The following is a 288,358-nucleotide window of genomic DNA, read 5'->3' on the forward strand; positions in this document are numbered from 1 at the left end:
TAATTTCATTTTTAATGTGTCTAAAAAGTATGTGTTAATGTTCTCTGGTTTGTTTTGTGTGGAAGGTGGGGGCGGGGGAAACTTTTTTTCAATCTCTTACCCTGCCAGCGAGACGATTATTTTACGGATCTTATCTCTGGTCGCTCTGCGGCCTAACATCGTGGAGCTGAAGGCCTTGCTCAGGACTGACTTTGAGCCCCACCGTGGGGCGTGGACACCATCAGAGTCGATTCCTTGCCTGGGATCGACGCTCCAACCACGGCCTGCGGATTTCACCATCGACGAGTTTGCAGTCTCGGGTAGAGACCGATGTCAGGAAGCTCCAAAAGCCGCACGACATTCGACTAGCCCCGACTCGGGGTAGATCGCTCGGCGCGGGGGATCTGAAATTCCCCCCCCCCGATGCAGGAGCTTGCTCGCACCGACGAGGAGACCCGCAGCCAGCTACGGGAGTAAGATCGTCCCGTCAACGGAAGGTTAGAGGCCGCCAACCGCTGGAGGACAAAAAAAGGAGAGATTTAACACTTGTTCGCCTTCCATCACAGTGAAGAATGTGGAGGAGTCACTGTGGTGGATGTTTATATTAAAATGTATTTCATGTGTTCTGTTGCTTTTTATTGGTATGACTGTGGCAAATCAAATTCCTCATATGTTGCAAAACATACTTGGCTAATAAAATATGATTATGATTATTATATCACCTTGAGTTCTCAGCTGCAGTGTCACTTAAAGAACACTCAAGAAGGACCTAAATCAAATTGAAAACTACAGCAGAATGAACGTAAAGCCGAACAATTTTTTAGAAATAGATCACATACTAGAATCCACATACAAAAACAGGCTGCATTCATCCGAAGGTGGAAATTTTCCAAAAATTATAACTTATTGTGCTTCAATATCTAATAATTTAAATATTAGTTTAATAACAGCTCTGTCGTGGGGTAGACTGACTCCCCCCCCCCCCCCCCCCCCCCCCCCCCCCCTCCCCTCTCCAATCTTTGCACATCCCCAATCCTTTCCACTCATCACTTTAATTTCATGTTTCATGTGTCTTGTGTTTTATGACTGTTGGCAGACCAAATTCCCTCCTGGGATAAATAAAGTTCTATTGTATCGTTTTGTATCTAAATTAATCAATATTATTATCAACTGAAGCTAATAAAATTATTTACATAAACGCACTCTATGTGGTTATATAATCAGTACGGAGGATCTATAATAAATTCACCTCAGTAATTTCACAGTTAATCTTTGAGTATCAAAACTCACATTGCCAAATATCCTGAATAACTATACAGTAGAAGCTATAGATCCAACATTAAGATAAAACAGATGATTAAAAATCACAGGTTATTTCTTATGTTTTGTGTGGCAGGAATTGCAAACCTGTTCAAAGTCTTGCTTCCATGGTGATCTCCGGTGTCCCATTTGTCTCCAAGTTCCCACATTTCCCGTGGAGACCAGCTGTGGTCATTTATTTTGTGGTAGGTTTGACTATGTGATGCTACATTCTCTGCACTGTGCTAATTTTGTTCAGTTAGTTAGAATTCATCATTACATTTCTTCCACTCTGATCCTCAACACTGATGCCCCTCAGGATTGGGTGCCTAGTTCATTGTATATCCATGGCTGTGTAGCCAAGTTCAATGCCAACTTAGACACAAAATGCTGGAGTAACTCAGCGGGACAGCAGCATGTCTGGAGAAAATGTACAGGTGACGTTTCGGGTCAAAACTCTTCTTTAGACTGAGAGTCACGGGAAAGGAAAACGAGAGATATAGACGATGATGTGGAGAGATATAGAACAAATGAATGATATTTAAAAATGTAACAATGATAAAGGAAACAGGCCATTGTTCACTTACTCCCACTCTCCTGGGTTTGACTCCACTGGGTCCTAGTGCCAGTCGACCCAGCCTGGTCTACCTCAGTGGCAGTTCGACTGAGTCTCCTCCCCCCACGCCCTCTAACTGTAAGTCTCCTCCCCCCACCCCCTCTAACTGTGTGGCCCCTGCCCTTCCCCACCTACACCACAGCCCTCTCACCCCCCCACCTCCTGACCACCCACCACCCCCCCCCCACAACACATCGCCTCGTCCCCACCTGCCTTCCTCCGGCCCCAACCCCCCATCCCTGTCGAGTGTTCACCATCCCCCCCGACCTCCCCCTCTCCAACACCGAACGGTCCGTCCTCAACAGAGGTCTTACCTTTGTCCCCCTCCGTCCCCCCCTCAATGAATTCCGCGCCCACCACGACTTGGAGCGCTTCTACCGTCGCCTCCGCCTCACAGCTTTCTTCCATGGGAAGGAGTCCTCGCCCCCCACTGATGACCCCCTTTTCCCGTCTCCAACGCACCCCCTCCTCGTGGAACCCCCCTCGTGGCCAATTTCCGGCTTTAGAACTTTTTATCAATAACTGCCGTCGCGACATCAACCGCCTCAACTTCTCCACTCCCCTGTCTCACTCCAATCTCTCACCACATGAACGTTCTGCCATCGACTCACTCCGCAACAACCCAGATTTGGTTATCAAACCCGCTGACAAGGGAGGTGCCGTGGTAGTCTGGCGCGCCGATCTCTACAAAGCTGAGGCCACGCGCCAACTATCGGACACCTCCTCCTACTTACCCCTGGACCATGACCCCACTGACGAGCACCAGGCCACCATCTCCAGCACCATCACCAACTTCATCCACTCCAATGCCCTACCCGACCGAGCCTCCAACCTCATCGTTCCCCAGCCCCGCACAGCCCGATTTTACCTTCTCCCTAAAATCCACAAACCTGATTGTCCCGGAAGACCCATTGTCTCCGCCTGTTCGTGCCCCACCGAACTCATTTCCAAATACCTTGACTCCATCCTATCACCCTTGGTTAAATCCCTCCCTACCTATGTCCAAGACACCTCGGACACTCTCCGTCGTCTCCGCGCATTCAATCCTCTAGGCCCTCACCCCCTCATCTTCACCATGGACGTCCAATCACTATACACCTCCATCCCCCACCACGATGGTCTCACAGCCCTCCGGTTCTTCCTCGACCAGAGAAGCAACCCATACCCAGCCACTGACACTCTCCTCCGCCTAGCGGAGCTGGTCCTTACCCTCAATAACTTCACGTTCGACTCCTCCCACTTCCTCCAAATACAAGGCGTAGCTATGGGCACACGCATGGGCCCCAGCTATGCCTGCCTATTTGTAGGTTACGTCGAGCAATCCTTGTTCAATACATACCAGGGCCCCATCCCCGACCTCTACCTCCGCTACATCGACGACTGCTTTGGTGCCACCTCCTGCACCCGCACAGAACTGACTGACTTCATCCACTTCACCACTAACTTCCATCCGGCACTCAAATACACCTGGACCATTTCCGACACTTCCCTACCATTCCTTGACCTCACTATCTCCATTGCAGGTGATAGACTTCTAACTGACATACACTATAAACCCACTGACTCCCATGGCTATCTGGACTACACTTCTTCCCACCCTGCTTCCTGTAAGGACTCCATCCCCTACTCCCAATTCCTCCCCGTCTACGCCGCATCTGCTCCACGGATGAGGCGTTCCACACCAGGACATCTGAAATGTCCTCACTATTCAGGGAACGGGGGTTCCCCTCCTCCACCATAAATGAGGCTCGCACCAGGGTCTCTTCCATACCCCGCAACACTGCTCTCTCTCCCCATCCCCGCACTCGCAACAAGGGCCGAGTCCCCCTAGTCCTCACCTTTCACCCCACCAGCCGTCACATACAAAAAGTAATCCTCCGTCAGTTTCGCCACCTCCAGCGTGATCCTACTACTCGCCACATCTTCCCATCTCCCCCCATATCTGCCTTCCGCAAAGACCGCTCCCTCCATAACTCCCTTGTCAATTCTTCCCTTCCCTCTCGGTCCACCCCATCCCCGGGCACTTTCCCTTGCAACCGCAAGAGATGCAACACTTGTCCCTTTACACTCCGTTCAAGGACCCAAGCAATCGTTCCAGGTGCGACAGAGGTTTACCTGCAAAATGCATCTATTGCGTCCGCTGCTCTAGATGTCAGCAGATCTATATCGGTGAGACCAAGCGGAGGTTGGGCGATCATTTCGCCGAACACCTCCGCTCGGTCCGCAATAACCAAGCTGACCTCCCGGTGGCTCAGCACTTCAACTCCCCCTCCCACTCCGCCTCCGACCTCTCTGTCCTGGGTCTCCTCCATGGCCACAGCGAGCAGCACCGGAAATTGGAGGAACAGCACCTCATATTCCGTTTGGGGAGTCTGCACCCCGGGGGCATGAACATCGAATTCTCCCAATTTTGTTAGTCCTTGCTGTCTCCTCCCCTTCCTCAGCCCCCCTGCTGTCTCCTCCCATCCCCCAGCCTTCTGGCTACTCCTCCTTTTCCCTTTCTTGTCCCCACCCACCCCCCCGCCCCCCGATCAGAAAGAAGGGTTTCGGCCCGAAACGTTGCCTATTTCCTTCGCTCCATAGATGCTGCTGCACCCGCTGAGTTTCTCAGCTTTTTTGTGTAACGTTCACTTTTGCTTGGTGAGAATGAAAAGCTGGTGTAACTTGGGTGGGGGAGGGGTGGAGAGAGAGGAAATGCAGAGAGTTACTTGAAGTTAGAGAAATCAATATTCAATATTTATATTTTCATCCAGTGTCAGTTCCACCATGTCATTAGCCATTATCTTTATTTCATTTTAAAACAGATATATAAGAGTAAGCGTAAGTGTATAATTTATTCTGGGGCCAGGTAACTCTAATAAATCAACTCAGACTTCTCTCTTTTGACTTATGATGTCATCTGAACTCTTAGAGTAAATCAGTTTTATTACCCACTGTTGCTCATCCATAGCACTCACTACATCAACCTTGGATGTCTTCCACTGGTGCTTTGTCCACAAATCTCCCACCATTGAAATGGAGTGACGGAGAAGGTTTATTCAAAGAAGCAAAATCCACAAATTATCCAAAAATGGGAATTTCAGTGCTATGCCACGGTATATCATAGTGAAATATTAATTGCATTGTTTTAGTGTTTTAAATCACTGCATATTACACATTATATCTCCCTATTCATAAAAAGGATTTATTATAATGATTTGCCTGCGTTAAAATGTATGCAATTTTGTTCTATAGTCCGTTAGAGGACACACAAAGATGTAAAGTTGAGCTGCTGTGGAGAGATTTGAACAAACTGAAAAGCAATTATAGCTTTAATTTCCAAGACAAAATTGTACAATTTTGAACAGTTAGACAATAGACAATCGACAATAGGTGCAGGAGAAGGCCATTCGGCCTTTCGCCCTTCGAGCCAGCACTGCCATTCACTGTGATCATGGCTGATCATCCACACTCAGTACCCCGTTCCTGCCATTTCCCCATATCCCTTGACTCTGCTATCTTTAAGAGCTCTATCCAACTCTCTCTTGAAAACATACAGAGAATTGGCGTCCACTGCCTTCTGAGGCAGATAATTCAACAGATTCACAACCCTCTGTGTGAAAAAGCTTTTCCTCATCTCCGTTCTAAATGGCTTACACTTTTTTCTTAAACTGTGACCTCTGGTTCTGGATTCCCCTGACATCGGGAACATGTTTCCTGCATCTAGTGTGCCCAAACCCTTAATAATCTTATATGTTTCAATAAGATTCCCTCTCATCCTTCCAAATTCCAGAGTATACAAGCCCAGGCGCTCCATTCTATCAACATAAGACCATTGTTGCACTCAAATTTCCCAGGGTTTCCGAGACACTACATTTGGAAAACATTAGGCTTGTCTTGGCGGAAAAACTAGATCAACTTCTCAAGACATGGACACCCTTCACCGAATTCTTACAACAATAGCATGGTGCAACACAAATTTAAATTTAAATCCGATGCTGGGTTGGGTGAGGTGGGCGGGGAGGTGGGGGGGGGGTAAGTTTGCAAGTGACATTAAAGAAGATATATTGTAGACAGTAAAAATGGTTTAAAATATTACAGCTGAATCTTGATCAGCTGAGCAAGTGGATTGCGCAATGGCTAATGTTGTATAGACAATAGTTGCAGAAGTAGGTCATTCGGCCCTTCGAGCCAGCACCAACATTCAATATGACCATGGCTGATCATCCCCAATCAGTACCAATTTAAGGGAGATAAGTGCAAGATGTGTAATTTTGAGGTCAAATCAGTGCAAGCCCTTCACAGTGAAGAGTTGGGCCTTCACGAGAGTTGTAGAGCAGAGGGATTTAGGAGTACAAGCACATACTTCCCTGAAAGTGGGTTCACAGGTAAACAGGATGGTAATGAAGGCTTTGGCGCATTGACCTTCATCAGAGAAGGTCCTGAGTACAGAAGTTGGGACGTTATATTACGGTTGTACAAGACGTTGGTGAGGCCACATTTGGACTATTGTGTTTCGTTTCGGTCACCTTAATGTAGAATTTAGCTGTAAAGAGTGCAGAGAAGGTTTATGATGATGTTGCCAGGACTTGAGGGAGGGAGAGGTTGAGCAGGTTTGGACGTTATTCATTGATGCATGGAAGGCTGAGGGATGATCTTCTTGGAGTGTACAAAATTCTGAGGGGAATAGATAGGGTGAATGCACAGATTCTTTTTCTCAGGATAGGGGAATCAAGAACCAGAGGATATAGGTGTAAGATGAGAGGGGAAAGAATAACCTGATAATAGGAACCTGAGGGGCAACTTTTTCAGTGAGTATATGGAACAAGCTGCCAGTGAAGCTAGTTGAGGCTACTGCATTGAAAATACTTGGATATGTACATGGATAGGTAGAGATGGTTAATAAAGATTGATCTTGACTGCGTTATCAAAACTGCTCTGTAACAGTGCATTCAGAAAGTATTCAGACCTCTTCACTTTTTCCACATTTTGTTACGTTACAGCCTTATTTTAAAATGGATGAATTATTTTTTTTTTTATCATCAATCCACGCACAATACTCCAGAATGAAGAAGCGAAAACAGGTGTTTAGAAATTTTTGCAAAGTAATTAAAAATAAATAAATGAAATATCACATTTACATAAATATTCAGGACCCTTTGCTATGGCACTCAAAATTAAGCTTAGGTTCATCCTGTTTCTATTAATTATCTATGAGATGTTTCTACAACTTAATTTGAGTCCACCAGTGGTAAATTATATTGATTGGACATGATTTGAAAAGGCACACACCTGTTTATATAAGGTCCCACAGTTGACCGTGCATGTCAGAATGACTTTATGACAAGTCTGTGAATGTCCTTGAGTGGCTCAGCCAGAGCCCGGACTTGAACGCGATCGAACATCTCTGGAGGGACTTGAAAATAGCTGTGCATCGACTCTCCCCATCCAACCTGACAGAGCTTGAGAGGATCTGCAGAGAAGAATGGGAGAAATTACCCAAATACAGGAGGGCCAAGTTTGTAGCATCATACCCAAGAAGACTTGAGGCTGTAATCACTGCCAAAAGTACCTCAACAAAGCACTGAGTAAAGGGTCTGAATACTTATATAAATGTGATATTTCAGTTATTTATTTTTAATTACTTTGCAAAATTTTCTGAACACCTGTTCTCGTCTTTGTATTATGGGGTATTGTGTATAGATTGATGATAAAAAAAAATAATGTAATCCATTTTAGAATAAGGCTGTAACGTAACAAAATGTGGAAAAAGTGAAGGGGTCTGAATACTTTCTGACTGCACTGTATGTTGAATCAGATTATATATATATATATATATGTACTAGATCACGTAAGACCAGTTGGGTCCTGTTCCCCAATGCAATATTCCACCACTCACCCATAGCCCCCAACTGTGCAGGCGCGGCTCATTCCCCCTCATCCTCCATCATTCCCAGCCCCTCTTCACCCTTCCCCTTCTTTCCCCTCTCCTCCTCCCCTCCACCACCTCTCCCTCCCTCTACTTTCCCCTATCCTCAGTCACTCCCTCGTCCATAACCCCTCTTCCCCCCCTCCCCCCTCACTATCTCCCTGCTCCCACACTCCTCATCTCCCCCCTATCCTACTCCCCCACTAAGCACAATGTTTAAATAACATTAAAGAACAATCCTTGCTCTCTCCTACTCCCCTCCCCCACTCTCCCACTCTCCTTACAACAATGTAACAAATCTCTCATTGCACTGGTAGTCCCGTCATTTGTTAACATTGTAACGGGCTTCCCATTGTGACATCATACGCTGCTAATGGGCAGTGCAGATGGAAGTGAAAATTTTGTCAAAGTACTTTTTGTAAAGTTTAAAATGTGAATAACTTGTAAACTATAGCATCAATCTGAACTAATCTAGATACAGCACACCACAGGACAATGGTGAGTAAGGTGGCCCTAAAATTGTAGTGTTATCGTGTACCATTTTGGCGTAATTTCAGGATCAGACACACAGACAGATCACGGGCATACAAACAAACAAGATGAGAGTTTTTAGTAATATATAGGGATAACACACAAAGGGTGGTTGGGGTTTGGAACAAGCTGCCACAGCAGGTAGTTGAGACGGGGACTATCCCAATGTTTAAGAAACAATTAGACATGTACATGGAAAGGACAGTTTTGGAGGGATATGGGCCAAACGCGGGCAGGTGGGACGAGTGTAGCTGGGACAAGTTGGCCGGTGTGGACAAGCTGTTCTGAAGGGCCTGTTTCTACACTGCATCACTCTATGACTTTATAACTGTAACCATACTTTTTAATTCACTGACAACCAGTCAAACTTTTATTTGTGTTAATATGTTATCTGCAACAGCATTTTCTGCAGTGGCTTTTGCTGTGGCAGCTTCTCAAAAGTTTTCTAGAAATCTAGGTATGGTACCTGCACTTGATCCTTTCAATTCACAGCTCATTACTTCAGAGAACTCTAATTAATTGGTGAAACATGATTTTCCTGTCAAATAACAATATTGACTTTTCCTGATAAATTTGATTTTTGTAAGTGCCTTGTTTATGAACATTTTTAATAACAGCTTCTAACTTTTTCCCCAGTGATTTAGATTAGCTTTGTTTTGAGATACAGCACTAAAACAGGCCCTTCAGCCCATCGAGTCCACGCTGATCAGTGATCCCCACACACTAGCATTATCCTACATACTAGGGACAATTTACAATTTTACCGAAGACAATTAGCTTACAAACCTGTATGTTTTTCGAGTGTGGGAGGAAACCGGAGCACCCGGAGAAAACCCATGCAGGTCATGCGGGGAATGTACAAACTACATACAGACAGTACCCATAGTCAGGATCAAACCCGGGTCTTTGGAACTAAGGCAGCAACTCTACCACCATGCCACAGTGCCGTCCCGATCCCCAATGATAAATGTCAAGCTGTAGTTTCCATATGTCTTATTTTATGAATAAAATATACTATTTTCCAAACTAATAACACCTTCAAAGCTCCATGGAGGTCTTTTGAGAGTAAGGAAACACTCAGATTGCTGCTCGAGTTTTCAACACACTAAGCTGGCTACATACTAAAGTGTATAAATGTCATCCAGGTTATTTTTCCCCAGCCATAATCTGTCTCTCCAATTCGGCTTCTTGGTGTGTACATTCTCAGCTGCTTCCTTTCACCTAGGATCCATAATTTGCTTTAGCTGCCTTTTGACAGACATCTATATATCCCTTTACAAGTTATGCAGCTGAAGTGATTGCTTGTCTGCTTTAGCTAACTCAATATACCATTTGGATGATAACATTGGAGAAGATTACCACTTAGAATTGATGCTGTATCAATTTCAACATCGATTGAATTTTTACACGTAAAGATCTGAACTGGCAGAGATCTCAGCTGATGGGGAAGGAGTAATGGAAAAGACAGTGTTAGGCATGACTGGAAACTGAGAGGCTGATGGGCAGATGTACAAAAACACAACTGAAATTGAAGTAGCAACTATCTGAGCAAGTAATCTTATCCCACGCTAGCTGAGAGAGATGCCAGAATTACTTTGCTTCTTTGTGTATTTTTATTTCCTATTTCTTTTCTTTTTTTTTTTAAAGGGATGAAAGGAGGTGCTGTATGCAATGTTGGTTGTTAACAATCTTTTCTGTTTTAAGGCATTTCAAAAATTATTTCAAAATCTGGACCTTTTGATTAGTTGCTCTTCTTATGTTGCAACGATGTTTGGTGTAAAACTTCTACTCTCTACTTCTGTGGAAGAAAGTCATGTTGACCTGAGAGTGCAAGCTTTTCTTCTGTTTAATAAATTATCTTTGTTTGTTAGCTGGAACACCTGACTATTCTCCAGTAACTTAGCGAGAGGGAGAGATATAATGATACAATTTCAGTTGGTGTGTGACTGCAATTGACGTTTCTGCGCTGCATAACCAACAGCACTCTCCAAAGGAGATAAATATTGCCATGTTTTATTCGAAATACATTTGCTGATTTTTTTTTAAATCAAAAGATTATAGGTCACAATCAGAATGCATTATCTGAAGTCAATGGGAGATTGATTTCCCCTTGAGCTTTATCAGAACATCCATGTAAATTATGATTGTGCGTGTTGACCTGAAAACTGCGAATCATGAAATTAACTTCAATAAAAGTTAGGAAAAGTGATTATGGAACACTGCCAGAAATATTTAGCAAACCCCAACTAGTTTATTCATGTGTTTTGGAAGAGGGAATTTGCCATCACTATCCATTTTAGTTCACTTGGCAATCTTGACTTTGAATACAGGGGGAGTAATAAATGATATATTATAACCATATTCTCACTGTTCCAGGAACGTTCTCCACCTCAGCCTGTCATGTTATACTGTTCACAGATGAACACACAAACAGAATTCCAAACTCAAAGCATTTAATAGTTTTTAAGTGTATGAATTAAATACCTATATTTTAACTTAATTTTGTAGTTATATAACAGGATGTTTGCAGGAGCTCCGTTTGACATCTTATCTATTTTTAAGGTAAAGACTTGCATTGATTTGTAGCTACATAACATCCACGTGAGCAAGAAATACACAACTGCTACAAGATGGGGCTAAGTAACCCTTAAGAATCAGTTGTTGACTGATTACTGGGTACTGATATTTTTACATTACTGGATTCCCCAAATAATTTTGCTTTATTTTAAAAGTTAACAAAAAAAATTACTAATAGTTTGAATGCCAGTTTGCACATTTAAGTCTGGGTATTTATTTTGTTGCAAGTTACTCAGGCATTTTTAGAATTAGGTTAAGATTGCCAAAACATTTCAACAGACTAAATTGATTTTACACCTGGATTCCAGAAGTTAAAGAGCAGTATTTAAGCTGATAATCATTAAATTATACTATTTTCTCTTACTCTTTTCCCAACAGGACAATGTTTAATTGCATATTGGAGACATGGTTCTTGGACAGGACCTGTGAGCTGCCCTCTATGCAGGCAAAAGGTGAGTTTCTGTCAGAATTAAACTAAGTGGGACCCGTTGGGTCCCATTCACACGGGAGGCCTGGTCCCCCCCAATGCAACCCATTCCCCAACACAATATTCCACCACTCACCTGATCCCCAATGCAACACGTTCCCCCATTTTTGTGTTAAAACATGTGGATTATCAATTAAATTGTAGTTATTAGGGAAATTCAGATTCAAATGATCCAGTTAGTCGAATGCTGACTGGAATAATAACAAAAAAATAGAGCACTATGATCCCTGTGAAAAAAATCCTCTATTGAGCAAAGCTAAAGCTCACTTTATTCTGCTATGTCTTTGCTCAAGATGACTAGGTTTCTCTGTACTTCAGGTGGATGGTCTATGTCACGAGAATGACCAGGAAAGGCATTGGCAACAGATCCTACGAGATATCAGAGACTACAACAAGCGTTTCTCTGGACAGCCTCGACCTGTAAGTACTCTGAAAATAGAGGTGGTCACGTTATCCAGTGAAATCTAATTGGATTTCGCATTAAGGAAAATGACGTGTTAAATTCCCTGGTTTTCAAAGCAGATCTTTAAATTTAAATAACAAGATAAAATATACAACACTAAAAATGTTCAGTGTTTTATCAAGATTTATTTAGGATATAAAACTAAAAGTCTACCAGAATCTTATATGTTTTAATGAGGCATATTTTGCTAATCTTTCCTCATAGGATAATGAAGGAAATAAGTATATCATCTCTTAGGGTAAATCCTTCCTTAACGAAGGAGACAAAAACTGCAGTGTTCCAGGTGTCGTAGTAAGACATTGCCTGCTGGAACCATTCTCAAACCATGGAATTTGGAAGATGATAACCAGAGCATCCCATCATCTCTATGGTTATATCTTTTAAATTTTGGGATATAGACCATTCATTTTATTTGCTTTTAATCTGACTAATTTTTATTGTACATCTTTTTTACTAACACTAATTTCACTCATCCTCCTTAAGAATATTTTAGTTTTGTTAGATTTTGGCTTTTTTTTTGTGTTTTAATCTGCAAGGATGGACAGAAAGGAATCAACCTTACGAAGGTCCGGACCAAAAATATAATCTGTCCATTCTCTTCATAAATGTTCGCGACCCACTGAGTTCCACCAGCATTTTGTGTTTTGATTGTGATCCGAGCACCTGTCATTTCTTGTGTCGACAACAAGTAATTGTTCAATATCTCTTCCATTTTCTTATTCTTCATTATATGCACTAATTGTAACTTAGTTATTGTTCATTTCTTATTGTCCTGTCATTCTTGTTCCTTGTAATTTTTTATGCTTTTGTTCAGTTTGCAGATTACATCTACGACATGCCACTGTTATTCCAGCTGGCTTTCAGAGGACTCTTGACAGTGACTGGATTAGTATCCATCTTCTGTTTAAGGATTGCAATTTGTTTCTTTGGAGCCATTGTGCACCTTACCTCTCCTCTTGATATACCTGAAGCATTCAATGGGATCTTGAGGACGTTTGATGACTTGACTGTTGTAATTCTGTTGCTTTTCTGCATGATTAATATCTGCCAGCAGGTGGGGCTAGAGTAAACCAGTTGAACAAACATCATATCCCAAAGTTTTTTCCAGACTCTTCATAGGATGTGGACTGTCTAACAAATGCTATAACCAGACTGCAAATATACTTTAACAGTTTGAATTGATAGCTGCACATAGATTTTTAGGGTTACAATTGCTTTATATTTCACATCTATGTTTGTAAAAGCTTTAAACAAAGCTAACCATGTTTTCTGTTAATAAACTGAAATAATTTATACATTTGATTAAAATGCATAAAATACATTCCCAAAAACTTGTGAGATTCAAACTGATATTTTTTTTTATTCCTGTTATTGTCATTGTGGAATAACATCTGTTTGAAAGCAACAATTCAGGCTGATATTATTTTAAACTTGGTAGAGTGAATTGGAGTGTATCAGCTACAGGTACTTGGATTGTTTTCTCTGGAGCTTTGGAGGCTGAGGAGCAACCTGAGAGAAATATACAAAATTACACAGATATAGGGTAGATAGTTTTTCTCACATAGCAGATGATAGGAGGCAAGGTGAAAAGAGATTTGCAAGGCAATTTTTTTTACAGAGACTGGCCGATGCCTGGTACATGCTGCCAAGGGAGGTGGTGGAAGAAGATACAATAGTAATGCTTAAGAGCCATTTAGCCATACACATGACCAGGTGTAGGATTAGTTTAGTTTAGATCATGTTCATTATGAGTTTGACAGGAAGCTTATGAAAACTCCTTCCAACCCAATATGTGTGTATGTTGTCTAATTTTATGTCATATGAAAAAAACATTGTTCAAGTGGGTCAGCCTGTTATATCCCCTGTCTAAATACTATCTCTTAACCATTATGTGCAGGTGTCCATATTTTATTGCATTGATTAAAATAGCTGCCTATAATATTCAATTACACTTAGTTAGAGGCATATTCCAGGAAAATATATGGAATAAGTAATTGTTAAACTATTAATAATGCTCAGAATTTTTTTCAGCCACATCATTGAATCCGTTTAACTTCACCCCTTCACTTCAAAATCAAAATTACTGTGGCTCTAATTACATTGTTTGAAGTGAATAAACCAATAACAGACAGTATCATGTTACTTACTGTCAATTATGCTGCACACAAAGTGCTGTAAATGTACACACACATTCCCTTCATTGGTCTGAAGTGACATCTACCATAATTATTTGTGCAGGAATATGATGCCTTATGCAAATAGGCTTCAATGAAGTCAGAAAATAAGAATTAAAGAAGTGTTTGAAAAGGCAAATTTACAGGGTGCAAAGATGCTGGTCAAAGAGGAAGTATGCTGGTGATGACTGGGGGAAAGAAACTTCAATATGACGGAAGTAATTAAAAGGGTTAATGGAGGCAAAGTCATAGACATTGTCTATATGGACTTCAGCAAGACATTTGATATGGTTCTGCATGGTCGGCTGCTCTGGAAGGTTGGATTGCATGGGAAACAGGGAGAGCCAGCTGACTGAATAGAGAATTGGCTTGATGGAAGGAATCAGAGGATGATGGTAGAAGGTTGTTTTTCAGACTGGAGGCCTGTGACTAGTGGTGTGCCTTGATGATCAGTGCTGGGCCCATTGCTGCTTGTGATTTATATCATCAATTTGGATGAGAATATAAAAGGCATGATAAACAAGTTTGCAGGTGACATGAAAGTGGGTGGCATCGTGGATGGTAAAGAGAGTTGTCGAAAATTACAACAGGATCTTGATCTGGGTTGAGGAATGGTTAATGGAATTTAATACAGATAAGTGTGAGGTGTTGCTCTCAAGGCTTTTGGCATATTGGCCCTCATCTGTCAGAGTATTGAGTATATAAGTCAGGATGTTATGTTACAGCTGTACAAGACATTAGTGAGGCCATATTTGTGGTATTGTGTTCAGTTTTGGTCACCCGACTACAGGGTGACCCTGCTGTTGATAAGCTAGAAAGGATGCAGAGAAGTTTTATGAGGATGTTGCCAGGACTCAAGGGCCTGACGTATATATGGCAAGAGGTTAAGCAGGCTAGGACTATTCCTTGGAGCGCAGGATGATGAGTGGTGATCTTATAGAGGTGTTTAAGATCATCAATGGAATAGATCAGGTAAATACCCAGAGCCTTTTATCCAGAGTAGGGAAATCAAGAACCAAAAGACATAGGTTTAAGGTGAGAGGTGAAAGATTTAAAGGAACCTGAGGGGCAACCTTTTCACACAGAGGCTGATGGGTATATGGAACAAGCTGCCAGAGGAGGTAGTTGAGGCAGGTACTGTCACAACATTTAAAATACATTTATAGACAGGTACATGGATAGGAAATGTTCCAAGTTTTTCCATGGAGACGTGGTAATTGCTCAACTGTTAAATGATTACACCGCCTTGAAGATTGCATTCCCAGTAAGATAGCAGGCTGATGAATGTCTATGTGAGACTCTTACAATTTAGCTTGTTTGGCTGCTTTTCCTGTCTAAGGTGGCCCTGCCAACATGTGCAAACCAGCTTGATCTTGACCTCCTATCCAGACTGAAAATATTAACCTTGCCAAGTCATAAATATTGGATAATGGCATAAACCTTACCGGGTGATGTAGACTAAATGGTGCCATTGATAGTTAGTGGAACAATATAGCACAAGAACAGGCCCTTTGGCCCATAATGCTTCACCAATGACTTCATGGTCCCTTTTGGCACTTCTAATCGCCCGCTTGAGTTATTTCCTACTTGCTTTATTTTCTTCATAAGCCCAATCTAATGCCATCTTCTTCCCAATAGCTCATTTCCCAATACAAGAACCTGTATGATCTCTCCTCGAGTCGAACTATGCACGTGGTGTTCAACCCACAATGCCTCAGTGGACATACCCTCTAGTATGTGATCTCTGAATATCACCATGGCATTCTCCCTGATTAGCAAAGCAACTCCTCCACCTCTTCTAACTCCCTATCTCATTTGAAACATCGAATCCCAGGCACGTTGAGTTGCCAGACGTGTCCCTCTCGCAACCAAGTCTCCGTAATGGCCACAACATTATAATTCCAAGCACTGATCCAGTCTAAGTTTATCAGCTTCACCCATAATACTCCTTGCATTGAAGTAAACACACTTCAGCCCTTCATTATCCCCATGTCCGTGAACCTTTCCCTGCTTGACCTTCCTTTGAGACCTGCATGTCATAACCTCTTCTTTCTCATCAGCCCTTCCATGTGATGACCTGCCCTCTGTTGCCGGGTCTGCCTCCCTTTCTAGTTATGATGCACATTTTCATGATGTCATCCATTTTCTATTTCAATCCAATTTTAATAAAAAACAAACCCACAAAGTAGTTGCATGATAGATGACTCAATGGGCTGTTCTTATGCCACTGCTCTTGCACGCCAGTCTATTTGTACGGGGTGTTTCAGGAAACCTGTGTATGTTGACTACAACGAGGCTCTGTTTGTTGCTTGACTTTTCCTGTGTGCAGTCCTGATGTGCAGTAATACGTTACAGTAAATGCATGCACCCATGACTACAGGGGGGTGCTAGTTGTGTCCACTGCACTGCTATTGGAATATTAAAGGGGAATTTTGCTATAACGGTGAACAAAAGAAAGGAATCAATATTAGCATCCTTATTTCTGCAATTTACCTCTTTGAGAATCACTATTTTTGTCAGGTATCTTTGATGTCAGGCGCAAAAGTAAACATAGGTTTTATTATTTTATCTGCATGCAAATGTATGATTGTTAGATTATTTCTTAGATCATGATTTCTTCTTGACCTCTTGTCAATGTCCTAGCTGTTATTGTCTAAAGTGTTGAATAATAATTGTCTCTGTATTGACGTCAACAATAGTTTCATTGTCACTCATTGCTTTAGTGACTACAGATGTGAATGTCACCATGACTATTTGGTGTAGACAGACATTACCAACATGATTTCTAATGTGATGTAAATGCCTTTTCAAAGTACAGATTTGGATTACTTCACCAAGCTCCCAATCACCAAGATTCTCTAATTTTCTTGATGAAAATAGTTTGATGATTCTCTCTCAAAATTGTTTTCTGCTTCAACTGCTGCCTTGCTATACTCTCTCCTATTTAGGCAGCACAAGGCTTAATCATGTTCAAGGAGAATGATGAATTAGTAACTGCAGGAATAAAATCAGGGTAGAGTTTGAAGTCATCGGGTACGTGAACAAGAAGTTAATCAATCGATGATTCATTGTGAGGCTAGAATAACCTTGGAACATTTGTCTGTTCAATGTGTTTTCAACATATGTATAGGTCTCTGCTATCTAATTGCAAATAGGGAAATCAATATGTTTGAAGCAAATGAATCACATTAAACTCTCAAATAAATGCAACACGGTCCATTGTTGAACACTAATTCAGCTGCTATTCATGTGTAGCAAAGCTCTTATTAACATTTGTGTGGCACATTCCCCTTTCATAGAAATAACCACGTCTGACACCCAACCAGTATGAGGGGCATTGATGGGTGCAATAAAATGATTCTTTTTCGGACAAAAGTCTACCTCTACCCATTGGGATTGACGACCTAGCTATCTCAATGCTTATGGTGCTCTGGTGGTTTTATTTATTTCTGGACACAGAAACAACTTTCCCCAACTAATACATTTATTGACAAAGGTCTAATATTCACTCTGGCATGGTCAGCTTGTAGTTCTTAAGAGTATTTAATTTAAGAAACAGTTGGACAGGTACATGGATAGGACAGGTTTACAGGGATATGGACCAAATGTGGGCAGGTGAGACTAGTGTAGCTGGGATATGTTGGCCGGTGTGGGCAAATTGGGCTGGAGGACTTGTTTCCACACTGTATCACTCCATGACACTTAGAATAAGTAATTGATGTCCACTCATTAAAGATCTTTGGGCTGTTGATAATTCCAACCTATGATAATAGAATGGCCGTAAAGTTTCATATGGACATTTGTCCAGGCTTGTCGGTCCCAACAAAGGTGTTCAAGGATCCTTAGTCGTACTACTCTGTGCTGAGTCACATGTGGAGTCACAATCTCATTACTGGGAAATCCCTGTCTTCAAGTTGCAGTGAGAGATTGAACTTTCACTCTCAGTAGTTGGCAATTCATGCAGTCATCAGGAAAGAACATCAGTTAAAACAGAGTGAAGGCTGATTGAGTCCGATTCTGATGTCATTAAGCAACCTCACTAAAATGGTGTTAACATTCTCTTTCTAATGTGTCTTCTGCCAAAATCATGCCAGGAGAGAATTGCAGGAGAGATTTGCTCCAAATGTTTTCTCAAAACTCTGGCAGTCTTTATGTTTTTGTGCATCTGGCAGGACACCATTCAGTGCTGATATCAGGAACAGCACTCAGAGATAAATGGTTCCACACTGAAACTCTTTCAACTTTGCTCAAGTGTTTTCAACAGCAAGGCAAAGAAGAAAGGTAAAATGTAAGAAGCAGAACTGTAGCAGGAATCAATAGTACAACACCAATAAACGCTAAAATATGGATAACAAGGCATTGGTTTTGGTCCAGATGCCAATTATAAGAACCTGGTTAACGTTTTTAGTTTTCCAGGAATTGCTAAAGGTTTCTACTAGCTTGTGATGGAGTTCTTGGAACTAGTGTCAGCACACTGATGTTTCACACTCTCTCCCAGCCTTTTAAGCTCACGCAACGCATTTGAATTTTTTGCAGTGGATTAAAATAGGAGTGCAGGGGAAAATCAGAGATTCACAAGTGCAGGAAGGAATTTTCTCTCAGCCAGCATGAAAACATTTCAAAAATAAAAATAACTTACCTGAGCTTCCTGAGGTTTCGGTCATTGGGGTGGGGGGGGGGGGTGGGGAGGGATGAAAGGTTAGTTGGGAGTGATCAGGCATCCTGTATAGCTGTTGTAAATCACTAACCTTGGGTTATGTCAGGTCTGAGCAACCCAACAATTCTATACAAACATGCGGCCACAAAATTGCAGTAAATATGCATAATCAACATCAGAATGAGCCTCCTCGGCATTAACATCTGATTTACAAGATGGTTTAGTGTTAACATGAAAGTGAAACTGCTTGCATATTTCAACTGTTTACATATTAAATATTTTTTTTATTGAGAATACACAATGTAACATTTATTCCAACTGAATCCAAAATTTAAGTTCATGTTTTACACAGCATGTTTTTCATTAAAAAAAACCCAAAGGTTGTGATCTACTAACAGTAATTTCACATGGAAAGTAGTAAAATATATCGAATGAACTCTGGCCATTTCCTCCAGTATGCTGTAGCTATCAGATGTTTTGCATTATAGCTCTGTACTCCTTCTGGTGGTCAGCAAGTTTCAGGAAGACTTTGTATTTGTTGTCATAATACCTACAAAAACGTAGTAAAGCTATTTAATAAAATACAACCTCCTGGAAGTGAAATTACTTGTTTTGGTCTGATTTGTTTCATTTAGAAGTCGGCAGATGTGATTTGAATAGTATCCCGTTGCAGAAATGTGTCTCTATGTTTGAAGCTTAGGCACATTTACAGCAACCAAATAACAATACGAGACAAACTTTACTGGTCCTTAGGCTAAAGCCCATTTCCCCTGGGATTTCCTCTGTGCAGCATCGATGAGCAGACACACGGGAATAATACACAACATGCGTGCCTGCAAAAGTTTGGGGCCCAGATGTTTCCTGTGCTGTGTTTCAATGATGGATGAAAAACTGCCTTGACCCTGCAGTTTTTATACTGTGTTCAGTGGTCGTGTAGCTTTTACTCAAATGCTTCAGGCTAATGGCATTTTTTTTTGTGAAACCAGTATAAAGAACACATAACCAAAATTATATTTATCTATAAAAAGCATGAAGGATACATGAGAGTCGTTTTGTGAAGGGTAATGGCCAGTGGGCAGGAAGTGATCTAACAGAGAGGTTCAATTTAGCATCAAAACTCACATGGTGTTTCACTATCAAATGAATTATAGTATTAGAACAAAGTAAAAAAAAATTATTAGTTATTGATTGTGCAATTTATATGGTACTTGGAAACTAAGAAACTCTAGACTAGACGAATAGTGCAATGAACTTTAAATTACTGATAGAAATTACTTGATGGATTAAAAGGGTTTATTTCTCTGATTTAATGAACTATATTGTACCATCATCTAAAATAATCTATGTGGTGTTCACATTTGTAAGAATGATACCAGTACATGGAGTGATATCATCTGCCAGGATATTCAGTATTGCACTGACATCTGTTTCCCATTGTAAATTGTGTATCAGTCTGGAGTGCAATTAAATGTGTTTTATAATCTCACTACAAAGGATTTAGAAGTGTGTTTGATACTTGCTAGATTGTAGATGATAGAATTTGAAAAAGAACTGAAGTTCTTTTGGGCTTAGGTGATTGATCAGACGAAAAGCTGTTTCACTACTGAAGTTGTTCTGCTGACAGACTGACTGAATTTGCTTTGTATTGGGGAGGTTTGCTTATTTCCAAAGGAGAAGAAAATAGGCTGGAGCCACTTCATATGAGGTCCAATCATTTTGTGTTGCAAACAAAGTTCATGGGATTTTCCAAAGGAGGAAAAAATGTGTGTGAAATCAGGGTGAAATTGATTAAATTGCGACAGGATAGAAATAACTTACATATATACAATTATTTCACCACATATGGCTACTTCCTTCTTTTGAATGTTATTTGGCTGCTCTGTGTGATGGTTGAAGTGACAAATGATTAATTTTCTGTCTCTGCGGCATATTGCCAGCACTTCTCTGATTTGCAGCCTCTTGAATGGAAGTGGCACTGACACCATTAACAGCTTATTTCCAGAAAAAAAAAATGCAGCAATGTCATCTTCGTCATGGAGCCATGATGGCATTGAGGGAGACCATTTGACTGATTGAGTTCATGCCAACTCTTTGCAGAGCAGCTCAATCGATCCTAGTTTGTGACAAGAAGGTTAAATAGTTGCGGAAATAATATGTGAAGCAAAATTAATGGAGGATAAGAAATTGCAAAGATAACAAGCAAATTGGGCGAAATTTAAGGTGCAAGCATCCATGTCAGCTCAGTAGAAAATTATGTTACTGACAACAATGTGGGAAAGAGTTAGGATTTATGATATTTATTGGCGAAAGAAGGGGCATTTTATTTTCTTTGGGCGTATTCTGTGGTGGTGAATTGTAATGCCTTTAGCAGGGCATCCTAAAGGACTTCAAGGACAATAAAAGTTTTCAAAAGCATGAAATGTTATTACATGCGGAAGCTGAAAGAGTAAGACAACTCTTCTATCTTTATTTGTCTGAGAGTATCTCCATAAATTGCATTTTAAAGCTAAGCAAGGTTTAGAAAACATCTCCACTACATCGACGACTGCATCGGGGCTGTTTCCTATACTCGTGCAGAACTCATAGACTACTTTAACGTCATAACTAACTTCCACTCTGCCCTCAAATTCATTTGAACTATCTCTCTCCTTTCTTGATCTCTTTGTCTCCATCACACGGGACAGACTATGGACTGATGTCTATTACAAGCCAACTGACTCCCACAAAGATGCTATCCCTGACTCTCAATTCCTCCGTCTTTGCTGCTTCTGCTCCCAACATGAGGCTTTCCATGAGAGGTCATCCAAGGTCCTCATTCTTTAGTGAACGTGGTTTCTCATGGGTTGTCATAAACGGATCCCTCATCCACATATTTTTGAAGTCCGCAGTTCTGCTCTCGCTCCCTCTCCCCCAGATGCAACAAGGACAGAGTTCCCCTGGTCTTTACCTCTCACTCCACCAGCCTCTGTATCCATCACATCAACCACCAACATTTCCTTCACCTCCATCATTCTCCCACCACAAATCACATCTTCCCATCTCCACCCATTTCTGCCCTGTAGAGACTGCTTCCTACTTGCCAAGACTGGGCATCTTGTTCTCTTTATTCAGTAATATTCATGATGGGTGGTGAAAAGGCAGAATAAGTTTAAACATTTCAAGATTAATTACCTCTTTTGTGCAAGATCTGGATGAATTATTTTTCCAATTTTTCCCATTTTTTCCATAGCTTCCTGTTGAACACATTACAAAAAACAATTCCCATTATATTGGTCATTAAGAGTTATTCAATTTAATATAATTATAGTACTAATTGTAATGATACATCTGGCATTTCTTTTGATCAGAGACCTGAAAACAAAATAAATTAATATCATAGTGTACGATGTATCCATAAGGTCACAACACATCAAACCATGTTAGGAAAATCGAAGGGAGACACAAATGCTGGAGAAACTCAACGGGTGAGGCAGCATCTATGGAGCGAAGGAAATAGGCAAAGTTTTGGGTCGAAACCCTTCTCAACATTCTGGGTCGAAACCCTTCTTCAACTGACTTCATCAACTCTGGCTCCCTGTCCTCCCAAGCCTCCAACGTCATCTTTCCCCGACCCCACACGGCCCGATTTTACCTTCTCCCCAAAATCCATAAACTTGACTGTCCTGGTAGACCCATTGTTTCTGCCTGTTAGTCTCATACCAAACTTATTTCCACATACTTCAACTCCATCCTATCCCCCCTGGTCAAATCCCTCCCTACCTATGTTCAAGACACCTCACATGCTCTTTGTCGACCCCAAGACTTCCATTTTTTAGGCCCCCATTACCTCATCTTCACCATGGACGTCCAGTCACTCTATACCTCCATCTCCCACCAGGAGGGTCTCAAAGCCCTCCGTTTCTTCCTCGACTGGAGAACCAATCAATCCCCGTCAACTGATACTCTCCTCCACCTAGCAGAGCTGGTCCTTACCCTTAACAACTTTTCATTTGACTCCTCCCATTTCCTCCAAATACAAGGCGTAGCTATTGGCACGTGCATGGGCCCCAGCTATGAACTGCCTCTATGTAGGGTACGTCGAACAATCCTTGTTCGAGATGTACCGTGGCCCTATCCCCAAACTCTACCTCCGCTACATCGATGACTGCATTGGTGCTACCTCCTGCACCCACACACAACTCACTGACTTCATCTATTTCACCACTAACTTCCATCTGGCACTCAAATACACCTGGACCATTTCCCACATTTCCCTTCCATTTCTTGACCTTACTATCTACATCGTAGGTGATAGACTACTGACCGACATCCACTATAAACCCACTGACTCCCATGGATATCTGGACTACACTTCTTCCCACACTGCTTCCTATAAGGACTCTATCCCAATCCCTCCATCTAGGCCGCATCTGCACCCAGGATCACGATTTGGTTTGGGAACTGCTCTGCCCAGGATAAGAAGGCTCTGCAGAGAGTAGTGCATTCGGCCGAATGCACTATTGGAACTAGACTCGCCCCCCAGCAGGAACTATACATCAGGAGGTGCAATTCCAGAGCCAACAAAATCATGGGAGACCCCTTCCACCCCAGCAACGGACTGTTCCAGCTGCTACGGTCAGGCAAACGCCTCCGTTGCCATGCTGTGAGAACGGAGAGGATGAGAAGGAGTTTCTTCCCAGAGGCCATTAGTATTGTAAATTATCTCTCTAGGGACTATCTTTACTGTACCGTTTTACTGTTGAGTGGTGTCTTTTTAAAATAGCTGTTTTGTCATTTTTCTTCCCTCTCATAAATATGTAATATGTGAATATGTGATTCAGTTCCATTCTGTTTGTGGTTTGTGTGTTTGTTTTTTTGCATAATTCGTGAGCATTGCCACTTTTCATTTCACTGCACATCTCGTATGTGTATGTGATAAATAAACTCGACTTGACTCAATGAGGTGTTCCATTCTTCAGGGAATGGGGGTGCCTCTCTTCTACCATAGATGAGGCTCTCACCAGGGTCTCTTCTATATCCCGTGATTCTGCTCTCACTCCTCATCCCCCACTCGTAACAAGGGCAGAGTCCCCATTGTCCTCACCTTCCACCCTACCAGCCATCACATACAACAGATAATCCGTCGACATTTTCACCACCTCCAACGTGATCCCACCACTTGCCACATCTTCCCATCTCCTCCCCTGTCTTCTTTCCGCAGCTCCCTCCATAACTCTCTGGTCAATTCAACCCTTTCCGCCCAAACCACCACCTCTCCGGGCACTTTCCCTTACAACCGCGGAGACCAAGCGCAGGCTTGGCGATCGCTTCGCCGAACACCTCCGCTCGGTTCGCAATAACCAACCTGATCTCCTGGTAGCTCAGCACTTCAACTCCCCCTCCCATTCCGAGTCCGACCTTTCTGTCCTGGGCCTCCTCCATGGCCAGAGTGAGGACCACCGTAAATTGGAGGAGCAGCACCTCATATTTCGCTTGGGCAGTTTGCACCCCAGCAGTGTGAAAATTGACTTCTCTAATTTCAGGTAGTCTTTACTTTCTCCTCCCCTTCTCAGCTCTCCCTCAGCCCTCTGGCTCCACCTCTTCCTTTCTTCCTCTCGCCCCCCTCCCCACCCTCACATCGGTCTGGGTTTCGACTTGAAACGTTGCCTATTTCCTTCGTTCCATAGATGCTGCCTCACCCGCTGAGTTTCTCCAGCACTTTTGTCTACTCTCAACATCTTATACAATTTGTCCTTTAAACCGAGGCTCAGAAATAAAAATCATGAAAGCAAATTCACGGCGATCTTAAATAAAAAATAGAAAATGTCGGAAACATTCATCTGTTTAGCAAGGATAAACAGATAATATTTAATATCTGGGTCCCTTTATCATAATTGCAAAAAAGAGAAAGCAAATTAGTTTAGGTGGAAGAGAAAATATGGGAGGGAGGATCGATGGATCTCTGATGGGGTGAGGTCAGATGGCCTAATGTGGCAGTTAAGTGTTTCCGTATTTCCCGGCAATGAAAACGCACCCCCATTTTGAGTTGCTAAATTTTGAAAAAAGGGCAGGACTGGATCAAGGGTTTGTTTTAGTCATGTAAGACAGGATCAAGAGTTTTCTGCAGTTTCCAGATCACCTGTGAGCCCCGGGACTGGCTGTAGCGCCCAGGTCGCCTGCGAGCCCCGGGACTGGCTGTAGCGCCCAGGTCGCCTGCAAGGCCCGGGACTGGCTGCAGTTCCCAGGTCACCTGTGAGCCCCGGGTCTAGCTGCAGTTCCGCTGCCCAGTCCCGGCTGGCGCTCGCAGCCACCCGAGTGAGTTGCTGGCATGATCCCCTCCTTCTCAATGATCCTTGCCTCCCAGCAACTTTACCCCTGGCGGCCCAGCCATGCTGATCCGGGCCAGACTCCCCACACGCTGTGGAAGGAACTCTCCCCCCCAGCGGTGCTGTCCTTTTACAGCCGCTGTACTGAGGGATAGCCAAGTCTATCTTTCTTGGCTAACAATCTAACCTTCGGCCTCCAAGATGCAGGTAAATTTTCGGGCCTTATTTTAGGGTAAAAAATAACGTCTTCATTGCCAGGAAATATGGGTAGTTAAAATCAGATTAAGGTTCTTTGTGTAATGTTGTTAATGATAAGAACGCAAGACATGCCTAGCAGGTCACATACAAAAAAATAAAATAACTTAGCCAAAATGATGGCAGGCAGCAATGGCCAATTAATGGTGCAAACACTATGAATGAAAGTTAGTACAATATTGTGGCCTGCAGGCTAGAACATACCCAGATGAATGGTGAAGTGCCGTTCCTCGAGCTTGTTTTGTGCATCGTTGGAAGAGTGCAGAAAGATCAGAGTGAGAGTGGGATGGTGAATTAAAGTGGAAGTCATTCGTGTAGTCTGAGTGCAGATGCTTCACGGTGAAAAACTCAATTTGAATTAGTTTTCTCCAATGTAGAGAAAACCACACGGGGGAAGGCTGAATGCAGGACACGTCATTGGTAAACATACATGTGAGTCACTGCTTCACCTGACAAGACGCTAGGTCCCTGGATGGTGGGAAGGTAGGAGGTGAAATTGCAATTGATTCTGAAATTGCCATGCACTTTATGGATATCCTAAGTGCTGTGAAATATCCAAAGCTGGCCCATCAATTATATGGATGTGCCAATCGTACTTTTTCTTAATTGAGTTCTATGAGATTTGTAAAACTAACAGTTGAGATGGAACACAAGGCTGATGTCTATTTGTCACGATCCCACTTATTTTCCTCCATGCTATGTCTCAGTAAAAAAAACAAAATACTGCAGATGCTATGAGGTTTGAAAACACTTGACAAGTCAGGTAATGGAGAGAGAAGCATACATAATGGGACAGATTTCCCATTCAGCTGTTCCAGTCACTTGTGGTCTGCATGGATCAGATTGCCTGCAGAAGATTAAAATGAAACAGAAGTTCCATTTGTTAAACCACTGTGCATGGTTTTGGCTGTTTTTAACATATGAGTGAAGTACACTTACAAAATACAAAAAGAAACTTATAAAAAGAAAACAAAATATGCTCTGTTTTCTCTAAATAATACTGTGCCAGATACTATAATTCCTTCAGTAGTGAAATGAACTGTTGCTGAACAACGTTGCTGAGATCATTAAACAGGGCCAGCCTTAGGAGGTGCGAGGCCCAATTGGGATCAATTTTGGTGAGCCCCAGGTTTCCAGCCAAGGTATGTAGAATCATAGAAATACAAATAAAATCTATTATAGACATTATATCTTTATGGTAGAATGGAAAGTAATCAAAATGTGCGCTTAAAAAGTGCCTGTGAGTTAATGGATCAAACAGATCTAAGCAACATTTTAATATACAATTGCATACATGTCAGCCTACAAGTAACAAACAAAATGTGTAGATCACCTCTGAAAAGTACATAGTTACAATACCACTTGTTTTAGTGACTGTGAAATGGAAAAACAAGTAATTCAATTAACTAGATCCTGGCAAACCAATAACTATTGGCGAAAAACCAGTCCAGGCATTAAATTTTGGGCTTCAGCCCCATCCCACCCTTTGGGCTTCTAACCCATCCTAACTTAGTTGTATGTGTGTGTGTATGTTAGTTGTCTGTGCGTTATGTGTGTGTGTTAGTTGTCTGTGCGTTATGTGTGTGCGTGTGGGAGGGATGGAGTGGAGGGAGGGAGGGAGGGAGGGAGGGAAGGAGAGAAAGATGGGAGGGAGGGAAGGAGAAAAGGGAAAAGAGAGAGAGGAAGGGGAGAAGGAAGGGAGGGAGGGAAGGAGATAAGGGAAAAGAGAGAGAGTGAGGAGGGAGGGAAGGAGAGAAGGGAGGAAGAGAAAAAGGGAAGAGAGGGAGGGAAGGGAAGAGGAGAAGGGATGGAGAGGGCCGGTGGCGGGAGCGAATGCTGGGGTCCGGGCGAACGCGTGTGAGCTGAGGCCGAGGTTTGTAAACGTTGCTCCAAACCCCAGCCCGGCCCTCCCTGTATTGTTCACCGCATCTCCCCAGGGAGAGAGAGTGGTGGAGTCGGGGCTGTGTGCGTGAAGCACGGCGACTGGAGGGGCGGGAGCGCTGCCCCGGGACTGTGAGGGAACGACCCACCTCCCCCTCTCCCCCTTCTCCATTCCCCCTCACACCCCCCTCCCCGTCTACCCCTTTCTTCCCCCTCCACCCCTCTACTCTCTCTCCACCCCTCTCTCCCCCCTACACACATACACATATATATATTTTATGGGATTATTTATGGGTAAATTGTTATGGGTGAATTTTTATGGGTATATAAAATACCCATAAAAATTCTATCTAGATATTCCCATAAAATATAAGGTATGTATATGTTTGTTTTAAATGCAGGATAAATCAGTGTCACTTGTTCTGGAGAATCATTTTTTCCCTCTTAATTTTATAAGATGAAAGACAAAAAAATCCAAAAAGTTATACTATTAAATACCATTGTTTGCCATTCAAATTACTTGGCCACTATTGTTAAACAGTTGACAAAGTACATTATATTTAAAAAAATTACCATGAGCATTAAGTAACTACGGTATCCCTTGACATTTTATAGTTGAATAAATTGTAGTATTAATTTATTATAAAAGTTGGATCGAAACCAATGTATTATCTGAATTAAAATATATTCCATTTCCTTTCTGCTAATTTAAACTAATCATTATTACCAAGACGATGTTTTAATTACTTATTTCAAGGTACATTTTTACAGCACTCGGGGGATTGGAAGGGTAGTAGAGTAAGACGGCACTGTGCAAATTATTTAGTTTGCAATTGTCGTCATGTTGCACTAAAATCCTTTTAGCTGGCGGCAGGATTAGCTGTGGCTCTCTGGCTTCTTTTTCAGGTATTTGGTGTCACAAATTCAGATGAAATTGATAAAAAAATTATTTCTGGATAGGACACAATAAAATTATTGACTGTACACAGCCGTATACTCAGGCTTCTTAAAGTAAGCAAATCTGGTCCGGATATTTCATTCTGAGTAACCCTAAGCAGATAATGTTAAAAGACAAAGGCAGTTCTGGGGCAATTTCATTTCAGTCCCTAAGTGTTATGAATTTGACAAGAAGGCTCCAAGACTCGGTTAGGACCATCCTGAATTGATGTAAATTTCAGTCCTATGATACAAGTAAGACCCCGTGTCATTTATTGGGCTTAATACGGGGCATGAATGATGATGTTTTCCTACTTGGCTGTTATGGAGGTTTGCCCTAAAAAGGTAAAAAGTTTAAAATAATTTTACATGGCCAGGGGTTGCAAATTATACAATAACAATGTTTCAACCATAAGCTTGGCCCTGTGAATATTAACTCCTGTTCCCCCTGTTCCCCTTACTACAAATAGAACCAGTAGTAAGGTTGACATCTTGATCTTGTTAGGCTCTTGGTGGGTGTGTGAAAGAGATGTATTGGCCAGATCACAGAGTGAGGCTGATGGTACAGTGGGAGATGGCATTTGAAGACAAACTGATAATCACATGATGTTTTCAAATTTCATGCAACATTGCACTCATGTCGTTCAGAGATGCCTCATCGTGTTCTTCTAAATTCCCTATACTGTTTGTCCCCGCTTATAGGGCTACCTTAACCCATGTTGTAATCTTGTATGTTAAGACTGAAGTTATGTTGGAAAATGTGATTGCCTATTCTTGCCCCTTGTTCAGTCACTCTTGCAGAAACCTAACACCTGCAGAATGATTTACATCATCAGTTGTATCCAAATCTCTTCTCTTTAAAAAATTCAAACATTGCTTTAGTCATTGCCAATTAACTTGAGCTAGTGCTAACCACTCACAAAATTGGGCCCTATTGATATCTGCAAAGGTAATAAACAGCAGTTAATGCTGACGGATTGTTGCAGCTATAAGGTTGCCGCAGAATGTTGTCCACCCAGTACTGGGTCAAATGGAAGCCTGTTTATCATGCAATGTCAACCTAGCTTGTTTTCAATGCTATCCAATTTAGCCTCAAACATTTTTAATTTACTGACTGCCATAATACTTTTCTTGCATTTTCTGAGAACTGGCAAAATATTTTCAAGTTACATTATTGTTTGCATATTAGAAATTTATTTTTGAAATCTTTGCCCTTCATTATTTGTATAGTTTCATCGAGTCCTCAGCCTTCTGCACTGCAAGAATAACAAACCCAGCCTATTATCATGTGAAACTCTTCATTCCATCCCACGACCTGATGTATCTTCTGTGCACCCTCTCAAGTGTAATCCAATTCTTCTTATAGACTGTACACGGTGCACCAACTATGGCATGTGCAATGTTTTATAAAGTTGTACCTTAACCTCCCTGCTCTTATTTCTGGACCCTGGATAAAAAGACACATCCCCACTTTACCAACGTGCTGCTTCCTTCAGGAATCTTTGGACTTGATTCTCAAGGTTCTTCTGTTACTTAATATTCCCCATTCATATCATTCATTGTGTACAACTTACCATTATTATCCACATTATTCCCTTTATCATGTATATTGTGAATAAATTGTAATCCGCTGACTGGTTGGCACTCAACAAAAACTTTTCACTGTACCTCGGTACACGTGACAATAAACTAAACTAAAAGATTCAGAAACAAATATGGTAAGAATCTAACTCTGATCAAAAAGCACATACATTTTCTGATATAACAGGCTATACTGTTATATTCATACATGGATTAATTGCCTCAGGGAGATTTTTGCCACAAGAGCTTTTTCTCAGAAATGTTTAACCGATTCCTTATGAATTCAGATCAAATGATTTTTAATGTTTATTTTTATAAAAAAAGTAAATTCCTAAAATTCTTTGTAAAGAAAAGGGTTAAAGACTGTGCAAAAACAGATTAATATGCAACTCCATTACAAACCAATTACTGTTTGAGAGTTCCTTTTCTTTTTGCTCCAGTTTTAAATAGCTCATAACTTCACTTGTAAGTTGCGGTCGTTATTTTGAAAAGAAAAATAATCCATAAACATTTCAAAGGTATTTTGTTTGACTGACTGGCAATAATCCAAGGTTAAGCTCCGGGAAGAAAATAAAACTTCAAAAATATTTTATGACAAAAAGAGAGACTGGTACAAACAGAAACCATTCATGATGACTATTTCTTTGTTGCTTAGTATTCCAAAGCAATCTTGCTAATGCCAGTTGGAACAAAGATGCCATTGGTTTGGAAAGATCATAATGCCATTTACTTCTACTTTAACTCAAGCAATCTCAATAACTGTCTGGGGAAAATGAAAATAACGACAAAATGATACATGAAAGTATTTAAAAGCCCATTAAATTGCATAATATACCATCCAATTTAGCCAGCCTTATTCTCAAAGAACGTATTGTGGCCCGAGGTTAACCTATACAGTTCAATATAATTTGGGCTACATTCTTTGAATCAAATAAGGCTAAAACACTTATCTGAAGAGTTATTTATGTACTTCCATTCAACTTGAAAATATTAATTTGATGCCTAGGTAAACTTCTTCTCTGATTGTTGAACAGAGAAGACAAAGATGGCCCTTCAAAGTCTGAAGCTCAATTGCAATAAAGGCTATCTGGCAATTGCTCTGTTTTCTGGGTATCAGCAGATCTCTACAGAGTGGCTTTGGTGTAAACATGCTTTTAACGTTATAAATCTGTGCTTGCAGTACAAACCTTATCTATTGGATATGCACACGAGGAATCTAGGTGTCTACAGCTAAAATCTTCTGTCTTTTCATATTACAGTTATTTACCAAAAACAAAACTCAGAACATTCTCTTGAACAAATCCATCTGAAAAGAATACAATCTGATGTATCTAAGGACATGTAGAATCATTCGACATTCCAGCACTTTGCACAGAGCACAGAGGGAATATACATTTGAAAAAAGAAATGCTTGTTCTCTGGTGAAGAAAGAGAAAGGGAGTGAGAAAAGTTTGATGCCTCTTTCACATTTTAGATGGGCCAAATTGTCATAGAAACATAGACAATAGGTGCAGGAGTAGGCCATTCGGCCCTTCGAATAAGCACCGCTATTCAATTTGATCATGGCTGATCATCCCGAATCAGTACCCCGTTCCTATTTTCTCCCCATATCCCTTGGTTCTGTTAGCTCCAAGAGCTATATCTAACTCTCTCCTGAAAACATCCAGTGAATTGGCCTCCACTGCCTTCTGTGGCAGAGAATTCCACAGATTCACAATTCTCTGGATGAAATAAAATGTCCTCATATCAGTCCTAAATGGCCTACCCATTCTTAAACTGTGTGACCCCTGGTTCTGGACTTCCCCCAACACAGGGAACATTTTTCCTGCATCTAGCCTGTCTAATCCCTTAAGAATTTTATATGAGAGGTCAGATGGTCACAGGTGATAGGAGCAAAGTCACAGGCCGATCTTTCTCTACCTCCTAACCCCATTCTCCTGCCTTCTCCCCATAACCCCTGATACCTGTATTAATCAACCACGTATCTCTGCCTTAAAAATATCCATTGACTTGGTCTCCACAGCCTTCTGTGGCAAAGAATTCCATGGATTCACCACCCCCGACTAAAGGAGCGTCCTTTTATTCTGAGGCTGTGCTCTCTGGTTCTAGATTCTCCCACTAGTGGAAATATCCTCTCCACATCCACTCTATCCAAGCCTTTCACTATTCTGTGTGTTTCAATGAGGTTCCTCCTCATTCTTCTAAACTCCAGCCAGTACTGGCCCAGTGTCATCAAATGCTCATCATAGGTTAAACCATTCATTCCTGGGATCATTCTTGCAAATCTCCTCTGGACCCACTCCAGAGCCAGCACATCCTTCCTTAGACATGGTGCCCAAAACTGCTCACAATACCCCAAATGCGGCCTGACCAGCGCCTGACCATGCGGCCTGACCAGAGCCTCAGCACACTCCAAAGAAAATACAGGTTTGTAGGTTAATTGGCTTTAGTAAAATTGTAAATTGTCCCTAGTGTGTGTAGGTTAATGTTAGTGTGTGGGAATCGCTGGTCGGCGCGGTGGGTCGAAGAGCCTGTTTCCGCGCTGTATCTCTAAACCAAACTGTGGAACTGGTTTAAAGGGGAATTTTATATACAGTCACCTTCACTTAAGAGCAATAGATCTGAATTACAAGAACAAAAGTAATTTGGAAGAATGCCATGCTGCATTAACACAGTAATACAACGGTTTCGAAATGCCTTCAGTCCTCAGAGTGTGCATTTTCCACTGGCTATAGTTCGCAAAAGTGGTTAGCACAGCAAAAAGAGGGGGGCAAAAAGAGATACAAACGGACTAGCTACATGCTGGAAAAACAATTATTCATGGCTGCAGGAGCTAAGTCAAGTTGTAAGCTTCTCGCTACAATCCACCACATCTGATCTGTTTGTCTCAACTCCACAGTTCTGGAAGGGCACTTCGCAAGGGGGTAAAATTAGTTAAATTTATGATTACATGTAACATTCTCTGGAGACAAAATTTCAAAAGTTCATCTTCATGCTAGACTTCTTACAGCCAAATAACTCATATTTTACAGCACCGTAATCTCAACACTGCAGTTTGCTCAGCCTTCTTGAGTGACCTAGATGCTATTCAGGAACCTCGTGCAATTTTAAGATGGAAGTCCCTCCCTGTATCTAACCAGGCAGCAAGGACTGTCGATGGTCTGTCAAGGCTATTGATGCAATTTTGCTGGGTCTGTGGACTCCAGTCACATTTACATTGCTACGATTGGGAGCTCAAATTCTTTCTTTATCAGGAATATACAGGCCGTATGTCAATTTTCTCAATTTATCTTGGGCAATGTACCAGAGGCTTCTATTCATTATGCAGACTGTTAGAAATCTTCCTGTAAATGGAATAGCTGCCCGCTGGACCAAGACACCATGTTTTTGTCAATTATTGAAAAAAACACTGAGTACTCAGATCCACTAAAGCAGACGTATAGCTGGATGAATCAGGAAGCTCTTTACCAAACTCACCACAATGGATTTCCCAGATCAGTGGTATTCTGTATCAATCATAAGTTTGCTCTAGAGAAAGAATGGACGAAGAAAGTAGAAATTCGCCAATCATCATTCAACGTCATTGCATTTTTATATGCAATATATTTGATGTAATGTCGTCTCTTGTGTGGATGTTGAGTCGCAAATAAAGTTTAATAATAATAATAATAATAATAAGTGAAGGTCACGCTGACTAGGGGCAAGGAGAGTCACAACAACACCTTATGCTAAGAGGTATGAGGAATAAACTAATTGTTCAATGATTCCTGAAACCTGTCTAATCACCGATCCAAATACAAAGCCCATTGAAAGTGTTAACCCATGATATCTTTCTTACCAGGACAATTTTCAAGCCCACTACAGAAAGTGTTCCTGCAATGTGGTTAGCTTGCGGAAGGTTGTCATTACTTATGTGAGAATTGTTAAGATGGCCAGTGACTTCTGGTACTTCATATCTGCAAGGGTTTGGCTGTCACCCAGCAGTTTCCCTGGTTGACTTACTATTATCGTGGCGGGGTTTGATTGAGGATAAACAAAGGTCTAATCAAGCAGTAATGAGGAAAAACAAACTGTACTCCATTCACAGACCCGTGCCATTTCCTTGATAGTAAAGCACTATATAGAATCTCAGATGACCAAGATGGTTCACCCACAGTGTGAAGATCACTGCTAAAGATTCATTGAGGTATTTTGCACCCAGATGGTGTGCTGTAAAGGTAGAGTGCTTCAAGGATGAGTTGGGATTGGATTATTATTTGGAGAAGCTTATTAACATTGATTTTTGAGGAGCTTTGTGCTTTATAGATGCCTAAGATCATTCTGCAGTGGGAAAATGACATACCTCGCAGGAGAACTTGCTGAGATATCATTCTGATACTTAAGCATTTAATTATTTTCAAAATACTCATAATGTAAGTAACAATATATTTTGGTAATTTAACTATAATGCACAAACTTGAAAAAGCAAACAGATTCTAATAATGAGTTCATGATCAAATCAGTGATAAATAGCCACAGATTATAACCAAATTCCCTGTATCTTCTGTTTCAGGGAACTTTTACCTCCAGGTTAGAATATTCTCTAACTTTTTTCTCAACTCAACTCATCACAGAAGCCACCAAATGAAAACACAACCAATGTGACTGAAATTCTTCACGTTTCTGTCAAATAGGGTCACATGAAATGGCAGCAGATTTCCATGCAGGATCTTTCAGCAGCTATGATTTCCTGGCCCTCAGTGGGTAAATAACTTCTATTAATCATGCTTACCAATGGTTCCAGAATTAAGCCTGAAAATTTCAGTATCCCTTCCAGCAATGTTTTTACAAATGACTTCCACCACCAGCTCGCTATCCTTCAAGTTTTTAGACTATTTGTAATCAATGCTTGCTGAATTTGCACTCATGGCACACACGCACACACTGCCCCTGTCCCACTTGGGAAACCTGAATGGAAACCTCTGGAAACTTTGCGCCCCACCCAAGGTTTCCGTGCAGTTCCCAGAGGTTGCAGGTGGTTGCCGGAGGTTGCAGGTAGTGGAAGCAGGTAGGGAAACTGACAAAAACCTCCGGGAACCGCACGGAAACCTTGGGTGGGGCGCAAAGTCTCCAGAGGTTTCCGAAGTGGGACAGGGGCATTACAACGGTTATGCACCGATAATTATTCACTCATTGCTTATGAAACTGATTATAGTCAATCTTAGATAGTCTAATATCCTTGATTTGGTTAAAGATTCATCCCAGCACCTTATTTCCAGGGATATTTATAAACAAAAGTATCTGTAATTCTAAGTACTTTACAGCAGGTGGCATTATTGTGCAGTTAATGCAAATAACTTGTGCAATAGATCATATCATGAATTACAAAAGGAAACTGAGGTATTCGGCATGGTGTGACTATGAACATTGACCTTAACGATGATTACTTTCTCAGTTTGCTTTTAATAATCATTGATTTTCAGAGGAAAAATAATAAAAGAGCTAAAATACTCTGGTAGCAATACATTTTGTTTTAGATAATCTTCAGCGAAGTGCATAAAGATCCATGAAATAGTTCGAACTAAATGAATGAATGAATGAATACAATTTATTGTTTGTCATGTACAGTGCATTTTTAGCATTCCCTTGAAAGGGAGACACAGGGCGTCGCGGTGTGCCCCGCGCCTGCCGCCGTACATACTGTGAGTGTCTTGCCCAACGAAATTCCACCTTACATCTTAGCCTCTATCTGTCTTCCAAAAAACAACTGTGCAACGAAATTACAAAAAAAATTACACACGACAACCATTGACACATGTGTACACCTACTAGTAAAATAATAAATAAGTATTTAAAAAGAATTTAAAAGAATGTGCCTGCATTTCTTGGAATTACATTTTGCTTCCCCAGTGTTCTCTGTTGGAATTAAGCTCTTTTATCGCATATGGGTAGAAACTATTTTTTAGTCTACCGGTAGACCTGAATCGCCTCCCAGAGGGTAGCAGAGTGAAAAGGTGGTTGGCAGGGTGGGATGTGTCCTGCTTGATATTTGTGGCCCGGCGCAAGCATCGGGCCCTGTATATATCATCCAAGGAGGGCAGTTGAGCGTTTGTAATGCTCTGTGCAGTCTTTATAATTCCCTGCAGCGCCCTCCTCTCAGTCACAGTACAGCTAGCAAACCACACCAGGATTCCATAGGAGAGGATACTTTCCACGGCGCATTGGTAGAAGGACAGCAGCAGCGGCTGTGAGACGTTTGCTCTCCGCAGAGACCTCAGGAAATACAGCCGCTGATGTGACTTCTTCACGAGAGTGACGGTGTTCATTTGCCATTTGAGGTCCTGGGAGATGTTTATTCCCAGGAACTTAAAGCCAGTGACTCTCCACCATGTCTCCTTTGATGTATAAGGGAGCAGGTTCCTCTCTCCTCTTCCTCCTGAAGTCAACGACCAGTTCTTTTGGCTTTGATGGGTTGAGTACCAGGTTGTTTTTGGTACACCAGACAATCAGTTGTTGGACTTCATCCCTGTAGGCAGACTCGTCGTTGTTGTTTATCAGTCCCACCACAGTCGTGTCGTCCGCAAACTTGATGATCCTGTTTGTACTGTGTGTTGGTGTACAGTCATAAGTGTATATTGTATACAAGATGGGACTCAGCACACAACCTTGTGGCGCTCCTGTGCTGAGCGTCAGGACTGGGGAGTAATTGGACCCCATCCTGACAGTCTGTGGACGGTCTGTTAAAAAGTCCTTAATCCATCCGCATGTGTTTGCATTAACACCCAGATCAGACAGTTTGTCCACCATTCTGCTGGGGATGATGGTATTAAATGCAGAACTAAAATCTACAAATAACATCCTCACATATGAGCCAGGACGCTCCAGATGTGTCAGTGCAGAATGTAGAGCTATGTTGATGACATCCTCCGTTGACCTATTAGCTCTATAGGCAAACTGATGCTGATCCAGGGTGGATGGGAGTGAGGACTTAATGTGGGCCAGGACCAGCCGTTCAAAACACTTCATCACCGTTGAAGTGAGAGCAACAGGTCTATAGTCATTCAAGCTGGTAATGGATGTTTTTTTGGGTACAGGCACGATGGTAGCAGTCTTAAAAGCATTTAGGGACAGTGCTCGTTGACAGAGAGAGGTTAAAGATGTCGCTGAAAACCTCCGCTAACTGGTCTGCACAGTCCCGCAATACTCTCCCTGGGATGCCATCTGGGCCAGCAGTCTTCCTGGGGTTGACCCTGCGGAGTGTTCTTCTGACGTCCTCCATACTCACAGTGAGTGTCAGGTCGTCAGTGCTGGGTGCGGCTGCAGGTGCAGGCTCCGCCTCATTCAGCTCAAAACGGGCGAAAAAGTGGTTGAGCTCCTCAGCTAGCGAGTTGTTACTGCTGCTGATGATCGGCCCCCCCTTGCCCTTGTAGTTTGTGAGTTGCTGAATGCCCTGCCAGACACGCCGAGGGTCCTTCTCGTTAAAATACCCCTCTAACCTTCTTCCATAGGCTGTCTTTGCCTCTTTAATGGCTCTCTTTAGTTTAGATCTGGCAGTGCTGTACAATTCATCACTGCCAGATCTAAGTTCTGGTACTTACTTCTGACTGAGGCACCTTAAGCTAAATACTATGAAAAACACCAATACAAGTTCAATCCATTAAAAAAAAATCACAACAATCTTGCCATGCAACTCGTGGTATGTTTCTTCTTTCATAGGATCAGGGCATACACGACCAGAAACAAGGTATAACAGTCAATTGTAGATATACTGGCCAGCTAACTGGTTTGGTTCACTGTAGAATATGTTCAATTTTCACTTTAGTTCACTGTTTTCAATTGTTATATTTCATTGCTCCATTTGTTTAATCTTTGGCCAGAATTAATGTGTTACAGCGTGATCCAATATCCATGTTGCAATTAGAAACAGAAAAGTTCAACAAATAAAGCAAATCTCTGTTGGACCAGATTTTGCACAAATGGTCTCAACATCAAGACTGACATAAGTTAGGAGATGTTTCCTTGATGTATGCCTTTGAATGGTAGTTTAAGGGCAGTGATGATCATCCCTTATTCTGAGTGTAACCCATGGAATAAACGTGCAATGGCAAGTATCAACAGCCAGAGTATCAACTGCTGATGATCCATAGAAGATGCCACTTTATTTATAAAAAACACATTCTACTAAGTTTCTATAGTGTAATTGTTCATGAAAGCTGCAATATCATTGCCCACAATTAAGCTACTTCAGGACATATGGGACAGACTCACATTAATGATATCAGGCAGTTGCCTTTTAGCAGTCAGTAAGAAGAAGATTTGGCACATCTACATAGAAGCCAATCGATTCATTTGAAGTAGATATGCAAAATAGGCTAGTAAAAACAATTTCTATTGTAATACTAATAGAAGAATCAATGATATAATTGGAAAGGGAAAAAAATGTGTTTGCAAGGAATGAACCAATTGAAAAACTATTCTGGTATCCTTGACCAGAAAGGAAAAAAAACCCATTGCCAATGTCCAGATTCAAATACAGCAAATGTAGTTGTGTAGCTACTGTATTGAGAAAGTTTTAAGATATTGAAAAAAACCACAATCACATTTTCAAACGTGAAAAATGATCATGGATTGAGTCATCCAAGAATTTCCAGAACCTGCAAAATAATAGTTCAGAACTATATAGTGCTTCTGGGAGAGGTAAAATAGAAGCCTAAGATGTTATAGATTTCCTATGAAATATTAGTTTACAAAGACTGTGATTGAGGAGACTTAAAGGAATTAATATGTATTTTGAATATTACTGTCTTCATTGTTTCAACAACAAAACATTGCAAACAGCAGAGGGAAATGGGTATCAGTTAACCAATATTTCTTAAGGTTAAATGTTAGGATCTAACATCCTTGTGTTGCATCAAAAAATATTGATTAAACATGCTTTGCAAGCTCTCAATTGAACAAGCCAACATTTTGTCAATATACAGATGATTACTGGAATTTTCTATCAACAGTGGATGAATCCAAACTTCCCCTTTGTCAACGGCACTACACGTTCATCTTGAAAAGGTTGATCTAAGAAATGGTTTTGTGTATTTCAATGTTATATATAGTTGTAACACCAAATCTGTTCATATAAAAAGCATAAGTAGAGGACATCTTTGCTTTATCATTCATGATTATAACTTGCTCTCCTCTATTGCTTACAACCTAGCCCATGCATTTCCCTAATTGCAGCTGCTGTGCTATTCATGTGTTGACCCACGAGAGATCAGAATTTAAAAAATGACAGTTTTAGCACACTGGTGGGGGAATCATGAAAATTAAGTTTCTGAGCCGTGGGGAGGAAAACAATGACACGATATATGAATCTCCCAGGGAGTGGGCTTCATGATGCCCTTTGGAGGATGACTTCAAGCCACTGCAATCAAGGGAAACATAGGTTCCATGGATCGAGGAGTCTGTGAATTGCTGTTAACAGTTTCTCGATACCTTCATTATTTCAGAGAACAGCCAGCATCAAATGTTTCTAATAAATATTACAGCTGCCTTTAATTTCCATATTAAGGTGTCTCACTGGCAACCTAAGTTCTTGACGTTTCATTGCGAGTTAGTTGTGAAGCTTGTAAGTTGTGGCATGCCACACAGTCAGGGTGAAGTGAAACTGGAGGAACCTGGACTAATTACATGATGGGTGAAACTTCAACAGGAAACGGGTGGAAACACTTTAAAACAGGTCTGAAACACTTGCACAATTTATGCACAGAATGGGCAAATCTGTGGGTCCAATTTATGAGCAATTTGCTCTACATAATGCTCATGTAAGGATTAAAATGGGAACCATAACTGGCTCGGCTAACTGTAAAATTAATAGCTAATTTAACCTGTATTCACAATTCCAAAATGTTTAAGTAGCACAAAAGTGGCAGTTATGGGCCTGTCCCACCTAGGCAATTTTTCGCCCAACTAAAAAACCGACAACTGTAATGGCGAGTGTCAGAGTGGAACACACACACAAAAACACATTGCTTCCTTCACCAGCACGTTATGCAGGCATGGGACAGGGCAAGCGGCGGGGGGGAGCGCTGTCTAAAAAATTCACATGGTGCAAAGCCAAGGTGATACAGACACACACCGCGATGAACAGGAAGGTTGGCTCTGTAATTAAGGCGGCTAAAGCACAGTGTACGGTAAGTCCTTTAAATGAGGGGGGGAAGGAGTGGAGACAAATTTTCAGAAGCCAGAGAAGCTCTGCGGACATTAACATTACCGGTCGGTTATCCTTGGTTCTGAAAACTACTGCTTACCTTTTTTTTCCCCCAATGAGCCAATGAAAATCAGCACCGGCTACAACCTACGAGAACCTTCCACCTCCTGGCAACCCATTAGGACCTCCTGGCGACCCAACTACGGCACGAGAATTCTCGCTACTCTCCATGGCGGCTTCATTCCAGTCGCTGCTAATTTTTTAACAAGTTGAAAAATTTGCGGCGACCATAATGAGGCCTAGTTCCCAGAATGCAGGAACTCCTCACGACCATGAAGGCAACTACCCAGCAACTACCCGTGAACATGTGGCGAATGCATAGTCTCCTGCAGTTGCCTAAGTGGGACAGGCCCATCAACAAATTATACATAATTACGCATACATTCTAAAAGAAAAACTGGAAAAAAACTGGGCATTAGTACAAAAACATAATTGGGGGAAAAAAAATGTCCATGGTAGTGTAATAGGTGGGCTGTACTGTTCCACTGTCCATGGAGAGTTAAGGTTGTATAGACTGGTTCAAGAAAATGATAGATAGAAAGCAGCTGTTTGTGAAGCTGCTGGTGCGGGACTTCAGCCTATTGGGAGCAATGAGAAGAGGGAATAGCTCGGATGGAGGGGATCCTTGATAGATGCCGCTTTCTTAAGGTAGTGCTTCATGTATATCCTTTGGATGGAGGATAGAGCTGTGCCCATGATGAATCGGGTTGAATCACCCCTCGCTGCCTTCCTTTGTGTCCTCCCCTACTGGAGTGGTTCTTACAATAGCAATTTCCTAAGTGCCTCCAACATGGTCAGCGAGACCTGTCCAGGTCCAGGGTCCTCTGGCCATTATGTCCAGCCCCATCCATGGGAAAGCTTTGACAGATGGCATAAACAAACATTCAAAACACTCAGAAACTGTTAGAAGCCAATCATGTATACAATTATGAATAAAATCATGAGAGGAATAGTCGTGTACAGAGTCTCTTGCCCAGAGTAGGTGAATCGAGGGCACAGGTTTAAGGTGAAGGGGAAAAGATTTAATAGGAATCTGATAGGTAATTTTTTCACACAACAGGTGGTGGGTGTCTGGAACAAGCTGCCAGAGGAGGTAGTTAATGCAGGGACTATCCCAATATTTAAGAAACAGTTACATGGATAGTGGCCGATTGGGAAAGGGGAAAATGCAGCTAGACCTGGGTGTCATGGTACACCAGTCATTGAAGGTAGGCATGCAGGTGCAGCAGGCAGTAAAGAAAGCGAATGGTATGTTGGCTTTCATAGCAAAAGGATTTGAGTATAGGAGCAGGGAGGTTCCACTGCAGTTGTACAGGGTCTTGGTGAGACCACACCTGGAGTATTGCGTACAGTTTTGGTCTCCAAATCTGAGGAAGGACATTATTGCCATAGAGGGAGTACAGAGAAGGTTCACCAGACTGATTCCTGGGATGTCAGGACTGTCTTATGAAGAAAGACTGGATAGACTTTGTTTATACTCTCTAGAATTTAGGATATTGAGAGGGGATCTTATAGAAACTTACAAAATTCTTAAGGGGTTGGACAGGCTAGATGCAGGAAGATTGTTCCCGATGTTGGGGAAGTCCAGGACAAGGGGTCACAGCTTAAGGATAAGGGGGAAATCCTTTAAAACCGAGATGAGGAGAATTTTTTCACACAGAGAGTGGTGAATCTCTGGAACTCTCTGCCACAGAGGGTAGTTGAGGCCAGTTCATTGGCTATATTTAAGAGGGAATTAGATGTGGCCCTTGAGGCCAAGGAGATCAGAGGGTATGGAGAGAAGGCAGGTACGGTATACTGAGTTGGATGATCAGCCATGATCATATTGAATGGCGGTGCAGGCTCTAAGGGCCGAATGGCCTACTCCTGCACCTAATTTCTATGTTTCTATGGATAGGACAGGTTTGGAGGGATATGGGCCAAACGCAAGCAGGTGGGACTAGTGTAGCTGGGACATGTTGGCCGGTGTGGGCAAGTTGGGCCGACGGGCCTGTTTCTACACTGTATCACTCTATGACTAAATCAGAGATATTTATTGATAATCTTAATCTTAAGAAAGATATGAAAAGTAAGGAAAAATTCACATTAATACAAACAAATAAAAGTTAACTTGCTTGCAGTATCCCCCTTCAATAAAATGAATGGTGTCAAAGAATGTGCATCGTGTTTAACCTGATACATGTTCCACATGCAGATTCCCCAGGGTAATTGCTGGAAAATTGCAGGAAATTGATGCTCTGCCATGAACTGCAAAAGGAATCCAACATCAGATTACAGTCAGAAAATCTGAGTTTAGAACCTTTCAAGTGGCTAGGGCCTTCTACAGTATGTTCATACCTTCCTGTAAATTACAGAGTGAATTGCACAACTGCTGGCATTTCTCTAGATTTTCTGACAATTATTTTGTAATTAAGACACCAGCAATCTGAGATAATACAACTAAATAATAGATGATATCATGTACTAGAAACTGCCAGATAAATGGAACCACAAGAACAGCATAATAAAATGGTCAGCAAGTTGTAATGAGGAATTTGTTGGATGATACCGTCATCAAATTCACACAAACAGCATATTATTTTTCACCTCGTACGTTTTTAAAAAAATGCATGTTCATTAGGCATTAAATTTCCTACAGCCATGCTTGGTTATTTTCAGCATAAATGATTTATAACTATCAATTTTAGAAAATGAACAATTAGAAGCATAGAACCACATTCTGTTTAGGTTGTGCATTATTGTTGTGGATTTTATTTTGTTACCTTTTCATTTTTTTAACCTATATTATTTATCTTTAAATTGTTAAATTTAAACAAATTTACTCTATTGTTTTAATTTCTTGTTCTAATTTGACTGACTTCTCCTCCTTCACCTTTCCTCTGTGTTCCTCTTAATATCTTAATCTCATTGAGACCGTCATTCACCAAGATGACAGATATCCTATTGTCCTCTGCATATTATTATCAAGATGTACTGTACATCAGCAACTTTGTGGTCAAAAATCACTTGAATTGAAGGATGAGGAAATATGTCAAGTAATTCCTGGACCTTTGATTTACTTCAACAGCTAAGCGGGTACTATTGGACAGAGTGCACTTACAGTTTTTTATACTTGTGAATGTTTCTAGCATATCCTAAGAATCCTGGAGAGATCCCACCAATGCTGCCTCCAGAATAGCTTCCAAATTAAATTGGAAGAATACTGCACTAATGGCCAAAACCAATGTCACAAGCACCGAGGCAGTGAATCTTCGGTATTAACTCAACCAGACCAGTATGAAAGCTGATTCTAATTGCACTAACACCTCTGTCAGGTGGGTATTTGTTTGGAAGATAAAAGTATTTTCATCAAAATTGAAAGGAAAAAAGAAAAAATAACACATGCCTGTGGTTCTACAATGAGACTGAAATGGGAGAGGTCATCCTCCTTGTGAGGGATCACTGACAATGAGTTGAAGAGCTGTGGGAGAAAGCTCTTGTGGGGCAGCTGCACTGATGTGCACTTCATTTGCTGTGGTCTATTTCTGTATTCAAATGCAACACGCATTAATGCATGTTAATAATAAGGCTGTAGATTCCTCAAAATACCACAGGACATTTTAGTGAAGTATAGTCAGGACAGTGGTAAGATTCCTCAATGTAACCCCATGTAAAAGGGAGGAAACTAGGGCAGGATTCTAACTCCTGGTCACTGTTCACAATGTTTTTTCTCATTAAAAAAGTATCTATCTATGCTCTATGAAACTGATCAGATGGTCCTTTTTACACAATGATCTTTCTAGTGACACAAGAAAGATCAAGAGCTCTGGAGAACCTACCAATTAAATCATAGAATGTACTACTCAGCACGGCCCAAAGAAATACAGCCTTAGCAAAAATTATCATTTACATTCCCTAGTCCCAAGCACTGAAACCAAGATATAGTCATGTCTCATAATTTCTGGAATTTCTAATAATTTGACATCGTCCACACTGTTTTGATTAGAAAGGTTAGAAAAATAGAAAATAAGATTATCACGTATTGGTTTGCACTGAAAATTGTACAAGGTCAATGGATGTTTGTTTTTTGTTAAGTCTGCGATTTATTTTTCTCAGACTCGCTTTAGTTCTCTTTTGATGAAGGCTTTCAGCACGAGTACTCTAGTGTTCCGCCCAAATAATATGTTGCACTTATTATGTGGTGTTTAGTTCATACCAGGTGCCATTCACCACTAATCATAGATATTCTTGATGCCAATATTATTTAGAAATGCTTTAAGTGTCAGGATTGAAAATATCCAAAGGTGTGTCACCTTGAGCTGTATTTTGCTGTATTAGAAACATAGCAGTGCTATCTACATTCTTGCCAGATCACACACAGTGTCGTCCAGTTGCAACACAGTTACAGTGGATTTTCTTCTTTCATAAATATTTTCTATGAAAATTATACAAAAAGGATACATTATATTTACTAGTTGGGGTGCTTGTATTTCACTCGATTAAATAATGCTTTAATATTTAAATTTAGTTCTCAGGCTGTAATTGGCTTTGACAATGTTGGTTATAGATGGAAAAGTCAGTTCCCATTTTTGAATCACGTTGAAACACCTCTTCCAACCCCATGAACTTTCACATGGAAAGAGCTGGATAAAAATACTTAACCAACAATCTATTGCCCAGGTTCACATACAAACATCACTAGGGTCGTTGTGGAGGTGTGGAATGATTTTGAAACTATCCAAAATCATACTTTCAGAAGAAAAGAGAATTCTGAAAATATATCACCATTCCTGGCTTTCTTGTTCTACCTGTTGTACACCTGCATATTCAAAAATAGCATTATTTATGCATATTTTGAATTATGCAGCAGCTGTAAAACAAATTATTTTCAAGTTTTAGGGAAATTAATTGAAACCTGTTAAAAAAAAGCAGAATTTCTCAGAATATAAATGAAATTATAACCTATATAGGTTACCAGGATCTTCAAAGAGCTCGTATTTCACAGTAAAGGCAGGCGCTAGATCACATTGCACTCTTTGTTTTTGATAGTCAGTGAGCAGGCATGGTATGAACTGTGGCATTTGCACACCATGCTAAGTCTGGCAGTCTGTAACAGCTACATTTATGATAACAATCTTTTAGATTTTATATCAATGCACTTCTGCACTATGGACATGTGTAAATGTTAAATGCCATAAGCACTCGCCAGAAGAAAAGGGCAACAGATGTCAGCTGGTGTCAGGTATCAGTAAACAGCTAAAGCACAAGGGATTTATGTTCTTTCTGGCTTTTGGAAAACATCACACTCTAATATTCCTTTCTGCATCTTTAAAAGAAGTAATCATTTTTCTGGCAAGTCAAAACTATAAAAAATGTTCCAACACCTTGTTTTTGTAATATTTTCAAAATGTTTCTATTTTTAACATTGTATTTTTCTTTCCTTTGCCGGGTAAGCCCTTTCCTAATTGTGCCGTGGTACGTCAGACACGTGTTAAGTATTTTGCTGTGTCACTGCCTGCTGGGTAATGCACTAGAATAACCCAGGCTGGCTAGACTTGCAGGCTTCCCTTTAGGAGAACATTAACTCCAACTGGCACCTAGCTGCAGTATTGAGATTGGAAATGTAATGTGTATGCAACTGCAAAGTAACCCATCACACTCCCCTCCCATTTTATGTACAGTTCACTGGGATGCAATCATCCCCTGGGCATGCCTTTCTCACAACATTAATGAATGATCATAAAGAAGAAACAATGAGAATGGCAGGTAAAAACAGTTCAATGTCAACATGTCCTCTGTTCAGCAATGAAAACCAAAGCATGAAAAGCTGACAATTTGTGAGGTGTTGAATAGTTGTGAATATGATGCAGATAGAACCACAACAGGTTCTCTTTTCCCAATACTTTCCTGCACCTTCACGATTCTTGCTTACTTTTCTTACTTTTTTTATTTCTATCTTTATTAAAGCTCAAAAAATGAAGTGGTACAAAATAATGTAATAAGATATATGCGATGTATTAATGTGATTTACTGTACTGCTAATAAAAAAAAATTAAAAAAAAAAAAAAAGAACCACAACAGAAATACGTTCAACAATAAACAAAAAAGAAACCGTTCCTATCAAACCATACCTGTATAGATTTAAAGTCACCAGAGGCATACGCTCCCAAAACCGCAGCACCCACTAAAACTGACTCCACCTCCTCGGCAAGGACAATCGGCATACCTAAATAAAATATTTTAAGGTTGATGTTAAATGCAATGCAACATCAGAGTGCAGTTAAATATACTATGCCATGTATTAATCCTCAGCCTTAATGTACATTTGTAATATTACATTAATTTATTCATATTAGTTCAAGGCTTACCCACCATTTACTAACCTTTGAGAAAATTCTCAGCTGTGAAATTTTTGAAAATAAATCATTGGACAACCAGTTTAAGAAGCCTTGCCTTCTAACAAGGCTGTCTGTTGAATGAGAATCAGAGATTCTGGATGTTTCTGGCATTCAGAATACTGAAATGTTAGGAAATATAAAACTAAAATATTTGATACTTAATAGTACAACAAATATTTATAAATATTAAATAAATTAAAATATTGTTGAAGTACTGATATCTTAATATCTTGCCGTCTTTCCCCATTGAAATCAATAGAGGAGGACTTCAATAGACAATAGGTGCAGGAGTAGGCCATTTGGCCCTTCAAGCCAGCATTGCCATTCAATGTGATCATGGCTGATCATCCCCAATCAGCACCATGTTCCTGCCTTCTCCCCATATCCCCTGAATCCGCTTTCTTTAAGCTATAATTCACAACCCGCTCTGATCCATCTCTTTGGCTACCTACATTGTTCCAACAAAACAACAACATAAAATTATGGAGCATCCCCTCATCTTCCATCTAGGCACCTAATGATTTTGGGTTTCAAAATTTCAATATTAAATTCACCAAATTCAGATAAGCAGACTTTTCTGTATGTGCCAGACTGGTTAATTCTGATGTAAGGTCATCCATTGTAACATTAATTCAATTTTTCTTTCTCTACAAATAATACCAAATCTTTATTTTCACCAACTGCTTTGTTCTCATAAGGTCATAAGGAATAGGAGTAGAATTAGGCCAATCGGCCCATCAAGTCTATTCCACCATTCAATCATGGCTGATCTATCTCTCCTTCCTAACCCCATTCTTCTGCCTTCTCCCCATAACCTCTGACGCCTGTACTAAAATCTGTGTCTTACAGTGCTCGCACTATGTTATTGTTTTTTTTCTCCAGAGCCACCCTCATTAAACTCCCTCCACATACGTTCCCACAGGTAGATCAGCAATGACAAACCAGATAGCATTGAAAATAATTGTGAGTTGTATCACTTGGATAACCTTGATCCCTTGTCAAAGATAGTCCCTTCGTTCACTCCAATTCTTCCCCCTCCAGGCAACTAAAACATGTATTTTTCAGTCAATTTTTTCCAATACTGATGAAGGGTCACGGTTCTGAAATGTTCACCTGTTTCTCTACTTCATCTGTTGCGCATCTCCAGTAATTTCCGATTTTATTAAAGGTTTCGTCTGCAACTTAACGATTAAGTGCATAAGAACAGGAGAAGAGCCAGGTCTATTGAATGAAATTATGGCTGCTCCTCTACGTCAACTTTACCTTCCTGCCTGATACCCTTGCGTTTTGATTTTCTGAGTCAAAAATATCTATTGATCTCAGCCTTGAATGTACTCAAAAGACTTAGTGCCTAAGGCACACCATGGTATAGAGTTTCAAAAATGTATAGTCCTTCAAGCAGCAAACTTCATCCTCATCCCAGTCCTAAGTTGCAATCCCTTTATCCGAGCGTTACGGTTCTTAACTCCAGATTCACTCTCTCTCTCAGAACATATCCCACTCAGAATCTTTTATATCTCTATGAGATTGTCGTTCCTTTTTAAACTCTAGTGTATATTTGCTAGTCTTTCTCACTCTCTCCTCAAGGTACAATCCAATCACTCCAGGATTCTAGAGTGAAAATTAGATACATTTGTATTTTGTTTGACACAGAGATTGAAAAGATTGCAGTATTCTAGTTGTCTCACTGAGGCACTGTATAATTGCTAAAGACTTCCTTGCTTTTGTATGCAAAATCCTTTGGTGCTGAATTTTCTCCTGCTGGTGTAAATATTATGTAAGTGTTTGGTGGTTTCTAGTGTTTTTTTAAGTTACAAAGATCCCAAAGGAATAATATGGCAGATGCTGATGTGGATTTTAAACTTTTTGCTTTAACAAGTTGCTCACAACGTAGCTACATCAGCAGTTATTCCTCTTAGTTTACAAGTGATTTGGAAAATAAACAAAGGACAAATAGGTTGTATCTAAGATGAAAAACAGGGGCGGGATTTAAAGATGGAGAAGCCAGCAGGGAGAAGTAGGAGGTGCTTAATGACACAATCTGGGGCTTGTAAATCAGCAGAGTGTGTGGGCTGAGGTGGTTTAGGATGTGAGAAGGAGGATTTAATTTGATGACAATGTCATCTTTTATAGTTTAATTTGTTAGTGTGGAGCAATTTCCAACCCTAACATAGCCAGCACCCTGCCTTCAAAAGGTTTAAGACACGCAAGTGCAAGTGACCCTAGGAATCAGCTCCAGCTGCCTTTGCTTGTGCCCTGCAAAATAGAGGGAACTGTTTGTTGAGTGCTAAACAATCTGTTTACAAGATGTCTTGGTGGGAAAACTGCCAATGCAAACAACCTGTGTGATGTGGGTGTGAGCTTCCCATAGTGCTAAGTACAGTATGTGAGTGTGCGGTGCAGCATAGAAATGTTAAGTATCAATCTGGATTCATTGGTAGGTGAGTGCTTAGAGTGTAGTAAATTGAACAGTGTCTTTAGCTAACCTACAGTTGGTGAGATATGGTACCTTGATCACTTAAGCTAACCTACAGTTGATGAGTTATTGACCTTGATCACTTACAACATTCTTCAGTCTTATTCCTCGCCATGATATCTGTTCTCAGTCATAGAGTGAAACAACTCACAAAGAGGTCATTCGGCCAACTAGTCCTTGCTGATCAAAACATCTACCTGAGCTACCACTATCTAACTGTAATTGACCTGTATTCCTCTAAACATTTACCATCCATGTACCTGTCTAAATGTATTTTAAGCATTGTAATTACTCCTACCTCTACAGCTTCTTCCAGCAGTTTGTTTCATGTACCCACTGTGTGAAAAAGTTGTCCCTCACGTCCCTTTTAAATCTTTCCCCTCTCATCCTACACCTATGCTATCTAGTTCAGGACACCCCTGCCCTTGGAAAATCACTATGACCTTTCACATTATCTCCATCTCTTATATACTTCCATAAAGTTATATTTCAACCTCCCATGCTCCAGTAAAAAAGTCCCTGCTTATCCAGTCTCTGCTTATAACTCAAGTAATTCAGTCCTAAGAACATACTCGTGAATTTTTTTTGCACTCTTTCCATCTTAATGATATCAAGTTCAAGTTACATTTATTATCACATGCACCAATTGGTTCAGTGACATTTGAGTTATCATACAGACATACGAATAAAAAGAACACAATACACGATAGTATTTAACATGAACATCCCCACACAGCGGAATCAACATTTCCCCACTGTGAGGGAAGGCAATAAAGTTCATTCATCTTCCTCTTTGTTCACCCGTGGTCGGGGCCTTTGAGCCCTCCGTAGTCGCCGCTACAGACAGCCCGATGTTCAGGCCCTCTCGCCGGGATGATCGGAGCTCTGGCGTCGGAACGGAAGAACACACTCAGTGGCTTGGAGTGTCCGAATCGGCTGCTTCCTACTGGAGTCCGCGACTACCGAGTCCACAGGCTGAGTTGGGCGGAGATGCTTCTAGCCGCGGGCAGCGCTGACTTTAACATCGCAGAGTCCTGGGATCTTTTGTCGAGGGTCGCCAGCGCCGCCCGCGACTAGAAGCATACCACAGCTCCACGGTGCAAATTGTAAATTTGCAGCTAAAGCATTCCTTTTATGTCAATGTTGCCATTGACCCATTACATGGAGCAGAGTCTTCATATGGTTTACTGCTTAAGCAGCTTAAATTGGAAAATGAATTTGTAGTGCATGATAAATAATAGACAGGGGTGTTACAAGAGATCTTTTGTCGAACAACCTGATAAAAGCCACATGCAAAGACAAGCCTAAGCCTCCCTGCAGGACTGACAGTGCATTTCAAGCATGCTGCACAGTTTCCACTCTCTCTGCCAATACCATGGTTAAACAAGCATATTTTGCTTGATGTTCCCAATAATAATTATACAGATTACATGGTAGCATAATACTGTTCCCAATAAAATGGGAATTCAGAGCTTGCATAACATGGATCAGCTGAATACTGCATTTAGAATATAGGAACTGCATCTTATTAAAACACGAGCACACTGAAAATGTATAAATATAAATTTAAATTGAAGTCACCTATTAAACCAAGCTGAGTTTTGACATATTTGATCTTAGAGAATGTAGATGGGCAAGTGAGTCTAAAATGCTAAGCTTCAAGGTAGTCCTGGAATAAAATATTCCAGGACTACCTCTACTTCGGGTCCTAAACTGGAATTTGAAAAGTGTAAGTCAGGACCTGGCAGAAGGAGATGATAAGCAGCTGTTAGAGGCGAAAACAGTGCATCTGATAAGTGGGAGCCGTTTTAAAAGCGAGATAGCAATAGTTCAGTCACTAGGCCCCTGTTAGAGTAAGAAGCAAAGATGGTAAGTTCAGGAAACCCCGATTAATCAAGGAAATTGAATGAAAGGATGGAAGCATACTCAGGGGTAAAAAATTGTTATCAAATTAATCCATTGAGGTTTATAAGGTATTTTGAAAATAATTTAAAATTGATTAGTACTGGATGTTACAATCCCTATGATTTCACTACAATTGGCATTCTTGGGTATGACCACTAGGTAAATTTGCTAACAATCAGACACATCATCAGTTGTGTACCTCAACGTCACTGGGTGTTTCGGCCTTTAATCACAAGACACCCTCAGTCGAGGCAGGCCCACCGCAGGATGATCAGACCTGGGTGTGTGTCTTATTGTTAGCCTTTAGATGGCCACGTGGCAGCCCAGACAGCATCTTTCTTCTTCAGCCACAGCCAAGCATTGGCAGGTTCTTTTATTGCCCTCCTTTGTGCCTGCCCTTTGACTCCTAATTACCTAAGGAGCCTTGCGGTGGAACTGGCTACAAAGCCCCTGCACCCCACCTCCACTGGACACACTCTTACCCTCCGACCTCTCCCCTCTGCCTCTGCTGCAAGATTTGAATATCGAAGCTTTTTCCTTTCAAAAGCCTCGTCCACAGCCTCCTCCAAAGGGACCGTCAGCTCAATGATGAAAACACGCTGACAGGAGTTGGACCAGAGAACGAGGTCTCGTCGCAGGTTGGTAACTGCGATTTCAACTGGGAACGAAAGCCTCTGGCCTAGGTCAACACGCATTTCCCAGTCCCTGGCTGCGTTCAATGGGCATGAGTTGAGAGGCGAGGGGTTAGTACTCCGTTTCTCTCCTTCCCGGATGAAGGATGGTATTTGCGGGAATGTTATCTGGGCATTGATAGGCATGGCGTTGGTGGTAACTCTCTTGCACTTGAGTTCCATGTGACCTTCCTCCTCTCAACGCCATCCCACGTCATTCAGCGGCCTTGTTTGGCTTGGGATATGGCTTTGGCACACCTGGCTGCTTCTTCCTGGTGGCGCACCTCCTCCACCACCATGGACTGATGTTCAGCTGGAGTAGCCTTTTGCCAGGTAGGTTTCATTGCTCTCAGGCCAAAGCCCCCTCGGCCTTGTTGGACATGGCCCACTATGTCCTGGTGTTGGAGGGGGGATTTTGCATCCAGTACCACTGCTGCTGGAGTCCATTTCTTCCCTGTTGCTAGGGTTGGAGCGATACCTCTTATTATTGGGTCCGGGGATTCTGTTAGTGTCATGTCCAGCCTCACTTTGGCACATTTGTATTCCTCCACCAGGGTTAAGACTGGCAGTGAGAGGGCTCCATTCCCATGGAGCCCTATGCTGCTGAGGTATCTCGGTAGCCAAAGCCACATCCTCACTTGTGAGTTCACCAGTCTCTCCAGCTGGTTGACATGGGATAAAGTGACCTCGTAGATGGTAATTGGCCACATTGAATGGAATGCTATTTATTGTCATTCAAACCTAGGTTTGACCGAAATTTCATTTCTACAGTTTTTTACATTACAAAAAAACCCAAGACCCACACTTAACACAGTTTACATAAACATCCATCACAGTGAATCTCCAACACCTCCACACTGTGATGGAAGGCAAAGTCTTTATCTCTTCCCTCTGTTCTTCTCCCATGATCCAGCAGCCTAACTGCAGTGACGAGGCGTACTGGGGCCCCCGGTGGATGATGGTGTGACATGAGTCGGGGCAGTAGACCGAAATGAAGGCACCAAAGCTTCATCTTCTCTGGGAGAGCAGTGTTGTTGATTTGCTTGAGGCCACTGATTGTATCCTGCCTGAGTTGGTCCACCTGCATCCTTGAGGTATGCGGTGTACCATCGCCCGAGGCTTTTGACAGGCTTTTCCAGGACATTTGGTATTGTCTCATTATTGATGCGGAACCTTTCGTCAGTAAATCGGCCTTTCATGATGGAAATACTGCAGGATTTGCTGGGTTTAATCACCATCCGTGCCCATTTTATGTTTTCCTGGAGTTGGTTAGCATGCCTTTGGGTTGGAGGGCCATAAAACCAGGGTGGGGTTAGAGGCCCTTTCTTGGGTTAGAGCCCATAAAACTTTGGTCGTAGTTGGCAGACTGCAGCTGCTTTAACGAGAGCCAAACACGCTTCATCGGGTGAGGGGTTGCCCAGGGTTAGACTTGGTATCCAAATTGGTGGGGTATTAAAATACAGATCTTGCCTTCGATTGGATCGTTGCCAGGAGCGCAAATTAAAAAGGTGCTCTCTGAAAAATGGCATTGATAACTCACAGCGCGAAGCGGATAGGCACTGGATCCTCAGTATCCAGCAGAAAGGAGTGTCTGTGTGTAGGTATCTGAGTCTCTCCCTGAAGTGACAGACGAAGATCCTCGAGAAGGTACTGGGCTTGGACGGACAGAGTTTAGATTGGCCAGAATACTCCAGTCCGTTCAAGAATTCAAGTGGGCAATTTTAGTTTGATTCGAGAGTTTGATTTGATTAGTAAATTAGAAGGAAAAACTTGAATAGGTATTGAGAATAGCAGAGCCGATGCATATTTGCCCGATGCATTTGTATTGTTTAACCCTTGATGGTAAAGAGGCTTCTATTATCAAGGTGGAAAGAAATTATCCCTGGATTTGGCATTCTTGATTGGATTTAGGATAAAATTAATAGCAAAGGAAATTGATTGTTTAAATTTGAACAGCTGGGAATTCAACAGGAATTGGAAGGGAATTGTATTATTGGCTACAATGCTGTGGAATGAGAAAGATGAAACGGGCATTGAAATTTGAAATAGTAAATTGAAGGCTGAGACTGAATTTGGTTAAATTGGAACATTTATCATGGTTTGCTTCAAATTAAAGTCACGTCTGTAGGGGAATCTGGACCGAACCCAGCTGAAATTTATATGATTACCCGTCATCAGATATACATATTATAACCGTGTGATATGAAGAAGGCTAATTAGTGTAAATCCTAAAACAATAAAGAGTATATTAGGGAACAGAATAGGAACAGGGTAATATAATAGGTTTGAATAGGGATAGTATTGCAGAACAATAGCGGATGTACGGGGAAGCATGAGTGCATGAAGGTAACTTGCTTGGTCCCAAGTTTTTCAGGATTTTCTAGGTTAGGTTCGACTGTGGAAGGTGATGGAAGACTGGGCACTAACATAGATGGAGGGAATTCGTGCCCACGAAAACTCGGGAGGTGAAGACTCCTCAGACAGAACTTGTGAAGTTATGCCCATGAAAACTCGGGACACTTGACAAGATTCTGGGAAGAAACATCATCATCTTGTGTTGCTGATAAATGGAAAATGTAAAGCACACTTACGTATATCTGGTTAGCTGATTATTGAGCCATTTTGGTTACCATTAATGATGGGTTATCATTATGATAAAAAAGGAAGGAATGTCCTGGCTAAATTGGAAAGGCTTGGACTTCAAAATGGGGTAAAAGCTTCAGGGTTGCTGGGAGATTTGGTCTATTTGGAGTTGCTCTGTGCAGATCTGGGACAAGCTGCGAAGAGGTGCCAGTGTGTCTGGTGCTTAAATACAATTTGCAAGCAAAGAATGAGAACATCTGCAAACCCTGTCAATTAGATGCAAAATGCATAGAATGGATTTGACGGCTGCAAACCAGACATACACCTTGTAAATAATTGTAAATGATGGTGCATAGTTTGACTTTGCCGAGCGTTGATTGGATGAGGCTTTGAGCCTTGTCTGGGTTTCTGGTAGATCAGGGTAAATGTTTCTAAGTTGGCTACCTTGCAAAGTCCAGTTTGAATATAATGTATTACGCTACTGTATTATTGGGTTAAGGAACTGTCTGTTATGTATGGGGTTAATCGATATCTGTCATTGGATTATTAAGAGACCAGCCCAATGTGGTTTGGCCCCTCGAGGTCCCGGGACATATAAAAGTCTGCTACCATGAGTTCCAGCGTCGATCTTCTGGGAGAGCGCTGACTACGTGAACTTCTGGAGTGTCTCTGTCTGAGCGAGGCCTAGAAGGCTTGAACAGGCAGATATGAGGATCGAACCTGCTGTGGATAGGTACAGTAGTTGAACTGTAATGTGCTTTTGTTAAAATAAAATGTTGTTGTTTCAAGTGCTTGATTCAGTGTTTTTACTGAAACTAGACTGGGGGGAAGCTTAGAAACTAGCAATTTTTACGGGTACATGGTTCCTTTAAAGTGGTGTCACAGATAGATAATGTGGTTAAGAATGCTTTTGGCACATTGGCCTTCATCAGTCAGGGTTTTGAGTAGAAGTTGGGATGATATGTTACAGCTGTACAAGGTGCTGGTAAGGCCACAGATTGGGTAAAGTTTTCAGTTTTAGTCACCCTGTTATAGGAAAGATGTTGTTAAGCAGGAAAGAGTGCAGAGAAGATTTACAAGGATGTTGCCAGGACCTGAGGAACCTGAGTTATAGAGAAAGATTGTGAAATAAGTTTAAATCCCCTACTATACCTACTCTGTTAGGCCTGTAGCTGCCTGTTCTCCTGGCATATTTGTCCTTCTAATTCCCGTTGACGATAAATGCAATGTATTATACAATCTTCAGGGATAGCTGTTTCAAAGAACTGCCACAAGCAGAATAAACTGAATGGATCAAACTCTGAGGGTTGAGATTCCTAATATCCTTCCATGCCTGGTGCTTGCTTTTCACTGGGACACACCATCCTCTACCTAAAGCAGAATAGAAAGCTGAGAAGCAGGCGGGAAACTAGTTATAGGAATCCTAAATATTTCAAGAGATGCACAGGCCTGCACCAACTACAGGTGCAGATCCGGCTCCACTCTTCAAAACCTTTGGGCAAGTCATGTTGAAGGAACAAGAAGAACACTTGGCTCTTTTCTTTGTGAATGTGATGCATTGCGGAAAGACAGCTTTCGGAAACAATGGCTAAGTGAATCAAATATTAGATTGCATTTCAGATGCTGCATCATTTTTATAGTCAAGATCTAATAACATTTTTGGAAACCTTAATTAGCTTAGTGGCCAATACATACCCAGTCACGGGAGCCTGAGGCACTTTCTGAAATTAGATGTATGGTGTGGCTCAATGCCCATAACACAGGAGAACACACGTGTGTCCATTCCCTTCACAGATGCTGCCTGACCCACTGAGTTCCTCCAGCACTTGTATTTTGCTACTTTGTCTGTGTAATGTGTACCTATGTGGTGAAGTCAAAGTAATGTTGTATTGTCTGGCAAAAGGAAACTGCACAGCAAGCCAGAATATAGACAGCGGGGTCAGGGGATATGGGGAGAAGGCAGTAACGGGGTACTGATTGGGGATGATCAGCCATGATCACATTGAATGGCGGTGCTGACACGAAGGGCCGAATGGCCTATTCCTACACCTATTGTCTATTGTCTATTGAATATACAAATGAAAACAAAAGAGAACAGAGGGATTGCAGGCAGAAACGTCCGGTCGTGATATGAAAAGAAAGATAAACTTTTTAGTTGCATGTTTGACAGAAGGTGGAGAATGGGGAAAAAGAGGGACAGTAAGGCAGATAGAATAAAGATTGCATTGCTCAAAAATCTAACTAACTTGATATCAAATGACTTAATTGCAAAATTAGCAGTTACGAAAAAAAAATGTATAATGTGGAAAAAAATGAAGATGACAGTTTCTTAATCATATCATTTAACAATGAAAATGATGGCGAGAGATCAATACTGGTTGCTTGGCTAATCACTTTATTTAAACTTTACATTGGCAGGAACTATGGCTTTATTCATTAAGGACTTAAACATAAAAAAGACAAATAATTCAGCTGGCACCTCCTGATATCTTATCCAGACATAGAGGGCTCTACTAACCTCCCACAATCAACAAGGCAGCATGCCAAGTAGCAGTGCAAAATGAGCTTATTGTCTTTGTTTCCCTGTGTTACCATGAACCATTATATACCTTTTTGAACTTCCTTTCACTTAATCCTGCCCTCCAGGTATCATAATCTTCTCCACCACTGAAAAAATATAATAGCTCTCCTTTTTCGATTCACACACAATTACCGTTCTGAATCTAGCCCTAACCAAATTCTGCTTTAGCCATTAGTAATTGGTAAACATTACAATTTTTTGCATTTTACATTATGCCATTTAGTTGCAGTTGACCTTGATTTCCCAGTATGCTATTTAAAGCTGCCAAGCAAAACTGTGCTTCTTTTACAGCTGTGACTCATCAACATTCTCTCCTTCTTTCTTCATTTTCTTTCTGTCAAAGTTAGTTCACCATGACCAGGAGAAAACTAGTTTCAGGAGAGGGTCAGCTTCAACCTTTAAGGAGGTCATGAAAGTTTGTAGAACATGGAGCATGTATAATACATAGCAGGTATTTTGGCAGACTTTATCTGGCCAATTCCTTTTTCATCAAGCAGTCACATACAATGAGAAAAACACTTGCTGCATGCTGCTATTAATCATCAACAACAATCTATCCTTTCTATGCTGTACTGATCCTTGGTCTCTTCAATAGGATGCATATGAAGAATGAGAACTGAGAAGGGGATCCCCCTTTAGCCAATGATCAACACTCATATCACCTCTCTAAGGCATCAGTATCCGAATACAGTAAAACCATCATCAGTTATAACAAACCATGGGGCGGGGGAGAATCTGTCCGTTATTGCCGATTGTCTGTTATAATCGAGTAAGGTATTATCATTATATGCAGTTGAAACAAAGAACTGCAGATGATGGTTAATACATAAAAGGACACATTGTGGTGCAGTACAGTGGCGGTGTGGTATAGTCACAGAGCCAGAGACCAGGGTGCAATCCTGATTACGGGTGCTGTCTGTATTCACAAATTCACAAAGTGCTGGAGTAAGGAATCGGAGGGGGTGTTAAAGAATTTAGCAAACAGAAGCTCACGTAGTTCTATGCAGACTGAGCAGAGGTGTTCAGCGAAACGATAGCCAAGCCTGTGCTTGGTCTCGCCATATATAGTCCACACCTGGAACAGCAGATAGAGTAGATGAGGTTGGAGGAGGTGAAAGTGAACCTGAAAGGATTGTCGGGGTCCTTGGACGGAGTTGAGGAAGGAGGTATAGAGACAGGTGTTTACATCTGCTGCGGTTGCAAGAAAAAGCACCTGGGGAGTGGATAGTTTGGATGGGAAGGGATTTGCGGAGAAAACAGTCTCTGCAGAAAGCGTAAAGGGGTGGAGATGGGAAGATGTGGTTAGTGGTGGGATCCTGTTGGAGGTGGCGTAAATGTCAGAGGATTATGTGTTGTATGCGACGGCTAATGGGGTGAAAGATAAGGACTAGTGGGACACTGTCCCTGCAGTGACTAGGGGGAAGGGGGAGCAAGAAGAGTGGTGCTGCAGGGTACCGAGTAGACACATGTGAGGGTCTCATCTGTGAACAACATCCTCTCGAGATGGCTTCAAGCCCAAAACTTCTCAGTCATCCTCCAAAACCTTCCACAGTCCCGTCTTTGACTGTCGGCACCTTTCTACCTGCCACGCTGCAGTTACTGGTTTGGCACTGCCAAACTAGCAAGACTGGCAAAGGCACGTGAAAGGCAGATATTAAGGGAGTGTTAGTTGATTTTGCTATCAGAATGGCACGCTTTGATCTGTAAATTTGTGTTGTTTAGTCTGCTATTTCTATTTGTTATGATGGAGTGGGTGGTGTTGCAATCAGCAGCTGAGTTGGGAACAGAATGGCATAATATGGTGAGTGCATGGTTGCATTTCCTGTTATCATGGTTTAATGAGTCCGTCACAAAGACTGTATAAATTAACTCCTTCTTCCCCATGTCCTGTTTCTCAGTTATCCACTCTGTAGTTGGTGGTGAGGACTCTATTCCATGAAGAATGAGTTGGGTAGCAAATGAAAGGTGACCAGGAATCTTGACAAAGGTGATATATTTCAGCATACCGTTGGTGCCTTTGACAGCATGGCTTTTCTCCATATGTGCAGGTTGTGCACGCAAGTACATCAGAGGATAGCCCTGTTGTTTGTAATTGTTGTGGTAAATCAAACGCAGATGGCAGAACACAATACCATTAAACGTGCCAGAGCACTAGACGTTGACTGCATGATTTGCTACCAATGATGAGTCACACAGCGGATGAACATCGTCAGAGTGCAATCCTAACATGAAAATGATGCAGTACATTCACAAAGCACCATGTATGCCATCAAATGTACCTTGACAAAGGGTTAAGCAAAACATGGTCTTGATGCAATGTGCTCATTCTGTGTACCTTCTCTGGCAAGGGTAGTGTGAGGTACTGAACTTTCTTTGATTAAGGTTTGTTAACTTTCCTACATTGTAGCAGCTGCATTGCAGTCGGGGAGCACCTTGACAACTGAAGGAATGCGTTAAACAGAGAAAGAGTTTGTGAAGAGGTGAACTTTTCACGGTAATGCAAGGATTAAGGCATTGGCAGTTAAAGAGCTGCCAATGCACAGCAATTCAATATTGGCATGATTAAGAGACACAAATTTTTAAGAGACACAAGCGCATAAAGGGCCTGTCCCACTTGCGTGTCCTTGGCACGCGAATTACGCAAGCTCGTGGTTGCCTTGAGACGCAATGGTCCAGCAAAGGTCGGGCGCGATTGCATGCGTACGCACAGCTGTCTGGAGCGTGTGACGTCATTTAATAATAATAATAATATCTTTTTTTGTCATTGCACATCAGTGCAACGAGATTTAGTATGCAGCTTCCAACCGATGTAAAAGAAAAGTAAAATAAATAAATAAGCTGTGTGACGTGACCATCCGAGGGAGACAGTCCAGGGGGGATGAAGGGCACTCAGCAGGGCCGGTTCAGAGCCGCTATAGCTCTGGGAATAAAGCTGTTTCTGAGTCTGCAGGTTCGGGCGTAAAAGGCCTTGTAACATCTGCTGGAGGGAAGTAGTTCGAACAGTCCGTTACAAGGGTGTGAGGAGTCTTTATGGATGCTGACAGCCTTCCTGAGGCACCGTGTGTGGTAGATGCCTTCCAAGGCTGGTAGCTGTGTCCCAATAATCCTCTGCGCTCTGTGGACAACACGCTGAAGAGCTCTCCTCTCCGCCTCCGTGCTGCTGAGATACCACACAGAGATGCCATACATTAATATGCTCTCTGTGGTGCAGCGGTAGAACGTTGTCAGCAGCTGTTGGGGCAGACCAGTCTTTTTTAATGTCCTCAGGAAGAACAGTCGTTGCTGTGCCTTCTTGACCAGTGCAGCGGTGTTGGTGGATCATGTGAGGTCCTCTGAAATGCCCAGAAACTTAAAGCTGGACACTCTCTCCACACAATTTCTCCGTAAATGGAGATTGGGGCGTATTCTCCATTATGGGACCTCCTGAAGTCAATAATCAGCTCCTTGGTCTTGGAGGTGTTTAGCGACAAGTTGTTACGTGCGCACCAGTCCGCCAGGTTCTGCACCTCCGCTCTGTCGCTCCGTCAGAAAGTTCAGGATCCAATCGCATATCAGCGAGCTGAGACCTAGCTGGTGGAGTTTGGTGGTGAGCTTGGTGGGGATGACCGTATTGAATGAAGAGCTATAGTCAATGAAGAGCATCCTCACATACGTGCCCTGTCTGTCCAGGTGAGTCAGGACAGTGTGAAGAGCCAGAGAGATGGCATCCTCTGTTGATCTATTTGCCCTGTATGCAAATTGATGAGAGTGCAGTGAGGCAGGGATGCTGGATTTGATGTGGGAGAGGACCAGCCTTTCGTAGCACTTCATTGGGATTGGAGTTAGGGCAACCGGGCGGTAGTCATTCAGGTTGGTGATTTTAGACTTTTTCGGCACCGGCACTATGGTGGATGTTTTCAGGCACTTGGGGACCGTTGCCAGAGATAGCGAGACTTTGTGTCCATTTGAAGAAGGACACAAAGCTGGAGTAACTCAGCGGGACCGGCAGCATCTCTGGAGAGAAGCAATGGGTGACGTTTTGTTTTGAGACTCTTCTTCAATCAGAAAAGAAGGGTCTTGACCCGAAACGTCACCCATTGCTTCTCTCCAGAGATGCTGCCGGTCCCGGTGAGTTACTCCTGCATTTTGTGTCTCTCTTCAATTTTCTTGGCCCCGCTCTGGGAGTAGAAGTGGGGGCCGATCCGGACCGCAACGGCCGTGAGCCCCAGGCCGAGTTCGGCGATCATTTGCCTGCTTCTGCTGCTGTTGAAGGTGAGACGTTGCGTTGCACCAGGGTCTTGGGCCTGTCCCACTTTGGCCGTCAGTTCCGCGACAGGCCGTTGGCGCGCGAAGATTTTGTTCACTACAAAAACTTCGGAGCCCCACGCGATGTCGCACACAACTACATACCCCTCCGCACTTCTAAGTGGGACCGGCCCCGCGCGGCCATACGATGCCTGTGCACCTCAACACAACCACGAGGTTGCGTAATTTGCGTGCCAAGGACCCTTAAGTATGTCTGGCCCTTAAGTATGAAAATAAGTGGTGAAGCTATGGAGGGATTTAGAAAATGTGGAGAAAAATGTTCAAATTGATTTAAAGTGTATGAGACGATGATGAACATTTCAGATCCAAATTGCCTGAGGCTGAGGTGGAATTGAATAATGTAAAGAATTATTCAGTGTATGTTTATGGGTCAATAAAGACACGTTTGTAAAGCATTGAGTCAGTTTAAAACTATTGTCATGGAGAAATTTGACAGTTTGGGAATGTATCTACTATACACTGGCTCGATTGTAATCATGTATTGTCTTTCTGATAACTGGATAGCACACAACAAAAGCTTTTCACTGTACCTCAGTACACGTGACAATAAACTAAACTAAACTGACGATTGTGGCATGTCCACAGGTAATGGCTACAAAATATTTTCAATACTTCACTGGATTATGAATGATCTTGACCACTTTGCTTGTCAACGTGGATGTCTCCTCTCTATTCCTACACTTATCAGCACTTACTTTTCATCACCCTCGAGATCCAATTCAGCTCATTCTGTGCAGTGGATCGTCTGCAAGGAGCAACTAGACTTCTGGGGACATATTCCTGAGATTCTTATACTGGACCATTCTGATGGGTTTTGATACTCACCACTGTCAAAGATCTCTTCAACTATTTCTTAAAGGGCCTGTCCCACTTACGCAATTTTTTCGGCAACTTGCCAGCACCCATCATAGTCACAGCAGGTCGCCGAAAAATTTCCAAATGTTGAAAACCAAGCGGCGACTAGAAAAAGGTACGACTCTTTGGGCAACTACCCACGACCATACCATATAACCATATAACATTACAGACACAAACAGGCCATCTCGTCGTCCATGCGAACAAAATTTTTTCCCCTTAAATGCCTGCACTCGAAAAACCCTCCATTCTAGATCCATAAGCCTATCCAATTTATTTTTAAATGTACGACTCTTTGGGCAATTACCCGCTACCACCTCTACAGGCGACATGTCGCCATACAGGCGACATGTCGCGGGATGATGCCGTTGGTCGTGAGTTGTCGCCCAAAGAGTCGTACCTTTTTCTGGTTGCAGTTTGAAAATTGTCGGCGACCTGCTGCGACTATGACGGTGCCGGCAAGTCGCCAGAAAAATCGCGCAAGTGGGGCAGGCCCTTTAATGTCCATGATAATTAGATACACTTAAAAATGCTTGCAATAGGTTTAAATTATTTTTAAAAAGGAAAATTTATTATAGAAAAGAAAAAACACATTTAAGTTAATGGGGTAAAGTAAAATAAATTAAGATTTAATAAACTAAATAAAAATCATGTAGCTACATTTATTTTTTTCAATTTAGGTAATTATGCTCCTCGGCTCAGTATTTTGTGTGTTGCCTCTGGATTTATTGCTGAGTCTGATGATGGAATGGGAGGTCAAATGTACTGATATTTGATTTCCAGTGCGTCATTGATCTTTGCATTGCAATTCAAAGTGATCAAAGTCAGGAAAAAGTTAACCTCTCCACTGCTACTAGCCAGGTGTTCTCCATGGAACTACTGGCAAGCAAGAAGCACAATCCTGTCTATGCAGCTGTGAGGAAATTCCAACTCTCAAGGGATAGTAAATAATCCTCTTAAATGGCCATGATGCAGGCCTCTTTCTGCTGCGGTTTCTGTCTATTCCCCCATTGTTCTCGCAGTTGGCTGTGTATGCAGCAAGGTCTTGACCAGTATATCCCCAGATGTAACTAAATTTATAGGTGTGCACACTTGCACCAGACACCAGTTAAACAGTAACAGTTGCTGCCCTTGAAAAGCATGCACAGTGGAATTAAATTATTTTCATAGTGCATTTAAAAACCAATGGCTACTGTCAGATTGAAGTGGAAATTCAAAATATTGATCAACATTAACTTGATCTTCAATCAAATACCTTAAAACAAAATCAGTCCTTTAAATATAAAAATAGTCTTGATTAAAAACGTATGCCATGGAGACTATTCTCAATCAAAGCTATGATTAATGGTCTCCTGGGAAATAATATTTCTTGCATTTTGCTTAAAATTTCTTATTTTTAAACATCTATCTGAATATATCTAATTTTCAAACTATTATCCATTTTAAGAATCGATTTTCATTCTTTCTTCAGAATAGTATTTTCTGGCCCATTAAAAAGTAGCTGTGAGCAATTGCAAAAATTAATATTGAAAGAAATAAAAGTAGTTCCCAGTAATATATTTTAGCATAAGTATATCATTTGCATTCCCAAAAAACTTTTAAATATGTTTCTAAAGATAACTACTTTTTTTTCCTCAAATATATCAGCATAAAAGATTTTCAGTTTTTATCAGGAATTTTTGTTTGTTAGAATAAGAGTTGTATTTTTAAAATAAATGGTACTGTAACCACATCAAAGAGAGGTTTGCTGTTGTTGGGAAACACCGAATCACAAGATATGCTCTTTACTAATCTTTTTAAACAGGATCAGTCAGGAGAGTTTCTGGCTCCTGACCTTTACCCTATAAATTCCAGGCTTGCTTTGTGGGGATTTCCATGTCTCAAAATCACGACCTTTGTCCAATGTTTTTTTTGGATAACTGGAGAGTTTTCAGCATCAGCAAAACCTTCTGTTTTTAACTTAATCCCGTCATTATTTTTAAAACCAGGTTATTTAAAAGGAGATTTTAGTCTTTGATTCCATAATCTACTTTGGATCGCAAAGGAACACTGGATATTTGTTAAGCTTCAAACATTAAAGTGTTAGAACTTAGTAAAAACCATTTCAAGGAACACTTATAAACTTGGCATTTTTTCTGATATTCTGTAAATACTCATATGATCAGACAGATCTCCACTCTTTTTGAGTAGTTTTACCTGGGGGATAAGTTTTAAAATGAAATATACAATCTTTGTTCTATTAATACCAAAGATGTGGTCAGTGCCAAATTCAAATGTCCATTGATCTGGAATGTTCAACGTACTTTTCCCTTTTCACAGATGCTGCAAGCCTTGCTGCAGGATTTTTAGGGAATTTTCTGTTTGGAATTTGAAGGATAAATAAGGAAGGAATAAAGAAGATTCTCCATGCTTTGGCAGTATTATCTGACAATGATTGTTTAATGTGAGGCAGTGGTTACATGGAAGTAGGTACAGATCTGTCATGTTAAACAGGACTGAAGGGCTGTTTGGCCTACTTCTGTTTATTTGATCCTAACAGATCAAACTCAGTTGAGAGGAACCACCAAATGGAATCCTTTCGTAACAAACTGTGATATCACAAAGAGGTGCCCTCTGACATTTTGACTGATCCACTGTTGTATCAAATACAAGTCTAACTGCTCTCTCTGAATATACACTATGCAGCTCTTGCACATGTGGTGTTGATTCAATGCAGCATCCTTCTTTACCTTCATATCATCATGTTCTTTCTCTGTTTGTTAATCAGTGAAAGTTAGGATCGTTGCTCTGTTTAGAAGAAAAAAAACTCCTAAATTGCTGAATTTCCTCTTTGTTTTTTAGTTTTCCCTCTCCCCACTTACTAACCTGAAATATCCGAATGCATTTGGACAAACAGGAGATTCTTGCTCAATCCACCACACATAAAGAGAGTATTGATTTGATGTCCTGCATTCTGCATTGTTTCCAAAATGTGACGGGTTCCCAGCTGGACAAAAGAAAATGCAGCCATCAATTTAAATACAGAAGCAATCAAAACATTTCTCTCTGAAGACGAATGACCAGTTTTACCAGAGGTCCTGGATGTCAGTGTATCAGATGGTGTCACGATGTCAAGAGCACCCATTCTTCCGTCACCTCTAGAATTCATCTCTTTGGTCCATGTTTGGACCAAGGCTTGATGAGGTCTGGAGCTGCCTGACTAGTTATTAGCCAGATTGGTCAGTCCTGCTTTGTGTGCACAGAACAAACCTTGGCAATTTTCCATTTTATTGTATCGGTGCCAGTGTTGTGACTGTACTGGAACAGTTGGGCTCGAGGCACAGCTAGCTAGTTCTGAAGTGAAGCTCTTTAGTAATACAGCCAAAATTATAGAGATAATCAGCATGATAATAAGCCCTTTGACCCATCTCCTCCATGCCAACCAAGCTAACAGCTAGGAGGTTGTCTGATCTTGCAACCTTTGTTGCTACAGACATCACAGCTTTATATTTATATAATATAGGGTGGAGACTGAAGTCTGTGAAGATGAGAATCAGAGATGTATTCTCTATTCAGCACCAGTGGCTGAAAGGGATTGTGAATAAATAAGATAAACTGGGAGTTCAGTCAGGTTACTTTGTACAAAAATTGTGTTTTCGTTGAGGTGGAAAAGTTAGGAATGCTGGACAATAGCCTAGATCTATTATCACTCATCTAAGACAAACCACTAAAGTTTAAAAGCATGCTCTTTGTTTTCCACTAGCAGGCAAGCTGTAATGAATAGGCTAAGCTGATCCTACATGTAATTACTTGCTTGCAGCATTGCTATATATTGTTCTGCTTTAACACATTTCCTCTTTAAGAACATTTTGTATATTTCCTCTCTAAGTGTGTAATCAGGGGCATGACAATAAAGAAAACAGGTTTACATTTGGCTGGATTGCACTCAATGTGTTGTATAACTTCTTGTTTTTGACTTCTTCCATGATCAAAGATTTTAACATAAACACTAAAAATGATTTGAAAGTAATTAAAAACATAGTTGCTAATTAATTTAAAAAACAAATGACATAGTAAAATAATTAATGCTATACAAAGAACTAACCCAAACTTATCTTTCAAATGAAGGCTGGTGACCTAATAACAGTGCACTTGTAGGCCATTCAGCCCCTCCTGTTTACTGCCAATCACTGCATAGCACAGGAACAGGTCCTTCAGCCCACATTGTCTGTGCTGAACGTGTTGCCCAGTTAATCTGATAATCTCTGCCATGTCCCTCCTTTCCCTGCATATCCATTTGCCTATCTAAAAGCCTCTTAACATAATTTCTTATCTACTTCTACCACTACCAGTGGCAATGCACTCCAAGCATCCTCCATTCTCTCTGCAAAAAATCGTTACATCTGTACATCTTTAAGCTATCCCCTTCAACATTAAAGTTCTGCCCTTTAGTTTTTTTACATTTCCACCCTGGGGAAAGAGTTCGGACTGTCTGCCCGATAAGATCTTAACTAAGCTTTTGCCTCAACGCCACTTTCCTATAATAACTCCATATCTTTTGATGTCATTATTCAAAAATATATTAATCTTTGTTCTGAGTATACTAAGCGGCCAAATCTCCACAGCCTTCTCGGGTTGACAATTCAAAAGATTCACTGACTTCTGGATAAATAATTTTATTCTCAACTCAGTCCACTTTATTTTGAGGATGTGACCCCTGGTAATTGACCACCTAGTCACAGAAAGCATTACTTCTGCATCTATCTTCGCAAGCACCGTTAGAATTTTATATGTTTCAATGAGAAGTGCCAGCTATGGTTGACATAAGATTTTAGGACCAGATCTGAAGTATGTTCAACTCCTCAGTTCAGCAACTAATGGAATCCCTCTGGACTAATGGTATCCAGGGCAGAGCAAGAGTTAAAATGCAGGTACATTTGACTTTCACTGTATTCACCTCATCCACAGTGCCGTACACAGGCTATCTCTATGTTACTTCCACCTAGACTGTAGCACGTTCCGGCTCATTATGAGCAGTTAGTCTGCATAATTCACAGAATCATTTGAGAAAACGTTGATGCAAACAACACAGGTTTCTTGTCAAATATTATTACCATTGTGAGATTAGTAAAGTCAAACTCTAACGTGATGAGACCTGATCAGGATAGTGTAATAATTAGTATTGTGAAGAAAGCAAGACTTCCAATAATTTCAAGAAAAAACAATATTTATTCAGTCTTATTTCCAAATTACCACATAACTACTGGAACTCAACTAGCATACACAAAGTTCAAACATAATTAAGAACTAATATGAGGAAATTCTACCCAGAGTAATCCCCAAGAGAGTGGTGGCACCAATATTTTGGAATAATTCACAAAGCATTGGTAGATTAGACTGCTTCCATGTGGTGATTTAGGATGGATCAAGAAACGTTCTCATTTTAGTTACCATGTAAACTAAATGGGCAGTGGTATGCGGCAAAACCTGAATGGTTGATTTAAAGGTAGAAACAAGGAACTGCAGCTGCTGGTTTCCAAAAAAGGACACTAAGTATTGGAGTAACTCAGCATCCCTGGAGAAGATGGATAGGTGACATAAATGACAGTTTGAGGAAGGGCCCTAACCCATAATGTCACCTATCCATGTTCTCCAAGGATGTTGCCTGACCCGCTGAGTTAAACTCTCCTGAGTTTGCCCTGATTTGAACTCAGAGATTTACGGTAATGGCCACTCGTTGGTACTTGGGGCTCTCGTGGACATTTTTCAAGATGTTGAAAAATCTTCACGAGTCTTCCCGTGCTTACCTGCCATTAGCGAGTCTTCCCGAGTACCTGCCGTTAGCATTACGAGCCGCTAAGCGACGTCCCCGAGCTTCGACGTACCTGCTACGTTCATTCTCCGTGTTTACCACGAGTTTGATTTTTTTTAAACTCGGGAGAGCTCTTGGAATTACCTGAATGGTGGCCGATTAGGAAAAGGGGAGATGCAACGAGACCTGGGTGTCATGGTACACCATTCATTGAAAGTAGGCATGCAGTGAGGAAAGCAAATGGTATGTTAGCATTCATAGCAAAAGGATTTGAGTATAGGAGCAGGGAGGTTCTACTGCAGTTGTACAGGGCCTTGGTGAGACCACACCTGGAGTATTGCGTACAGTTTTGGTCTCCTAATCTAAGGAAAGACATTCTTGCCATAGAGGGAGTACAGAGAAGGTTCACCAGACTGATTCCTGGGATGGCAGGACTTTCATATGAAGAAAGACTGGATAGACTCGGCTTGTACTCGCTAGAATTTAGAAGATTGAGGGGGGAACTTATAGAAACTTACAAAATTCTTAAGGGGTTGGACAGGCTTGATGCAGGAAGATTGTCCCCGATATTGGGGAAGTCCAGAACAAGGGGTCACAGTTTAAGGATAAGGGGGAAGTCTTTTAGGACCGAGATGAGAATTTATTTTTCACACAGAGAGTGGTGAATCTGTGGAATTCTCTGCCACAGAAAGTATTGAGGCCAGTTAATTGGCTATATTTAAGAGGGAGTTAGATGTGGCTCTTGTGGCTAAAGGGATCCGGGGGTATGGAGAGAAGGCAGGTACAGGATATTAAGTTGGAAGATCAGCCGTGATCATATTGAATGGCGGTGCAGGCTCGAAGGGCCGAATGGCCTACTCCTGCACTTATTTTCCATGTTTCTATGTTTCTATGAATGAACTCGTACCGTGGGACAGGGCTATTAGATCTGGTTGCTTAAGTGACTCAATTCCCACCTGAGATCCTATCATCGCTTTAAATAATGACGATGATGGTGCACTAAGAGAAATCTGCATTGCTCAGTGAAAGTATGCACTGTAGTTCAAAATAATGAATCATTTAAAACTCTACTTACTGCAATTGCTTGAACTGTAGCTAAGTAAAGCTTAGCAAGATCATCAAGACTGTTAGTCAGTGCTAATCCAGTTACCTATTGATGAAAGAGAAAGGCATTTTATTATAATTTCAAGACATAACTCGGCTCAAACGTTCAATTGCTACATTATCCCATTTATTTTGGACGTAATTAGTAAGCAATGATTTAAAAACAGACTTCATGATGCTATTGGTATTCTTAAATAATCAAACTGAAATTAACCCTGAAAAGTTACCAGTGGAAAATCTTGAATGAAAAGGATAACGTTTAAACACTGTATTTTAAGTATAGTAAAATTGTATTATTCCAACGCTGGACTAACAGATGTTCTGGACCACTGATTGTAATTCCTATTAATACCCAACACTCATTTAAAAAATAGATTTATAGAGTTATGTAACATAGAACTAGACCCTTTGGTCCAATTCGTCCATGCTGGGATCGGTGGCAGATGGGGACGGGTCTCCCTGTTTGCCGACTTCCCGGAGCTTCTGATCCCCCATTTTTGCACAGCTGCTCTTAAGCACAGGGTGGTACATCACATCCCTACTGCCGGTCCCCATTGCATGCAGGGGCGAGCAGGCTCCCGCCCGACAAGCTACGAATCGAGAAGGAGGAGTTCCGCCAGATGGAGGACATGGCGGTTGTGCGACGCTCCGACAGTCCGTGGGCATCCCCGTTGCACATGATCCCCAAATCATCTGGGAGGTGGAGACCGTGTGGGGATCACCAATGCCTGAACGCTGTCACGACCGCGGACCGCTGCCTGGTCCCGCATATTCAGCACTTCACGGCCCACCTGGATGGTGCTACCTTTTTTTCTAAGGTGGACTTGGTGTGCGACTACACCAGATTCCCATCCTCCCCGATGATGTACCCAAGACCGCTATCATCACCCCATTCGCCCTTTTTGAATGGCTGGGGATGCCGTTTGGTTTAAAGTATGTCGCGCAGGCTTTCTAGCGGCTCATGGATATGGTGGGTCGGGGGTTGGATTTTGTCTTCGTATACCTGGACGATAGTCTGGTCGCCAGCCGCTCCCACCAGGAACACTGCGCGCATCTACAGGTGCTGTTCCAGCGGCTTCAGGATCACGGGCTTGCAATCAACCCTGCTAAGTTTCAGTTTGGCGTTTGGCCTTCGCTCAATTTCCTTCCAAGGGCACCACGTCACCTCGCTGGGCACGGCCCCACTGCTCCTAGGGTGGAGGCCATTCAGCAGTTTCCTCGGCCACTCATCATCAAGGGGCTGCAAGAGTTTATCGGCATGGTAAATTTTTATCATGGCTTTGTGCCGGCAGCGGCCCGAATCATGCGGCCTTTGTTTCAGTGCTTAGCCGGTAAGCCACGGGATCTCATGTGGGATGATGAGACTGCGACTGCTTTCGACGGTGCGAAGGAGGCGTTGGCCAAGCCCACCATGCTAGTGCACCCACGAGCTGCTGCACCGACTGCCCTCACCATGGACGCCTCAGATACGGCTGGCGGAAGGGTTCTGGAGCAGTTCATCACCGGCTGCTGGCAGCTGCTTGCATTTTTCAGCCGTCATCTGCGACCTCCGGAGCGAAGCTACAGCGCTTTCAACCGGGAGCTCCTGGCCCTTTATTTGCCTGTCCGCCATTTTTGTTATTTCCTCGAGGCAGGCCTTTCACAGCCTTCACAGACCACAAGCCCCTGACGTTCGCCTTTACCAAGGTGTCCAACCCCTGGTCAGCTTGGCAAAAATGGCACCTGCCATTCGTGTCAGAGTTCTCCACCAACATTCAGCACGTGGCATGCAAGTTGAACTTGGTCGCAGACGCTTTGTCTCGCCCTGCCGTCCCGGCTGTGGCGTCTGTGGATTCCGGCGTGGATTATTTGGGGCAGGGCGCCGCGCAACACGTGGATGGCGAAATGTACGTTTACCGGACGGCTGCCTTGGGATTGACGTTGACTGATGTCCCGTTCAGTCCGGCAGGTGTGTCGGTCCTCTGTGACATGTCCACCAGGAGACCACAGCCTATTGTCTCTGTGGGTTGGCGGCAGCGTGTGTTCGAACCTGTCCATGGTCTGGCCCATTCCTCCACCCGGGCGACTTCTGCGTTGGTGGCGGTCAAGTTTATCTGGCTGGGCCTCCGTAAACAGGTTGCAGCCTGGGCCAAGTTCTGTATTCACTGACAGATGTCGAAAGTCCAGTGGCATGTGCGGGTGCCGCTGCAGGATTTTGTGGTTCCCCCCCTGCTGTTTCCCGCACATTCATGTCAATTTGGTGGGTCCGCTGCCGACGTCTCGCATGCCACCCACCTACTGACTGTCGTGGATCGCTTCACGAGGTGGCCAGAGGCAATTCCACTCGCCGACACCTCCACCGCGTCTTGAGCTCGGGCTCTCACGGCCCACTGGATTGCTCGTTTTGGTGTGCCTGCGGACATCTCCACTGACCGGGTGGCTCAGATTACTTTAGCTTTGTGGTTGGCTTTGGCACAACTGTATGGGGCTCAGTTGCATCACACCACGGCCTTTCACCCTCTGGCCAACGGGTTAGTGGAGCGCTTCCATCGGCATTTGAAGTCGGCGCTGAAGGTGCGGCTCAAGGGCCCAGAATGGGTCGACCAGTTGCCTTGGGTATTGCTGGGTATTCGCACGGCACCGAAGGCCGATTTAGACACGCCATCCGCTGAGCCCATGTACGGCACCCCGTTGCGGGTTCCTGGGGATTTTCTTCCTGCGGCTCGAGGGCAGCAGGAGCCCACTTCGTCTGTGTTGGCGAATCTCCAGGAGAAAGTGCGCGGCCTGGCTCCCATCCCGACCTCTCGGCATAGGGTTGCTCCGGTATATGTGTCGCCGGAGCTTAACAGTTTATTTGTGTTTCTCCGCGGGGACTCGTACTGGACTCCGCTGCAGCGGACTTATGAAGGTCCTTCCGGGTGTTGCGCTCTGGTGTCGCAACTATTCTTTTGGATGTCGGGAGTAGATCGTTTCGGTCGCTCGCCTCAAGCCCACCCACGTGGATATCGATAGCCCAGTGGTGGTGGCTCAACCCCAGCGTACAGGTCATCCTCTGGTCGTCTCAGTTGCACCTGTTGTGCCTGTTTTCCCTGTGGCTTTACCGATTGCTGGCTCTGTTCCGCCAGTTTTGTCTGTTCCGTCGGTTGTACCTGCTCCTCTCATTTCTACTTCGTCCGGTTGCCCCATTCGGCCTCCCACTCGGTTCCATACCTCGGGTTCTGGGCGTTTCCTGTAGCGGCACCTCCCGGTGGCTTGGGGCAATGGAAACCTTCGCTATTGGCTGGTACTATCACGTGATCGCGGGTGTGTTTGCGCGGGCTTTTGCTCCTCAGTCGACAAGGCTCCTCCCGTATAGCAGGAGCTATTATTTATATTTGGCTGACCCAGGACGCGGTTTTCATATATTTCTTTTTGTTTGTCGTTTACAAAAAAAGACTTGCTTTACTCAACTTGCCTGTCTCGCCAAAATACCATTTGTTTATTTATTTCTAAACTTCATGTCTTAAGTTTAGCCTATGGGATAGCATGTGGGCTGAAGTCAGGGCCATTGGGATTGACTATCACCACCGTCTGATTTTGGTTGGGGTGGTGTTTTCAGAGTCAGGATCAGGTGATGGTCAAGGTTGATGGAATGCTGTCCCAAAGAATAAGATTTGACCATATGCATTAATTGGCAGCTCTGGACTCCATGGACTAATTATCTTTCCATCTTACTCGGGTGGTATCACCTACTGAAGGTCTACTTCTGCACTATGGCTCATGTTGCTCATAGGACTTGCACGTGCACATAAATATCTCAAAAATAAAGTCCACATGTCTGTTGCATACTGTGCATGGCTGGTAGCTTCCAATTGTTTGCACGTTATATGCAAAGCCTTGAAGGAAAATTGCAAACTTCTTTCCACACACAGTATAAAATAAATGTTATTTTTTCTTTGCTGTGCTCTGCATTGTAAAACATTTTTTTTTGCTGGAAATGAAAGTAAAATTAACCATATATCCCTCATCTGTGCTTTTATCTTAAATATACACTTTATTAATATTGCCTTCTGTAATTCTTTTCTTAATAAGTAATTAAATCTTGTTTATTTCCAGTACAATGATTTAAAAATAGGGGCGATTTTCGGTCATATTTCAGCCAATTTCCGAGAAATATATTTTTATTTGTTGCATGTTTAGTTGCATGAACATTCCGTAATATAATTCCATCAGTCAACTCAAATGTTCAAAATTGGGAATGAGACGATATTGGGAATCTTGTAAATAATTTTGGCTTTCTTATACTTGCTTTGAAGGTAGTTCAAGAAGATTCATTTGGTGGACTCCTGGAAAGAAGGGGTTAGCTTATGAGTGGATTAAATAGGTTGGACCCACACTCATTGGAGTATTGAAGAATGGTAGATGATATTATTAAAAAGTAAGATTCTGGGAGGATATTTCCCTGCATGTCTAGAAACGGAAGGCATACTTTTAGTAAAATGGATTGCTCAATGGAGATGAAAACTAGAAGACATTTCCTCAGACAATCAGAAATCTTGGAAATTATCTACCCCAGAAAGCTGAATCATTTAATGTACTGAATAGATAGGCAGGGTTTTGGTCTCTCCCTCTGTGTCATAATAAGTAATAACATCAGATTAGCCATGATCTTCTTGAATACAGAGTAGTCTCAAGAGACCATATGGCTACTTCTACAATAACACAATTACACTGCTGAACTTGGAGTCCCGCTGATAGATTTCTCTGGTCCCTCCGTCCCCATTGTTTAATTATTCTGTATTTCTTGATTATTCTGTATCTTCTCTCTTTCTATTTTTTTTATTTCTTTATGTACAACTACTATGGACTGACGCAAAACTACATTTCGTTGTACTCATACTTGTATTTGTGCGATGACATTAAAGTTGAATTGAATTGAATTGTGTTCTTGGTCCTTACATTGTTATGTTCCTATTATCCTATGCTGCTGGAATCCAGCTACGTTTTGGGAGAATATGGTTTGGCGGAAGAGATAAGCAAGTACAGCCTTACCTTCCTCAGACGGCCAAGCACATAGACTGTTCATGACATGAGAACTACACAAATAGGCACAAAAAGCAATAGAGAAAATTCTAATCACATTCCTTTCATGCTAAACGTTCTCTGAAAACTGTTCACTGTTTTAAGGACAAAATAAACCATTATTCTAATTTACTGTTTAGAACACCAGCCACATTGAAAATTAAAAAAGCTCAGATATTTAGGACTAGTCGAAAACAGTAATGAATCAGACAGAAACTTTAAGCCAAATGAATGGAAAAAGGCAGCTAATGAAGAAAAATATCTCAGCACTCGCTGACAAAAAGAAATTATTTCAACAAAAATCAATCAAATTGGCAGCTAGAAAGAAATTACATACATTTTTTTCCGAAACGTTGTCATTGTTTCAAACCAAATCTGTAAAAGGTTTCTTTGTAACAGTGAAATGTACCTACCATGCCCTTTAGTGTAGGATCTGCTAAGGGAGATCTGTTGCCATGGAAATCAGGCCAAACATGTAAATCAACTGTTAGCATGCCCACAGCAGAACACTTTTTAATGGACTCCAGGTGACAGTTTAAGTACATGTAGACATTTTTCCCACTAAAAGAAAAGAAAACATTCTGAAATCAACCATTTATAACTATAACATTGCTCAGTTATATGCCAAGAATAAAAATGGTCATTTAGTTGCTTTCATTTTGGGAATAAAATTATATGAGATTTTTGAAAAGTGAGCTTATGTTTTGCGTCAAAAAAAACTTACGAGCCTATGTTTACACTGTAAAGTAATTGGGGCAGATTCAAGACATGTATGCAAATGCAAATATGCACAAGAACAAAATGTATACTCTGTGAAACGTTTTCCCTACTTCTGATTTTAAAATGGAGTTTAAATATATTTAAAACTATGGTTTTTGTAATGGTATCTGTTTAAGACAAAGGTTTCTGGTAGCAAAATGATTTATCCTTCAAATGATTATTCATGTTTACTTCTCTCTTAATATCATGTGAAGTTCATTAGTTTGATAAATGTTTGATTTTTCAAAAAAAACTGAAAAAAAATCTCATATTTAGCACTAACAACTAATATGGGCACTCCTTAACCAGGATTGATTAATAATAAACTTAATGCATCCAGGGAGAAACAAAACAGAGATACAGAGATTGTAAACCCAATTAATATCTTATTTCACCAGCTGTATTGTCTGTTGAAATGCTTCACTCAAAAATTCTGAAGTTCTTTTCATTTTGTGGAATGCAGTGTAAATTGAGGACAAAACAATCCAAAAGTATGGGTACGAATAACCAGTTTAAAGTTAGCTACTGTAATTGTGAACTTAATTGTGAACATATTAATAGTAGCGTGGCCTTTTTAGGTTAATACATTTTAAAATGTTGGTTAATACAACATGTCAAATTTATTGCAGAAGGGAAAATAGTTAACTGCATTTTCAAAACATTCAGATACTCCAATGATGCAAATCATTCAACTGATATTATTTCAGAGACATCACAGTTGCAAATGAGCCTATTGTCAGTCCACTTTTCAGGATGTATCTACATTCATCTCATTGTTGAAGGCCAAATGTAAATTGGAGGAACAGCACCTCATATTCCGCTTGGGCAGCCTCGTATTGGCCCCTGCCACAGGAACCATATAATCCCGCGCTACCTGCTCCATGGTCGGATAGTCGGCGACCAAACCGTCTCCCCCACCTGGTTTGCCAGGTGAGGAGGAGGCTGTGGACCCCCAGCAGTACCAAAAACAAGACCTGTCAAAGACCAGATGAGCTCCTAGTGAGTGAACGGCCTTCCACACTTCAGTAAGTAAGTAAGCAAGTAAGTTTATTGGCCAAGTATTCACATACAAGGAATTTGCCTATGTGCTCCGCCCACAAGTAACAACATGACATACAGTGACAGTTACGAATGACTCAGAAAACACTAAACATTAATAATAATAAAACATTAATGAAAAAACACCATTGATCAAGCATGTGAACCAACAAAATACCAGATCAAAGGGAGGCTACAGATGTTTGGCTGTTGAGTAGAGCAACTACTCATGTATAAAAACTGTTTTTATGTCTGGCTGTGGCAGCTTTGACGGTCCAGAGTCGCCTTCCACAGGGAAATGATTCAAAGAGTTTGTGGCCAGGGTGAGAGGGGTCAGAAATGATCTTGCCCGCTTGCTTCCTGGCCCTTGCAGTGTACAGTTCATCAATGGAGGGAAGGTTGCAGCCAATAATCTTCTCTGCTGATCAGACGATTCGCTGCAGCCTCCAGGTGTCGCGTTTGGTGGCTGAGCCAAACGAGACGATGATGGAGAAGGTGAGAACAGACTCTACGATGGCCGTGTAGAATTGGACCATCATTGCCTGTGGCAGATTGTGCTTCCTCAGCTGCCGCAGGAAGTACATCCTCTGTTGTGCCTTTTTGACTGTTGCGATCGCTGTCGTACATCGCATCGTAAGGCACCGTGCCCGTTGATGTTTTCAACGATGATGATGATGATGAGCCGACAACCCAGCAGTATGAATGTTGATTTCTTTAACTTCAAGTAACCCCTTGCATCCCCTCTCTTCCTCCCACCCTAGTCATCGCACTAATTTCACTGTCATCCTGTTGAGTTTCATTGTCTGTACAACTCATTATCACCTAGCCCACAATGAGTCATTGTCGGATCCACCTTTCCTTAATCATTGTTACTTTTTGTGCATATCTTTCATTCATTTGTTCTGTATTGGTCTATATCTCCATCTATTTCTCTTGTTTCCTTTTCCCCTGACTCTCAGTCTGAAGAAGGGTCTTGACCCGAAAAGTCACCTATTCCTTGTCTCCAGAGATGCTGCCTGACCCGCTGAGGTACTCCAGCTTTTTGTATCTATCTTTGGTTTTAACCAGCATCTGCAGTTCCCTCCTACACATTGTTGAAAGCCCCATTGTTTCTATCGCATGCTGATAATGAAGCCTTTTGCTTCCATGGAATTGCTTGTTTTTTTCCAATTGAGAGACCCAAACAAATGATGAAACATTCCAATTTACACTACTTTCTATGCCAATTTGGTAAACAGGCCTAAACATCAAATTTTCTGCCATTTTCCAGAATATAAAAATCATTTAAGGTCACGGAGCTGTGATTCCTCATAGTGTATTTTTTATTTTAGTCTCTTTTTTTTTAACATAGAAATCAACATTTGAAGTCACTAAATCCTCATATATTACACACCATTCTAATGAAAATGCAATAGCAGTAACGATTCAGCTTTAAATTATTTTCAGTTATCGTACCCTAAAATGTACCCTTTAATTAGGCACAGAAGACATTGATAATTGCTGTATCAATGCACAATGTTACATGAATGTTGGCAAAGTTTACTTAATTTATTTAGACCTACTGTATTGCGATAAGTATTGTCTTGTACATGTGTGGTGGTACACCGCGTTAACAGGAAAGTCTGGGTTATGAACTTTAATTCTGCATTCAATTACATAGTTCAGTTAATTCCAATTGCATGCATGAACCATACATTTGATACGTCTAATATTTTTACAGATGTTGATAAACTCTCAGAAAACCAGAAACTGTTGCCTTATGCCTTTTCATAAGGTTTTCTCTGCCTTAATTGTAATATGTCGCATTTAAACTGTTCATTGAAGAAATTCAAGAATGAAAATTAAATACTAAAATGGCTGAAAAGCTATTTTCATGTGAGCGCATTTAGAAATTACAGAACTCAATGGCATTATTTCTATTTTATCTAATTCCCATAATTTGGAGTGTAATAGCACTAAATTTGTTTGGATAATTAACAAAACCAGCCCTGACAGCCGATCCCAAATTGAAGTTGAATTCACATACAACGATGATTGGAATTTGGAAGATGCAACTTTTGCAGGCCTAGGCAAGTTCTGAATGGAAAGTACTGACAATTTAGGAATGTATATATATATATAAATAAACAACATTAATTTGATGAATTGAGATTAAAGGTCTGATTAAAGGGCTTCAAACCTGTCCTTTGAGGTCTTTCACTGTTGATGGAATGTTTATATTAGATACTTTATTTGCTACCATCCTAACTTGCATTTTGCATACACAATAAAAAAATGATATTAAAAATGAGTCTTCTATTTTTTCTGGGATGAAACTATGTTACATGACAGAACATGGAAAAGTGCAGCATAGGAACAGGTCCTTCGGCCCACCATGTTTATGCCGAACATGATGCCAAAAACATATCCCTCCATTCCCTGCATATCCATGTGCTCATTCAAAAATGTTTTAAATGCCACTTTTGTATCTGCCTTCACCACCATCCTCTGCAATAGCTCAATAATATTATGAAGCAAGCACAGAAAAAATTGAGACTGGTTCTTGGAATTATGATTCTGTCAGGTGAAGAGAGTACCTACGTTAGGCCTTTATTCTTCAAAGTTTGGGAGACTAAGAGATGGTCTCATTGAAATGCATAAAGTCCTTAGAGAACACTGTAGAGAACTCTGTATATATGAGGACAATCCCTCCCTGGCTAAACAACATAGAAACTACAGGTAGGGCATTTTGGACTAAAATTGAGTCAAGAAAGGAAGTTACATTTACACCAAAGTTGATGAAAACTTCCAAGAGTAAGAAGCAGTACCAAGACAGCCATCAATATACTGTTAAAAGGAGTTGAGAGAGGCAACTGTGTTGGCCCACAACAAAGAATGGTTCATATTAAAAGACAGACAGGGATGGGACTAATAAATGTTCTCTTGCTCAGTTTATGAAAGTGAATAAAGTCCAAGGAGAAGTTGCATAATCCAAGTTCGGATAGAAGATGGTGGAGGTGGACAAGGACTATTTGGGCATCCATTAAATGTAGAACCAAAGGGCAATGGACTGCTCTGGCATGGAACCGACGTTTCAGCGGATCTGAATGAGAATGGTGAGAAAAAAATGTTTACAGCTAAGAAAACGGAAATTATTAAATTTGTGGAAATAGATTAGAACATATTTATATGCTCATTTTACACAGCATGATCTCATCCCATTCCTGTTAATTTGGACATTTAAGAGTCTGTTAGGTCCTGACAGAAAGCTGCATCCACTGGGACTGCAAATTGGGAAATTAATGTACAGAAGAAAGTTGCTAACAGACCTATAATTTTATGAAATGCCTTATTTCCATGGGGCCAGCTGTTGCTGCGAGCATATATTCAGAAAATTGGTCCTTTGGTTAGTTTCACAAGCATCATGTAACATATAAGGTCATTAATAACTTTTGGAAATATTAGTGAACAAATGTTTAGCATGATCATATGATTTTTCTCTGGACATTCTTGTTAATGTTACACAAGTACTAGGCCCAATAATATTGTCAACAGTAATTTCAAGGCATTCTGAGGTAAATAATTTAATAATCTTCAATTGGATTTGCACTAGATTTTTTAACTGGTAAGTGCTACCACAGCACTTGGTAACTTTGTACACAATCAATTTTAGAAATAATAATATTTTACCTGAACCACAAAAAAAATTTGAGTCAAATCTTAAATGCCACAATGATAGTTTGCACAGCAAAGGCTATAAATGCTAACCTTGCCAGTGAAACTCATATCCTAAACAATGGTAAAAAACTATAGCTAAGTGGAAAAAAATACTACTGTGAAAAAACATCTAACATATTCCAATAAAGTACACATTCCAACACAACAGAAAAGCTACCATTCATCCAAATCATCATTCATTCTGATATATTTAAAAAAATTGTAAAGTAGGCATTGCCATCAGGCTACAATACAAGAGCTAGACAGACCTCGCCTTCGCATTGGACTCCAGCTCTGGGAATGCAGCATGACTTTTAACAACATGGTCCATCTAAAACAAAGAAACACGTTGTGGCAAGGCTGTTAGTCTTCTGAATGAGTAAGATCTGCAAACTTTAAGTACACTTCCAAATTGACAATGTTCCTCATTATAACTTCAGCATGAAATTACAGGATGCTACAGAAAATAGAGACTATGGAGTGGAGGGAAATTTATTTTAAATGCCTTTTGTAAGAATTGTTATGAGATGATTACAAACAATGGGTTTATAACTTTTTTTGTAAACAAAACTGGTTAACTGATTGATATTTAAGATTCTTGAACACCTTTTTATACAATGAAATAAGCAAAACGATATTAGGTGTTAAACTGAAACAACATATTTACAATGTGATAAAGATGGTTGTATAGAGTGAATTGAATATTTTGAGTGTGAATTTTGAGGGATTTACCCGGGACTGATAGTTAATCTGCACAAGCTTTTTGTTTCAGTAGAAACACCGATGATTCATTATTCTTTAGAAATGATAATTAGTTCAGTTTCAATCCTACAAAACCAGTGCCCAGATGATAGAACTCTTACTTCTGACTCCATCAAAATTGTCTTCACTCAATTGTCCTAAACTTATGCTGGAATTCTCAGTTAGCACATCTAATCTTATTTTATCATTCAGTTGGAAGAAGAACAGAAAATCTTCCAACGATCTGCAACTATAGCTTTATAAATCAATATGCAAGCATTAAATTGTCTCTCCTTAACATGAATATTGTTACCCCTGCTAATATACCATCGGTTTTTGAGTTCAAGAATCACTCTGGCACAGCGGTAGAGTTGCTGCTTTACAGTGCCAGAGACTTACAGAGCTGATGTTTGACAGACCAATGCATGCAATAATTTTGGCTGACAGATTAGCGTTGAACTAGGAGAGTTCAGAGTTGGGTTGTTCAAAGTTTTGAATGTTTCTATTCATCTTTTAAGGTGAAAAATTATGATCCCTTGTCATTATTTTGAATTTTGAAATATGTAGGAGATAGGGAGGGTTGTACAGATAGACTTAACCAACAGTTCATCCTTAACCAATGACTACAATGTTTGTTAAAATAACAATTTACAAAAGGTTTAATTTAGCAAAATGCCGTATGTGCTTCACAGAGGCATTATCAACAAAATGTGACATTTCTGTCCTGGTTTTATTAAATATTTTAAAAGAAGAGAGGGCGGCATGGTGGCACAGCGGTAGAGTTGCTACATGACAGTGCCAGAGACGTACAGAGCTGATGTTTGACACACCAATTCATGCAATTGTTTCAACATGTGGCCTCTGGAAGATCATGGCTGGTTGGGAGTACAAAATGACCATAAAGTATTGGCTGAGCAGAGGCAGAGTGCTATGTGCTTAAGAATATTTGCACGACAGAATGGGGTTGATATCCACGCATCACCAACTCTTATAAATGTAAATGATATGTTATGCAATAGAAAAACAGAAAACCCTTGCTGCATAAAGAAAGTTATATTAGTTTAGTGCGGAGCTTTGTAAAAAAAAGTGTACACACGGATAAGTACAGCAATTTTGTTAAATGTTGGCAATAATTTTGTGCTCTGTTAAAATAAATCCAGAAAGAATGAGTTTCCTATCATTTATTATTAATCTGAAAGTATTCCTGTTTTCTCTACTTCATGTTCGATCATTTCTTTATATCCTGAATTGCGTTTTTACAAAGTATCAGAACTTTTAAAATTTTAACATATCTGGTCAATAAAATGCCACAATAAACCTGACAGTATACAAATGTTTCAGTGTTGTCAGTGCTTTTTATGTCCCCAAAATACAAAGAATATTCCCTCACAAGGTTCCTTGACTATACTTTTCAGAATCATTCTTACCAGTTTTCCAGTAGCACTTTGTCCACCTTCATTTAACCATAAATCAGGTACCATAGCAGAGAAATAAGGGCCCCAAACACCAGGCACAAATATTGGACTTTTACTAATCTGGGGAACAAAATTTAAAAAAAAGTTTAACATAAATTAAATGGTCAACTAGTAATGTCAGTTGTTGAGGCCACATTAGGCATGTACTCCAGCAGTTGAAACTTATTGCTTGTAAGTGTAATAATAAAATTAAGAATTCCAATGGTAATAGAAAATAAACCAGTACTTCAACAGAAAAATCACCTTTCCTTATTTTTTCAAATTTCTTCCAATTTTGGTAGGGACAAGATGAGTTGGCTGTACTCCACTTTAAGCAATTGGCACTCTGTAATATATATGCTCATCTATTATTCTTATGAAATGCCTTTGGCTGCTTTTGAACCCTGAAAATCAAATTAGATTGGGTCTGCCAGCTAATTCCAACATAGATCGTTGGTACATATGGTGGGGACCAACACTAAAATCTAAATATAACTCGCTGCTTTTTGGATTAGCAATTAAACCAGAAACCATCAGACTTTTCAAGCTGCTCAACAAAAAGTTAAAGATCCATATCAGAGATCAAAGAAGATTTGGGGTATCTTCATGCCTGTTTAGAAAAGAACAGGTGGCCAAATCCTTGCCTTCAATAATGGGATACAAAACAGATTAGCTGGTTATATGTTTCATTGTTGCTTTCAGGACATTGTTCATGCATACTGCTTCTTTTGTCAATGTAATATGATAAGTTGTTTATTATTTTAAAGCACTTTGAGACAGTTTAATGTGATGAGACACCACATAAATGCTACCATTACAAACACTTCAGTCCATGTTTATTTCACAGAGCGAATAACACAGACCTTGCTTTAGAACATAAGAACGAGGTGCAAAAGTAGGCCATAGGACACGTCAAGCTTACACTTCAGATTATTAAGATCACAGCTGTTTTTCTCTCACCCCCATTTTACATTATTTTCCCCTATATACCTGGATTCCCTTAACACCCAGCAATCTATCAATCTGTTTTTAAGGAACATAAAAAATGGGCCCCTGAAGCCCACTGGGGCAGAGAATTCACCATCCTCTCAGTGAAAAAAATTCTCCTCATTTTATCATAACCTACCTATTCCTTATTCTGAAACTGTGCTCCCTGTTTTGAGACTCCACCGCTAAGTAAAACAATCTACTCTACATTTGAGAGATATTTTTTTTGGCAATGTTGTGCCTGATAAGAAATAGAATAATGTTAACTAGAGTGTGATCCCCTTTCAACTGCCTGAATGATGAACTCTCCACCACAGGTCTGTGCAACTGCAACTTTTGTTCATAGTCATATTTAGTTCATGATGTTTTAAGTCATCCTTTAATCATATTAAAGCAATAAAATACAATCTGCTCACCTTTTAGATACATTGTCAGTTATACAGTGTTATGAAAATTATGATAAAATACCAAAAGGACCAGAAGCTGCAACGTTGTATAAAATTATACTTAAATACCTTTCCTGAAATATGGTAAGTGAAAAGCTCATCTAAGTTATGAAAAAAGCTGTCGAAAAATAGTGTCAACGTGAAGTGTCCTTTCAGCACATGTTTAATTCAAGTTGCCATCTTGGTAAAGGATTGAAGCCTGGATAATGATTAAGGTGTTAATCACCACGGAAATGGGAAACTTGTGACCATGCATCAGGAGTCCTCAGAAGTGTATTTAGCACTGTTGCCATCATGTTCTTCAGGCTTTGGCTTTCATATGAGCTTTTCAATTGAATAAAATTGACTTTCGTCAAAGGATGTATAGAGGAAAAGAACAACAGAGCAACAGAGTTGTACATTGGTACATTGGAATGGGAGAAGACCCTTGTTCAGACATCGACCCGAAACGTCACCCATTCCTTCTCTCCAGAGATGCAGCCTGTCCTGCTGAGTTACTCCAACACTTTGTGTCTATCATCAATTTAAACCAGCATCTGCAGTTCTTCCTTTCACATACTAATACTGTCACTGGCCAGAACTATGCAGAGCAGAGAGTTATATATAGCTCTTAGGGCTAACAGACTCAAGGGATATGGGGAGAAAGCAGGAACAGGGTACTGATTTTGGATGATCAGCCATGATCATATTGAATGTGGTGCTGGCTCGAAGGGCCGAATGGCCTACTCCTGTACCTATTTTCCATGCTTCTATGTTACATCCAAACATCAATCAGCAAGCAATGCATGTTTGGCACCAGAGATGGCCAATCGGAGTTCAACATTCCAGCTAAACCCTCCAACAGCTGAACATGTCTACAACAGCAGAAGAAACCCAACAGTGCTGGATAAAAAGCATTGAAAGTTTCGTTATCATAATGACCCTATGCAGCCTTCATTTAATAATGTTATGCTAAAGTGCAATTCTATGAGTTATAACATGCATTGGGGATATTCTTAATTTTGATGATAGTAAAAAAATAAGAAATATCTACTACGTTTACAATATACTTCATTCGATCTTCATTTCTATTGAATAAATTGAGAGAAAATGTCTACAACTTTTAATCATGGTACTAGAGTCTCCACTTCAACGGTGCTTTTTAGTTTTGAAACATTTTAAGATATTTTAACTACAGCTGGTACTCAAGTTATTTTCTTCAGGATCAGTATCAGGATCAAGGTGATTTCACAGAGTGTTCTAATGTGTTATATTGGAGGTTGTTTTAAAAAAAAAAAATAGATGGCTCACCTGCCTTCAAATTCAGGAACAAACCTGACAGAGACATTCCATTCTCTGCTCTTGCCACCACATTAACAGGACAAAATGGCTTATAGTGGTGTTTCTGCACACCTATTTTATTCCACCTAGCAGCAGCATCTTAATTATAACATTGCTGTCGAAAACCAGTTTTCCCAATGGAGTTCTTTTAAAGATGAATTACCAGCTAATGTAGAAGATTGGCCAAACATTAAGCAGGATTTCTGAACATTTCCATAATGAAAAATAAAGCAGACTCTGTTTAAAAAGGACGACTTACTTTGTTGTAAATATAGAAAGCAACTACGAGGTCTGAATGGGTGTAGAATAGCAATCATCTCTATTTTTGTCATTGCTTCTTTGAAATATGGTCATCACATATAAAACCATCACATACAAGGTACAGGTGAATCACACATTCAAACATTAAGCAAAATGCACTAAGAAATAATACATTTACCTAAATCACCTAAAGCACCTGAACTGAACTCTAAAATCACAGCAAATCTAAAGATTTGCTCATGAATCTTATTTGTACAACTTCATGACCAGTGCTCTTCAATTCTTGCTCTGTCATCTTTCAAATCCCTGTTATTTTAATCAATAGACAGTTTTATTTGTTCTACATGATAAAGCAAGTCCATCAGTTAATGTACAGAACAGCTCCTTTCTGCTGATAATCTTATAAACGTAGGATTGCTGGTGATGCATTAGGGCTGGGTACGCCTGAAGCTGATCAAAAGCAGTTTGAACATCAGCTTGATCAGACATGCCTCTCATTGCTGTGAATTAACTCCAAGCATTTATCACCACTGCCTCGGGGCAATTTGAAACAAAACATGACCCTGAATTGCTGGGTTTTGCAAACCTGTGCGACAGGAACATTAAAAATCACACCTAAAGTGTCCATTACCACTAAGAACCTTTTGCACTTGACGATTAATCGAATGAAGCGAGAATAAATATTGGGCCACAACTTCAGATGAGTGCAGATAAATGTTTGAATAAGAATATCCAACATATGTTTACAGTTGAAATGCCCTGCGTTTTGCTGTCATGTGACTCACAATTTAATTTTGCAGAATGTGGTTAAATTCCTGTGCATGTTGGTACATAGAAACTAAATTAGACAGTGGAAGTAAGGGCTTGTCCATTTCAAATTAAAGTTTTGTTTAAAAGCATGATTAATTACTGTCTAATAATCTTTATATATTGAAAATCAACTATTACAAGTATGCAGTCTCATTTCTTCAAGGAATAGGGTTATACAAATTTGACAAGTCAGAAGGAACCCATTTGGCCACTGTTTTAGTTCCAGTCAATGGTGCAAGTTATGGCTCCGTGGACATATCAGAATAGCTTTAAAATCCGATTAAGGCTTCTGCCTCAACCACTCTCTGAGGCAGTGAGTTCCTACCATCCCTTAGATTTAAACATTTTCCACATCTCTCTTCTGTTTAGGTGGGATAGAGGAAATGAAACAAAGGCTCATCAATTTGAATTATATATTGGGGAATTGTTCTATGAGAAGACATTGTGCAGACTGGGCTTACTTGCACTCTGAACAGAGGTGATCTTACTTATGACACTTGCCAGAATGTTGTTTCTCAAGGTCAGGGTGTCTCAAACCAAGTACATAGAACAGAATGAAATAGGAACCTGCCCTTCGGCCCACGATATCTGTGCTGTACATGATGCCAAGACTAACTCTTTTCTGCCTGCACATAATCTATATCCCTCCATTCCCTGTATATCCAAATGTCTATCCAAAATTCTCTCAAATACCCCAACCATATCTGCCTGAACCACCAGCCCTGCCACAGCGTTCCTGGCACTCACCATCCTATAAGAAAAAAATTTGCTCCGCACATCTTCTTTAAACTTTGCCCTCTCACCTTAAAGCTATGCCATCCAGTTTTTGATTTTGTCATCCTGGGAAAAAGGATTTGTATACCCTATCTTTACCTCTCCTAATTTTATATACTTATGTCAGGTCTCCCATCAACCTCTGGCATTCCAGAGAAACCAAACCAAGTCTGTCCCTGTACCTAAGATCCCCTAATCTAAGCATCATTCTTGTAAACCTCCTCTGCACCTTTTCTAAAGCCTCCACATCCTTCCTGTAATGGGGCAAGCAGAATTTCACACAATATTCCAAACATGGCCTAACCAAAGTGACCATATGCCTTCTTTAGCTTCTTGTGTTGCCACCTTCAGGGAGTTATGGACTTGAACCCCAAGATCCTTCTGCACATCAATACGGTGAAGGGTCATGCCATTAATTGTGTATTTTTCCTTCAGATTTGACCTCCCAAAGTGCAACTCCCTAGACATTCTTGGATTAAATTCCATCTGCCATTCCTCCACCCATTTCTGCAGCTGATCAATATCCAACTGCATATTTGACAGCATTCCTCACAGCCCGAGACCCCAGAAATCTTTGTGTCATCTAAAAGCTTAATGTTAGTGTCAGTAGCAAAATTCTATATTGGCCATTCAGGATAGGGTAGAGAAAATGTCTTTCCCAAAGGTGGTGAATCTGTACAATTCTCTAATCAGGAGAAGTGTGGAAGTTAATTTGCCAAATAGATTCACAACACTGACATTGAGTAAGTAAGGGGATGTGGAACTGAGGTCAAAGATCATCAGTGATTTTATTTAAAAGCACAACAGAAGTGAGGGGCGATATAATCTGCTTCTCCTATTTCTTAGTTTCTTATGTTCATATTTATCTACCTTACTCACAGTAGATGCTGTATGTAGTAATAATAATAATACATTTTATTTATGGGCGCCTTTCAAGAATCTCAAGGACACCTTACAAAAATTTAGCAGGTAGAGGAAAACAGGTAAAGGGAATGAAATAAATAGTAGAGACATGACTAGTACATAAAGTAAAGACAGAATACAATTCAAAACACAATATGAGGCAATTAATGCACAGATGAAAAGGGAGGGGGACGTGGGGCTAAGGATAGGCAGAGATGAAGAGATGGGTCTTGAGGCGGGACTGCAAGATGGTGAGGGACACGGAATTGCGGATCAGTTGGGGGAGGGAGTTCCAGAGCCTGGGAGCTGCCCTGGAGAAGGCTCTGTCCCCAAAACTGCGGAGGTTGGACTTGTGGATGGAGAGGAGACCGGCTGATGTGGATCTGAGGGACCGTGAGGGTTGGTAGGGGGGGGGAGAGGAGGTCAGTGAGATATGGGGGGGCCAGATGGTGGAGGGCTTTGTGGGTGAGGATCAGGATTTTGTAGGTGATCCGGTGGGAGATGGGAGGCCAGTAAATTTAGTAGCACTTGTGTGTTATGCTTCACTTCCAATATTCTCCTTTTTGGTAAACATGGACACAGTATACTGAAGGAGGCAATTCGGCACATACTCACATAAAACATGTACAGGTGCACAACCTTTTATACGAAATTCCGGAAACCGGAAAACTCCGAAAACCGGACATTTTTTTCCAGGATGTCGTCTGCACACCAAAGCTCGCGTTTGGCGCCAAACTTGACCAGAAACGACCCACGGTCAACCCAGGTCTGTACTACTGTAGCGACTGCCTCCTCTCCGGAGACGGGGGAGACACTTAAACATCTGTAAATCATTGCTTAAATGTTAGTCATTTAGTTTGGAGGGGTTTCATGTGGTGAAGGGAGGTGAAGGGGGAAACTTTAATTCTTAGTCCTCTACCTGGTCGGAGAGGCGCGGAGCGGGCAATGCCTTACCGGGTCGCCGTGCCGTAAGCTCTGGAGCGCTGTGGCCGCCGACTCCCAACATCGCGGAGCTGGGGCTGCGGGCGTCTGGCCGCGGGCGGTGCCGGTTGTAGCTCCGACCCCGGCGATGTTAGGAGTCGGCGGCCACAGCGTCCGGAGCTTACCGCACGGCGACCCGGTAAGGCATTGCCCGCTCCCTGCTGGTATCCCAGCGCTGTGCCGCCTCCGACTCTCAACATCGCGGAGCTGGGGCTGCGGGCGTCCGGCCGCGGGCGGCGCTGGATTTGGAGTGCCGCGCAGCCAGGGGTAGAGTTGCCGGGGTCAGAGCTACAACCGGCGCCGCCCGCGGTCGGCCGCCCGCAGCCCCAGCTCCGCTATGTTGGGAGTCGGCGGCCACAGCGCTCCAGAGCTTACGGCACGGCGATCCGGAAAGGCATTGCCCGCTCCCCGCCACAGCGCTCCGGAGCTTACGGCACGGCGATCCGGAAAGGCATTGCCCGCTCCCCGCCTCTCCAACCAGGTAGGGGACTAAGAATTAAAGGTTTCCCCTTCACCCCCCCACCCTTCACCACATAAAAGCCCTCCAAACTAACTGACTAACATTTAAGCAATGATTTACAATGATTCCCCGGTCTCCGGGGAGGAGGCAGCCGCTCCAGACTTTCCAAGCCGCCCGCGCTACCTACCTAATCTACGCTAAAAATCTTCCATTCCGACATTCGAAAAATTCCGAAATCCGAGAAGTGTCTGGTCCTAAGGCTTTCGGTTAAAAGGTTGTGCACCTGTACTTCCACTTAGATTAAGTTTATCTTGCCTAATCTTTATGATTTACATTCCCTGAAGCCCAGATTGAGAGTGCCATCCCCAAAATGTATCAATAAAAAAATACATATTAGAGAAAATATACTTGCACTTTCAAATCCCAAATTGTGGACACCAATTATTAAATAATACCGATAAAATTGAATTAGGCAGTGCTAAATACCGATAATGAGAACGTCAATTATTGGTGATTTTTGGCGCCTCTATATTTTCAGCATTTTTAACATTGCAATTTTTAATTAAATTGGCATATCAGCCTAGTGTAAAGTACATAGTCTAGTTCGGAACTTACAATACATCAATGTACTTGATAACTTAATTGCATGTGGTTAGCTATTATATTATTTGAATAATATTCTATTGCATTAAAAAACATTCTGTTTTGGTGAGTACACCTTCGTGGTTAACTATTATCAAAAATTTGAGGAATAAAAAAGTGTTCAGGATATTATTCTTCAGGATGAATTATCTTACCCCCATATGACAGGAGGATGTTCCACAGATGAGAGCAAGCCTTGTAGTAATTGGCATGTTCTCACAAGGCAATTTGGAACCTCTTGCATCTGCCCCAATCACACCTATGGAAACAAAACAACTTACCTGAGAAAGAGATAATCAATTAATAACAAATAATTAATTCTGTAGTAAAGAAAGGAATCTTTGTATTCCAAGAGGGCTTGTAAAACAGGGATGTAATGCTGAGGCTCTATAAGGCACTGGGTAAAACCGCATTTGGAATATTGTGAGCAATTTTGGGCACCATATCTAGGGAAGGATGTGCTGGTTAACCCATGATGAGCATTTTTTCAGCACTGGGCCTGTACTCGCTGGAGTTTAGAAGAATGAGGAGAGACCCTTTGAAACATACAGAATAGTGAAAGGCTTGGATAGAGTGGATGTGGAGAGGATGTTTCCACTAGTGGGAGAGTCATTCTTTTAGGAAGGAGATGAGGAGAAATTTCTTTAGTCAGAGGGTGATGAATGTGTGGAAGTCATTGCCACAGAAGACTGTGGAGGCCAAATCAGTGGATATTTTTAAGTCAGAGACAGAGAGATTATTGATTTGTACAGGTGTCAGAGGTTATGGGAAGGTGGCAGGAGAATTGGGTTAGGAAGGAGAGATAGATTAGCCATGATTGAATGGTGGCGTAGACTTGATGGGCCGAATGACTTAATTCTACTCCTATCAATTATGACATGACTTATTTGCTTAAATATATAGTCATACAACAAAGAAAGCGGGCCTTTTGAAACATATCCACGAGGACCATTGTATTTATCTATCCTTGTCCCATTTAACAGCATTTTGGGTAACTTTTATTCAATTAAAAGCATCACCCAGTCTTCCAGAGTTATAATGCAGAAGAACAGTACTTGTAGTGATAGAACAGTATGCCGCCCTTATCAAGATATTTTTTGAAAAGTTTTACATAAATATTTTTCGATCACAGTTATAACATTTGTCAACTTTTTCTGCATCTCCATTTAATCACTGGCTAGGAGTTTAGAACAAAGAATTCCTTTGAGTTAAAACTATATCAAAGTTTTTCTGGCAGTGCAGCTCAGATATAATCATGATATTACAAACGCCTACAGCCAATTGCTGTTAATCCCTCCGTCAGTTCATTCAAAGTACCTGATAACAGCATCTCTACACACATGTTATACTACAGTTTACCTTGCTTACTTCAAATCTCTTATTGCAAAAATACCATTTAATTAGCAGAAGCCATGTTGTGAAACATGACGCAACAAAAGCCAACAGATTCTAATAATATATTACCATGAATGACTACACGAAACAATAGATCTGAGAGCTGCCCAGTAACAATATCAAAAACACTTGATTGTGGTCATAAACTGATAGGTTCTGGAAAAGTGAAATGCTTTATCCATTCCAAAGGAATAACAACTAATTTTTATGTTTCCTAATGGCCCAGGAAAAAGCTGTATTGAGGCTATTCAGGATATTGGTGATTGGTACTTGCTGTAAGATTGGGCAGCAGACGTATAGCAAACGTAAAGGGTGTTTGCGTAAACAGTCAAGTCAATATAATGATCTGGGATATATGAAGAATGCTTTGACGCAGTCTAGGCGTATGAAAATTAGGAGACATACATGTGAATTATTAGTGCAATAATACCTATCAAATATATTTGGATAGGCTATCCAACATCTTTTAATTATTTTAGCCGAGAAACTTTTGGAAGTTGTTAAATTTAAACTTTCTGGCAAATATTTTTCCTCAGATTGAAACAGATTATCTGGCCATTATCATCTTGCTCTTTGTGGAATTTTGCTGTGTAAAAATTGGCCAGGTGTCTCCTACACTCCATCTACAACAGTTTAGACACAATGAACTGCAGGTGCTGGTTTACAAAAAAACAAATAGTAGTTCACTTGGACCTGTGAGTTTGCTCTGCCATTCATTAAGATTGTGGTTGATTTTCCAGCGCACTCCTAATTTCTTGGTTTCCATAGTCCCCAAACCTATCAATCTCTATTTTGAAAGGACATAATGGCTGAGCCTCACATCCCCTTAAAGCCTTTTTACATCCTCCTCCGTACTCAAACACCTACTTAATTTTGATCTTTCTGCCTGAAAAATTACTATTCAATTTGATTTTTTCTTTACTCTTCATAAGTCAACCATTTTCTACATGTTTAGTTTGGAGATACAGTGCGGAAACAGGCCCTTCGGCCCACCAAGACCACACCGATCAGCGATTCCCGCTCATTAACACTACAGTTGAAACATACAGAATAGTGAAAGGCTTGGTTAGAGGATGTGGAGAGGATGTTTCCACTAGTGGGAGAGTCTAGGACTAGAGGTCATAGTCTCAGAATTAACGGACGTTCTTTTAGGAAGGAGAAGAAGAGAGATTTCTTTAGTCAGAGGGTGATGGGTGATGAATCTGTTGAAGTTATTGCTACAGAAGGCTGATGATACTAACACTATCCTACACACGCTAGGGACGATTTACACTTATACCAAGACAATTTACCCATATACCTGTACGTCTTTGGAGTGTGGGAGGAAACTGAAGATTTCGGAGAAAACCCACGTAGTCATGAGGAGAATGTACAAACTCCGAACAGATTAGCATCCGTAGTCGGGACCAAACCCGGGTCACCAACAACTCTACCATTGTGCCACCATGCCTCCCTTGGCAAAAGCCTGTTTTATCCCTCAGCCTTTAGTCTTGCTGACAAGCTTATTTTATGCCACTTCATCAAGAGCCTTCTGGAAGCACATCAACTCCATTGTCTTCATCAACCTTCTCTTTAAACTTAACAATAAATTCAATCTGGTTATTGTTTGCCTTTTTCAAATCCAATGATTAATTCATGTTTGTGTAAAAGCTCATTAATGTAACAGGCAAATCTGTAGATAATACACCAAACTGACAAATGAAACACTCCTTTCAGTCTTTGAGTTCTTATCTAAAGCTGAGTTTTGCTGGTACAAGATGGCATCATTTTTTAATTTTGTTGGTATAATACTGATGGAGAAGTGAATAGAGTGTACATTCATTGAAGCATTTATATTATTAAGCTGCTGTTTTCATTTTCAAAGAAAGTCCCCTGAAAGAATGTTCTATTCCATGTAATCCCAGATGGTATTATCAGTCCCTGAAAGCAGTTATCTGTGGTAGTATGCTATGTCTTTACATCCTGTCTGGGATATGCAGATAGGAATGGGATCTCTGTTCCTCAGTCGCACAGGCAGAGGGATAGTCCCTCAAACAAGCAGTACTCTGTGAGTCATGCGTCTCTGGGTGAATCATTCTGAGACAGAAACCAAACCTTTAGCCTGTAACCTTGATAACAAGATTCAAGAACACTAAGAGCAATATAATCCCAAACTAGAGAATAGGCATTGTTTCACATTACACTTAGTCACATTATTTTTTAACACATAATACTTTTAGGAGATGCAATACAGAATGAGACACAATTGAGATTAAGTTCTAGCAATGAATAAATACTCCACTATTTCAGGAACAAAACTAAAAAAATATGATTCAGTGAAACGTTTCTATAATTATTGTAATTTAAAGAATTTGTAATGTCCAGATGCCTTGTTTAATGTCAGAAGAAGGGTCTCGACTCGAAACGTCACCAATTCCTTCTCTTCAGAAATGCTGCCGGTCTCGCTACGTTACTCCAGCATTTGTGTCTGCCCTGTTTAATTAATCGATTTTAAATGTCCAGGGGTTAGAATTTCCTTAGTATAGCAAAAATGGGGTTTCCTTTAAATACAAAGTAATTTGATGTAAAAATAAATCACCACACAGGTTTTGCAGATTATAAAATTTAGTCAGGTTCATATGCATTAAACATGCATATGCATGGAGATCCTTGAGCATATATATGAGGTCAACTAAATTAAATGCATGTCCTGACATCACATGCAATATACTGTGCACCCAAGGCACACAAGCAAATGCAGAATCAGGCTTTAACTCAACTGTTTAAAGGGACCAGTCTGGTCAAGTGGACCTGGAGTCTGAAATAGGTCCTCTCTCATGCAGTGTAGACTTTAACCATTTATTTTTCCTCGTTGCTAATTTCACTCTAACCCCTGTTGCATATTTGACATTTTCCTCAATCATATGATTCAAATCCTTCTTTCCCAATGCAGGGTGAACCCGGATGTCCCATCTATTGTTGACATTTGCATAAAATCAGCATCATTTTCCTCAATGTCCTGAATTTTGAACACCACCATTGCTGAATATTCTAAGCCTTAATGTGCCTTCCTTAACACCGCAATATAATTCATTTTCTCCTCGAAAATAAAGTAGAACATAGTAATTTACAAGAGAAAGTTCCCTTAAATTTAAGAGTTAAAATATTTTTCAAGAATACACTCTTCACATCCTGGGTCATGAGAACACAAAAGGTGGACCAAGTTGAAATCAGATATTAGGGATAGAGCCATTTTTCCCCAGTTTCTCCCTCTCTCTCGTTCTCACTCTTATTCACATCCAACATGAATATTCTAGCATGTTTCCATGGCAAATAAGATCTGATTTTCTGAAAATCTGGGAAATTGTATTAAACTTTATCCAAATGCATAGAATGTCACTCGAACAGCATTGACAGACCAACTGCTGAGTAACGTGGATTGTTGACATTGACACCATGGGCATCACGTTACAACGTTTTATTATTCCTAAATAGGAATGATCATTAAAAAATCATGGATGCCTGACAGATTGCACTAACGACTCTACTGGTAACCTAGTTGTGATGTCAGTGTCACAGACCTTTAAGACAAGAACCAATAAGCGGCTGCCACCATTATTGCTCAGCTCCTCATAATATTTGATTTGGTTTCTAGTTAGATCTAAGAGATTGTGAACTGCTGCAATATCAGATGTTGAATTTAAGGCACACAACTATTTAAGAACACTAATTAAATTCAGAGGATTTATTTCTCCTGTGTGTGGATAGTCCCTGGTGGTTAGTACAAAGGAAGGGAAGAATTGTTGGAGGCAGGTGACAGATGCCATTATAATAGAACGTTTATGTGTTAGGGCATCAATGCCTGGAAATAATTTGGGTAAAGAATACAAGTCGCAAGAAGTGACCATTACATTGTTAACATTTCAAACCGATGTTAACCAGTTGTGAACGTAGCTCAGGCCATCACACAGAACAACCTCCTTTCTATTGGTTCAATTTATACCTCATGCTGCCTCGGCAAGGCCAGCAGCATAATCAAGGATAAATCACACCTGGCCACTCCCTCTTCTCCCCTTTCCCATCAGGCAAAAGGTAAAGAAGTGTAAAAGCACACACCACCAGATTCAGAAACAGCTGTTATCAGACAACTGAATCATCCTACCACAACCAGAGAGCAATGGGAACAGATGCTGCGTAGGCGGAGGAATTGGGAGTAGGGGATGGAGTATTTACAGGGGGCAGGGTGGGAAGACGTGTAATCCAGATAGCCATGTGAGTCAGTTGGTTTGTAGTGTAATGTCGGTCAGAAGTCTGTCCCCTGCGATGGAGATGGTGAGGTCAAGGAATGGTAGGGAAGTGTCGGAAATGGCTCCATCGACTCCATCCCCTACACCCAATTCCTCCGCCTACGCCGCATCTGTTCCCAGGATGAGACATTCCATACCAGGGCATCGGAAATGTCCTCATTCTTCAGGGAACGGGGATTCCCCTCCGCCACCATAGATGAGGCTCGCACCAGGGTCTCATCCACACCCCGCAACACTGCTCTCTCTCCCCATCCCCGCACTCGCAACAAGGGCAGAGTCCCACTGGTCCTCACCTTTCACCCCACCAGCCGGCAAATACAACACATAATCCTCCGCCATTTCCGCCACCTCCAACGTGACCCCACCACTCACCACATCTTCCCATCTCCCCCCATGTCTGCCTTCCGCAAAGACCGCTCCCTCCGCAACTCCCTTGTCAATTCTTCCCTTCCCTCCCGTACCACCCCCTCCCCGGGCACTTTCCGTTGCAACCGCAAGAAATGCAACACCTGTCCCTTCACCTCCCCCCTCGATTCCATTCAAGGTCCCAAGCAGTCGTTCCAGGTGCGACAAAGGTTCACCTATATCTCCTCCAACCTCATCTACTGCATCCGCTGCTCAAGATGTCAGCTGATTTACATCCGGGAGACTAAGCGGCGGTTGGGCGATCGTTTCGCCGAACACTTCCGCTCAGTTCGCAATAACCTACCTGAACTCCCGGTGGCTCAGCACCTCAACTCCCCCTCCCATTCCCAATCCGACCTCTCTGTCCTGGGTCTCCTCCATTGCCAGAGTGAGCAACACCGGAAATTGGAGGAACAGCACCTCATATTCCGCCTGGGCAGCTTGCATCCTGATGGCATGAATGTTGAATTCTCCCAATTTTGCTAGCCCTTGCTGCCTCCTCCCCTTCCTTAACCCTCGAGCTTTCTCCTCCCATCCTCCCGCCCTCGGGCTCCTCCTCCTCCCCTTTTTCCTTCCTTCTCCCCTCCCACCCCCCATCAGTCTGAAGAAGGGTTTCGGCCCGAAACGTCGCCTATTTTCTTCACTCCATAGATGCTGCTGCACCCGCTGAGTTTCTCCAGCAATTTTGTGTACCTTCGATCTTCCAACATCTGCAGTTCCGTCTTGAACACCACTGAGACATTATCCCTTCAATCCTGAATTTCCAAAGTGATTGATAAATGATCAACAAATATGGTAATTCAAATTCACTGTAACTTAATTGGTGCATGTGACAATAAACTGACCTTGAAATCTTAATAACATAATCTATGACTTTGGAAAGTATACCATTCTCAGTGATCCCTGATTTTATTTCCGATACATGAAATTTTCAGCTGTCCTTCTTTTGTAAATCTACAAATAACATTTGCAACAAAATTTCCAACAGATTAATGAAAAATATAACCAATGAAAGGATTCAATAAAATACTTTTCCTCAGAAATATACGAAAAACTTCCACTGTTCCCCATATTTTTCAAAATACCTAAACCTCCAGCATGGGCGTCGATCAAAGATGCTGCCACAGCAATTCCCTTGGGCAGTCCCAACTCTTGAGCGGTAACTGATGTCAAGCCATTTCCCACTCGGCTGCCAGGAGACAACACATGATTCCCTGAATCAGACAAAAAAAGAAATAGTTGAGAAATAGAACAAACATCACATTCATGTAAACCTGAGGCAGGATCATTTAGACAAGTTATGAAACTTACAGATGTTAAAACTTTTGAAATGAATAAATTCAAAACCCATTTCTGCTTCTTTTGCAAAATCTCTCTTAACCCCTGAATTTCTGAAGCGCTTTACAACATAATTTTTTCTAGTAATCTAAGCATTATTAGTGGAGACACAAGAGATTGCAGATGCTAAAATCTTGAGCAAAAAGCAATATTAATAACTACAGCCCAGTGACTCTGACATTTGCCATCATTAACTGCTTCAAATGACTGATGATGACGCACATTAACCTGTGAGATAACTTTGATCCGCTATAGTTTGCTAACTGTCATATAACGTCCTGAACAGACGCCATCTCCCTGGCCCTAAACACATCTCTGGAACATCTAGACAACAAAGTCTCCTAGATTAGACTCCTATTTATTGATTATATCTCTGCTTCAACAATCCCATCCAAACATCTCCAAACTTCTGGACCTAGGAATTAGCTTCCCCTCTCTAACTGGATCTTTGACTTACTGACCCACAGACCACAATCAGTGAGGATAGGTGACAACACCTCCTCCACAATATCTCTCGACAACGGTGCCCCACAAGGATGCGTTCTCAGTTCCCTGCTATACTCCCTTTACACTCACAATTGTATGGGAAAATATGGATCTATTTCCATCTGCATGTTTGCAGCCAACACCACTGTGGTGGGTTGAATCACAAACAATAACAAGACGGAGTACAGGAAGGAGATTGAGAACTTGGTGACATGGTGTAAGGACAATAACCTCTCCCTCAATGTCAGCGACGAAGGAGCTAGTTATTGACATCAGGAAGCATGGTTGAATATGCCCCAATCAGCATCAATGGTGCGGATGTGGAAATGGATGAGGTTCGGGTTCCGAGGCGTTAATATTACCATTGATCTGAAAATGGACCAAAATCTCTGATGAGACAGCCAGGAAAGCAAACCAGCATCTCTACTTCCAGAAGAGATTGAGGTAATTCAGCATATCTCCAGTGACTATTACAAACTTCTACAAATGAGTTACATCAGCTTGATTTTGAGAATAGCTCCATCCAAGACTGCATGAATTTGCAGAGACTTGTAAATGTAACCCAGTCCATCACACATGCCAGACTTCCTACCATTGCCTCCATCTACATTTCACGTTGCCTCAGAAAAGCACCCAACATAATAAAAAAAACTTGTCCCACCCCAGTCATTCCTTCTCCTTCCTGGTCCCATCTGGCAGAGGTACAGAAGCTTGAAAGCTTGCACCACCAGACTCGGGAACAACTTATTTCCCTCCTTTATCAGGCTTCTGAATGATCCTCCCATAAGCTGTATGATACTGATTCCCATCTACCCCATTGAGGACATTGCGACTTTGTCTAAAGAACTGATGCGCTACCACATGCTACAATGCTGAGAACCAAATTCTGCACTCTGTATCTTCCCCTTTGCTCTATCTGTTGTACTTGGGCTTGAACTGATATTATCTATGTATGGTATATCTGTATATCTGATCTGTTTGATTAACATGCAGAACAAAGCCTTCACTGTACGTGACAATAATAAAACTAAACTTAAAAGTGCTGGAGGAACTTCCCTTCCCAGGAGATGTAACACCTCCTCTCTTACTTCCATCCAGGGACCTCAACAGCCTTTCCAGGTGAGACCGACGTTCCCATGCACCTTTTCCAACCTCATCTATTACATTCACTGCTCCCAATGCTGCCTTTTCTACATTGATAATCCAAACGTAAACAAGGCAACCATTTCACTGAACACTTGCACTCTGCCCACTAAAGCCTACCGGAGCTCCCAGTGGCTAACAATATAAACTCTCCCTTTCATTCCCACACAAACCTTTCTGTCCTTATCCTCTTCAGCACCAGAGTAAGGGCATAAGCAAACTGGCAGATAATGATTAGTTTAAAAGTCCCGCAGGCTATGAATCAGACACACTGATCTCTTTAACCCAATTCATGATGCACAGCAGTCACTTGCAGTTTTACCCAACCATTAGCTTTTATCTTTTCCCTTGTTGCCATAAGTAATTATTTCACACTAAGGCATGGTTTCATATTTTCAGTAGCACCTGGATCCTTCTTACATAGCATTGTTCACATTCGAGATTAGACAATGAAAACTCACAAACTATTCAGCTGCACAATGCATTATGCCCTCATCAAACAAGGGTGTTCACTTTCCATCAGAAATCTTCTTCTTGCGAATGAAACATAAACCAAAGGAACCATCGGAAATGATTGGTAGCTACAGACCACAAATAGTCTACCTAACTTTATTTTATCCGGGAGCTTGCCCATTAAAGGGCAATGGATTGACAATGCACCTTTTTGTGGTTTATTTTGGCTGCTACATCATAGCCCACTTGTTCTTCAGTGAAGACCAGTACAGATAAAATTATCAACAGCAGAATACCTGGCTTAATGATAGAAAGTGTCTGTTATCAAAATAAATTACGACATTCAACTTTTTGAAATTGCTTGTTCATAAACTTTTAGCCATGCATGCAGTGTCATGATTATGGAACTAGTGTGTCTAATTGTATGTTTTAAATGTTTCTTAGAGTTATGTGGGGGGTGGCTGGGGGAGGGGAAATAGGGGGAACCATTTTACAGTCACTTACATTGATGGAGATGCGTCTTTTCTCTGTGTCGCATCTTCGACCCCTCTTCGCAGCCTACCAACTGGAGTGGCCCGGCCTTTCCTGCTGGCGGCGCAGCACTGAATTATCATCGCTGAGCGGGGCGATGCCTTGCCGGGGATAGCCTGTGTTGGAGCTCTGGAGTGTCGGTCCTGCTGACTTTAACACCATGGAGCTGTGGTTTGCGGCCGCGGGCATGACGCTGACTTTAACATTGCGGAGGCCTGGTAACTTTTGCCGGGGATCGCCAGTGCCTGGAGCTCGGCCTATGGACTTTGGAAGCCACGCTCTCCGGTAAGAAGCGGCCGATTCGGAAAGCCGCGAGTATGTTCCGATGTGTTCCGACACCAGGAGTTAAGATCATCCTGGCGAGAGGGCCTGTACATCGGGCCGTCTGTAGCGGCGACTGCGCAGGGTTCAAAGACCATGACCACGGGTGAACAAAGAGGATGACTGAACTTTATTGCCTTCCATCAGAGTGGGAAACGTTGATTCCGCTGTGGTGGATGTTTATGTTAAACTCAATCATGTATTGGGTTCTTTTTATTTATATGGCTGTGTGTTAACTCAAATTTCTCTGTACCAATTGGTATCTGTGACAATAAATGTGAATTTGAACTTGAACTAATCCAAAAAGATTAGTTCAATTTCCATCATTACATTTTTGTTTTCATTCCAATTAATATAATTCTGCAGGGCTTTCTAGCAAGGATACTATTTCTTGTTCAAGTCTAACAGACCTTCCAAAGATTGTAATGATCATTCTTCTTGAAATGCTGAGACCATGTGGTAAAGGTTCCATGATTCTGACTCGGTGATGATGTAGGAGCCATGCTTTCAAGTCAAAATAGTGTGTAACTTGCAAGTGGTTAAGAACCCACTGAACTACCATCTTGTGTAGGAAAGCACTGCAGATGATGGTTTAAATCAAAAATAGACACAAAATGTTGGAGTAACTCAGCAGGACAGGAAGCATTTCTGGAGAGAATGAATGGGTGACGTTTCGGGTCGAGTCTGAAGAAGGGTCTCGACCCGAAACGTCACCCATTCCTTCTCTCCAGAGATGCTGCCTGCCCCACTGAGTAACTCCAGCATTTTGTGTCGATCTTCAAACTATCATCTTTGTCCTTCCAAGTGGCTGAAGTCAAGGATTAATGATATGTTGTCAAATAAACCTTGGCAAGTTGTTTTTGTGAATTTTGTGGAAGATACAGGTGGCAAGTATGATGCACCGGTGCTAGAGAGAGAAAATGCATATGGTGGTGAATGTGATGCAAAACCAGTGGGCTCTACTTTTCCTGAAAATGATTGAGCCACTCACCCAAGTCTTTGTGGGATTCAAATTTCTCTGGGTATCAGTCTCTGGGTAGACAAGTAACATAACAGATGTTTATTCTCTCTGGGGCACTTTCCGTTAGACAAGTCCCTTCACCTCCCCCCTCGACATCCATTCAAGGACCTTGATCGTTCCACGACAAAGGTTCACCATTTGATACTGCATCCGCTGCTCTAAATTCAGCTGATTCTGGGGAACTAAGCAAAGGTTGGGCGATCGTATCGCCGAACACCTCCGCTCAATCAACAACCTCCCGGTGGCTCAGCACTTCAACTCCCCCTCCCATTCCCAATCCGACCTCTCTGTCCTGGGTCTCCTCCATTGCCAGAGTGAGCAACAGCGGAAATTGGAGGAACAGCACCTCATATTCCGCCTGGGGACCTTGCGTCCGGATGGCATTAACATTGAATCCTCCCAAAGGCCCTTGCTGTCTCCTCTCCACTAGTCCCACCCTTGCCCGCCCTGGGCTGCTCCTCCTCCCCTTTTCCTTCCTTCTCCCCCCCACCCCCCATCAGTCTGAAGAAGGGTTTCGGCCCGAAACGTCGCCTATTTCCTTCGCTCCATAGATGCTGCTGCACCCGCTGAGTTTCTCCAGCAATTTTGTGTACCTTTGATAATTTAAATTTGATTCTGGAAATAAAAAGCCACTATCAATCAACATATAGTCATAGAGTGATACATTGTGGAAACAGGCCTTTCGGCTCAACTCGCCCACACCGCCAACAAGGTCCCAGCTCCACTAGTCCCACTTGCCTGTGCTTGGTCCATATCCCTCTAAATCTGTCCTATCCATGTGCCTGTCTAACTGGTTCTTAAACAATGTGATAGTCCCAGCCTCAACTACCTCCTCTGACAGCTTGTTCCATATACCCACCACCCTTTGTGTGAAAATGTTACCCCTCAGATTCCTAGTAAATATTTTCCCCTTCACCTTGAACCTGTGTCCTCTGGTCCTCGATTCCCCTACTCTGGGCAAGAGACCCTGTGCATCTCAAGATTTTGTATACCTCTATAAGACCTCCCCTCATCCTCCTGCGCTCTATGGAATAGAGACCCAGCCTACTCAACCTCTCGCTATATCTCATACCCTCTATGGCAACATGCTTGTAAATCTTTTCTGAACCTTTTCAAGCTTGACAATATATTTCCTATAACATGGTGCCCAGAACTGAACACAATATTCTAAATGCGGTCTCACCAATGTCTTATGCAACTGCAACATGACCTCCCAACTTCTATACTCAATACTCTGACTGATGAAGGCCAAAGTGCCAAAAGCCTTTTTGACCACTTTATCCACCTGTGACTCGACCTTCAAGGAACACATGTACCTGTACTCCAAGATCCTTCTGCTCTACAACACTACCCAGAGGCCTACCATTTACTGTGTATGCCCTGCCCTTGTCCGACGTCCCAAAGTCCAACACCTCACACTTCTCTGTATTAAATTCCATCAACCATTTCACCGCTCACCTGGCCAATCGATCCAGATCCTGCTGTAATCGTTCACAATCATCTTAACTATCTGCAAAACCACACACTTTTGTATCATCAGTAAATTTGTATGTTCTCATCCAAATAATTGATGCAGATGGCAAACAGTAACGGGCCCAGCACTGAACCCTAGGCCACACCATTAGTCATAGGCCTCCAGTCCGAGAAACAATCTTCCACCATCACCCTCTGCTTCCTTCCATGTTGTCAATTTGCTATCCATTCAGCTATCTCTCCTTGGATCCCATGCGATCTAACGTTCCAGAGCAGCCTAACAAGAGACATTTATTGTCACATGCACCATTTGGTACAGTGATATTTGAAATAACAGACATACGAATAAAAAGAACGCAATAGACGATAGAATTTAACATGAACATCCCCACACAGCAGAATCAACGTTTCCCACTGTGAGGGAAGGCAATCAAGTTCAGTCATCTTCCTCTTTGTTCACCCGTGGTCGGGGCCTTTGGGCCCTCCGCATTTGCTGCTACGGCAGCCCAATGTTTCAGGCCCTCTCGCCGGAATGATCGGAGCTCCGGCGTCGGACCGGAACGCTCTCAGCGGCTTGGAGTTTCCGAATTGGCCACTTCCTACCGGAGACCGCGGATCCCGAACTCCACAGGCCGAGCTGGATGGAGCTCCAACACTGGCGATCCTCGGCAAAGATCCCAGGCTCCGCAATGTTAAAAGTCAGCGCCGCCCGTGGCTGGAAGCCCCGCAAACCACAGCTCCATGGTGTAATCAGCTGGCCCAACTCTCCGGAGCCTCAACATGACGATCCCCGGTAAGGCATCGTCCCACTCCGCGATGGAATTCAGTGCTGCGCCGCTGCTGAAGCTCTGGCCGGTCTCCAACGGGAAAGACCGCGCCAATCCAGATGGTAGGCCGCGAGGAGGGGGCGTGGATGCGGCTCGGAGAATAGACGCATCCCGACCAGGAAATGACTGGGAAACAGTTTCCCCATCCCCTCCCCACCTCCCCCACATAAAAAAGACTAAGAAACCTCCAGGAACATACTTTTAAACAGATTCAAAATAACAAAAAGGGTGAAAGGACGAACAGACTGCTGGCGAAGCAATGACGGGGCGCCACCCAATGATCCTTGTTGGATGCCTTACTGTAGTCCATGGACACAGCATCTACAGTTCTGCCCTCATCAAACTTTTTGGTCACATCTTCAAAATAATCAATCAGTTTTGTGAGACACGACGTTCCAGGTACAAAACCATGCTGACCATCCCTAATCAGTCCTAGCCCATCCAAATTCCTGCATAACCTATCCCTCAGAATACTTTCCAGTAACTTACCAACTACACATGTTAAGCTCACCAGCCTACAGTTGCCAGCATTTTCCTTGCAGCCCTTCTTGAAAAGAGGCACAACATTTGCCTCCAATCTTCCGGCACCTCTCCTGTATTTAAGGATGACTCATACATTTCAACCAGGGCTCCTGCAATTTCCACTCTAGTTTCCCGCAATGTCCTCGGATATATCTGATCAGGCACTGGAGATTTGTCTACCTTCAAACATGACAGTACCTTCAGTACTTCTTCGATGGTAACACTGACTGCTCTCAAGATACTTCCAGTGACTGCTCCATTTCCTCCATCCTTCTGTTTTTCTCCTCGGTACAGAGGAGAAATACTAATTGAGGACCTTACCCACCTCCTGTGGCTCCACACAGAGGTGACCACTTTGATTCTTGAGAGGTCCCACTATCTCTCCAGTTACCCTTTTCCCCCTTGTGTATTTATAAAATATTTTGGGATTGTCCTTAATGCTACCCACCAAAGCTATCTCTGGGCCCCTTTTTGCTCTCCTAATTTTCTTTTTTAGTTTACTACTTAGTTCCCGAAACTCCTCCAGGGATGGACTTAATCCCAGCTGTCTATACCTGTCCCAAGCATCCTTCTTGTTTTTTGACTAAAGTCTCAATTTCCCTCGTCAGCCAAGCTTCCTTACATTTGCCTGCTTTGCCTTTCACTCTAACGGGGACATACACATCCTGAACTTTTTTCAGTACACTTTTATAAACATCCCACTTGGCTGATGTACCTTTCCCTTCAAATAACCTGCTCCAGTTAACTTGAGCGAGACCTTCTCTCATACCCTCAAAGTTGGCCTTACCCCAGTTGAGGTGGACCCTCTCTGTCCCTTTCCATAACTACAGTATCTTAAACCTAATCAAACTGATCACTGGTCCCAAAAGGCTCCTCCACAAAACATTTCATTAACTTGCCCTTCGCATTTTCCCAATACAAGATCCAGTGTTGCCCTCTCACGGGCGGGGACTCCACATACTGCTTAAGAAACCTCTCCAGAACACTTTTGAGGAATATCTTAGAAGCGGTCAAATTCTTCTAAAAACCCGTAGAGTTCATTAATGTCTTCCAAGGAAAGAAACCTGCTATTAGCAACCTAGACGAGCCTGCCTGCAATCCAGTTCCATGCCATTGCAGTTGACTTTTAAGTGGTTTAGTGGTCTACTCAGCTGCACTAAACCACTACGCCACATGGTTTGCAGTGGTTCAATATTAAGGCCTTTTAACATCTTCTGAGGAAAATAAGGGATGGAAAATAAATACTCAACTTCCCAGAGACAACCACCTCCCAAGAATGAATTATAGAAATGTTCTTCAGCACTAAATATTCTTGGCTATAAACATTATTTTGAGGTTGGGACTACTCATCAGAGTCACCTTGATGGGCTTTCATGTCACCCTGATTATTTGTTTTGGTAACTGGAAAAGCACTCAGTCTGTCTGGCTGGCTTGTAGAATGGAATTTATTTTTCAGTTAAAAGTAAATTGTGATTCCATTTAAGAAGGGCTGTCAGTTTTGTGTGATTTTCATCCTTGCCCTTTCCAACGACGATTTGAATATTTCCCTTTAATGTTGTAGATACACCTTTTACATTTTCTTTTTCACCCTCTCTAATATCAGAGGGAACATACATTATTGTTCCTTATGTCTCATTAAATGGTTTTGGACAAAGGATTGTGTAAAAATATATTTGACAATAAATGTGAATTTGAACTTGAAATATACGTGGTTGGAACTTGCTCACTTAGATGAAAATATCCTTTCCCTAATCCAGCAGACGCTTAGCAAGAAATAATTTTGATAAGTTGCAGGAATGGATAAAAGGTATGTTTAGACTTGGTTCCAATCATATCTACAATGCACGCATGGGCCACGGTTACAGAATGAATACCTGGTTTGATTAGTGGAAATTTCCAATGTATATAGAATTGTTTTCATGAGAAAGAAGAGTATTTTTTTTAAAGTGTGATTTATCTTCAACCAAGAATAAGGTTCAGAAAACATAACAGCCTATATTTTTGGAAAAAAAGACAAAGATGGGTTTGTATCAATACATATTTGTAGGTTACTTTCAATGATTGTAGATTCCTAAGTTGTCTAAACCAGGATATAGTTAAGCTTTCATAATTTTGTTTTTTTAATGTCAGTAAGGTTTCCACCCTCATTGAGAACTCAACCATCAATATTCCGGATATCAACATTGACTAGTGGCTGAGCTGAAACAGCCACATAAATACCATGGCCACAAGAGCAGGTCAGAGTCTCAGAATCTTGTGGTAAATAACCCAGCTCCTGACATCCCAAACCTTTTCCCTACCAGGTGCAAGTCAGGAATGTGATGCAATATTCTCTACATGTCTGGATAAGTTCAGTGACAACAACTTTTAAGAAGCTTGATACTATCCAAGAAAAGCAACCCTTTTGATTGGCACCTCATCAACCACCCTAAACATTCGTTCCTTTCAACAATGCACAGTGGCTGCAGTGTGTACCAACCCACAAAATACAACCCAAAATACTTTCCCAGGATACTCCAATAGCACCTCCCAAAAACGACAACGACAGAATACCATCACGGACAGGTTCTTCTCCAAGTTACACACAACCCTGACTTGGAATATATTGCCCGTCCTTCATTGCTACGGAGTCGGAATCCTGGAATTTCCTACTTAGCACCACTCAGGGAGTACATTCACCAGAAATGCAGTAGTTTAAGAACCAATTCACCTTCTTAAGGGCAATTGTGGATGTGCAGTAAATACTGGATTTGTCAGCAATGCCTAGAATCTGCATATGAATTAAAAAAAATATATTTGCATTAATGAAAGCAGGGAAGTAAAATGTCTGAGGTAATTCAAGGGGTTTATAAAGTTATAATGGACTGAGATTCTGTTGATTAAAAATCATTGATACGTTAAGCCTTATTATATAAATAAAAGTGTGTGTTAAATTCCAATGATTGTTTGACCAGGTTTCAAAGTGTACTGAAGGGAAATCAGGAGTTATGGGAAATGACCAGGAAAGTGATATTGAGACCAAGATTGGATCAGCGGTGATCTTATTGAATGATGAAACAGATTCCAGGTTCTGACTGGCCTATTTCTCCTCTTTAGTTTAGTTTAGTTTAGTTTAGAGATACAGTGCGGGACCAGGCCCTTTGGCCCATCGGGTCCGTGCCGACCAGCGATCCCCGCACATTAACACTATCCTACTCCCACCAGGGACTATTTTTTAACATTTACCAAGCCAATTAACCTACAAACCTGTATGTCTTTGGAGATGTTCTCTTATGGCCAGAGAAGTAAACATGCATGAGTTCTAAGGAATGTGGGCTATTAGATCCAAAGAAGACTCAAGCAGGAAGAAGATAGTGCTTACTGATAGGTAATAGTTCTAGGTAATAATCAATGGTTCTTGCACTACAATTCCAGACACTTTTTAAATGCCAGAGGGTTTCTGCCTTCATCATCCTCATAGGCAATGAACTATATACCTCAACATGCAATGGACGAAAATGCTGATCAGATCAAATATATTTATCCAAAGTTAAAGGTTTTCCTCCTTCGTGTTAAGCAGATGAGTAATTTTTGTAGTGTTTTCAACCATTTTATCATGTCCCCGAGATTTAATATATACAACAAACAGGATGGAACTGGGTATGGAGCCGAGTGGAATTCCACTGGTAACAGCTTTCAATTCATTTTCGTCCATTGCATGTTGAGGTATACAGTTCATTGCCTATGAGGATGATGAAGGCAGAAACCCTCTGACATTTAAAAAGTGTCTGGAATTGTAGTGCAAGAACCATGACCTGCTAGCTACAGACCATGTACTGGAAGTGGGATTACATTTGTTTTTTCAACTGGCATAGATACACTGGGACCAATGACATTTTAAACCTTCTATGATTTAATTGTCATGCTTTCATAAATTGCTAAGATTTCTGTGGTAAAGACTAAACAAAAATTAGGTAGGCAGCACACATATTGAGCAACGGAAGTAATGTCTCTGCTGTGTTGAGTGTCCTTGTAATCCATATTATAGTAAGATTTCATTAATAAGCAAAACAAAAACAAAGCGTTGGAGGAACTCAGTAGGCCAGGCAGCATCTGTGGAGGGAACAGGGAATTATAGACCAGTTAGCCTGACATCAATGGTAGGGAAGATGCTGGAGTCAATTATAAAAGATGAGATAGCCGAACATTTGGATAGCAGTAACAGGATCGTTCTGAGTCAGCATGGATTTACGAAGGGGAAATCATGCTCGACTAATCTTCTGGAATTATTTGAAGATGTAACTAGGGAAATGCACAAGGGAGAGCCAGTGGATGTAGTGTACATGGACTTTCAGAAAGCATTTGATAAGGTCCCACATAGGAGATTAGTGGGCAAAATTAGGGCACATGGTATTGGGGGTAGAGTGCTGACATGGATAGAGAAGTGGTTGGCAGAGGAAACAAAAAGTAGGGATTAACGGGTCCCTTTCAAAATGGCAGGCAGTAACTAGTGGGGTACTGCAAGGCTCAGTGCTGCGACCGCAGCTATTTACAATATACGTCAATGATTTGGATGAAGGGATTCAAAGTAACATTAGCAAATTTGCAGATGACACAAAGCTGAGTAGCAGTGTGAACTGCGAGGAGGATGCTATGATAGTGACTTGGACAGGTTGGGAGAGTGGGCAGATGCAAGGCAGATGAAGTTTAATGCGGAAAAATGTGAGGTTATCCACTTTGGTAGCAAAAACAGGAAGGCAGATTACTATCTAAATGGCGTCAAGTTGGGAAAAGGGAAAGTACAACGGGATCTGGGGGTCCTTGTACATCAGTCTATGAAAGTAAGCATGCAGGTACAGCAGGCAGTGAAGAAAGCGAATGGCATGTTGGCCTTTATAACAAGAGGAATCAAATATAGGAGCAAAGAGGTCCTTCTGAAGTTGTACAGACCCCTAGTGAGACCACACCTGGAGTATTGTGTGCAGTTTTGGTCCCCTAATTTGAGGAAGGACATTCTTGCTATTGACGGAGTGCAGCATAGGTTTACAAGGTTAATTCCCGGGATGGCAGGACTGTTATATGCTGAGAGAATGGAGCAGCTGTGCTTGTACACTCTGGAGTTTAGAAGGATGAGAGGGAATCTCATTGAAACATATAAGATTGTTAAGGGTTTAGACAAGCTAGAGGCAGGAAACATGTTCCCGATGTTGGGGGATTCCAGAACCAGGGGCCACAGTTTAAGAATAAGGAGTAAGCCATTTAGAACGGAGATGAGGAAACACTTTTTCTCACAGACAGTGGTGAGTCTGTGGAATTATCTGCTTCAGAAGGCGGTAGAGGCAGGTTCTCTGGATGCTTTCAAGAAAGAACTAGATAGTGCTCTTAAAAATAGCTGAGTCAGGGGATATGGGGAGAAGGCAGGAACGGGGTACTGATTGGGGATGATCAGCCATGATCACATTTAATGGCGGTGCTGGCTCGAAGGGCCGAATGGCCTACTCCTGCACCTAGTATCTATTGAAATGGACAGATGACATTTCGGTCATAACTCTTCAACAGTCTGATGATTTCAGTCTGATGAAGTGTTCCAGCTTGAAATGCTGACTGTCTCATCACAAATGCTGGCTGACCTGCTGAGTTCCTACAGCACTTTGGTTTTTGCTCAATATTCCAGCACCTGCAGTCTCACACATCTCCACCTTTGTTTATGAGACTGGCAAGCTACAAATACCTGCAGGGCATCCTGACATAGCTTACTTAGAATAAAGAACTACCAGAGGCAACCTGTAATTGACGTTGGGCACGGTCCCCCTGTTGAATATGCAGAACAGCCCATTATTAATTCAGAGCACAGGGCATTTCTCAATCATTTTCTTTGCCTTTAACAGCTGAGTATGCAGTAATTTCTGGTACTTAATGGGCATGGGCACCCTGTCTAAAATAAAGAAAATAAAAAGTAGGATTTATTTGTGTACAAAATTCAAGTTTAAGCTTCTACCTAGTACAATATCAAGGTGGTAACTTGTTTTGCTGTAAGAACAAAATAACTGCACTAGGATGGCAATGAGCCACCTTAAGGTGCTTTACCTTCAAACCTCCACCCAGTAAATCAAACAGTTGTGGGATCTGTCCATGGCAACAGAGCTTTGTATCCACCACAAACAATGCACGATAACAAAATATCTTTAAATATGTTTTGGAGCCAGAACAGGGTGGAAAAGTTGAATGTTTGTGTGTTCCAAGGTTACAAAATTCAACAGCAAGTAAATACCAATTCAGATTAAGGTTTTTGTGTCCTGCATTTAAATAATGTCAGCACAAAACCTCTGCATTCATATGCATGCTTGGAGGTTTGCTCTGTAACCGGGATCTCTCCTCAGCTTGCCTAGCAAATGTGCTGTGGAAGTACACTTAAAGGTCAGATCAGAGAGTAGATATTTAGAATTAATATTTTCACTGCAGAAACAAGGAACTGCAGTTGCTGGTTCATACACAAAAGGACACAATGTGCTGGAGTAACTCAACAGGTCAGGCAGCATCTCTGGAAACATGGATAGCTGTCGTTTTGGGCCGAGACCCTTTTAGTTTTTAGTTTTAGAGATACAGTGTGGAAACAGGCCCTTTGGTCCACTGAGTCCACACCGACCCATGATCACCCATACACTTGTTTGTTGCTACACACTGGGGACAATTTATAGGGTAATGAACCTACAAAAGCTGAACGTGTTTGGAATGATGAGGAAATCGGACCACCCGGAGAAAAACCAAGCAGTCACAGCGAGAATGTGCAAACTCCATACAGACAGCACCCATAGTCAGGATTGGCACCCTAGCATGCAGAACCTTGTCAAATGCCTTGCTGAAATCAATATACACAACGTCTACAGCTCTGCCCTCATAAACATCTTCAAAAAACGTTATAACAGATTTCTAAGACACAATCTCCTATGCAGAAAATCATGCCGACTCTCCCTCATCAGCCCCTAATGCATTTATATCTTATCCTTCAGAATACTCTCCAGTAACTTGCCTACCACAGATGTTAGGCTCACTGGTCTATAGTTCCCAAGCTTTTCCTTGCAACTCTTCTTATATAGAGGTACAACATTAGCCACCCTTCAGTCTTCTGGCATCTCACCCATATCTAATGATCATTCATGTGTCTTAGCCAGGGCACCTGCAACTTCTTCTCCAGCTTCCCACAGTATCCTCGAATATATTTGATCAGGCCAAGGAGATTTATCCACCTTCATATGCCTTAAGACGTTTAGCATCTCCTCGACTGCAATACTGCCAATCCTCAAGACACTTCCATTAACTGTTCCAAGTTCCCCAGTCTTCCCATCTTTCTCCACAGTAAACAGAGGAGAAATATTCGAAGAACCTTGCTCATCTCCTTTGGCTCCTCGCAGAGATGTCCACTTTGGTTCCTAATAGGCCCTATTTTCTCTCTGGTCACCCTCTTTCCCTTAATGTATTTATAAAATCTCTTTGGATTTCCCTTTATATCTGCCAAGAGGCTGAAGAAAATGGTGGGCTCAGTCCATCATGGGCACAGCCCTCTCCAGTATCTACATCAGGTGCTGACTCAAAAAGGCAGCATCTATTATCAAGGATTTGGCTATGCCCTCTTCTTGCTGTTACTATCAGGCAGGAGTTACAGAAGCCTGAAGACCCACAACACCAGGTTCAGGAACAGCTACTTTGCTACAACCACCAGGTTCATGAAACGACCTACACACCTTAATTTTGTCTCAGCAACAGAATCCTATGGAGCAACACTTGCACAACCACAGACTTTTTTCTCATTGTATTTTCCATTCATGTCTTTTTTAGCACATTCTTCTCATTGCCTTGTATAACTTATGTTTAATTTATGTTCTTTGTGTTATCTGGATTGACGTGTCTGCAATGCTACTGCACAAACCTGACTTGTACCTATACCTATACCTGACTGTACTTGTGCTAGGACGATAAGCCTGACTTGACTTGCATTACTTTTGAGCTACTAAGGTCTGTGCTGGACAATACAATTGTTCATAATGTTCTGAATTAGAAATGGGGAATTCAGTCGGTGTTCCTGCCACAGCTTAAACTTGAAGGCATCTCCATGATCTATGATCCTGATATGTTACCCAGCTTCAGTTTTGAAAAAGAATCATTTGGGCAAAAAGCACTAGGGAAAGCCCCAAGTATGAAAACAGATCTCAGCTTCAGCCACCAAGTAGAAATAAAGACGAGTTAATTAAAAAATATGTATCTTTGTCTAATATTTACAGAATAAATTAGTGCAGTTGGAAAGATATATTTAACTCATTTCAACTAAATGGTTCATGTTACAACAGAGTTAAAAGGCAGCCAGGAATTTTGGCTTGAGTGCTTGTTCATGAACACCCAAAGTGTAATTTCAGAACCAATATGTACATCAAACTGAAGGATGAAGTGTCAAGGTATGAAATGTGGTGCAGAGTCCTATCATTTCTTGGCAGGAACACAAAATCAGGGAATCAGTCAGAGTTTAAAAAAAACTCAACATATCACAAATGTGTACACCAGGCATTTAATGATACTAATCCCATGGATAGAAACCTTTATAATCTCTCCATCAAACTGTGTATAAAATAACTCCCACTGCACAAACATAGACGTTCCCCAGTTCCCACAGGGCATCACTGAATCAGTCCCAACTGAAAAGAGCTGTGAGGCAGGTTGTGCTGTGAATTTAGATGGTTTCAGACTGCACAAATGTCACTTGGGGTTTTAGCAGCTGTCTAAGATAGTTTTATCCCATCTGGCTGGATTGCATGAAATCCCAAGGCATATGATACATATCAATGCTCCAAAAAAAATGCTTTAAAGGAAAACAGCTCATGAATATTTTGGAGGTTATGGTGCTTTCCATAGATTAATATTTCCAAATGTACATAATTACTAATCCAAGATATTCCTGTTAATACTTTTCATATTTGGGATTTGGTTGAGCACAACATTAAAATAAAACTGCTCTACAATAATATACTAGAGGAGGAGGCAAAGGGTTAGGGCAAGGCAGCAAGAACCATCGCAGATTTCCCAAACAATGGGCTGGCAATCTGCCCACTAAACCTTCAATAGGCAAAACCTGATGCGTCCAGCAGTACAATTCAAATGATTGGGATAGGAAAGAACTGCAGATGCCGGTTTAAATCAAAGATAGACACAAAATTCTGGAGTAACTTAACGGGACCTCAGGCAACATCTCTGGAGACATTTTGGGTCGAAACCCTTCTGGCAGCATTGCTTCTCTCCAGAGATGCTGCCTGTCCCACTGAGTTACTCCAGCATTTTGTGTTTATCTTCAAATGAATGGGATGCATCTATTGCTAGGAGAAAGATTAGCAGAACTTTTTTTTCTATTTATTTGTTAATTTCAACATTTTTAATTGTTTTCATTGTGTGAGGCAGATTTTTTAAGTCTCGGTGTAATTTAATTTATTTAATATTTTAAATATTTCATGTGTTACCGGATGCTTCTGTATGCCAACAATTGTGACGGGCATTCATTAGCTCCAATAACGCTCCCCACATTGATAGGCCACAAGCCAGGGATGGTGGGGGCGGGGTTGGGGGCTAACTAGTTCTCAAAGCCATTGTGTGAATGCAACAGGTTGTCTATGCCTTGAGGTAGCCCTACACGGAATTCAACCAGACTGAAATACGGGCAATCAAGCACCCTGTAGGAGACATCTCATTCCTAAGGCAACCCATATAAAAAAGCAGTTGTAGGGCACCATCATGTCAGGTCTTTTGAACATAACTGAACACCCTGACAACGTCAAACAAGTGAGCATCGTGTTCAGCACTCTATGCTGCTTCCAAATACAAGCAAACACTTCAGGCTCAAAATATTTTGTGCATGCCGAAAGGTCTCCCAAAATTTAAATATAACATAAAAACAACTTAAAGAGCTTTTAAGCTATGCGATAGATTTATCAACTTGTATAGAAAGTGCTGACATAGCAACAGCATTCCATTAGGAATTTTTTAAATTCCTGGGTAGGACAGAGAAAGTGGATAAATAGGCCAATTACTACAGGCTGGACATTTTTATGTTTTCACATTTGTATGTTTTAGATACATAGATACATAGACAATAGATGCAGGAGTAAGCCATTCGGCCCTTCGAGCCACCACCGCCAATCAATGTGATCATGGCTGATCATCCACAATCAGTACCTTCTCCCCATATCCCTTGATTTCGCTAGCCCTAAGAGCAACTCTCTTCTGAATGCATCCTGTGAATCGGCCTCCACTGCATTTTGAGGCAGAGAATTCCACAAATTCACAAGTCTCTGTGTGAAAAAGTTTTTCCTCATCTCAGTTCTAAATGGCCTACCCTTTTATTCGTAAACTGTGACCCTGGTTCTGGACTCCCCCAACATCGGGAACATGTTTCCTGCATCTACCGTGTCCAATCCCTTAATAATTTTACGTTTTCTCATTCATCTAATTTCTAAGTGATTTCCAGTGATAGTTATTATTAACAACAAAGGTTTAGATACTGGGTCTTTGGCACAGCTCACTTGCAACTCTTTCAATATGCATGTCTGCCGTTCTGAGCTGGCTACTTCACGTAAGGTTGCAAATTTAAATATCAACATCATGCTCCTAACACATGGAAAATGATAACTGCTGGGGGATTACATTTCACAAACATCAAAGACCACTGCCCATTCTGAAATCCGTCCTCTGACTCATTCTGACTCCACTGCTTTACGGTTATTCCTGACTATCACAATTTCACTCCTAAACTCTGTCAGGATGTGATATAGAGCTGAAGACTGCTCTAGTGAGGGACATGAGATACAAAGGCTGGAGGGGGGGGGGTGTTATAAAATCACAAAACATGCAAGTAGAATTTCAGAATGAAATTGCAGAGTTTGGGGCTTTGACAGTTATTGGGAAAGTTATTATTGAAAAATGTTACAGGAGGATGCTGAGAAACGTTCAAGGTAATCAGGCAAAGTCAATGTGGGTTTTGGAAAAACTAAATTATGTTTGACCAGTTTTTTGGATGTTCTTTGAAAAAAAATATGTGCTTTGGATTTAGGAGAACTAGTGGATATAATATATTTAGTTTCCAGAAACCATCTAATAAGGTGCTGCATCAAAGGTTTACATGGAAAATAAAATGGAAAACGATGTAGGCTGTAACATATTGGCATGGGCAGAAGCTTGGCTGGCAAACAGGAAACTAAGTGTATGCATAGAAGGGTCTTGCTTAGTTTGGCATTATGCAATGTGTGGTATGCCACAAGAATCTGAGCAAGGGACTCAAGCTTTTACAATTTATGTAAGTGACATGGAAGAAGATGCCAAAGGTAACTTTGCTACATTTTCTAATGATAGAGAGAAGTAGGAAGGTAAGTTTTAAGAAGACATGGGGAGGCGACATCCTAGGGTTAAATATAGGACGGAGGTGCGTAAGATGAGCACAGTGTAAAAGCTTTAAGGGATGTAAGCACGTTTAAATGGGGCCAAATCATTTGTCTGGGTGAGATTTCTTCCAGGTATTAAAAAAAAACACCAGTGAAACTTGCCAAAGGTCTAGCGTTTCAAAATATTTGCAGGAAAGCGAGTCCATTTTTCACATGAAGCGACACTTCAAAATTATGTAATTATAATACTGCACTCTTTGCAAAATAAATTATAATTTCTATCAAAAATTATAACACCATTCTCTTTTATCTGTGCTACCTTAAAAAAAAATCAGTATATACGTGTAAGCTTGCTCTTTTCATAATGACATTCACCATCCCTCATATTCAAAGCATTTTAAGGGTCCAAACTTAATTTACATGATCTTGGGATATTCAGTGAGTTTTATTCTGAATATCTGTTCAATTTTTAATTCTACAATCTTCACTGAAGGGAATGATTGGACTACATGCAACACCACTCAAGCATATCAAATATGCTCATATATAAGGCCAATAAAGATTGGTATTCCTGCATCTTTTCCAACTGTATTTCTGCTCTCATCTGCAATTTAATTTTTCTTTTAGAAGTGAATATTTTTAATGAATTAGAATCTACTTTACTAACAATATTTATTATCTGTATGGCTGACAAATATCATGCAGTAAGTTTGGGTTAGATTTTGGTGATTTTCTGGCCCAACCACATTGGGTTAGGCAACAGAGCCATACAAGGTCTTATCGGCCTGTCCCACTTAGGCGACTTTTTAGGCGAATGCAGGAGTCTATGCGGTCGCCACGTGGTCACCACATGTATGTTTGCCGGTGGTTGCCGGAGAGTCGTCTTCATGGTCGTGAGGAGTTCCCACATTCTGGGAACTAGTCGTGGCCTCATTATGGTCGCTGCAAATTTTTCAACAAAGATACACGGCTGTGAAACTCGGCGGACATTTAACATTACCGGTCAGTTATCCTTGGTTCTGAAAACTACTGCTTACGTTTCTTTCCCCCAATGAGCTAATGAAATTCACCAGTCAGCACCGGCTACAGTCTATGAGAACCTACGCGAACCTTCGACCTCCTGGCAACCCATTAGGAGCTCCTGGCGACCCACCTACGGCTCGAGAATTCTCGCTACAATCCATGGCGGCTTCATTCTAGTCGCCGCTAATTTTTCAACATGTTGAAAAATTCGCGGTGACCACAATGAGGGCACGACTAATTCCCAGAATGCGGGAACTCCTCACGACCATGAAGGCGACTCCCCAGCAACCATCCACGAACATGTAGCGACTGCATAGTCTCCTGCAGTTGCCTAAAAATATGCCTATGTGGGACAGGCCCATTAGTACAACTTCACCCTACACAAGATGAGTTAGCATAACACATTCTACAAGAGACAGTGTGTAAATTATTCACACAGAAATTAAAATGTTATTTGTGCAAAATAAATTAGACATTTATCTTATTACCTATTTAAAATTCAGATACTTTTGCATTTGATTGTAATATTTGAGCCATTGTAACCCGTAAATTCTGATTTCTGTGTCTTTTATTTTAAAGAGTGCTTTATACCATGAGTCAAGACTCTTCTTAGCTCAGTGAGCAGATTATTGTTAACCATATAGATCTGGGTCATTAGTGTATACAATAACAGTGTTGGTAATGTCACCAGTTGTCACAACGACACACTCTTTTTCTTCTAGATTCCCAGCAATTACACATAATGTTGATTCACTGAAAATCTGCAAACAGAGAAAAAATGTGCTCGAGACAGTCAAGGTTTACTTCAAGAAATGATAATTTGTGAAATGGTACAATTGCCATCACATTAAATCTTGGACATTAAATGTAACAAAAATGTAAAAAAGCACAGCTGTTAAGTGGGCTTTGAAATTCTTGAGGTTTTCTGGTGCCACAAAAAGATAGGCATCAGTGGGTAACACCACAGCACTCAAATCTAAACATCTCAGCTGTCTAGATGAAAGGAGCAATGTGCAGATTAAACAGAATGTATTTCAAAATTACAGGTTGTTTGAAAACATTGCATTGTTTGATAGGTGTATTCCATACATTGAAAATGTTAGTTTGCTGGATGCTGCCAGAGAAACCCAATACTGATTCATCTCCCTTGTACTATTGCAACTTTGATATGTGAAAACAATGTATTTATATTTTGGTATAATTAAGCACAAAATCTTATCACTGTCCAGCCATGTTCCTCTGTATTTTTGAATAATTCTTTATTTTTACAACCCCTTGTTCCCAAACTGACCATTCCTGATTCTAAGGTCATGGTGCAGAATCATCCCCTTGACCCATACGAGTATGTTCACTACCTAGTCTCAAAGGTATCTAGTGCCTAGTCTAACCTTCATAAATTTCTCTTTTTACTCAGTGATTCCTCATCTTTTAAAATGTATTATTTTTCCGAATTCTTGGCTTCCTTGTCTCCATAAGAAGTATGTTTCCTTATGTCTCCATAAGCTGTTTTGGAACTGTTTTCTACATTAAAAGTACAGCAAGAAAGTAGTGTTGCTGCATATGTGAGTGAATAAAAGGTGATAATTACACGGAAAATAAGGTAAAGGTTGATTGATTTTTTAGACTCTGGGCACTCAATATATTCTTAGTCTTCGTGATGGACTGCTGGTAGGGATGGCCAATATATTATTGTGGAGTATCTAGAAGTGTGGAGAGCTGGAAGGAGCAAATACTCCTTTTATCTTTTTTTGTCCATGATCCAAAATTTCCATTAGAATTGCTAAGTACTCTAATTGCAGCCAATTTCTTGTGCATATCATTCTGTTTACTTTATAGTGCAAAGGGAGATGGATAACATGCATCGATAGATCTTATAAGTGCCAAAAATGTTTACTAAGAATTGAAGAACTCTTCTGAATTTTTTACAATAGTAGCAACCCTCTTTAAACCTACAACTGATCATTAATCTGTCTGGTAACTTTAATTTACATAGGTGGGATTGGTAGCAAAATCTCTAGATGGCTAAATGGGAAGAACCAAATGAACAAAATAACAAGAGCGGCACAGTGCAGAGTTGCTACCTTACAGTGCCAGAGGTTCGATCCTGACAATGGGTGCTGTCTGTATGGAGTTTGCACTTTCTCCCTGTGACTGTGTGGGTTTCCTCCTGATGCTCTGGTTTCCTCCCACATTCCAAAGACGTATTGGTTTGTAAGTCAATTGGCTTCTGTAAATTGTCTCTAATGTGTAGGTTAGAACTAGTAATCATTTGTCGGTGTGGACAGGGTGGGCCTAAGGACCTATTTCCATGCTGTATCTCTATCTTTAAACAATGAAGAAAATACTACAAAAATGTTGTCATCAAAGGTTTACATCATTTATTTTGGCATATCATCCAAATTAAACATTGTGTCACAAATTGTGATGATCTGCATTAAAAATCCTTGAACAAGACTGAAAATATGTTATCGGAATTGCAGTTTATTTTTATGAAGAATATTTATTTTAGAACCATTATTTTTATAACATCTGAAAACAGCATGTTCCATCTTCTCTGTAAAATTATTCATCTCATCTGTAAGATGATGTCGTTACAATAATTTATATTTTCAGGGCTCTTATTGTAATTAAGAGTTGAAAATAAGGAGGGTCCACCTCTATCCCAGAGCAGTTACATTACTGTAATTATGGGGGGTGAAATGGGACGCAGAGCCCAGGCCTTAACTGAGTGTTTGGTCCAGGGAAATACTCTACCAGCAGTGCACAGCTTTGTTCTGGTGGAAGGGTGTAACCCTACAATTTAAGCAGCTCATCCACTACAATAAAAATAACAGCTGCTAAGGAGAGAAAAAAAGACCTAAAAGGAATGGCTTTCATCAACATAAAAAATCAGCAAACTTGGTAGAACACATGCCATGCAAGTGCAGCATTTTACATTTAAACAATGTTAAGCTTTTGTCGAAATACAAGAATTCCCATCTGTCTTCTCAAATAAATGTTAAAGATCCTCTTAACATTAAAAAGATAGATACAAAATGTTGGAGTGAATCAGTGGGACAGGCAGCATCTCTGGAGGGAACGAATGGGTAACGTTTTTGGTCGAGACCCTTCTGCAGACTCAGATAGTATATATGAGGGAGTGTGGGCCTTGAAAACGGAAATCATTGACGAGACGTAGGGCGTATGATGTGTCTTGGACAGGTCGGGAGGGATTGGACAAGGGGAGATGGGATGGAGTCATGGAATGTGGAAATGAATTCAGTGGGACAGGAGCAGGCAGAAACAATGGATCTGCCAGGACTGTTCTGTTTATAAATTTTGGGAGGAAAGTAAAACCGGGTTCGGGGCTGGGGAACGATAAGGTTGGAGGCTGTGGAGGGCAGACTGCCGGAAGTGTTAACGTCAGAGATGGTCTGTGAGATTATGGCCTGGTGCTTATTTGTGGACCAAGGATAAGTAGGAGAAGGTATTCAAGACCTGGCGCTTGGCCTCAGAATGGTAGAAGTCAGCTGGGCACCTCTGTTGCAGGTGGGTGTGATGATAATGTCAGGGTTGCTGCAGAGTGAGCGTAAGGCTGCACGTTCAGAGGGGGTGAGGTTAGAGTACGTAAGGGGAGTGGAAAAGTTGAGACAGTTAATGTCACGCCAGCTATTAGAAATAAAGTCTAAAGAGGATAGAAGGCCTCTATAGCATCGTTTAGCATTGTAAAGGACAGCATTAGTTTCAAAAGAGTACTAGGGAGTTCATCTCAGAGTTTTGGCCAATATTTATTCTTCGACCAATATCTCTGAAACAAATAAGCTAGTCATTTGTGGAATTTCTATATTTATAAAAAGGCAATCATGTTGCCCATTTGCACCAATGGTCACACTTCTGAAGGATTGTAATGTGCACCTGTGCTCAGCAAGGCAATATACGGATATAGGTCATTCTTGAAAGGAGAAATTTAATAAGCAAAGTCTGGAAAGCCTAACATCAGGTATGAATCTGCAGGCAAGGGGTGGACTGCCCAGTATCAAAACTTAATTTTCAGTTATGTAATGGTGGAAGATCAGTGGAGAAAAGGCACATTTATAAATTCAGGAAAGTCTCAGGCCATTATTCACCAGTAACATTACTGCATATGTCAATTATATGTGATGCATATATCCCTGTAGCAACTGGCAAAGCTCTGCAGTTAAATGTGCAATGGCCAGAAACATATAGACGCTTCTATCGACACTACCTACATGCTCTTTATCCCACAATGTCTGGACCAAACAAGATGCTGAGACCAACTCATATCTGCCTGCACATAATCCACATCCCTCCTTTCCCAGTATATCCATGTGCTTACCCAAATATTTTTTAAATACCACTATCGTTTTCTCGACCACTACCCCTGGAAGTGCATTCCAGGCACTCTACCCGCTCTGTGCAAAAAAACACGACACGCACACCTTTAAACTTTGTCCCTTTCACCTTAAAGCAATGCCCCCGAATATTTGATATTTCCATCCTGGGAAAAGGGTTATTCCTTCCCCTCTCACCATGCATATAGAACATACAAATATTAAAAAATAAAAACACGAGTAGGCCTCTAAGCTCTTTCTAGGCTATCTTGGCATTGGATATAATCATGGCAGATCCTCTACCTCAATACATTATTTTACTCTATCGGTATCCATTAATGCTTTTTGTGGATAGTAATCGATCTTCCTCCTGAAATGTGGACAGCGAATTTACATCTACAGCCTTCGATGTGTAGAGAATTCCATTACCTTCTTAGTGAAGAAATTGCTCCTCATCTCAGTCCCAAATGTCTTACATCATATCCCAAGGTGGTTACATTGCGTCCATCCAGGGGAAACATCTTTCCTGCATCCAACCTGTCAGGTCAATTTTCGATATTTCTATATCTGATCTCCTCTCATTCTTCCCAAGTGTAGTGAACACAAACCATAACTAATCTCTCTTCAGATGACAATGCCACCATCCATGAATCAGCCTAGTGTTCTTCGTTGCATTCCTGTGTCAAGTATGACCTTTCATAAATAAGGATATCAAAATTGCACAGTTCTGAAGGTATGATCGACCCATGACTCTGTATAATTACATTAATATCTCCTTGCTCCTGTGTTAAAAACCTCTTGCAATGAAGACAAACCACGGCTCAGTAATAATTACAGTAGAATGTATCACTGCAACATTATATTTGGCACTCTGTTTTTTTTCCCTTTAGCTTTAGTTTAGTTTAGAGATACAGTGTGGATACATCACTGGGTGGCGCCAGCAATGGCTGCCTCGCCAACAGTCTGTCTGTCCTTTCCTTCTTTGTGTTTTAATAATATGTTAAACGTATGTTTTTAGTGTTCTTTAGCTTGTTTTATGTGGCAGGTGGGGGGGGTGGGTGAGTTGAGGGAAACCTTTTTCTAATCTCTTACCACGACGGAGATGCGATTATTTTTCTGTATCGTATCTCAATCCACACTGCGGCCTAACATCGAGGAGTTGGCGGCTTTTCCTGGAGACCGACTTCTGAGAGCTCCACTGCGGGTGCCAACGGGACTTTAACATCGTGGAGCCGCGGCCCCTGGGGGCCTCCAACCATGGGTGCTTGTGGGCTTTAACATCACGGAGCCCGCCGTCTCTGGTCAGAGACCGATTTCGGGAACTCCAAGCCGCGGTAGTTTCGATTGCCCTGACACGGGAGTTTTGATCACCCCAACGCGGGGGCTTCAACCACCAGCTGCAGGAGCTTCGATCGCCCGACAGATGGTTCAACTGCCCCGACCGCGGGAAAATAAAGAGAAAGAAGATTGGACTTTTTTTGCCTTCCATCGCAGTAAGGAATGTGGGGAATCCGTTGTGGTGGATGTTTATGTTAACTTTTATGTAGTTGTGTGTCTTGTTGATTTTTATTTTTCATCTGGCTGCATGGTAATTTGCATATTGCTGTACCTTAATTGGTACATGTGACAATAGAATACCTTTGAAACAGGCCCTTTGAGCCACTAAGGCCACATTGACCAACAATCCCCCGTACACTAGTTCTCTCCTACACATGAGGGCCAATTTACAGAAGGCAATTAACCTACAAAGCTGCATGTCTTTGGAATGTGGGAGGTAACCAGAGCTCCCGGAAATAGCCCAGGCATTCACAGGGAGAACATGCAAACCATACAGACAGCACCCGAGGTCAGGATCGAACCTGGGTCTCCGAGGTTGTACGGCAGCAACTACCTCTGTGCCAACCTGTTGTACTTACTTATACTTGCTTGTGCTCATGTATAATGTGATTTGACAAGATAGCATGTAAAACAAGATTTTTCATTGTCAGTACACATGACGATAATATACCAATGAGGATGATCAACAATAACTGTTGAATATTGGGGCCAGTCTGTACGGTGTTTGCCAAATATCCTAAAATAAGAGGGAAGCACATTCTTCCAGTTTTTTGGCAGGAAGTCAAAAGGAAAAAAAAATGTAATAGCCACTTATTTTTGTGAGCATGTTCTATTCTTTAAGAAGTCTCAGCGTGAAATGAGAGTGGAAAGTAGCTACAAGGAGCAAAAGTGGTGTTAAAATTATTCTTGTGATAATCACAGATTTAAGTAATTATCACAATACAAAGAGCTGTATACTAATACACAATACACTAGTCCTTGGTTTGAGGTAAAATCAAGTGTAAAATGGTGCTTGAAGAATTTGTAATATCGCATAGGTTCAAGATGAAGGGGAAAAGATTTAATAGGAATCTGAGAGGTAACATTTTCACACCGAGGGTGGTGGGTGTATGGAACAAGCTGCCAGAGGAGGTAGTGAGGCTGGGACTATCCCATTGTTTAAGAAACAGTTGGACAGGTACATGGATAGGACAGGTTTGAAAGGATATGGACCAAGCGCAGGCAAGTGGGACTAGGGTAGCTGGGACATTGTTGGCCGGTGTGAGCGAATTGGGCTGAAGAGTCTGTTTCCCACTGTATTAATTTATGACTCTATGACTCTATTGGTAACACATAACTCTGATTAGAATGCCTGTATGTTTTCAATTTGGGTTTCAAGCTCAAAGCAAACTGAGTTCTTAACCCACCCTTCAGCCAATGGTAATGGGTTGTAACCACCCGAAACTTAATATTAATTTGCAGAAATTAATTTGCATTTATTTCAATGGCAAGTAGATCCAAATACGACTAACCTAAATTAAGTAAAATATTCCCTGGATCAGCCAAATGGAGGGATTCTGAAACAATCTCACAAATATATTAGAGAACCTCCTGTACTCAAGCTATTAGCCAGGAATGTTGTTTCATTAGAATAACTGTTTATAGCTGCATACACTTCTATTATATGATAAAGTATTAAACAAGTATTAAATATCCCATTTTATATACCCAATTAAACACATACATGTTAACAACTGTTATTGCAATGTACCTATTTTTGAATGATTGTTGACTGTCAAATCCTCAAGTCCAATCTGCTTCCAGAAGCTGTCATCCCAGCCTGTTTGTGCAGAGTAAGTCCATTTACAAACCAAGGTACAAAGAGATCTAGAAATTAAAGTAAAGAAAGCAGTTACTGTCTATTTCTCACTGGATTTATTAACGCAAATGATTTTGATAAATTATTTACAAACTAATATTGTTTCATATAATACAGTAAGTAAGTTTATTGGCCAAGTATTCACATACAAGGAATTTGCCTTGGTGCTCCACCCACAAGTAACAACATGACATACAGTGACAGTTACGAATGACTCGGAAAACACTAAACATTAATAATAATAAAACATTAATGATAAAACACCATGATAAACATATATAATATAATAAGCAGAAAATGCTGGAAAAGCTCGGGAAGTCAGACAGCAGAAAGTCCAGGCTATTTTTTTTTAATGTTTGTTGGTGACAATCCAAATCACTTATAAATTTAGTTTTTCCCAGGAAGTTCAAATCCAGTGCATGACTAACTCTAACATAACTGAGGAGCCCAATGCATTGTCACAGCCTCTGTTTGCCTTATCAAGAGTCAAGAGTCAAGAGAGTCAAGAGTCAATTTAATTGTCATTTGGACCCCTGGAGGTCCAAACGAAATGCCGTTTCTGCAGCCATACATTACACACAAATAGACCCCAGACACAACATAATTACATTTTACATAAACATCCATCACATAGCTGTGATGGAAGGCCAAAAAAACTTATCTCTCCACTGCACTCTCCCCCCCCCCCCCGATGTCAGAGTCAAAGTCAAAGCCCCCGGCTGGCGATGGCGATTGTCCCGCGGCCATTGAAGCCACGCCGGGTGGTGCGAGGTCGCACACCGGGTCTTGGTGTTGGAGCCCCCGGTGTGCGCTCGCAAAGTCCCGCGGCCATTCCAGCCGCGCGGGGCAGTGGTGTCAGGCCCCGCTCCAGGAGCTCTTCAACCCCGCAACACGGGCGGGAGAATTCGCCGTTGCCTGGAGCCCCGAAAAGCGGTCTCCCTCCAGGGATCCGCGGGCTCCCGGTGCCGCCGTCCACAGACCCGCAGTAGCAGCCTCCGCATCAGCAGCAGCAGCGGCAGTGCTCCTCCACCGCTCCACCTGCTCCAGTCTCGGCCAGCTCCGCGACGGCAACTGTGAGTCGTCACCAGAGTCCCCGGCTTCTTCCCGTTGGAGGCCGCTCCTCGTTGCGGCCTCAACGACACCTGAGACCCGACGAGAAAAGGTCGGGTCTCCAGTGCAGGGAGAGATTCAAAAGTTTCCCCCCCCCCCTCCCCCCACACACACACCCCAACATAAAATAACAAAAACTACATAAAAACACAGACAAAAAATAATAAAACGCGGACAGGCTGCAGAGGCCGCTGCTGGCCAGAGCCGCGCCGCCTACCGGTTTATGGGATAGACAATTTAATTTTGAAATAAGTTTGAGACCTGATCAAAATGTCATTGCTTATTGATTAATAAATTACCGCGAACAGTTCCTTCTCCGGAAAAATGAAGGGGCTGGAGACTCTGTTAATGAACAATACATTCACCTGCGCTATTTCTGTCCATTTGGTCTGACGTTACATTAACAAATGCCCGTTGAGTTGTTTGATAACAACATGTGTGTTGTCAATGGGTTGTGCACTTTAAGGAAACCAGACCATCTGGTGCTGTGTTTCTTTTGATTGGAGATTAACAAAATTAAACTCTAAATAAAATATTGCCTTCAAACCGTCAATGAAATTATAGATTCATTAAGTCATGAATCACAGAAACAGTTCCTTTGGTCCAACTTGCCAATGCTGACCAGGATGCTCCATCTAAGCTCATCCCATTTACCCGTGTGTGCCCCATATCCATCTGAATCTTTCCTATGCATGTACTTGTCCAAACATCTTTTAAATGTTGTCATTGCATCAGTCTCAACTACCTCCCCTGGCAGCTTCTTCTATATACTCACCACCCTCTGTGTGAGAAAGTTGCCCCTCAGATTCCTATTAAATCTTTCCCCTTAAATCTAGGCCTTCTAGTTCTTGATTCCTCTACACTGGATAAAAGACTGATCATTCATCCTATCTATTCCCCTCATTATTTTGTACATTTCTATAAGAACACCTCTCAGCCTCCTGCACTGCACAGAATAAAGTCTAAGCTTCCCAACCTCTCCCTACACCTTAGGCCCTTGATTCCTGGCAACATGCTCGTAAATCTTCTCTGCACTCTTTTCAGTTTAATGGCATCTTTCCTGTCTTGGGGTGACCAAAACTGAACACTATATTCCAACATCTTGTACAACTGTAATGTTGTATCCTGACTTCTATACTCAATTCGTTGACATGGCCAGCATGCCAAAAGCTTCTTCATCAAGCTATCTGCCTGTGGCACCACTTTCAGGGAACTATGTACATGTACTCCTCAATCCCTCTGATGTTCAACACTCCCTAGGACCCTACTGTTCACTGTGAAGCGCCTGCCTTGGTTCGACATCTCAAAATCTCATGTTTATTTGAATTAATTTATTAGGCTAATTAAATTAATGGGCTACCGGATATTTCTTGAGCACACTTTCCTGGATTCACTAAATACATTCTGTCTCATCTGATCCCTTTGCACTTTGGCAGACCCAGTTATGACCTTATTATTTCTACCTATCTGTGATCTTTCTACATATTTGCTCTTCTATTTCCCCGTAAGAATTGGGTAGGAGGGGCTTTAGTAAATCATATTAAAGTGATGACCCTTTCTCATTTCAAATTAAACCCCTGTTGCCTCACAGGATGATCAACCAGGAATATAATCTCTAAATGCAGCAATAATGTTCTTTCTCATCAATATCGCAACTCCCTTTCCTCTTTTCACCTTCATAATGCCTTGAATTTATCTGCCTTGCCTGTCAGTTTTCTCACATCAACAAAGCAACATCAACAAAGACCTACGTAAAATAGAGTAGGATAGGAAGAGGTATATCCATAAAATCAAACCTAATCAGGAGAAAATTGCTGGAGCTAAAGTATGAGGGTGTTCATGATTAAAACAAATTCAAGCAGATGGAGGGAGATGAATATGCAAAGAAAATGTGGATCCACAATATAAATAACGACCTGCTCCAGCCTCATCTACTGTATCCGCTGTTGCAGGTGTCAACTTCTCTACATCGGAGAGGCCAAGAGCAGGCTCGGGGATCGTTTCACTGAACACCTCCGCTCAGTCTGTCTTAACCTATCTGATCTCCTGGTGGCTCAGCACTTCAACTGCCCCTCGCATTCCCAATCTGACCTTTCTGTCCTGGACCTCCTCCATTGTCAGAGTGAGGTCCAGCGCAAATTGGAGGAACAGCACCTCATATTTTGCTTGAGTAGTTTACACCCCAGCGGTATGGACATTGACTTCTCTAACTTCAGATAGCCCTTGCTTTCTCTCTCCATCCCCTTCCCCTTCCCAGTTCTCAGACTACATTCTATCTCTGTCCCACCCCCTCCTCTGACATCAGTCTAAAGAAGGGTCTCGACCCGAAACGTCGCCCACTCATTCTCTCCAGAGATGCTGCCTCACCCGCTGAGTTACTCCAGCATTTTGTGTCTATAAAAAAAGACAATTATAGCAGAAAAACAATGTATTAAAAGTGTTGGAACACATCACAAGGGGAACAATCATAGGAGATTACAGAGTAATCGGGGGTGTGATTGGAGGGAGGTGAATGGAGAATGAATGTAAAAGAGTAAAAAATTAATGTTTTGCAGAATAAATTGTAAAGCTAGACTTAACAGTGATGGTGATAAAAAATTAAGCAATGCTTAAGCAACAATACGTTTCTTACATTTTGAAATGGAAATCTGTGTTTTATATTGTTTTTTCATGCCAGCAAAACAACAAAATCAGTGTACAGGTTTGCTTGCAACGATAATTATCACATTCCAGCAAAATGTTTTGCCACTCTCAGTTTTTCTATCACTGAGCTAGCAGCTCCAAAAATAAACTTGATGCACATTCAGTGGAATGTCAAATAATTGCTGTAATTTGTTTCCTAATTTTAGACACTGTCTGGATGATGTATGTTGCACCTGCAAAGTAACATATTATTCCTCATGATTGTATATTTAAAGCAAGTTAAAGCATGTTTAAAACATGTGGTTCAGTTGTAATAAACACAGCCCTTTGCTAAGTAATTCACTCTGCAACCTTGTTTTCTCATAAGGTTAAATTGCAGATTGCAATTTCTTCTCTTACTGTATGCTTCATTTAAAACACCTTTTTAAGCATACAGTGTAAGCAAAAGCTGCCAATCCAAAAAATCAATTCCATGTTATCTCTGCCCAACAATTGTAAGCCCTCCCGATCATTGAAAGTCACAGCGCATCCTTTTGGTGCTGGCATTCTTTTTTTATAATTCATTTACAAAATGTAGGCAGAACTGGCAATACCACCAATTATTGCCAATCTGTAATTGTTCTGGTGAAAGTAATTCCACAGAGCTGTTTAGTTGGAGTTCCAACATACAAACCTGGTGACAAAGAAAGAATGGTAATAGCCAGAATGATATTTGACATTAAGGGGAACTAGCAGCCTGTGCTGTTCCAATACATCTGCTGCCTTTGTCTTTATGATGACAGAGATCATGGCTTTGGGAGGTACTTTTGATGTAGCTTGATGAGTAATAGCAATGCATTTTGTATTTTGCACACAATGTCGTTTCAGTATAATTGTGGGGGAGGGTGTAAATGTTTGTGACGTTCAGCTTCTTAAATTTTGTTGAAGTTATGCTGGAGAGTATTCCAACATGCCCTCCTGACTTTTATCTAGAAGATGGTGAAAAGGCTCAGTGGTGTCAGAAGCAAATCATTCACATATTCACACTCCAACTCTTCTGACTCGCAGCCAGAATGTCCATTTGTTTAAATGCTGGGCAGGATATGGACATTATTAACATTAATGTTGCTTTGTTACCTTAGCTATGCTTCTCACAGACGATGGTGTATCTCTGGGATTTTCGACCCTGGAGAGTTTTGAACACTGGAGATATTTAAAATGGAGGAAGGTCAAGTTTTGCAGATTTAGGAAATTGGGGGCTGTGGGGAATGTATATGGCAAGCCTCCTTCAACTATATTTGTCTCAACTCACCAAAATATGTTTTTAATTTCCTTATGTACTTACCTAACATCCATAAATATCTAAACTTTTCATGATGCCGTACAAGGGGGAAATTCAGCCCATCAGGTCCATGACAGCTCCCAGGGAAATAACCCATTATCCTTATTTCCTTAAACTCCCACAACTTATTAATTTCCATCAATTTGACATATTCTTTTTGGTATTATTTTACACTCTGGGGTAATTTACAGTATACAGCACATCTTTTAATTACTGAGGAAACTGGAGCACCTGGAAGACAGCCACATAATCAAAGAGAACACGTGCAAACTCCACAAAGACACACTTAAGGTCAGAATCAAACCCACTTCATTTTAATGATCTGTGAAATCTATACATCTATATCCATTTGCTTCTTTGCCCTTTTCTTGCATGGAATATGTAGCACTCTTCTTCCTCGTACTAAAATGGACATTACACAATTACTCCCCTTTACAGGAAGATTGTAGATGCCTTGGAGAGAGTGCAACGCATCTTTACCAGAATGCTGACTGGATTAGAAGGTGCCTGTTATGTGAAGAGTTTGGACAAAGTTAGATTGTTTTCTCTGTAGTGTCAGTGGCTGAAGGGAGACTTGGATAGAAGTGTATAAATCATGAGAACCATAGATAGGGTAAACAATCAGAACCTTTTACTTAGGGTGGAAATGGCAAAGACCACAGAGAATAGCTTTAAGGTGAGAGGGGCAAAGTTCAAAGGAGACGTGTAGGACAAGTTTTTTTCACATAGGGAGCCAGGGTGGGTGCCTGGAACACCACCTATATAATGTTGGGTGCAGATATGATAGTGGCATTTAAGAAGCTATTACATAGGTACATGGATATGCAGGCATGTGGAGATATGGGTCACATGCAAGCAGAAATTAGTTTAATATGGCATCATGTTTGCCATGGACATTGTGGGCCAAAGGGCCTATTCCTGTGCTGTACTGTTCTATGTTCTACCTAAATGGAAGTTAATTTGCCATATAGCCATGTTTTATGAAGCTTTGCATATTACTCAATATTAACTATATTATGCAATTAAGGGTTGTCTATGATTTTTGCTAGAGCTAAGCGATAGAGGGTTTTGCATTGACTTTTGGGGACAAAGTTGCTCTTCTTTTATCTATAACCCCTAATCTTTGTTTTCTATCCACTTTATTTTATATCCATTATGCTGGCTGCCATACTCCACTACCAACTTTAGTAATGGTTCTACTGTGCACATCTCATCAAACACTATTGAAAGCCCAAAAAACAGTCTCAGCTTGATTATAATTGCAATTTAAACAAGAACTATTACAATATATCAGTGTATTTTTTTTAACATACTTCATGTTTTGTTGTTGACCAGTATCAGTATATGATACATTTCCATAGGCTTTCTTTGCATTAGGAAAAGAAACAGAGGATGGCATTTTTTTTCACTCTAAATATGACATATGATAATTCCACACAGCTAGACAATGATACAATCAATAATTAACGATAAGCTATGCAATTTTTGTTTGTTTTCAAACTTAAACCTGGTTTAAGTCAGGGAATAAATTCAAATATCTAGATTTATTCGGTGAACAGAAGGCTCACATTAAATTGTAGAGTTTGTTGGTTTAATTATTGACCATTTCAGAACCATTAGTCTGGAAATACGAAAGGGAAGATTGTGTTTTGGCTTCAAGCCAAAATCAGCTTTGTTTTCAAAGGATCTGTCATTATTCTCCATTAAGCAAGAGCCATTTTATAAAGTTTGGACTAATGAATAATGAATGCCCAATCCATTTTTCATATCAACCTTTTTGCCAATCATCTAAGTACTGTTGTCTAATTTTTTTAGTGTTCATCTAACTACTTAAGTAACAAAGGAAAGTAACTAATGTGAACTGACACATAGCATATTGATTGAGAGGTAAATATTACCTTTGGATGGGAATTTATTTATGTATTTCAATAACCTTCATATGTTTGGTACTCAAAGTCTTTGTCTGTTGGACAGTATAAAAACAAGGACAATAAAAAAAATATCAAACCAATATACAGACCATCAAAAATTAACAATGTTTAATTTACCGGAAAATTATCTGACAAACCAATAAAATTAACAAAATTATTAATTTTAGTATTACTGTAACTAGGTTAAAATCAAGTTGCTCACAAATTAAATATTAGGCATTGATTAAAAATCTATAGATTAGGATTGTAATTGTTTGCTTTTATGTGATATTAGATTATTATTGTTGCATGAACCGAGATACAGTGAAAAACTTTGTTTGCATGCATGTAGTTTGCATGTAATTAACAGTGCACGTGTGCCGTGCACAGGAAAGCAAGGCTGAACACAAGTCATGTGTCCTGGATCTGAGCTGTTTAAAGGAATCATTGTTCACTTATAGGTCTGTTGTTGGCCCATTTGGTGCAAATTTCATTTTATTCCATGGGGCAGAAGACACTAGGTAAATGTTATTGGCAGTCTAGATGAGCACTGAGCTCAGGTTTACCTTTTTTCACTAAAAGGGTCTAGGTTTTACTGAGCCTTCAAAATGAGCTGGACAATTAATTAGGGCTAGAAGGCAAGGACTTATCAGAAAGACTTGAAGGGGGAAAGAAGGTGGCTGTCTCAGAGGACCTACCTAAGACTCTTCCTAGAGTCATACTGCTACATACTGAGCAGCAGTGTTGTCAATATCAATGATGATAAACCCCTACTGTAGTCCAACCGCAAACCCATACTTGAACTCTGAACTCTGACTGCTTGCATATGCGCAGCTGAATGCGAAATAAACTCATCTCTTCTCATTAAGCAATAAGCAGTCAAATGCAGTCAAATACAAATGCAGCACCTGATATTAAAAAATATATATTCATATATTTTTACTCTGATATATTTGCTCTTGCTTCTTTCTATGGAAAATCTGAGGTCAGCCAGGCTGCTGTCATGTGCTGCCAGTGGTGTAGTGTAATGTTCCCAAAGGTCCAGTCTATGAATTGGCACATGCTTTTTTAGTAAAACCAAAGGTAGAACAGAAACTGGAAACATATTTTTATTACTGTCGGGCAGGAGTTAAAAACAAACAATTTATTTTAAATCCTTATATGGAATCCAGCTAATTAGTAAAGTTCCATTCGCTGACACCCAATGTTAATATCCACTGGGAATATTTATGTGCAGATATAAATTTTTACAATGTAAGCCAAGTAGAAGATACAGTCGTACAACGCAGATACACGTCTTTCAGCTCACAATATCCATGCCAAACATCATGCTGAGTTAAATTAATCTCTTCTGCTTGCACGTGATCCATATCCCTCCATTTCTCGCATATCCAACCAGAATTGTTCATCTTTAAATCACGGATAAATATAAATCAATAGCCTCTATGGAAATTTGAATGCTTTTTTTAATGTGTGTAATGAGAAAATAAATTGAATCTAGTATCCCATCTGAATAAAGTAATTTAAAAATAAAGTGAAACAACATACTTTCCTATACTAAAGAACACCAGAATGCTTGGGGAAAAAAGGCAAAGGAACTACAAGAGCAACATCCTCCATGTATTGTCACATAGTCTTGAATGCTTATAATGATAGCTCACTATGTAATGATCTTGCGAAGAAGGTACCTGCAGAGGATCGTCAGAATTTTATGAGAATAGTCTCAAACCAAGACACGCATCCAAGACAAATGCAAATCCTAAGGTAAAAATTATGACAAGGAAAAAATTGAGTTACCCTGGTTTTGTGTGTCAAATGCAAAGAGGTGCACAGCTCATCCTTATGTTGAACAGAAATGGAAAGTTTAAAAGTTTCATATGCAAATTGAAAAGAAAATTGAAAGAATCAACATGAAATTTAATGTTAAGATGTAAAGAACTGATTTTGCTTTTCATTGGGTTTGAGAAGAGCACAGCACACCCAATATTAATGTGTCTCCAGGATCTATGGGAATTTGTGTATACTCCTGACAAAAGTCACCTCCTGGGAGGATATTGTATGTTGATCCAAAAAAAAAATTAGGATCAAAATTTCATCCAATGTTATGAACAATTTAAATAAAACAATTGGTCATTTATCTTAATTGTTAATGGGTGATACATTGTATGCCGTTTCCATGTTTTCTCCAAATATATATGAATAATTATTTTTATATAAAGTTTCATCGACAATTCTGAAGATGTAACAGGTAATTTTTAATTTTAAAAAATGATCAAAATTAAATATATATCTGAACATTTATGAGGTTTCAGATTGGTAATTCATGTTTTAAGACTAAACATGATACACAACATGATAAGATGATGTGGTTATTCTACTGTGCAGTTTGTTCCTTCAGTCTCACAACAAAGCATTTACTTCCATATTGTAATCTGCTAATGCAATGCTTTTATCATTTTATCGTCAATTCCTCCAAATTATTTCAAATTTTATAGTACAAAAATTCATTTTTAATTCATTTTGTGCTAAATTAATCATTTCATCTTATTACTGTACAGTCCTAATTTAACTGGTATATTAAAGAAAGCTTGTTTCAACCGATTACACTCTGTGTTCCCTCATTTTGTTCGTTTTAATTACTGCATCAGTGTCTAGACAATGAAAAAACAGTCTAGTATAGCCTCCAAGTTATATTTATATTCTCCCAGTGCTGATTCAATGTTCAATGGATACTTGTTGCACATATTTTACTCAATCTGGCATATTTCAAAGAAGAATTTAATGTTCAATTCCATTTTTGACCTGAATTGCCTTTTCAGCATTAACTGTAATTACCACTGCTCTATGTTTTTACTATTATCTTATATAGTTATATTTTTCCTGTAGGTTATGACAGTTTCCAAATATATTTCTGTACCCTTGTTAAAATTTTCCGACACAAGTTATACCGGTAAGTAGAATTACACCAAGGTGTAAGCGAGCAGAAAAGGCAACGTAATGTTTTTTTTTTTTAAAAGGAGCATCAACACGACCAAGACAAATTTGGCACTCCGTCTTTTCATCAAAAAAAACATTCCTGCGGAAATGTGGTTTAGCTGCAGGACTATACCATCATAATCTGACACTCTGACTAATTTTCCCTATGAATGGAGCTCTAAATTATCGAGCAAAACTCAGAAATCACTCCTTTCATCCACTGAGATAGCCTTTTCCATTTGGTGCATAACGTTATGTTCAGGAAAGAAACTGTCAGTTTGGAAACTGAAGGAAAACTTCTGCCATTGCTATTACCGTACTCTAACCAAATATATTTTATTACTGTCAAAAAAGAAAAATTAAATTCCTTATTATCTTGTGTGATTATATTCTAGAATGCTTTAAGATAATAACAGAAAAAAAAATGATATTTGCAGATGAAGAAAATGTACCAACAATCTGATGTATCAATATAGTTCTCTGGGATTTTACCCATGTTCTGTCTGCTATTTACTGTACTGAGTGGATCATTCGGTATATAGAATCCAGAATTACTCCTTTACACCCCATTATGCTGACACAACATGGTTCATTGAGCATAAATACTCGCTAATACTGTCTTACTATTTGATCAAGATCAAGTAAGGAAGCCTTCTTCACTGTCCATTAATTCTTTAATTCTTTCTATTACAAATCTCAAATTGTGGAGTGCAGAGGCAAATAAACACTGATGGGTCTGGGTCTTTGTCCCAAACATTATGGAGGACACTGAATCTCTTCCGAATTACTCTTCTGCTTTTAATATACTTCTAAAATCTCTTTGGTTTCTCCCTAATCTTTTCTGCAAAAGATATCTCATGTGTCCTTTTTGCCCTTGCGAGTTCCCTCTTGTGACCCATATTGCTTAAGGGATGCACTAGATCCGAGCTTTCTATTTTTGACATATGCTTCCTTTTTCTTGACTAGAGCCTCAATGTCTCTTGACATCCTGGATTCCCTATTCCCGCCAGCCTCACTCTTCACTTTCACAGGAAATGACAAGCCCTGAACGCTCGCTGTAAAAAGCTTTCCACTTGTCAAGTGTCACTTTACCTGCAATCAGCCTCCCTGAGTCAACCTTTGAAACTCCCTGTCTAATACCAATAGAATTGACCTAATTTAGGACATTAAGTTGTTGGGCAATCCTTTCTTTTTCCATGGTAGACAAAAATGTTGGAGAAACTCAACGGGTGCGGCAGCATCTATGGAGCGAAGGAAATAGGCAATGTTTCGGGCTGAAGCCCTTCTTCAGACTGATAGAACTGAAGACTGATCAGTACGATTTTCCAGCATTTGTAGTTCCTTCTTAAAATCTTTCTTTTTCCATAGCTGTTTTGAAACCAATAGAAATATGGTAACTAGAATCAAAGTTCTCACCCCTAACACTTCAGTCACCTGCCCTATCAGATTTCCCAAGAGGAGGTTGAGTTTTGCCCCTTTTCTAGTTGGGTCATCTGTCTACATTTTGATTGAGAACATTTCCCTGAATACACTGAAGAAACTCCATCTCATACAAACCTGAGCCAGCACTGCACATGCCCTTCCAGCCCACCTCGTTCATACCGATCATGATCCCATCTCCTCTAATCCCATTTACTTGCCTTGGGCCTGTATCATTATGGCTTTCTTATCTAAGTCCATGTACAAATGTCTTTTAAAAGTCATAACTGTATCCGTGTCTATGGTAGCTTGTTTATTCTGTGCAAAAAACATACCCCTCAGATCTGATTTGAATTTCTCCACTCTTACTTTAAATCTGTGCTGTCTAGTTCTAGACTCAGTAGCCCTGGGGGAAAAAAAGTCTGATTATTTAGCCTATGTCCCTCATAATTTTATAAGCCTCTTTGAAGTTATTTACCAGCGCCTAACATTTTAATCTCTCTTTATAACAGCAGCCCTCCATTCTAGGGAACTTCCAAGTTTCTCCTGCACGCTCTCTATTGCTACAGAACTATCCTGGAGATTGCATTCAGAACTGTACACAATACTCCAGGTGCAGTCGAACCAACAATTTGTACAGCTGAAATGTGACATTTCAACTCATACTCAATGCTTCAGCCTAAGAAGGTAAGCATAACAAATGAGTCCCCTTCTTCTCTATCTATGTCACTTTCAATGAGCTGTGGACTTAATTAATAATTAATTTTATATAAAAGCTCCTTAAAGGCTGCTCCCATTGCTAATTATTCTATATGCCCGATCAGAATTTGACTTCCCAAAATGCATCTTTTCATCTTTTCTGTTTTCCTGAGAGTCAATATATCACATAATGAAATCGCCAATGTATTTCTTGCTTGCCACTTTTGAACACTTAGATTTCAATTACTATAGTTTACATAAACCGATATATTGAGGCCATCTGAGAATGTATTTGCGATGTGTAAAACATCTGACAAAAACTTCATTGCCATGGTAATTTTACCCTCAGTAAAATTTTAGCTAACAAGTTAATTTCTATGTTAATAGATTAGATAGAAAAGATTAAAGGTAGTCACAAATGTAATTGTTGTGCGTCATCAATAACTTACATTTATATAGACCACTTCACCTCAGGTGACCCTCATTTTACGAAGTTCAGGTAATGGGCATATCAGAGGAACCAAAAGATTAAGATTCTAGCACTGCAGGATGTCATTGATTTTTTTAATGGAAAAGGCCATAAAGGAAACATTTTGTAAACTGAACTAATGTAAAGACAGGGAAATTTGAATAAATAGGTCAGTGGTTAAAGGCAGCAAGAGTGATGGATAAGCAAAGATTGATTAAGAGTGGAAGATGGGAGGAAGGCATAAGAGTGCTTTGGAATATTTAAGTATGAAGGTGAAACAGGGCTGAATGAGAGTTTCAGCAGCATGAATGGAATTAGATGACATTTCAAAGACAGTTGTATTGGGCAAGGGATGGAAATGGAAATTCACTTTGAGATCATAAAAGGCCGCTAGGAGTTACATATCCTGTTACAGTGGCTACGGTAGAGATGGAAGTTAATTTTGCAGAATATAGAATTAATTTTCAAGTTTCCTTTATAATTTTTGGGGTGACGTTCGCAGGTCCATTCACATGAGGTCAGCCAGGAGAAAACATACATGGACTGGGTAACTGCTTTACAGAATGCACACGGATGACCCCGAGCTTCCAGTTGTCTGTCATTTCAATTATCCATCCCACTCCTGGTCTGACCTGTTTGTCTTCAGCCTCTCAAACAACAAAGCCCAACTTTCAACTCGGGGCTTAATTCAACAATTTATGAAATAACGTCAGGTAACTAAGTTTTCCTCTCTCCACAGATAATGAATGAGTTGTATTTCTAGCATCCTCTGTCTTTAATTGAAAAGTAGAACCCTGCAGATGCTGTGAATCTGATACAATAAGAGTAAATGCTGGAAATACTTAGCAGGTCAGGCAATTTCCATGGCGAGAAAGCAGAATTAACACTTTATATTGATAACTTTTAATCAGAACTGGAAAATTGTATAAATAAAATAAAATCAAAGAAATGAATGCAGTGATTGGAGAATAAATGAAATGGGTTTTTTTTCCTTCCACCTTTCCCCCTTTACTGCAAATGAAATCATGTTTCTTAATCTTTTTCACATTGTATACTTTTGATGAAACATCAACAATCTGAAACATTATCACAGATTTTTTCACTCTTCACAGATGTGTGCTGTCCTGCTGAGTTTTTCTAGAATTCACTGTTTTTATTTCTACTTAACAGCATCTACAGGTCTTTGCCCTTTTGATTACTTTAAATATTTTTTCATGTGGATCTGACATCCCACAGACACCTTTCATTTTACATCAGATCTGAGCTATAGCTTTGGAAATAATTTCTGGGATCTTAGTGGCTCCATTAGAGATATTAAATTATCATGGTAGTTTAATTAATTTTGATCCAGGCATACCCAGTGCCCTACATTTTAATAGAATTTTACCAGTGCATTTTAGTTGTCCATCTATATTTTCATTATTTTTGAATAAAGTATTCAACTATCCCATCTATCATGGCTTTTAAGCTAGGATACAAGAGAGGGGGAAATCAGATCACTTTCTTGTTTCGTGCAAGCTTAGAACATCTGACTTTGATTCATGAAGATGAGCAGCCTTTTCAGGACCGACTCCAATTATCCACACGTGTGAACAAAAAATAGTGGTGTTTGCTCCTCTCACCACTGCTAGTTGCTTCTGGCTTCTCTGCAAATGGCACATCCCAGGTTTTCCATCTATTGCTGTTCCAAGAAGTTGAATGATGTGAGAGAAGGAACTAGAGGTGATGAGAATAAGTTGAAAGTCACTGAAGGCATGCCAACATAAATTGGGAATAAAGGAAAGTGCTGGTGTTAACTGGAAGGGGCCTGTGGAAAAGGAAGAATACTAGCATTAACGGAAAAGGGAAGAAGAAAAGTAAAAGTAGAAGAACAGCGTTTGAAAAATATGACTTTGAATTGAAGGAAGACACAATAGTGCAAATTTGAACTAGAGGAAAAGTGTGCATGAATGTCAACTTAAGTCAAATGTAAAGGAGAGAGGAATGCTAACATGAACTGAAGTGGAAAGAACAGGTGCCAACGTAAACTGGGGAAAGAAGAAACAAACCAACATGAAATGAAGGGAACAGCAAAGTGTCTGCCTGAGTTGAGCTGCATGGGTGGTAAGTATGAAGCTTCAATTTAAAAGGAGGATTTCTAATAAGGACTGAGAGGGAGAGTAATGGAAAATAATGTCCCCATGAACCTGGGGATTAGGGAGAAAAATATATAACTGTATACAGAGGAACTAGAGTGCTTGCATTTCATTGTGACCACAACAAATATAAATTTGAATCATAAAATAAACACACATGTAATTATAGCCTTTGTACATTCATTTTCAAATTAATGGAACCAGAAATGCTAGAACAACCAATTTATTTTCTCTGCCTAAATTATAATTTAGTATATCACAAAAAATATTAAGCTATAATTAAAACTGTCGCTGATTTTTGGCACAGTACAAAAGCTGGCATTTCACCTTTTTAATCTGCATTCATTTGAATAAATAAAATAATCTTATAAATCACAGAATGGTTCATGATAAAAAGAAAACTTTACACATAATGATACTAGCTTCTTTAGGGTCCCGCACGGGAGATTGGTGACTAAAATTGGAGCACATGGTATTGGGGGTAGGGTGCTGGCATGGATAGAAAATTGGTTGGCTGACAGGAAGCAAAGAGTAAGAGTGAACGGGTCCTTTTCAGAATGGCAGGCAGTGGCGAGTGGAATGCTGCAACACTCGGTGTTGGGGCCGCAACTGTTTTCCATATATATTAATGATTTGGAAGAGGGAATTAGGAGCAACACCAGCAAGTTTGCGGATGCTGGTGGCAGTGTGAACTGTGAAGAGGATGTTAGGAGGTTGCAGGGTGACCTGGACAGGTTGAGTGAGTAGGCAGATGCATGGCAGATGCAGTATAATATAGATAAATATGAGGTTATCGACTTTGGCGACAAAAACAAGGGGGCAGATTATTATCTCAATGGGGTTAGGTTAGGTAAGGGGGTGGTGCAGCGAGACCTGGGGTGAAAGTCACTGAAAGTAACCAGTCACTGAAAGTCACTGAAAGTTGGTGTGCAGGTACAGCAGGCAATGAAGAAAGCTAATGGAATGTTGGCCTTCATATAAGAGGATTTCAGTATAGGAGTAAAGAGGTTCTTCTGCAGTTGTATAGGGCTCTGGTGAGACCACATCTGGAGTATTGTGTACAGTTTTGGTCTCCTAATTTGAGTAAGGACATCCTTGCGATTGAGGCAGTGCAGCGTAGGTTCATGAGATTGATCCCTGGGATGGCGGGATTGTCATATGAGGAAAGATTGAAAAGATTGAAAGATTGAAAAGGCTTGTATTCACTGGAGTTTAGAAGGATGAGGGGGAATCTTATAGAAACATATAAAATTATAAAAGGACTGGACAAGCTGGATGCAGGAAAAATGTTCCCAATGTTGGGCAAGTCCAGAACCAGGGGCCACAGTCTTAGAATAAAGGGGAGGTAATTTAAGACTGAGGTGAGAAAAAACTTTTTCACCCAGAGAGTTGTGAATTTATGGAATTCCCTGCCACAGAGGGCAGTGGAGGTCAAATCACTGGATGGATTTAAGAGAGAGTTAGATAGAGTTCTAGGGGCTAGTGGAGTCAAGGGATATGGGGAGAAGACAGGCACGGGTTATTGATAGGGGAAGATCAGCCATGATCACAATGAATGGCGGTGCTGGCTAGAAGGGCCGAATGGCCGAATGGCCTCCTTCTGCACCTAATTTCTACGTTTCTATGTTTCTATTCTACCACTCAGGCCAAAGGCAGTAATCCAATCAGAACATCATTGCAAATGTCTTTCCAAGTCACATTGTGGATTTATCTCAATTATACTCTTTGTTGGATAGATGCCTGTTTTTTTTTTAAACTGTATAGGGGTGTGATTACTTTTGAAGTGCAGTCCTACATCTAGGATATTAGTCATAAAATGACTGAGTTGTACAGCCCAAAATGAGCCCTTCAACCAACCACGTCCATACTAATTGTATTGTTTATCCACACCTATCCCATTTCCCTGCATTTTGTCTGCATCTTTCCATCTGCCTAAAGGTCACTTCACCATGATGAGTTCACCATCTCTGGCAGTGATTTCCAGATATCAAAGACTTTGTGTAAATGTTTTTCCTCTCTAATACCTTTTAATACTCCTGCCTCTTATCTTAAACTGATGCTCTCTTGTTTCTTGTAAACCTACCATGAAAAAAAAAGATTCTGACTATCTACATTATCAATGCCACTTATAATGATAAATAGCTTGATCAGGTCACCCCTCAGCCTCCTTCATTCCAGGAAAACAAACCAAGCTTATCAAATCTCTCCCCATATATATAGCAATGCTACAAAATTTTGAGATTTAAAAAATCAAGTCTGCAATTTATCCCATCAGATAAAGCATACCAATAAGTTTAATTTGACACCTAATTCACTTTCATATCTCAAGTAATAAAAATGTTATGGCCATTTTCATACTCGGAAATTAGCATCTTGTTCCCTATTGATTTTCTATGGACATAACAAAAAAGCTGTGATCGAGGACAGTCAAAAGCCCATAACCTTCTTAAAAATTAAGAGAACTGAATGAAATTTTCAGTTATCATAGATTGAACCATTCTGAAACAAATATAAACTAATCTTACTTGGAGGACCTGAAATTAAAGCATAGAATTAGTTAGTTACCCAATTGCAGCTAATTTCAAACTTCAATTACTAGATCTAAACATCTATCCATTTCTTAATAAATGATTAACATTTTTAAATAGCCTAAGTATCCAAATAATATTCACAAATAATTCACAATAAAACATGATTTTTAAATCTCATTTACATCAATTTATAGGCCAAATGGAAGGAATTTAGTGTCCAATTGCTGTAAATTAAAGTCCATTTAAATCAGCTTTCTAGTGGGTTCCTGTGAACGCGCTGGTTTAGAATGTTCACATTGCGCTGGATTTGTGTCCTCAAATGCCCAGAAAAATACTGCGGGATATAAAGAGCCCAAAATGAACTATTCGCTATAGAAAACTTTATATACAGGGTTCTTAAGAAGCCCCTTTTAATGTAAAAATAAGGTACATACCTTTAATTGTTTGCTTTATAAAACCCTGGGGCTGCGAGAGGTTGCGGGTTGAGAGAGTGATTTTTAAACTACTATAACTATTATACAAGGCCATAAAAAACTAATAATACCTTTTGTGACGGGGTCTTTCAGCGATTTTCCATTAATGATTTACTAGGCTGAACATTTTCGATTGCAACAGCCTAGTAAAAATCGCGTTTTAAACCCGCCCCCTCTAAACAGCGCCAAAATCACACACAAGGGGTGGGGCAGATTCTCAGACACGATTCAGGTAGGTTTTGTAACATACCTAATACATAAGTCCTCCAATCCAGGTAACATTCTGTAAACCACCACTGTGCTCCTTCCAGCACAATCACTTTCCTTCTTCTGGTGTAGCGACTAGAAGAACTGCACACAATATGCCAAGCACATCCTATCTGTGTTTTGTAAAGATGCAAAATTGCGTCTCAACATAATTACGTCTGCGCCCTGCACTACAAAGGGAAACATGCCATTTAGCTTCTTCACCATCTTATTTAGCATACTAGGCTAATAAAGTACTATTATGATTATGATTATTGTCATTTGGTCAAGGTCTCTCTGCTCATCAGTATTCCTTGGTGTCATTCCATTTACTGTGTATGTCCCAGTTCTGTCTGACTTTCAAAAGTGCATCATTTTGCACTTGCAGAGATTAAATTCCATCTGATATTGCTTCACCCAACTTTCCATCCGAGCTATATCTTTGCTCTAGTCCTAGACAACCTTCCTTGCTGTCCATAACACCACCAACCTTTGTGTCATCCACAAATTTACTAATCATTCCTCCTACATTCACATCCAAGTCATTAACATATATCACAAGTAACTAGGGTCCTTGACCCAATTTCTATGGTACAACACTGGTCACAGACATCCAATTAGAAAAGCATCCTCCACTATTACCTACTGCCTCCTATCAACAAGTCAATTTTAGATCCAACTAGCCAGCTCACCCTAGATCTCATGTTTGTCAACTTTCTGGACCAGCCTACCATGCAAGACTTTGTCAAATATCTTACTAATGCCTACCACCCTGCCATCAACAATTTTCTTATTGTCTGGACCCAGAGTCTTTGTTGCATCTAGTGCTTTCAGCTATTCCTTGCCATGTCTTCATGGTCACTGGATCTAAATCCTCGAACTTACTCGACAATATATTTGTAGAAATTCATTCACCAGAAGATTGCAATGATTCAACATGGTAACTCACCACCATCTTCTTTGGCCTTGCTGATGAATAGGACTTTGCCAATAGCAGCAATTTAATGTCAAGTTGACCAAATTAAAGATTCCATCTCTCCTGTGTGGTTGTAGGTAGGTGATAAAAGCCTGCTGGTGTTCAAAAAGCTCTTGTGCTTGCTTGGTTCCTTACTGTCATCAGATGAATAGCACCCATTGTGATCAAGGCCTGAGTAGCTGCTGAATACTGTGACCAAGTGAGCAGCTTCAAAACACCAGATATTAACTGCAATATTCACTATATTAGCACAAGCCATACAAAAGGTTTTCCAAACTTTCTTGAAGAAAGAAACAATATAGTTCCTGATTGGAAAAGCTTTTATAAAGACACTTAAGAAAGGATCTGTAGGGCTTCAATATTCATTGCCAAATTCCAAAATGTTGTCAGTGTTGTTTTTTTATAAGAGATTAACATATTTAAATTGACACCATACTTCCCCTGAGGACATTTTCCAATAGCAGTCTGAAGCGTTTGGTTTAAATACAGATGTCGTCAAGTTTGTGTTGAGTATTTGACTTACTGCCAGCTTCTCAGAATATCACCTGATACCAGCTTCCAAAATCTATCCTATTACAGGGCTTAAAACCCTTTACTCTGACTTTGTGCACATAGAGAAAACAAATATTATTTGAGATAAAAAGTAAAATGAGATAGTTCCTAATGTGCAAGCTGATATTATGGGCCAAGGATAGAATTAAAAGTTTGGGCACCAACACAAAAATGGCGACAGTAGGAGCGGCTGCCAGTCTTCTTGTGATACTGGCTTTTTTCTATTTGTTTTGCACAATGCTTCTTTCATCTGTTACATGTCGAACAACAACTTAATTGGCTAGTCAATAGAAAATTGTCTTACTATACAAACATTTTAACACCATTGGAAAACTGCAATGGTACAGAGAATTTAAAAAAAATAAGCCATATGTTTTTCCTTTGTCCACGATTACATCATTTTTGGTCCGGCTACTTTAATATAATGTCTACCGTAATGGGAACACCTCTACAGCCCTGTCCATTGATTGTCATTTTTGGGGCCGTGGATGAGTTCAGGTCGATTAAACTCTGTGCAAAAAGAAATGATTAATTTTACATCTTTAATAACCAGACGTCGCCTACTCCTACAGTGGAAATCCCCTAACCCACCCTCTGTGTCACATGGCTCAAATATGTAGTGTTTTTTCTTAAACTTGAGAAAATTAAATATACATTGAGGGGATGTACTGATAATTTTTTTCACAAATAGCAACCTTTTTTTATCATACTTTACAGACTTGCAGGTTCTGCCAGACTAAGGGCTGGTTTGTTAAATTTTTTTATGTGTAGGTGCACTCTTCACTCATAATTAGCCAGGGTGGGATGGGTGGGATGTGTGACTGATGGTATGGTTGCATTATATATTATTATTTTATTTTTTTAAATAATTTTTATATATATATAAATGGGAAGATAATCCAGAAATCGGAGGAACAAAGGGACTTGGGAGTGCTGGTACAGGATCTGCAAGTTGAATCAGTAGTAAAGAAGGCAATTGCAATGCGAGCATTTATTTCAAGAGGGCTTGAACACAAAAACAAGGATGTAAAGTAAGGCTCGATAAAGCCCTGGTCGGGCCGCATTTGGAGTATTGTGAGCAATTTTGAGCGCCATATCTGAGGAAGGATGTGCTGGCTTTGGAGAGGGTCCAGAGGAGGCTTACAAGAATTATCCTGGGAATGTGTGGGTTAACATATTATGAGCGTTTGATGGCACTGGACCGGTACTCGCTGGAGTTTAGAAAAATGAGGGGGAACCTCATTGAAATGTGCCAAATAGAGAAAGGCTGTAACATAACAGTGGCCTTCTTTATGGTCCTATCTACCTGTAACGCCAGTTTCAGGGAACGATGTAACCATACTCTTAGGTAGACGAAAAATGCTGGAGAAACTCAGCGGGTGAGGCAGCTTCTATAGAGAGAAGGAATAGGTGATGTTTCGGGTCCAGACTCTTCTTCAGACTGATGTCGGGGTGGGCGGGCAAGAAAAAGAAAGCAAGAGGCGGATACAGTATGCTTTGTTGGAGAGCTGGGAAGGGGGAGGTTGGAGAGCTGGGAAGGGGGAGGGGAAGGAGGGAGAAAGCAAGGGCTATCTAAAATTAGAGAAGTCAATGTTCATATCGCTGGGGTGTAAACTACCTAAGCGGAATGTGAGGTGCTGTTCCTCCAATTTGCGCTGGGCCTCACTCTGGCAATGGAGGAGGCCCAGGACAGAAAGGTCTGATTGGAAATTGGAGGGGGAGTTGAAGTGCTGAGCAACCAGGAGGTCAGGTTGGTTAGTACGAACTGAATGGAGGTGTTGATCACTTCGCCCAACACCTCCACTCTGCTTCGATTTTTCCAGCATCTGCAGTTCGTTCTTAGCCATACCCTTAGATCGCTCTGCTCTACAACACTCCCCAGGGCCCTATTTATCGCAGCAGACAATCAATTTAACAAGAACAAATATTACTCAGGGCTGGGCTGTTGCTCTCTCTGGCATGGCTAACATTAAAGATTATAGTTGGATGGCAGAGAAGATGAAAGCAAACGGCCTTCTTGAACCACTGCAGTTTTTGGAGTAAGTTATAGACCATCTTCAATGTAAATATCTCAGATATGAGGAAAACAAAGGCATTGTTCAAAAACTGAGAGGTATGATTCAAAGATTATCAGGGTATCATGTATCCTGAAGAACAATTGAAGGAGGCAAATACTGCAAATCTTCACTCAGCTTTCTGCCAATATAAAGGATAAAGATAAATTAGCAGGGCGATAAAGGTGAGCAGTAATGTGCAGCAGTAACTAACAGCAGTAATGTACAAGGGAAGGGTAATTTTATATCATAATCTGTTGAAGATTTGCTGCATCAATATTCTCATTCAAGTCACTGAACACAATTGATTGTATCACTGCAATCTATTTTGTAATAATATAAAATGATATTTGTGAATAATATTTGTCACTTAACAGTATCACTTAATGTACTACAAAATTTTAATTTTTTTATGCTTTGGATAAATTTCTATGTCAGTGGCGGTTGATGTCTGGGGGAGACTTCGATACAGCCAAGAATAACAAAACCTTTAGCTGGTGACTTCATGTCGCTACATCAGAAAGCTACAAGGGTTTTCTCTAAAAATCCATGATTAAAAAGAAATTTAGAAAAAATTGAAGGGAACCTTTTGCAATAATAACTTCTTTAATTACGAAAGAGTCAAGACGAACAAAACACAGAGTGCTGAAGTAACTCAGTGAGTCAGGCATCATTTCTAGAGGAAATTTCTACAGGCAGTGTTTTGGGTTGGGGCGGGGGAAAAAGAGATTTAGTGGGAAAAATGAGTGTAAAATGGGTGCCACCCTCTTTCCACAACTCCACTCACCAAAATCCATCTATCACTTGCCAGGTGTCGTCCTGCCTCCACATCTTTTCCAGCTTTCTCTCCCCTTTACAATCAGTGTGAAAAAAGAGTCCCAACCCAAAACATTGTCTGTCCAGATGCAGCCTGACCTGCTGAGTTTCTCCAGTACTCTGTGTTTTACTGACCTGCTGAGTTTCTCCAGCACTTTGCGTTTTACTCAAGATTCCAGCATCTGCAGTTCCTTGCATTTCCCATCAAAACTTGAAATTGGATATAAAAACAATTGCATTCTTTCTGGTTTATGAGGTGTGCATGCATATTCAGTGAAAGTTTCACCCATTAGAAAACTGGCAAACATGTACTGTTGCAATTTACCCCTGCTGTTTTCCTGTCATCATTCACACACGGGATAAGGTAACAAACTTGTGTGATACCCGATTCTGATTTATCAACCAAAAACTCAATCGCAAGTATTTGATATCTTACAATCATGGCAACACATGAACACATATCATTTAAGTCTCAGGTGAGGCATGAATTTCATTTTCATTGATTCCCCCCAACTAATTTTCATTTGCTGTTCTGAGAAATGTTCCCCATTTGCACACAGCTCACAATGGCAATGAGCAGATAGGGACACAATCAGAGCCACTCCATTGTACGGGTAAGCCAAAGTACAATTGATTATTTCACCTTTTTCACTCATTTCCTCGTTCTTACTGATGTATCCCCTCCTAATATTTTCCATTCCATCCTTCTCTATTTTATGCACAGTCTGCCAATAAGATAAAGGAGAGTGCAGAGGGATACGTCAAACCTGGGCAAATGAGTTTAGATGGGCATTTTGGGCAGCATGAACAAGTTGACCCAAATAACTTGGTATGGCTCTATGACTCTGAGATTCGCTTCCCGACTGTCAGTGAATGGAAATCTGTGAATGTGCAAATGTACCAATTGTGAATGGAAGAAAACAAAAACACTAATTTCTTAATTCATGGATGTTGAAATAGTATTGGGTAGGCTAATGGGACTGAAGGATGATAAATCCTCTGGGCCTGATGGTCTGCATCCCAGGGTCCTCAGAGAGGTGGCTCCAGAAATAGTGGACACATTGGTGATCATTTTCCAATGTTCAATAGATTCAGGATCAGTTCCTGTGGATTGGAGGATAGCTAATGTTATCCCACTTTTCAAGAAAGGAGTGAGAGAGAAAAAGGGAAATTACAGACCAGTTAGCCTGACTTCGGTGGTGGGAAAGATGCTGGAGTCAATTATTAAAGAGGTAATAATGGGGTATTTGGATAGCAGTAAAAGGATTAGTCCAAGTCAATATGGATTTATGAAAGGGAAATCATGCTTGACTAATCTTCTGCAATTTTTTGAGGATGAGACAAGTAAAATGGATGAATGGGTGCCAGTGGATGTAGTGTATCTAAACTTTCAGAAAGCCTTTGATAAGGTCCCGCACGGGAGACTGGTAACTAAAATTAGAGCACATGGTATTGGGGGTTGGGTGTTGACATGGATAGAAAATTGGTTGGCAGACAGGAAGCAAAGAGTAGGAGTGAACGGGTTATTTTCAGAATGGCAGGCAGTGGCGAGTGGAATGCTGCAAGACTCGGTTTTCGGGCCACAACTGTTTTCCATATATATTAATGATTTGGAAGAGAAAATTAGGAGCAACACTAGTAAGTTTGCGGATGACACAAAGCTGGGTAGTAGTGTGAACTGTGAAGAGGATGTAAAGAGGTTGCAGGGTGACCTGGACAGGTTGAGTGAGTGGGCAGATGCGTGGCAGATGCAGTATAATATAGATAAATGTGAGGTTATCCACTTTGGTGGCAAAAACAAGGGGGCAGATTATTATCTCAATGTGGTTAGGTTTAGGTAAGGGGGAGGTGCAGCGAGACCTGGGCGTCCTTGTACACCAGTCACTGAAAGTTGGCATGCAGGTACAGCAGGCAGTGAAGAAAGCTAATGGAATGTTAGCCTTCATAACAAGAGGATTTCAATATAGGAGTAAAGAGGTTCTTCTGCAGTTGTGTAGGGCTTTAGTGAGACCACATCTGGAGTATTGTGTACAGTTTTGGTCTCCTAATTTGAGGAAGGATATCCTTGTGATTGAGGCAGTGCAGCGTAGGTTCACAAGATTGATCCTTGGGATGGTGGGACTGTCATATGAGGAAAGATTGAAAAGACTAGGCTTGTATTCACTGGAGTTAAGAAGGATGAGGGGATATCTTATAGAAACATATAAAATTATAAAAGGGGTGGACAAGCTAGATGCAGGAAAAATGTTCCCAATGGTGGGCAAGTCCAGAACCAGGGGCCACAGTCTTAGATTAAAGGGGACGCCATTTAAGACTGAGGTGAGAAAAAACTTTTTCACCCAGAGAGTTGTGAATTTGTGCAATTCCCTGCCACAGAGGGCAGTGGAAGCCAAGTCACTGGATGGATTTAAGAGAGAGTTAGATAGAGCTCTAGGGGCTAGTGGAATCAAGGGATATGGGGAGAAGGCAGGCACGGGTTATTGATTGGGGACGATCAGCCATGATCACAATGAATGGTAGTGCTGGCTCGAAGGGCCGAAAGGCCTCCTCCTGCACCTAGTTTCTATGTTTCTATGTTCCAATTTAACAATTTATTTGTTAACCCACCAATTTCATGTTAATACAAACTGCAGCACCCAATAATTGCAGAAAAAATTGATGGAATCCAATTTCAAAGTATCAGTTTATGATATTAAATTGTTTCCAAATGTTATTGGACTAACGATATCTAGATACATTTCATGTGAGTTGATTATATGATGTCTATTTTTTCATTAACCTTTTGTTTCTTGAATACTTATACATTTTCCTCCATGCCAAGACAATGTATGCATGACGCACATAATGTCGAAAGTACTGACTGTTAGTAAGGCATTTTCCAGCAGGAACAACACGACAAATTGGATAACTTCAAATTCAATGCTGGGTTTTACTACAACAGATATTCTTTCTCCACAAGTAGAAAGTCATGAGTTTCAATAAGAAATCAATTTGCATGAAATAATTTTTTCAGTCATATACCTCTTAGGTCAAAGAACATACATTGCACCATAATTGCAAGAGTGAATTTTGAACATTATTACCAGTCAACTGGAAAGGAAGAAATTAATGCATTAAAATCATTTTATATAACATTTTAGTGATAACATTTCACATTTTGAATATAGGACTATATTACATTAGTTTTTGCTTTGCTTGATAGTGGTATCAACACAGAAATCACAGCAGCAAATTCATTGCATGGATTGCAGCAATCATCTTCAGGATATTAAAAAAGCATATAGTGCAATGCATTCACTACAAACCTTACATTCTCCTTTTCAAATCTAATAGGGTTTATGCACAATGCTTTAGAGCAGTATCTTCACTTTTTGTCTCACCCTATTTAAACAACTAAATTAACAGTACCCATGCATTCACTGGGGGGGAAATTAAGAGGGAGGGAACTACAGGAGAGAACAGGACTGGAGATCAGGAGGAAGTGGGAAAAGATAAACTTTGGCAGGTATGCTTTAGTGATAGCCATTAAAGGCAAGGTGGCAACCAGCAAATATTGCGAAGCCCTGCTCTCTGAAAAGTATAATAGAAGCCTCTGTTTGACAATTTATGATGATGTTGTCAGGATTTGAGGGAGAGATTGGGCATGCTAAAAATTTATTATTTGGAGCACAGGAGGCTAAGGGGTGATCTTAAAGAGTTGTATAAAATCATGAGGGGAATAGCAAGGGTGAACTCAGTCTTTTGTCCAGAGTGAGGTAATCAAGCGTCAGGGGAATAGGCCTAAGATTAGAGGTGAAAGATTTAATTGGAGCTTGTGGAGCAACCTTTTCACACAGAGGGTAGAAGGTATATGGAATGAGCTGCTTGAGTTGGTTCTTGGGCGGCAGCGTGGTGTAGTGGTAGAGCTACCGCCTTACAGCACCCGAGGCCCGGGTTCTATCCTGACGACAGGTGCTTGTCTGTATGGAGTTTATACGTGACCTGCATGGGTTTTCTCCGAGATCCTCCAAAATCTTCTGTTGCCTCTCACACTACAAAGACGTACAGTTTTTTAGTTTAATTGGCTTGGTATAAATGTAAATGTGTATGAAGGTTAGAGTTAGTGTGTGGGAATCGCTGGTCGGCGTGAGCTTGATGGGCCAAAGGGCCTGTTCCCGAACTGGATCTCTGAACTACGAAGGTAGTTGAGGCAGGATGCACTATACCTCAATTTGGCAACAACTTTGCCCAAGACTGCAAGATATTGCAGAGAGTTGTGGATATAGCCCAGTCCATCATATAAACCTGCCTTTCACCTTTCACCATCTTCACTTAATACGGTCATGTGAAAACAGCCAACATAAACATGTACTATTCTCTCTTCTCCTATCATTAGAAAATAACACCAGATTCAGTAACACGCAACACCAGATTCAGTAATAACTTCTTCCCTACTGTTATCAGGCTGAACGGGCCTCTCTTAAGCTGAAGGTGCAGATGTGATCTCCTAACCTACCTCACTGTGACCCTTGCACTGTTTTATCTACACTGTCTGTTACTGTAATGCCATAACATTGTAACATTATATTCTATACTGACATTTGTCTCTTTTTACTAGCTATTGTATTTGTGTATGCCTTGATTGTACTTATGTATATATAGTATAATTTGATTGGATAGCACACAAACTCTTTTCACTGTATCTTGGTACACTTAACAATAACAAAAATACTTGTGTGCAACAATTAATTTTCCAAAGATTGTTCATTTTGTTTATGTTCTAACTTACAATAGTTTTCTGTGACAGTTACTATTTTGTTTGCACAGAAGGTAACTTTACATATGGTGAAACTATCACTGTTTGCCCTTGCCTTCCCATCATTAAACCATTCCATCCTGATTCAGTGCACAAGAACTAACAGAAACACATTCACTCCTTGAGATCATTTTCTTGAAATAGAAAACTGCATATGCCTCTCATATTTCACATGAAACCACTATTTTACTGAGAGTGCAGACACACTAAGTCATGCCAGGCAGTGGAAGGGGGAGTTTGCAAATGTCAGCCAAGAGAACAGCAGCTCTTTCATAGTACGGGTCCAATCCACAACATCACCTGCAAAATCTACCCCCACCCCACACCCCATGAGGGAATTTATAAAGACTGTTTCATTGAACAATCTTTACTTTGTCAAATTAAGGCACATTGTCCAGGATTAGCTTGTCCACAAGCTTCAAGATGATCTCATCTTCTGGCTCAGTATCAGAAGGTCCAATTGGAAAGTTGCCAAAACTACATCTGTAACACCCCCAACATTTTGGCATGGTTTTCATCTTTCTCCCTGAAGATTCCCACTGGAGTAATGAACAATCTTTATTGCAGCAATACCAGACTTAATGTAAACAAATACCTTGTAGTTGCACCTGTGGCTTTCCAAGACAGAAAATCAGGGAGATCAAAGAAATGACCAGCTTTTTCCCAGCAAATGCTTCGCAGTTTCTGGTAAATTCAAACAACAAATACAGTTAATTTATTCCAAAAACAAGAAAATATATTTGTCATGTGGCATTTATCAGAATTTTTTCCTCTAGGATATTAATTGCTGCTGCGCAGAACACTTAAAATTGTTCATTTTTTTCAAAACATACATGTAATTAATCCACATAAATGTATATATCTGTTAGCATAATAAATCACAATTAAAACTGTAAAGATTAACATCCAATCATCAATTAAAATGTTCTAATATTTAAAAGAATCACGGCAATAAATTAAATTAAAATTAATTGATTATAAATTCAATGTGTTCAATTGATTAAATACTGCAGGCAGAATACTGTGCTGATGCAAGCAAGCCAGAAATAGTTTCAAGCCATTTATGTCTTTCAACATTTTAATCACTCTTCATTCTTCGTTTTACAGTTGAAGTTATTCCAAGTGGAAAACCAAGCAAATGAGAGAAAAAACACTGGGCAGTTCTATCTTCGACATGTCCCTCTACCCCAAGTTTGGATGTTTTCAGTGTAGTTCGGAGGGAGCGATTATTTGGGCTGGAGGCCTAGTGGCTGGTGCTATCCTGCAAGGAAAAGCATGAAGCAAGGAGTGACCAAGCCTGAGATGGTAATTTTTGAGGGGAAAAAAGAAACAATTGCTGGAGTAATTTAGAATGTCAGACAACATCTGTGGAGAACATGGATAGGTGATGTTTCGTGTCGGACCTTTCTTCAGTTGTTGTGGGGGGAGAGTAGAAAACTGGAAAGGCGAAGGGACAGAACAAAGCCTGGAGAGTGATAGGTGGGTATAGGTGGGAGGTGATAGGCAAAGGATTGACCCAAAGGAGTATGAATTGTGAAGACAAATATAGGTGGAAGTAAGAAATGGGTGTGCAGAAAGGTCAATCGAACAATTACAAAACAATATTTCAAAAAACACCTTTACAGAAGATTTATTTTTAATGATAATAATTAGGGTGTAGAAAATGAATTATTGTCATTTAATAACATTAATATGCCTCTTCCTAAGGCTATTTGCGAGTCGCATCAAGAACAAGATCTCCAATTACAAGGTTCATATAGCAATATAGTTGCATTTCCCTTTGTAACACCACACAAAAGCTGACAGGAGTTATTTCAGCACAACATTTCAGCACAGCACAATCTATTGCTAGTTCTCACAATTGCTGGCAGTCAGCAACCTCTGTAGCCAGCTCTTAAAGGAAGCACTCCTCCAGCTCTGCAGGAATATTGCTACTGAGTGAACCATTCACAACCACACGAGCAAGGTTGGAAGAAAGTTGGCAAGGAGGTATCTGTAAGGCCAGGAGTGCAATCTATGATCTAAGGAAATAGATGCATATAATCTGCAGATGCTAGCAAACACACATGCAAGGCTGTTTTTGTGTTTCGAGTATCCCACATGCTTTAAAAGGGCATCTTCTTGTATTTATCTCAGCATACCCTTCCGCAGCTTGTGTGCTCATATAGTATTTGGGACTGTATTTGACCTCAGTTTTTTTGTTTTTTGTCCTTTTACACTCAATTTTTTATTTCTTATTTAATATTTTTATGTAAATCTGTAATTTTTATGCTATTAACTGTCTATGTCCTTACAGTTTTAAATTGTATTTTTGTTTAGACCTGTGTTTTTGTGGAAAGCACTTTGGGTTGCATTCAATTGTATGAAAAGTGCAAAACAAAAGAAGTTATTATTATTATCAGTAATGCCGGTGCCCAAGGAAAGTAAGGTGGCATGCCTCAATGACTACCGACTGGTGGCACTAACGCCCCTGGTGTTAAAATGCTTTGAAAGGTTGGTTTTGGTGCATATCAACTCCTACTTCACCAAGAACCCGAACCCACTACAATTTGCCTACTGCCACAATAGATCAACGGAGAATGCGATCTTGTTGGCTCTCTACTCTACACTGGACCACTTGGACAATAAAACACATATATCAGGCTATTGTTTATAGACTACAGCTTGACGTTCAACACCATCATCCCCTCAGGGAACTAGGTCTCTACGCATCTCTTTGCAACTGGATCCTCGACTTCCTCATCAACAGAACACAATCAGTACCAAATGGCAGCATTTATTCCTTGATAACCCTCAGCACAGGAGCACCTCAAGGCTGTGTGCTCAGCCCCCTACTCTTCTCACTCTCTAGCCGTCACTGTGTAGCCAGACACAGTTCCAACTCCGTTTAAATTAGCCGAGAACGTCTTAATTGTTGGACAAATTGCGAATGATAATGTCAAGGTATGGGAGGGTTGAACATCTGAGTGAATAGTGTCAGGACAACAAACTTGATCTCAACGTCAGTAAAACCACTGAGGAGGAGGAAGGCCGAGGATCCACAAACCTGTCTTCATTAACAGGAGAGAGAGTCATAAACTTCAAACTACTGGGCATGCATATCACTGAACATCTACTGTATCATGGCCCCAACACATTGATGCAATCATAAAGAAAGCCCATCAACACCTCTACTTTCTTAGAAGATTAGGAGATTCAGTTTGTCGAAGAATACTCTCTTGAACTTATACAAGTTAATGGAAGAGAGCATATTGGCTGATTGCATCACGGCCTAGTTCAGTAACTCAAATGCTTGGTAACGAAGAAGAAAGCAAAAAAAGTGGTGAACATTGCCCAGTACATCATTCACCACTATCAAAGGGATCAATAGGAGGCGCTACCTCAAAAAGGCAGCCAGCAGCATCAGATGTGAAAAGGAAATCTGACTTCTGAGGCAGTTCCTCTGGATTTAGGATGACTTACTTTCTTTCCTTGTTTTTGGAATCGGCCAATATGGAAAATGCAGAATCTTCTGCAGACGGGACAGGTGAAGTCTATTAGGCCAGGCAAGTGAGTGGTTCGTGACGTGTCCTGCCCCTTCAACCACTTACCCTCTGTGTGCTCCTGTCTTGCAGACTTGTGATTCGCAATGCCACCCCAAATGTACGAGTGGTCATAGGCCAGACATTCCCAGGAATTAGTGGAGATGCTGCATTTCTTTGAACATATCCTTGAATCTTTTCACCTGGCAATCTCTTCTTATGTCAGAGTTTGAGATAGAGTGACGATATTGGGAGCCTGGATGGGGCATGTGAGATAGCTGACTGAGTGACACCAGGGCGTCAATAACAAGGATGCTGGCCTGGGAGAGGACGCTTCAATCTTCATTCCAGTGAATTTGGAAGATTTTGCATTGGTGGTATTGTTGCATGAACGAAAAAGAGATTTTGTCACACAGATAAGATACTTGAAGCCCTTCTGTAGAACTTCAGCATTGTGGCTGAATATAGGGCGGTCAGGTGGCATAGCAGCACAGTTGCTGCCTTACAGCGAATGCAGCGCTGGAGACCCAGGTTCAATCCTGACTATAGGTGCTGTCTGTACGGTGTTCGTACATTCTCCCCTTGACCACCGTGGGTTTTCTCCGAGATCTTCGGTTTCCTCCCACACTACAAAGACATACAGGTTTGTAGGTTCATTGGCTTGGTGAATGTAAAAATTGTCCCTGGTGGGTAAACTAAACTAAGCATATGAAGGACTCCAGTTAAATATGTACAGTATCATGACTTAAAAGGCTTGGAGGAGCCAAGACACAGGAGTTTGTAATTTGACTTTCAATGGTTAAAAATCCAAAAGGTGCCAAATTATGGATCTCAAGTATCTAGGCACCGCTAACAGCCTTCCACCACCTTCGCTTGGGCCACAGGGGAAGTATTCTAAGGAGTGCTCAATTTAGAAAACCTACTTACATGAAAGCTGCATGAATTGGCATAAACAAGAAATGAACTGAAATCAATTCTTGTGTTGCGAATTAAATTTGTCATCTTAATTACTTTTGGCTCTGCGGTCTGCATTGTGGTTTTACGGCAGCTTTTGAGTCGACATTGTCAGTATGTCATTGATAGATAAGTTGACTGAATGGTTTCAGTGTTCTTTGTTATAGGATTAAGAGAAAATGAAAGATGTAACAAGAACTGTAAATGCAGTATAATTGGAAAAAAGCAAGTCACACGATTGTACTATGATTAACTCATCCCTTACTGCTCTTCCTCAAGTTATTGAAGTGGCCCCGTTTCTTTTTCTGCTTCCTCACATTCACTTTGAACATCAATGTAAAGATGTTAAGTCTGACACACTTGTAACTTTACTTATTGTTTAATGATCACTCAGGTTAGACACATTCCAGCACTGACTGCTTGCAGTCTATAACCGTGCTGGAACCAAGAGAGGGAGGGAGAGATAGAGAGAGTTATTATACTTGATAGCTAAGGCGTGGTTAGTGGTTAGTGGTACTGAGGTAGCTATATTATTGGTTGCATGCATGGGCCATCTACAATCAATATCTATAGGGAGATGTTGTTGGTACTTAATCTCATCTATTCTATGTCTCTGGTACAAGAGAGAGTTAGATTTAGCTCTTAGGGCTAAAGGAATCAAGGGATATGGTGAAAAAGCTAGAACGGGTTACTGATTTTGGATAATCAGCCATGATCATATTGAATGGCGGTGCTGGCTCGAAGGACGGTAGGGCCTAATCTTGCACCTATTTTCTATGATTCTCCAAATCTCCCATGGATTTGCACACCACAACAAATCTGAGGTGCATCAATAGGATCTACCAAGTACTTGAACCTTTCTTGGGGCAGCTCTACAGTTCTGCCCTGATGGCTAGTGCAGGGATACTGTTAGCCTATTATGCACAGGATTTTACCTCAATGGACATTCCATCATATTAATAAATACATTCAAAATTGTGGGAATGAGTGTACATTACAGGATAGAGGCACGATCTTTGGCCTCTTGCGCATTTTTGTTTATGTGATGGGAAAACTAGCTGGGCTCCAAAGACGTATAGGTTTGTAGGTTAAGTGGCTTGGTATATATGTAAAATTGTCCCTAGTGTGTGTAGGGCAGTATTAATATGCAGGGATCGCTGGTCAGTGCGGACTCGGTTGAGCGAAGGGCCTGTTTCTGCACTGTATTTCTGAACTAAACTAAAAATTAATACCTTCATACCATCGCTCTTGCATAAAGCCTGCTCTCTGGTGTTCGAGATAACCAGATGACAATACGCACAGATGTCAATCCAGACACAAGAGAAGCTAATAGCTGTTGTCAATCCACAAGATCATTGAGGTCAATGAGGAAAGTGAAGTGAAGTGCAATAGATATCACAGTCCCAGAAAGCTGGGAGATGCATTTTGTCAGATTTTTGCCACATCTTATAAATGAAAAGTAGAGGTGGCAACAGTTTGCAGTAACTGAAGCACTTATTTAAGAAATAGTGATATAATCTTTTGCGGGCAAATTAGTACATGGATCATAGGGAATGTGCAAGATCCATATATTCACTTAACTACGACCAGATCAACTCAAATAGAACGGTGAGCTTATGCCCGAAGCTCAAGTTACATTTCCCAGGCCATATGTGTGCACCAATCTTTACATTTCTCTTCTAATTCTGTTACAGTCGATGTAATCACAACATCATGTGCTTGTTTGCAAAATGGTACAACATAGATGTAACTACAGCAACTTTTTTAAATCTGGTAAAATCTTTTGTCAAGTCTACAGTTCATACAGGGGACTTTATTGCAATTGATTCCTCAGTTCAGAATTTCTTCCATTGCACATATGTTTCCATTTTAACGGGAGAAGGAATGGGTGACGTTTTGGGTCGAGACCCTTCTTCCATTTGAAACGTCACCCATTTGTTCTCTTCAGGGATGCTGCCTGTCCCGCTGTTACTCCAGCATTTTGTGTCTACCTTCAATTTAAACCAGCATCTGCAGTTCTTTCCTACACATGTTTCCATTTTAACCCTAGTTAATTACTTCAAATTTATATATTCCTAAGATCATTTGGTATGGGTTATTAACAATCTGTGTAGGAACACGATTAAACAAATCAATGTTTTAGTTTTATGCATACCTTGTATACTACTTAACCCATGATACTTTCTGCTAATGTCAAGTTATCTCAATGTAACACTTTGGTATATTTTCACCCTGAAACTAGCAGAATGAAAGGGGCAAATAAGTCATGAGGTTTGGTCATTAAAAAAACATGGCTCCTAAGTCATGCCAGGTGGGCTATTTAATAATAAGGAATAATAAAACAAAAAGTAGTACTCAAAATGCTGCCCGGACTGACTTCAGTATAGATTAGAGATCAAATTTGGGACTTCTCTGATTGCATGGCTTAGTATGATACTCGGAAATGCCCATGGAAAATTGACATAAAGCTGTTTCTAAGGGACCAAGCCTAGACCCTTAGTTTTGTTGATACTACACATCCTGAACCTTGTAACTGTGGTTTTTCTGTGTTTATAAGGTTAGAAAACTCCAGCTGCTCAAAGCAGACAGAAACTAGTTCACATTTGGCACACATTAACACAGCTGCAGGCATTATTAAGTCCAGATGAAGAAGAAAAACGTATTCTGGATAGGGTAGTAAGGAACAAAAAAAAACAAATTCTAGCTTACATCTGACAAACATTTACAAGCCATATGTCAACATGAAAGGTTTAATATATTATTTCTGGTATGGTATCAATTTAACTCTAAACTTTAAACATAAACATATTATTAAATTTTCTAATACAGTTCAGTAATTATTGCAAACAATTTTTGCAGTCAAGCAATATATTTAACAAAATGAATTGCTGTCACGACAATTTTGAATACAATTTGAACAGGGTGCTTCTGGGGTCAATACTTTTCTAAATACCTTATGGGAATTAAAAATATGATATATCACACATAGCACAGTGCAGCCCAGATACAGACCCTTTGGCCCACAATGTTTGTGCCAAACATGATGCCAAATTAAACTAATCTCTTCTGCGTATATGTGATGCATATCTTTCAAACCCTGCCGAATTAAAGTGCCACCATGTTATCTGTTTCCACAATGACCGCTGGCAGTGCATTCCAGGTACCCACAACTCTCCGCGTCAAAACTTTCTCCACCCATCTCCTTTAAACTTTGCCCCTCTCACTTTAAATGTATGCCCTCTAGTCTTTGACATTTCCACCCTGGGAAAAAGGTTCTGACTATTTATCCTATCAACGCCTCTTATACTTCTGAGGTTTCCGATCAATGTCTAAAACTCCAGAGAAAATAATCAAAGACTGTCCAACCTTTCCTTATAGCTGCCATCCTCTAATTCAGATAGGATTCTGGTAAACCTCTTCTCTCCCCATTTTAAAGCCAGCACATCCTTCCTGTAATAGGACAACCGGAACTGCACATGGTACTCCAAATGTGACCTAACCAAAGTTTCACAAAGTTGCAACATAACCGTCCTGACTCTTATATTCAATGCCCTGATCAATGCTGGCAAGCATAACATAAAACCTAAATATAAAAATGAGCTTAATGTTGCACAGCAATTTCCATGAATTTGCAGACCACACCAAATCATAGAATTATGGAAGGACGACAAATCAGGACAACACATCAGAAGACGTTCAATCTAAGTAATCTGTCTGGCTAATTTATACTAACAACATCCTTTGCCAGCAGGTACATTCCTAATGGAGTATTTGTCCAGATATGGAAAAACTTGTAACATAATATTCTTTCAAAACCCTACCCGAGTAGAAATAAATATTAACACCTCTACATTAATGTAATATTTTGAGTTTTGGAGGATTTATTTAGAGATAAATAGAAATGTTAAGGATTAAGATCTTGAACACCCCAGAGGTGTATGTAAATTGAACAGGCATATTGAAGCAAAGCCAAACATCATTAGTGCACAGTCATCATATAGAGCAGTTAACTAAAGCAAGACCTTGCCTACGGGCATTCTATTACATAACTGCAGCAGTCCTCATTTCCCATCTTTCTATTTCCGATTGAGAAACATTACAACTTTGAAGGAGAAACATATTGTAAATTAAAAGTAATGCAATGCAGGAGAGAAAGAAGAAATGCAGGAATGTAGAGAGAAAGGGAGAAAGAGAGGTGGAGAAAGGGGATGGCTAAACACAGGGCCGGCCTTAAGCCGATTAGACCGTTGCTCCCAATTGGGCCCCGCGAGTAAGGGGGCCCCGCGCCAGAGTAATCTACTCTCGGCTCGTGTAGATCTACCCCGGGTGGAGGGGGGAGAGAGGGGCGGAGAGAGAGTAGCGGGGTGGAGGGGGAAGAAAGAGGTAAACAGGGAGGGGGGTGTGAGGGGGGAATGGAGAAGGGGGAGAGGAGGAGGTCCCTCACGGTCCCAGGGCAGCGATCCCCCCCTCCCCCCAGTCGCCATGCTTCACGCACACAGCCCCGGCTCCACCCCTTTCTCTCTCCGGGCAGATGCAGTGAACAATACACGGAGGGCCGGGCCGGGGGTTGGAGCAACGTTTACAAACCTCGGCCTTGGCTCACACCCGTCCGCCCAGACCCCGGCATCCGCTCCCTCCGCCGGCCCTCACCCTCCCTTCTCTCCTTCCCCTCCCTCCCTTCTCTCCTTCCCTCCCTCCTTCCTCTCTCTTTTCCCTTCTCTCATTCGCTCCATCCCTTCTTTCTTTCCTTCCCTCCCTCCCTTCTGTCCTTCCTCCCTTCTCCCCTCTCTTCTCTCCCTCCCTCCCTTCTCTTCTTCCCTCCCACACACACATAACGCACAGACAACTAATACACACACATCACGCACAGACAACTAACACACGCCACTAAGTTAGAATGGGGTAGAAGCCCAAAGGGTAGGATGGGGCTGAAGGCCAAAATTTATTGCCTGGACTGGTTTTTCACCAATGGTTATTGGTTTTCCAGGATCTATTTAATTAACTTACTTTTTTTTTCCATTTCACAGTCACTAAAACAAGTGGTACTGTAACTATGTACTTTTCAGAGGTGATCTACACATTTTGTTTGTTACTTGTAGGCTTACATGTATGCAATTTTATATTAAAATGTAGCTTAGATTTGTTTGGTCCATTAAGTCGCATGCACTTTTTAAGCGCACATTTTGATTACTTTCCATTCTACCGTAGAGATATAAAGTCTATAATAGAGTTTAATTATATTTCTATGAATCTACTGACCTTGGCTGGGAACCTGGGGCTCACCAAAATTGTTCCCAATTGGGCCCCGCACCTCCTAAGGCCGGCCCTGGCTAAACACCCATTCCTTTCTCTAGCTCAACCCTTTGTTTTCTGCTCCATTCTTCTTTCACCTTCTCTCATCCTTCTCATCCTTCCCACCTTCTTTCGCCTTCTCTCATCCTTCCCACTTTCTTTTCACCTCTTTGCTCCAACGTGAGGCAATGTACAACATAGTACAGTGCAAAGAACAACATAGGAACGTAGTACATAAGAAGTTGGAGAAGCAGTTCCACCTACAATCCCCTCCTCTGCCTTTCAAAAGGATAAAGATTGACTTCATCTTCAGTCTCCACTTTCCTGTCTGAACCCCATAATCCTCGATTCCCCCATGGCCAAAAAAAACAATCATTCCCAGTCTTTAACTTAATTAATGAGCCAGATCAGACAGACAGCTAGTCAATGATTTCAAAGTGAACTGCCAGCTACCTATATTGCTCAAGTCAGCACATTCTGGACTTCTACTCCTGCACGCAGCATCACATAAGTACTAGTTGAAGGTCAGATGCTGGCGTATCTGACCTCTCTCTGCACCCTGGACCCGGCATGTGATCCAAAGGACTGAATTTGCTTGTACTGAGCTGAGGAGCTGGATGTACTTGATATTTTTTAATTTTAAAGTCACTTTTGTTTCTCTAAATTATTTACATGTACGACAACTGTTACTACATTCCTCTAATCATCAGATACATTTATAGACAGTAGAAGACTTCTGATAGCATGAGCTGGGGTTTGTGCTGCCTGCGGCCTAGTCTCAACTAACAGACCATATTTACCTCATGGGACAATTGCACCAACTAGGCCTCCATGGCACTGGGAAAAGCCATCTCACAAACAACAAGCACAATTGCAGGAGATAAAAGTAAGCAGCAGGACGGGTTGAGCATGTTCTGGCTTAATGATTCAGCATGCAAAGCTCTCTGGTGTCAGGAATGCCAAATATTTATAATCCCTGATATTCAGAAACATTTAAGAGGATTTGACAAAGTGAAATAATTAAAACACATTTAAAATACTACAATGGAGACAAATGTAAATTACTTAAAATACCATGCAAATAAAATAAATAATAACAAAAGAAAATTCACTTAATTTATTCTTCCATTTTTCTCCTGATGCTTCAATCCCCATTCAAATGAAGTGAGTCAGGAATCCTGAACTAGCTTGCCTTACTGCTGAATCTATGAGCAGATTATTGTGGAAATGCTGAGGAATTTCAACAAACTCCTGTTCTGCCATTGAACATTTGGGGAGCAGAGTAGCAGAGCACTATCCGGAAATTGCTGACCAAGTTTAGACAGTCCAGGTAATTTAACAAAGTCCTCTGTAAGTTTCTAAATATGCCCAAATAACTTATTTTTCTTCTTGCATATGGTATGCACAGCCTAAAGTTCTAGGACAACTTGTTCTATTTGATCTTATTTGATTGTGCATGCCAGGTTGATTGCATTCGTCGAAACAGGGCGGACCACATGAAGGTTGCAATCTCCCATCACCCCAAATAGCTGATTGCACTACACTGAATAATGAAAACAAGCAATGAGAATAAGGGATAGCAGATCAAGTTAATAACCATAATCCAATAAAATATAATTGCAAGGATGATTGAAAAAGATTGTATGTCATTTATATAATGCATTATTACAGGTCAAATGATGCTACTTTCTGCTCAGGACAAAAGTAGTGGATTTTGTCAGTTCTCGTCCAACGTTCCATCGGGAAGCAGAACAAAGTTCCCTGGCTCCTGTCCTGCCAAGATATTTGAAACCAGTCAGGCCAAATTTTTTGAATATGTTTTCTTGGTGCATCACGCCAAGATGGCAGTGCTGGGGATGGGATCAATGGGCAGCTGTGAATCAGTCAGCGAACATAACTCTCGCGACATCAGAAAGCACCCTAAAGTTCAGTCATTCGATTTGGGAAGGACATGTTGACTTTGACGCCGTATTTGTGAAGGTCTCCAGTTGTGGTGATGGTAGAGGCAGTCGCAAGAGCCCTACAGCAGTCAGGTGAGCAAGTCACAGAAGCCAGGTGAGCTACTAGCAGCAGCAGTACGTAATGGCAACAGAAAGAGCTGATCGCTAGACCGGACCAACCGCTTCTTCATCAACCCAGTGCTGCCAGGACACCTACTGGTGAGGGGGGAGTGAGCCCCATGATGACCAAATACTTCCTGTTGGAGGTGGCAGCCTGGAGAAAGCGCTGTTGGCTAGGGGCTAAAGTGAGCTGCAACAACTGCCATGTCAACCGGCTCGCAGGTGCCATCGGCCCCTAGTTTTAAGGTGACACAAAACAAAGTGCTGTAAGAACAGAAGGTCAGGCAGTATCTCTGGAGACCATGGATAGGTGATGTTTTGGGTCTGGACCCTTCTTCAGACTGCATCAATTTGAATAATGGTCCAGACGTATCCATTTTTTTCAGAGATGCTGCCTGGCCGGCTGAGTTACTCCAGCACTTTATGTCTTCTTGGGTTTTAACCAACATCTGCTGTTCTTTGTTTCTATCTAGTTTTAAGATGATTTTTCATCATATATATTACCTAAATAGACTTGGGCCCACAAATACATATCTGCTTCGGATACTACCTTTTTGCAGAAAAGAGCAAAACCAGATTTTTCTGAGCTTTTGCTTCATTTATATTGCATTTATATGTTTTTAAAGATCACTGAAATTGCTTGGTGCACATTGCCAGCAAAGTAAAAGGTTTAAAAATAAAGACTTACTTCTTTTAGCCAAAGAAGTTTAGGTGGCTGCATTTCTGGAGACATCACTCCGCCCACATAGCGTAGCACACAGTGCTTTGTTTGATTTATTCGGTCTACTTGAACAACTGCTCGATGATCCATCCACATGATAATGTTCCTGTTGTTCACCCCTACATCATGTGTAGCAGTAAACCATTAAAACCACAGATTAACAGATCTCTTAATAGCATGATTCCATATGTCAAAAAACAGAAGCTGCAATCCAAATATCATAACACATTGTCAAATAACAAATGTTTTCTGGCACTGATGCTAAAGTTTCTTATCATTTATCGCATGCTGTGGGAAAGCAAATGCAACACTATACTTAGAATAAACTTTGATGAACAGGTTTTAATCTATACCAAACAAATCAAAGATGAGGAAATCTGTGCTTATATTTTGTAAGGACATTCTTTTTTTTTTTAAATCATTTATAACGCACATTTTGGTATTGAAGAATCTGGAATTTCCTATTTTTTTATATTATTATGTAATTGAAAATTCCAAGGAAACATATTCAGATGTTCTACACTGTAAGTGCTAGATTTAATTTTGACAATGGATGGAACCTACATAGATCCAGGATTAGATTTTTTCTATTAAATCTACCAGGTCAATATTTCAATTCCACCAACATGAAGAATGATGTCTAATGAGATAATGAACCATTGGATGGTGCCTCACAATTTCAGCGATATCCTAAGCAGTCCTATCTATGTGGAATTTATTTGCTCCCCATGTGACCGTATGCATTTACCCTGGGTGCTCAGGTGTCTTCCCCCTTCCTAAAGCATGTTGACTGCTAGATTGGTGTAGGTGGTTGGATGGAAAATAAGGGTTGAGTGGTGGCATTGTGAGAATCCTGCCAATACAAGAAATTGTCATCTCTTAGTACAAAACTGTGCAGTCTAATGTCTAGAAGATATTCTGCACAGCCCCAAAGGTGCATTTTTAACTTTTAGTTAAGCTGCCACATTAGAAATTCTCGTGCTAGAAAGCATTACATGCCATTAGGTTTTTTTTGATAATGTTATGTAATGCTGTCACAACTTCGGCTGTAATGTCTTTCAAATGTTTTGGAATGTATTTATATCATAGATCGATGTATATACTTTTACATATCTAATTGGAAGTAGCAACAGATTTACCTTCTGCATTCACGGCTAAGGGTTCAAATTTTTCATCAAGTACAACAAGCGAGCAGGTGGCATCAAACCCAACACCTCGGATACGACTCAGATCAACCGACTGAACGATTTTCTGAACGACAAACAGAAATATAAATAGAATGGTCATTTTTACCAATATAATCTATATATTTATGTATGTAATGATTGGAAATCTTCTTTGATTCTCCCTAATCTTTCTTTAAAAATTCACCTAATTGAGCCTTGAAATTGTAGATAATTCAATGGTAAAGTTGTGCACTACTTCAATATCTCTTGCTATCCTTTTCCTTTTCCTTCATTGTCTCTCTACGTCATGTTCTACCCATTCTCAAGAAGGCATTAAATAAATTTCCTTAAAACCCATGTGAAACAGTAGCACTTTTACTGCACTAGACAGTAACACTTTTGGAATTTTGCATCTGATATTCAGCGACTTTTAAATGCCCAAAATCTATTTAAAACATGGGACCATTTTCAGGACTTATTGTTCCACATGTGAATTACTGAAATATATGATGCACTAACAGTAAGGGTTGAGACTAAAAATTGGCCTTGGTATAAAGCACACCAGGCCAGATGAAGTCATTTAAAGACGACTTTTCAAGATCTGACAACACAACAATGTCAAAAGTAATGCAGGAGCAAATTCAGTGTTTGTTATTTTATAATTGATCACATTTGCTTTTTATTTAATTTGTTTATGAAGACTACGCCACTCCCCCTTAAATGCATTGGCCTCTCTGGCATTACCAGAACTACTTTATGGCAATTGAAGAACTGAGTTCTACCTTGCAAACAAATTGAATCATCTGGGCCACTTTACTGCAATAGGCATCTTTCAGAGCCTCTTGCTCTCCAGAGTAAATAGATTATTCTTGGTAACAAGGTCTATTTCTGGCTACTGAGAAACTGTTAAATATAAAGTAGAAGTAAAGCAGAGAGCGAAAAATTGAGGTAGTTCCAGAAAGAACCACAACATTACTATTTTCCAGTGGCTTAATATCCTGTTCATCTAGAAAAGAAATCATAATGGCTCAATATTTCATGCCAGGAAAGTTTGGTTTTATGGAAGAAATTGTTTGCCAATTGCTCACTAGGAGCAAGTTAGAATTTCTGCATAACAATCGCATACCTCATGCCAACTGGCATAAGGACTAAGGTTATTTGTATCATTGTCATTAATATTTACAAATGCATTGAGAGTTGACATAAAACTGTAGTGTTATATTTTTATGACTTTTTTTATAACAGAGTAGACAAGGTGCTGGATTCCTGTATTACAAAAATACAGCTTAGTTTATGAATAGTTCTTCTGTTTAATATTGTCATGCAAACGTTCTTATAAATGTACCTTTGAAACAGCACAGCATGCTGCCCAGATATCAGCAGAAGACTGCTCATAGTAATCTGGCTGTGGCTCCCAGATCTGGATTGGTTGTTCTGCCTGCACCACCACTTTACCATTCTGGTCTACAAGTGCTCCCCGTACACTTGAAGTCCCCACATCAATCCCCACGTAGTATTGCATGTTCAGTCAGCCTATAAAATAAATACGTCACAAATAAGAAAGATCTGATCATTAAAGAATACCAGAATAATTAAGGGATAACATAGCAATGCTCATTTTTGTTACTTTTAATTCACTGAAATGTCACATAAAGTTTCACATGACGCTCTTCATCTGTAATTAAAAAACGAATTAACCTAAAGTTAATTTAAATTTGGATATAGGTGTTAATTATAATAAAGTCAGCGTCACACAACAGGGAAGCAAGCTCTTTAACCAACTGAGTCCACGTTGGCCATCGAGCAACAATAATAGCAATCCTCGGCCAATCCCATTTTTATTCTCCCATACCTAGTTATAGAATATCCCTGTAAATTATGAAATATTAAGAATAGACTATATATTTAAGCATCCATATCTGTTGAAGCTTTGTAGAAGGAAATAAGGTAATAGTTTAAGTCTGTAAATTGAAACCATCATCAAAAACTATAAAATGATTATTAAAGCAAAACATAATTGTTGTTGATGCATAAAAAATGTTATAACTTTAATCTAGTGCATTCTAGTGCTCAAATTCATTGATGCAACATCTAGCCCCTCTTCACCCAAATGAAAATGAACTCATTGTAAAACCTTCATCTGTATTACAATCCAAATATGATTATCAACTGTGCTGAAGATTAAAAATTAAAAACAAAGGAAACTTTATATTGACATGTCCCCTTTAAATAATTGAAATAGGCTCATAGGGCTTTGAAGACCTATCTCTGCATGGGTGCTTCTTGGCTGGCATGGGCTAAGCAAACATCAAAGAAAACAACTAATAGTTGTCCAGGCATGTACTACACATTGTGGGATCTCAGGTTGCTTTGTGCATGGAGGAAGCAGAAGAATATTCAGACATCATGTGAAATAAATTATCCCTTTATATTTATGTTTTATTTTTCACAGAAATGAAACCACAAACTCAAAGACAAATCACAATACAATCCGATTTCCAGGCAAAGTAAATATCAAGATAAAGTCTTGAAATGTTTACTTATGGTATTTTACGTTCTATGATAATCACATGTGTGTTCTGTTCCTTATTAGTGCTCTATATAACATTTAAAAGTTAATGAAAAATTGTTCACGTCCTGATGTGCTGCTTGAGATTTCTTTAATAGTGATGTTGCAGTTACTGGACACCAGGAATCTTTTTGAGCTGATGTTTGACAGGAGGTGGTGTTGGGAAAGGACATACTTCCACCACAGATAGCACATATTCTGGTGGAACACTTCTGACATGCTTCAGTGGCTTCACTGCAGACTGTAAATTCATTAAAAGTGCAAAAAAGAACATGGCTTGATACTGCACAACTTTTATGGTTGGCCAAATTTACAATCCAAGTTACTTCTCACACATGAGACATGTTTTATTTCATCCAGATAATCAAATTTTAAGCCTTTAGAATGTTTGAAGGTATAACCATCATGCATACCCCATTTATCCCCTTGCTGTTAGGCATTTTGTCTACACACTGCTCCACTTGGTGCTACTCTGTGGTTTCCTCATTGCTCCCTTGCTATCTCCCTGTTACCTATTCACCCATCCACTCACACCTCATCACTGGTCTACTTGCCACATCACTGGTGTTCCTTTTTAACTTAACAACAACCTCAACACCTCCCAATAACCAGAAAATTCTGCAGTCAGCACACCAAGCAGATTCTGCGGAGAAACAGTTTCAAGTTGATAACCAAACTAAAGAAAGATTGTCAACATTAGGTATTAGCTGCCTTCTATTTGCAGATGCTGCCCTGACCTGCAAAGTATTTTCACCAGTTTCTGCTTCATTCCAGATTACCAGCATCTGCAGTATTTTGCTTTTGGTTTATTCCTGTGGTTTTCTGACCACATACATAGCATGCACAATATTTATTTGGACATTTTTAAAGCCACACAATTGCTGGAAATCAGGTAGGTGAGCAGCTACATTTGCCTTGGAAATCCAATTATCTAGTGGTTACATGAGTTTTCAGTTTGAGATGCAAAATCAAGTTGTCATGCAAAAAAAGACAAAAGTGATACTGGCCTTATTCAATAAAAGCAAAATTTGAGCCCAATTAAGATTTCAAAGAATGGGTATATAGTATATTCAGAATACAAAATTATTTCCTGTTGCTCATCAACAATTTATATATTCTCAAAGCCAAAAGTGTATTATCAGTTCTACACATGCAACACAGTAACACAACATTGTAACGGCATGTGAATAATCTAACTACTAAAAAGAAATTAAGTTGGATCCATACCAGACCATCTCAAGCCTAGTTTCTCATTTATGGGCAGAGCTTGGAAATGGTCTTGTGCATTGGAAATATAGCCTCTTGCAGGCATTTATGTTTCTCTCCTTGTTTGGAAATCAATAACCCCAGCAAAAAATCACAAATCCAACATTTAAAATAATCTCAACAAGTAACTCTGGCTGAACCAACAAAGCTACATACATGGCAACTGAGCATCTTATGTCAACAATTAGCATTTCAACCATTGCACCCGAATGACCTGCTTCGCGATGAGTAACATACATTTTTCACTGTATTGGGAAGTTATCCATAAAAAATATTCAAGTCTAAAGGCACAACTGAAAAATAATATTCCAATCAGATCATTTGTTAAACTGAAATACATTACCCCAAATTCATGGAGTCACTTAGTTGTTGCAAATCAAAATCAAAATGACTTCATCATTTTTAAAAGTTATGATGCTTGTCAGTGCTTGAGAACCAAAGAATTGAGATTAAAATTAGGGATTTTTCAAAATCCACAGCTTTTTGGATTTTTTCATGGTCATTGTCAAATGCAGCAGCTGAAATCAATTAGCGATATGGATAATACATTAACTAAAAGGACACCAGAACTGCTTGTTGAGCCCTCTTATAGTAATTTTGGTGGAAATGTCCACTTTAGAAATTAATAGTTAAGTGTAAGAGCAATGAGCAATCTCTTAGTTTAAATAAATTTACCCAGGAATTCAAGCACACCCTCAAAGAAGCAACACTTATTTTGGATATTCATTAACAACAGTGGCCTGTGTGACTTTATACTGCAATTTATTGATAGCATTCCAGTCTACATTGTTGACAGAATGGATGGGGAATTGTATCTGTTCAAAGAGGGAAATAAGGGATCAGACTTACACTGTGTTAAATAGGAAGCAGGAAAAATGTGGCCATCTGAAATATGTAGGAAGAAACAGCAGGCTGGTTTACACCGAAGATAAACACAAAATGCTGGAGTAATTCAGCTGGACAAGCAGCATCTCTGGAGAGAGGAATGGGTGACATTTCAGATCAAGACCGAGAGTCAGGAGAGAGGGAAACTAGAGATATGGCAGGGTGAGGCATACCAGCATCGACTGAAGGGAGTATAAGCAATAGAGCTACATTAATTTGTTAAAGATGATAGGGAATTTGGAATTAAGATCAGACTGGCCTCGCTAGCCGAGAATCAGTATTTTCATTGGGGGTGGGTTGGATTGATCATTGGGCATTGCTGGTGGTAGTATTGGAAGTTGAATCGGTCCTTTCAAAACCAAGGCGAACCCAAGTCGTCAAGTCAAGTTGAAGATACCTTCAATCTTCCAGCATCTGCAGTTCCTTCTTGAACGAGTTTATTTGTCACATACGCATACGAGATGTGCAGTGAAATGAAAAGTGGCAATGCTTGCGGATTCTGCAAAAAAAACCCTACAAAACAGAATAAAACAGAATCAGTAATTACATATTTGTGAGAAAAAAACAGCAATTTTAAAAAGACACAACAGTAAATTGGTACAGTAAGTTAGTCCCTGGTGAGATAACAGTTTACAGTCCTAATGGCCTCTGGGAATAAACTCCTTCTCATCCTCACTGTTTTCACAGCATGACAGCGGAGGCATTTGCCAGACCGTAGCAGCTATAACAGTCTGTTGCTGGGGTGGAAGGGGTCCCCCATAATGTTGCTGGCTCGGGATCTCCACCTTCTGATGTATGTTTCCTGCAGAGGGGCGAGTGTAGTTCCCATAGTGCGTTCGGCCGAACTCACTACTCTCTGCAGAGCCTTCTTGTCCTGGGCAGAACAGTTCCCAAACCAGATTGTGATGTTTCCGGACAAGATGCTTTCTACAGCCGTTGAGTAGAAGCACAGGAGGATTCTCAGAGAGACTCTGAATTTTCTCAGCTGCCTGAGGTGTTAAAGGCGCTGCCTTGCCTTACTCACCAGTGTGGCAGCAGTGATGTCCATGTCAGATCCTCTGAGATGTGGACTCCCAGGTTATTAAAGCAGCTCACCCTATCCACAGTATCCCCATTTATCTTTAGTCCTAGGATGTTATGCCATCCTAATGCCCACGATCAGCTCCTTAGATTTTTTGACATTCAAGAGGAGGCTTGAATGTCAAAACCCCACTATTGAACAACCCCGCATTCAAACCTTCTCTCATCGACAACACATATCAACAATGGGATAGACTGGGGATTAGGAAAGTAGGGGATATGTATGAAGTGGGTAAACTGTTATCATTTCAACAATTAAAATTTAAATTTAAATTGAAGGATAATCAATATTTTAAATATATACAGGTATGTGACTTTATGAAGAAATATACACATAGATTTCAAACTATATTTTTAGATCCTTTAGAAGAAGCAATGAATATTAAGGCTGATTCACAAAAATTAATATCATACTTTTATAATAATATATTAAATAGAGAATCACCCTCAACAGAAACATTAAGGGAAGATTGGGAACATGAGCTAATGATAAAGATCTCGAAGGATAGATGGGAAAAGTATTTGATGAATACACATAACTGTTCTATTAATGCAAGACATAATTTAATTCAATTCAAATTATTACATAGACTATATTATTCAAAAACGAGGTTGAATAAATTTTATCCAAACATCTCTCCCAGATGCGATAAATGTTTGTTTCAAAACGCTAATATAACACACTCATTTGTAGGATGTACAAAGTTGAATAAATTTTGGAGTGATATATTTGATATATTTACAAAGCTTTTTAAGTCAAGAATAGAACCCAAAACGGAATGGATTATATTTGGAATAATAGGAGAAGATACCAATTTAAATAAAGATCAAAATGTTTTTTTTAATTATGGGTTAATAATTGGAAAGAAATTGATACTTAAATTTTGGAAAAATACAACCACACCAACTGTTAAAATGTGGATTAGGAATATGATGGACATAGCACGCCTTGAAGAAATGAGACTCCGACTAATAGATAAATATGACCAATTCTTAAGGAGTTGGTCTCCTTTCATCGACTTTTTGGAATCATGTGATGCAGCGGTACTGTAAAGATTGCTGATTTCAGTTCATGACGCGGATAGATCTACATCTCCGAATACAGATTTGAAAAATTCTCTTTTAAGGGGCCTTCTCTTCTATTGCTTCTTTCCACTTTCTCTCTTCCTTTTTTATTTTTTATATACACACTTCACGTTTTTCTACTCTCTACCATCTATTTTTCCACTTTTTCCTCTTTCTATTGTTTTCTTTTTCTTGTCCTGCTTACTTCCTTCTTATAACATAAAACTAGAGGTTGTACATAGAATGGATTACGGTATTACATAGTTGGCACCTATAATTAGGTTCCACTGTACTGTTTTGTGCTGTATTAACTTCTAATAAAATAAACAACAACAAAAAAAAAAAAAAAAAGAGGAGGCTTGACATTCATGATGGTATGCAAACTATAGCGGGTCCATGTTGCGAGGGAGGAGGGCGCAGATGTGGTACTTGACCAGCCTCTCGAAGCATTTCACGACTACCGAGGTGAGGGCCACCAGTCGGTAGTCATTCAAACAAGCTGGAGAGGCATTCTTTGGTACAGGTACAATGATGGATCTTTTGAAGCAGGCAGGGACCATGGACTTGGCCAGGGAGAGGTTGAATATTGTAGTGAGCACCGGAGCTAGCTGAGTAGCACAAGACTTAAGTACTTGCCTAGATATGCCATCTGGACCTCATGCTTTCCCCGTGTTCACATGTGTCAGAGCCCTCCTCACCAGCGCGCGGATGGTGTTGTCGTTAGCCTGCACGCCTGCGGTGATGTTGCCTGTCTCGTAACATGTGTAGAAAGAATTTAGGTCATCAGCTAGGGAGGTGCCGGCACTTCCGGTTGAGGGGGGGGGGAGGGGCTGCTCCGGTAGTTAGTTATAATCCGTAGCCCCTGCCAAAGGCGTCTGGTGTCCTGCTGCTCCATCTTGTCCCTATACCTCCTTTTTGCGTCCTTCACCAGCCTTCGCAGTCGGTAGGACTCTACCTTGCAGACATCCATATTTCCGGATGCCAGGCCAGAGTTGTAAGCAGTGGTGCAGGCATTCAAGGCAACACAAATGGACCTGTTCACCCAGGGTTTTATATTAGGAAAGATGCTAACCCTTACCGTGGGGACGATTTTATCGGCTATTGTTGCAATGAAGTCCGTGACCGCTTCGGTGAACTCATTCCAGTCGACATCACCCAGTGCATCTTGCAGCATGGCCTCTGACTGGTCGGAACACCGCTTTACGTTCCTCGTCACTGCCGCTTCCCGTACTATCCTTTGTTTATACTCCTGTAGCAGGAAAATGGCAGTGTGGTCAGATTTTCCAAAAAGAGTGAGTGAAACGGCCATGTAGCCCTTCCGTAACGGCGCATAGCAGTGGTCCAAAGTACTCTCCCCCCTGGTGGCACACGTGATGTGTTGGTAGAAATTAGGCATGACCTTTTTGAGATTTGATTTATTAAAATCTCCAGCCACCACCATAGCCGCATCCGGGTTCTTGTTTTGGTGTCGACATAGCACATCGTGCGGGGCCGATAGTGCCACTTCTGTGTCCGAATGTGGTGGGATGTAGACGGCTGTGACGATCATTGAGCCAAACTCACGGGGAAGGTAGAATGGACGGCATGAGATTGTCAGATGCTCCAGGTCCGGTGAGCAGGAATGAGAAAGCGTCTTCATATTTCCAGGGTTGCACCAGTTATTATTGGTTATGAAGCAGACTCCTCCACCCTTGGATTTCCCAGATGCTTCTGTTCTGTTGGCAGTAAACAGTGAAGGATTCGGTTGGGCAGATTACTTGATCCGGCACCAGCGAGGTCAGCCATGTCTCGGACAGGCAGAGGATGTTGCAGTCTCTTATGTCCCGCTGGAATCTGAGCCTCGCCCCGAGGTCATCCAGCTTGTTCTCCAGGGACTGGACGTTCACCAGAAGAATGTTGGGCAGAGGTGGACAGAAGGCTTGGGCTCTCAGCCTATTCCGAATCCCTACACCGATATTTTCTCCAGGTTTTCCTTGGAGCCAAGCTCCCATTGTTCTTGCCGCGGCGCGCTCTTTGGATCTCTGCTGGCCACGCTGGATCGGTGAGTACAGTGTTTAAAAAGTCTCGGTTACGCTAAAGTTTAGTTTTAAGAGAGTTTCCCTGTCATACATTGTTAGTGTTATAGAGTTAGTACTTAGAAATAAATTAAAAAAGAACATGCAAGTTAAAAAATACGCAATTTCCGCGGAGCTACCACGACGGCGACAGGACCCGGCCGCGCCATCTTTGTGTTCAAGATGAACACAAATAAATTACATATCAGATAAGTGTCCTTATCGAATGCACTGTTGATAAGATCATGTTGTTCGATGAGTGCACAACAGAGATATAGTAAACATGACCCTGTTGCCCTGCATTGCTGCAAAGGAAACCACGTCTGGGTTGCAAGGATTACTCATGCCTGGGATTGCCCAGCTAAACTTTTGGAGTGATCAAACATAATTTATTGTGTTTCCAAATAAAATCCAATGGTGTTTTATTATCATATAAATAGAAAGAGGATAACTAAGGAAACAGTGGGTTTTAGAATCCTAGTCACAGAGAGTTACAGCACACTTTGGCCACTGAGTCTACACCAGCCATAATTCATATATTTACACTAATCCTACATGAATCCTATTTTTATTCTCACCACATTGTCATTGTGGAATATTCCCCTTCTGAAACCAGTGCCTCAGGTAGAGGCCTTGTGTTGAGAATTAATTTATGATTCCATTCATTATTTTATGATTCCATAGAACTACGAACACTTTAAAGCCGTCTTTACAAAATAAAGGGATGATGCTTATATTCGTAGGAGGACAATTGTGAAGTCATACTAAAAAAGAAAATATTAATGAGTTTAACATCCTTGAAAGTGGATAAATCAATCCATTCTGGAAATAAATCCCAGGCTACAAAAAAAGAAAATAAGCAAATGACAAAATTGTGGAGGCTCTGATTATTTTCTATTCTCTCTGACTCGAGAAGAGTAATCAGATTCTAACCCTGGACAGTTATTTTAGATGTAAGAATATGATATTCTATGTACAGGTTACATCTTTTAACTTTAGTTGTTTTCAAATTATTGGAATCAATTGTAGGGGATAGTATAAACTTCCAGTTAGATTGATCAAGGACTCTCATCACTTGTTAAGGGAACGTCCTGTTTAAGTCCAGCATGAAATGGTGGACTTATTCAGGAAATAAGTTTCTTTGTTATTCTGCCTGAGGTCCAAATGTTGTTTGAAACACCATTCAGCCCCAGACCAGCACAATCCATGCTCTGCAATTGGACCAGGCTAGTATGAGCATGGGATACTGTGGATCAGGTCCAATATCTCCAATGTAATGAGAATTTACTGGGAAGAAATCTGGTTAGTATCAAAATAAAAGTAACTACAGATGGATATTTAGCATGTTTGTTTCAGTCCTATTTCCACTTATTTGCAAGGGGTTCACCTATCCATTTTTTTACATGAATTCTGGTATTCAAGTCTGTGCAGCTACTTTTGTTTTCAGTTTAAATATTTCTACTGTTACCATGAGAAACCAGGTTTGGCTTACAAAACACCATAATGGTTCCAAAATTGAAAAAATGCAAAAAATGTAAAAGTCAAACCTTCTTGACAGCACAAACACACATATCTCCACCTCCTTCCCCCACCTCCTGCAGAACACTGATCTCAATCCTTCATGCATGCATGTTCATATATTTATTTCCATATCAGTTACTGCTGTTCTTTAGAATTTTACACTACAGCAAAATATCCCAATGGGCAGCTTAAATCATGACATTCTTAAACCCCACTGAACTAATGTTGGGCCTAACAAAACTAATCTGTTGCTGCAGCCCATCAGCAAAGTGCGAAGAGAAAAGAGAAAAGCCACTACCTTGCTTCAATTTCCTCATACAGTAGGTGTGTCATGGAGGAAACTGGTGAGTGTTTGATTTTCAATGTTTTAGAGTAGCAATGATCTGCAAGATGCGTTATTTCAATGTTAGAATGAATTCAATGTTCATTCAGTTTCCATATATGCCAGAAAGTAGCTGCACAGATAGAAGTTTTTCATTCTATCTTGATACACGTGGCAACAATAAACCAATACCAATTCTGTAATGAACGTCTTCTCTGCAGTGGGTATATCCTTGAGTACAGGCACTATCTGCCTTGCGGCAAACTAATATTGGAGCAGAGCTCAACCAAGTATAATCTTATGGAAAATTGATCAATACCTACTTTAGGCACACAGGTTAAGATTTATCTTGATTGCTCTTATCCATTTTGGAGATGGTGTACTTCTGACTGGAACAATGAGTCTACGTGGGAGTGGTTGCTGCTTAGGGGCATTAGTATGCTGTGTGGTGCTGGGTCCCAACGTTTCAATGAATACACTGCCCTACATCTTGATTTTGTTTTGTTTTTATTTATCTTTCACAAAATCAATTAATTTTCTTAATTAACTATTCTAATTTTTTTTTGCCTTAAGGATTAACTCATAATGATTTAATCTAATTAATTTATGGTTCATACTGCTGATTATGTTTCCTTCTAGCAATAATGTCCAGTTTTGCTTTTGGTGGATCGTGTTCAATCTGTCCTCTAAATATATTTCAGTTCAGATGTCCCTCAATGTTTTTTTTTACTCACTTGTTAATTCCTTCCATGTCAGTTCTGCAGTTCTTAGTACATTTGAACTTACTCGCCACCTCTTTTTGCTGTTAGTTTAAACACCTTTTTAAATAAATCTTACTGATTCTATTCTCCACTTCCAATTAATTCTGAACACACTATTGCTAATCACTTACCCAAATGAAAATATTTCAAGCATGAGATTTTCGATGCGATATTCACATTGGGGATATTGGAATGAAGTTTTATTCACCCTTCCCAGCAACTATTTAAAAATGTAATTTCCAGCAAGGGTCACTGAGAAATCAGTGGTGTGAATCCTGCCTGTTTTTCTCATTCCTCATGAAGTAATAGTGAAATAAATTTTAACAACATCACACCTATTGCCATAACTAAGAATTGCACAGATTGGAGAATAAGGCCTGGGATCTTTCTGGTCTCAACAGCTTCAGCACTTCACTGAGCAAGTACATGAATCATTAAGCAGCAAAATATTTATATCCTAGCTTTTTAAAGTACATATATCACATTAAACCTTTTCTTTTCTCTCAATCGGATAGCTGTTTTAAACTTTTCAATCACTAGTCTAACTAAAGTCTGTACTTTATAACTACCCTTTCACTAAACACCCTGTAGCATATATGGATGTACTTATACATTAAGAACTGAGTTGTACCAGGTAGTTTGTCCTAGATTCATTGTTGTACCATACATTCTTTTTAGAATGAGAATGGCTGGCTTCAATTAGGATTGTCAAGTGATACTGAATTCTGAAGAAACTCAAACATTACACTCACCACTGAAAAGCAAATTCTGTTTTCAATATTCCAATTTGTGAGGTGCCAGATAGGACTGCTTAGGTTTTGTGTACCTTCGATCTTCCAGCATCTGCAGTTCCCTCTTGAAAACGATATGGTACTGCATGTCTCTTAATCAGCATTTCAATCTGTCCTGTTACTTTCAATGATGTGTGAACATTTGCTTCATGGTCCATCATTCCCTCTCTAGTTCAGAGCATTGAATAATTTATTATATGCGGGCAGTCCCCAAGTTTTGCAATGGATTCCATTCCTGAGAATAGTTCCTAAGCCTATTTCCCCATGTCAGAAATGTCCATTCTCTATCGCAATTCATATATTGCTCTATATACACTTGCTATAATTCTTATAATTCCATCGCAAAGTCACCCTAACATTACTCGTAAATAAACTAATTGTATACACTGCATACAGTCATTAATGAATACCACCAAAGATTTTAATATTATTACTAGCTTGCAAAATGCACAGGGGAATTTGCATCAGATTAATGTAATTGTTAACCTGGGGAGTCGCTATATTCCCATCCCTTATTTACCTTCTCCAAATGTGTTACTTTATGCTTCTTTGAATTGCATTCAATTTGACAGCTTTATCCCCTTGACCAGCTTTCTCCTTTGTTATCTATAACATGGCTATTTTTTGCATCAAATGCAAATTTCTTCTTTGTGGTTCTTGCATTCGTTTACGTGCTCAGAAATAGTTGGCGACGGCTTCTAAAGAAAATCTGATGCACTTGCTAAATATCACTCAAGAAAAGGAATGACATGTGAAAACAAGTTGTTACATAGTCTTGGTACCATAAGCAGTGGGGACATTAAACATTCCTTCATCTGTGTTGGTAGAAAAAAAGTGCATGAAACCTGAAGGAGGAATTATAAATGTTGAAGGCATCAACTTCAGAATTTAACAATAAGGCAATGTAATCCTAAATATTTCATGCTTAGCCATCTAGATTTTTAAAAGGTGAGGAATGCCAAATAGATTTTCAATACGTCAGCTTACTTCACTAAGAAGTCTTCATAGAAAAATCTATGGTTCTGTATTGTCACGTATGCACAGCAGTGAAATTCTTTTGGAAAACCCACAAATACAGTCCCCATATTTTTCAAAAAAAAATCCAAGATCTGGTCCACATGCTGGAAGTACTGGAGCACCCCTGATCCAGGTAAACCAAGATAAGCCCCAGGTTGCTGCAGGCCTCCGGCCCAACGTCCATCTCCATGCAGGGTAAGATTTGCCCGACCTCCTCTGTATCCTGGGGGGCATCTCTTGCAGCCGACCTTGAAGGCACTGGAGGCAATACCCTCTCCTACCGTCCATTCCTCATGTCCGTCACTGGTAGCGGCTCCATCCTTATCAATGCGCAGAATCCAATTTCATAAATCTATTTCAGCGGCATCCGTTTCTACACAACTCTCCACATTCACATAATACCAAACAGGCAAACAAGATCAATTAAGGTAGGGCATTTTGGTCAGCATGGACGAGTTGGGCTGAAGGGCCTGTTTCAGTGCTGTATGACCATATGGTTACTTTTCTTCCATCACTCCAATCTGATAATATTCTGCTTCTTGATACGTACTTTCTCCCCACGTCTTTCAGTCATGCAAACAAAAACTGCATTACTTTCAGCCTCTTTTTTCTTCACTGTCACAATCTTTGTTCTACAATTACATCTCCTTTATAATTATTCGTTTTTTAGAAACTGTGTAGAAACAGCAACAATGAAAGAACAGTGATATACTTCCAAATACTGTGCAAATTGGTGGGAAAATTAGAGGTGTCCCCATACACCAGTGTGCCAATTGTGGAGAAAATCATTGCTTAGGCCTCTAGAGTGTTAATAAAGTGAGCTGCTTTGTCTTGAAGTATTTTGAGATTCTTGTGTGTTGTTGGAGTTGCATTCATCCAGGCAATTGAAGAATATTTCATTAAGTTCCTTATAAAATGTAGATAGGTTTCGAGCTACCATCACATGAGCATTTTCCCCAGCCTTGTACCTGCTCTGGAAACCATAATATTTATGTATGTAGTCCATTTGGGTTTCTGGACTTGCATGATGTTGATCAGGTGGGGACCCAATGCCAGTAATGCCATTGAATGTAGATATTAGACACTCTTAGGTGGAGGTAGTCATTGCCTGGCACTTTCTGTCGCATGATGGTAGTCATCACTCACAAGCCCATGTCAGCATTCAGCACGGTGAAAGTTTTGGTTACTGAGCATTTCAAGCAGGATTGCACATTCTGCAATTGGCTACAAATATCCACTTATGACTTTCTGGCGGAAGAAAGGCCATTGACAAATGCTAGGACATTACTCCACATAAATGTTACACTCATTTCCATGACCTTCAACAACTGCAACCATTTCCTTTGTGCCTGATTTGACTCCAGACATTGAAGTGCTCTCCACTTGATTCCCACAATTAAAATGACTTCACTTTCATCCCAACTTGAGTCCTCACTTGATTCCCACTGACTTCACTTTCATCCCAACTTGAGTCCTCACTCTTAACAATAGACAATAGACAATAGGTGCAGGAGTAGGTCATTCGGCCCTTCGAGCCAGCACCGCCATTCAATGTAATCATGACTGATCAACATGTTGTCTTGATGTCAAGGGCAGTGACACTCACATCACCTCGGGAAATAAGTTCGGTCAAGAGAGTTAAGAGTGTTTTATTGTCACATATACTGAAGAGGAAACATAGTAAACATAGTTTGTAAACATAGTTTGTAAACATAGTACTCAAAGATAATAAATTAAACAAACAAAAAAAAGTTCAATTAAAAAAATCAATGTAGCGCAATAAACAAAATAAAGTCCAAAGGCCCTTGTGCAAACAAGGCAGTTCGTTGTTCAAAGTTTAGTTGGAGTTTGTTATATTCAATAGCTTGATGCCATTGGGAGGAAGCTGTTCTTGAACCTGAGTGTTCCAGTTTTCAGACTTTTCATATACCTTTTTCCCCGATGGTAGGAGTAAAATAAGAGAATGACCAGAGTGGTGTGGGTACTTGATTATGTCGACTGACTTTTTCAGACAGCATCTCCTATAGATCCCTTTGATGGTGGGAAGGTCCGTGCTGTGCTGGACTGAGCAATGTTCACCACTTTTTGCAATCTCCTTCGTTCCTGAGCGTTCTAGTTGCTGAACCAGGCCGTGATACAACTAGTCAATATGCTTTCTACCTACACCTGTAGAAATTCAAGAGTATTCGTCGACATACCGAATCTCCCCAATCTAAGAAAGTAGAGGCGTTGATGGGCTTCCTTATGGTTTCAATGTGCTGAATCCAGAAAAGATCTTCAGAAATAAACACGCCCAGGAACTAACCACCATCGACCGGATGAAGACAGGTTTGTGGATCCTCAGCCTTCCTCTTCTAAGGTCACCAACAAGTTCCTTGACTTTTACTGACGATGAATACAAGGCTGTTATTCTGGCACCTTTCAATCAGATGATTGATCTGCCTCCTATACCTGCCTCATTATTTTCCATAATTCATCCAATAATTATGGTGTCGTTAGCAAATTTAAAGATGGAGTTGGAACTGTGTCCAATTACAGTCAGGGGTCCAGAGTGAGCAAAGTAGGGGGCTGAGCACACAACTTTGAGGTACCTTGTGCTGATGGTTATCAATGAGAAAGTGGTGTCGCCAATTCATGCCAATTGTGTTGTGTTGATGAGGAAGATATGGTTCTGGTTGCAAAGGGATGCACTGAGATCCAGTTCCGAGCATGGTAAAATGTTTGGAGGGAATTATGGTGTTGTATGCCGAGCTGTAATCTATGAACAAATGCCTGACGTATGCGTCCTTATTATCCAAGTGGTCCCGTGCAAAGTGGAATGCCAGCGAGATTGTATCCCGTTGATCTATTGTGGCAGTAGCCAAATTGTATGGGTCCAAGTTCATGCTGAGGTGGGAGTTGATATGCACCATAACTAACCTCTCAAAGCAATATATCACCATGAATGTTTGTGTCACCAGTGGGTTGTCAACTTACTCTTCTTGGTCGTCCGTATAACTGATGCCCTTTTCAAGCAGATCAGACCTCAGTTCTGAGAGGTTGAAGATGCCCACAAAACTCCAGCTAGTTGGTCCCTGCAGGTTTTGAAAATGCGACCAAGTATACAATCAGGTCCAGATGCTTTCCGAGGGTTCACTGACGGTTTAGCCAAGGCTGTGGTAAGCTCTGCAATTGAATGATGCCGGCACAATACAAACAGGGCAACAATAAGCAGATTAGTGGTTATAGACAAAAGATAGCACCATCCATGACACCTTACATTACTTTGCTGATGATTGAGAGGAGCCAAATTAGAAAGTAACTAGTCGGATTGGATTTATCCTGCTTTTTGCAAACTGAGCATATCTGGGCAATTTTCTACATTTCTGAGTAGACTCCATTGTAGTAACTGAAGTGGAACAGCTTGATTCAAGGCATAGCACGTGTTATGTTGTCTGGTTCCAAACCTTTTGATGCTTTTGGTATTTTCAGCCATTTCTTGGCAACACCTAGAGTGAATTGAATTAGTTGATGGCTTCTGTGTTGATTGAAATCTCAGGAAGGACGTATAAATCATGAACTCCGTACTTCTGGATAAATGTGGTTTGGGTTAATTATTGTAATGCGTACCAAGGTACAGTGAAAAACATTGTTTTCCTTGCTATCCAATCAGATAATATATATGAATACAATCGTCACACTCAAATACAATAGGGAAGATAGTGAGTGCAGAATATAGTTCTCAGGATTGTAGCGCATCAATAAGAGAGTTTGGTATTCCGACTGCGCATGCCCAGGTCATAGGTCACTCGCGATAAACATTCTTGGCAGCTGTGCTACTGCGTGTATACAGACCTGAGTTTCATCAGTAGTCAGGATCGAACCAGGGTCTCCGCCGCTGCAAGCGGGTTAACCGACATCCCTGGACTGACGGGACACCGGCCGGAGCAGTGGTGGCCCCAGGCTTACTGCCAACGTGGACCGTCAGCCCAGGGCTGTCGGTTAACCCGGCAGGACAGGCAGTGTTGAGCTGGTGTTAGCGCTTCTTCACCGCGCAGGCTGTAAGCCTGGGGTCGCCATTGCTCCGAGCCGGTGTCCCGTCATTCCAGGGTCATCACGAACATCTCCAGCCGCCCACGGACAGGGATGGGACACTCGGGAGGGGACGCGGACCGTCCAGTAGTAATTCAACAGCGTTTGCAGTGCTGGAGAGCAGGGTTCGATCCCGACTACGGATGAAACACAGGTCTGTACACACGCAGCAGTTCGGCTGCCAAGGATGTCTCTCCGCCGGTCCAGTCTCTCCCCGTCTCCCACTTGCATCTGCCCTCTCTCTCTCTGTTACACCTCGCCTTCCCGCTACCTGGCACCCCCGTTCCTCAGATTAAATACAAGATACAAGATACATTTAATTGTCATTTGGACCTCTTGAGGTCCAAACGAAATGCCGTTTCTGCAGCCATACATTACAAACAAATAGACCCAAGACACAACATAATTTACATAAACATCCATCACATTGCTGTGATGGAAGGCCAAATAAACTTATCTCTCCACTGCACTCTCCCCCCCCCAATGTCAGAGTCAGAGTCAAAGCCCCCGGCTGGCGATGGCGATTGTCCCGCGGCCATTAAGCCACGCCGGGTGGTGCGAGGTCGCACACCGGGTTCTGGGTGTTAGAGCCCCCAGCGTGCACTCGCAGAGTCCCGCGGCCATTCCAAGCCGCGCGGGGCGGTGATGTCAGGGCCCGCTCCAGGAGCTCTTCGACCCCGCCCTCGGGCGGGGGAAGTCGCCGTTGCGAGAGCCCTGAAAAAGCGGTCTCCCTCCAGGGACCCGCGGGCTCCCGGTGCCGCCGTCCACAGACCTGCAGTTGAAGCCTCCGACTCTCCGGTCGGGCCGCAGCAGCAGCAGCAGCAGCGCTCCTCCACCGCTCCACCCGCTCCGGACTCGGCCAGCTCCGCGACGGTGAGGTGAGTCGTCGGCACCAGAGTCCCCGGTCTCTTCCTGTTGGAGGCCGCTCCTCATTGCAGCCCCAACGATAACGGAGAGATTTAAAAGTTTCCCCCTCCCTCCCACCCCCCCCCACACACACACCCCCACACACCCACAACAAAAAATAACAAAAAAACACATAAAAACATAGACAGAAAATAATAAAAAACGCGGACGGGCTGCAGAGGCCGCTGCTGACGAAAGTCGCGCCGCCCACCGGATGTAAAATCGAATTAGATGGGTTTATTTTGGATGTAAAAATATATTTTTACACATAAATTATGAATAAAGGTTAGAATTTATAGTTTATACAGCCAGCGTTTCATTCGTTTTTTTCTTTATCGCGAATGACCTTTGACAAATCCCACGATTCCTTGCGTTTTTCAGAATACCGAACTCACTTATTCCATAGACAAAGTCTAATGTCAACAATAGGTCAGAGGTGAATTGGACAGTAGTCTTCCTTTAACTGTTCGGCCACCCCACTGCATTCACAAGATGTGATGAAATTTTCGGAGCTTTAATCTGATCCACTGAATGGAAAAGCATTATTGAATACTGTTACTGCTTCACATCCTACATTTTTTAATCTATCAGTTGGCACCTCGTTTTTGTAAACCTGATGTTGTTCCTAACATTCCTCACTAAGGTAGTGAGGAATATACCAGGGAACAAGATTACAGATTGTGATGTTTCATTGCTCACATGCATGTATGATCCACCAGATCTATCCCAAAGCAATCCCACTTAACAAAATTATAGTTCCAGACATGATGGGTAACTTTGCAATATTGCATTTCCTAGTCCTCAAGGTTGCGCAAAGCCACATGCATTTGACATTCTATTTGACCAAGATTAGATCTTGTTATTGTAGTTTCCAAAATAAACCCATCTAATTCGATTTTATAACAACAGCTCCTGCTCCAGTTAACCAGCAAACCACCCTGGAATGGGATTTGATAATTTTACAAACTAGTTAGAACTACACAGTGAATCGGGCAAATAGTGGTATTATTTCCCCAGAAACTTGATGCTGCCTAATCCGAGTATTTTTCTAATCGATGTTAGATTTATAGAATGCACAGTGCTGTGCCAGGGAAATTAGCAGTCAGAGAGAGTGGGTGGGGGTAAGAGAACTGCCGTTGCAAGGGGGAATGCCTGCTTACAAAAAACGCAACCACCATAGAGACTATGCTGAGACCTGAAATCTGGTTCGTAAAATAAATCCCATGCACGGTGTTTGCGAAGGCCCGAGCGTTGAAGAAGCGCCGAACGACATGGGACTGGATCGGGTAAGTTTAGAGGCCATGGGCCAAACGCAGGCAGGTGGGACAAGTGTAGCTGGGACATGTGGGCCGGTATGGGTGAGTTGGGCCGAAGGGCCTGTTTCCACGTTGTATGGCTCCATGGAGATGGACGCAAAAAGCTGGAGTAGCTCAGCGGGACCAGGCGGCATCTCTGGAGAGAAGGAATGGGTGACGTTTCGGGCCGGGACCCTTCATCAGACTGGGCTCCAACACACTCACGTCCTCACTCTGTGACCGGGCGGTGCGGGGCGGGCCGGGGACGCGCGTCGTGCCCGCGGAGCCTGCAGGCCGCGCCGCCGTGAAGGAGACAAATGCAGGGAAGCAGCAACACCCGAGGGCTCGGCGGGACAGGTGCGTTGTGTGGGATTAAATATGCGCGTCCACGCCGTCGGCGAGTTACCGTGCCAAGAGCCGGCGTGTGTGGGCGCCGACCAACACCGACTCCCGGAGTAGGTTGTGTGAGGTGAGGTGCCCGAGGCAAGAGCTCTCCTGCAGCCGGTCCGACGGTGCCGCGCTCCGGGAAGCCGCCAGAGCCAAGGGGACTTTGACCGGCGCTCACCAACCTCTACTAACAGTGGAAATAAAGTTCAAACTCGTTTTAAAACCTTGAATTTGTTTTGTTTTTTCAATTTCGTGAGCGGCGACGTGACAGAATCCCAGTGTGAAATCCAGTTTCATATTGAATTGTTGAAGGATTTTTTTCTTTCATATTCCCTATTATTTTGATGGTTCCACGCTTTTGCTTGGGGTTGCAACCAACTGATCTAGAGGCGTGTTGCTGCAAGTGCCATCGGTTGAGTTTAATGAATATTGGTGGGTATTTAAACCAATGTGACTTCTCCCTCTAGCTATTCAGGCAGTAATGCACACGTGGTGCTTTCGCCTCTTAAGCTTTTGAGAATATCTAACCGTATGAATTATTTATTCTAAAAACTCATAGCAGCTTTTTATATGCAGGGCTTTCAAGGCTGTATGGTCCTAGTGGAACACAAACTGAGCACATTACTTCTGGAAGGCACTGGTGATCACATCTCGCTGTTATGATGACAGAATAGATTGATAGAGTGGTAATTGGCTATATTGGATTGGCCCTTTTATTGTGACTATAACATGCCCGGGTAATTTTCCCACTGTCGGTAAATGGAAATGGTGTGGTCACTCAGAAGCACTAGGTTTAGAGGTACAGCTATCTTGGAGCATTTCTCTTGAAAGTAGCTGGGATATTGTGCAGCCCTATGCCAAATCAAATCTTGTCTATGCATGGTGTGACTTCAGTTGGCTAGAGTTAGGTGTTTGAGAGAGTTGAGGAGAAAGGTGGGAAGCTGATTTCATTTCTGGTTAATAATCATTGTCTCTTTGATCTTTATCGTACTCTGCTCCTGAGCATATTCATGGAACATGGGGATGGTTATGCAAATTATTTAATTTGTAAACTGTCCTACATCATTCAAGGCAAAACTAGATTTTTGATCAGATATAATGGCTTGGAATTGCTTAATTCTTTATTGTAGGCCATGTCTGCAGTTAGCTTGCACATTGTCCTGGATGATAAACCATGGCACCTTATTTCAGGTATGTCTGGTGTTCCAGCAATAAGATCTGAGTGATGGTTTCACCTACCAATGAAGTCCCAGACAATTATCTTTATAACAAATAGCTCGATGAGAAGTTAGAGAGAATTTCCTCTTACATTGGCTCTGTCACCATCTCCCATTCAGAGATTCATTCATTCAAATGTATGCTTGAGGAATTTGACTGTTCAATCAAATACTACCGAATGACTATTGGTGGTGGGCATAGTTTTATGTAAAATATATAAACCACTGGAGACCAAACATCCATGGCATCTATTCTGCTATATAGCAAAGTTTTGCTATACCAGTCAAAATTAGTTCTATTGTCAGGTTTGATCCCTAATGTCTCATCATCGTTATTGACTTAAATATGTATTCACATTTCCCTCAAAAGTTACAATGGTACAGCTTCTGTTCTCTTAGGCAAAACATGTTTGCTTACTTATTACAATATAATAGGTGGTCATACAGCCTTTGTTGGGTCCAAACAGAACAAACGCATTCATCCCTTTCCCATCTTCTAATTTTCCTGTAGCCCTAAAGCTCCTCTCAAATGCCTCAAATCTCCCCTTTAGTAATTTTGCCATGTATACATTAGGGGGTAGCTTACAATATCAAATCGGGGAGAAGATCAAAACACCCAAGCAATGAAATGCCCTTACAGGCAGCATCCAAGGGCAGGATGGAAGCTGGCTCCCTGGAGTTGCAGCATTAATTAGGGTGCCATCATACCACCATTTATTCTGCATTCAAAACTCCTACATACAGAAGCCTCCTATACCCCAAGATACAATCCTATATCATAATAATCATTTTAAATTAGGGTATTGTGTCACTCATTCTCTAACGTCAAACAGGGTTATGACTTTCAGAGAAGAAATGGGTGTGTTTTGGGTCAAGATCCTTTTACAGTCTGAAAGATTGGTCTTGACCCAAAATGTCACCCATTCTTTCTCTCCGGAGATGCTGCCTGTCCTACTGAGTTACTCCAGCATTTGGAACCTATCTTCGGTGTAAACTACCATCTGCAGTTCCTTTCTACACATTATGACTTTCAGAAATACTTACAGTATTTCAGTTTGCCTAATTGTAATCTCAGATTCCTGGCATTAGCCAGGCCAGATGTATAATGTATGCTCTCAATGATTATTCCTGCTATTACATCGGAGTTCTAAGAAAAAACAATTAATGTTCCAAGTGATGTAGAATTATATTGTAACTTTGCAATCAGTTATACTCCATTTAGAAAATTCTCATGATTATTATCAAGTGTATTTTCCCCTTCTTGCTGTTTTTCAAAATGTTCCCTTAATGTTAACCTGCTCCTTTTTGTATCACCCTGGACTTCTGGCTGATTTTACCCTGAAATTATCTGATGCAATCTGAACAGAACCACACCTGTTCATACCCCAAAAGTTTATTTTGATACATATATTTCTAGGTCAATTCAAACTGGCTTTGAATTGTGCTTGGGGGAAGAAACCAAGCCAACCTTGTGCAAACACAGATGGCGTGATATATTCTGCTAAGCACATGGCAGCCAATTATTTTGAATTGAACAGCCAATTATTTTGAATTGAACAGTTATGAAAAATTAAACAAGTCATGGCAACCAATGAAATAACATTTACGTGTCTGAATTTGTTCATTAAACTTATTTTTCAGAAGGTAATTAAACAACCTGGAAACTTCTCAGAAAAAACAGGTAGACTCGTAAAATTTACCACTTGGTTTAGCGTCTTCATGTGTGTGATCATGATCTCCCTGTGACTCATCGTGACTTGACCAATTCCAAGTATGATTTCCTACCTTTGGAATCCAAGCACTGCCAGTTTAATGCAAATTTGATGGATATTTTGATGTCCTATGATGTGGAAAAACCTGGGTATCTTAGCCTGCACGATTTCATCCCACATCTTTCAAATGCAGTGTTACAAATGCATGTTTTTCGATAGTTTTGGCTATTTTCATTTTTTTCTTCTCCATGAGCTTCATATCAATGTTTCTTTGAGGCTGTATTAGAATGGCATTTGTCTCTTTCTAGATTTAGAATAAAAAGGACAGGATTAAGACACAATGCTGAATAACTAATTAGAATGTACTTTTTTTTGTCTTTTCAACACCTGTTCCATGCTTTTGTCAGGTCTATAAAACAGACACTCCAAATTATCCCCTTCGGGTCATATGGGCAATGAATCTTATCAACGTCTGCAAAGAATAATAATTCAGTTATCTGAGTTTCTTATGAACTGGCTTGACCTATTTGAATTATAGAATTCTAGAAACGAAATGTCGCCTATTCCTTATCTCCAGAGATGTTGCTTGTCCCGTTGAATTACTCCAGCATTTTGTGTCTACTAGAAGTTTGGAAATTAACATAGAAACATAGAGAATAGGTGCAGGAGTAGGCCATTCGGCCCTTCGAGCCTGCACCGCCATTCAAAATGATCATGGCTGATCATCCAACTCAGTATCCTGTACCTGCCTTCTCTCCATACCCCCTGATCCCTTTAGCCACAAGGGCCACATCTAACTCCCTCTTAAATATAGCCATTGAACTGGTCTCAACTACAATCTGTGGCCACAGACTCGCCACTCTCTGTGTGGAAAAAATAAATTAGCAAAATGTATTTGTGTTAACAACATGAGATGGATAAAAATTAATAGGAATATGGATTAAACTTTACCTGTGGGACTTTACTGCATGCATTAAAAACAACCCTAGAAACAAAAACAGGCTTTCTTAAAGTTACTATGTTAAAATCTTAGTTTCTGATTCTGTAGTGCTGCTTTGTAATTCATCTACATTTTCATAAGGTCTTGGATAAGTTTCCCATAATGGATGAGGAAATACGATCAGAAATTGTAGGGTTTAAGGACAAATATCAGAATTAATTACTAGCTATGACAAAGTAGATTGTGGGAATAAATGGGTAGCTACCTGGAGTAGCAGATACGTTGTGGTACTCCACAAGCTCAGTGCTGGGCCCACTGCTGCTCACTCTGGAATTGAAAACACAATTTCTAAGATTGGGTAGGCTCCTTTGAACACCAAGGAGGAGTCCAGCCAGATGTGTATCAGGATAGGATGAACATTCTGCTTCGCTTTTTACTTGGAAAAAGGAAAGCTGTGAAGAGACTTGATTAATATCTCTAAAACTGTTGTGATAGCATGGATGTGAAGAAAATGATTTAATTTAAGATCAGCAATAAAATCCAGTGAAATAATCAAGATGGACCCAGTTGATGTAGAACTGAACTGAAAATGCTTTTAGAATTTTCCAAATTAATTAAAATGACATAGAAATAGCTGTTTGTCATTCTTCACCCATGGGAATGAAAAGGCACCAGAACATGAAATTTCCAAGCACTAGAGCTATTTCAACTTTGATTACTAAACCGCAAACCCCATTTCTGAAATATAGGGACTTCATGTTGATTTGGACACGATCAGTACTCGTCCTTCATTAATTCTAAGGTTTTGGTTGCGCTTTTTGCATAATTTACTTTCTTATTACCCAACCCCTTGATACCTTCAGTTGTATTTGTTCGTTTTCAGTCAGCCGTGCCAGTTCTGGTCCTATTGTGACTCCCTTAACATTTACTCTGTTCTTCAGGAAACTGTCTGCCTAAACTAAAACACTGATTCCACATTATATATTTACAAAGTTCTGCCATTTAGCTTGTGAACCCTTGAATTTCAGGATTGAAGAACAGTTAAGACCATGGGATCACAATATCACATGATAAATCTGTTCAAAACAGGTATCATAAATTATTGATATAGAAATAGATAAATTGGTACATGATGACAAATTGAATTGATTACTGGTGGCCTTTAAAATGGTATCATCATGTACTCATTTATGTATTGCTATGAAGAATGAATAGAAATTGAAAAAGAATTGTAAAACATTTAGGCAGCAGTTAAGGAATTACCCATTTTGTAATCTTGGTTGTTCTGTAAAATAATGAAACAGTGTTAGAAATGTAGCCTAAAATCATGTTGTGAACTTACATTTCACCTTCATTGCAGTTTACTTTTATTACTGAGGTGATTAATAGCAGTCTGGGAAATAATGCAGATTTCCTGAGAATTGATCAAATGTCCTGCATTATAATCTTAGTATTCCGCACATGCACTTGAACTTTGCCCAGACTGACTTATTTCACACAGCTATTTCTTCAGACAGGGCACATTTGTTTTATGTTTTTTGTCACCTCCTTCAGTGCTTTTAAAATGCAAAAGTTTTAATCTTGTTATATTTTTCATTTTGTTGCAGAAATACTACTTTAATCTACTGAAGGTTAAAACGATGAATAAAGATTTTTTCCCCTCTTTAAAAGACAGTAATGCAGACTTTGGCAGTTTTATTGCAAAGTCCTAAAATCCCAAATGCATCACATTATACTAATGTTACTCCAGATTGCTTGAGTACACAAATGCTGCGTGGAAGTAGAAAGTGTGGAGGTAGAATATGTGGAGTTGAGGACTCTCACTAGCATTTGCATCACATCACGACAACATCATTCATTTCATGAGACCGTAACCTTTAGTCCCGAATTTGCAAGATGCTAAATTGAGTTTGTGCTTCCCCACAGAGTCACACCTATGGCTGCAAAGTGAAAGAATGGATTACTAGATTTTGCATTGAAAAGTAGACTTTTATTTCCAAACTGGATAAAAAGTACCTAAGAATAGCACATTCACTGATTGGGATCTGATTCCGATTCCGATTCCGATTCAGATTCAATTTTATTGTCATGGCACTTTTCAGTGCAACAAAATGGTTTAGCCTGCAGTCATAACATAGAATAAATAACAAAACACACACTCAACACAGTTTAACATCCACCACAGTGAGTCCACCAGGCACCTCCTCACTGTGATGGAAGGCAAAAAGTCCCAAAGTCTTTGTCTCTTCCCCCCTTGCTCTCCCTCCGCGCTGAGGCGATCCAGGCCTCCGATGTCGTGACCCCGCCGGGTGATGGTAAGCAAGTCACGCGTCTGAATCCGAGCTCCGCGAACGGGCCGGTTCAAACTCCGCGGCCTGGGGCGGTCAAAGCTGCCGCCCTCCAGTCCAGCTGTTGTTGCTGGAGCTCCAGAAAAACAGGTCACCAACCTGTGACCCGCGAGCTCCCGACGATGTCGTCCACTGGCCCATGGCCGAGCATCCGAGGCTCCGAAGTCGGGTCGGAAGTCGGGTTGCAACACCACCAGAGCCCCGAAGTTGGCCAGCCTTGCGTTGGTAAGTCCTGGCTGGCTCTGCCTCTGGAGCCTCGAGGTCGGTCCCAGTTGGAGGCCACCAGCTCTGCGATAGGCCTCAGCGCAGACAGAGACGGGGGATACGGCAAGAAAGGTCGCATCCCCCCCCCTGAAGGAAGAGTTAAAAAACATGTTTCTCTCACCCCTCACACATACACAGCTAAAATAAACCGAAATAAACTGTAACAACGGGACAAAAGAAAAGAAAAAAAAAGACAAACGGACTGCAGGCGAGCCGCAGCTGCAAGGCAGCGCCGCCACTTCTGTAGATCTAAAAATGGTCCTTTGGTGTGTACTTCTCCTTTGCTGACAAATCACAGTCTGGTGCCTTGTGTAAAGGAACAAGGCATGCACTATCACAAATGTCGTTAAATGGAACAGCTATTTGAGGTGAAAAAATTTCAACTACAAACAGGCAAATAATAATTTTTTTTGACTTAATATTTTATAAATAGCAAAATAAATAATGGGAAATGTACAGAAGGTAGAGGCTGAAATATAATGTAAAATCATTTGTTTTTTTATTATTGGAGAATGAAAGGAATTTTGAAATAATTCTGGGATTTTTTTTTAAGCATTCAATTGCTTAGCTTTATTTGTGGCTTTGTATGCTGTTTAAATTTCTGCTATTCCACTTCAAAATGCTGCAGCAGTTTATTTTACAGACAAAAAGTCAATTTAAAAAGTTACATTTATTTAATTTAACTGATTTTTGGATAAAGCGCACGGTAACACCCTCTGTAACACACTCTGTCAAGGTGTAGGGTATCACTGATAGAAATGTCAAGATTTTCATTTTTAAGTGTACATGTATGGAAAACTAAATCTCCTATCAGTATCTAAAAGTAATAACAGTGGGTGCTGACATAAGTACTGTTATTACAGCTGCAAAGTCTGGCCCATCATCTACGAATAGAAGATAAATCATACATATTTTCTCCCTTTGTGATGTTTTCAAGATGAAGAGGCCGGAGAAAATAGATTCAAATATTTCCTCCCTTCAACAAACAATAGAAAATCTACGTAGTTACTTTGTGGAGATTTACTGAATAGTTTAGTTTTGGTTTAGTTTAGAGATACAGTGCGGAAACAGGCCCTTCAGCCAACATTACGTTGAGGACAATTTACAATTTTACCAAGCAAATTAGCTTACAAACCTCTACGTCTTTGGAGTGCGGAAGCCCCTGGAGAAAACCCACGCAGGCCACAGGGAGAACATACAAACTCCGTACGTTCCAGATAGCACCCATAGTCAGGATCGAGCCCGGGTCTCTGGCGCTGTAAGGCAGCAATTCTATCACTGTGCCACCGTCCATGCATCATTCACAATGCATCCATGTAAAGTGAAATAGTAACAGAAGAGGAATGACTTGGGAAATTGCTTACTCATAGCATTTGCTGATTTTTATGGCCAACAAATTATTTATACTGAGACTATCTTTAGCGTGAAATCTGTTGCAGAGACATTTTCAATAATTGACATGTATAATGAGAACATAATGCAGGATAAAATGAAGAACATCAACTTCCTCATTTTTGGGCAGCTCTTTGTTGCAAGGACATTCTCACATCCTGCACTCAACCATATTACCTCCATCCCAACAGCTCATCATCAAAAGACTGCCTATCCAATGACTGAAACTGGTAATGCATACCAACTTTAAATTATGCCTCCATATGCATATTCCACTGGGAGCTCATTCCACACCGCCACCACTCTCTGCGTAAAGAAGTTCCCCCTCATATTACCCCTAAACCTTCTGTCCCTTAATTCTGAAGTCATGTCCTCTTGTTTGAATCTTCCCTATTCTCAAAGGGAAAAGCTTGTCCACATCAAATCTGTCTATCCCTCTCATCATTTTAAAGACCTCTATCAGGTCCCCCCTTAACCTTCTGCGCTCCAGAGAATAAAGACCTAACTTATTCAACCTTTCTCTGTAACTTAGTTGTTGAAAACCAGGCAACATTCTAGTAAATCTCCTCTGTACTCTCTCTATTTTTGTTGACATCCTTCCTATAATTGGGCGACCAAAATTGTACACCATACTCCAGATTTGGTCTCACCAATGCCTTGTACAATTTTAACATTACATCCCAGCTTCTATACTCAAAACTACTGAGACTATCTTTAGTGTAAAATCTGTTGCAGAGACATTTTCAATAATTGACATGTATAATGAGAACATAATGCAGGATAAAATGAAGAACATCAACTTCCTCATTTTTGGGCAGCTCTTTGTTGCAAGGACATTCTCACATCCTACATCTGGAAGTTCAAGATTACAACCATCCCAACAGCTACATCATCAAAAGACTGCTACAACAGCGACTGAAACTGGTAATACAGCATTTCAACCTTAAATTATGTAGTAGGATATATGCATATTACAGATTTAGCAAGGAGCCCATTAGACTACATTAATCACGTCAATAGTACAAAATAAATAATTTATCATTTCTGTGCCTTCTTAACGTGGATAGTGTTAGTTGGCAGGCGTTATAAAGATAATGGCCAGTATTTTGTAGTCAGCAATGATCAAACAGCAACATTTAAGATCTAAACAAAATAACACACTCTATGAAAAGAGTTTAATCAGGTTTAGTGTGCCTATATCTTTATTAGAGAGGAGAAATTACAATATATATTTAATCTAAAATCGTGTATCGGAAAAAAAAAAAGAGAGCAAAAAAAAAATGATGAATTCCAGAGCAACAAAAAATTAACAACATTTATTTTAATGTTTGCCAAAACAGAAAATGGTATATTTTTGAACTTATCTGTAAGTCAGCTGCAGTTTTTGCAAAGAAGTGTGAATGCCATATCAGTCATTTGAAGTGACATTTGGAAAGGTGTGATCTGCAAATGCACTTTATATATTGTCCATAGAAACATAGATATAGAAACTAGGTGCAGGAGGAGGCCATTCGGCCCTTCGAGCCAGCACCGCGATTCATTGTGATCATGACTGATGGTCTCCTATCAATAACCCGTGCCTGCCTTCTCCCCATATCCCTTGACTCCACTAGCCCCTAGAGCTCCATCTAACTCGCCAGACCACATATATCATCTGTGTTGTCAATTAAACCAAAAATGTTTCTATTGTTGCCATGATTCCCAACTTGAGCTGCTTCTGGTTGGTTCCACCAAGTGCTGAGTCTCTGGCCAAATTAAACAAAAAAATACATAAGTATGCAGAAAGAATGTGAAAATGTATAATTAAAGCATGATAATGATAAAATGTATAATGATTAAAGCAAAAGTAGCACTGTCAAATTCAAAGCTGTACATAGTGATATAACTAAAGCAGTACGGTGACAGTGTGATGGTGTACCTGTCGATAAGCTTGGTGGCCAAGTTGTGTAAATGATTGAAGTCGACTTTAAGAACATAATTCTGATGTACCTTTGTTAACTAATAACATGAATATTATATGCATTTCTGCTTTAACTATATTGCTTAAAGCAGAGCAGAATGCTTTGAAAATTGGGGATAGGGTGAGGGCAGAGGATTGAAATTATGAAGGATCTAATTTTAATACAGCTTCCTAAAATATAGATAAATTATGCAAAGATCCCATAATATTTATGAGAGAGATAAATTGGGATAAATAAGGAGTAAATATTCAAACAGTTGATGAACCAATAACAAGGGGGAAATTATATAACCCCAGAACAAGGAAGAGAGGAGAGTGTAATTGTTGAAGGGACCGATTACAAATTCTTACCAGAATTACAACAGAATCCACAATAGCTTATAAAATCAAAATGGGATTTAAAAACTAAACACTAAATGCTGGCAATGCTCAACATATCTGACAATCTTTGGGGGGGGGGGGGGGGGAAAAAACAAATAATAAGTCACAGGATTTGAAATATCCTTTTCGCCATTAAGAAAGACTGCCTGACATTGCTGAACATTTCTTGTTTTTAGATTTCAAGGATCTGCATTATTTTCCTTTTGAATCTTTTTAAATGTTATTTGGGCTTGAGGAACGTTCTATAATATAGAGTTCATAGGTTCAGGGTAAAGGGCAGGAAACATAGAGGATAGTGGATGAAGAATTATTTTCACCCAGAATATGGTTGAAATCAGGAATGCATTACCTGAGGGGATGTTAGAGACAACATTTCATAGTTGAAATGCCACGGCAGGGAAGATCACAGGACAAGTGTGGAAACTGTTTAAGAAGGAACTGCAGATGCTGGAAAATCGAAGGTACACAAAAATGCTGGAGAAACTCAGCGGGTGCAGCAGCATCTATGGAGCGAAAGGAAATAGGCAACGTTTCGGGCCGAAACCCTTCTTCAGTGGAAACTGATTAGTCTTGATAAGTACTTGATGGCTGGCAAGGACACAACGTGTCAAAAATCATGTTTCTGGGTTCCATGACTATCTGCTGAGGCTAGCATTTATTGTCCTTCCCTAGATGCCCTTAAAAAGATGGTGCTGAGCTGCCTTCTTCAATAGTTGGCATCGTCGTGAAGGTTTGCTCACAATTCTGTAATAAGTAGTTCCAATATTTATACCTAGCAACAACCTAAAAGCAACGATGCATCACTTGGAGGGGAACTTGCTGCTACAGCACCTCTGTGTATGTGCTACTCTGGTATTTCTAAGGATAAAGTTTGCACATTGGGGAAATTGTAGTAACATTGTAGTAAATGCCTACTATGTTCTGTGTGCTAAGCAAAGCAAGAATTTCATTGTCCTATCAGGGACACATGACAATAAACTCACTTGAACTTGAAATTCTGTGAAGAAATCTGCGCAATTGGATGACATGCTTTTTCTAGAATTGCTATGCGAATGCTAAGGTCCAGCCTAAGAGATTGTATTTTGCTTTATATTTTACCAGAAATCCCAATTGGAAAGCAAAATACAATCTCTTAGGCTGGACCTTAGCATTCACATAGCAATTCTTAAAAATAGATCTTCATAGCTCAACTTTAAGTATTACTGTACATAGATTTTGATTAATATTTCCAGATTTTAGCACTTGATCTTAATCTTACATTGATGATACATGTGCAACTGCTGGCAATGCAGTTATGGAAATACTAATTTATTTCATTATTCTTAGCTAGTCCTTTGTAAATTTGAGAACTGCTCTTTTGAAATACTTTGTGGCGAGATTTGAAATCATAATGGGGCTTTCTCATGGGGCGACTTGACGCAAGAGGTAACCAGAGTTGAACATCGTGGGAACCTCGTACGATAACCGTACGGCATTCATGGACCACCGTGGACCACCGTGGCGCTAATGGCAGGTACTCGTGTAACTTGTTGACTTGGGAGAAAATTCAAGCAATTTCTCCAAGAGTGACTTGTACACTTGTGGTTGAACATTGAAACATTATATGGACGTAGTGGCCAGTGTGATATCCGTAATAACTCTTGCGTTTACCGTGGGAACTCCTGCGAACGGTGAACCCGGAAGCTGGACAGAGGGGGCAGAAGGCGAGTAAAAAAGGTGGTCTCAATAACACTTTCAATAAAATAAGAGTTCTAATTGCGCCAGTGGCATCTACACATGCAGAAAAGAAAAACGCTCAATATCAGTATATATAACGATATATTAGTACATCAACAGGAAAACCATTTAATGTTATCCATGATTTAAAAACATACATTGCTATTGATGTAAAAGTGCTGTTTTTGCAGTTAACTTAAACTTCTCTTATAAGTGTGTCTGTGCCCTGCAGCTGCAAAGTAAAAAAGTCACAGACAGCTTTTACACGCTCTGTGTTTGAAGTTGGAATCATGTCTCCAAGAGCCATAAAATAAATTATGCATGAGGACAGGCAATTTTCACTTGTAATGCTTGTCTTAAAAAAGGTTATCTGTATTTGTGCCACGTGATGATTTAACAACACTTCACAGTTCACAATGTTCATTCAAGATTTAACGGGAAAGCTCGGGAGACGGACAAGTCACTCGCACAAATAACAGAATGCCGAGTATCTGTCGGAACTCTTTATCTACCCCCCGTTATATCGTGTGATATCGTGCTAGACCACGACCACTTCACTCTGGTTACATCTTGCGTCAAGTCGCCCCGTGAGAAAGTCCCATTAGCCTATTAATATGCATGATTTAAAACTAATCACATAAATGCTCCTATCCCTTTTCATCATAGGCTTTTATTTTTATTTTTTTAATTGCAAGCTTTTTGTTCTTACTACATTATTCTGCAGAAGAGATAAACAATATTACATTAGATATTGTTTGGAATTAGAAATTCTTCAGATATCTTCTCTAGGCCTGTCTTTATTGCATTTGTACGACCAGTAATAATTTTGTAATGGATGACAACCATGTACAAAACTTTTAAATGATTTAAATATATTTAAGAAAGGGTTGTCAATATTGATAGAATTAATATTTTTTTGATTTTGGGCATCCAGTGTCAACATCAATATTCCTCAGAATGACATCAGAAATACAGAGAGCAATCTCCTTTACTTTGCTCAAAATGCTCCTGCATTCATTTTCATTTCTTATTGCAATTTTGCAGAGTGGAATTGCAGCAATCCATGTAATTTTCTGTTGGGATCCTGTTGCCAATGTTATTTACAACCAGAAGATTGTTTGGTCCTATTAATGAGTTAATTCAAAAACCTCTTTCTCATGATTTAATGACAAATATATCAAGGAGGCATTATCAATGTATTTTCTTTAGAAAAAGTGCTACACCATTTTGCATAATTTGAGGGAATTTGGCCTGGAATTATGATGTTATATGAGGTAATTAATTTTTACAATGAACAAATTTCAGTGAACAAATTTTAACTTTTTGTCCCTTGCACGATTACCATAAATAGAAGACACTAATCTCTATTATTTTTCTTCCAGCTGTTTCCTTACTTAATTTGATTTGGAAATCAATGGAACAGGAATCAATATCTCCATCAACTCAAAGTCTTCGTACATCATTGCAGAATTGAAAGCTAAATATTTCTCCCTCACTGGTTGGCGCAGTTCATGTGTGGCAAGGATAAGCATTCTGAAATACAATTAAAAGGGTTGTAATAAGTTTGCTCTATGTGGACACTTATCCGGATATCATTAATTTTATTTTGATAGATTCATCCATTTATGATGGGTGTGTGAGAAATTGTAGCAACACACAAATTACAATAAGTAAAGCTTTTAGAGCCTGGGACTTCTACTTTAATTGGAACTCTGTCCCTTAAATATGAAAGTTCAAATGCAATTTTAACCAAACTTGCTGAACCAGGAAAGCTGAAGCATGCATTATGGACTTCAGTTTGGCCTTTTGTACTCTCAGGATTGCCTGGGTTAATTTAAACTGAAAATTGCTTTTAGCATTACGTCTTCTGCTGGCAGCAATTCAGCTTGGGGCAAATGTACAAGTTCCTTCAATTCAACCTCTTAGTTGTGTGTCTGAAGGAAATGCTACCATACTTTAACGAGTGGCGCTTGGTATTGGTATTTAGTGACATGGCATAGCACTTTGTGGCAGTTGCTAATTTCCCGATTGTTACTCGTGAAAAGATTGTCGGTAAAGGGCCTGTCTCACCAGCATGCGATTGCATGCGTCTAGCACGACCAAACATGGTCGCTTGAGGCATAGGGCCTTCGGGGCCGGTCTCACTTTGATCGGCGGAGGCGTAAGAAGTTGTGCAGGGCTGGTCCCGTCATCGCGCGAGGCTCCAAAAATCTTGCATGGTTCGAAAATTCTGCGCGACAACGGCTTGTCGGTCCACAGCCGCATTGAGGCTATAGGCAGCTTCTCGACTGGTGTACGCAGCGTCTTGACGTCATACGCTGCGTCTTGATGTCGTACGCCTCGTCTTGATGGCGTACGCCTAGCGCGTGGCGTTGCCCAATGACGTCACCGCCCGGCGTGCCGTTGCGTGATGACATCACCGCCTGACGCCGTGCGACGTCCAAATTCAGTCGGCCCGCCTCCTGCCCAGCTGATTGGTGAGCATAACTCCATACGCCTCCACGGTTCGAAGTGGAACCGGCCCCGCGCAGCCGTACGCCTCAAGCGACCACGTTTGGTCGCGCTAGACGCATGCTATCGCATGCTGGTGGGACAGGCCCTTAACTCTGAGATGTACTTGCAGTATACCCTCAATTCATCCATACAAGTGGAACTATTTCGCACATGTTGGGAAATCTGAAGGGAACATTTGCTGCTTTTCTTCTTTAAGAAGACAGAAAGCACAATACAGTGGAGACCAAGTTGTATATTTCCTGAGAGCAAGTCGCAGCAATATCAAATAGCATCAATAACCACATGGATCTGTGAGACACTTCAAGATATTTTTGTTACACGTGTTACATAAAAGTACCTATTTTCGTAGGATATCACATACAAAAATCTGTAGTGGAAGAAAAGCAGCCTCGTTACCTTAGCACCTTTCAGGGAACCACCCCAGATACATATATCTAACAGCTAGTCATTTGTTAATGCATCAAACACCAATGAATGTTGAAACAGAAGGAAGGTTCAGCTACAGTGACGGCCACCCATTCATGCAGCATTCTAAATGGCAGGAAAGTTCTTAAAATCATTAACAGTTTCACGTGGAATTTTTGTGGATAATTATAAAAATCATTCTATGCTGCCCGGCAATGGAGTGTGAATTTTCACAGTTAATGTTGGCATGTATTTCAGTCTGGGACCATGACTTCACTGACTGTCAAAACATTTCTGTAGATTTGCAAATGACCAGCCTATCCATTAGATCAGTCAAACATCTTGAGGAAGATTTCACCAGAAGATCTATTGTCATGGGTTGGGTGTCCAGGCAAGTTACCACAGGGAATGTTAGGTCAGTCCTTTTTATTTAGCAGGAAGTTCATTTACCAATCATTGAGAATCTTCAAAGGTTCTTGAGAGGTGTGAAGCATTTAGCAGCGCTACTGGGGATTTGGGGAAATCTGAGTGTGTAGCAATTCCAGGCCTCAACAGAGAAATCTCAGACATAGAGGCCTCATACTTGAAACTATTTGTGCTTTCCAGCATTATGACACCCTTATGGGGCTGTGCTTCAGATTGCTAGAATTTCTGGGATTGTAATCCCTGTTAGGAATATCTCATTGAGACCACATTAACAACATGCTTTAAATTCATTAGTGGTGGTTAAAGTGTGCCCCTACTTACAAAAGTTCTCAATCTTGCTTCTATTTCCTCCTATCTTCCCATAATGGTGGGTCCACCAGGCTATATAATGGTAGAGAGACTAGAAAACAGCAGTTGCCAAATATTGCTGGTGACCATATCAGAGATATCATGGCACCTATTACCATATAACCATATAACAATTACAGCACGGAAACAGGCCATCTCGGCCCTTCTAGTCCGTGCCGAACACGTATTCTCCCCTAGTCCCATCTACCTGCACTCAGACCATAACCCTCCATTCCTTTCCCGTCCATATAACTATCCAATTCATTTTTAAATGATAAAATCAAACCTGCCTCCACCACCTTCACTGGAAGCTCATTCCACACAGCTACCACTCTCTGAGTAAAGAAGTTCCCCCTCATGTTACCCCTAAACTTCTGTCCCTTAATTCTAAAGTCATGTCCTCTTGTTTGAATCTTCCCTACTCTCAGTGGGAAAAGCTTATCCACGTCAACTCTGTCTATCCCTCTCATCATTTTAAAGACTTCTATCAAGTCCCCCCTTAACCTTCTGCGCTCCAAAGAATAAAGACCTAACTTGTTCAACCTTTCTCTGCAACTTAGTTGCTGAAACCCAGGCAACATTCTAGTAAATCTCCTCTGTACTTTCTCTATTTTGTTGACATCCTTCCTATAAATAGACGACCAAAATTGCACACCACACTCCAGAATTGGCCTCACCAATGCCTTGTACAATTTTAACATTACATCCCAACTTCTATACTCATTTATGCTCTGATTTATATTGACTGTTCTAAATAGATAATACCATCACTGAGCATCAAAAAGAAAATGCTGATATAGACTACGTAAATAGAGGAAAAAATATAAAAAATACCTTCGAAATATCTGCCGATGATTTCTTGGTCAAAATGCATGCTTGAACATTTGATATTGGGAACAGTTAAATGATGATTCACTTGAAAATAATTCCCATCTCAAGATATGATCGTCATTATTTTGCAATGGCCACAGATGACAAATCAAGATTCAAAGTTTCTTCACGTTTCGACATTGAAAAAATTACTGATGAATCCTAAATAACATCAACAACACTTTCTAGATACAGGGAAAATAGTTATGAATAGTGAGAACCTGTAATTTGTCTGCAGATGTGGTGTGTGGCCTCCATACACTTGTCCATCATCTCAAACATATGCATGTCTACTTCTACCATGAGAGATATCCTTAATTCCAACAGCAATAGAAAAATGGCCCGAAGGTGCCACATGTGAGGAAGGTGTACTAGAGTTCACATGTATCAATATGTTAACTTCCATATCTGCACGGAAATTTAATGTTCCTCAAATAACCTTTTGAAGTTTGTATCATTGAGTTAAAGGTCCCACAATTCTGTTAACACTATCTTCTGCCTTTATATGGGTTCCCCTGTTCTCTGTTAACCACCAAACAATTTTGCCAAATTAAAATATGTAAGCCAGAGGAAGAAAGCAAATATCACCTTCCATGAGAGGTGGCATTAAGGAAATAGCAAGGGAATACTCATGTAGGGTTTCATGACTGGATCTCCATTCTGCTCCTAATCTTTCATTTCCCTGCATTTTTTTAAATTGCAATTCAAAGGAAGTAACTTACTTACTCCCCCCCCCCCCCCCCCCCCCCCCCCCCCCCCCCCCCCCCCCCCCCCCCTGCCTTCTATGTGCGTTTGTATGCACATCCTGTCCCAACCCTGCCATGTTGTCCTCCCCTACTCTACCCACAACAACACCAAAAACCTATGTCGAACCTACATGAAAATAAAAATTACAATTCAAATGTAAACTTATCCTTTGAATTTACAGATGTTGATGATCTAACACCATTGATCTGACACCATAATCCTAACACCATTTTATATACATTTTCAAGCATTTTGCATTAAAAAAAATGTACATGCACTTTTCAGAATTTAGTCCATTTTGCTGGAGTATCCCATCAAGTAGTTCCTCTTTGATAATAATGATAATCAATGCTATTCTAAATATCCAATGGAATTTATCCATCGTCGACAATGGTACAAGCAGGTTCTGCTGACTTAAATTTGTAAGAGATACATAATGTTTGTAATAATGGACCACAATTATGATATGATATTGCTAATATGTATATTCAGGAACTGAGCCCACTCTGGTAATAAGACAATAGTGTCCACCCTTTCAATTTGTGCATTTTCAGGGAACCGTACAATGAAGCATGCAGTCTTATCACATTAGATTACAATGTGTAGTGAGATTTACATGGGAACAGACAGCTTAAAAACTAATAATGCCAGCTGAATGCTAACCATACAAGATAAAAAGTAATTGCACGGTTGAACAACTTTAGGATTAACACAATGACATGACAGAAAATACTATGCATAACAATTTATAATATTAAACACACTTGGTTGTGGGTAGTGATATAGATAAAAGGTTATTAGTGTTTCATATTACTTAGAACTAAAATAAAAATAGAAACATAAATGTTAATTATCAGTAATTTGATGTATTAGCAACATGAACAGAATTATAATTTAAAAATCAAAAGAAAAGAGAAATTCTGATTATCCATCCATATTTAATTAAGTATGGTTCAGTAAGTAATCAGGGTTATAATATCCTCAAGGGGCTCTGATGATATCATAAATCAGGAGAAAGAAGCTCAACTGGTTTATGGATGTCATCTGAGCACTTTCGTGAAATTACATCCTTTCAGTACCATTTTTTAAATAATACATACTGTAACCTCAGTAGATTGAAAACAGTGCTAATGACTGTTAAAAGTGCAGCTGAGATTACATTGATTATAAACTATGAGAGGCTATTGTGATATATAATGCTTCGTGATCCACAGTGGGATATAATAAAAGAATAGGCTAAAAACTTGTATAGCTAAAGTGAAATAAATCAAAGTATCAGGGTAACAATTCTGAAGCATTTGAAGAATTGATAACTCATTTCAACAGATACGCTGACTATGAGTATCCAGTTGATAAATAATCAAGGGAAAATTCAAGATATTGCAACAAATAAACAGAGTACATCAGATCATATCAGATTGGATTAGTTTATTGTCACAGACACCAATGAGCAATAAGATTCCATGTTCACATAATGCTCACGGAGGAAGCAATATGCATACAATAATGATAAATGCAATAAACCATTATTTTTAACCTCTTTATAATGGATTTTGGTTATAGCAGTTGGACCTACCAACTTTCACCACTAGGCAGATCTGCCAACGCCACCCTGGGCCCCCACCATCCCTTTGGCACTTCCAGGCCGGGCTGCCAACGGTACCCGCACCGCCATCCCAGCCCATACCATGGCTCCTGCCGCTTTCAGGACAAGCTGCCAATGCCACCTCCGGCCTGCACCACTCTCCGGGCCGGGCTGCTGGCACCACGCCCCATTGCTACACCCACCACCACCAAGCCTGACCTTGTGCCACCACCACCAAAGGCCGCGATCAATGACTCCTCCAATCCTCATGTGTCCTCCGGCCACTAACTGACCTGGATTCCAGACCCAGTTCCAGACCAACACTGTTAAGGAAGGTCTTGACCCGAAACGTCACCTACCCATGTTCTCCAGAGATGTTGCCTGATCTGTCAAGTTACCCCAGCACTTTGCAATCGGTATCTGTAGTTCTTGGTTTTTACTACTTGGACAATGAAACTCTACTACTCGGTAATCCTTTATGTGATTATAGCGGATAATCGGCAATACCAGAGACCATTTCCCCCCGCTATAGTCCGTTATAATGAGGGCTTACTGAATAACAATGAATACAATGATGGGTAAAAAACACGATTGTAGTCAAACTGCAGAAGTGCACAAGATATTAATAAATGGTAACAACATAATTGACTGAGGTAGAGTTAAGAGTTAATATTACAGGAAGGAGGTGTGAAAGGGGTGATTGGTTCAGGGGGCTGATAACTGCAGGGAAGAAGGTTTTCTTAGGACTGGACATATGAATCTAACTCCTGCATCTTCTCCCAGAAGGTAGAAGAAAGAAAAGGCATTATCATGTCCATCTTCATGGTGCATTGCATCAGGAAAGCTGGAAGAGATGAGCCTGTGATGGACTGGGCTGTATTCACTGCTTTCTGCTGGTTCAAGCAGTTTAGAACAGAGCAGTTGCCATATCAGGCTATGATGCATCCCGTCAGAATACTATCTGTTGCGTATCTACAGAGGTTCAAGAGAATCCTTGTGGATGTGTCGCTTCTTCTCAGACATCTAAGAAACTAAATATACTGATGTGCTTTCTTGATCACCACATCAGTGTGAAGGTATGAGGTTAGGTTGCTGGTGATGTGGATGCCTAGAAACTTGAAGCTGCCATCTCTAAACCAGCTCTGGTGATGAGGGCAGGATTGTGTTCACCCCGCTCACCTCCTTCGTTGGTGTTTTGACATCATGACACATGGTCTTGATATTTTTTCCCCTGTACTTCATCTTATTGTTGTTGATCTGGCCATAGTACTGGCATAAATGACTAGATAATCAGTGTTAATGATTTTGGTTGAAGAATAATGGTGGGCGGCACAGCAGTAGAATTGCTGCCTTACAGCACCGGAGACCTGGTTTTGATCCCAACTAAGGGTGCTCTCTCTACGAAGTTTGTACGTTCTCCCCGTGACCTGCATGGGTTGTCTCCGAGATCTTCGGTTTCCTCCCACACTGCAAAGACGTACAGGTTTGTAGGTTAATTAGCTTTTAAATGTAAAAATTGTCCCTAGAGTGTGTAGGATAGTGTTAATGTGCAAGGATCGCAGGTCAGCACGGACCCGGTGGGCCGAAGGGCTTGTTGCTGCGCTGTATCTCTAAACTAAACTATAAACTAAATGTTGTCCTTTATAATACCCTTTCATTAAATCGCTCTGTGGAACCATTTACCTTCAATAGATGGAGTGAGCCAGGTCTCTGTATAACATCTCATATGTGATTTCCAAACCAACATGCACCCGTACATCTCAATGTGGTTCACGAGAGTAGTTAAATATAACACTGGGAGACATAAGGAAATTTATTCTGATGAAAGGTTTATCATTGAAAATGTTAACCTAGCTTCTCTCTTCATCGATGCTGTCCGACCTGCCGACTACTTTCAACATCTACAGTTTTTGAGTTACATAAGGTGATATTAAGTGAGCAAAAGTTCAGCCAAGGGAAATAGATTTTAAGAAGTCTCTAATAAGAAAGAAAGTCTTGCATGTATACACTGTTTCCCATGACCTTAGCCGTTATTTACTGCCAATGAAGTAATTTTCTTAACATCTGTTGTAATGTAGGAAATGTGGTGTAATTTGTGTGTAACAAGCTTTCACAAATACCTTTGTAATAATGACCTGATAATCATAATCATACTTTATTAGCCAAGTATGTTTGCCACATACGAGGAACTTGATTTGCCATACCAATAAAGAGCAACAAAACACATAAAATACATTTTAACATGAACATCCACCACAGTGACTCCCCCACATTCCTCACTGTGATGGAAGGCAAAAAAAGTTCAATCTTATCCCTTCTGTTCTTTATGATGGCAAGTGAAGCATAAATATTGGGTAGGTTAATGAACATAACTCCCCTGTTCTGGTTCATGCAGAGTCATGCATTATTTTACTGCCTGAGAGATCACACACCTGTTGTTTAAAATCTTATCTCAAATATGGCAGCTCCATCCGTGATTCATTTTCTTAGAATTGGCCTGTTGGCCATGTTTTTCATGCTCAGTCTTGCGAGTGGACCTTAAACCCATACCTTTGACTCACAGGCAAAAATGCTGACCCGTGACCGAGTCCGAGAAATGATTATGGAAGAAATTCCCTGTAAAAAAACTAGGGAGAAGCGTTTTAAATGAATTGACATTTACAGTGTGTGCAAGATTGGATGCTTGTCCATTTAAAAAATAGTCCAGTGGCTGCCAGATGAAGAGGAATTTCAATAATGACATGAGGGAATAAGCATTTTGCATTGTAATTCAGGACCTTGCTGGAAAGGAACATAAATATTCTGAGAGATCGCCAAATTTGTGACCATCAAGCCAAAGCTGATGAAAATGTATAACTCAGCTGTGAAATCCTGGAGGTAATTTTCCATCTTGTCATGTAAGCAATAGCAAATTACATGTAACATATAGCACAAAACAAAATATGGGCATGGCTGGTCCATACAATTGTTAATAGTTTTCACATGCTTCTTCCAGTCTTGTTTAATCCAATTCAATTAGCAGAACTTTCCCTGCCTTTCCAGTCATCTTTATCCAGTTTCCCCTTGAGTGCATCTATGCTACATGCTTCAATTGAATCTTGTTATAACATGTTCCACATTCAAACCATTCTGTGGCCAAAGGCATTTATTCTGAATTGTTTATTAGTTTACTAGTTTTGTATATTGGAGACATTTATGACCCTAATAATAGTAAGATTAAACGAGAACTTACCAGTTTGAAGTTTGATCTTTATTTTATGAGGAGTTACGATGAGGGATTACGTGAAGACCCCGCCAGCACGCATGCGCGACATACTTCAAAGCAGCGGTGTGGAATCACAGAAACAACACAATAATTGATATAAACATAGTAAAGATAAGGAGAACTAAGATACCAGTTGACCTTTATAATTGAAGGTGGGAGCGGAGGGCACGTAATCCCTCATCGTAACTCCTCATAAAATAAAGATCAAACTTCAAACTGGTAAGTTCTCGTTTAATCTTACTATTTTACTTCGGAGTCACGTGAATGAAGATTTTAAAGCTGTGATTTCAAACGGTGTAACAGTCCATGCTTCACTCACTGCCAAAGTCATCCAAGGGAGGAAGTATGTTATCGTCATCAAAAATGAATCTGTTCATAAAACAATAATGGTATTTATTTGAAAACAATAAAGAAAATAATGCTCCACCGGGCTTAAATTATATATTTGCAGAGTCTAAAATTCTCTCTGCAAATGAAACAGGTTGTACTAATGGCTTGTTGTAGAATGTTTGAAAAGCTCTTTCCATGGACCACCCCGCTGTTGCCAGGATGTGGTCCAATGGCATGTCCATTCTGTTAGACGCCTACATGGATGCTGGCCTGGTGGAGTGAGATGTGTAAATATCAGTATCCACTCCAGCAGCTCCCAATACCTGTTTGAGCCATCTAGAGATGGTTTGACTCGACACCCGACCATGTGGCTTTTTGTGGCTGACCCATAGTGCCTTTTCTCTTCCTCGGGAATCTTTGGTTGTGTTGATATATAGTAGTAGGTGAGTCATGACACATAAACGGGGGTCAGGTGGGTACGCCCAGAATTCCATAATGGGTCCTGAAGTTCCTGGTCTGCTCTGTTTTACCAGCTCCTGAATGGTGAATGTTATTTGGTCTGATGTTATGACCATATTGTCCAGTCTGAGTAGGTAAAGGGACTGGACCCTTTGTGCTGAGACTAACGCCATCAGCATGGCCGTTTTCAGGGTTTGCTGTTCCAGAGTGAGTGATCTAGCTGGTGGCCATCCCCTTAGGTATGTCAGGACAACGCTGACATCTCAGATCATGGTATACCTAGGTCTAGGGGGGTTTGAATTGAAGATCCCTCTCATTAAGTTGGCCACCAGCGGATGAGACCCTATGGCCTGTTGTCCTGGTGCCTGCCTTAGATAGGCTGACAGTGCACTTCTAGCAGAATTGATAGTGCTATAGCTCAGACCTTCATCGTGGTGAAGGCTGGCCAGGAACTCCAGTACATTTGTTATGGTGGCTGATCTGTAGGTTGTCCCTGTTCTCGAGCAGTATGTTTCCCATTTTCTGATACTGGAGAGATATTGTTTCTTGGTGGATAGTCGGTGAGATGCTGTCATCGTTTCCATGGTCCTATTTGACAATCCCAGGTCCAGCAAAGGTCTTTTTAGAATCTGCAACCCATAGGTTTATTCTGTCATGGCATGGGTGACTTTCGCCTGATACAGGGTGGATCAGTAGATCTGGTCCGCTGAGAATGGTCATGGGTGGTTCTATGTCCCTGTCAAGGACCACTTGGAACCATGGCTGTGTAGGCCAGTCGGGTACTACCAAAATGCCTGAAGCAGAGTCCATCTGTATTTTGCGTAGTACCCGACTGATGAGGCAGAAGGGGGGGGAAAGCATAGAAAAAATAGTTCCCCCAGTTCAGTGAGAATGCGCCCAGTCCGTTCAGTCAGGATGCAAAGCGATCGATATCTGCTGTTCCATATTGCTTTGTAATTTCAGCAAATACTTTGGGGTTTAACATCCATTCGGTGTTATCATTGAACTTGCGTGACCTGATGTCTGCCACTGTATTTAGCTTACCTGGTAGGTAAGTTGCTGATAGCCCAGAGATGTTTGTCGATACACCATTGCCAGATTGTGTTGACCAAATGATCACATGATATCGATTTTATCCCACCCATATCTATATTACTAAAACTCTGATCTTGACCGCTTTTGGCCCACTGTGCTGCGATTTCCGACAGAACGCCGCCACCTACGGCCGTCATTTTTGGCCACCTCGCTCAAAGCCCGAACTCCGTCTTAAAGCAGCAGAGGATTTTTCCCAACGATGACAAATCAGAGAGATATTAATGTTTTTAAAAAATTCACCATTCTCTCTGCTGCCCCTGTTGGAGGGAGGGGGAGGGACTATAAAACCACGAAGTGGTGTGCCTCACTCAGTCTCTTCAAAATGGATGAAGCCAAGGGTCATGTCTCTGAGCTCTGAATAACACTGAACAAATGTCTACATAACTGTGAGTCCCCTTAATGTGGTTTGAAAATGAAAATATGGTTTGTTTGAAGTAAAAAGGCACTGCCTGCAAATGGTTGTTTGGGTGCTTTGGCTTGAAGTTAAAAGGCATTACTTACTGCAAATGGTGGCTTGGGTGCATTGGCTTGAAGTTGAAAGGCACCACTTACTGCAAAAGGTGGCATGAAGTTGAAAGGTACTACTTACTGCAAATGGTGGGTTGGTTGCTTTGGCTTGAAGTGGAAAGGCACTACTTCCTGCAAATGATGGCTTGGGTGTGGCTTGAAATTGAAAGCCACTACTTACTGCAAATGGTGGCATGAAGTTGAAAGGCACTACTTACTGCAAATGGTGGCTTGGGTGTGGCTTGAAGTTGAAAGACACCACTTACTGCAAATGGTGGCATGAAGTTGAAAGGCACTACTTACTGCAAATGATGGCTTGGTTGCTTTGGCTTGAAGTTCAAAGGCACTACTTACTGCAAATGGTGGCTTTGGCATTAAGTTGAAAGGCACTGCAAATGGTGGCATGCAGTTGAAAGGCACTACTTACTGGAAATGGTGGCGTGGGAGCATTGGCTTGACGTTGAAAGGCACTACTGCAAATGCACTTACTTCCTGTTTGCACTGTATATTGATTTTAGATAAAACGTTACCACTTACGGCTGTGATTTTTGGCCATCTTACTCAGCCCCCCTCTGCTGAGCAGGTGCAGAGAATTCCTCCCATCAATGAAAAATAAAAGTGTTATTAGTTTTTTTTAAAATGTTGAAATGTTGAGAGAAAAATCTCTCTCATGTCAATCACTCCATGAAAGCACACCTTTTCCGGTGGGTGGGGGTTATAAAACCCGGAAGTGTGGGTGTGGCTCAGTCTTTGCATGATGGGGGAGGGAGCGGTCACGACTCTGAGCTGTGAATCAACTGAACACACTGAATGTCTACTGAAGTGTGAGTTTGGTGTTTTGTGTTTTATGGTGGTTTCACCCTGCATGAAATGGTATGAAGCTGCATTTGAATTTGGTGGCCTTGCACCCTGCTTGAAGTGGAATTTATCTGCACTTGAATTTGGCGGCATTGCATCCTGCTTGAAGTGGTATGGAACCGCACTTGAATTCAGTGGCCTTGCACCCTGCTTGAAGTGGTTGGAAACTGCACTTGAATTTGGTGGCCTTGCACCCTGCTTGAAGTGGTAGGAAACTGCACTTGAATTTGGTGGTCTTGCACCCTGCTCAAAGTGGTAAGAAATTGCACTTGAATTTGGTGGCGTTGCACCCTGCTTGAAATGGTAGGAACATGGATTTGAATTTGGTGGCCTTGCACCCTGCTTGAAAAGGAATTTCAAGGAATAGTCATGAGTCAACTGCCAGCCCACCAGCCGTGAGTGAGCTGCCAGCAGATCAGGCTTGAGGGACTGGGCTGCCACCCCAAGAACCCATACCAGAACTCCAGAAAGCCCCCCTACTGGCCACCAATATTGGAATTGGTGGAGAGGTGGAATATTGCGTCGGGGGACCAGCCCTCCCGTGTGAACATGGGACCCAACGGGTCCCACTTAGTCTAGTGGTTAATATAAGCCATCACTGTGGTATTGTAAATTTGTAAACGAACATGCAAATGGTGCATATTTGAACAATATGCTTTTAATCCATAGAATGCACCCAACATTTCCAAATAGTTTGCTGGGGGTACAGGATCAGGAAGAGCTGCTGGGAGTGGTGAATATTAGTTGCTCCACAGCCTTGAGCACTGGCATCTGTTTGTATAGTTAATGTTGGGTTATTGATAATGATGGGACTGGAACTATGCCAAATGTTCTCTTTCCACCATTGTAACTGATATTGCTTCGATAGGCAATTTCATGGTTCGGTCAAAGTGACCTGCATGTTTTTAAACGCTTGCACCTTTGCAAGTTTTGATAATGCAAAGGTCCAAACTAGCTGGAAATGCTGCTACTAATTTCCCAATTACTCCTGCCACTTGTCGAATAGTTGGTTGATTGTTACCTATTAATTTGTTATAGGTTTGTGCCAATTCTGCTGATTTTTCTTTTGGCAACATTACAGACATGTGGACTGAGTTAATTGTGAATCCCAGATAGTCCATAGTTGTGGATGGCGTCAACTTAGATTTATCTGGATGTATGACAAAGCCCAAGGTTTCAAATAAATGTTTAGTAACTAATACTGCTGAATTAGCTAATTGCAGGGTTTTACCTATTATCAAAATATCATCAAGATATGCCCTGACAATATGTTTTTGTTTTCTTAAGATTGCCAGGGCTGGTTTTAATATCTTGGTAAACAGTCTTGGGGCTGATGTTAGCACATTAGGCAACGATTTGTACTGCCATAGTTTCCCCATCCAGGTCACTTTTAGGTATCTACGATGATCTTTATAAATGGGTACTGAATAATATGCATCTTTTAAGTTGATGCTTGCCATAAAGTATCCTTTGGAAATCAATTGTTTGGCAGTCACAAATGTTTCCATTTTAAAGTGTATATACCTAACGAAAGTATTCAAAGTGGTTAAGTCAATGATGATGCGACATCTACCATCTTTTTTGATTTTAGTAAATATATTTGATACGAATTCCAAAGGTTCATGATTAGATTTCTCTATGATTCCCTTTGTACGTAACCTCACCAGTTCTGCTTGTCCCTCACGTTTTTCTTTTAGTGAGAGGGTAAAACCCCTTTGGGGTGCATGCTGAACTGGTGGCATGTTTTCTTGAATACATTTAATTTTATATCCTTGAATACTTTTCAGTATATAATTATCAAGTGTGATAGTCCTCCATGCTTCCAAAAACAGGTGTAGTCTCCCCCCTGTTAGCACAACCCCCCCCCCCCCCCACCTTTTATGTACTGGTAGGAACCAGACCCACCTACCTCCATTGTTATTTGTGGAGTGTTCACTTCTTCGGTTTCTGGTTCCTTGTCCGTCGGGGTGGTACTGTTGGGGGGATGGCGCATTTTCCATGGGGCCCGCTCTGGACCCTGTCCAAAAAAAGACTTCCGGGGATGATATGCGGACCCCGAGCTTTCACCAGTACCATGAAGTAGGCGCCTACTGGTGGATGCATGGGGTGCGTGGTTTTACTCGTTCGGGACCTGCCCTCATGAGACCAAATGCCTTGGATTCTTCATCCAGATCTTTGACTTGCTTTGGTAAGTCTTTGCCAAATAGCAGGATCTGTGGTTCTGAGATTGGCGTTCTACACAGTCCTGCGAATTATGGGTTGAGGGCAGGTCTTATGGCCTGCTTCCGGAGTTTGTTAATCTCATACTGTGTGTTGCACAGTAGAGCCAGGGTGTCCTGTTGGTTTGTTGTCATGTCAACCCCGTCCACGGAACGATCATAGGAAGTGATAGCCGACGTCAGGAGCTTCAATATTTTTTGCAATTTAAGTTCTTGGGCTCTGATACCCTGCCCAATGTACCCCCAGATTTGACTATTGACGGCAGGCACATTGAGCAAAATGCAATTTTCGGGAGGCGTGTAAAGGTCCAACGCCTCATTGACTACCTGTTCTTGGAGTGGTTTAAAGGACAGGTAGTCAATGCTGGCCGCCAGTTTAGGCTGTAATGGCCGTCCCGCTTGTGGTGTTGCCGTGTAGCGGTTCACCACTCCCAGCAGCTCTTCCTGATCCTGTACCCCCAGCATACTCATGGGTTCTTCAGCCAGTGACCCCTGCTCTTGACCAGCCCAGTCCTGGTCGCCAACGCTCCCCTCTGCTGAGGGTGATGCGATGGCCAGTGCTTGTTAGTGCACTAGAGCGGGAGTGCTTGGGCTCCCTTGGCGAGCTTGCCGCATCTCCCGGAGCAAGTCTCGCTGAAGCATTTGCTCCATGAGCCTTTCCATACAGCTCAAACGGCCACCTTTGCTGCTCTTGGGCAGTGAGTCTTCCGCGCTGGACTCATCCGAGTAAACCGGCCAGTCCGACTTCCGTTTAGCCTTGCCTCCAGCCCGCTGTGGTTGTTCGAACTGTACTAGTGGCGTTGGGCTTGGCTCGGAAATGTTGTCGGTGACTGAGGACCGCACACGCCAGGTGCCGCCGGTCGCCCCCCCACTGCTGGGACCCTCCTGGTCCATCGCAGTCAGACGGGGTACGACCTTCTTTGGTTGTTTTCCCTTGTTCATGTTCCTGTTGAAGTAAAGCAGAACAAGGGTTCCAAAAACACGACCTCAGAGTAAGTTAACTTACCTGGAGGTCCCGTTTTTAAACTTGTTGCGGGAGAGCTCGTACTCCCGTCTGTCACTGTCACGCATGTGTGCTGGCGGGGTCTTCATGTGATCACTCACGTGACTCCGAAGTAAAATAGAATCCTAGACAATGAAAACCTTTTTTTCCTATATCGCCCCCATCAAAACATTTCATGATTTTGAAGATATCTATCCAGTCACTCTGCAGCTTTTTTCTAGTGAAATAAGGCTGCCTGTTAAATCTTTCTTAAGAGGTCAAGTCGATTGCCAATGTATGTAGAACCCACCTGTTGTGCTTTCCATTTATAACTGGGTGATAATTAGACAAGTTCCACAGTGAGTGGAAAAGCCACTCTGTTACAAGCCAGACTGAAATTCATTACATTATGCTAACAAAATGTTATTATTGGTTGAAACTAAATCCAGACCAAGCAAATATTATGGTAGTTTAATTAGGTTGATGGGGTAGATTACTGAATCTCATTGATGGTATTGCAGGAAGTAATGCAAATAGGTTTGCTACAATTGCGAGTCATTTATGATAATATAAGGTGGCATTTTCCTTCTGGAAACTTTCAGAAGTAAATGATTTGTTTAAATTAAAAATTAATCCAGGTAAAAGTATTTTACTGTCCTGGATTGGCTTTCGTCCCAGCTTCCACTTGTCCTTGAGACCCATATGGAATAATAAATGTCCCATTACAGTAAACTGCACAACACTTTACAAGAGTGCTGCCCTTACTTGCCTTTGTTCCTAAGCGACTCAACAACAATTTCATAATCACCAGGCCATGAGGCTGGCACATAATGTGGTGCACCTTTTTTTCAAACAAAATAATTCATTCATAGAGCCATCAAATTGTACAGCAGTGAAACAGACCCTTCACCCATCACATCCATGTTGACTTTTTTCCCCAGACACACTAATATTGGTCCATACCTTTCTATGCCTTTCATGTTTAAGTGCCTGTCTAATGTTTCTTAGTAGTGATTGCACCTGACTGCACCACCTGACTGCACCACCTTCCTGGCAGTGAGTATTAGATATAAACCACATTTTATGTAAGAATCTATCCTTTCAAATCCTCTTTAAAACTACTTGGCAAGGGAGCTTCAGTGGCACAGCGGAAGGGTTGCTACTTTACAGCACCAAAGACCCAGATTTGATCTTGACTATTGGTGCTCGTCTGTATGGGGTTACTATGTTCTCCCTGCGATCACGTGGGTTTCTCCCATATTCCAAAGACGTGCAGGCTTGTAGGTTAATTGACATCTGTAAATTGTCCCTAGTCTGTAGGTTAGAACTAGTGTATGGGGATCGCTGATCAGTGCAGACCTGGTGGACTGAAGGGCCTGTTTGCAGGCTCTATTTCTAAACTAATCTCTCACCTCAAACTCATGCCCTCCTTTCCTTGCAGGCTCCTTCCATGGAAAAAATATTCCATGGACTAGGGGCATCTGGTGAGTCGGGCCGTTTTTTCCAGCCTGATTAAAAAATGTCCACGAGTAAAAATATACCCCCGAGTACCTACGGCTGGCATAACGAGCCACTACGATATATCCACGGACTCGTTACGAACATTCTGCCAGTTTGAATCAAGGGGAAAATTCGTGAGAATTTGTGAATAACTCGTGAGAATTCATGAATAACTCGGGAAAGTGGGAGGGGCCCTTTAGCCTCCAATCTCTCCAACCTATTCAATCTCTTCCCATAACTACAGTCCCCCAATTCAGGCTACATCCAAGTGAATTTACTCTGTGCTCTTTCCAGCAGAAGCACATCTTTCTTATCGTGTGGTGATCATAAATGCACATAATATTCCAAGTGCAGTCGAATCAGTGTTTCAGTTTAGATTAGTTGAGAGATACAGCATGGAAACAGGCTCTTTGACTCACGAAGCCGACCAGCAATCCCCGCAAACTTAAACATAGAAACATAGAAAATAGGTGCAGGAGTAGGCCATTCGGCCCTTCGAGCCTGCACCGCAATCAATATGATCATGGCTGATCACAACTTACACCATCTTACACACACAAGGGACAATTTATAAATATACCAAGCCAATTAACCTACAAACCTGTACGTCTTTGCAGTGTGGGAGGAAACCGGAGATCCCGGAGAAAATCCACGCAGGTCATACGGAGAACATTCAAACTCCGTACAGACAAACACCTGTAGTCAGGATCGAACCCAGGTCTCTGGCGCAGTAAAAAGCAACTCTACCGCTGCGCACCATGCAGCCCTTGCTGTGTCGGAATATAATTCTCAACATTCATATTCAATATCCTGAACTATGAAGGTCAGCATTGTCATGTGCCTTTTTATCACCCTATCTATCTGGGTTGTCAATTTCAGTAAACTATAGATTTGAACCCAATGTCCTTCTGTTATTCGATGTTCCTTAGTGACCTGCCATTTACTCGCTATGTTCTGCCCCTATCTGACTTCCCAAAATGCAAGCCCTAGCAATTGGTAAGATTAAATTGTATCTGCTGCCGCTTAACCACCTGGTCTAACTCCATCTGATTTGCTTTCCTTTTAAAACAAAATAACAGTCATGACCTCCATTAAGATCCACAGAATGTTGACAGCAATTCAACAAAATTGATTGTGATAGGTTGTTTTTAAAAAAAATTCTCTGCCTATCTTTAATATGACCATACACAGTAAGGAGATGCCAAAGTTTGTGTTATTAGCTTGAGGTACTCAGAAGGGGAGTGAACCTGTTCAATATTACAAATGGGCATTATTTTTTCATAAAGCTGATTCATATGTTAAGACAAAATTGCTGGAGAAACTCAGTCTTTGAATGCATTGACTATAGGTGCTCGTCTGTATGGGGTTTCTATATGGTATATGGTACATATGGGGGGGAGGGGGAGGGGGCTGGAGAAGAAAGGAAAAAAGAGGAGGAGCCCGAGGGCTGAGGGAGAGATAGGAAGGGGTGGAGACAGCAAGGGCTAACAAAATTGGGAGAAGTCAATGTTCATGCCCCCAGGATGCAGACTCCCAAAGGTGCTGTTATGAGGTGCTGTTATGAGGTGCTGTTCCTCCAATTTCTGGTGGTGCTCGCTCTGGCCATGGAGGAGACCCAGGACAGAGAGGTCGGATACGGAATGGGAGGGGGAGTTGAAGTGCTGAGCCACCGGGAGGTCAGGTTGGTTAATGCGGACCGAGTGGAGGTGTTCGGCGAAACGATTGCCAAGCCTACGCTTGGTCTCACCGATGTAGATCAGCTGACATCTAGAGCAACGGATGCAATAGATGAGATTGGAGGAGATACAGGTGAACCTCTGTCGCACCTGGAACGACTGGTTGGGTCCTTGAATGGAGTTGAGGAGGGAGGTAAAGCGACAAGTGTAGCATCTCTTGCGGTTGCAAGGGAAAGTGCCTGGGGAGGGGGTAGTACGGGAGGGAAGGGAAGAATTGATAAGGGAGTTATGGAGGGAGCAGTCTTTGCGGAACGCAGATATGGGGGAGATGGGAAGATGTGACGAGGGGTGGCGTCACTTTGGAGGTGGCGAAACTGACGGTGGATTACTTCTTGTATGTGACGGCTGGTGGGGTGAAAGGTGAGGACTAGGGGGACTCTGCCCTTGTTGTGAATGGGGTGATGGGGAGAGAGAGCAGTGTTATGGGGTATGGAAGAGACCCTGGTGCGAGCCTCATCTATGGTGGGGGAGGGGAATCCCCGTTCCCTGAAGAATGAGGACATTTCAGATGCCCTGGTGGAACGCCTCATCCTGGGAGCAGATGCGGTGCAGACGGAGGAATTGGGAGATGGGGATGGAGTCCTTACAGGAAGCAGGGTGGGAAGAAGTGTAGTCCAGATAGCCATGGGAGTCAGTAGGTTTATAGTGGATGTCGGTCAGAAGTCTATCACCTGCGATGGGTCAGATGTCTATCATTCTCCCAATTTTGTTAGTCCTTGCTGTCTCCTCCCCTTCCTATCTCTCCCTCAGCCCCCAGGCTCTCCTCCTTTTTCCTTTCTTCTCCCCCCCCCCCCCCCCCCCCCCCCTCTCCTTAACAATGCAAACTCAACCGTTGAGTTTCTCCAGCTTTATTTTTCAACCGCTGAGTTTCTCCAACATTTTTGTCTACCTTTGATTTTCCCGCATCTGTATTTCGTTCTTAAACATCATATTTTAAGACATTCATTTATATAAAGAAACATTATAAAAATATGTACAGCAGACATCATATTGTTAATTGCCAATTATTCTTTGGCATGCAAGATTCGCAAGTAGGCGGACATTTCTTTTCAGATTTTGGAGATTTTTGAGATACAGCGATCCCCTCAAATTAACACTATGCTTCAAGCACTAGGGCCAATTTTTACATTTACCTAGCCAATTTACCTACAAACCTGTACCTCTTTGGAGTACGGGAGGAAACCGAAGATCTCGGAGAAAACCCATGTAGGTCACAGGGAGAACATACGAACTCCGTACAGGCAGCACCCATAGTTGGGATCGAACCCGGGCCTCCAGCGCTGCTAGGCAGCAACACTACCACTGTGTCACCGTGCCGCACATTTTTTGACATGGAATCATCTGAAGTTTTGATTGCTTTAAGTTCTTCTAAAAACGCCGTAGACTCATGTAGCTCTGAAACAGGCCTTACATTCATTCTCTGCTGTAATATGCCATTCTCATTAATTACTTCTATTAATTTTGATTCTACTATGTTTTTATTCTTATTAATCTATTTTGTTTAGGTAACTATGTTAACCATGGAACTAAGCTAGTGTGTTACAGTCAAAGCTTTTTCTATGTAATTTACCTCTTTCGGTCATATAGAACAGCGTAGCAATTTTTTTAGATTCTCGTTCCAACTGTGAGAACGTTACTGAGCCAACCTTTTCCTTCAAGCCGTTGATTACAGAGCTCTCCTAGTGAACCTTTGGAAGAAGTAATGTGAGCAGGTTTCATCAAGCTTCATGGAGCCCATTCTGGATTTAGAAAAAATCTTGGAAGGAGTCAAGGAGCGAGACTTGCTGGCTCACTACCTCTTGGAGTTGCTCCTCCACATCCACTCCCAGCGACTGCAGAGGGAACAGATTCTGCATGTAATTCTGGAGTTTATGCAGTTCCCTCTGACCAACTTGATCTTTGACCACCGTTAAGATCTTTACGTTCTCCTTGGTTGCTTTGCATCACTGCATCAGGGAGTCATCGAGAGAGTTTCACACAGAGAGTTGTTAATCTGTGGAATTCTCTGCCTCAGAGGGCGGTGGAGGCTGATTCTCTGGATACTTTCAGGAGAGAGCTAGACAGGGCTCTTGAAGATAGCGGAGACAGGGGATATGGGGAGAAGGCAGGAACGGGGTACTGATTGTGGATGATCAGCCATGATCACATTGAATGGCAGTGCTGGCTTGAAGGGCCGAATGGCCTACTCCTGCACTTATTGTCTATTGTCAATAACATTGATGGATCAGACAGTGAGTGTTTTGGACAAAAGAGAAAAGTCTATATGGAACCAGACTGAGCCATATGATGTATTGATGCAGGTGCATTCTGCCACAAGGAGACACCCACCAGCTACCTCAATTATTCAATGATGGTGAAGTTGCCTTCTTTTAGTCAGATGCCAAGGCTGGAGGTTACAGCATACGATGACCTGGATGGTGAGGATATTGATGATAGTTGCTACCTTCTTATGGCTTTGCCTCATCCAGATGCTTCCATTGGTAGGGAGGGCTCTGCCCATGATGGGCTGGACTGAGTCCACCATTCTGCAGTCTCTTGCATTTTGATGTACTGGAATTGCCACGCCAGACTTTGATGTAACCAGTCATGATACTCTCTGTAGCACATCTGTAGTATTCATTGATATGCCAACTCTCTTTAAACTTCTGAATATAGAGGTGCTGGAACACCTTCTTCATGGTTATATCTATGTGACGGGCCTAGGACAGATCGTCCTAGATGCAAAGGCCCAGGAATTTGAAGCTGCTAACTCTCTCAACTCTCCCCACCACCCTCCATCTCCCGTTTGTCCCGATTTCCCCTTTCTGAAGTCAATGATTAGTTCCTTGGTTTTGCTGAAGTCAAAGCCACAAGAAGGTGGCATCAATCAATATCCCCACCATCCAGGTCATGCCCATTTATTGCCGTAACTGTCAGGCAGGAATTACAAAGGTCTGAAGTCCCATACCACACATTCAAGGACAGCTACTTTCCTACAATTAGTTTGAACCATCCTGCACAACCTACTTTGACAATGGAACCATATGGACATCTTGTATGCATCTGTTGCATTATCATGTACTTGCTTTCTAAGCGTGTTTTGCACTCATGTGTTGTGTTTTCACAGATTTTTTTTACTCTTGCAGAATTTCTGTGTAATTTATCCATAATTTTTTTTTTGTTTGTCGTCAATGTACCTATGATGCTGCTGCAAGCAAAATCATCATTGTACCTATACCTCACCATACTTATGCATATGACAATAAACTTAATTTAACTTAACTTGGCAGTTGATAGATGCTGAGAAGTGGTTAGTATTAGGGAGAAAACATTTAAATAGTTAGAGCCGTACCTCACAATAGGAAGTTGATTATGGTTTTTTAGAGGTCATTCTTGTGTTCACTTCCTACCTAATTTCATCGGAAAATGAAGCTGTCATTCAAATGCAATTATAGATGGGCAATACTGACCTGTAAGAACTGCATTCAGAAAATAAACAGATAGCCAATCGCAGTTTATAATTCTCACAGACACTATAATTTTAAAACATTTTTCAGAGCACCACATCAAGATTAGAACACATGAAAATAATTAAAGTTAAAAAATGAAACATGATAATAATGCAAAGTCCCGTAATTTTGGCATATCCGTGCAAGGAAATAACAACACCTCTACATAGATTTAGTTCAATTAAATATTATTTTGGAAGAAGTATTGAAATCTCACACTGGGGAGCTCACAAATGAGGATTTATTAAAGCTTGGTCAATAGAGGTCACGAGAAATAACAATAGCACCATCACCAATGCAGCTCATTCCACAGAATGTGGAGCAATCACTGAAACATAACATATTGAAGGTTACAGTGAACAATTAACCATATAACCATATAACCATATAACAATTACAGCACGGAAACATGCCATCTCGACCCTTCTAGTCCGTGCCGAACACATAATCTCCCCTAGTCCCATATACCTGCGCTCAGATCATAACCCTCCATTCCCTTCCCATCCATATAACTATCCAATTTATTTTTAAATGATAAAAACGAACCTGCCTCCACCACCTTCACTGGAAGCTCATTCCACACAGCTACCACTCTCTGAGGAAAGAAGTTCCCCCTCATGTTACCCCTAAACTTCAGTCCCTTAATTCTCATGTCATGTCCCCTTGTTTGAATCTTCCCTACTCTCAGTGGGAAAAGCTTTTCCACGTCAACTCTGTCTATCCCTCTCATCATTTTAAAAACCTCTATCAAGAATTCTGCGCTCCAAAGAATAATAACTTGGCATTTCTCTGTAAGTTGCTGAAACTAAGGTTCTAGAAATGGTACTCTCTCTATTTTGTTGACATCCTTCCTATAATTAGGCGACCAAAATTGTACACCATACTCCAGAATTGGCCTCACCAATGCCTTGTACAATTTTAACATTACATCCCAACTTCTATACTCAATTAAAAATGAAAACAATATATTGGCATTTATTGTAAGAGAAGCTAAGGGCAGAAATGGCTTGCTCTAAATTATATTGGACACTGGCAAGACTACATTAGAATATTTTTCTAAGGAAGGGTATAATTTTGATAATGGAGGTACAGTGAATATTTAATAGATTAATTCTAGGTATAGCAGATGTGAGGAGAGATTCAACACGTTGAGCAGAAACGCTTGAATTCAGAAGAATGAGAAATGAACTCCTTGAAATGTAGAAAATCCTTATAATACTTGGCTTGGAGGTGTTTATCCCAGTAAGGGTACCAGACCAGGGGTAACAACATTAAAATAATGTTAGCCATCATGGACAATGAAGAAGAGAAATGTCTTCACCCAGGGGAAAGTGATGGAGGTCAATAAGTATATTGCCATTAAGTGAATTGAGGGAGGTTACACAAAAAAGCTGGAGAAACTCAGCGGGTGCAGCAGCATCTATGGAGCGAAGGAAATAGGCAACGTTTCGGGCCGAAACCCTTCTTCAGACTGATCGGGGGCAGGGGAATTGAGGAACGTGGGTTTAGAGCTGGAAAATTACACTGAGGTTAAAGATATACTACATTTTTTTTACATTAAAGAGCAGGTGTTAGAATAAAGGGGAGGTCATTTAAGACTGAGGTGAGAAAAAACTTTTTCACCCAGAGAGTTGTGAATTTATGGAATTTCCCTGCCACAGAGGGTAGTGGAGGCCAAGTCACTGAATGGATTTAAGAGAGAGTTAGATAGAGCTCTAGGGGCTAGTGGAGTCAAGGGATATGGGGAGAAGGCAGGCACGGGTTATTTATAGGGGGCGATCAGCCATGATCACAATGAATGGCGGTGCTGGCTCGAAGGGCCGAATGGCCTCCTCCTGCACCTATTTTCTATGTTTCTATGAATAGCTTTACTTCTTATGGTCTCATATTCTTGCATCAGAAGGATAGTACCGTTTAATGACAAAATAATCAAGTGGTCCAAAGTCTAATGAACAAAATGTCTTGAGGAGGCTTTCAAATAGGGAAGTTGCAGTTTAATTTATTATCTTAAGCACTGAACTTTGCTTGGCTATTCTTCATAGAAGGCACCCTCATTTTGTTCCCTTATTGTCATGTATACTTCTTTTAATAGGGATGAAATCCACTGCCAGTTCTTCTTTGTATTTAAAATAATGGAAGCAATGTTTTCAATGCTGGTTGGCTGAATGGTTGTCTGGGAAAGCTAACATATTCAAGGTCTTCCACTGCTATGAAATCTGGGTATTAGCCACTCCATTCCCTTTCAGAAAAAGGTTAAAGAAGACACTAATAAAACGCATCAATTTACATCCATTCCATAAATGAGTCACAAGAATATAGAATAAGGTACCGGCTCTGCCTGGAATACTAAATGTTCATTTTTAATGATTAATTGGCATTGCTGTTTGTAATTTTATGATGTATGAACCATTGACCTTCATAGTATTTGGCGACGTCAAAAAGGAATATATTCTCCCTAATTATACATCTGATATGAATTTCAGCTTTATGATCGTCTACAAATGTCACCAGAAAATATAAGGTTAATAACTATTCTGAAAATCTACAAGGTATCAAATCCCATTTTACATTTAAACAACTATATAGGATAGTGTCCACGTGTGCAGATGAATTGGGAATGATTACATATCCCTTCTAATAATTATTTATGTCAAATAATATAAATGTGTGGAAACCTGGTAGATGAATGCAATATGATTGTGTACTGTGACATCCAGACTTAAAAACTTTAACAGACTTTAAATTGAATATTTTTTTAAAAGGAGCATACCTATTAAATGCAGAGTTAAATATCTCCACATTCTAATCACAGATTATATGAATACAGTACAACATGCAATCAGGCTACTGCATCCAAAAACAAATTTATGTCCGGGATTTATCTGGTGTATGATGACTTTTCATTGTTATTATCCTCATTTGAATGGGCGTTGTCACTGCAATTAGCGATGTTCATGAAACTTGGTCTGAAAACGTTTACATTCTGAAATGCTGGTGGTCGGGCGAGTTCAGACTACAGAACTGTTCTCTTCCATGCCAACTTTTGTCAAGGTTGATATTTTAAATATTAATTTGTAATAGATTTATAGCACTAAATGTAATCTACGATATAGTTAGACATTTAAAAAAATTATCATTTACTGCAGAATGATCCCTGGTTTGTATTTTGGGCAGTCTTATGAGGGTTAGGAAAAATAAACTAAATGGTGGGGCACTGAGGCATGTTCATGAAGAGTGGGATCTTGGAGTTCAAATTCCTAGTTCCCTGGAAGTGGCCACACAAGTACACAGGACGGTGAACAAGGCATATGGCACGCAGGCCTTCATAGATCAGGGCATAGAATGAATACAAGGCTGAGACAGAATGTTGCAACTTGAACATGGTAAAACCACACTTGGAGTTTGTGTGTATTTCTGGTGGTTGCATTATAGGATGGTTGTGAAAGAGTTTTAAATATTTGAGGGAAAAGTTTTCATTTTGCACAGTGGGTGGTAGATTGAGTTTCTTTTTATACAGTATGGCAAGTGGTTGATGTCTGGAACTCGCTGCCAGAGGAGGTGGTGGAATCAGTTACAATAACTGTTTAAATGACATTTAGCCAGACCCTTAAATAGGCAAGGACACAGCATGAAGGACACAGACTTAATGTGGTGCATGTGGATGGGAGAAAAGGTTAGCATGGATGTGCTGTCCCATACAACTCTGACTCAACTTCTTTGACCCCAACAACCTTCAGCTTTTAGCCGCCAAATAAATTAAGGCTATGGTATTCTTCAGTTAGAAGGCACAATAGCACTGTCAGGGGCATTGAGCAAAATGGGCTACTTCACCTGCATTCTGTATGGAACTGCTTTTGTGGTTTTGGACTTCTGTGCATGCGTGGCCAGATACAGAGTGACCTGCAGAGAGGAGAGAAATGGTCCAGTTATTTTATATAATTAGCTAATTCTCCTTCGACCCCATGTCATCTAAACTGCATCTATCCCATCATGCAGGACTTTTTAAAGTCCGTCTAGGCAACTTCCACTGCCCAGTCAAAAGAAGGGTGCAGACCCAAAAATGTTGCCTATCTATATTCTGCAGATATGCTGCCTGACCTGCTGAGTTACTCCAGCACTGTGGCTTTTTACCAGCATCTGCAGTTCGTTGTTTCTATCCCTAGTAAGCCCTTGTCTATCCAAATAGATCCTATCCCTGATAAATCCTATCCCTCAGTAATTTCCTCCAATAACTTATCCACCGTGGATGGCAGGCTGACCAGCCTGAAGTTACTGGCCTGTTCTTGCTGCCCTTCTTAAGCAACAGAACATCCACAGCCATTCTTCAGTCTTCCATAAGTTCACCAGTGTCTAAAGATGAAGCTAATATCTCTGTAAGGTCTCTGCACAATTTCTTTCTTGGTTTCCCATATAATCTAAGGATGCACTTGTTTGAGACCTGAAAACTTAGTGACCTTAATGTTTTAAACAGCCAATTCCTCTTCTTTAGTAGTTCATATACTATCCAAGACATCCAAGAAATCACAACTCATTTGCCTCAGCTTCCATGACCTTCTCTGCAGCAACAAACTGAAAATCCCATTAAAATCTAATCTTCTGTGGCTCTAGATTGTGTCTTCACTTGTAAAAATGTTATTGATGGGAGGTTGAACACATATCTAAGTTTATTTTGACACAGAAATTAGCAAAACTCTGGTAAAGGGGTTTCTATGTAAATAAGTGTGAAGTTATCCACTTTGGACCAAAATGGAATACATCAGAGTAATACTTAAAGGTGAAAAGCTGGAAACACAGGAGATCAAAAAAGACTTGAAGATATAAATACGTGAATCATTAAAATGGCATGAACAGAGCTAAACCTAATTAAAAAGACTGAACGGATATTGGCTTTCATATCTGGTGCACTGCAGAGCAAAGGTTTTGCTCAATGTTCAAAGATTCTTGATAGGATCACAGTACCCAGAGTACTGTATTCAATGCCACACAGCTTCAGTGACCCAGGTTTCACCCTGACCCAGGATGCCATTAGTGCAGAGTTGATACCTTCACCCTGTAACCAAGAGGAATTTCTATAGGAGCTCTGGTTTCCTCCCAAGTTCAAATGTCATGTTGATTCAGGCCCGTACGAAGCTTTTCAAAAATGGGGGGTGGCATGACAGGATTACAAAAAACGTAATGTGAAATAATGTGCGCGCTGCGCACATCACGAGCGCGATGCGTGATGCCCCTAGATGCCAGGGTCTGGGGTTTTAGATGCTCTCTGATGCATTCTGAGCCTTATTTTGGAGCATTTTTGCACCAAATTTATCAATATTCCAGAAATTAACAGGAACCTGAGAGATAGCTTTTTCACACAAAGGGTGCTGGGTGTATGTAACGAGCTGCCAGAGGAGGTAGTTAAGGCTGGGACTATCCTAATGTTTAAGATACATTTGGACACGTACATGGATAGGACAGATTTAGATCGATATGGGCCAAACACGTGTGAGTGGGTCTAGTTTAGATGGGACATGTTGGTCGGTGTGGGCAAGTTGGGCTGATGGGCCTGTTTCCACACTGCATCATTCTATGACTAAAAAGTGAAGAAGAAAAATGCATGTAGATACAGTGCATTCAGAAAGTATTCAGACCCCTTCAATTTTTCCACATTTTGTTACATTACAGCCTTATTCTAAAATGGATTATTTTTTTTTAATCATCAATCTACACACAATACCCCATAATAAAAAAGTGAAAACAGCTGTTTAGAAATTTTTGCAAAGTAATAAAAAAAAATAAAAATTGAAATATCACATTTACATAAATATTCAGGCCCTTTACAGAGTACTTTGTTGAGGCACCTTTGGCAGTGATTACAGCCTCAAGTCTTCTTGGGTATGACACTAGAAGCTTGGCACACCTGTATTTGGGTAATTTATCCCATTCTTCTCTGCAGATCCTCTCAAGCTCTGTCACGTTGGATGGGGAGTGTCAATGCACAGTTATTTTCAGGTCCCTCCAGAGATACTCGATCGGGTTCAAGTCCGGGCTCTGGCTGGGCCACTTAAGGACATTTACAGACTCGTCACAAAGCCACTCCTGCATTGTCTTGGCTGTGAGCTTTGGGTGGTTGTCCTGTTGGAAGGTGAACCTCTGCCCCAGACTGAGGTCCTGAACGCTCTGGAGCAGGTTTGCATCAAGGATCTCTTTGTACTTTGCTCCGTTCATCTTTCCCTCGATCCTGAATAGTCTCATAGTTCCTGCCGCTGAAAAACATCCCCACAGCATGATGCTGCCACCACCATGCTTCACCGTAGGTATGGTATTGGCCAGGTGATGAACAGTGCTTGGTTTCCTCCAGACGTGACACTTGGCATTCAGGCCAAAGAGTTCAATCTTGGTTTCATCAGACCAGAGAATCTTGTTTAGGTGCCTTTTGGCAATCTCCAAGCGGGTTGTCATGTACCTTTTACTGAGGAGTGGCTTCCGTCTGGCCTCTCTACCATAAAGGCCTGATTGGTGGAGTGTTGCAGATATAGTTGTCCTTCTGGAAGTTTCTCCCATCTCCACAGAAGAGCTCTGGAGCTCTGTCAGAGTGACCATCGGGTACTTGGTCACCTCCCTGACCAAGGCCCTTCTCCCCGATTGCTCAGTTTGGCCGGGCGGCCAGCTCTATGAAGTCCTGGTGGTTCCAAAGTTCTTCCATTTAAGAATGACGGAGGCCACTGTGCCCTTCGGGACCTGCAATGCTGCAGAAATTGTTTTATACCCTTCCCCAGATCTGTATCTCGACACAATCCCGTCTCGGATGTCTACGGACAATTCCTTAGTCTTCATGGCTTGGTTTTTGATCTGACATACACTGTCAATTGTGGGACCTTATATAGACAGGTGTGTGCCTTTCCAAATCACGTCCAATCAATTTAATTTACCACTGGTGGACTCCAAGTTGTAGAAACATCTCAAGGGTAATCAATGGAAACAGGATGAACCCAAGCTCAATTTTGAGTGTCATAGCAGAGGGTCTGAATACTTATGTAAATGTGATATTTAAGTTATTTCTTTTTAATTACTTTGCAAACATTTCTAAACACCTGTTTCTGCTTCTTCATTCTAGGGTATTGTGTTGAGATTGATGATTTAAAAAAATGAATTTAATCCATTTTAAAATAAGGTTGTAACGTAACAAAATGTGGAAGATGTGAAGGGGTCTGAATACTTTCTGAATGCACTGTAAGTAGAGCAGATTTGAAAGAGGAGTGAAATGTAAAGGCAGAGAGAGGTTTATGGGTGGAAAGGAACATAGGAAAGGAGGGGGGAGAGTAGGCTTGGGCAGATGGGTGAAGGGAAAATAGTCACAAAATGCTCAGTAACTCAGTGGGTCAGGCACCATCTGTGGAGAACATGGATCGGTGACGTTTCACAGAGTGCAGGACCTGGAGTAACTCAGCGGGTCAGGCAGCATCTGTGGAGAATATGAATAGGCGACGTTTCACAGAGTGCTGGAGTAACTCAGTGGGTCAGGCAGCATCTCTGGAGAAAAGGTATAGATTGTATTTCGGGTCAAGACCGTTCTTCAGTAATATTCATGATGTGCCATCATAGACATTCCTGAATGTTACCCAAACCATCGTGAGTTAGTTTGTTACGGTGCTTGCCCTCTCCTATAACATCTCTGCTGCCTTTGGTGATGCAGGACAGGACACAAGCTTTGGGACACAGTGTGAAGCTGTTGCCGTCTGTCCCAGCTTGGTAAAAACCTGGATGGAGTGGATTTGGAGAGGATGTTTCCACTAGTGGGAGAGTCTAGGACCAGTGGCCACAGCCTCAGAATTAAAAGACATTCCTTTAGGAAGGAGATGAGCAGGAATTTCTTAAGTCAGAGGGTGGTGAACTGTGGAATTCATTGCCACAGACAGCTTTACGTTGACATGGCCCATGTTACAATGTAAATAAACTATTCTATTCTGGAGGTCAAGTCAATGGATTGATTGATTCTTGATTGATACAGGTGTCAGAGGTAATGGGGAGAAGGCAGGAGAATGGGTTTGAGAGGGAAAGATAGTCATAGTGATAAAGTGTGGAAACAGGCCCTTCGGCCCAGCATGTCTCATCTGCACAAGTCCCACCTGCCCACGTTTGATCCATATCCCTCCGAACCTGTCCTATCAATGCACCTGTCTGTTTCTTAAAATGTTGCTATAGTCCCCGCCACAACTACCTCCTCTGGCAGCTTGTTCCATACACCTACCACCCTTTGTGTGAAAAACGTACCCCACAGATTCCTATTAAATCGTTTGCCCTTCACCTTAAACGTATACCCTGTGTTCCTCGATTCACTTACTCTGGGCAAAAGACTCAACCATATCTATCCAAATCATGATTTTATACACCTCTATTAGATCATCCCTCATCCTCCTGTGCTCCATGAAATAGAGTCTCAGCCAACTCAACCTCTCCCTATAGCTCTGGCTCTCTAGTCCTGGCAAAATCCTCATAAATCTTCACTGTACCCTTTCCAGTTTGATGACAAATTTCCTATAACATGGTGCCCAGAACTGAACACAATACTCTGAATGCGGCCTCACCAACTTCTTATGCAACTGCAACATGACCTCCCAACTTCTATACTCAGCCTGGCCCGCTGAGTTACTCCAGCACTCTGTGAAACGTCACAGAACAGGGCAAGATTAGCAAGTTTGCTGATGATACAGAAGTGAGTGGTTTTGCAGATAGTGAAGATGGTTGTGAAAGATTGCAGCAGGATTGGATCAATTAGTCACGTGGGCAGAGGAATGGTTGATGGTTGCATGGTTCCTTGAAGGTCGTGTCACAGGTATATCAGGTGGTCAAAAAGTATTTTGGCACTTTGGCCTTCATCAGTCAGAGTATAGTATAGAAGTTGAGAGGCCATGTTGCAGTTGTAAAAGACGTTGGTGAGACTGCATTTAGAATATTGTGTTCAGTTCTGGGCACCATGTTATAGGAAAGATGTCAAACTGAAAAGAGTACAGAGATCCCCATCCTGGATCAGTCCAATCAGGGTTGTGTCATCCGCAAACTTGAGAAGCTTGACAGAGGTGTCTGTGGAGGTGCAGTCATTGGTGTGGCGAGAGTAGAGGAGAGGGTACGCATCTTGCGGTACTCCTATGCTGTGCGTTTGCGGGTCCGAGATACGCTTTCCCGCCTCACATGCTGCTTCCTGTTTGTTAGAAAACTGGTGATCCACCGACAGAGGGGTTCAGGCACAGTCAACTCAGAAAGTTTGGAGTGTAGTAGCTCTGGCACAATGGTGTTGAATGCAGAGCTAAAATCAATAAAACAAAATCCTCGCATAGGTTCCCTGGCAGCCTAGGTGCTGGAGCATGAAGTGCAGGCCCAGATTGACTGCGTCATCCTCAGATCTATTGGTCAAATATGCAAAATGCAGATGGTCCAGCAGAGGGATTGTGATATTTTTCAGCTTGGCCAGCACAACCTTTTCAACGGTCTTCATGACTACAGAGGTCAGGGCGACAAGCCTGTAGTCGTTAAGACCAGTAATCCTTAGCTTTTGGGTACAGGGACAATAGTGGAGACTTTGAAGCAGGCAGGGAGTGGTTAAAAATGAGTAATTGGGTGTGAAGTGGTGATTGGACTGGGGTGGGTGTAGAAGGACCCAGTCTTTGCAGACTGAGGCCAGGCTGTGATTGGGTGTGAAGTGTTGGTTGGGGTGGGAAAGGGTCCACTCTTTTCACACTGGAGTCTTGCCTTAAGTAGGTGTGAAGTGGTGAATGGGAAGGAGAGGGTGCAGGGTCCATTCTTTGCAGACTGGGGTCTGGCTGTGTTTGTTGGGGAGGGGGTACCAGGGTTACGTTTCTGATTTTCAAACCTGCAGTAAAACTCATTCAGGTCGTTCGTCAGCTGACGATTGTCCAAAGAGCGGGGGCCTTGTGATTTCTTGCATGCCCTTCCAAACTGAAGAAGAGTCATTTCACTCCTCAACTTCTCGGAGTACCTTTCCTTGGCAGCTGATTCCTCTTCTCAACTCTTTATCGATTAGGCTATCTTTTAACTCTTTAACGATTAGGCTATCGGCTTGACGCATATTTGCCCCAGCCCCCCCCCCCACCTCTCCCCAATCTCAAATTGAAATGTTACATCTGTATATAATGATCCCATTCAAATCTGTATTTATGTTACAAACTATGGAATTCACAAAAAAGAAAGCAATTCCATTGTTTGAATATTTGATATCGTATTTTCATATGGAGTATTGTTATCAAGGAAAACCTACTTTAAGCAGTTCCAATTGTTTAAAGATATTCCCCCTTGATCCCCTCCCCCCCATCTCTCTCTCTCCCCTATTCAAGATGGCTTGGGGGGGGGGGGAGGATGGGGGCGAAGATGAAGGTGGCGTGGGCCCCGCCGGGGGGGGGGAGATGAAGGTGGGTGGCGGGGCCCAGCGGGGGTCAGCGAGGGTGGCGTGGGGGTCACCGGGTGTGGCGTGGGCCCAGCGGGGGTCAGCGGGGATTGGGTTCAGATTCTTGGGCCAGGCGGCGGGATGAGGCCCGGGGAGCGGGCTCCGCCGCAGCGGCGTTTGGTGTTGGGGGTACCACCATTGGGTTCAGATTCAGCCACTCTTGCCCAGCAACGGGAGAACAGAGAACTGGCCGTTTCCGAAGTGGAATCGTTGATTTTTTTTTGTGATTTTTTTTGTGTTTTTTTCTAAGGCAGGGTAAAAATGGGGGTGCGGTCGCACCCAATGCACCCCTGCTGGGTCCACGATGTGATTGGTAGCCTAATTAGCTCCTGTAAATTGCAGAAAGTGTAGATGGGAGGTAGGGAAGATGATGGCAAAGGTGGACATACGAGAGGGAAAATAATACAGATAAAGAAATGGGGCATGTGATTAATAGGTAGTTTCTGAGAGTTGGCAGAAAATGGTTGGCTGAATGGTCTTCTCCTATGAAAACATGGGAAATTCCAGCCGAATATGTAGTGCAGATTTGCTGGAATGTTGTCGAGCTCAAGGGGTAAATTACAAGGAAACCTTTCACCATCACAAATTTATCTGATGCAGGTGTGACTTTATTGATTTGTCCAAGATAGCTGGGAAACTGACTGGATAGACTGAAATAAACTACTACCATACCTGCGAAGTCCAGGAATAGAGAACACAGTCAGAAACTAGACAAAAGCAAAATGCAGCAGTCGCTGGACTTTTGAAATAAGAAATAGCAAATGCAATAAATTACACTAGCAAATTTTTACTTTAAAAATTAGATGCAGATATTTTTTCAGGAGTATAATTAAGAAACAACTTACGTGAAAAACATTTCAGATGTTATGATCTCGCTTCTACTGTCAGATTATTAATCTGATATCTGAGACAGATGTATCAAAACTGTTGGTCAAAAGTGTTTTTGGGACACGAGACAAAAGCAATTGGCTCCCAGATCAGCCAGGATCTCACCGAATGCAGAATAGGGAATTAGATGCTAATACAAAACAGGTAATGTTTTGCCTTCCAGTAAAAAAGGAAATGAGACAAATTGAACAAGGACAAATGTTTGTTGCACTACTGGCGAGATATTTTTTTATGTAGTTCACCCAATAGCAACCTTGGAAATAAATTAGAGGCTTTCCTGATCTGTAAGGTAATCGCAGCAGCTAGAATTAACCTTAGCAAAGCTGAGGAAAATTATATCTGGAGAAAAATCCTCTGAGAGAGAGGAGGTAAATATTAATTATAAGCACAACAGCTTTATGAATTGTGATTGCATGAACTCAACATCTATTCTGTCTAAAGCTGCTCTGCAGTTTTAAAACCTCCAACAGATTCATTTAAATTTGTTTAAAGTAAAAATTTCAATAAGTATGTGGAAAAGATAGAGCTGCAGGTGATAATACACACCACATTACTTCATCCCTCCTATCTATGAGACATTGCTGCATCATCTGAACTGTTGCATCAGACAGGCGAGTGCTGAGCAGAAACTGGAAGCAGTTCACTGCACAGCAAATCTTGTGATGTCCGGGAAATCATCCATCTACAGCTTACATCATTACCAACATTCTACAATCCTTTTCTGGTAAAAACTATATTGGGGGAATAAAGCAGCTATTAAACTGTAACCATTTGAAATAGGATTAATAGCACATCCTTAACCCTTCGAGAACTGAAATCTATTGCAACCTGCATGAAATAAATAACTTGCTGTGGCCATAATGTGTAACAGCAAATTATTTATTTCATGCAGGTTACAATAGATTTCAGTTCTTGAAGGGATAAGGATGTGCTATTAATCCTATTTCAAACTTTGGCAAGTCGGATCAAAGAAAATCCCAAAGCTTTTTATACCTATATTAAGAACAAAAAGGTAATCTGGGAGCGGTAGGACTGCTCAAAGATAAAGAAGGGAATTTGTGCTGGAGTCTGGGAATGTAGGCGAGGTTCTAAACAAGTACTTTGTATCTGTTTTCACCAAGGAGAAGGGCATGGAGGACAGTGAGATCAGTCTGGAGAATATTAGTGTGCTAGGACAGTTTGAGTTTAAGAAACAGGAGGGTTTGGGATTCTTGAAGAGCATTAAGGTGGATAAATGCCCAGGACCTGATGTAATTTATCCCATTGACTCCATCTATATCTCATGCTGCCTCGGCGAGGCCAGAAGCATAATCAAGGACGAGTTGCTCTTTGGCCACTCCCTCTTCTCCCCTCTCCCATCAGGCAAAAGGCATAGAAGTGTGTAAACGCACATCTCCAGATTCAGGGACAGTTTCTTCCCTGCTGTTATCAGACTACCACAACCAAAGAGCAGCGCTGAACTACTATCTACTTCTTTGGTGAACCGCGGACAAACCTTGATCGGACTTTTTTACCTTGCACTAAATATTGTTTCCTTATCATGTATATATACACTGCAAGTGGCGCGATTGTAATCATGTATTGTCTTTCTGCTGACTGGATAGCAGTTAACAAAAGATTTTCACTGTACCTCGGTACACGTGACATTAAACAAAACTGAAAACTGAGGTTATTGAGAGAGACAAGAGAGGAGTTGCAGAAGCCGTGATGAAGATCTTTGTGTCTTCTCTAGCCACAGGTGAGGTGCTGGAGGCAAGTAACTAATATAGTTTCTTTATTTTAGCAAATGTGCTGCTATCCCATCTTTAATAACTGACTCCTGCACTACCTGCCTACTGCTACGCTGGCTAGTGGTCACCCGTTCCCTTTCTGTCCACTTAACTTTTACCTGCGGTGTGGCCAACTCGCTGTACATGCTATTCACGACTTTCGCAGCATCGTGGATGCTCCAGTATGAATCCAACCGCAGCTCCAACCGTTCAATGCGGTCTGCCAGGAGCTGCAGCTGGACACACTTCCTACACACGTAGTCACCAGGGACACCGACAGTATCCCTGATCTCCCACATGTTGCAGGATGAACAATCCATGGAGCTGATCTGAACTGACATGGCTTACCCCCAAATTAAATCAACTCACTCTCACTATAACAATCTTAATCCTTTAAACTGTACCTTTACTAAAAATTGTCCAGAGATTGTTTTCTCTGGAATACTGGAGGTTGCAGGGCGACCTGATAGAAACATATACAATTATGAGAGACATATGTAGACAGGGTAGACAGTCAGAAACGTTTTCCTTGGATGGAAAAATCAAATACTATAGGGCATGGGTTTAAGGTGAGATGGGAACATTTAAAAAGAAGATATGCAGTGAATGGAGGGTGGCGAGTGCATAGAGTGGACTTCCAAGGTTGGTGGTTGAGGCAGAAATGTTAGTGCCATTTAAAAGACTTTTGGATGCACATGGATATGCACAGACTGGAGGAATATAGATTATGTGCAGGTAGATAAAAAGATAGCCGTGGTATCATGATCAGCACAGACATTGTAGGCCAAAAGGCCTGTTCTTGTGCTGTACTGTTTTATGTTCTATTATTGAAGAATCATATAGCATGGAAACAGGCCCTTTGGTCTAACTCGTCTACACCGACCAAAATGCCCTTTTACCCATATCTGGCCTATATGAACAAGAGAGAGAACTACAGGATGGTAATAATATCCTTCAAGGGTATTATATAATCATACAAGTAGTCGAGAACATAACAATTTATGTAGTCAAACTAGGATGATATCAAGTATAAATGAGGGAAAGAGGGAGTGACTATTTCATTTGTAAATGAAAGATGATAGATGACATATAGGGGGGGGGGGCTCTCCTTAGATTGATGGGCTAGTTCATGTTTTTTTCTGCATCCGACTGAGAATACTGAACTAAAGAGTCCTTAATAGGAAATATTCAATTTCTCAGTGTGGGTGTTTTTCAATGTGGGAGATCTTGCCACCTATAACTTAATTGAGCCACATGTTGCATTTCTAAGACAGCTGAATGAATTTACAGGTGGTATGGTGGCTTTTGTTATTTGTACAATGCCGTCTCGTGTGTGGGTTTCTCGGAGCCAGATGATCAAACGGTGGATCAATACCTCAGAAGTCAATCATTAAATTGGAAGAGTAGTTTAAAAGAGGACACATTAGGCTGCTGCAAAATGAAAGCATGACAATTGCTGATAATTGCATAACCATGATAACTGGATTCATGACGTGCTTGGTATGGTTGTTCTCAAGATGCACCTTCTCGCATTGGTTTTCCACCTCCAAATTGTAGGCAAACACCCTCAAGGGTTTGTCAGCATAGTCAAAAGTGCCCTGTATCATTGAGTAGCCTAGTTGACTGGTGAAACTATATGGTCATGTGGTCTGGTGCACTCTGCAAAGGCAAAACAAAATTACTTTTGGTTTTCTAGTTTAAAGAACATTTGTGAGCTCACTAAGGTGTCAGTATATTACATGCTGCACATGCTGTAAATGCATTTGGCTCCAGCCATGTCCTCAACAAGCTATTAGCAATGTGGTTCCGATTCTCCTGTATATATCCAACATTGTGGATGTAGCAAGTAAGCAAAGATTATACTGCCATATGCACCTTCTTATTTATCTTTCTAGAGGAGTAGTAATATCGAGAGATTTAAACATGCATGTGAACATTTTAAATTTGTGGTATAACTGGATCAAGTGTTAATGTAGTTAAATGCATGTAGAAGTAAAGACTGAACTGGACTGCGCAAGTTAGGATACAGTCTACAGAGCTCTGGGAGGATGGAGGGCAAGGGAGGAAGCCAAAATAGAAATGGAGAGAGTCTTGGCAATTCATTTTGAAAAGGTTTAGGATGTCTACTGGAAATTGAAAGGGAAACATTGTTGATCTGAGAATGTAGTAGCGACTTTTTTGAAAATAGGCTGAGGAAATATGCCAATGGGCGGTTAGACATTAGCTGTGTGTCTGAAGTGGAATGTTTTCAGTTTTCCAGCATTAATGTCTTGTACTCTGACAGGCACAAAACTGACAATGCGGTCTGGAGTCTTGCATTCTGCAAAGCTGAATTGATCATTGTTCCCCCAAACATTTCATAGCCAAATCACTAAGTCTGGATACGAACTTTGAAAAAGTGTTTTGGAATGAGAAGTGAACAGGAAAAAATATCTGAAAAGGACTCCGATCCTTTCAAAAGAAAATAAATAGTCAGATAGGAATCTATGTAAGTCACATTGTAGATCCTACTTGGCAAAATATAGCTAAAAATTGCTCATGATTACTCAGAATGCACAGAACTAATATTGTTCAAGAGACTTAAAGCATGTACTTTAGTGAATTTTAAAATTGATTGTTGAAGGAATACAAGAGATTTATAAAATATTGATAGTAATTTATTTTGAGACTTTACCAACACTTGGCCAAGAGCCGAACAACTTTTTCTCGCATAGAGACTCCAAGTAAAGACATAATATCCAAGATAATTGTCAAAACTGATGATGAAAAAAAAATAAAAAATGGACTGACAGTTTTGGGTTTTGGTACAAAGCTAATAATGAAAGGATGTTGTTTTACAATAACGTGTTTAATTGCAAAAAGTGAAACTTTGTGTCCCAGAGGATTTTAGTAAATAGCATTAAATCAAATATACGAGTTTTAACGTTTCCTCTAACTATGGGGTGAATGTGCTCCAATAGTTAACTAGAAAAATATATCATGACAGAGTTGGATAGAGCCATGCACCTGATGGTTTTCTCTGGAGTATTTAACTTAACAAGTGCTTATTAACAATGCAGCAGAAGTGTAAACTAATAAGGGAAACAAAGCACCTGAGACCAGAGTCATTGGGTTCACTGATAGGGCTTGTCCTTATCTATATATCTAAAAGTCTCATCTTGACCACTTTCTGATTCGCGTTGAGGGGGGGATTTTAGAACAAAAAACTCCAGATGCTGGACGTGACTCAGTCACTCTAAAAGTGTGGCCAGAGTCCACACTGTGATTCTAAGCTGTGGCATCCCGATGAACTGAAAAATGCAATTTACTTGGTTATGATTTGTTAGCCCTTAAAAATGCAATCAGTTTGGCATTGGTGGCCTGCACTGTCTTGAACCACTATGAAATTGAATTTGGTGGCAAGCACTCTGCGGGAAATTGAATTTGGGGGCAGGACTATAAAACTCCGGATGCCTGGACGTGACTCAGTCACTCTGGAAAAGTGTGAGGGAGAGTCCACAACTGTGATTCTAAGCTGTGAATCAACTGAACTGTGAGCTGCCAATTTACTTGCCCAAGAGGACTGAATGATTTGTTAGCCCTTAAATGTCCAATGCAATGAGTCCCTTGGCAATTATAGCTCCAGGTGGCCGCCACTCCCCCCCCACTGAACTGCTTGGTGGAGAGGTGAAATTGAATTTGGTGGACAAGCACTCTGCTTGAAATGGAATTACTTAGTCTAGTAATTGCTGTATAAAGACCTAGCTTCATCCGGATTTCTCACCTGGCATCCAATCTTTATGAGGTGAGCCAGTTGCACCTCTCTGCCCCGAGTGACTGAACTCTGCAAACTTGAACTTGACCAGTGGATCTCATGTGTCATCCAGGCCCACCAGCCCCGAGTGACTGAGCTGCCAGCATGCATTCAGCCCAGAGTCTGATCTGAGCTGCCATCTTTTACCAGCCCATCTAGTGACTGAGCTGCCAGCAGCACCAGGGGGACCAAGTGACTCTCAGCTCCCAGCGCACCAGCCCTGAGTGACTGAGCTGCCAGCCCTTTTCAGCCCCGTTCACTGAGCTGCCAGCCCACCAGGCCCGAGTGACTGAGCTGCCAGCCCAAGAATCCATTCGGCTCACAATGTCCATACTCGCCCTCTCGAAACCAGTCCCTTCAGCCCACAGCACCCATACTATAGCTCCAGAAAGCCCGCCCCTCCCCCCCCCACTGGCCACCAATATTGGAATTGGTGGAGAGGTAGAATATTGCATTGGGGGACCAGCCCTCCCGTGTGAACATGGGACCTAACGGGTCCTACTTAGTCTAGTACATTGCTGTATAAAGACCTAGCTTCATCCGGATTTCTCTCCTGGCATCCATGATGTCTTTATGAAGGTGTATATAGAAATGTTGCACCTCTCTGTGGATCATTTCACTGGAACTCTGCAAACTTGAACTTGACCTGAAGTGGATCTCATGTGTCATCCAGGGTTTCCGTTGGGGAACACTCCTATGGTCTTCTCTAGCATGCATTCTGTCCCTAATTCTGACATATGTAGTGAATCTTTTATGTGCTGCATCTAATGCAGGCATGTGTATTCAGCCCCATGGAGACCAAAAGTGTATCTCAGTTCCCAACCTTGGGATGTCCTGGAGTTTTACAGCAGATAAACTGGCTTTTCAAGTTCGTTCACATTTATTGTCACTGTACCAATTGGTACAGCGAGATTTGGGTTGGCATACAACCATACAAATAAAAAGAACACAACACACGATAGAATTGTAACATGAACATCCCACATTTTAGCAGAATCAACGTTTGGGGGATGGGGGTGGGGGGGAGGGCCAATAAAAGTTGAATCTCTCCCTGCCTCCCGACCTTTTCACCCGTGGTTCAGGTGTCGTGAGGCCGCAACGAGGAGCGGCCTCCAACGGCGGCCCGATGTCTGGTGCCAACTCACCTTGCTGTCGCGGATGTGGCCGAACTCCGGGTGGAGCGTGGAGGAAAGCGTTGCCGCTGCTCAGCGGCTCGGAGCTGCTGAATGCGACCGCTGCCTTCTGGAGACTGAGTCGGAGGCTGCTACGAAGGTCCACGGACGGCTCGACGACTGGCGCGGCTCCCTGGAGGGAGACCGCTTTCGGCGGCTCCTGCAACGGCGAATTCTCCTGCCCGTGTTGCGGGGTCGAAGAGCTCCTGGAGCGAAATCCTAACAGCCCCGCGCGGCTAAAGCACGGCCTCATAGAATGTGATCATGTAAATGGTCAGACAATCTATTTTGGAGAGAGCTGACTATCCGGCGTGAATCACTACTACAAAGGCATCGAAATTCACAAAAAGGGCAATTAGACTTTGACTCTGACATCGGGGGGGGTGAGAGTGCAGTGGAGAGATAAGTTCTTTTGGCCTTCCATCACAGCTATGTGATGGATGTTTATGTTAAATGTAATTATGTTGTGTCTGGGGTCTATTTGTGTGTAATGTATGGCTGCAGAAACGGCATTTCGTTTGGACCTCCAGGGGTCCAAATGACAATTAAATTGACTCTTGACTCTTGAACTTCATTTGGCTCTCATTTGTATTAAATGTGAGAGCTGGTGAACATATAACATTGCCCAATAGCAGAATTTTAAACATGGCCTCACTATTTTCTTCCGTATGAAGCACATATAACATATAATCTTCACCAACCATGGAAAAAAATGGAAAGTTGAAAAAAAACCCCGCAGGTGCTAGAAATCTAAAGCTGAAACAGGAAAGAGTGGAAATAGCAATTCAAGGGCATACATGGTAAGAGAAGTGGAGTCAAAGTTTCAATTTGGAAACCCTTCATCAGAAACTAAAAAAGAGACAAAAGAAGCTTGTTAAACTGCAGGGAGAGTGGGGTCAGAGAGGTCTATGATTGGGTAAAACAGGGGTGACCATATAAACAAGGTTATGTTGTCAATGAATGAATGGGAGCAGTTAGAGGGCAAGACTATAGATGAACAAATGTGGGAGTTGCACGTTGTGAAACGGAACAGTAGGAAAGCCCAATGGGCCAGCTTGTCATCTTGTCCTCTTACTCTGCAACCTGGATTTTTCTCTCAGGGGCATCAAGCAAGCCCTTGACAATGAATCCATTTAGTTCAGGAGAACAGCTTGATTTTATCTCTGTTCATTTTACAAGTTAAAGCAATAAAAGAGCAATGAATAGCAGTCAGAGATAAGTGCGTATGGCTACAAACTAGGCATATTCGTTTCAGGGAATAAGGGAGACCATCCAAAGTTAATGCAGCCTAATTGACAAAGGAAGTAAAATTTAAAATAAAACAGCTTTTGACAAATACCAAGAATAAAGTTCAATTAATCAGCAAGAAGATTCCAGGAAGTACAGGACAGAAAAAAAATAATGTTAGTACAGGAGATAAAGCCAGAGTATTTGAAAAGTTTAGCAGGCAGTGTTGAATTGAACCCAAAAACATTTTGTAAACTTGTAACTGGGGAAGAAGGATTATGGTTTGAAATGATTGTGGGATGTGTAATACATGATTAACTTGTGTTCATTTGAGCTAGAGGAAGTTTTATGAGAAATTACTGCGTTGGAGCAACCAGCCAGTGTCCGTCAGACTTTTACTGAAGTTACAACTGAGTGTGTCTACCTTAGCATCTGCAATGGCTAGCAGCATTTGGAGCATTATTTAAAAAAACGGTCTCGGGAAAAGTCCCTACCTGAAATGATGTCTGCCCAATACGTCCACAGATGCCGCCTGACCCGCTGAATTTCAACAGCACTTTGTATTTTGCTTGAGCTAAATTGTAGAGGTGAGGCAACAGTGAGTAGCTTTGAAATTAAGGCTTTGTTTGATTGAGTGTGGCATCAATATCCCTTGGTAGAAATGGCAGCAAAGGAACTCATTTCAATGGCTGGAGTCGTATCTTGCACAAAGGAAAATAGCTGCAGTCATGGAAGGTCAATCATTCTAATCTCAAGACAAGTTTGCAGATGACACCAATGAACTACGGTGAGAGAGTACAGGAAGGAGAGAGCGAATTTAGTAAATTGGTGTCAGAGCAACAACCACTCAGACAAAGGAGCTAGTTATCAACTTTAGGAATCTTGGTTTGTTATATGCCCCAGTCATCATCAATGGTGTTAAAGTGGAAATGGGTGGGAGTTTCCAATTCCTTGGCGTAAATATCACCTGCAAACTGTCATGGGCCAACCACATTGAAATGACAGCCGAGAAGGCACACGGACATCACTACTTCCTGAGGAAATTTAGCATTTCACCAATGACTTACAAATCTCTATAGATGCACCATAGATAGCATACTGTCAGGTTGCAACATAGTTTGGTTTTGGAACGGCTCTGCATACGACAGCAATAAATTGCAGAGAGTTGTGGATGTAGCCCAGTCCATCACAGACCGGATTCCCCACCATTGACTCCATCTACACTTCACACTGCCTTGGAAAAGGAGCCATTGTAACTGACGTTGTATCATGATCATTCATTCTTCTCCCTAGTCCTGAAGGTCAGAAAATACAGAAGCTTGAAAGCACGCACCACCAGACTCAAGAACTTCTTTCCCTCTGTTATCAAGCTTCTACATTAAACTAAACTTTTATATAGAAGCTGGGATGTTTGAGTATAGAAGCTGGGATGTAATGTTAAAATTGTACATTTGGTGAGACCAAATCTGGAGTATGGTGTACAATTTTGGTCCCCAATAGTCAACAAAATGAACAGAGATTTACAGAAAATGGGTTTCACAACTAAGTTAAGAGATAGGTGAATAAGCACGTCACTCTGGAGCGCAGAAGGTTAAGGGGGGACTTGATAGAGGTCTTTAAAATGAAGAGGGGATAGACAGAGTTGATGTGGACAAGCTTTTCCCTCTTTGAGAATAGGGATCAAGAGGACTGACTTCAGAATTAAGGGACTTTAGGGGTAATATAAGGGGAACTTTTTACTCAGAGAGTGGTAGCGGTGTAGAATGAGCTTCCAGTGGAAGTGGTGGAGGCAGGTTCATTGGTATCATTTAAAAATAAATTGGATAGGCATATGGATGAGAAGGGAATGGAGGGTTGTGGTATGAGTGCAGGCAGGTGGGACTAAGGGGAAAAAAAATGTGTTCAGCACGGACTTTTAGGGCCGAGATGGCCTGTTTCCGTGCTGTAATTGTTATATGGTTATATGGTTATCTCCAGGAGCATTTTCTTCCTTGGTAAAGACTATTGTAAGTATTTCATCCATTGCCTCTGCTGCAATGAGCAAATGTCTTCTTTTGCCTCTGATCTTAGTTTAAAATCCCTACTTTTTATACATAATTCTGTTCTCTTACAAACACTTTTCTGTTTACATGCCAGTGGAACAGTTTTGGATATTGGTTAATTAAGCATAAGTGGGTCTTGCATTTATAAATAGGAGAATGAAATAAAAAAGGAAATAAATCATGTTAAATTTGACAGTTAGGTTTCAGCTGTTGTACTATGAACAATTCTGGGCACCATTTCTTGGTACAGCAATAGAATTGGTTTACTTGAGAATTGCCAAAGCTGGGGGATATTAGCTGTAAAGTGCTGACTCTTCTCCTTAGAAGAAAAAGGGTTGTTACGGAGAAATAAAGGATGGTGAGTGTTTATGAGAGTTAGAAGTTGGCTGTTCTTTCTGGCAAGGCAGCACAGACTTTAAATCTTTGGGGAGCGATATGGAAAGGTGAAAGGCAGAAATATTTTCACTTAGAGTAGCAAGGACCTGGAGTACTCTATTTGAAAGGATGCAAGAACCTGATTTCACAAGTAATTTAGATGAGAGTTAACCAAATACTGGTGTGAGGAATTTACTGGATTATGGATAAAAAGTAAGGATTTGGAACTGTGTGACTCTTCAAAAGAGTAAGCATATTGCTGTCTGTTTCAGTGATCCTGTGATTAAAGTGAGGCAGTGTTTTTTTGGAATCATATGGTGCAACACAATTGTAAAAAATAACTGTTTCAGGACTGGGCAAGGGTTAGTCAAGATTATAAATAATGATCTCCTTTTTATTTATTTATGTTTCTATTTTCTCATTCTTAACTTTCTTCATTTATTCTTTTTCTTTCTTCACACACTATATATTTCACATCTTTCCATCCTTTACTATCTAACTTCTTTTTCTTATTCTAATCTTTTTTCAATGTAACAAAAAAAAAGTTGTACATAAAATGTATTATGAAAATATATATGAGCCACTTTGGTGCCATATGATTGTACTTACTTCTAATAAAATTAAAAATTAAAAAAAAGTGAGGAAGTGCTTTGGTTCTATTCAGTTCCGCCCAGTTTTAAGGTTGGAACATACAAGATGTGGGATTTTCTTAAATGCGTGTCACTAAATGACACAGGACCTCTGTTAACGAAAGATTTCTGAATCTCCTGTACAGCCAGTCAATTAATAACCCATTTGGAGGGCACAAGTTGGATTTCTGAGGTAAGAACCACAATCCATAGGAAGACTCCCTGATGATTATTGAGGTGAATGAAAGGTAGAGGGTTTGTTAATTTAAGAGAGAGACAGGAGCTGGTTTGATCCAGCACCTCTTGCAATGTCTGTGGGGATAGCTCTCCTCTTACAATTCTAAGAAAAGTATTTTTTATTGATTATCTTGGGTCTATCTGGCCTGACTGTCAGAAAGCAGACTGTGCAGATCCTGGCTCGACTATTTAATATTTTGTGGCAATGCTGATGACTTCATTGGGCCAAGACCTTAAGTAAAAGGAACATCTAGACACCATTTCATCATCATTACAGTTATGCTACCTATCACTAAATTGGAGCTTATTGCTAGAATTTTCAAATGTTGGCTCTCCTCCACATTCTCCTAGTGTTGTTTTAAATGAATGATCTGATATAAGGTACAGTAATAAAGTGATAGCCTTAGAATTTTTTTTTAATGCTATAGCGTACTAGGTCTTCATTGCCATCCACTCCTCCAGAGCATATCCAACCTCCAACCTACTAATCTGACAATGTGTTGACAGATTTAAGAAAACAAAGCAGCATTCTTTTTGGCATCAATACTGCCAACTTTATATTTCATCATTCAACACATTAGTGTGCCTGAGATTTGCATTTGCAAAGGGTTATGTCTGAAACATTAAAATACTGCTATTGTGAATACATAATTTGTTGCCAATGGAAATTCCATTACACACAGTAGACAATATTAGTCCCGATATAATATGGGGGAAAAAAAAAAAATCAGTGCTGTTTTAGTTTATTCACATAATTCGCAAAGTACTGGAGTAACTCAGTGGGTCAGGCAGCATCTCTGGAGGACATGGATAGGTGATGTTTTGGGCTGGGGCCTTTCTCCAGGTGCATCTTTTGAGTCTGAAGAAGGGTCTCAACCCAAAACGTCATCTTTCCATGTCGTCCAGAGATAATGTCTGTCCCACTGAGTTACTCAAGCACCGTGTCTTTTTTTGCAAACTAGCATCTGGAGTTCCTGGTGTCTACATTCTTCTGATAAGTGTGTTGAAAGAGCCAATCGAAATTTGTTGCAAGTTAGTTCACTTTTTTGTTAGATCAGTCCCCTTTTCAGGTCACCCTCTATCTGTGTAGCTTTTTCAACTCCATCTTTAAATTCTCTGACCATTGTAGGGATCTATAGGAGGCATTGTCTCAAAAAGGCAGCCAGCATCGTCAAGGACACACCACATTGGCCAGGCTCTCATTTCAGTCCTGTCATCAGGCAGATGGTATAGGAGTCGTAAAACTATAACATCCAGGTTCAGGAACAGCTTCTTCCCAAAACCATCGGGAAGTCGAACACTACAAACTCCAACTAAACTCCTTGTTTGCACTAGGGACATAAGAAACATAGAAACATAGAAATTAGGTGCAGGAGTAGGCCATTCGGCCCTTCGAGCCTGCACCGCCATTCAATATGATCATGGCTGATCATCCAACTCAGTATCCCGTACCTGCCTTCTCTCCATACCCCCTGATCCCCTTAGCCACAAGGGCCACATCTAACTCCCTCTTAAATATAGCCAATGAACTGGCCTCAACTACCCTCTGTGGCAGAGAGTTCCAGAGATTCACCACTCTCTGTGTGAAAATAAGGCTTGGTTTTGTTTTCCACTATATTGGGTTTATTATTTATCTAACTTTTTTTGGTTTATATATTATTTATTGAGTACTATGTTTACAAATCTGTTATGCTGCTGCACACAAGAATGTAATTGTTCTATTTTGGTACATATGACAATAAAACTCTCCCTTTCACTTACTCTCTCTAAAATAAACTAAGTTAAACTAAATTAATACTTAAAAAAATATTCCATCCTATCAGTGTAAGTTTCTTGAGCCACAAAGGTCTTGGATAATTCGGCTCCTCCAATTCCGGCTCTTTAAACCACTGATTTGAATCGGACTGACGGGTACTGTCCCTCATCGCTCAAAGATTTATGTTATCGAGTACTGCAACTCAGTTCTTTTGTAACCAGCAACTGCAGCTCCTTGTATCCACAAAGTTTCCACCCTTAAGATGGTCCTTACCTCATCAGTCCAAATGGCTCCCTGTGTGTCAGATTGTGGTGTTTTGTTATATTTTGCCACATTAAGTATCAAATAGGTACATATTGTTGGTGGGGATGGGCAATGCCTGATGGATAGAGGAGGCCGAGTTTTATACTGGAGCCAGGAGGAGCACCAGGAGAAGATGTTCAATAAAGATTTTTTTAAACAACATACCATCAGTATCATTTTTAAACTTCCATATAACAGGAAACCTGCTTGGGGCTGTATTAAAATTGCATCAGTGTTCCAAGTATGTCATAGAACCACGTTTTTATTCACCCCAAAATTGTAATGATTCTAGCAACAGCTCATAACAAGGAAGTGCTCCATTTTAACTGTTCCATCATTCCTTTCCTGATGAATATGGAGAATTAAAGTTGACCTATCTGCCTGTTGCGAGACAGAAAATAGTAGGTCTAATATCTCTCCAACTGGCAAATATGATCAGCATTCGGAACTAATAGGTAGTCTTGAACTATAAGTTCTAGTTGGCAGCTCACTGTTACTGGCGGTCAGACGCGAGTTGCTGCAGGTTTCTGTGAATCAATTGAATGTGTCACAGGCAACGACAAATGGAAAATTTGAACAAGAAATTTCATGGCGGCTTAGTCAGTGAATGTAGTTCTCCAGCATAATGGCGAATCACACAGCCCATAAAAGTCTGAGGCTTAGAGTGATAACTGGTCTAATGTGCATTGCCAGTCAACGTTCGACAATGCCACATATGGAAAATTAAGTTTGCGGGGGTTTTGAATCCTTCCTCACACCCAGTCACCACTGCTACAAAATGTACAAATGTAGCTTTTGGATGTTCATCAGGCTTAGTTGTCATATTTCCACCTCCCTTCCTGCCGTCCTCCAGCCACCAATGTCAAATTACCAGCTGCCACTGACTGTCTGGCTTCACACATGAAGGATGGGCAGTTAGATGAGGCACCAAACAGCTGTTTACCGCCCTGGAACCATTTTCCAGCATGACTCAGTGAAGTCTGAAGGGGAAAAAAAGGAATAAATAGTGATTTAAAATGTCTTAAATAATGAGTAGCATTCTCTGTACTGTTTGATCTGAGCCCGGCCAAGAGCAGCAAAACCAAACCTTGATTAGATCTAATAAAATTGCTGTTTCCTTCTTCAGCTGAATGTCAATGTGAAAACTTGGATCCATATGGCTCTGCCTGTGCCATCTCAAAACAAGGAAAGCTTGTTTCTTGTTGAGCTAACTCTTCATCACTAAACCTTGGGGCTTGAGATTTATTCATTGAATAGTTCATCTATTTTATGGAACAGCTCATAATTTAATTTTGTCGATTGTTCAAATCAAGGCAGTAAGCAGATAACCTGCTGTCACGCACCATGAAGACCTTCACGGTCCTTAAACCCACGTCACTGGTTCTCGATTCCACTTCTCTGGGTAAAATACTCTGTGCATTCAACCTATAGATTCCACGCATGATTTCATAACCTTTAAAGATCACCCCCTCAGCCTCCTGCACTCCAAGGAATAAAGTCTTAGCCTGCCCAACCTTTCCCTTATAGGTCAGGCCCAAGTCCTGGCAACATGCTCATAAATCTTCTCTGTACTCTTTCCAGCTTAATCCTATAACAGGGTGACTGAACACAATACTCCAAATGCAGCCCCACCAACATCTTTTACAACAGTAACATAAAAGACAATAGGTGCAGGAGTTGGCCAATTTGGCCCTTCGAGTCAGCACCCCCATTCACAGTAATCATGGCTGAGCATCCACAATCAGTACCCCATTCCTGTCTTCTCCTCATATCCACTGACCGCTATCTTTAAGAGCTCTGTCTAACTCGCTCTTGAAAGCATCCAGATAATTGGCCCTCACTGCCTTCTGAGGCAAAGAATTCCACAGATTCACAACCCTCTGTGTGAAAAAGTTTTTCCTCATCTCTGTTCTTAATGGCTTACCCCTTATTCTTAAACTGTGGCCCCTGGTTCTGGACTCCCCCAACATCGGGAACATGTTTCCTGCCTCTGGCATGTCCAAACCCTTAATAATCTTATATGTTTCAATAAGATCCCCTCTCATCCTAAATTCCAGAGTATACAAGCCCAGCCGCTCCATTCTATCAACATATGACAGAATCCCCATCCAGGAATTAACCTTGTGAACCTACGCTGCACTCCATCAATAACAATAATGTTCTTCCTCAAATTTGGAGACCAAAACTGCACACAATACTCCAGGTGTGGTCTCAATAGGGCCCTGGACAACTGCAGAAGGACCTCTTGACCTACACTCAACTCCTCTTGTTATGAGGGCCAACATGCCATTTGCTTTATTCTCTGCCTGCTGAACCTGCATGCTTACTTTCAGTGACTGATGAATACAGACCCCCCAGATCTTGTTGTACTTCCTCTTCTCCCAACTTGACACCATTCAGATAATAATCTGCCTTCCTGTTTTTGCCACCAAAGTGTATAACCTCACATTTATCCACATTAAACTGCATCTGCCATGCATCTGCCCACTCACCCAAGATGTCCAAGCCACCCTGCATCCTCATAGCATTCTCTTCACGGTTCACACTGCCACCCAGCTTTGTGTCATCTGCTAATTTGCTAATGTTACTTTTAATCCCTTCATCTAAATCATTAATGTATATTGTAAGTAGCTGCGGTCCTAGCACTGAGCCTTGCGGTACCCCACTACCCTCAAATCCACAGGAACCGATCCTGAATCTATAGAACATTGGAAAATGATCACTAATGCTTCCACAATTTCTAAAGTCACTTCCTTAAGTACCCTGGGATGCAGACGACCAGGTCCTGGGGATTTATCAGCCTTCAGTCCCGTCAGTCTACCCAACATCATTTCCTGACTAACGTGATTTTCCTTCAGTTCCTCCGTCACTAGTACATCAGGGAGATTGGATCCATCTTCACTAAGGAAAACACAATCAAAGTACCTGTTCAACTCATCTGCCATTTCCTTGTTTTCCCATAATAAATTCACCTATTTCAGTCTTCAAAGTTCTTAACTAATTTTTTCCTCTTCACATATCTAAATAAGCTTTTACTATCCCCCTTTATATTCTTGGCTAGCTTACCTTCTTACCTCATCTTTTCTCCCCGTATTGCCTTTTTAGTTATCTTCTTTGGGAGATGCAGCAAGACCTGGGTGTCATGGTACACCAGTCATTGAAGGTAGGCATGCAGGTGCAGCAGGCAGTAAAGAAAGCGAATGGTATGTTAGCTTTCATTGCAAAAGGAATTGAGTATAGGAGCAGGGAGGTTCTACTGCAGTTGTACAGGGTCTTGGTGAGACCACACTTGGAGTATTGCGTACAGTTTTGATCACCAAATCTGAGGAAGGACATTATTGCCATAGAGGGAGTGCAGAGACGGTTCACCAGACTGATTCCTGGGATGTCAGGACTGTCTTATGAAGAAAGACTGGATAGACTTGGTTTATACTCTCTAGAATTTAGGAGATTGAGAGGGGATCTTATAGAAACTTACAAAATTCTTAAGGGGTTGGACAGGCTAGATGCAGGAAGATTGTTCCCGATGTTGGGAAGTCCAGGACAAGGGGTCACAGCTTAAGGATAAGGGGGAAATCCTTTAAAACCGAGATGAGAATAACTTTTTTCACACAGAGAGTGGTGAATCTCTGGAACTCTCTGCCACAGAGGCTAGTTGAGGCCAGTTCATTGGCTAATTAAGAGGGAGTTAGATGTGGCCCTTGTGGCTAAGGGTATTAGGGGGTATGGAAAGAAGGCAGGTACGGGATACTGAGTTGGATGATCAGCCATGATCATATTGAATGGCGGTGCAGGCTCGAAGGATCGAATGGCCTCTACTCCTGCACCTAATTTCTAGGTTTCTGTTGCTCTTCAATAGTTTCCCAATCCTCTGGCTTCCCGCTCATCTTTGCTGTTATACTTCTTCTCTTATTTTTTTTACACTGTTCCCGACTTCCCTTGTCAGCCGCGGTCACCCCTCACTCCCTTGGAATATTTCCTCCTCTTTAGAATGAACTGATCCTGCACCTTCTGAATTATTCCCAGAAATACCTGCCATTGTTGTTCCACTGTCATCCCTGCTAGGGTATCTTTCCAGTCAACTTTGGCCAGCTTCTCCCTCATGGTGCCATAGTTCCCTTTTTTTTAAATTATTTTTTTTATTTTTTTATTAATTGTAATACTGGCACTTCTGATTTTCCCTTCTCCCTCTCAAATTGTAGATTAAAACATTATTATATGATGGTCAATATCTCCTAATGGCTCCTTTACCCCAAGTTCCCTTATCAAATCAGGTTCATCACACAATACCAAATCCAGAATTGTCAGGATAGTACTTTTCTATTATTTCCCATTCTGAGGATGTGGCCTGACTTGTTGAGCTTCTCCAGCTCTTTCTGTTTTCATTTCACCCATGTGCTTGTTAAATTAAATTGCATCCTGATTAAGTAATGGCACCATCTTGAAGGCTGCTTTCAACTCTCTTTATTGACTCACCCCATTGTTCATCTTTCTACTCTCATCCACCCTCCATTCTTCTCCCATTCTGCACTTAAAATCATTCTTCAATTGCTCCAACATTTAGCAGCCATCCCATCAGCTCCCAAAGTTCAAACCTCTGGAATTATGTCCCAAACCCTTTTGCCTCTCTGTCCTCTTCTAAGACACAACAATATCTTCTTTGGTAGCTTGATGTTTTAGTTCTGTTTGATGACACTTTTGTGAAGCAACTTGTTACAATAAAGATACCCTAATAGTCCTCTCATTTACACATACACAATATCATAGATTAAAATCCTATTTAACATTTTAGAAGTACATAGCAATTATGCTAGATATATGGCTGTCAATCAGCAAACTCCTACAAAATGCAATAGAATATTCTATTTTAATGATGTGGATTGGGGAATAAATATTGACCACTACACCAGGAGAACTCTCTTACAGATAAATTACACCTACCCAGATCATAGTTTATCATCATCTCTAAAAAGCACTGTCTCTGTGATACTGGGGCATCAAGGTACATTTTGTGCACAGGTTTCTGGTGTGGAATCTGAATACAAGTCTTTTGAGCAAAGGGAATAAAGTTCCAGTTGGGGCATGTAGGTCATGCAACCATTTTGAACCAAGAGCGGTTTTGTTGTGAAAAGGCAAGGCTGCAGAATTGGATAGGGTTGACTGTATGTTCTTTCCTTTCCTGCATCTGGGTAGGTATTGTACCATTGCCAGTTTCCTCCTGAGTGAATATTATCCGAGGAAGGGTTGTCTTAAAATTCAGTGTGCTGACTCAGTAGTCCCATTAATGTTTAACCATTCACACTCAGAAATTAAGTTTAAATCAATGAAACATAGTCTAATAGTCGTTTTTGAAATATTCACCCAGTACTTAAAATGTAGTCTGTTTATTAAAAATTTTCTTTGATACGTTTACTCCACTCTTGATCTGACTGTTGCTGGGTTTTGGCAGATGCTTGTATAAGTTTGTAAATCAGCTGTTAATACAGATTTGCTGACAATATGCCAGCCCATTGATCCCTCATCCAAATGGCAGCTTGTCATATGTGAGTTAAGGCAGTAAAGGTCAATGTTGATCTCACCCACCCTCCTCAAACAATTTTAGTGAGTGGGGCTAATTAATAACCACATTGGGAATGAACATTCAGCCCATCAGCACCACTCCAGTGCCCAAGGACGCAATCCCATTAGCCCCATTCTTCCTCTCCTTATTTCAATGCACCATATTCTCTCTTCATGGTTGCCCAGTGAATGTGAAGAGACTATTCAACCAAGGGTGGATCAATCCTACATTTGACTGTAACATCCAGTACAGTAATTTTCTAAAGTAATCAACCCATGAAAGCACAACTAACATTGAGGTTTCAGATCTGTTATATTCAGTAGTTAAGCACAGAATGAGTTAAATCTATCACTCTTCAAGCACTAACACATTAAGTCTCTTACTGTGTTAAATTTTGTCTTCTGCTTTTCAAGTATTCCACTGGCATTACTTTGATGTCTGTTTACCAGCAGCTAGGCTTGTATCCATAGGACACTCAGTGTGTTTTGGAAGACAGAAAGAAAATACAACTTTGCCTTGCTGCATTTCAGTTCCAGACATGTAAACTTCAGACACTCCCAAACTTTCCCTGGAACAGAATGTCCTGCTAGCTTTGTTGATAATATTTCACACATTTTACAGCTCAGCTAAACAGTGAAAGTAAACTTAGGCAATGACATTGCAATTAGAATGAGGATCTAATTTATTTTGTGCACTGCAATTGCACAATTAATTGCAAGATTAAATTGTAAAGTGGAGGGTGCACTGATTTATGTTACATTTCCATGGGAATAATTAAATCCAAGGTACAGAGATCAGTATTGTTCCTAGGCACAGTATACATTTGGATAAAGGGCTGACTTTTTAACCTTACCAGGATGCTGGAGAGTTAACAATCATGAGTTTGAAATTTTGATTCCTCATATAATTAACTGGACTCAGAAAGTGATACCAAGCTGTTCAGGGATGTTTCAAATGTGCTGCAACTTGTATTTCACTTTATAGCTCAAGAGTATGCAATACCTGCTCATTCATCATTTCAGTCACCGTCTATGATCACAAACTGGGCAGAAAGCAATTTGCATCTAATTCCTTCAAACTAATATATTTTTAATCATTATGTATAATTAGGTTAAGCATCTAGGACCAATGAAGTGTTTGTAGATTGTGAATGTAAAACAATCCCTCCCTCAGTTCCACATGAAAGTGCCCAGTGCCATTTCAGCAGATTTTCCATGTACAATAACATTTCTACAGCCTTTAGAGGTTACTCTATGTTTTCCTGAATGTATGGTCAGCACGCTTGTTTATTTGAACTCAGTGTATTTTTTGGATGGTATTCATGAATAATATTCTCCGATTCTGTGCACAGACACACCAAGCCATCTGGTTCCTTCTCCCAATCTTTATCGATTCCCCTCCATCACCACCTATCCCATTTGTATTGCATGATACTGGCAATATTTCCTCTTCCCTCAATCCTGATGCAGGGTTTTTGAACTGAAGTATCAACTTACACCGCTTGCCTCTATAAATGTTAATAGATGATTACATAGAAACAGAGAAAAATAGGTTCAGGAGTAGGCCATTTGGCCCTTCGAGACATTCAATATGATAATGCCTGATCATCTAAAATCAGTATACCGTTCCTGCTTTTGCCCCATATCCCTCGATTCCTTTCGCCCCAAGAGCTAAATCTAACCCTTTTGAAAACATCCAGTTTCTTCACACACTATATATTTCACATCTTTCATAAATTGGCCTCCACCGCCTTCTGTGGCAGAGAATTCCACTGATTCACAACTCCAGTACATGTGTCAGAGGTTATGGGGAGAAGGCAGGAGAATGGGGTTAGGAGGGAAGATAGATTAGCCATGATTAAACGACAGAGTAGACTTGATAGGCTGAATGGCCTAATTCTACTCCTATTCCTTATGACCCTACCACTGACATATTGCACTGTGTGTTTTCATTTCAGATTCCAGCATCTCCAGTCTCTTTTGTCTTCCCACCACCAATATGTTAACGTGTTCTCAACAGATGCCGTTTGATCAGCTGAGTGTTCCCAGTTGGCAACTGAAATTTCCAGTATCTATACTTTTTATTATCTCAATTGTTACCTGAAATGACTGGGCTTAAGAATATAGGTGAGCATGAGCAGAAGAACTTAATTTACAGACTTTTCCAAATGCACTGAAATAAATAACTTTATCTTGAAGTCTTCCCCATTCATTAGATTCAATTTCAGCATAAATATCTCTGATTTTCACAAAACATACATATAAATCCCATATTTCAATGTTTTTTTGATACCAAAGTCTACTGATCTACAGATACAAACATGGAGTGCAACAATATCAAGAGATGAGAAGACAGAATAGGTTAAATACAATAAAGTGCTTTCACTAAAATCCTGAAAAACAAGAGTACACAGTTCAGCATTACATATTAAAAAAATTCTAAGACTGAGCAAAGATGGAGCCAAACATCAACACTTAAACAGGGAACTCAATAGGTAACACAAATGATAATGATCCACATGTGAAAATACTTAAACAAAAAACAATACAGTCTATGCCACCCTCAGTGGTCAGCAGGCAATGTGACATGGAGAACATTTTTCTCTTGTGACATATTAAATCATCTCTTTCTATATTTGTAGCATTCTAATACCCTTCAGTTTTGTTTGTAAACAAATATTTATTTAACTATTTATTCAACACAGGAATGGCTTTAGTGGGCACCTCCTTCATAGAAGCAGTGGCAAGATTCAAGAGGATCTATTCGTCATATGTATGGTAACAGAACAATGAAACTCTTACCTGTAGATGCAACAACAGTGATAAATATATAATAGTCAATAATACAATAAATTACAATTAATACAAAGTACTTGCACTATAACTCCAGGATAAGTGCTCAACTAAAAAAAAACAAGCCTAAAGGCAACCTAACTATCTAACTAAATATACCAACTTACAATAAATAATTCTGTATGCAAAAAGCAGCTACCTCCATATTAACTAGCTCTTAAAAAAAAAACCTAATCCTGTAGATGCAAGTGTGACATTGGGTTTATCAAGTGGGCACCTCCCTTCACTGGTGTTTCATTGAGTTGGACCCACAACACCTTGGGAAGGCTCAACAGCTGGTTCTGGCGTCCCAGAACTAATTTTTTTGTTACCAGTAACTACTAAATAAAGGAGGCTGGAGCCAATTAGCTTACTCTAACAAATGCTAAACACCTGCCTCCTATCTTACACGAATCCTAGCCTATCATTAAACTTGTAATACATACTGCATGTTATATGTTTCCTTTCTGTACTAAACCAACACTATTTCTTCTCCACCAAATCCACCTACTGCCTCTGACATCTCTGCTTTATGGCCTGACTCAAACTTTGTCCATAGATTCTTAACTTTCCAAATAGCGACGTGGTCGGTCTCATTATGAAACCTCTACAACCCAATTAATAATTGTTATACTTGTTATCCATAATAGTGCAAAAAGGGACACAAAGTGCTGGAGTAAGGCCAGGCAGCATCTACAGTATGAATAACATGGGTAGGTGCCTTTTCGGGTTGGGACGCTTCCTCAGACTGATGAAGGATCTCAACGTCACCTATCCATGCTCTCCAGAGATGCTTCATGACTCACTGAATTACTCCAGCACGTCATGTCCTTTTGTGTAAACCAGCATGTGCAGTTCTTAGTTTCTACATAATAGTACAAAAATCAAGTCTGTAGTCTACCGAAGACACAGTCCATAGAATATCTATGCAGAGGTTAGTGTGGTGAAGTGTACAAGAAGCTGAAGGTTGCTGTAAGAAGCTGTTCTTGAACCTGGTGGTTATGGTTTTCAGGTACTTGTTGATGATAGCAGGGAAATGAGAGCATGGAAGATAGGAACAAAGTTCCTTGAGTCTGTTCCACCATTCTCTGAAATTATGGATGACCAAAGAGCTAACTGTAAATACCTGCCTTTGTCCCATTTCCACTCATAACTTTGATTAACAAAAACTATCAAACTTGGATTTATGATTTTACTTCGGAGTCACGTGAGTGATTCCGTGAAGAACCCAGCTCTACTGCGCATGCGGCATAATCGCACAGCTGTGCAGAACGCGGCCAGCGGGAGTCGGGCGCTCCCGCATCCAGGGACGAGAGGTAAGTACTTACCTTAATCGGGCCTTGTGGTTTTTGCTCCAGGGGGAGCAAAGTAGAGAGGCGTGGTGAGCGGCCCCGTTTCGACTCCAGCGTGGAGCCGACAGTGGACGGGGAAAAAGCGCTACCCGGACCGCAAACGCTGCGGACCGCTGCAAGGAGCTGCGCTAATGCCGGTCCGCTGAACAGCTGTTTGGTAACAGCAGCGGACCGGCGGGAAATTTAAAAACCCGACCGGCAGCCCTGCAGACTCCTGACAAGGAGAATCGCCGCCCGGGAACCGCCACAATGCCGCCTGGAAAACGGCAGGCAGCCTCTACATACAGGTAAGACAAAAATCTTACCAATTTACAGGTTCTACAGGAGCCAACTTCCTCCAAAACTGGAACAGGTTGGAGACAGCAAAAATAAGTATATCTGTCTCCCCAAGCCAGAGGAGGTCATGGAATTCACCTCCAGGAGAAAAGGGGCACTGGCTGAATGCCAAGGGAGCTGACTCCTACCCCAGTGCTATTGCACTAGCCATCTCCCTTGTCGAGGGATTGATGCAACAGTGGAGTTTGAGCTATGCCTCCTCCAATTTATAGCGCACCCTTTTGCTCCCTCTTTTGAGGCTAGCTAAGGAGGCCAGGGCTGGGCTGGCTTAAACGCTGGGCAGGCGGACGAGAACAGCAGTATGCCAGGGGAGCAGGATCAGGAAGAGCTACTGGGTGTCGTGGGCCACTACATGGCTCCTCCACGCGACCATCTTCCCAACAAAAGCCCTGCAGGAGCAGGCCTTTCCAGAGGCAAATCCGCAGGCAGCTGGGTCTAGTACACTCGCAGACAAGCAGCGAATTCTACAGAGGGTCAAGATGTTACCACCTTTGCTCGCCTTTTCCACGGATTATACTCTCCCAGGATAAGGACTATCCCATTGCACTACCAGGGTGCTGACGCCTAAGATGTTCCCAAATTTGGGATACTCGATTGAACAATGGTGCATATAGACTTGCCCGCAACCCCGAATATATGGGGCTATGCAAACCGCTGCTGTGGGAAGAGAGGCAGCTAAACCTGTGCGCCTCATGAAGGCAGGCCATGGAACGAGCAGGACATCGCATCCAACACCCAGCTGGCAGCACCCCTCGGCATCCACCAGCGATATCAAACAAGGACTGGTGAAAGCCTGGCGACCGCTTCACATTACCCCCAAAGTTCTTTTTAGACGGGGCCCAGAGCGGAGCCGTGGGAAGATGCGCCGCCCCACCGACAGCACCAGCATACCAGCAAACTACGCCTTCATGAAAAAACAACAAACATGGAGGTAGGTAGTCTGGTTCCTCCCAGTTTTCACTAAACAAGGGTGTTCTACTAACTGCATGGGGGGGCATTTACACTTGTGGATAAAGCATGGGATGCTGTCACAAATAACTAAAATATACTCAACAGTATTAGAGGATAAAAACGAATTCAAATTGGGCATATTACCGCCAGTTCAGCAATGCGCCCAAAGGGCATTTTCTCCCTCTAAGAAAAGAGAAGTGAGAAGGCAAGCTGAACTAAAAAGGCTCATTACTAAACGGATCATGGGAGTAAAAATGAACCATTGGAATTTGTATCGAATATATTCACCAAAACTACAAAAGATGGTGAATGTAGCATCATCATTGATCTAATATCACTAAATAAATCTGTTGAGTATATACACTTTAAGATGGAGACGGGTTTTTGTCACTACCAGACATCTGATCTCCCAAGGATACCTATGGGGAGCATTGATATGGAAGATGCTAACTATCTTATACCCATACACTAGGATCATTATAGATACCTAAAAATTTTTACCTGGATAATGGATATCCCGGTTAGGGCAACCATGGGAGCATATAGCATTCCATATGGTCTACCTCAGCCCTAAACTATTATAAATGGCCATGAAAATATTAAGAAAACAAGCATAATCATGGCATATATTGGATGATATCCTCATATTAGGGGAAACTAAGGAATTAGCTGTGGCAGCAGTTCTAGCTACGAAACAGCTCCCTCAAGCTGAGGTTTATCCCACGCCCAGATAAACCAGAATTGAAGCGTTAACTACCAAGGATTATCTGGGCTTCAATAATAATTCCGTCCATATGACTGTTACTTTGCCAAGATACTTGGGTCACTATAATCAAATCATGAATGTACCCACTGAAGCTATATCACAATTAAGGTGGTGGGTAGACATATATTTGGCATAGTTTTCAGCCCTATTATCATCACCAATCCCAACTTGGTTATTAAAAACCAATGCCAGTACTTTAGGCTGGGGAGCAACTAAACTCCATATCCAGCACAGGTAACAGATGGACCAATTCACAAACATCGTTACTACACATACCGGGCATCAACTACTTGGGATTGGTGATCGCCTATTGGGCTAAAAAGCATATGCATTTCAAATGCAGCACGTACATATGTGGTTACGGATTGATAATTCTATGGTGGTGGCTTATATCAACCATATGGGGAGCATAATAATCATTATTGTGCAACAAATTGGTCAAACAAATCTGGCAATGGTGTGTCAAAAGACATTTTAACTATCAGCTGCCTATGTCCTAGGAAGCTAGAACACAGTGGGAGACACCATGTCACGGGGTAAAATTTATGATTACATTGAATAGATGTCAAACCCAAAATATCTGCTAAAGTTATTAAGCAGTTTGAAAGCCAGATATCAATTGGTTGCACAAGACGGAATCACCAGTAACCTATGTATGTGACTGAGGAACCAGATTAGAGGCAGCAGCGATAGATGCCTACACGCTGGAAGGGGGAATTTCTGCTTTGCCTTCCTCCCTTCTGCCTCATCAGACGGGCACTTCACAATACAGATGGGATCTGTCTCCGAGATATTGAACGTGCCCGACCGGCCTACACAGCCATGGTTCCCAGTTCATCACGACACGGTGGGCGAGTCACCTATGGATTTCCCTAGTGGACCATGGTTGCTGACTCAACCCAGTATCAGGCACAAGCCACCCATGCCAGGGAAACATCAAACTCCTGGGTGCAGGTTTTGAATAGACCTTACCAGGGACTGGGATTATCCAAAGGAACCATTACCACCATGTCGGCATCCCTGCGAACAGTCACTAAAAGTTAACATGGGTAAAATACTGCCACGACGCAGGGACAACATACCGAACTATTCAACCACTGACGTATTGAAGTTCCTGGAACATCTACACCATGACTAAAAAGTGAGTTACAGTGCCGTAAATACAGCATGGAGCGCCTTATCTGCTTATCTAAAACAGCATGTCAACAGAGCATGGGATCCCATCCACTGAAGGTAAACTTATGAAGGGCAACTATAATATAAGCCCCAAACACCCAGGTATATACCCATGTATGGGATATTGGTGTGATATTGACATATCTCAGAGAATGGCACCAGCCAGATCCCTCAGCTTGCTTAATCTATGTTTTAAAAAACGCTCATGCTTATGGCTCTCATACACGCTCAAGATTCCGGTCACTCCATAAACTAGACTGGATAACATGGTGATTACCCCAGACGCATCACGTTCATATTTAGGTCTGGTAAAATCTAACTCGCAGGTATATGGGACTACGCGAGATTATGGGTTCGGCACGAACTAGTAGGGTCGAGATCGCCTGTGTTTTCCATGCTGTAGTCGTTATATGGCTATATGGACCAGGAACGCCCTATTCACTGGTGGGATTCCGGGCCTACCCACCAGAGTCCAGGTTGAGTGTGGTGACCCATCTACTACTATATATAGACACAACCCACAATCTTAGAGGGAGATGAAAGCCTATGGGTCAACCACAGTAACCCAAGACGGGGTACGAGCCAAACCACTCCAAGGTGGCTCAAACAGGTACTGAAAGCTGCCGGAATAGATAATAATACATTTAATCCCATTCCACTAGGGCAGCATTGGTATCAGCGGCTGAACGAATGGACGTCCCGGTTGACCACATTTTCAATACAGCAGAATGGTCAAGGGAACGGCGTTCAGAACATTTTTTATTATAAACCGTTGATAAACCTGATTTAATTGCAGGAGAATATTACAAACTGCAATATTAATTTAAGCTCAGAGGAGCTCTTTTATGTTGTTATTGTTAACAAATACCTTTCTGTTTCTTTTAAAAGCAGATCCACTGGTTGATTACGATAACACTTCCTCCCTCATAAACTTCGGCAGTGAGTGAAATAAAAACTGTTACACGGTTTGAAATCACAGACCTTTGAAGTCTTCACGGAATCACTCACGTGACTCCGAAGTAAAATAGTAAGATTAAACGAGTACTTACCAGTATGAAGTTTGATCTGTATTTTATGAGGAGTTACGGTGAGGGATTAAGTGCCCGCCGCTCCCACCCTCATTATATAGATCAAACTAATAAACTGATGTCTCGTGATCTTTACTATCTTACTTCAAATATTGTGTCTATTCTGTGATTTCACACCGCTGCTTCGAAGTATGCCGCATGCGCAGTAGAGCTGGGTTCTTCACTTAATCCCTCACCGTAACTCCTCATAAAATACAGATCAAACTTCATACTGGTAAGTACTCGTTTAATCTTACTATTAATATTAATATTTTAGCTACGCTGTAGCAGCAATTGCTATTTGTGGATGGGGTCCCAAACATACTCTACACTTTGTTTGTTAGAGAGTCTTCTCACTTCACTTTGTGATATTGTTGTAATTGGCAAATTAGGATAGGAGGTGTTTATTCCATCATATAAATAGTTAATAGATATGGCAAATAGCTGAAGTTATAAAACAAGTCCTTGCAGAACACTAGTCATATCTGTTATATGGTCCATGTTCTCTTCTCTTGTCATTCAACCAATTCCAGGGTAAGGTCAATAATTTATCTTCATTCCATGAGCTTCAAGATTATTAACAGTCTCTTCTGTGAAAGCTTAGTCATACAGTGTGGAAACAGGCCCTTCGGCGCAACTTGCCAACATGTCCCAGCTACACTAGTCCCACCTGCCAGCATTTGGTCCATATCCCTCCAAACCTGCTCTATCCATTATTGAATTTCATGAAGTTCATATCAAAACTATCCAGAAACATCCATTATTTTCCTCACCATTTCAAAAACTTAAATCAATTCCATTGTCCGTTAATGAATTCATGCCTGGCATCCATCATCAACTGAAAATTTGTGAGGCAGTGAGATTCTCCAAGATTGACCAGATTCTAGTACATTCCCCACAACCATTGTTAAACAAACTTCTCTGTAATTCTATTTCCCTTTCCTACCTCAATTAAATAGCAAAATAGCTTGTTCAGTTTTTCCAATTTATAGATGTATGTTTGTTGGACGATTCAGATGAGGGAACTTGCAATGTTTTCAATTACTTCTTTAAATCCTGGAGTGAAAACATGTCTTCATGATTGTTAGGTTGTGTTAATTTTATGAGTTCTCCTCCCTGATTCATTATATTCTCTCTTGGGATGTGAACATGAAATCATCTTACTCTGATGGTAATCTGTCTGAGTAAATAATCAACAATCTACTTTGCCTTTATCATAATTCATATCATAGATCTTTAAGGAGACACAACATGAATCCTGCCCACTCTCAAAACTGAGCAAAGAAAATTCATAAAAATTGAACGCAGAAGGTTTATAGCAAAGAAAGAGGCCATTTGGCCCATTATGTCCATGCTCATTCTGTACAAGAATAAGCCATTTTAGCCCCACTTACTCATTCCCTCCCCTTACCCCGGTATTTTTTAATGCTTCCCCAATATCTGTTGTTTGATATCTCTGCTTCCCCTGGGAGTGCACTCCAAATTCGCAACATTTGCTGCAAAAACATTTTTTTTTCTGCATCTCACTTCTGATTTTGTTTTCCCCAGTAGTTTTTGTTCTGTGATGTCTTCCTCTTAACCATTCCACCAATTGGGGATGAGTTTCTATACCCTCTATTTATATACTTTATACCCTCTATTTATATACCTTATGATTTTAAGTATCTCTTACAGATATCCTCTCAATCACCTCTGTGGTCGTCTAGGTAGCTTCTTCAGGTTATATTCAGGTCCCTCATTCCTGGAACCCTAATTCCTCTTCAATGCTTTTCTAAAGTATGGTGCCCTGACTACTCAATCCCTTGGCAGATTATTTTAGAAATGGTCATCACAACTTCTTTGTTTTTCTGCTCTCGAGGTGCGTAGGATAGTGACTGATCAGTTTAGATTTATTTTGATTTGGTGTTATTTTAGGAATCAGAGACATAGGTTCCAAATTTTGATTAATATCCACAAGGGGAATGTTGCAAAATACTTCACATGCGGTGTGAAGTCATAATCTGAAACTTAATGTCCGTGGGAGTGGTGGAAACAGAATTCATGGAAATGGCATTCAAAGGAAAATGGATAGACACATAACAGAATAATTTGCTAGAGTATGAAGAAAGAATGAAGGAATGGGACTAATGGAATTGCTGTACTAAGAATTAGTGTGAAGCCGCAGGCCGCCCCCAACCTCCATACCCCCCCCCCCCCCCAAAACCGCGCGTTGAGAGGATGTGACCCAATGGGATCCATTGTGTCTAATATTTAATTTAAAATTACGATTTCATTAATAAGTATGTGGAACCCAGGTTTTCACTGCCCATTTTAAAAATAACATTAATATTATTACACAGTTAATGACTAGAAATGCAAATAGATCAGCACAAGGTGTATAGAAGTATTACAAAATTATAAAATCAAGTATTATTATAATCAAACTATTTTCTTTTATTTGCATGATGGAGTGCTCAAGGATTGCAGCTAACTCACAGTAGAAAATTGATGATTTGTCCGACATTGATAGCTCTTGGGAAAAATTCGATGTTGAGACCAATTATCACATTTAAGGAGTGGACTAGCTCAGCCTAAACCTGTAGATAATATACTGCAGATACGTAACATGCAATGCATTCTATAGAATTATCCTTTGAGACATTTATCAGTATCCTACACTGGTGTAATTTTTCGATTTATCATTGATATTAAATAGGCAAAGTTGGTGATTTGGGTTTTACATGAAAATCTGAATGCAAGGGTGATTAATGAAATTGGGGATACAATACAAGGATGGCAGGCATATACTGGCACAGCTGAGACAGCATGGTGGAGATGCTGCCTCACAGCTCTTGTGCTCCAACTTCAATCCTTACCTCCCATATCCCCAAAATGTACTGGCTGTAGATTAATTGGCCACTGTAAATTGCCCCAAGTGTGGAGCTGAGTGGTAGAATTGTTGGGAGTGTGCAGCCAACAGGTTACAGGGAAAATTGGTGATGGAATGAGATTGGCCTATAAGCCAAATTGTCGTCTTCTTTGCCCTCAGGAAATATGGGAGTGCACAATTCCAGCTGAAGTACTAATAATTAAAACTGCTAAACTGTTTTTTTGAGAACTTTAAAAGTGGGGCCTGCAGCATTTTCTATATGAAATGAGGAGAACATCTTTGTGAGGTCCTTTTCTCATCACATCAAAAGAGAATCCGTGAAAGGGAATGGACGTGCTTTATTGCCCAGCCACCCATGATGATAATCATCAAGATGGGTGTAGTTTCAAGATGAACGTTGCAATGAATGCCACACACCCCACCCTCCCCTGTGGGAAGGCAGCTGGCCTTCAGTGCAAGGCTGAACCTGCGTCACACAGCACAGCTGGAATCAGTAACTCAATATGAAGGAAACTGCACATGTGAAGCCATATTCCAGCACTGCATGGCAGTGGATGACATCAAGGAAAAAGTGAATGCTGGAAATCTAAACCAAGAAAATACTTAGCAGGTCAGGTCTCATCGAATCAATGTTTCAATTCAATGAATTCCATTAGGGCATTAATGTTGAGCGCAGGAGGTTTGAAAGGCAGCCGTTATGGTAGGAGCTCTTTAGCTTCAGAATAAAAGGCTTTGGTGATACAGCCATTTGTGAGAGTGGCTGTGTGTTAATTTCCAAGTGCTGTGCTTCAGTAGCAAGTACTGACACTGGTTTGTGAGAAGCTTGAGCAGATGCAGGGGTAAGAGCAGGTAAGGTCTTTAAACTTTAGTCAGGATAGCAGTTAGAGCAGTGGGTATGTTTCTCCCTTAGGATGAGTGAGATCAGGGAACCTACCAGTGTCCCCCTAGTGACTACATTGTGGGGAGTGCAGCCAGCCGCTGCTCCCGACTGGCCGCATCAAGGAGCTGGAGGTGGAACTGGAAGCACTCGGGAACAACCAGGATGTTGAGAGCATCATAGATAGGAGCTTTAGTGAGGTTGTCACACCTAGGATGCAGCTGGCAGCATCAACGGAAATCCTGGAGGAGGGGGGATGGGGGAATGGGGGGACCCCTCACCATGTTTTGAGAGTGGGGGACAGTCCCCCCTCCTCCCCACGGTTTGTAATTCAGATTTTGAAATTCGGTGAAAAAAAAACTATTAAAATCTCTGCTCCTACCCGGTGCCTCAGGTCAGCGGATCAGCTGCTCCTTGAGGTACCAAGGTCTAAGCGGAAGCTCAGAGGGGATAGAGCCTTTTCTGTTGCTGCCCCGGCACTCTGGAACACCTTGCCGCTGCAGATCAGACAGGCCCCTTCACTGTCCATCTTTAAATCCTCCCTAAAAACTCACTTTTATTCACTGGCTTTCGACACTGGGTGAGACATTGTTCCTGTTTTAGTGCTTTTAATGTCTTTTAATTTTTACTGTTTTTATAGTCCTGTCGTCTTAATGGTTTTTGTAGTTTGTAATAACTTTTTGTTGACTTCCCATGTACAGCACTTTGTGGTAACTGATGTTGTCTAAAAGAGCTTTATAAATAAAGTTGTTATTATTATTATTATTATTCCGCGGGACAGTGGGGGTGTCACTATTAAGCGCTTGTTAAATGCCTCTATTAACACCATATTAATAATCTCTCCCCCCGTGAACGCACTGCCATTGAATCACTCCGCAAAAACCCAGATTGGGTTATCAAACCAGCCGACAAGGGAGGTGCCGTGGTAGTCTGGCGCGTCGATCTCTACAAAGCTGAGGCCACGCGCCAACTCTCGGACACCTCCTGCTACATACCCTTAGACCATGACCCCACTGACGAGCACCAGGCCACCATTTCTAGCACCATCACCGACTTCATCAATTCCCACGCCCTGCCCGACCAAGCTTCCAACCTCATCGTTCCCCAGCCCCGAACGGCCCGTTTTTACCTTCTCGCCAAAATCCACAAACCCGGCTCTCCCGGCAGACCCATTGTCTCTGCATGTTCGTGCCCCACTGAACTCATCTCCACATACCTTGACTCCATCCTATCCCCTTTGGTCAAATCCCTTCCCACCTATGTTCTAGACACCTCAGACACTCTCCGCCGCCTCCGCGCATTCCACTCTCTAGGCTCTCACCCCCTCATCTTCACCATGGATGTCCAGTCTCTCTACACCTCCATCCCCCACCAGGATGGCCTCAAAGCCCTCCAGTTCTTCCTCATGAGGAGCAACCTATACCCAGCCACTGACACCCTCCTCCGCCTAGCGGAGTTGGTCCTCACCCTCAACAACTTTACGTTTGACTCCTCCCATCTCCTCCAAACACAAGGCGTAGCTATGGGCACAAGCATGGGCCCCAGCTACGCCTGCCTCGTTGTCGGGTACGTTGAACAATCCTTGTTCAATACGTACCAGGGCCCCATCCCCGACCTCTACCTCCGTTACATTGACGACTGCTTTGAAGCCACCTCTTGCACCCACACACAACTGACTGACTTCATCAACTTCACCACCAACTTCCATCCGGCACTCCAATACACCTGGACCATTTCCGACACTTCCCTACCATTCCTTGACCTCATCATCTCCATCGCAGGGAACAGACTTCTGACCGACATACACTACAGACCAACTGACTCACATGGCTATCTGCACTACACGTCTTCCCACCCTGCCCCCATTAAAGACTCCATCCCCTACTCCCAATTCCTCCGCCCACGCCGCATCTGCTCCCAGGATGAGACGTTCCACACCAGGGCATCAGAAATGTCCTCGTTCTTCAGGGAACGGGGATTCCCCTCCGCCACTATAGATGAGGCTCGCACCAGGGTCTCATCCATACCCCACAACACTGCTCTCTCTCCCCATCCCCGCACTCGCAACAAGGGCAGAGTCCCCCTAGTCCTCACCTTTCACCCCACCAGCCAGCAAATACAACAAATAATCCTCTGCCATTTCCGCCAGCTCCATCGTGACCCCACCACTCGTCACATCTTCCCATCTCCCCCTATGTCTGCCTTCCGCAAAGACCGCTCCCTCCGCAACTCCCTTGTCAATTCTTCCCTTCCCTTCCCTCCCGTACCACCCCCTCCCCGGGCACTTTCCGTTGCAACTGCAAGAAATGCAACACCTGTCCCTTCACCTCCCCCCTCGACTCTATTCAAGGACCCAAGCAGTTGTTCCAGGTGTGACAAAGGTTCATCTGTATCTGTTCCAACCTCATCTACTGCATCCGCTGCTCTAGATGTCAGCTGATTTACATCGGGGAGACTAAGCGGAGGTTGAGCGATCGTTTCGCCGAACACCTCCGCTCAGTCCGCAATAACCTACCTGAACTCCCGGTGGCTCAGCACTTCAACTCCCCCTCCCATTCTCAATCCAACCTCTCTGTCCTGGGTCTCCTCCATTGCCAGAGTGAGCAACACCGGAAATTGGAGGAACAGCACCTCATATTCCGCCTGGGTTGCTTGTCCGGATGGCATGAATGTTGAATTCTCCCAGCTGTCTCCTCCCATCCCCCCGCCCTTGGGCTCCTCCTCCTCCCTTTTTCCTTCCTTCTCCCGCCCCACTCCCCATCTGAAGAAGGGATTCGGCCCGAAACGTCGCCTATTTCCTTCGCTCCATAGATGCTGCTGCACCCGCTTAGTTTCTCCAGCATTTTTGTGTACCTTCGATCTTCCAGCATCTACAGTTCCTTCTTGAACACCATAATAACACGATGTGTCATCAATTGTGTTTTGACCTTCCAAAGCTGTCTGATGTGGGTACAAATACCATTTGAACTAATTGGATGTATTAGTGGATGGGAAAGATTTAAATGGGTATTGGATTTAAATGGGTCAAGTCATTAATGAATCCGGTCAAACGGGTTTCCTGGCTGGCTTGCAGGTAAGTCCCTCACTCACTTTATTTAGTAAGTTTTTCACATCTCTCTCTCCCCTTCCAAGGTTGGTTCTTCTGTTTGCCTTTATTTGCTTCAGTTTTATTTGTTTGTGTTATTTATCACATTGTAGCTTTTGAAAGATTCAAGTTGGTATCAGACGCTTTCTAAGGGCTGAATCAGCCCGTTCGCAGGGCCTTTCATCACCCGCTTAGCTTAAAATCAAACTGCTGCATCAAGGCATCGAGGCTCCTGATGTTGAAGCCCGCGCCGGCCGATTTTAAGCCACGCCGGGCGATGAAAGGCCCCAGGAACGGGCCAATTCAAGCTCCACAATTCGGGGCAGACGAAGCTGCTGTTGTTGGAGTTCGGAGTCGGTCACCAACCAGGTCAGCTCAATAGTCAATAGTCAATAGTCAATAATCAATAGTCAATAGTCAATAGTCTATTTAATTGTCATTTGCACCCCTGGAGGTCCAAATGAAATGCCGTTTCTGCAGCCATACATTACACACAAATAGACCCCAGACACAACATAATTACATTTTACATAAACATCCATCACATAGCTGTGATGGAAGGCCAAAAAAAAAAATTTATCTCTCCACTGCACTCTCCCCCCCACCCCCGATGTCAGAGTCAAAGACAAAGCCCCCGGCTGGCGATGGCGATTGTCCCGCGGCCATTGAAGCCACGCCGGGTGGTGCGACGCCGGGTGGTGACTCGCACAGTCCCGCGGCCATTCCAAGCCGCGCGGGGCAGTGGTGTTAGGCCCCGCTCCAGGAGCTCTTCAACCCCGCAACTCGGGCGGGGGAAGTCGCCGTTGCAGGAGCCCCGAAAAGCGGTCTCCCTCCAGGGAGCCGTGGGCTCCCGGTGCCGCTGTCCGCAGACCCGCAGTAGCAGCCTCCGAATCGGCAGCAGCAGCAGCAGCAGCAGCAGCAGCAGCAGCAGCGCTCCTCCACCGCTCCACCCGCTCCGGTCTCGGCCAGCTCCGCGACGGCGACGGTGAGTCGTAGCACCAGAGTCCCCGGCTTCTTCCTGTTGGAGGCCGCTCCTCGTTGCGGCCCCAACGACAACTGAGACCCGACGAGAAAAGGTCGGGTCTCCAGTGCAGGGAGAGATTCAAAAGTTTCCCCCCCCCTCACACACCCCAACATAAAATAACAAAAACTACATAAAAACACAGACAAAAAATAATAAAAACGCGGACAGGCTGCAGAGGCCGCTGCTGACCAGAGTCGCGCCGCCTACCAGCTCTCGACATTACCGTCCACAGGGCCCACGTTCGAAGCCTCCGAAGCCGTGTGTGTGCGTGCGTGCGTGCGTGTGTGTGTGTGTGCATGTGCATGCGCCGCAAAGGAATTGAGTCTTCCCCCCCATGTTTTGATAGCGATTTCCGCCCCTGGCTGGCAGTTAGTTTGGTGACCACTAGGAAAGGAAAGGGTAGACAGAGTGTAGGGATCCACTGTGGACACTCCCTTTGGATACTGTTGGGAGGGGTAGGGGTTGGCCATGCATAGGTGGCAGCAGTAGCAATCAGATCTGTGACACTGACTGGCTCTGATGCTCAGCAAGGAACAATGGAGTCGTGCAGAGCGATATTGATAGAGACTCAATAGTTAGGGGGACAGACAGGAAACTCTGTGGCTGCAAATGAGATACTAGGGTGGTGTGTTGCTTCCTAGGTGCCAAGGTCAAGGATGTCTCTGCAGAATATACTCAACGGGAAGGGTGAACAGGTTGTTGTGCATGTAAATACCAATGACATGTTAGAAAAAGAGGTGAGATCCTGCAGAGCGAATATGGGGTGATGAAAGAGGTAAAAAACTATTATTTAATGTTAGTCATCTCTGGATTACTCCCAGTGCCATGTGCTAGTGAGGGAAGAAATAGAAGGATAGGTCAAGATGAATAAGTAGCTGAAGAGCTAGTGCAGGATATAGAGATTCAGGTCTTGGATCATTGCGATCTCATTGAATTGCAAAGGAAATGGGAATACCGCAGGTTTAAACTGTATTTGTTTCAATGCCAGGATAGTATTAGTGGGAGATTTTAACTTCCCTAATGGTGACTGGATCACCCATCGTGCAAATGGCTTGGAATGAGAGCAATTTGTTAAATATGCCCATAAATGTTTTGTTAATCACTGTGCGGACTGTGCAAATGAGGGTGCAATGCAATGTCTCCTCTTATGGAGTGAGGTAGAACAAGTGAAATGTCAGTGGGGAAGCATTTTTATTTATTGATTGAAAGATGCAGCATGGAAATCTTGTCCACTTCAGCCACTGATTATCCGTTCACAATAGTTCTATATTATCCCACTTTCACATCCACTCCCTATACACTAGGGACAATTTACAGAGATCAGTTAACCTACAGACCCGAACATTTGTACAGTGTGGGAAGAAACCAGAGCACCTGGAGGAAACCCGCGCAGTCCCAGGTAGAATGTGTAAACTCCACAGAGGCAGCACCCAAGGCCAGGATCGTACCTAGGTTTTTGGTACTGTGAGGTAGCAGTTCTACCAGCTGCACCATTGTGTCACCCCACTTTAAGACCAAGGACCGTAATTCTATTAGTTTTTAAATATTTACGTAGAGAGATAGGACTGCTCCACAAGCTAAGGTCCTAAATTGGGGCAAGGGTAATTTTGGGCATTGAGTACAAGAGCTGGGACATCATGTTGCAATTGTTCTTTGAGTATTGTGTTCAGTATTAGTTACCCTGCCACTGGGAAGACATTGTTAAGTTGGAAAGAGCGTGAAGAAGATTGACAATAATGTTGCCAAGACTCAAAGGCACGAGTTGTAAGATGAGGTTGGGCAGGCTCAGACTTTATTTCTTGGAGCGTAAGAGACTGAGTATATCATCTTATAGTGGTGTATAAAATCACGAGGGGCATTGATAAGGAATGAATGCATGAATGATGAATGAATGAATGAATAAGTTTATTGGCCAAGTATTCACATACAAGGAATTTGCCTTGGTGCTCCGCCCGCAAGTGTCAACATGACATACAGTGAATGCACACAGTCTCTTTCACAGAGAAGGGAAATCAAAAACTCGAGGGCATACTGCAGGTTAAAGGTGAGTGAGGAAAGTTTTAAAATGTCCTGCGGAGGATCTGCACACGGAGTCTGGTGAATTTATGGAATGAGTTTCCAGAGAAAGTGTTTGAGGCAAGTTCATTAATTAACAGCATTTAAAACTTATTTGGACAGGTACATGGAAAGGAAGTTTGGAGGGATGTGGGGTGAATGCCAGCAAATGGTACTAGCCTACATGAGTATGTTGGGAGGACATGGGCAAATTAGGCCGAAGGGCAGTATCCATGCTGTATGACTACCACTCTATGACTCAGCTCTGACAAATGTGATTATGCAACCACATGCAATAAATGTTTGCTTCATAATCAATAACATTATCAATTTCAGCCAGGGCTATTACTGATCATAATGTTTCAGAGTGAAGTATGATTCACTGCAGTCCATGATTACAGTAAAGCAGGTGTACCGCAGTTTTAATATTTAAAGTCATACAGCACAAAAGCAAGCCATTCTCCCCAACCTGCCCATTCTGACAAATATGCTTGATCTAACTAGTTCCACCTGCCCCTCTTTAGTGTAATCTGCAAACTTATTCATCATGCCTTGTACATTCTCATCCATATCATTGATACAAACCACAAACAGCAATGGGCCCAGCACCGATCTCTGAGACACACCACGAGAAATAGGCCTCCAGTCCAAAGAACAACTTTCAACCTTAGACAGTTTTCTATCCAGTTGGCTTGCTCTCCCTGTTGTTGAAACCCAGGCAACATTCTAGTAAATCTCCTCTGTACTCTCTCTATTTTGTTGACATCCTTCCTATAATTGGGCGACCAAAATTGTACACCATACTCCAGATTTCGTCTCATCAATGCCTTGTACAATTTTAACATTACATCCCAGCTTCTATACTCAATGCTCTGATTTATATAGGCTAGCATACCAAAAGCTTTCTTTACCACCCTATCTATATGAGATTCCACCTTCAAGGAACTATGCACGGTTATTCCCAGATCCCTCTGTTCAACTGTATTCTTCAATTCCCTACCACTAGAATTTAGTCTACAACTAACTCCTGTTCTGTAGGTGGCAGGTGTAGATACTAGAGCTACTGCCTCACCGAGCAACCAGGTTTCAATCCTGACCTCTGGGCTGTCTGTATGGATCTTACACATTTTCCCAGTTACCATGTGTTTAAGAAGGAACTGTAGATGTTGGAAAATCGAAGGTACATAAAAATGCTGGAGAAACTCAGCAGATGCAGCAGCATCTATGGAGTGAAGGAGATAGGCAACGTTTTAGGCCGAAACGTTGCCTATCTCCTTCGCTCCATAGATGCTGCTGCACCTGCTGAGTTTCTCCAGCATTTTTGTGTACCTTCACAATTACCATGTTGGTTTGCTTGGTGTGCTTCAGTTTCCTCCACATCGCAAAGCAATGTAGGTTGGTTGTTTAATTGGTCACTGTAAATTGCTCTTATTACACAGATGAGTGAAATAATTTGGAAGGTATTGAGGAGAATAAAATGTTGTTAGTATTGGATTAGAGAAAATGCATGGTTGGTGGTTGGTGACAATGGCTGGGCTATTGATTCTATGACTATTTTATATGATTCATTCTTTTTTTCTTCAAGACAGCAGGAAACAATCAAATATTGTCTTGTGGCTGTCTTCTGTTACTCTGCACTGTGTGTGCATGCTTTGCAGTATACACCTGCTGCTCACCTATATTGGCGAGCTTTGTGTTTCAAAGGACTACGTAGAAGTAGGTGTAATCTTCATGCTTCATTTCATTCCAAAAGTCTGTGTGTACTTGATCTACAATTCACATTGCTGTGATCATGCTTAGTGAAATCTTTGTGCATTGAATGTAAACTGAAAAGAACATCATAGAAATAGGCCCTTTGGCCTAACTCATCCATGTTGACTATACAGCCAACTGTGGAGTTAGTGGTAGATCAAACTCAGCAAAGATATCAGGACCCTTTCCTTGACAGATATTAGAGAATGGGGCAGCCACGGTAGCGCAGCAGTAAAGTTGCTGCCTTACAGCACTAGCAGCATCGGAGACCCATGTTCTATCCCGACTATACGGAGTTTGTATGTTCTCCCCGCGACCACGTGGATTTCCTCCAAGGCCTTTGGTTTCCGCCCACACTCCTAAGACGTGCAGGTATGTAGGTTAATTGGATTGGTGTATGTGTAAAATTATCCCTAGTGTAGGGTAGTGTTAATGCGAGGGGATCACTGGTCGGTGTGGACTCGGTGGGCCAAAGGGCCTGTTTCCGTGCTGTATCGCTACCTAAACTAAACTCAATTTTTAAACCTGCCAGCTCATGGTCTTGTTAACTGATTTGCTGAGGTTTGTTTCCCAACTGAAGATACTTCAAAGGGGAGGATAAAACATGGTAAATACAAACACAATGCAGCAGGGCTTATTGGCCAGTATCTATGGCTGCAGTTATTGCCTGTAGCCATCTCTGGCCTTTGCATGCAGGGACCCTAGTTTGAGCTTTTTTTAGTCAACTACTTTTAAAAAACAAAAAAGTAAAATCAGCTAAAAACACAAATAAAACGAAAAATTGATTTTATCAAGAACAAACTTACATTTCTCTTTGCTTTCTTCTTTTGTCATGCCCATCAACATCAATGAGCCCCTGGTATCTGGACTATATCTGGATTAGACAAGATATGAAAGCAGATTTGCCATAAAAGATGGGGAATCTCTGCGAGATTGCACTCCTCTACTTGGCGAGTAAGTTCAATGGTGAGGATACTGAAACATACACCACCCAATTTTTTAAGGGCTGCACAGTGGCACAACTGGTAGAACTGCTGAGTCACAGTCTTAGAGAACCACATTTAATCCTCAAAAAACCACAAAAAAACAAAAATATACACATCAGAAAAGCACTGGAACGATTCTGAACACAAGGATTATCTCATATACATAAACTCCTGTTCAAAAAACAGACCTCAGGTAGTGTCCATGTGGAGTGTGCATAGAAACATAGAAACATAGAAAATAGGTGCAGGAGTAGGCCATTCGGCCCTTCGAGCCTGCACCACCATTCAATATGATCATGGCTGATCATCCAACTCAGTATCCTGTACCTGCCTTCTCTCCATACCCCCTGATCCCTTTAGCCACAAGGGCCACATCTAACTCCCTCTTAAATATAGCCAATGAACTGGCCTCAACTACCTTCTGCGGGAGAGAATTCCAGAGATTCACCACTCTCTGTGTGAAAAAAGTTTTCCTCATCTCGGTCCTAAAAGATTTCCCCCTTATCCTTAAACTGTGACCCCTTGTTCTGGAATTCCCCAACATCGGGAACAATCGTCCTGCATCTAGCCTGTCCATCCCCTTAAGAATTTTTAAAGTTTCTATAAGATCCCCCCTCAATCTTCTAAATTCTAGCGAGTACAAGCCGAGTCTATCCAGTCTTTCTTCATATGAAAGTCCTGACATCCCAGGAATCAGTCTGGTGAATCTTCTCTGTACTCCCTCCATGGCAAGAATGTCTTTCCTCAGATTAGGAGACCAAAACTGTACACAATCCTCCAGGTGTGGTCTCACCAAGACCCTGTACAACTGCAGTAGAACCTCCCTGCTCCTATACTCAAATCGTTTTGTTATGAATGCTAACATACCATTCGCCTTCTTCACTGCCTGCTGCTCCTGCATGCCTACTTTTAATGACTGTTGTACCATGACACCCAGGTCTCGTTGCATCTCCCCCTTTCCTAATCGGCCACAATTCAGATAATAATCTACTTTCCTGTTTTTGCCACCAAAGTGGATAACCTCACATTTATCCACATTATACTGCATCTGCCATGCATTTGCCCACTCACCCAGCCTATCCAAGTCAACTTGCAGCCACCTAGCTTCCTCCTCACAGTTAACACTGCCCCCCAGCTTCGTGTCATCCGCAAACTTGGAGATGTTACATTCAATTCCCTCGTCCAAATCATTAATATATATCGTAAATAGCTGGGGTCCCAGAACTGAGCCTTGTGGTACCCCACTAGTCACTGCCTGCCATTGTGAAAAGGACCTGTTTACTCCTACTCTTTGCTTACTGTCTGCCAGACAGTTCTCTATCCACATCAATACTGAACCCCCAATACCGTGTGCTTTAAGTTTGTATACTAATCTCTTATGTGGGACCTTGTCGAAAGCCTTCTGAAAGTCCAGATATAACACATCCACTGGTTCTCCCTTTTCCACTCTACTAGTTACATCCTCGAAAAATTCTATAAGATTCGTCAGACATGATTTACCCTTCATAAATCCATGCTGACTTTGTCCAATGATTTCACCACTTTCCAAATGTGCTGCTATCCCATCTTTAATAACTGATTCTAGCAGTTTCCCCACTACCGACGTTAGACTAACTGGTCTGTAATTCCCCGTTTTCTCTCTCCCTCCCTTTTTAAAAGTGGTGCTACATTAGCTACCCTCCAATCCTCAGGAACTACTCCAGAATCTAAAGAGTTTTGAAAAATTATCATGAATGCATCCACTATTTCTGGGGCTACTTCCTTAAGTACTCTGGGATGCAGCCTATCTGGCCCTGGGGATTTATCGGCCTTTAATCCATTCAATTTACCTAACACCACTTCCCGGCTAACCTGGACTTCACTCAGTTCCTCCATCTCATTTGACCCCCGGTCCCCTGCTATTTCCGGCAGATTATTTATGTCTTCCTTAGTGAAGACAGAACCAAAGTAGTTATTCAATTGGTCTGCCATGTCCGTGTTCCCCATGATCAATTCACCCGTTTCTGACTGCAAGGGACCTACATTTGTTTTAACTAATCTTTTTCTCTTCACATATCTATAAAAGCTTTTGCAGTCAGTTTTTATGTCCCCTGCCATTCTTTCATAATCTATTTTCCCTTTCCTAATTAAGCCCTTTGTCCTCCTCTGCTGTTCTCTGAATTTCTCCCAGTCCTCTGGTAGGCTGCTTTTTCTGGCTAATTTGTACGCATCATCTTTTGTTTTGATACTATCCCTGATTTCCCTTGTTATCCACGGATGCACTACCTTCCCTGATTTTTTTTTTTGCCAAACTGGGATGAACAATTGTTGTAGTTCATCCATGCAGTCTTTAAATGCCTTCCATTGCATATCCGTCAACCTATTAAGAATCAATCGCCAGTCTATCTTGGCCAATTCACGTCTCATACCCTCAAAGTTACCTTTCTTTAAGTTCAGGACCCTTGTTTCTGAATTAACGATGTCACTCTCCATCCTAATGAAGAACTCAACCATATTATGGTCACTCTTGCCCAAGGGGCCACGCACAACAAGACTGCTAACTAACCCTTCCTCATTACTCAATACGCAGTCTAGAATAGCCTGCTCTCTCGTTGATTCCTCTACATGTTGGTTTAGAAAACTATCCCGCATAAATTCCAAGAAATCCTCTTCCTCAGCACCCCTGCCAATTACAGGTTCTCCCTGTGAACGTGTAGGTTTCCTCTGGGTCTACTGGTTTCCTCCCACAGCCCAAAGACGTGCGGGATTGGACGTTAATTGGTCTCTGTAAAATTGCCCCTAATGTGTAGGCAGTGGATGAGAATGTGGGATAGCATAGATCTAGTGTGAATGGGTGATTGACGGTCTGCATGGACTCAATGGGTCAAAAGGCCAGTTTCTTTGCCTTTATCTATGAACTAAATGATCCTTGAGTAATTTAGGATCTTTTTGGTTGATTAGGTACGCAATCTTGTCCAGAACTGGTATCTATCAGCAAATCCCTGCCAGTTGCACCCCCACCGTGTCCCGTTCGATCCCATCACTAAATTGTCCTTCCTTTCACAAAGCTAACCCCTCTGATGTTGCAGTTCTCTGGATGCGATGGCCCTCTGTAATCTCACCCAAATTGTTACTTTTGTGAAGGAATCTGGACAGTGAGTGTTTCTCGATTTTAGGGGATATAGCATGATTGATTGTGATTTGATCTCCACCCGTCTTCAAAACATATTACTGGTAGAAATCCTGTCAACCTTTATCTTCTTTCCCCGTTTCTCATTTGTGGCCAATAACTCTGCTAACAATCGATCGAGCTGTGATGAATAATTATAATTTTACTACCTCTCCGACAAGTGCATTATGTGATCATGCACTGACCCACAGCAACCAGAAATGACTCAAATTCAATTCCTGGTACTTGTAAATGAGCTGATATCATCTTGAGGGGAAGGTGTTGCAATGACCTCAGATTTTCAATCTCCCCTGCATCGAGATATGTCCAGTAATTGGAAATGAGGAATGTAGTGAATTTTAATTTAGAAGAATGCTAGCCAGCTGAAGAGAAAAGAGAAAAAAAATGCAGATACAGGGTCTAAAATATATATATTTTTTAAAAAGCTGGAAATATTTAGCAGATCAAGTAGTATCTATAGAAAAAGAAACATGGTTAACATTTCAGATTGAAGACCCTTCTTTAGAACTGGGAAAAATTTGATAAATTTTGATTGAAGAGAGATAAAGTGAGGAAAGGCCTTAACTAAGACAGACACAAAATGCTGGAATAACTCAGCAGATCAGGCAGCATCTCTGGAGAAAAGGAATAGATGACATTTTGGGTCAAGACCCTTCATCAGACATGAATGGCCTTAACTGTGTTGGCTCCCATTTCATTTTCTGACATATTTCATTTCTAGGTTAATGCGTATAAAGTGCACAAATTAGTGGCATTCCAGATTGCTGTTGTAGCAGGACCCCATTATATGAACACGATTATGTGAATACTAATACCAGAGGTGAAAGATCCTTCTTCAGACAATCACAAGTACTCTCACCGACGAGAGTTTAGTTCAGTCTGAAGAAGGGGCTTGGCCCGAAACGTCACCCATTACTTCTCTCCGGGGATGCTGCCAGTCCCGCTGAGTTACTCCAGCTTTGTGTATTTATCTTCAATTTCAGAGTTAAATAAAAAACACAGAGTGCTGGAGAAACTCAGCAGGCTAGGCGGCATCTGTGGAGGGAATGGATTAGGAGTAATTTCGGGCCAGGGTTCTTCTTCAATAGGAAGGAACTGCAGATGCAGGGGAGATAGAGATAGAGAGAGATTCTAGCCTCTTAACCCCAAGCACCTTGGTAGATCAACGCTTACAAAAATAATCCGCTCTATGATCTTTGGCAGGCCAAATAATGCGAAGGAAAATGAAAAATCCTTCCCCCCATCCTTCCGTCTCCCTGGTCAGTAATGTGATGGACGCGGGGTCTGGACCAATCGCTGCAAGGTCTTGGACAAATCCCGTCCCCGGAGACGTTATGTCCGTTATTTTGTGTTTCTGTGTCGCGTATTTGGCTTTTCGGCATTGCGCCATTTGGGTTATTTGGATTTTCAGCTTTGTGTCCGTTCAGTTATTTGGATTTTCGCCGTCATTTCCGTTCGGTTATTTGGCTTTTGGCGTCGTTTCCATATGGTATCTTGGCTTCCACTTCTTTGGTTCGGCTTCTCGTCCTTCGACACCCTGTCCGGGTATCTTTTGTATCTCTCTTCGGTTTACACCAGCATCTGCGGTTCCTTTCTACGACAGATGCTTTATTTTTGGTCTTATTGATTGAGGAATGATTATTGTTTAATATTTACCTCAATTGGTCTTCAAATACTACAAACAGTTCTTATTATCCATTTTAAAGGCAAATTAGGAATTTACGTTCAATTTTGCCTCAGTGTCTCAGTAGATCATCTGTCTAAAATAATAGGTCAAGTTCTGAAATGGGTTTAGAATTCAGAATATAAACACTAAAGTGGCAAAAGAAAAATTCTGGATAAAAGGAGTTATTTGAACGTGGCGCCCAAATACTGCTTCATTCATTGCATATCCCAAATTCTATTTCACCACACATCGACATTGACATTTTATAGAAACAAACTTCAAGGTGAAAATTCAACCAATATTGCTTGAAGTTTAAAAATCCTCACATTCTTTTAATTATTTCCTTAAAAAATTCCAAAGGTTAAATATATATTCAGAAATGTTGCAATTGTGTCACAATTTCTTTAGCTACATGGATTTGCCAGTAATGCCATTAATTTTCAGAGCAACCAAACAACAGATCCCATTATAAACTGGACTCCAGCCAAATAATTGTTAGAAATTTCAACTACTGGTGAGTAATGTTTTGTAAGTAACACATGGTCATTGTAATAAAAGACCTGTGCACTAGATTCACAAACATGTCTTATGTAGTAATAAAGATTTTTAATATTATTTTATCCTGTTATTTTTTCTGTCACTAAATCTGACACATATGATTAATTTGAATCTACAATTTAGCACAAATAATCAATTAGAAGAAAGGAACAATATTTTACTACCTTGTTAGCTCCTTTAACTATCACACAATACCCACCTTCTCCAGAGTATGTTACGACTCGTGTGCATTTAGATCTTGTCCTATTATCCTGAGACCCTTGTCGATCTCATTGGGTCCATAACTAAATTGGAAGCCAAGGTCACTATCTTTGTACAGTTTTAATTCCATATTTGTTCCTTTCTCTATATTAATCCTTTATACTTATCTCAGATTTTCTCCATTGCTGAGATTTCCTCACCTCAACTGGCTTTCTGTTTGGTAAAATAAATACTAATTCCCCTTCAGCAGCTTTTAACAGTCCTTGTAAAAAAAATCTGTTATTCCCATAACTCTGGAGCACATAACCTTGTGTTTCCTTAATTGACTTTAAACAGGAAAATGTTTGTTGTTCAATGGAAAGATACAGTGGATGGGCTTTGGGTACCTAATTTACCACACGTATCTGAACTGCTCCACACTGGAGAAAGCAATCGTTGTCAATTGTAGCATTTTCTGCAAACCTTTGAAAGTGCTTGAGCACAATTTAGTCATATCTGAAGCTGCCTTAGCTTTCCTGATGTCAGTAGAGGGGGTAGAATGGTATGATATTGCTTTTACTGTAACTCTTCTATGATGATCACGGGTTACACCTTTGAGCTCCAATATTTTTGAAGGAGACTGGATGATGAGACTGAAATAGTAGACATGAATGATGTCTAGTTCACCCTTGTCTATTCACATTTTCAATCTGAAGAAGGGTCAACCTGAAACATCACCCATCCTTTTTTTCCAGAGATACTGCCTGACCTGCTGAGTTACTCCAGCACTTGTGTGCCTGCTTTCAGTATAATCAAGCATCAGCAGTTCCTTTCTACACATTAATGGTGCACAGGCCTGATACTAGGAAAAGGCCAAATGCACTAAAGTGGATTGCACAAGAAAGTGCCCAGTCTAATATCATAATGACTGCAATTTCACCCAAAAATAATCCTTATCATAAACTACCATGAAGTAAGAGTGAATCTTGGCCTGGTTAGCACATAAAATATGGGTGCTAATTCAAAATATGGGTGCTAATTAAAGCAATTTCTGGACGAATATCGTTACATTTGGACTGGATAGGAATAGGAATAGTTTATTGTCACATGTAACTAGGCACAGAGATTATTTGCTTGCGTACACAATGTATACAAATAGCAGCCACCTACGGCACTGACAAAGTTACAAAGCACGCTGGCTCCCCCATTTTGTTTCCCATCGCCCCTCCCCCCTTCGGTGTCCATTGTTCTCCCCCCAACTCCCTCGGGGGTCCCTAACGCCAGGTCCTCCATTGTCCTTCCCCTCCCGCCGGTTTTCCACGCTCTCATCGACTGTCAACAATGGGTTGACCCACAAAGCATCGCCGCCGCTGTAAGGCTTCACCACCGCTGAGGCCCCATCATCGCGAGGCTTTACCGCTGCCGCCACTGAGGCCTCACCACTGTCGACGCCCCACTTCACGCCTCCATGGTGGCAACCCCGGGCCCCAGCCGTGGGCTCCATTGGCCACTTCACCTGACCTGGGCCTCTACCCACAAGGCCCCGGTCGAACCCTGACTCGGACGTCTATGCAACGATCCGGGGAGCATTGAGACCACAACGCCTCGATAAAGGCCTCCGGCCGCGTTCCCAGTCCACAGCCGCGGCCCGTCGGAAAACCTTCTGGCCGCGCGGCCCGTCGGGAAGCCTTTTGGATCCAGTTGTTGTTAGAATTTTTATCATTTAACCAAACTTTAAATTCAGCAAAACTCAATATATGTAGAATGTGCACTGAAATAAAATGAACAGTCTAACAAAAGCCTCTAACCACAATTCAAAATATGCTTTAAAGGGTATATACTTTGCCACCCACTGATTCAACACCCTTAAGTAGTAATTTAGATTTAATTGAGTGGTTCATTTAATTGCCGGTTACTGTTAAGCTCTTCTATTAAATAAAGAAAAACAGCCACATTTCAGTAGTCTGATCATTCACTGTGAATCAGGTTGTGGCCAGCTAATTCTCACTCTGCTCTGATCGGCACCCCCCTGGAGAATGGTAAGCACTACTTTTGAAACTGAATTAGTCCCTGTGTTAACTACAAAATTAAACTTCTAACGATGTGGAATCCATTGCAATTAAACACCAAATGAGGGAAGACTGATCAAATGCCAACTTGTGAATCTACTGTATTGAACTTTCATGATCACTACAAACTCATGTAACAACACCTACTCTTCCATCTGGGTATATAGCAACCAACAAGTCAATATCAAGTTCTCCATCTTTAGATAACTTGCTCTTTCTCTTTGTGCGTATTAGGATTGGCCATTTCTGCTTGCCATTCCCTTCTTCATTTTGTCTTCATTTGTACATTCTAGCCTGCTCAGTATGTCCCAGTCAACCAGAACATACAAAATGACACAGACTTTACAACATTACACAAAGTAGCTTAACTGCCCCTTAACTTTCACATTATCTCACCCGATCAAGCAAATTCCAATAAATTTGTTCCCCCACTTTCTCTGCTACTCCGATTAACTTGTTCCTCCATCCCAGTTTTGATGTAGGGTTTGAGAGGTGCTGCTTGACCTGCTGATGTTTTTTTGTTATTACTTTTTACATTAGGATACATAGGAAAGAGCAAAAGGCCAAAGAATAGGACCAATTATAATGCCAAGGAACTTCAAACCTGGGATCATGCTAATGTTCTAAATCAAATTGTTCACCCAATATGTGTTTAGTTTATCCCATACAGAGGAGATTAGTGGGCAAAATTAGAGCACATGGTATTGGGGGTAGGGTATTGACATGGATAGATAATTGATTGGCAGACAGAAAACAAAGAGTAGGGATTAATGGGTCTCTTTCAGAATTGCAGGCAGTGACTAGTGGGGTGCCGCAAGGTTCAGTGCTGGGACCGCAGCTATTTACAATATACATTACTGATTAGATGAATTAGTTAAAAGTAACATTAGCAAATTTGCAGATGAAACAAAGCTGGGTGGCAGTGTGAACTGTGAGGAGGATGCTATGAGGATGCAGGGTGACTTGGACACGTTGGGTGAGTTGGCAGATGCATGGCTGATGCAGTTTAATGTGGATAAATGTGAGATTATCCACTTTGGTGGCAAGAACAAGAATCCAGATTATTATCTGAATGGTGTGAGGTTAGGAAAAGGGGAAGTACAACAAGACCTGGGTGCCCTTCTACATCAGTCACTGAAAGCAAGCAGGTTGTTATTACACAGAAAAGCTGGAGAAACTCAGCGGGTGCAGCAGCATCTATGGGAGCGAAGGAAAAATGGGCACCCAACGTTTCGGGCCGAAATACTTCCTCAGACTGATCAGGGTATGGGGGTGGGTGGGGACAAGAAATTGATTGGGAAAACAAAGGTAGGAGTAGGGTCTCTTTCTGAGGCAGTACTAGTGGGGGTCCGCTTTTCCCTTTCTTGTCCCCACCCACCCCCACCCCTGATCAGTCTGCAGGAAGAAACAAAGTTTCGGCCCGAAGGATGTTGAGGATGCATTTCCTTCGCTCCATAGATGCTGCTGCACCCGCTTAATGAGTTTTATCCAGCTTTTCTGTGTACAAGAATCCTTCGATTCTCCAGCATCTGCAGTGGGTGCCCTTCTACAAAGTCACTGAAAGCAAGCATGCAGGTACAATAGGCAGTGAAGAAAGCCAATGACATATTGGCCTTCATAACGAGAGGAGTTGAGTATAGGAGCAAAGACAATGGACAATGAACAATAGGTGCAGGAGTAGGCCATTCGGCCCCTTGAGCCAGCATCACCATTCAATGTGATCATGGCTGATCTTCCACAATCAGTACCCCGTTCTTGCCTTCTCCCTTGACTCCGCTATCTTTAAGAGCTCTATCTAGCTCTCCCTTGAAAGCATCCAGAGAACCAGCCTCCACCGCCTCTGAGGCAGAGAAGAGAACCAGCCTCCACCGCCTCTGAGGCAGAGAAGAGGACCTTCTGCAGTTGTACAGGGCCCTGGTGAGACCATACCTGGAGTATTGTGTGCAGTTTTGGTCTCCTAATTTGAGGAAGGAGTATCTTACTATTGAGGGAGTGCAGCGTAGGTCCTTGAGGATAATTCCTGGGAAGGCAGGACTGTCACATGATGAAAGAATGGAGCTACTGGGCTGTAATTTAGAAGGACGAAAGGGGATCATATAGAAACATATAAAATTATTAAGGGATTGGACACGCTATATGCAGAAAACAAGTTCCTGATGTTGGGGGAGTCCAGAACCAGAGGCCACAGTTTAAGAATAAGGGGTAGGCCATTTAGAACTGAGATGAAGAAAAACTTTTTCACACATAGAGTTGTGAATTTGTGGAATTTTCTGCCTCAGAAGGCAGTGGAGGCCAATTCGCTGGATGCATTCAAAAGAGAGTTAGATAGAGCTCTTAGGGCTAGCGGAATCTAGAGGTATGGGGAGAAGACAGGAACAGGGTACTGATTGTGGATAATCAGCCATAATCATATTGAATGACGGTGCTGGCTTGAAGGGCCAAATGGCCTACTCCTGCACCTATTGTGTATGTATCTATGAGACCACTGTGAGCACTGAATACAGTTAATTGACTGGTATAAATTCAAACAAATTTATGTTCACCTCGAAAAAAATGTTTGGGGACCCAGATTTCAGTGCGGAAGTAAAAGGGCAGGTGATGCATCCCTCGTAGATGTGTGGGTGCTGCCATCAAAACAGGAGCAGATATTGATTGGAATGGAAGGGTGAACCAGTCAATCCTGAAGACTGAAAGTGGAGATGGTGCGTGCTGTGATAGCATCACATTGGAGGTGTTAGATGATAATCCAATCAATGAAGAGGTAGAACATGAAGGGAAGGGAAACCTTATATCTGTACTGGATGGGAGGAGAGGGGTTTTGAGTGGAAGTGAGGGCAATAAAATGGATGCAATTAGGGGCTTCAGTTAGTGGAAGCCATGCTTGATGGAACATGTAACCTTCTCTCATGCATCGTTTCTGTTTCAACTGGGTAGGAGTGGTGTAGAAGCTAATGCAGGAGTGGTGTAAGAAGCTGGTGTCAAAGCTGCTCTTGAAAGGAGTGGCATAGAAGTGCTGCCAGAACAGATACACCAGAGGCAGAGAAACTGCAAGCGTGAAATGCTTAAAGGAAGTGGGTGGGAGGTTTCGGTAAGGTGGATGGGGGAGTCCGTGATCTTGTGGTAGATAGAGCTTTTGAAAGGGTTTTAGTATTTATCTTTCACAGTTTATTTTGGATTTGGCTCTTGCAGCCGACCAGTCCAAACTCACTGGTTTGCAATACTATTCAGACAGTTTTTTGAAGTGTAAATGTGACTTCAGTAAACATTACTAGCACCCAAAAAAATCAAAAGGCTCATTTTTGTCTCTGTTACTGCATGCACAGTGCTGATTCTATGACTCTAAAAATAATCAATATTTTAATTTCATTCCCTTGTGTAACACATGATACAGTATGGGCAAGCTTCTGGTGTTAACCTCCTGGCATTTTCAGACTAACTGCTATTTTGTTTGCACTAGGGAATACTGTATGCAGTGCAAATAAATGATGGCAGCATTAAGAAGGCTCTGAACAAATGCAGCAAAGCCCAGACATTCGCTCTTTTCACAGGTCATGTATGATGCACTTTATCGTGGTGAACATTGCAATCGATTTCACACTCTGAGAGAAAGTTCTGTATGAAAGCCCCATGATTCCCAAAGGTATCTTAGCAAAGGACAATCAATATACATCCACACATACATTTCCATTATTCCTAAGCTTCCACAGACAACGTGTCCCAAGGGTGTGGGAATTGTCCTGTCCCATTTGACCTTCCCAATCCATATTTAACATAGACTGGTTGATGGGAGGTCTAAAATAAATTGCGAAATACAAACTAAATACTGAAAACATCTCAAAAGCTCCGTATACCACAAACTTCACAGATTTCCACAGCTACCTAGACAAATCCTCCCACCCAGATTCTCAACCTTAATCATTTCTTTAAATTATGCTAAGGAGTTTCCAGTTTCCTGTGTGCTTATGGAAATTCCCCTGAGCCCCGAGGCCCTGGTCCTTGGACAACCCTGTCTTCATGATTAGGGGAAGGTTAAGAGCATTGTAACATTTTGCATGGTGTCCGTGTGAATATCAGTATCAATCTAATGGTTGAAATAAACCTGTGGTTAGCAACTTTGAGCATCGTGTACCATCTCATGATAAATTATCCTTCCAGTGTATTCACACCCTGGGCATTTGCCAGATTGAAGGAGCAGACATGGGTCCATTTTATGAGCAATGTGACTGTGACTCAGTTCCATTTACCTTCACCCACGAGATTCCACTGTGTGCCAGGGTGTACATGGAGTTCTATTGCTTTTTAAGATATATATGTGCATTAACATCAAAGACATAGAAAAATAAATCTGCATTTGGTGAGGATGGTTTCTTTAAATTCACAGTAAGAATAAAAAAGTTATTTTAAAACGTGGACTTTACAATGGCCGTTTTATTAAAAAGGGATGCAGTTGTTGTGGAACAAACAATTCCATCTATTCATGTGACTCAACCAGGGCTGGATGTACGTATAGGCTTCATAGGCTTAAGCCTAGGGCCTCGAGATCTAGGGGGGCTTCGCAGAGCCAGATTTACCACTAGGCTTCATAGGCTGAAGGCGAGAGACTCTAAAACTAGGGGGATCCGGCCAAGGCAGGACCTGCCGTTCAACTCTGGGCGGCCCCCCCTCTCTATCTCTCTCTCTCTCTCTCTCTCTCTCTCTCTCTGTCACTCTCCCTCTCCACTCGCCATCCGTATCCGTGTCCGGGCCTCTGGGCTCCATTCTCCACTCGCTCCTCATCCGCCGGCAGGCCATCTTGCACTGCACACTGCTACGGTGTACATGTGCAAGATGCCTACGATGCATTGGCTTTGTAGGTTAACTTGTCTCTGTAAAATTGCCCCTAATGTGCAGGGAGTGGGTGAGAAAAGTGGGATAACAGAACTTGTGTGAACTTGTGTGAGAATGGGTGATATACAAAAATGCTGGAGAAACTCAGCGGGTGAGGCAGCATCTATGGAGCTGGTGACGTTTCGGGTCGAGACCCTTCTTCAGACTGATGTGAAATTGACCACCTGAAATTGAAGAAGTCCAAGTTCATACCGCTGGGGTGTAAACTGCCCAAGCGAAATATGAGGTGCTTCTCCTCCAATTTACGGTGGGCCTCACTCTGGCCATGGAAGAGGCCCAGGACAGAAAATGTCACATTCGGAATGGGAGGGGGAGTTGAAGTGCTGAGCCATCGGGAGATCAGGTTGGTTATTACGAACCGAGTGGAGGTGTTGGGTGAAGCAATCGCCAAGCCTACGCTTGGTCTCACCGATGTAGAGCAGCTGACACCTAGAGCAGCGGATGCAATAGATGAGGTTGGAGGAGGTGCAGGTGAACCTCTGCCATACCTGGAAAGACAGCTTGGGTCCTTGAATGGAGTCAAGGGGGGAGGTAAAGCGACAAGTGTAGCATTTCCTGTGGTTGCAAGAGAAAGTGCCAGGAGAGGGGGTGGTTTGGGTGGGAAGAGACAAAGCTGGGAATGGGAGGGGAAGGAGGGAGAAAGCAAGGACTACCTGAAATTAGAGAAGCCAATGTTCATACCGCTGGGATGTAAACTACCCAAGCAAATATGAGGTGCTGCTCCTCCAATATGCGGTGGGCCACAGTCTGGGCATGGAGGAGGCCCAGGACAGAAAGGTCAGATTCGGAATGGGAGGGGGAGTTGAAGTGTTGAGCCACTGGGAGGTCAGGTTGGTTATTGCGAACTGAGTGGATGTGTTGTGCGAAGTGATCGCCAAACCTGCACTTGGTCTCACCGAGGTTGATCATACGTTGAATAATCCAACCATATTTTTGTTTGGAAGTGGAAAGAAATAATAGAAATTGCATTAATTGCAACGTGTAAAAAGAGTTGATATACTGTATTATAATTTTGCTGCACGTGTGTAAAAGAGTTTTGATATACTGTATTATTAATTTATGCTGAGCACATGTCTACGCACTTCGTGGTTATCGCACGTGTCATGCATCTTAAATGATCACCTAAACTGTCATTTGGCAACTTAAAAAGCTGCCAAGGTTGCCCGGTTGACAACAGAGGAAAAAAATTAAGTTAGAGCCCTACAAGGTGTATAATATTTTTGACACTGTCATAGGCCTTTCTTACATATGCTGTCAATCAATCAATCAATCAATCAACCTTTATTGTCATCTTGCAAGCAACAGTTGTTACAGTGCAAAATGAAAAGACGTTTCCCAGTGAATAGCGGAGCATCGCACATGAAATTTAAACACTTCACACATCATAACACTAAAAACAGTATAAATAGTTAAAAGCAGGTAAAAAAAACACAATGTTAAAATTCAATAAACCAATCATAAAAAATGTCCGGGGCCGCTGATTTGAGTAGCCAGTGCCAGTATTAAAGTGTCCGTGCCAGCCGCAGAGTCAAGTCAAGTGACTGTGGGTGCAGAGTGACAAGCAGCCTCACAGCCTTGGTAGGAAGCTGATTTAGCACCTAAGTCCGGGCTTTGATGCTACGATCCTTTGATGGCAGGAGATCCAGGTGTGCGTGAAGGGGGTGCAGTTTGTCCTTGGCAATTCTCTGTGCTTTCTTCAGACAGCGGCTCTGGACAAGTTCTTGTACCGAGAGGAAAAACGCCAATGATCCTCTCTGCTTACCCTCTGCAGAGCCTTCCTGTCCGAACAGTTGCAGGTGGAGTACCACGTATTTTACGTGAGTACAGACTCCACCATACCCCTGTAGAAAGTCCTGAGGATGTTGGTGGGGAGTGAGGCTGTTTTAGTTTCCTCAGGAAGTGCAGTGCTGATGGGCCACAAGTGCCTGGACTGGTGAGGCTCCGTAAAGGAACAATCTCTCCACTCTCTCCAGTGCAGTGCCACTAATGTTCCGCGGTGTCCTCCAAGTTTCAGTTTGACATAATTCTAGTTGTTTTTGCCGCACCAGTCCACCAGTCGTTCACTTCCTCCCTGTACATTGTTTCTGGCAATAAACTAAATAAATAAATAAATCTGGCAAACAAACAAACAAATAACACAGCCTAAATAGATAGATAGATAGACTGTTTTTGATTTTATTTTTATTTTCCCTGAATAGACAGAACATGTGTGAGCAGAGTGAACAACAGCGGGCTGAGCACACAGCCTTGAGGGGAGCCGGTGCTCAGCGTGATCGAGCCTGACGGACTGACTGCGGTCTCTCTGTCAGAAAGTCCAAGATCCAGTGACACAGGGTGGTGTAGAGGTGTCACAATGCACTGTAGTCTCTAAACAATCCTTCAGTAATTTTCCGTGTCCTCCATTTCAGAATAATAGTGTTTTAAGCCAATAAATCGACACTAGCACTGGCAATAAATAAATAAATAAATAAATAGACAAATAAATAAATAAGCGCAGCCTTCCAGCCCCTTATCTCATTGGTGATGCTCAGCTGCAAATCGGTGTCATCTGGTGGTCGTGGGGGTGGGGAATTGTGAGGGACCTCACAAGTGGAACAGCCTAGTGCCTCTCTTCATCTAAATCCGGCCCTGGACTCAACTACTAAAGTAGGGATCTCCGTATGTAGGAAGGAACTGCAGGTGCTGGTTTAAACTGAAGATAGACACAAAAAGCTGGAGTAACTCAGTGGGACAGGCAACATCTGTGGAGAGAAAGAAAGGGTGACGTTTCGGGTCGAGGCCCTTCTTCGGACTGTCTTTAATTGGTTGTGTGTCTGCTGATTCATGCTAGGGAGATTTGAAAATGCTGGTGAGATATTTTCAGCTGCCAAACAGACAGTATCAGGTGCAACATGTCATATCAGTACAACATGCCCCCTTAACGAAAGAAAGTCCCTTGAGGGCATGAGATGGAAGACACAAGGGGAAAACAAGCAGGCGCAGTGTGCGACAGCTGAGGACTAATCATACGCAGCATAGTCGGGAAACCCGATAAGCAAATTCCAGGCTTATGTTTGGCCACTTCTTTCACTTTCATTGACCTTTCCAATATGACACATCAAAACTGTCACTTTAAAAACACTTCAGAGGTGGCCAAATGTTTTGGAGATAAACTGAATCGCAGTGTGTTCCCACACAGCATTCCTCGGACTGAAATGTCACTGGCATCAGCTTCTATTTTTTTTCAGAACCTCTCCAATGCCAAATCTAACCCAAGTCAAAAGTAAACCGGAATATTTCAACAGCTAAGTCTTCCTCGCAACCTTGTATACACAGCTGCAGGGATGATTTTTAGAGAAGTTACTGGTAGCTATTGCGTATTTCTATTTCCAAGTAATGTCAGATTATTTTTTTCCCCAATTTTTTTGTTCCTGCTGAATGGGTTTGTTAGCTGCTGGATGTACATATTTCCAAAATCCTCACTGAAGCGACAATGTTTTTGTGTAGAAGTGATAATAACTAAGTGAACAACATGAGACAGCAGAGCCAAACTCAACTCTGCCTTCAATCAATGTCTAAGTATGAACAATTTCCAACATGGGGCTCTGGATAGTTAACAGAGGAAGCAGTTAACTTTCCTCTACCCCCCCACACCCTCCCACTCCACTCCTTAATGAAGAACTCCGGCTGTTGTCATCTGCTGGACATAACGTGCCAGCTGGTGGATGCAGTCAGACAACATGAAAGAAACCCCTCTTAATCAGAATAATTGAACTATTTATTTGTGATTTTTTCTGATTTTTGTCAAATGACGGACTCAAAAACCTTGGATATGGAAAAATGGGGAAATAAAGTTTCTGTCTTGGTCATTGAGAATTTAGGGGTAAAACCTGATTTTGGCAGGATCCCATCCCCATTTGTACTGTTGAATTCTAATAGAAAGGCAAGTGTATTCTTCAGCAAGAGCTATCTGGTGCAGTGGGAATGGGGTCAGACTGAAGGTAAATGGCAATACACTTATGTAGTAGCTTTCACCATACCTACTCACAGGAGAATCTTCACCCTCAAGTTATTGGTTAATTTTCTCATTAACCCATCTGAGCCTGCTAATACCATCAGATTGTTATCTTGTAAATTAGGTATTTAAGTATTAAACTGGATGGTGCAGATAGAATAGCAGATTTTACCAAAAATGTGAAAATCAAATAAAAATATACAATTTAATCTCATCTACGGTGAATCATATTCACATGATTTTCACTTTATTCCGTATCTCATGAAAAAAAACAATGTGAGAAAAGTCAGCAAGCCTTCCTTGTCACTAACTCCTGACTTTTCTTCATCTGTCTCATTGAATCACAAAGATCAGAGTTGTTCGCTGTCGTCTATGGTTTTGCGATTATGTAGCCATGTGGTTGGGATGACTGATAACACAGAGGACTATGATGACACTGAAGATCTCTCCTGGTCCGAGAACACTGATGCTATCGTAAAGAAAGCACATCAGCGCCTCTACATCCTGAGAAGATTACGGAGAGTCGGTTTGTCAAGGAGGACTCTCTCTAACTTCTACAGGTGCACAGTAGAGAGCATGCTGACCGGTTGCATCGTGGCTTGGTTCGGCAACTTAAGCGCCCAGGAGTGAAAAAGGCTACATAAAGTAGTAAACACTGCCCAGTCCATCATCGCTCTGACCTCCCTAACCTCGAGCGGATCTATCGCAGTCGCTGCCTCAAAAAGGCTGGCAGCATCATCAAGGACCCACACTATCCTGGCCACACACTCATCTCCCCGCTACCTTCAGGTTGAAGGTACAGGAGCCTGAAGACTGCAGCGTCCAGGTACAGAAACAGCTTCTTCCCCACAGCCATCAGACTATTGAACTCAACTCAAACAAAACTCTGAACATTAATAGCCCATTATCAGTTTATTTGCACTTTATCTGTTTTATTTATTCATGTGTGTGTATATATTTATACAATGGTATATGGACACACTGATCTGTTCTGTATTCATGCCTTCTATATTCTGTTGTGCTGAAGCAAAGTAAGGATTTCATTGTCCTATCTGGGACACATGACAATAAACTCTCTTGAATCTTGATACTGTTTATCTTTTTACTTTGTATCAGTTTTTAGTTTAGTGTAGAGATACAACACGGAATCAGGCCCTTAGACCCCCCCCCCCAGTCCATGCCGACCAACAATCACCCCATACACTAGTACTATCCTACACACTAGGGACAATTTGCAATTTTTACCAAAGCCAATTAACCTACAAACCTAAGTTACACAAAAAAGCTGGAGAAACTCAGCGGGTGCAGCAGCATCCATGGAGCGAAGTAAATAGGCAACGTTTCAGGCCAAAATCCTTCTTCAGACATCTTTGGAGTGTGGGAGGAAATCAGAGCACCCATAGAAACCTCATGCAGTCACAGAAAGA

The 288,358-nt window shown here is 41.4% G+C and overlaps 2 protein-coding genes across 4 annotated transcripts; one reads left to right on the forward strand and one right to left on the reverse strand.

Moving 5' to 3' along the window:
- Positions 1–1,339: 1,339 nt before the first annotated feature.
- On the forward strand, positions 1,340–15,355 carry LOC129700976 (E3 ubiquitin-protein ligase RNF170-like; the record flags this gene model as incomplete). Its single annotated transcript, XM_055641856.1, has 4 exons — positions 1,340–1,484; positions 11,289–11,362; positions 11,716–11,817; positions 12,675–15,355. Coding segments are annotated over 4 exons (576 nt in total), but the record flags the coding sequence as incomplete, so codon positions are not given.
- Positions 15,356–18,944: 3,589 nt separating this feature from the next.
- fggy (FGGY carbohydrate kinase domain containing) lies at positions 18,945–184,231 on the reverse strand. Of its 3 annotated transcripts, none has more exons than XM_055641858.1 (17): positions 184,050–184,216; positions 168,953–169,068; positions 165,181–165,368; positions 163,809–163,920; positions 162,637–162,788; positions 150,717–150,805; positions 122,889–123,004; positions 96,021–96,149; positions 89,005–89,108; positions 81,239–81,346; positions 79,340–79,401; positions 73,991–74,138; positions 68,509–68,583; positions 64,508–64,628; positions 46,000–46,094; positions 21,863–21,924; positions 18,945–19,241 (listed from the first exon to the last, which is right to left on the reverse strand). In XM_055641858.1, exons 3-17 carry the CDS (start codon positions 165,355–165,357, stop codon positions 19,160–19,162), a joined length of 1,632 nt encoding a protein of 543 aa, XP_055497833.1. In that variant the 5' UTR covers positions 165,358–165,368; positions 168,953–169,068; positions 184,050–184,216; the 3' UTR covers positions 18,945–19,159. The 3 variants fall into 3 exon arrangements, with proteins under 3 accessions (XP_055497833.1, XP_055497832.1, XP_055497834.1); XM_055641857.1 differs by having other exon boundaries at positions 183,845–184,216; XM_055641859.1 differs by lacking the exons at positions 18,945–19,241; positions 21,863–21,924; positions 46,000–46,094 and having other exon boundaries at positions 64,503–64,628; positions 183,845–184,231.
- Between the last annotated feature and the right edge of the window lie 104,127 nt (positions 184,232–288,358).

The sequence above is a fragment of the Leucoraja erinacea genome, chromosome 10, assembly GCF_028641065.1.
Source record: "Leucoraja erinacea ecotype New England chromosome 10, Leri_hhj_1, whole genome shotgun sequence".
In the NCBI taxonomy this organism is placed as follows: Eukaryota; Metazoa; Chordata; class Chondrichthyes; order Rajiformes; family Rajidae; genus Leucoraja; species Leucoraja erinaceus.

Excerpts from the sequence above, each read along its gene's own strand:
- fggy (XM_055641858.1), bottom strand. The coding sequence starts at position 165,357 with ATGCAATACTACGTGGGGATTGATGTGGGGACTTCAAGTGTACGGGGA. Across the intron at positions 150,806-162,636 it reads AACTTCTTTGGCTAAAAGAA|AAACTGCGAAGCATTTGCTG; the intron begins GTAAGTCTTTAT and ends TGAATTTACCAG. Across the intron at positions 74,139-79,339 it reads GAGTCCAATGCGAAGGCGAG|TGGGAAAAATGTCTACATGT; the intron begins GTCTGTCTAGCT and ends CTTTTCTTTTAG.